Below are 288,358 nucleotides of genomic sequence, written 5' to 3'. Positions count from 1 at the left end.
TTTCATCTTCATCCCTAGAGGCTTTTCTTTCTTTTTAGTATCCTTTGGCATTCATAGAATCATAGAAAATAGAGACCACATGGGCCAACTAGTCCAACTCCCTGCCATGCAAGAAAAGCACAATCAAAGTACCCCGACAGATGGCCATCCTCCCTGACAATGTTCCTGGCTTCAGTTCAGAGCTCATTTGGTTCCCTGTCAACTGGGCTTAATAGTGCAAATCTATTTTTCACATTGTCTTTAAATAATATGGGATTGTTATTCAGGTTGTATTTTGGCATGATGATGTCTAGTGGTTTTTTTAACTTTATTGTCGCCTTTAGTAGTTCATGGTTCATGCCACAATCCTCCTCCTCCTGTTCTTCTTTTTGCAAAGGGAATGGAGCTTTTCCATATTCTGCTTCTAATTATATAGTTTATTTTATTTCCACATTGGCCATCAAGTATGTATACAGTCATGCGTGCAGTAGCTTTTTTTGTTTTTGTCTTAGGAATGTCTTTGCAATGAATAAACTGTTGACCTTCAAAAACTCAAGTCAGTCTCCTACCTTATTTCTTGAAGCTAGGCCAAATTTTCATACCATGTATATTTTTACTCTACTTTCTATGATTGCATTTGAGTCATCTATGAGTAACAAGAAGTCCTGTTTAGGTGCATGACCATTTTCTCTTTAATTCCATTACAGAACTAATCCGTTTCTTCTTCCTTTGCCTCTGTAGCTGCTAAATAAACTTAGTTTATGGGGTGTGTGTTTTTTTTTCTTTCAAGTCAGGAGCAACTTGAGAAACTGCAAGTCGCTTCTGGTGTGAGAGAATTGGCCGTCTGCAAAGACGTTGCCCAGGGATGCCTGGATGTTTTGATCTTTTACCATCGTAATGGGAGGCTTTTCTCATGTTTCCGCATGGGGAACTGGAGCTGACAGAGGGAGCTCATCTGCACTCTTCCCAGATTCGAACCTCCAACCTGTCGGTCGTCAGTCCTGCCAGCACAAGGGTTTAACCCATTGTACCATCAGGGGCTCCTGCAGTTTATGGTTGTGTTGATGGGTTTTCCATGAAGTCTTATTGCCATGATTTATATTTTCTGATATAATGAAGAGCATACTTTTTTTTGTTACAGATGACCATTTGGAGTGTATTTTGCCACATGTGATATCTTGGTTTTTCTCTTTTATACAGCGGGACAGAGACAGCCTCCCTATGGGACATCCTGGGTTCCTGTGGTTTTAGGTATTCTGACGGCACTGGTCACAGCTGTTTCCTTGGCACTGATCCTTCTGAGGAAAAGAAGAAAAGAAACCCGTTTTGGGTAAATGCCTTGTCATGTAGTGACTAAAACACATGTCTAGGACAAACCTGTGCAGAGTTTCAGAGGAGATTTCCATTAAACAGAATAATAGGAGGAGGAGGAGGTATTTTAGATGGGGAAAGCAGGTGTTGGGGCAACTCCAATTTTTCTGAAAATAGCTGTATCCCTATGTTCGTGTTGTCTTTGGATAAATAAAAATGAGAAAGGACCTACCCTAGGGACGCCAGAAATTGTGGATGATTTCACAAGGAGGAAAGAGATAACTATTTAAGGAGGCTCTAGGTCACTCTCTGTGTTATAGATATGTAATGTGGATTATTTATCCTTTTGTGACACTTTTTTGCATATTATATTAATGATTCCCCCCCCCCCCTTTTTCTCTTCTAGTCATGCCTTTGGCAGCGTGGTGGGAGGGGATCCCATAGTCCATTTCCGAGCAGTGAGATCTTTCAACAGAGAAGTGCCAGAGCTTATTGAGGCAACATGTAGGTAAAATGTTCTAATGACTCTCTTTTACAAACTCCATTCATCAAATGCACTTCCAGGTAGTTGACACAAAGTGTTCTTCTTTCCTCTTCCTCTCATTCACTTTTCTGAATCTTGAACACTGAACAATTATAATACAGACACAAAGTAAAGAACAAAAAGGTCTCATGGATGTGTTTCTGGAATCTTTGTCCAAAACCCATGCTTCAAGCACAGATTAGATAGTTGCACTGCTGTATTGAGATGTTGCGAGAACATCATTATCATCATCATAACATATGTTTGTATTCCACTTTCACTTAACATGATATTCTATAGATAGAAATAAATGACAATCTCATGCATATTAATAATTAGAAAGCCATATTATTCACAATACGCGTTACTTCCAAGTAAACGTGACATCAGCTCAAGTGTTAGATCTCATTAATTTCAATGTGGCTTCCTTCTATAGAGATGGACTGTAGCTAGTTAATAAGTTGCAGTGCTGTTTTCATTCCCACTAAAATCATTATAAGTTATAGGGTATCTCTTTTTATATGTTTTGCAACAGCTGTGATAATTAGGAAAGACCTTGCTCTGAGTAAAAAGATCTTTTAAAGTTTATAGATGGCTTCAAGGAGCAGGGTCTTCCCTTTGGTGGCACCTAATTTGAAGAGCTTGGGAAAATCAATCTAACAGTGCTGGTTAGGGGCAGCTGGGAATGGCAGTTAGAAAAGTACATTTTCCAAGCACTGAACTGAATATGTGAGAGCCTTGCTTTTACATTTCTGATCAATTTTATTACTCTCTTTGTGTTTATCTTGGTTTGGTTACTGCTGATGTACAGCTGGATATAGATGTAGTCATGCATAGAGCAGACAATTTAAAATAATTGAAAGCTACAGCTGATGAAGTGGGTTGAAGTCCTTGAAAGCCTGTGCCAAATAAAACATGTTTGTCCTGAAAGTGTCAAGAGATTAATTGTTGATTTTAAGGATTAAATGAAGGGGCATTGATTTCAGTGGATCTGTTCTAAGTATGTTTGGGTTTGAACCAATTTGTTTTCATGTATGCACACAGCTGCCAGCTTTATTTTATAGACAGAAACTGGAAATGCTAAATTTTGCTTACACTTTTGCCATAATTTCTTGACTTAGCAATGCAATATAATATATACCATATATACTGAGATATAAGCCAACCTGAATATAACTCAAGGCACCTAATTTTACCACAAAAAAACTGGGAAAACATATCGACTTGAATATAAGCCGAGGGTGGGAAATGCAGCAGCTACTTGTAAATGTCAAAGTAAAAAATAAATACCAATAAATTACATTAATTGAGGCATCAGTATGTGAAATGTTTTTGAATATTTACATAGAACTGTAATTTAAGATAAGACTGAACCACTCTGATTAAACCATTATTCGAACCTTCTTCAATGCAAATGTGCTTACGTATCCTTTTAATAATAATAAGAGTAAAATAATAAATGTAACAACAACAATAATAATAAAGTAAAATAATGGAAAAGCAATAACAACAGTAATAATAGATTAAAATATTATATTTACATAGGGGAGAGAGGGAGGTATAGAAATAAAATTTATTATTATAATTAATAGAGTAAAGTAATGTAAATGTAATCATAATAATAATAACCCAGTAAAATAATAAATAACTTTGACTTGAGTATAAGCTGAGGGGGGCTTTTTCAACCTTAAAAAGGGCTGAATAACTTGGCTTATACTCGAGGATATATGGTAAATAAAATAATTGAGCCATCTTTGTGCTACATCTCAAACACAAGTCCCTCTTATTCACTATTGTAAATTATTCTAGCTTCTATGACATACTAACAGCTATGATTCACCCTCACCATCTGTGGAATTGACTGATACAAGTCTGATCCATCTGTACTGCTTACAGTGTTCTTATTTCCTCTTTATTAATTGTGTAACAAAAGGGTTGCGTAGCATTTTAAACTCTGAAACTGAAGTAAATGCACATGTAATAATTGCAAAATTTGGAATATCTTATAATACGTGAAAAGGAAATGAACATAGGACCAATCTTAAGCATACTTAATGTAGTTATGAAGTCATTCACACAGAATTTACGGGTGTGAAGAAATGATGAGATCTAACCATTCATTTTCATGCTCGTTCCTGTTCAATGTGATTTTTTATCTAGTATATCTCTCTATGGTTCTAAAAAATAAGGTTTAGAGATTTTGTGTTAAATACATCTTTCTGCCTCTCTCCAGTGGACAGTATAGGAATCAGTGATGAACTGAAGACTAAACTGAAAGATGTCCTGATTCAAGAGCAGCAGTTTACACTGGGAAGAATGCTAGGCAAGGGTGAGTGTGGAATGAGACAAATCTGCATCTGCTGTGAGGAAGGCTTACACTTCAGTGTAAATTTATTGATTTCAATGAGTTTTAGCATGTCTTAATGACCCAAAATAGGATTATTAGATCACAACAGCCTCTATCTTATTGGAACGAGTAAAAAAAAAGCTGAAATTTAGCTGAGCCCTGCCTTTCTGTTTATTGACTAATCATTTCATAGCATTTATCGCAGGTTGAGATTGCTTCAATCAAACAGGTAAACACATATAATTTCTGAGCTTTTGGACATTTCTGAGATAGAGGAATTTGAAGAGGCAAAGCTAAGGGAAAAATAAAAAGAATGGCATATTTTGAAAGGCATGGATGGAGAAATAGAGAACATGTTGGAAAATATAGGAAAGAAGTACATAATCAAAAGAAAATGAGAGTGGAGGTGCTTTAAGGCAGTGTTTCTCAACCTTCCTAATGCTGTGACCCCTTAATACACTTCCTCATGTTATGTTGACCCCCAACCATACAATTATTTTCGTTGCTACTTCATAATTGTAATTTTGCTGCTGTTATGAATCCTAATGTAAATATCTGATATGCAGGATGTATTTTCATTCACTGGACCAAATTTGGCGCAAATACCCGATATGCCCAAATTTGAATACTAGTTGGGTTAGGAGGGGGGCTTGATTTTGTCATTTGGGAGTTGTAGTTGCTGGGATTTATAGTTAACCTACAATCAAAGAGCATTCTGAATTCCACCAACGATGGAATTGAACCAAACTTGGCACACAAAATTCACATTACCAACAGAAAATACTGGAAGGGTTTGATGGGCATTGATCTCAAGTTCGGGAATTGTAGTTCACCTACATCCAGAGAGCACTGTGGACTCAAACAATGATGGATCTGGACCAAATTTGGCATGAATACTCAATTTGCTCAAATGTGAACACTGGTTTAGTTTGGGGAAAATAGACCTTGACATTTGGGAGTTGTAGTTGCTGGGATTTATAGTTTACCTACAATCAAAGAGTATTCTGAACCCCACCAGTGATAGAATTGGGTCACACTTCCCACACAGAACCCCCATGCCTTGAAGGGACTCGCTGGCGTAAGCCTCCCTCCAGCCTCACAAGCTTTCCCTCACCCACACATGCACACCACACTGCCATGCGCTGAGCACGCCTGCTCTCCCCTCCCTGCCTGGAGTCTTGGAAACAACCCTCTCCTTGGCTGAGAGGCCAGCTGAGAGGCCAACCAATCATAGCAGGGGAGGGCTTTTGGTGGGAGGATTGGCTGTCTGTTTCCAAAAAGGAAGAGAAGGACAGGCAGAGAGATCTTCAGCCTTCTCTGCCAAAGGAATTCCTAAAACCATCAGAAATATATGTTTTCTGATGGTCTTTGGTGACCCCTCTGAAACCCCCTCATGACCCCCAGGTTGAGAAACGTTGCTTTAAGGGGGAAATGGGGAGAGGAAAACACCATATAGTTTTGTTGTTGGGTGTATAACGTTCTTACCAGTTTTTATTCTACTTCTTGAGAATCTTTAGCCACAGTGTGATATTATCTATCTTTCTTCTCTGAAATCAATCTGAACTGTGTTCGTTGGGAAGAAAATCCTTAACTGGAAGAGACCATTATTTAGAAGCATCCATATATATAGCCTTTCTTCACTTAAGATCTACATCCTTTATGGTCCATGGGGGTAAAGTTCAGTTGCATTGTGTTTGACCTGTTCCTTTTGTACTTTATCAGGAGAATTTGGTTCTGTAAGAGAAGGTCAGCTGAAACTGCCGGATGGCTCTCTTCAAAAGGTTGCAGTGAAAATGCTAAAAGGTAGGTAGCTTCTAGACTGGTCAATAGGTCTCTGATGCCTTCTATTACCATTTTCCTCATCAAACAACACTAGGTCCATTTTTTCCCTTTCCTCTCCCTCCTTTTCATCTTTTGTTGCTGTGTGCTTTTCATGTTCAAAGCCGTGCCTCACTTTTACAGTCATCCAAGATCCTTGCTACTATAAAAGCAGTATCCTCATCAGTATAGCTGTTGGTCTGTGAATTAAGTGCTGTGACATCCATTAACAAATTTTAACTGTGGGAGTAGAATGCCACTGGGAAGGTTCCTGAGCCACTAAATCACTGGGAGTTTTGATGCCATTTTCAGTTTAATTCAGGCATCAGTTTACCATTTGATTAATACACGTTTGTTAATACTGCTACTAAGAAGTCACTGTTAGTACTTTTCACAATTCTCTTCGATCTTATGGATTACAATCCTGAACCCATTTACATAAAGCATACTATACAGTATAATGATCTGCCAACAAAGCCAGGATTCCATGTATTTGATGAAGTGATTTACTGTCAATTAAAATATGTTAGTATTAATTATGCTGTTGTTTTAAATGTGCTCTTTAAAGGTAGTTTTTAGTTTTGAGTATGTTTTTTATGGATTTTAACAGAATTTTTAATACCGATGATATTTAATTCTGTTTTTAATATAAGCTGCTTTGAGTCTCCTTGTGAAGAGAAAAAGCAGGATATAAATAAACATAAATAATAATAATAATAATAATAATACCTTACATGATATGAGGATTTAAAGATCGAACTTCAAAAACTCTGTCACAAGCCAGTAAATACAATGGGTGCAGTGTTTAAAGACCTTGGTCTGCACTTAAAAACAATCGGCGCTTACAAAATTACCACCTGTCAGCTGCAAAAGGCCACCCTACTTGGATCAGCATCATGCATTATTCGCCGATACATCACACAGTCCTAGACACTTAGGAAGTGTCCAACGTATGATCAAATACAAAAGCCAGGATAGTGATCTTGTTTGCTGTGTACTAATCTTGTTGTGTATCATATAATAATAATAATAATAATAATAATAATAATAATAATAATATGTTCTTGTTTTGCACATCTACCATCTTTTTTTGAAAATATTTGAAATAAAATCTTAATATGTTTCTATTTTAGCTGACATCTTTACTTCAAATGATATAGAAGAATTCTTGAAGGAAGCTGCGTGCATGAAGGAATTTGATCATCCACATGTTACCAAGCTGATTGGTGAGCAATTTTGGGTATTCTATCAGCTTTTGTACAGAAATGTTCTAAATTGTGCATAAGTCATTGCTGCTTTGCTATTGGCAATAGTATTAGATGGTAACAGTAGTCATGTAATTCACTGACTTATTTAGAAGTTCATAGTGTATCACATTCAAAATACAGTGTTCCCTCACTTATTGCAGGTGTTACGTTCCAGGACCACCTGCGAAAAGTGAAAATCCGCGAAGTAGGAGCTCTATATACAGTAGAGCCCCAGTTATCTGACTTCCACTTATCCGACACTCCGTATTATCCGCCACTGCTGCCTTTGCTATCCTCCCTGCCCTCACTCACTCTCTTGCCCTTTCCTACAACGCTCACTCACTCACCGGGCCGAGTCCTGGTTCTGCCACTGCAATCCATCCTGGTGAGTGAGCAAGAGAGAGAAGGCGGCAACAGTCCTGTGAGTAGCAAGGAAGGAAACTCGTGAAACAGCGAGTCTGCGAAAAGCGAACTGCGAAGGAGCGAGGGAACACTGAACTTCTAATAGAGAACTGGAATAGGAATACTGTTGGATAGTTATAGAAAGATGGTGGTTTTATTGCACTATAGAAAGACACAATGCATAAGGCGGGCTCAATAATAGAATCTCACGGTTCAGACCAACCTGTCACCTTACCAGGGGCCGTCAGGCTTCAACAGAGGCCTAATGGATCCCGGTAAGTTTCCCTTTTTATTTTTAAGGGTTTTGTGGGGGGGTTTGGGAAGGGGATGAGGGTCCATGGTAGTCCCAGGACTATCTGTGGGCCTGTCCCACAGGGCTCATAGCCCATTAGACCGGGCCTTTCACAAAGGTGTGGGTCTAATGGGCTATCTAATTAATTTGGAATAAAGCAGGGTTTTCCTGCTTTCTTTCGAATTAATCCTTTTTTACTGGAGACATTGTTTGGATGCCTCCAGTAAAAGTGCAAGAGGGCCTGGGAAATGGGCCCTGTCTGGATGAGCCTATAATCACTGTGACTCACAAAAAATGAGATTACCTGCATCTGTACAGTGCATCATTTTGCACCTTCTAGAGCTCTTAATCAATACACAGTTCTTCCTGCATTTCTGTGGAATACTACAACAGGTCAGAAATGCTCTCTCCATTCACTGGATGCCTGCCAGACTCTGGCCTTTGATTGATTGTTCATCTTTTTTCAGGAAGACAGAGACTTTTTCTTTCTTACTCATCTGCCAAGAAAATACTTTCTGCCTTACCACAACTGGGTTGCAGTGGCCATTTGCCTGGCCTATGAACTTGCAGGCAGATAATCTCCTACCTAAGTGAAAAGTTTGTTTTCTTGAGAGGGATTCCTATGTACAACATTTCTAAAGCTGCCAGCTGGTCAAAACTCCCAGCTTTCATATCTTATAGATGGGACACCAGGTTTAGGTGGAAGCTGAGTTTGGGATGGCTGTGCTTTTTAACTATGTGGCATGATACTCTTCTTATCCTGGTTAGTAGCTTCCAAGTCTTCATTTATGTGAATTATAGAGAGCATGAAGAAGGACAGGGTGCTTATCTGTAACCGTAGTTTTTTTAGTGGTCATCTGTGAACACATGCAACTTGCCTATCCTCAGATCCTTGGCTGCTGCCTCATGGTAACCTGATACAGCATGCAGGGAACCAAGGGTGTAGTCTACTGGTATAGTCTACAAGGAGTGGCCAAGGCTACCACTCAAACACTTATGTGACCTCTAGAACAGTGGTTCTCAACCTGTGGGTCCCCAGATGTTTTGGCCTTCAACTTCCAGAAATCCTAACAGCTGGTAAACTGGCTGGGATTTCTGGGAGTTGTAGGCCAAAACATCTGAGCACCCATAGGTTGAGAACCACTGTTCTAGAAGATATGAATGATGGACTGTGCAGGTGCAGGTAACTCCATTTATGTGAGTTCACAGGCAACCACTCAATGAACTACTATTACAGGTAAGCAATCTGTTCTTTTTTGGATTACTCCAAGTATATCAGCTATCAGAATTTAAGAGACAATTGAAGATCTATCTGTGGGTTGTTGTAGGTTTTTCCGGGCTATATGGCCATGTTCTGGAGGCAATTTTTCTCCTGACGTTTCGCCTGCATCTATGGCAAGCATCCTCAGAGGTAATGAGGTCTGTTGGAACTAGGAAAAATTGGTTTATATATCTGTGGAATGACCAGGGTGAGACAAAGGACTTTTGTTTGCTGGGGCTAGCTGTGGATGTTTCAGCTGATCACCTTGATTTGCATTCAATGGCTTGGTAGCGCCTGGGGGGAATCTTTTGTTGAGGGTGATTTCATGTGCCTGTTTGTTTCTCATCTGTTGTTTTTCTGCTGTAATTTTTGAGTTTTTTAATACTGGTAGCCAGATTTTGTTCATTTTCATGGTTTCTTCCTTTCTGTTGAAATTGTCCACATGCTTGTGGATTTCAATGGCTTTTCTAGATGTCCTAGTCATCCGCAAACCAGATCAACAATTGGGTCACACCGTTTACAGAAAACCCACACACACACGGATAGATATCTTCATAAAAACTCCAACCATCACCCAAGTCAAAAAAAGAAGCACAATTAAAGCCTTGGCAGACCGTGCAAAAAGAATCTGCGAACCCCACCTTTTCCAAGATGAACTGAACCACCTAAACTGGGCTCTACAGGCCAATGGATACTCCACCTCAGACATCAGAAGAGCTGCAAAACCGAGAACAAACCACAAGCGTAAAGATGAAGATCCACCCAGAGGAAAAGTGTTCTTGCCGTACATCAAGGGAACCACTGGCCGCATAGGGAAACTGATGAGGAAACACAACATACAAACCACTTACAGACCCACCAAGAAAATCCAACAAATGCTACGTTCAGCAAAGGACAAGAGGGATCCTCTCACCTCTGCAGGAGTCTACCGTGTACCATGCAGCTGTGGACAAGTCTACATAGGGACCACCAAACGCAGCGCCCAGACACGCATCAAGGAACATGAAAGGCACTGCAGACTACTTCAACCAGAGAAATCAGCCATAGCAGAGCACCTGATGAACCAACCCAGACACAGCATATTATTTGAGAACACAGAAGTGCTGGACCACTCGCACAACCACCATGTCAGACTACACAGAGAAGCCATTGAAATCCACAAGCATGTGGACAATTTCAACAGAAAGGAAGAAACCATGAAAATGAACAAAATCTGGCTACCAGTATTAAAAAAAACTCAAAAATTACAGCAGAAAAACAACAGAGGGGAAACAAACAGGCACATGAAATCACCCTCAACAAAAGTTTCCCCCCAGGCGCTACCAAGCCATTGAATGCAAATCAAGGTGATCAGCTGAAACATTCACAGCTAGGCCCAGCAAACAAAAGTCCTTTGTCTCACCCTTGTCATTCCACAGATATATAAACCAATTTTTCCTAGTTCCAACAGACCTCATTACCTCTGAGGATGCTTGCCATAGATGCAGGCGAAACTTCAGGAGAAAAATTGCCTCCAGAACATGGCCATATAGCCCGGAAAAACCTACAACAACCCATGGATTCCGGCCATGAAAGCCTTCGACAATACGAAGATCTATCTCTTCCAGCAGGCCTACCCTGTCAGATGTTAACTATGAATGTTAAACTCATGTCTTGTGTTTAATGTATTTTAATATTTGTTCTGTGTTTTTAATATATATATTTCATAGAAATACATTCTATCATTTGTCTTTTACATAATGATTTATAATGATATGTTTTTAACCGTGTTGTGCTCAGCCTTGGGGAGAGGCAGATAAGAAATAAAAATTATTATTATTATTATTATTATTATTATTATTATTATTATATGGCTATCTTCCTTAGAAGGTGCTACGGTATGCAAAATACATTGCTGATAGTTTTCAGGATAGTTCTTAGCAATTATACATCCTTTTGAAACTAACAGATGACACAAAATCCAAGGACAAAGAATTAAAATGCTGACTGCCAGAGATATTCAGAAAATTATGGAAAGCAAGATGTAATAACCTAAAACAAGCATACTTGTACTTGCTAATTTTCCTTCTCTGCTTCATCAGGAGTCAGCTTGCGCAATCGACCTAAAGGCCGTCTTCCAATCCCAATGGTTATCCTACCATTTATGAAGCATGGAGACCTTCACTCTTTTCTACTGATGTCCCGGATTGGAGAAAACCCATTTGTAAGATTCTCCCATTTACTATGCTCCTCACAGAAGAATTCATTTGGAAATCATATTTTGAACTGGGGTTTTGGTTTATCAAATGTGATTTATTCCAGACATGTAAATCTGTGTTCTTCTGTTTGTTGCTGTTTGTTTTAGATACTTAGAAGTTTTAGTTGTTACTCAGCTTGTAAATGCATTGAGCTTATATAGTCACTCCAGATGTACTTGCTGTTGTCAACAGAGATGAAAGATGAAACATTATCATTAGCGAGTGCTTTCTGAATAACATGGTCCCATTGGTTACTCAGTTTTATTATTTTTCTCACTAAGATAAGAGCAAGAACATGTTGTTCTCTTGGACTGTGGTATTCAGACTTCTATGAACAATCTGCTATAGGATATTAGCTGAGAATGACAAGAAAAATAAGAAAAAGGAAAAGAAGTTTCAACACTCATTAAATATTCTGAGTGCTAGCCGAGTTTCATATTTAAGCATTGATAGTTTCGTACTTCGTTGATAGACAAATCAATTAGTGTAAGGACGGTATATGCTTTGTGACTATCTCTTCTCTAGATCCAAGATACACATGCACGAACATTTTTGGCACAGCTTTAACAAGTTCATACTGTTTTTACACTGCAAACAGTAAAATTGTATATTTAAATTATTTAAATTACAATTAAATAGAAAGTAGAATGTTAGGAGGAATAATTCTTACCGAGACCTTTCCCCCTCTCTAGAAAGGAGATTTTAAATAGCAGCGGTGAAATAGTTCAGCCCATAAAATGCCAGAGGCAAGCCAAGAAGGCTCATATTTTAGTTTCTTTTTAGACTTCTGCTACTGCAATAGGGTTTACTGTAAGGTTTCTTAAATGATGTGCTCTTCTAATAGTCCTTTTTCATCTTTAAAATTGGGAATGGGCTCAATGTTTTCATGGCATTTCTACATGCTGCAATATTTCTTTCCCCCTCAATACCTCACCTTTCTTTGTGCCTCTTTTTCTGCAGAACTTGCCCCTCCGGACCCTCTTAAAATTCATGATTGATATTGCTAGTGGCATGGAGTACTTGAGCTCCAAAAACTTCATACACAGGGACTTGGCTGCCCGGAACTGCATGTGAGTCTACAGTGTTCTTATATACTAATGGAAGTCTTTGTAAAGGTTAGGAAATACAGAAGAGATTGGTTGAGAAAGTCCAAAGAGTCACCAGGTATGAGATGATTTTCCTGAAAGGAAACTATGCAACACAATAATTTTGAAGAAAGTTAAACGAGGTGATTGTGGAAGAGTTGATGGCTTTTATGCTCTACTGATTGTACAACTCTACTAATTGTTTCCCTGTAATAGGCAGTTAGAGCACTTAAAGCTTCGGAGAGCTTCTGTTCAAAACACCTGAATGGACAAAGTTTGCCCATGCCTGGTCTAGTGTCATGACACATGTTGAACAGTGTCCCATGGCATGAGCCTCACAGCATGCTAAGTCCCCAGCCAAAGTGTTAGCAAAGATGTAGGTGAAACGTCAGGAGAGAATGCTTCTAGGACATGGCCATACAGCTGGAAAAACCTACAACAACCCAGTGATTCCAGCCATGAAAACCTTCGATAATACGTTATTTTCTAAGTTAGCCTTTCCCAACCTAGTGACCTCCAGAGTTTCTACTGCTTCCACCCACATGTTTTTGATTACAGAACTAACCAACATGGCCATTGGACAGGGATGATGATAACTATGATCCAGAACATCTGGAGGATATCACTTTGGTTAGAGAAACCTGCAGATAGAGATTGAATAGATGTTCTTTCTGGGTCTTCTACTGAGTTCTTAAGGCATGCCTAACAAAAAGAAAAACAGGAAACTCATGCACACTATTTGCTACAGTACCCATAATTTCTGGAACCTAGTTAGATAGAAAAAGAAAACCAAGAAGGCAAAATGGTTGTCTGCTGAGACACTGGAAGTAGCCCAAGAAAGGAGGAAAGCAAAAGGAAACAGTGATAAGGGGAGATATGCCCAGTTAAATGCGCAATTCCAGAGGTTAGCCAGAAGAGATAAGGAACTATTTTTAAATAAGCAATGCATGGAAGTGGAAGAAGACAACAGAATAGGAAGGACAAGAGACCTCTTCCAGAAAATTAGAAACATTGGAGGTAAATTTCAGGCAAAAAATGGTATGATAAGAAACAAAGATGGCAGGGACCTAACAGAAGCTGAAGAGATCAAGAGAAGGTGGCGAGACTATACAGAAGATCTGTATAGGAAGGATAATAATATCGAGGATAGTTTTGACGGTGTGGTGAATGAATTAGAACCAGACATCCTGAGGAGTGAGGTTGAATGGGCCTTAAGAAGCATTGCTAACAACAAGGCAGCAGGAGACGACGAGATCCCAGCTGAACTGTTTAAAATCTTAAAAGATGATGCTGTCAAGGTGATGCATGCCATATGCCAGCAAATATGGAAAACACAAGAATGGCCATCAGACTGGAAAAAATCAACTTATATCCCCATACCAGAAAAGGGAAATGCGAAAGACTGCTCAAACTTCCGTACAGTGGCCCTTATTTCTCATGCCAGTAAGGTAATGCTCAAGATCCTGCAAGGAAGACTCCAGCAATACATGGAGCGAGAGTTGCCAGATGTTCAAGCTGGGTTTAGAAAAGGCAGAGGAACGAGAGACCAGATTGCCAATATCCGCTGGATAATGGAGAAAGGCAGGGAGTTTCAGAAAAACATCTATTTCTGCTTCATTGACTATTCTAAAGCCTTTGACTGTGTGGATCATAATAAATTGTGGCAAGTTCTTGGTGGGATGGGCATCCCAAGCCACCTTGTCTCTCTCCTGAGGAATCTGTACAAGGACCAAGTAGCAACAGTAAGAACTGAGCACGGAACAACAGACTGGTTCAAGATTGGGAAAGGCGTACGGCAAGGCTGCATACTCTCACCCAACCTTTTTAACTTGTATGCAGAACACATCATGCGATGTGCGGGGCTTGATGAATGCAAAGCTGGGGTGAAAATTGCTGGAAGAAACATTAACAACCTCAGATATGCAGATGACACCACTCTGATGGCCGAAAGTGAGGAGGAGCTGAGGAGCCTTCTAATCAAGGTGAAAGAAGAAAGCTCAAAAGCCGGGTTGCAGCTAAACGTCAAAAAAAACCAAGATTATGGCAACAAGAATGATTGACAACTGGAAAATAGAGGGAGAAAATGTGGAGGCGTGACAGACTTTGTATTTCTAGGTGCAAAGATTACCGCAGATGCAAACTGTGGCCAGGAAATCAGAAGACGCTTACTTCTTGGGAGGAGAGCAATGTCCAGTCTCGATAAAATAGTAAAGAGTAGAGACATCACACTGGCAACAAAGATCCACCTAGTCAAAGCCATGGTATTCCCTGTAATAACCTACGGATGTGAGAGCTGGACCTTAGGGAAGGCTGAGCGAAGGAAAATAGATGCTTTTGAACTGTGGTGTTGGAGAAAAGTTCTGAGAGTGCCTTGGACTGCGAGAAGATCCAACCAGTCCATCCTCCAGGAAATAAAGCCCGACAGCTCACTGGAGGGAAGGATACTAGAGACAAAGTTGAAGTACTTTGGCCACATCATGAGGAGACAGCAAAGCCTAGAGAAGACAATTATGCTGGGGAAAGTGGAAGGCAAAAGGAAGAGGGGCCGACCAAGGGCAAGATGGATGGATGGCATCCTTGAAGTGACTGGACTGACCTTGAAGGAGCTGGGGGTGGTGACGGCCGACAGGGAGCTCTGGCGTGGGCTGGTCCATGAGGTCACGAAGAGTCGGAGACGACTGAACGAATGAACAACAACAACAGTTAGATAGAGTCAATGAGACAAGACAAGAAGGATCTTTGAAACAAAAGAACCTTGAATATTTAGAGAAGGGACAGAGCACAAAGATGCAAAGTAAATCAGATATCGGAGTGGAGCAGAACCAAACAAGTGAACCAATGAAGTGTCAGAAGCGTGAATGAAAGACTGAAGAGCTCTGCATGATTGATTGTAGGTAAAAACCCTCCTTTAATCCGTTATGGTCGAAATAGTTATAATATACAGATTCAGTATTAAGTTCACCTTGAAAAACAAACTTCTGGACTACTATTTCAGAACTTGTTTTTGAGAATGAAGATCCATTCGGTATATGGAAAAGTTAAAAAGTTATGCTAGTTGCCTTGTTTATGTTGCCTCTGTGTGTAGGAAGGTATCATTCTTCCAGGGGAGCCAGCATGGTGTACCGGATTGAGTGTTGCAGTACAACTCTGAAGATCAGGGTTCAAATCTCCACTCAGCCACAAAATCCACTGGGTGATCTTGGACAAGGCAGGCTCTCTCAGCCCCAAAAGAAGGCAATAGTTAACCTCTCCTGAAAAAAATAGTGATAGGGTCACTATAGTTTGGAAATGACTTGAACAACAAACGTTTCTTCAACAGCATCTACAGTATTTTGATTTTTTTTATTCTGATTACTTTAGTACCTGTGCACTATGTAGTATAATTCTTAAAGCATAATGTTTTCAAATAGGAATTTCAGAAGTACATATACTGTTGTGATGAAATACCATTACCTCATGGACAACAAGTTAAATATGAGCCAACAATGTGATACAGCAGCTAAAAAGGAAAATGGGATTTTGGCTTGCATAATTAGGAGTATAGTGTCTAGATACAGTGAAGTCATACTACCCCTCTATTCTGCCTTGGTCAGACCACACCTGGAATCACACTGTGTCCAATTCTGGGCACTGCAATTGAAGGGAAATGGTGTCAAGCTGGAATGTACCCAGAGGAGGGCAACTAAAATGATCAAGCTTCTCAAGAACAAGCCCTATGAGGAGTGACTTAAAGAGTTGGGCATGTTTAGCCTGAAGAAGAGAAGGCTGAGAGGAGACATGATAGCCATGTATAAGTATGTGAGGGGATGTCATAGGTAGGAGGGAGCAAGCTTGTTTTCTGCTGCCCTGGAAACTAGGATGCAGAACAATGGGTTCAAACTACAGGAAAGGAGATTCTACCTGAACATTAGGAAGAACTTCCTAACTGTGAGAGCTGTTCAGCAGTGGAACTCTCTGCCCCAGGGTGTGGTGGAGGCTCCTTCTTTGGAGACTTTTATACAGAGGCTGGCTGGCCATCTATCCAGGGTGTTTTGAATATGATTTTCCTGCTTCTTGGCAGGAGGTTGGACTGGATAGTCCACGGGTTCTCTTCCAACTCTATGATTCTTTGATTTTGCATTTTACAATACTACAGTAAAATGCTATAATGTGCCCTCTCTTATCCAACAGATTTAATATCCACAGTTTCACTTATTTAACTATGCTCCAAAAATATTTTCCCCCAAAAGTGTTTGCAATTCTATGGCATGTTTCTGGCTCAAGTATAGTCAAAATAGGGTTCACCATTATCTGTGGTTTCAGGCATACTTGGAATGGATAAGGATATGGGGTGTGTGAGTCAAACTATTTTTTAAAAAAACAAACAAACCAAAAAGCAAAGAACTGCAGATGTTTCTCAGGCTGTAGGTGTGTACTCTTCAATAGCCAGTTAGATAGGTTTGTCCTTGTCTGTCCTTCCCTCAGGACACACAGGCCTTTAAGCAGTGCAAAGGAAAGGATTGTCCCAGCTGGACTCTCTTAGGCAGTTGTTGGCCTCCTTATCTTTACATGGATTCCTGGAGGAAGGAAGGTGAAGTTAATTCTTTCTTCACTTTGAAATCATTCTCTCCTGCTCAGGTTGTGGAAGACTCCTTTCCAAGCTTAAACAGTTAGAGACTATAGCTTATAATGTTAGCCTGCCCCTAGATGTTGTTACCTTTGGCTCAGCATTACCAACAGTGTAAAACATTCTTGGTGTTCTGATTATCATGTATCAACATAAAACTCTGCTTTCACACAAGGGATGAGGTAATATGAAGGAGGAAACCTGTATCTGCTTTTACTTTCTCTAGTACCTGGATATTCTGAGTTGCTTAAATTCTTCATTATTTTGTTTTCTTTAGGCTGGATGAAAACATGAATGTATGTGTTGCTGACTTTGGGCTTTCAAAGAAAATCTATAGTGGAGACTATTACCGTCAGGGCTGTGCCTCTAAGCTGCCAGTGAAGTGGCTTGCATTGGAAAGTCTGGCGGACAATCTCTACACAACACACAGCGATGTGGTGAGTGCTTCTTTTCCTGATGAGCTAAGTGGTTAAAAAGTAGGGATAATGAGACTTCTTCCCTAGATGTCTTCTCAATCTGAAAATGACATACGTCAGTGTAAGAATGATCAGTGTCAGGTCATGTATTTTGGGGATAGAAATCTAGTTCACAAAAAAAGGATAATATATAATTCAATTTTATTTTGCAATTCCATAATTATAAGTTCTTCCTAGTACAGTGGTGGCACTCCCCCTCCCCCTGCTTGCCATGTCCGGGTGCCCAAACACTCCCAGTTTGGGCACTCGGTCTCTAAAAGGTTCACCATCACAGTCCTAGTATGACAACTCTTGCTTACAAAGCTACATTCATAATAATTTTCACCCAGCCTATCAGCTGGGAATAACCACCAAATGACAGTAGCTTTTCTGTCCAAAGAAAGGGACAGCAGGTTTTTAGAACTGGAGGGGGTGGGGAAAAGGTAGGCATAAACCAGCTGAAAGCCAGGGTTTCCTTAATTTCGGTTAACCAAACTGGAGCTAATTGTGGTGGCTTTTTCTGGTTTAGCTCAATTTTCTCTTATCCTTCTCATCTTCTCTTTGTGATTTTTTGTGTCCTGTTAATAGAATCATAGAATCAAAGAGTTGGAAGAGACCTCATTTATTATTTATTTATTTCAATTACTTATACCCCGCCCTCAGGGCGGCTTACAAACAACGGCACAATTCGATGCCTGAATCAATAAACAAACAATACCTACAACAATTTAGACAGTTAACAAGTTAAAAACATTAGTACATAATAAAATAGCAAAACAATCTCATGCTCAGTGTTCAGAGTTCCATATATCCATTCCATTCAATTCGTCCATGTTTGTCGTCAGATCTTCCTTTAGCTGCCAGCATGTCCAAAAGCTTGGTCCCATATCCAGGTCTTCAGTTTTTTCCTGAACGTCAGAAGGGAGGTCGCTGATCTAGTCTCCCCGGGAAGTGAGTTCCACAGGTGAGGGGCCACCACTGAGAAGGCCCTGCTCCTCGTCCCCGCCAACCTCACTTGTGATAGTGGCGGAGTCGAGAGCAGGGCCTCCCCGGACGATCTTAAATTTCGAGGTGGGATGTAGAGGGAGATCCGTTCGGACAAATACACTGGGCCGGAACCGTATAGGGTTTTGTAGGTTAAAACCAGCACTTTGAATTGTGCTCGGAATTGGATCGGCAGCCAGTGGAGCTGATGTAACAGGGGGGTGGTGTGCTCCCTGTACATCGCTCCGGTGAGCAATCTGGCTGCTTCTCGCTGGACTAGTTGTAGTTTCCGAGCAGTCTTCAAAGGCAACCCCACGTAGAGTGCATTGCAGTAATCCAACCGGGATGTGACAAGAGCGTGGACCACCGTGGCCATCCAGTCCAAGCCCCTGCCAAGAAGTAGGAATATTGCATTCAAATCACCCCTGACAGATGGCCATCCAGCCTCTGTTTAAAAGCTTCCAAAGAAGGAGCCTCCACCACACTCTGGGGCAGAGAGTTCCACTGCTGAATGGCTCTCACAGTCAGGAAGTTCTTCCTCATGTTCAGATGTAATCTCCTTTCTTGTACTTCTCACAACCCCTCCCCCCCCCCAAAATAAGATTTTTTTCCATGTCAGGAGTGACTTGAGAAACTGCAAGTTGCTTCTGGTGCGAGAGAATTGGCCATCTATAAGGATGCTGCTCAGGGGACACCCAGATGTTTGTTTTTTATCATCTTTGTGGGAGGTTTCTCTAATGTCCCCGCATGGGGAGCTGGAGGTGACAGAAGGAACTCAACCCGTTCCACCCCCACCCCACCCCTGGATTCGAACCTTTGACCTGTCGGTCATCAGGCCTGCCAGCACAAGAGTTTAACCCATTGCGCTACTGGGGGAGATTGCATGATTCAGAGGAAGGCAAAGGCAACTCCCCTCTGAACAAATCTTGCCAAAAAAGCCCTCTGATATGTTTCTGATTGTCATAAGTCAGAAACAACTTGAAAACATACAACAACAAACCTATTTCATATGATAAAGAATCAAGCAAATAAATAATTATACTTGTAATTTTAATTTTATTTAGAATTATTGGCCACTGAATGAATGAAAGTACAGTTCTTTGTATATCGCAGAGGAGACATGCTTGAATCAACTCCTTTTGTCACCCAAGCAAGACAAAGGCCATGTGATCAAAACATCTCCATTTTTCTTAGGCATTTAACTTCTCCCCCAGGTCCTCACTTTGAAGTCTGCAATGTGTTCAGACTTCACTGGAAAAAGAAAACTGGGAATAATCTACATTTAATTAAATTGGAAGCACAGGTGCACAAAAGAGCACCGATATTCAAAGCATGCTCTTACTTGAATATATGTCCAACCCTCCCTCTTTGTCCTCAGCTTTTGAAGACTGAGGGAGTCGGGCTAATTTCCAGTTTTCATGACACATTTTCCAGCTTACTCTTTTGCACAGCGTACAACGTTCAATACATCAAAGGAGTTAGGATCTTCCCCTCTATTGTGCCTGTTCAGCAGTGATTACTGCATCATGGCAGTTATATTTTAGTTATATGCATTTCAGAATGCTGACTAAAATAACTGCTGTACAAAATGTGATTGCATTTTAGGGTTCAGCTGTGGTCATGGATTGTCTCATGTATCCATTGATTAGTTAGCCATTGGATAAATGTGAGAATACATAGCAGTAAGTCGTGTTTCATCACACAGTGGCATATAGAGGCACCATATTAGCACCTAGAGAGTTAATTCTCTGATGAACTGTTTCAAGACTCCAGTTAACAGGAGGACCATCCTGTGAATCCAGCACAACAGATAAGAATAGAGGAGAGCAACACATGGCCTGCACAAACCTCTTGCCTGGTTTTGTAGCCATTGGTATTCCCTCTACAAAATTTTAGTGGCCTAGAAGGAAAACAAAAACTCACATTTCCCTTAAAACTGGACATGCAGATAGAGATTTCTTTATTCTCAGCTTAGTTGCTTTTATTGCTTTTATGATGTTTTATACTGTTTAATGTTTTTTATCTGTTACGTTTTATATATACTGATTTGTTGGAAACTGCCTTGAGTTGCCAATTGGCTGAGAAAGGCGGTATACAAATACAGTAAATAAATAAATAAATAAATAAATAAATAGTGCTTGAAGCCCCCGGTGGCACAGTGGGTTAAAGCCTTGTGCCAGCAGGACTGAAGACCCACAGGTTGCAGGTTCGAATCCCGGGAGAGTGTGGATGAGCTCCCTCTGTCAGTTCCAGCTCCCTCTGTCAGTTCCATGCAGGGACAAGAGAGAAGCCTCTCACAAGGATGGTAAAAACATCCGGGCATCCCCTGGGCAACATCCTCGCAGACAGCCAATTCTCTCATACCAGAAGCGACTTACAGTTTCTCAAGTGGCTCCTGATATGGGGGGGGGAAAGTTTAATGCTCCAGAAACCCATTGAAAATCGTGATCAAATGCAAGGAAAGGGAAATAATTCTTTTCCATTCTGACTTAAAAGAATGGCGCAGAAAAGGCAGACCATGAGCTGCTACATGCAGTTACTTTTTTAAAAAATGCCTCCTCACACCCTCCAGGCCGCTCTGCAGATATTTCGGACTACAATTCTTATTAACTCAAACAAGAGTGATAGGAGTTTTGGTCTGAAACATTTGATAGGTACCAGGTTGCTTACAACTTAGATATTTAAGTAAATGTGATATTAAAATCACAGTCATATTGGGAATTGGTCCCCTGGTTTATCAACTATGTTTTCAACAAACCATTTTCTTTTGTCAGATAAGACATTATAATTTGCTAGCTGTACCCGCCACGTGTTGCTGTGGCCAACCTTCCCTCCCCCTTTCTCTCCTTCTTTCTTTCTCTCCTTCCTTCCTTCTTTTCCTCTTCCCTTCCTTCCCTCCCTTTTCTTTCCTTTCCTTCCCCCCCCTGTCTTTCTTGTATACCTATTCTTGAACTGCAGCTCCCAGCAGTCCTCCTGGTCGATCTATCTACCTACCTACCTACCTCTATCTAAACTAACTATCTGGAGGATTGCAGCCCAGGAATAGGAAATTGGAAATATGCAGGGATTGGGATGCTCTCAGAGAAATCCAAGGAGAAGAAAGCTTGCATCTTGGAAGCAGTGCATTTGGATCATCCTCCTCTCCTGGTCTAGGGGGTGCTGGGAGCTCTAGTCTGGAAGAGAAAGTGGTTATGCTATTGTGTGTTTTCTTTGCTGGGGGAGTCATTTTTGCACATGAGCTGTAGCGTCTTTTCACTTTTTGCCTTTTTAAGTCCTTCCACTTTGTTTTCAGTGTTTTTATGAGTGATGGTCACTCATTGGCCTGATAAGTGTATTGTGTCCAAATTTGGTGTCAATTTGTCCAGTGGTTTTTGAGTTATGTTAATCCCACTTACGAACATTAAATTTTTATTTATATAGATTATAAACTGTGCTTTATATTTCCTTGCATCACATGCAAATACAGGGAAATGAAATGAGAAAGTGCACGCCCAAGGCTTGCTATAGCTTGTTCCTGTTATAATGTGCCATGGTTATTCATTTGTGTTAACTGTTGTGATGTATAGAATTCCTTGATGAGCAGTGGTCATTATTTTCTATGATGTCTCCAGCAGAATGTGGTAACTCTTCCTGATTTCTGTTCAGTGTTAAACTCACTATATGGCCTTAAATCAACCACTATATTTTAGGCTTATCCCCACCCTACCACAGCTTCAACATGCAGAATGAATTGCCTTATATTGGCCTTTTAGTCTGTTAAAGAGGATGGTGGGACTCCATCTAATCAATCATATAACCTCTTTAAATCAACTGAGCAGAATGTTTAGCAGCAAATCATTCATTCATATAGATATTATTTTTCATAGCCAAAGGCCACAACAAGCCACAATTTAATAAATATGTTAAATGAAAATAATGTGTTTCCTTTTGTTGAAAGCAGTTGCTTAACTATATTTCTTCCATCTCTCATGCCTTCTCCAACTGGCGTTTTAGTGGGCATTTGGTGTGACAATGTGGGAGATTGTGACCCGAGGGCAAACTCCTTACGCAGGCATTGAGAATGCAGAAATTTATAACTACCTCATCAGTGGGAACAGATTGAAGCAACCCCCGGAGTGCCTGGAGGATGTGTAAGTAGTTGATTGGTGGATGTTGTAGCCCAAACAGGAACATACCTTTTTTTTATTGAAGGCCACAGCAAGATAAACAGAAGCTAAACATAAGCACAGCCACATTTTCAGGCAGCTCAGGTATATTTTGTTTGAATTTGAACAGAAGACACTGCCAAGGGATGCTCTGTATAGAAGAATTCTTTCTTCATTTAGGGGAGTGTGATTGTATCTAAACTGTTGTTTTTCCCCTATTTTTAAATTTTATTCCACATGTCTTCAAGCAAACGTTGCCAAGGTGCTTGGAAAATTCTTTAGTAACGAAGAAAGAAATGTAACTGCTGTCTGCAAAGTGAATACAGTGGGCTCACCATATCCATGGGATTGTGAACTCTAGATTCAACCCACTATGGATTCAGATTTACATAGTTCTATACCTTAGAAACTACTGTGTGGAGTACACCAACTGCCCACTTCTGCCTCAAGGTAGTAGGATGCCTTTGCGAGGCAGAAGTGGGTGGGTGGCAGATCATCTTGTGAGGCTTACAGAGAGACTGCAAATGCAAGGTGAAGCAAATAAGTTCCTATTAAAATTGTACAACAGCAGCAGAAGCTGTGACAAGTCCCACCCCCAAGTGCGCTGCACAGTGTTCATCCTTTTGGTCCCTGCCTCCAGGGAGCCCACCAGTCTCCTATTTCTATCTTGTGCCTCAAAGACAGAAGCAGGCAGCTGACATTCTCTCTAGAGGAAGGGGAGCCTGAGGAATGTGTTCCTAATGGTGCATCTGGCAGCCAGACTTGGCCACCATCTCTGCTCCTATTTTAGGATTTTTAATGGGGATTAAAGCATGCACTTTTTTGAGATCTGCAGAGGGCCCCCTGGTGGCACACCGGGTTAAACCACTAAGCTGCTGAACTTGGTTGGTGTTTTGAATCCAGGGAGGGAGTGAGCTCCCACTGTTAGACCCAGCTTCTGCCAACCTAGCGGTTTGAAAACACACAAATGTGAATAGATCAATAGGTACTGCTTCTGCAGGGATGTAATGATGCTCCATGCAGTCATGCTGGCCACATAGCCTTGGAGGTGTCTACGGACAACACCAGCTCTTCGCCTTAGAAATGGAGATTAGCACCACTCCCCAGAATCGGACATGACTAGACTTAATGTCAGGGGAAACCTTTACCTTTACTAGGGGGTCCTGGAACCATTCCCCAAGGATACTGAGAGCGCACTATATACACTATATTGTTGTAAGTCTTATGCCTGTTTACCTGGAAGCAAGAAGGTTCTACTGTTCTCAAAGTAACTGATTCCTAGGGAAGTGCATATGGGTTTTTATACATCATCTTTGATACATAATCATAGTCATTTTCTATTTATTTTTATGTAGTGTTTTTAGTAAGAAGTTTGTGCTCAAAATGACTCACTGGACAGGCAGCTTAAATACTATTGTATGTACATATCTGTATATTATAAAAGGACATTCATAATTCAACAATCACACTTTATTGAAAACATACCAAATTTTTAAATCAGCATTTCGCGCTTTAAAAATAAGAAGGAAATGCAGTGAAACAAAAAGTGTCTGTGTTACACAGATCTATGGAGGCGAAGTTAACGAATGTGGCCAGTGTGACTAGAGACATTTGAGCATTATTACTGTATCACAGTCTGTGTATCTCTTCACATAATGCAAGGGGAGGAAAATAAAAGGTGGGATAAATAGAGAAATACTACCTCTGTTTTCTATTGTAGGTACTCCGGTTTACATCTATTGTTCAAATATTGGGGAAATATTGGATTTGGGGAAACAATAACAATTTCAGTGCAGTAGTGCTCTTGCAAAAGAGCTCTGGGCAGCTCTTGTAGTGGGGCTTACCCAAATGTAGATAGACATGCATGGAACTGAGCTCTGGCTTGCCTCTTGAGAAGCTGTTGTGATGGATCCTACATCTGAGCAAACTTGCATAGAATTGAACTGTGTTTCCTTGATGGGGAAAGGTCCAAATGGTGAAAATTACATGAGGAATTAATTAGAAGAGTTACTTTACTTTGGCCTTGCCCCAATCTCTGCTTGAATGTTTTCTCCAAGACATTTCCATAATTAAAATTTGTCTTCTGGTTGGAAAATATTTCCTCATCCCACTGTCCTGTTAAGATATGGGAGCTTTTGAGTGTAGGTGATAGCTTCTAAGCAACTGCACAGACTAATAAAGGCATGTGGAATGCAGATCCAAGACCAGAACTGAGCTAGAAAGCAGTAAGAAGCTACAGTATTTGATCACCATATCAGTTTCAGGATTAGATCTGTCATTAAAAAGAGTCAACATAACCATATGTAATTGGTTTTGTGAAACAACCAAAATGTAGCACATATTTAGTTAGTGATATAGTTTGTGATTATATTTGCACCATACGATGCCATTTTGGATTCTCCAAATCGGACACGAACATTATGGTTTTTAATTAGTCTAGTGAGTGAGGGACTCACTTGGTTATTGGGTGGCTGCTCCAAAGCTGTTTTCCTCAGTGTTTTTTCTTTTGTTTTTCTTGCAGGTATGATCTCATGTGCCGATGTTGGCATTCGGAACCCAAGCTACGCCCTAACTTTGCAGCACTGAAATTGCAACTTGAAATGATTTTGGCAAGACTGTCTTTGCTCTCAACCAGCCAGGATCCTCTTTATGTCAACATTGGGAAGCCACAAGAAGCTTGTAGAAATGATGCCACAGTGAATTGTCCCTTTGGAACCTTGGACGGTGAAGTGAACATTACAGGAGCAGCCGCTCCTGTCACCAGTGACTATCGTTACATCATGAGCCCCTTGTGCCTTGGGAATGATGCTGAAAGTGAAAGACATCCAGGTGTACCGGATGGGGAAGTCAGGAGTCTTCTTTATGATTTGGAGATGGGAGCCAAACAGTGTTAGCCTGCAAGAAAAGAGACTCATCATTCTCCTCCAATGAGACATATGTATCTTTATCATCATAGGGTTCTGCTTTACAGAGACAGTTTGGGGCTGTTATTAACCAGCATAGGTAGCTGTAATGCAAGCTACATCTGTAGCTTCCTTCAGCTTTTGGGTCGTTGAGGCTGACCGCTCAAAATGACCACAAATCTTAATCACCTCTTGGCCTTCTAAGAGTACCTTCCTGCAGCAATCAGTGGCATCTAGTGGAAATGGCCTCAGCCTGTTCCATCCAGTAGATAGTTTGTTGACAGAATTCTAACTGAGTACTGAAGGTCAAGTAGGGTGCTATACAGCACTCATTATTTTGTAATATTTTTCCAGCTCCGGGCAAGCACGTTCGGGACCAGCATATATGAGCGGGGTGGGGGTGTAGTTCTCTGCTGGGTTTTCTTGTTGATTTATATCCTCTTTCAGGGCATGAGAAAAGAGTGAATCTAATTTAACAGTTCTGTCTAGACCTTTTTGTCTACCTCAGTGGTTCTCAAACTGGGATCTGCGTGACTGCTTCTATATGATGAAGAAACATTGCACTTTTCCTCAGAGTTGTGTTTGTTTGCCAGATGTAAACACTCCTCAAGACTTATAGAGCAGCAAAACAACAAAATTCCAATGTCTCCCACCCTTCATCACAGGATTGGCCTTTCTTGCCTATTTTTGGTTCCTGTTTGCCATAATATTAATTACAAGCAAAGTTGCCTCAAAAGCAAAACTGAAGGGCGCAAATGTATATGGGCGTAAGCAAAATTCAAAGATATTTTAAGAAAACAATGGAGAAAAGGCTGGCATCTTGTGGAATATTGGCTCAATCCTGTACCCATCAGTTTGGGAGTCAGCCCTACTGAACTCAGCTGGACTTGATTCAATTTAGAAGATTGAGTTCTGCAAAATGCTATATATTGGGCAAAATACACATACAAGCAAGAATGACAAGCAGCACTTTATATTAAAAGCAAATTTCATTCCATTTCTTCTTTTCTGAAACTTAAATAAACATTAGCTGAATCAAAAAAAAATCAGTTGGCTGGCATCAGGAGAAATATTAGATGCCAATGGTATACTTTTTTATGTCAAAGAGGAGTTTTCAGACAAAATTTGAGAACCACTGGTTCACCTACTAAAAGATCTTCTAGCATTATGCAGAAGTTCATGCAGATTGGAAGATGGCGTTATCCATTTTGGCAGTATTCCAGTAGAAAATATTAATTTTTAAACACTCACTTATCAAATCAGCTTGTGTGATTAATCAGAACTGAAAAGATAACAAGTGCTTTGAAAAAAGAAGATGTTAGTCAATGCTTTTGTATAAATTTTCCTAACATAGGGTAGGTAAGCCCTAAGGAACTGATGTCTTTTCATGGCTTCTTGAATTTTTTCAAATATACATTTCCTCTCTGAGTATTCAGTGGTCTCTCTGATGCAAGGAATGTGAGTACACAGAGAAAAAGAATTACATTGGGTGCATTGGGTGTGATACAACTCAAGTGTTTTGGAACATAATTACATTGAGAGAATTCAGCAGAGGGTTAGGGAACCTGTGGCTTCTAAGTGTTGTCAATCCAGTCAATCCCAGGCAGTATGATCGGGGATAATGAGAACTGTACTCCAGCAATATCTACTGGATTTTCCAACTTCAGACTTAATATATGTCATAGCTGAAATTTTGATATTAAAATATTTGGATGTTGAAAGCAATTACTGGCTATGTAGGTAGGTCCTATGTAGCCTCCCCTGCCCCCTGGCCCTTATATAAAACCCAGAAATTTTGAATAACATCAGTTTAAAATTTTACTTACAGAGTGTGGTTTGACTGCTAAACTGTGTTTCAGGATAGATTCCCCCCCAATCAATAATCATTATGAAATAGCACAACGTAACTTCAGTTCTGCTAATATGGTGGTGCAGCAGCATGCATGAGACTAGGAGTGGTCAACTTTGCTCATTTGACTTACGGTGCATCTGATCTATGTCATATATGCTGTCTGGGCAGAAATTAGTAAGGGAATACCACTGATAGCATTGTGCTGTTACTCATGCTTTCCTGGTTGCATCAGCCACTCAGTTAAGAGACATTTTCTCCCATAGAACAGGTTATCTAGAATTTAATGGAGGTCAGATCATCCAGTATATCCCAGTGAAGGGCTCTTATAAAGCCTTGTCTATTAATTAACATGCACTTTATCATATGTAACTTTTAATTTATCTTTTGTTTTAAGGTGGTACATTTTCTACAGTTGGAGTGATCTGGTCTTTCTCATCTTCCACTAATCCTATAGATGAAATAAATCAAAGCCATTCCAGCATAGCTTTCCCTAATGCTCTCAGGATGTTTAAAACTACAAGTCCCATCACCACTAACCATTTGGTGGGACTGATGGATATTCTGTCCCAACACATCTGTAGGACACTACACTGGGGAAAGCTCTTTTTAGCATGCTGAGAAACAAAAAAGGCAAAGTATTTGGCTAAGATTGGGTCCTTTTTTCAGTTGTTCTTCAATTTTATGGGACATTGTACAATCTGCAAAACAAATTAGATTAAAGAAGCTAATCTGCTTTATACCCTCCCATGTTAAAAGGCAGGGAGGGATTCATCAGGAGGAGGAAGCACACTTGGTCCCAATCCCTTGCAAGTATCCCGAAATTCTATTTTCACTGTTGCAAAAAGCATTTTCCCTTACGTTTCACGATAGGTGGCCTGCCAACCCACATGAAGAAAATGAGAAATGATGGGCATAGACATATTTTTTCATATGTGTCTGTCACATTGATATGTAAAATGACAAGCGGATAAGCTTTTTACAGCCAAAAAGTGTATGCCTAAGGATAACTTGAATGTTTGTCTCCCATATCTTAGCATATTCCCATGCCTTCAAGGACTTTTCTTCCCATTCTCACTCCAATACCAGAAGAGACCTGAGCTGAGAAGAAAAGGACTTGGAATGTTAGAGTATGAGGAACTAAATGTCCCTTATTGACATGAAACCTTTCTTTGCTGCTTTTTGAATGGAGCAGATGAATTGAATCACTCTTAAGACAGACTTTAGCCAAAATTAGTGATGTAAGGCAGATATAGCTATTATGCAGCATATTCTACAATTGTGATCACCCTGGTCCTTTCCCCAACTATTACCATCCTACCAAATTGGCACTCCAGCCATAGCAAGGCTTGCTTATTATTGTTATTAATGTATGCCTTGCACTTACTATTCTAACTTCCCATTCTTAAGCGCATTAAAGGATGCCATCCCATTGCCAGTGTTGAAACAGGATTCGACTGCCAATCATTGCTTTTGATCAGTAAATGTGAAACTATTCAAAAATGTCAGAAGTGGCACCATGTCAGAGGGGCTTGGTGCTGCCTTTCATTTATTGGCTTATCTACAGGACATACAAAAATCTATAATTTTGGAACCCAAACCTGCCCACTACATGTATATTATATAAGGTATAGGTAGAGTGAAATATGTTGTATGGTGGCAATTAAAATGGTATGGCTAAGGGCTGCTAAACATTTATTAATCCATTTCCATTAAGTTATCATAAAAATATGTGCAGAAATATTAGAAAGATCACAAAAAGTTACAACACAATAAGTGGATCTAGAAAAAAGGTCTTTATACAAACATCAGCAGTATGGCTTCATTAACTGTGGTATTTGCTGAGCATATAATCACAAAACTATATTACTAAGAACCAGTAAATTGTTGTGGTTCTTGCTAATACAAAAATTAGTGAAACTGGTAGAATATTAATAGTGGTCTATACCCTGAAAGCATTAGATATTGAAAGCTAAACAAAATCAGCCTTGGTTAGTATTTAGATGGGAGATAATGAATACCTAGTGATGTAGGCTATATCTCAAGGAAAGTAAGTGACAAAACCTCTTTGTCTAAGAAAACCCTATGAAATTCATGGGGTCACCATAAGTTGACAGGTGACTTGAAGGCCCTACACACAGTAAGCATTGAAAATGTTATAGTTGGCATCTGAAACGAAGTAGCAGAGTTGAGACCAAATAGATGTATTCCAAGCAGTTGTTCTATAATGTCTTATGATAAAGATCCAAGTTTCATGATTCATTCTTCAATTTCAGCCTAATTTGAAATAGCTTATTTTGAATGTTTATGATCAATTGCCACAAACATATCTTCTACAAAACCCTTTTCAAAACATCTGTAACAATTCAACATGGTTGCATTGGACATTACCCCCTTCACACAAAATGTTCCAACAAGTAACTGGTAAGAATGTAATTCTTAAATAATTATGCTGTCTTTCAACTATACCTGTATTTTCATATCCTGGAGAGTAAGACAAGATTACTAGTTTAATCTTAAAGTATATATGTACTAATAGTGAACTCAGTTCCAGCCTTTATGAAGCCAAAACTGCACCATCCATGCACAAAAGAGAGGTGGTGAATTTCTTTCTTGGTTGACGGCAGTGAGGTTTGCAGAAGTACAAAAGGACTAAAGTGAGGCGATGAGCAAAGCACTCCAATGAAGACTCAGCGTACTCAGTGGGAACAGAATGTTAGCTAATGTTTGGGGGAGATTTAAAATACAGAAGGAAGATAGTGGAGTAGAGTGGTTGAAGCCATGCACAGAAATACTCCACACTAATGATTTGTTGCAGGTCTCACTTGTGCCTCTTTATTTGGAATTAAGTTTCAGTGACATCAATAGGATTTAGTCCCAAATAAATATGCATAAGAATATAGCTAAAGTTTCCTGCAGCAGCGGCTTAAGAAGAAAAGCAAATGTACATTTAAAAGATCAAATTTTCTGAAGCATGTATTTAGTTTTTATGCTTTTTTAAAAATAAAATATGTACTGTGTCTTAGTGATTTGCCTTTTATTCACACTATATTGTCTTTTGGGGGATGCTTTTTTTTTTTTTAAACCCTCTTTGGAATAAAAAAATCAAGAAAATTAGCCACCATAGGTGCTAAACAATTACATAAAATGTTTTAAATCAGGCAACCCTTGCATTTGCAACACTAGGCAGACAAAAATTGAGATAGAGAATGTGGGTGTATATTAGAACATACAGAATGTATTACTACTATGTTCTAGCACTCACAGAAAGATTTCTATTATCTCACTCAGTTAACAGTTATGTATGAGGCCTTCTATCGCCAGCTTCTTTTTTTCTAACTTGATTTATCTGAAAGGAGATTGGTGTTATGAAAGCTTTCATATTAGAGGTATTTCCATAAATTTAAATATTTCCGTATATTTTCAAAAATTGTGATCACTAACATATGCTAACATCTTAGTCCATTCCAACATAAGAGTAATGATTTCAGCACACAAAAGCATCACATGTTAAATGACAGTTAATATCCCTTTGATGCTTTTGTTTAACAAACAGCAAGCCTTTCCACACTTAACTAAAAGTCAAGTTTTAAAATCTACATATGATTACTATTTCTAAAAACATTTTGTTATGCGCATGTGTGTGTATGTGTGTATAAAAAATAAAATGTTGGTCAATAACCAGTATTAAACATAGCTTCTAAAGCAGTATCTCCTTATGAACCATCTTGGAACTTAAGATCATCTGGGGAAGCCCTGCTCTTGATCCGCCTTCCTCGCAAGCGGGTCTGGCGGGGGAGAGAGACAGGGCCTTCTCATTGGTGGCCCCTCAGCTGTGGAACACCCTCCCTAGGGATATTAGATTGCCCCCTTCCCTCCTGACCTTCAGAAAAAGAGTAAAAACTTGGCTTTTTGAACAAGCGTTTGGAAATGCAGCTGAATAGGCAGGGGCGGCTCGTCCATTACACAAAGTAAGCGGTTGCAGTACACTTTTTTTGCCAGGGGCACAGAGGCGCCTCTGTAAATGCCCCTCGACAGCCACTTGAGGGGAGCCCCCTCGGCTCACAAGAGCCCTAGCAGTTCGGGGGGAGCCTCGGCTTCCTTGCCTCACTGCCGGGCGATCCTCTTCCCGAAAGGGCCGGGCCCTTGAACCTCACCTAGCTCCTCTCGTTCCTGCTCCATATCAATGATTGGTTGGGGGGGGGGATACTGTTTGCTTACCATTGAAAATTACCTAGGGCCGCCTCTGTGAATAGGTAAATATGAAATAGGGAGAATGAACATGGAATGCCTAGACAATGCTGCTGGATAATGATTCTAACAGGATGACACCGGTGATCATATGTTTTTAATTGGGTTGAATGTTTTTAACTGTATTTTATGAATGTATGGCATCAAATTTTCCAATTCTGTGAACTGCCTTGAGTCACCGTAAGGCTGAGAAAGGCGGATACAAATGCAATAAATAAATAAATAAGTTTTTAAAAAACAGTATTAAGTATAAGAGTTAAACCAGTATTAAATATGTGTATGTTTAAATAACAATAAAAGTAAGATAAAAGAATAAAATATTTTAAGATTGTGACAGCCATCGTGTGCTGGCAAGCTATTGCTGCTGTACAACTCCTGGTCTGTGACCGTATAATAAAATTCATTCATTGCTGCTGTACAGAAGCTTGCAACTTTGGCAGTAATTTCAGAAGATTGGTCAGCCAAAAGATAATCAATATAAAATCTTTCAGATCTCCCTGGTAAACTTTGTAAAATTGGATGAATAAAATGTTATGTATTTTCTCTTTGGCCGATGTTTTAATAAAATGTTAACACTTCAGTATAATTAATATTGCTTGGACCCATAAAGTGAATCATTTATTTTATGAAAAGGCTGAAGTAGCTTGAATTCAAACTGTTTAACAGATCTCATATTTAGTAAGGAAATACAGAATTTGGTCCAATAGTTGTCAGCATCTTTGACTTTGACTAATCAAATTTACAGGCTAGCTATTAAGTGAAAATTGTTAAACCAAACAATTCCAAGAAGCCTCAGAAGGAAAACTATTTGCAAAGAACATTTCAAACCAAATTGCAAACGCAGGCTTGCCTTTTTCCTACATTGTCTTATGCTGTTGAGCAGAATAGAATTTCTGCAAGGGAGCAGGTTACAAAAGAGAAAGTACAATGTCTGGGGACAATCTAATTTTTAGAAAATACAAAATGATATGAAATATATCTTTCTCAGTGTGATCCCTAACAATTACTGTGCTGATTTCACATTTATTAAATGCTTAAAGAGAGACAAATGGCAACCTTGGGTGGAATGTGCTGCCATTTCCACAGTCTCAGCCTTAGAAGGGAGCAACAGCATTTCCCCCCTCTTTCTACACTTTCCTGTCTTCCTGCAGAATGAAGGAAATAATTCTGTGTTGGAGTCTTTAGTTATTAATGAGTACTTATAAACCATTTGATCTGAATAATCGAACAACAAATAAAATGTATAATATACACAATACCCAAACTTATATGCATTGTGATCCAGCCAATAGATGTCAGTTAGGGCGTGGAGGACGAACATGATGTAGTGGTTTGAGTGTTTGGCTATGATTCTGGAGACCCAAGATTTGAATCCACCCTATTCCGCCATGGAAACCCAGGATAATAGGTAGGTGCAGATCGGCCCTTGGTGTACAAAGGGATATTGTACAACCTTCTTTCTCTCAGTCTAAGTCAGGGGTCCTTAAACGTTTTAAACAGAGGGCCAGGTCACTGTCCCTCAAACTGTTGGTGGGCCGGATTATAATTCGAAAAAAACATGAATGAATTCCTATGCACATTGCACATATCTTATTTATAGTGCCAAAAACACTGTATCAGTAAATACAATAATTAAAATTAAGAACAATTTTAACAAATATAAACTTATTAGTATTTCAATGGAAAATGTGGGCCTGCTTTTGGCTGATGAGATAGGATTGTTGTTATTATTGTGTGCTTTCAAGTAGTTTCATACTTAGGTTGACCCTGAGCAAGGGCCGGGTAAATGACCTTGGAGGGCCACATTCGGCCCTCGGGCCTTAGTTTGAGGACCACTGGTCTAAGTGATACACTATCTCTTTGCATACTGATCCAGACTAACAAAGCTATGTCTTTGAATTCTACCCTTTTGGTGTAATATTATCCGTGTTAAATATTTTTTTAAAAAAATAGTAGAAAATAGTTAGCCAGCACAATGTTTTTAACATAAGTTTTAAGTCATGTTTGTCGATTGCTTCATTCAGAAGTTTGGACAAAACATTCTGCAGTGGATGCAGCTTCTGGACTAGGCTGAAGAAGAAGTTCCTTTAAAGGGCACTGCAATAGTCCAGCCCTGAGCACACAGTAGCTTGACTACTGCATCTAAAGTATTTATTTATTTATTTAAAACTTTTATATCCTTTTTTTTTCTACCTCCGTGGAGGGACTCAGAACAGCTAACAGCAAAAATTCAATGCTAACAATAATAACCTTTAAAACATCATACAGAAACAATAAGTTAAAATACATATAAGATAAAAATATATATTAAACCATTTACCAAGATAAAAACATCGTCCAACTCAGTGGTCAATAATTTAGTCATTTACCGGTCTCAGCCATCACTCTGCAAATGCCTCGTTCCACATCCAGGATTTCACTTGCTTCCTAAAGGTTAGGAGGGAGGGGGCAGATCTAACTTCATTCAGGAGAGTTCCATAGCCAGGGGGCCACCACAGAGAAGGTTCTGTCTCTCGTCCCCACCAGACGTGACTGCGAAAGTAGCGGGACTGAGAGCAGGCCTCTCCGGAAGGTCTTAACACTCTTGATGGTTTGTAAGGGAGAATACATTTGGACAGGTGTGCTTGTCCAAAAATAGATCTAACTCTTTTATCACCTAAAGTTGACACACAATATTTTAGACAAGTCACCTGAGTCTGGCAACAAAAATGGCTCCACAAGCATCCCCAAACTAGGCCCTTAATTTTTCAAAGGGATACAATCCAATCCAGCAATCGATTTCCTTGACAAAAGTAACACTCGCCCACAAAACCTCTATCTTGCTACATTTCAGCACAGCTCCTTCCTTGTGTAACTAGAACCTCTCCAACTTTGCCTACATCCTATTCTCTGTTTAAACTATTAATAATTTTAATTATTGAACCACACTTTAAATGTGTATTGTCAAATTGTGTATTTTAGTTATGTTTAATTTATTGTTCAGTTCTATTATTATTTGATATTTGCTGTTTAATATGTTCTCATCTGTTTGCAATTGTTATTGTTTTCCTGCATTTTATGGCATGGAATGTCTGTCACTTTATGTTTTAAACCGCCCTGTGTCCATTCCCCCCCCCCATTCCCCCCCCCCCCCCCCGAGAGAGGAGGTGGGATAGAAATAAAGTTATTTATTTATTTATTTATTTAAAACACAACAAGATGAGTCCACAGCAGACACTCTGCTGGCTGTTGTATCGGGTCACACGTTGGACACTTCCCAAGTGTCTAGGACTGTGTAATGTATCAGCGAATAATGTGTGCAGATCCCAGTAAGGTGGCCTTTTGCAGCTGGCAGGTGGTAATCTTGTCAGAGCCAATTGTGTTCAAGTGCAGGCCAAGGTCTTTAGGCACTGCACCCAGTGTGCTGATCACCACCGGAACCACCTTGACTGGCTTGTGCCAGAGTCTTTGCAGTTTGATCTCAATCGTATCAGTTTTTCAAGTTGTTTCTCTTCAGTCCTGCTGTCACCTGGGATTGCAACATCAACAATCCATACTTTGTTTTTTTAACACGATTGTGAGGTCAGGAGTATTGTGCTCCAAAACTCTGCCTGTCTGAATCCGGAAGTCCCAGAGTAGGTTGACGTGTTCACTTTCTGTAATTTTTTCTGGCTTGTGATTCCACCAGTTCTTTGTCATAGGCAGATGATATTTGTGGCACAAGTTCCAATGAATCATCTGAGCAATGGTGTCATGCCTCTGCTTGTAGTCTGTCTGCGTGATCTTGTTGCAGCAGCTGAGGATGTGATCTGTTTCATCTGCTTCCTTCCAGAGTCTACATTTGGGATCTGTCATCTACTTTTCAATTCTGGCTTTGATGGCATTGGTTCTAATGGCTTGTTCTTGGGCTGCCAGAATCAGGCCCTCCATCTCCTTTTTCAGAGTTCCATTTGTGAGTCACATCCATGTTTTTCTTTGTCAATTTTGCTTGCAATTTTTCCCAGGAACTGTCCATGGAGAGCCTTCTTTTGCCAGTTTTCTCTTCTGCTCTAAACTGTGTTTTTACAGTATTCACTCTTTGTCTTTTGCACTTGAAGCAGTTTATTACTATTGACTTCCCTCAATGTTGGTTCTTGACTGCCTTTCACATAATCTGTCAGTGCATGTTTCTTCTTTTACCGTTTGTTTCACTTGCAGAAGCCCTCTGCCTCCTGATTTTCTGGGCAGGTAAAGTCAGTCGACATCATTACGCGGGTGCAATGCATAGTGGATTGTCATCAGTTTTCTTGTTTTTCTGTCCAGATCATCCAGTTCTGCTTGTGTCCAGTTCACAATTCCAGCAGTGTATCTAATGATGGGGATGGCCCAGGTGTTGATAGCCTTGATTGTATTTCTGCCATTTAATTTGCTCTTTGAAACCGTTCTGACTCTTTGGATATATTCTTTGCTGACCACATTTTTCACATGTGCATGCTTGATATTGCCCACTGTAGTATGCCCAGATATTTATAGGCTTCAGGCTGGTTGCATGTTATGGTTTGTCCGTTTGGCATCTCTATGCCCTTGCTGTCAGTAATTTTCCCTTTGTCGAAGGCTTTCATGGCTGGAATCACTAGGTTCTTGTGGGTTTTTTCGGGCTATAGGACCATGTTCTAGAGGCATTTCTCTTGACGTTTCGCCTGCAACTAATGAAGGTGATCAGTTGAAACATTCACACCTAGCTCCAGCAGAGAAGAGCTCTTTGTCCCACTCCAGCCATTCCACAGATATGTAAACCCATTGTCCTAATTCCAACAGACCTCACTTCCTCTGAGGATGCTTGCCATAGATGCAGGCGAAACGTCAGGAGAAATGCCTCTAGAACATGGCCCTATAGCCCGAAAAAACCCACAAGAACCTAATTTTCCCTTTCTTTAATGCCACTATGGCACATTTGTCTAGGTCGAACTCCATACCGATGTCAGTGCTGAAGATTCTGACTGTGTTGGTCAGTGTAACGAAATAGCTGATTATAATGTATGTTTTAAATGTGTTTATTGATGTTGGGATATGATAGGTGCAGGCCAGCTGATGTGTCACCTGTGCAGAGGTGTTGCCATAGTGACGGAACCGGCTGTTAGAATGTTTCCAAGTTAGAGAAGCCAAAGGGGCGGAGCTAACTGCCACCTGACAAGGGCAGGCATTTTAAAAAGTCAGTTTCTTTTAGTCGGTGGACAAAAGTGGAAGCTGTGTTCTAGTGTGTGGAGAAACCGAACCCAGGGGTTCAGTTTCTTCAGCCTGTGTGTTTTCAGAGTCAATTGGACCTGCTTAAATTAGTAATTAACTCATGAGCTAAGGGGGAAAGGAACTCCAGTAGAAATCCATAACTTCAGTGGGGATAGCTGAAGGGGAAAAAAGGCAAGCCGGTGCCTTGAATTGTCAGTTAAGAAAAGAAAGATACTTTGCAGTGAATAAGTTTAAAACCAGTCTGATGGAAGTAAAAGCCATACTGAGAGTTATATTGGAAACTGTTTAACTAAAGTCAACTGTAACAACATTTAAAGGAATACAGAATAACCATCAAATGTTGTACATCTGTGAATCCCTAAATAAATATTTCCTTGATCAGTTTTTTATAATTAAAACTCATGTCCATTTATTGAGAAGAAGATTTACCTCAGAAGAAGGCGGCTGAAGATATTGGAAGAAAGGATTCTGGATGGGGTAATGAGTTACTCCTTTTTAAAAAGGGCCTCAAATAAAAACATTTTTAAAAGTCAAGTCTCAGCTATACGCACCATCACTACTTTAGTCTCCTCATTACCCTGGTTATATATATATGTGTGTGTGTGTGTGTGTGTGTGTGTGTGTGATTTGTTCGTCATGTTTTACAGTCAGTGACTGGATTTCTGTTTCTGATTATCTGTAAAGCTTTAAATAATTCATGTACCGCAAGTGGGAAATTTTTGGTGAATTTCTTGCTGTTTGGTAGCCCAGGTTTGTTTTTTGTAGAATTACTGACAGAGGGATCATTGCAATGACAAACAGCAGTGGTCACAGTGAGTCGCCCTGGAAAATTCCTCTCTTGATGTTAACAGTACCATAGCTTTCATTGCCCACGAACAACTCCGTTTTCCATTGTTTCTTGCATTTTCAGTGAACTTTCTAATATTTTCACAAACCCTGATGACATCTAGACATTTGATAATCCAACAATGTGGCAGTGAGTCAAATGCTTTTTTGTAATCAATCCAAGTTGTATAGAGGTTTGTTTTGTGGCTTTTGCAATTCTCCAGTATCATTTTGTCAATCAGAAGCTGATCTTCCGTGCCCCTACTTCTTCTTTTATTGCCTTTTTGTTCTACTGGCAAGATGTTATTTTCCTCCAAGTAATCCTGGATTTGATCAGCTATTATTCCTGTCAGCAGTTTGAACATTGTAGGCAGACATGTTATTGGCCTGTAGTTTCCTGGTATTATCCCTTTTGCTGGATCTTTCTGTATCAAATATGTCTTCCCAGTTGTTATCCATTTGCTGACGTTTCCTGTTTGTAGCATCTCATTGAATTTTTTGCCCATTTTTGAGTGCATGCTAACCAGATATTTAAGCCAAAATCTGTGCCATTTATCATTGCCAGGTGATGTCCAGTTCTTAACTTTCTTCACTCTTTCAGTGATCATTTCTGTTGTTATTTCCAAGGTTCTCATTTTGTTCTCCGAAAATTTATTTTCAAAGTCTTTTATCCAAATTTCTAACACTTCTGTAGTTGTTTTGCTTCCAGTTGCCCTACAGGCCCATGATCTGGTTGCTCAGCAGCGGGTCCTGGTTCCTGTAGCCCACTTGTCGACGGGTGCCCAGGAAATGCACTCGCGGCAGTCCTTATTATCCTGAATGACAACCAAGTCAGTATAGACTTCATTAGTTTGTTTCACCATATTTAAATGGGTTGGGTGCACTTAGTTCTACTTCTCAGATGAGACCACTCTGGCTTGGTTGAACCTGCTGGTAGTTTACACTACCACCAGCACAGCTCTCAACATCATAGAAGCAGTTTATTTATTTATTCATTCATTCATTCGCTTCATTTATATACCGCTTTTCTCAGCCCTTAGGCGACTCAAAGCAGTTAACAACAACAATTTCAATACACACATTACAAAACCATTGGAGCATTTAAAAACAATAGCATAACAACAATTAAACATCAATATGACAATATGACAAATCATTCATGTCTCATCAATAAGCCCCCCGCAAATGACACAGTGGCACCTGATGGGATGATGATGATGATGATGATGATTAGTATTATTAATGCATGTAAGATCTTTCCCATTTGAGGATGGCTAAATTCAAGATAGTGGTCCTTTCAAAACACCTCATGTTCTAGATCCAGTATTACTGTTAAGAGCACCTTTATCTTTCTTTCTATTCCTTTTTTTGGGTGGAAAGCTCTTCATTACAGGCCTTTGCTGCAAATATCTGCAAAAAAAAAAAAACCCAAAAAAGAGCAACCAATGTGATGTTACAGAACTAAGAGATGGCACCTTCCTTTGTAAATGAATGGTCAAGATGTTCCTTTTCAAGCCTTATACCTCTTCCTTTTTCACTGAAACAAATATTAAAACATGAGGTTCATAACTGCACACATGCTCTTGGCTTTTGTGGTAGTTTATTCAGTTGTAAAGCAGTTATGAAACATTATCACTGCCTGATCTTGATAAAGTTTGTGGAAGAGGTTAAACAAAGGCAAGATATGGGCTGTTCCCATTATTCCTTGGAATGAGATGAATAGAGAGCAATCACCTCAGGCACACATTTCTCCACATAAAAACACTTATAACACAACAAAGAATAATAATTCTTGGTACCTCGATTTTTAGGCCTGTTCCTAAAAACTGGGGCACTGTTTCAGAAAATTGCATTGGATAGCCACATCAGCTCTAATTTCTTCAATATGGTTATCATGGCAACTGGTAGATGGCATATATTGCAGCTCAAAAACCTGAAATACAGACAGTATAGGGGAAACTGGTGCCATTTCTGGAATCAGAAGGTTAAATATACCCAGAAATAGGACTAACATTTGAGGTGCCAAAATGTGTGCTGCCCAGTATTGTTTATAACTGTAGCTCTGCAGGTTATTATAGTAATGGATGTTGAATTTGAATGCTTTGATATCATCATCATAGACCACGACATGCAAGTGTGGAAAAGAACAAACCACTGACCACCTACTAAAATGCAGTCTGAGCCCTGCCACATGCACAATGGAGGACCTTCTTACAGTAACATCAAAGGCATTACAAGTGGCCAGCTTCTGGTCAAAGGAAATTTAGCATAATTCCAAGTTTTTAACTTTGTAGTCTTTGATACATTATAACTGTATTCTCAATTTGCTTCTAACACAAAAATAAATAAAATCATAGACTATCATTTGTGGTTGAGTATGATTGCCTTCCAAGTGTAGGGTCTCGATGGTGGATCTGTAGGTGACTGTATAGACCTATTCCTGATTTGCATGTTCAATTGCAGCGAGAACATAGATTTCCAGATGGAAAGTGGTCCTGACAACAATTGGCTTGATGTGCCTTCCTTTATCCCTTTCGCCCTTTTATCCTGTACATGTGGCCCGCCCACTGTTATCGTGATTGTGTTTATTGGAATGTTATTTTGTTACTGTATTCATTTTTTTCTTTTTATGTAATTTTGATGATGTTGCTTGTTGTTTATGTTTTGGTTTTATTTTGCTGTAATATGTTGTCTGGGCTTGGCCCCATGTAAGCCGCTCTGAGTCCCCATTGGGGAGATGGTGGCGGGGTATAAATAAAGTTTATCATTATTATTTTATTATTAAACCATGTTTAATCTCTTTAATAATACATACGAGGACCTTTAGATTTTTTTATTAGAACTTTAGAATTCGGAGATTGAATATGCCACTTTACCTACAGCAGTGCTTCTTAACCTGTGGGTTGCAGCCCACCAGTGGGCCATGAGGATGAAAATCTAGTCCGCGAGCCTCCTTCCTCTTTATTTTATTTCCGCTCTTTCGCGCTGTCTGCCACTCCCTGCTTCTGACCATGGCATATGTTCTGTATCAGAACTAGAGCTGATGTGGTCTAGCCAATACAATTTTCTGAATCAGCACACCAAACCAAATCTAAGTTGATCAAAAACTGATTTGTAACCCTTTTGGTACTAATGTTGGAGAGTGGCTCCTGGTCATAGTCAATAGTCAAGTGGTCCCTGGTCAAAAAAAGGTTGGGAACCACTCATCTATAGCAATTGCTGTATTTTATTGTTTTTACTAGGGGATACTGTATATTTATGATGTGTTGACTGTTTATTGTCTTATGTTTCGTTTTGCACTTGTATTTTGCATGCCACACCTTGAGTGTTCTGTGAGCCATCCCGAGTCCCTCTGGGAGATGATGGCAGGGTAGAAATAAACTATTATTATGGCCTTGCAGCTTCAAAGCATAGCTGATTGCTGTCTGGGGAGGTCCTTTGTTTAGCTGGGAGAAGAGAAGGTGGATAGGGAACATGAAAACCATGTTTCAAGATTTAAAAGGTTGCCCCATTGAGGTGGGGAGTGGGGAACTGACTTTCTGCTGCTCTGGAGACCAGGGCATAGGGGAGCAATGGTTTCAAAAGGCAGGGGAAAAGATTTGACTGAAAACATTAGGAAGAAATTCCTGATTGGTGGAGACGAGAGACAGGGCCTTCTCAACTGTGGCTCCCTGTCACAGACAGGGAGCAAGTGTTGAGAAGGCCCTGTCTGTGGAATTCCCTCCCCAAAGACATCAGACTGGCCACCTCCCTCCTGTCCTTTAGAAGAAAACTCAAGACTTGGCTGTGGGACCTTGCATTTGACCATTGAACAGCGGGTTGTATGAAGACATCAGCAATTTTGAAGTGACAATGAATTGACCTGGGTTTTAATTGGCGTGTTTTATTTAATATTTAATGTTTTGTTTTAATGAATGTGTTGATTATTCTTATCATCATGATGGCACCGAATGGTGTTTGCTGTGAGGCCGCCCTGAGTCCCCCCTCGGGGGTGAGAAGGGCGGGGTACAAGTATATGAAATAAATAAATAAATAAGAGTGGCATAGGCTGCCTGGCAGTACGATGGGGTGGTGCCCCTGGTGGCAGAGTGGGTTAAACCCGTGTGCCGGCAGGACTGAAGACCGACAGGTTGTAGGTTCGAATTCGAGGAGAAGTGGATGAGCGGGGACATGAGAGAAGCCTCCCATAAGGATGATAAAAACATAAAATCATCCAGGCGTCCCCTGGGCAATGTCCTTGCAGACGGCCAATTCTCTCACACCAGAAGCGACTTGCAGTTTCTCCAGTCGCTCCTGACACGACCAAAAAAAAAAAAGTATGATGGGAGTTTCCTTCTCTGGAGGCTCTTCAGCAGCGATCCTTTGTTTGGAGTGTTAGCTGTCCTGACTGATTCTTGTCTGGAATTCCCTTTACAGATACATAAACCTCACTGGCCTAGTTTCCAACAGACTTGGAGGATGCCTGGCATAGTTGTGGGCGAAACGTCGAGAGAGAATGCTTCTGGAACATGGCCACACAGCCATGAAAGCCTTCGACAACACATTGTCCTATTTGCCTCTCTCTCAGCCCTTCTCATCGGGGCGCGCGAACGCGCGTGAAGGAGCCACGCTGAGGAGAAAGGCCGAAAAGCGAGGGAATGGAGACTGCCTTCGCGCTTGACAAAACGCCCAAGCGCCAGTCTTGCCTGAAGAGAAGGCTGGAGGCACCGCGAAGAAACGCAACGGCTCCCCCGCAATGGCTCCGCGAGAGCGAGGCAGGCAGGCGGCACAAGGCGAGGCCTCCGGGAGAAGCGGGCACGCGCCTCTCCGCCTCGCTCCCTTTCCATTCAGGCCACAAGAGGGGAGGGGGCGGCGTTAGGAGCGGCCCTCTACCGCGCGAGCAGCGGAAATAACTGCCACTCCCCGCCCCCTCCCCCTCCCAAACATTCCAGAACCTTCCGCGACGTAGCCTACAGCTTTAGGAGGAAAAGCGAACAGAACATGCGCGGAAAGGAAAGCGAGATTGAGAGAGAGGAGAGAGAGAGGGGGGGGGAGAAAAGCGCATGCGCAGAGTAGGTGGGTGCAGGGGGATGTGGCCGAGCAGCAGAGAAAGGAAGGAGGCGCCGGGGCACGTGACAGCCCGCAGGCGAGGAGGCGGCGGCGGCGGCGGCGCGCGGGGCCGGCTCTGCGCAGGCGGCATGGGAGGCGCGCGCCGGCGACGTCACATGGGTGGGTGCGTGCGCACGCTGTCCTCTCCACGATTTGATTCTAGAGCACAACAAGACAGGGAAGGGAGAGAGGAGGGGAGGGGGGGGGGAGCGCGCCCATGGCTTCGCTCGGTGACTGATTGACGGACTGACTGGGACGGAGACAGGCCCCGGATGGCGGGAAGCGCCGAGGAAGACTCCGAACAAGGTCTGTCTGGCGTGGGGCCGCGAATCCGGGAGTGGAGGATGGAGGAGGAAAAGGTTCTCTCGCGCGCAATTTTCCCGCGTGGCTCGCACACATCTCCTGCCTATGGAGGAGGCTGGCAAAAATGGACACCCGCGGGCGAGGGCCTTGTCGGAGGCCCTTGGGGGGGGGGGGGAGGCGTGATCGCGTCGTTTCCTCGCGTGCCATGGAGGCGCATCTCGCCACGCGGGGCGCTCCCCATTCGAAGCTTGTTGGCCTCCGAGGGGCCAGGGGAGCGGGGCTTGTTATGGGGCGCCGGGCGCTTTTGCTCAGGCCTTCCCTCGGCCTGTTGGTGGCTGAAGTCCGCCGGCTAATCACCCCACGCAGCTCTGCTTCTGGCGGGGGAAGGGAGGGAGGCCAGCAAGTGTTGTTCCTTGGGACGGAAGGCTTCCTTCCCACTAGAACAGTGGAAAGAAATACATAATCAAAAGAAAACGAGGGTGGAGGCGCTTTAAGGCAGTGGTTCTCAGCCTTCTAAATGTCGCAACCCCATAATTCAGGTCCTCACGTTGTGGTGACCCCCAACCATAACATTATTTTCATTGCTACTTCATAACTATGATTTTGCTACTGTTATGAATCGTGATGTAAATATCTGATATTCAGGATGCATTTTCATTCACTGGACCAATTTTGGCACAAATACCCTATATGCCCAAATTTGGTGGGTTTGGGGAGATTAATTTTGTCATCTGGGAGTGGTAGTTGCTGGGGTTTATAGTTAACCTGCAATCAAAGAGCATTCTGAACCACACCAATGAAAGAATTGAACCAATCTTGGCACACAGAACTCCCATGACCAACAGAAAATACTGGAAGGGTTTGATAGGCATTGACCTTAAGTTCTGGAATTGTAATTCACCTACATCCAGAGAGCACTGTGGACTTAAGCAATGATAGATCTGGACCAATACTCAATATGCTCAAATGCGAACACTGGTTTAGTTTGGGGAAAATAGACCTTGACATTTGGGAGTTGTAGTTGTTGGGATTTATAGTTCACCTACAATCAAAGAGTGTTCTGAACCCTACCAGCGATAGAATTGGGCCAAACTTCCCACACAGAATCCTCATGACCAACAAAATACTGTGTTTTCTGATGGTCTCTGACACCCCCTCGAACCCCCCCCCCCCCCGGGGTCCTGACACCCAAGTTGAGAAATGCTGTATTAGGACTTCCAGGGCTGTGACCACATCGCTTTTCCAAGTGTTTTGTGCTTCAGGTCCCAGAATCCCATATTGTTGGCCAAGACAGTTGAGGCTTCAGGGACTTGGAATTCCAAAACACTTGGAGATCTAGAGCAGGCATGGGCAAACTTCAGCCCTCGGAGTGTTTGGACACCAAGTCCCTCCCACAATTCCTAACAGCCGATAGTGATGTTGAAGTCCAAAACACCCAGAGGGCCAAAGTTTGCCTGTGCTGGCCTTATAGGATTCTGTAGCATTCAGTCAAGGCAATTAAATGGGTGTCAAAACTGCATTAATTCTGCAGCGTGGAACCACTCCTGGTCAGAAGGTCACAAGCACTGATTGGCTGAATATTGGTGGATTGTTTCAGAATCTCCATCTTCAAGCATGTTGCGGGACCACTTGTTTGTAACCTTGTCTTAAGTGTGAAAAGTTAAGTCTTAGGATTCATCAGATGTGCTTTCTTTCTATTAAGTACTTTAAACAAATGTTAACAATATTTGTTGATCAGCACTAACATCAAGCAAAATCCTAATATTTCAATATAATATATTCTTACTAGTATTCAAATCCAGGGAGCGGGGTGAGCTCCTGCTGTTAGGCCCAGCTTCCGCCAACTTAGCAGTTCGAAAACATGCAAATGTGAGTAGATTGATAGGGACCACCCCAAACGGGAAGGTAACGGTGCTCCATGCAGTCATGCCGTTCACATAATCTTAGAGGGGTCTATGGACAACGCCAGCTCTTCGACTTAGAAATTGAGATGAGCACCACCACCAGAGTCGGACAGATGTCAAGGGGAAACTTTTACCTTTTTTATTCATTGATCTATCTCAGTGGTTCCCAACCTTTGGTCTTTCCTGTGTTTTGGACTTCAACTCCCAGAAATCCCAAACAGTTTGGGCTTCCAGAAATCTCAGCCTATTAGGAATTGTGGGATCTAAAGTCCAAAACATCCAAAGGGCCAAAGGTTGGAAACCACTGATGATCTGTATGTTGAGTGAGAGGCAGTGTCCTGTAACGGTTTGAACATTGGGCTATGGCTCTGGAAACCAGGATCCAAATCCTCACTCAGCTATGGAAACCCACTGGATGTCCTTGGGGAAATTTCATTATCTAAGGACTTGAAATTATTTGAAGACACACAACAAGAAGTGTATGTGCAGGTTTTTCAAAATGGTACTGCAACAAGTTAGATTGTGATACAATAAAAGCATAAAACAGCTAAAATCAGCGTCAGAATTATACATGTTGAGTGCTCACTTACTTAGGCAATCCCTCGTTGGCCGAGTAGAATAGTCTTCCGGGGCAGTATTCTTGTTGGTTCCTTAGGTGGCTGTGGCGTCCTCTTCTTGATCTGCATCTTCTCCTGCAGTGAAGGCATTGATTTCCAGGTGGAAGGCAGTCTCGGTTGGGGTTGGCTTGACGCGCCTTCCTCTTGGCACGTTTCTCTCTTTCACCCTCCATTCGTGCCTCTTCAAATTCTGCAGCACTGCTGGTCAAAGCTGACCTCCAGCTGAAGCGCTCAAGGGCCAGGGCTTCCCAGTTCTCAAAGTCTATGCCAGAGTTTTTAAGGTTGGCTTTGAGCCCATCTTTAAATCTCTTTTCCTTTCCACCAACATTCTGTTTTCCATTCTTGATTTCGGAGTAGAGCAACTGCTTTGGGAGACGGTGGTTGAGTATGCCTTATCCAAAATGCATGTGCTCTGCATATGGGCGCTTGCTTTGGCACCACCTATATTAAAATTGGAATGATACAGAGAACATTCTCATGGTTTCTGCACAAGGAAGGCATGCACATTTGTGATATTTTAGTTTTTTGGGCTGAGCCAGGGATGTGCTGTGAAGTGGTTTCTATATGTGAATAGGTTTTTAATTATTTTATTGGTTGTAACTTCATTTGTAATACACAGTGTTTAATCAAATTTTAATGTGTGTATTTTTTAAGGTTTTGTTTGCATGTTTTTAAGGTTTTAAATTATTTAGGGTATTGTTTTTAGTGTTAGCCACTTTGGGTCTGTCTTTAGAGATAGAAATAATAATAACAATAATAATAATACCAGAAGATTTTTTGAATTTCAGATATTTTTAATATATTTGACTGCTGGTATTTGCATATATGTACATGGAGATGTGACTTAAGTCTAAATATTAAATTAATTTATGGTTTATTTACACTTTATATACATGACTTGAAGGCAACTTTATAAAATATGTTTAATAATTCTGGGCCTGAAGCAAAAATTGTGTACATCAAGCTAACAGAAAGCAAAGGTGTCATTATCTCAGCCACCTATGTGGGCAGTTATGCACTTTGGAAGACTTTGGATTTCAAATTAGGGGTGTACTTTTTTCCTATGCTGATGTATATAGAAATAGGAGCAAATATTTCCTCCATTTTAGTATCTGAGGTTTGAATTACATATGAAGGAAAAATAGTCATTTTGGAAAGGTTCTGTAGATTACTGTTTTTAGCATTCAAAGTAAAGTGCATTTCGTTGTGTGTAGACTTTAGTGCACGAGTCTTTTAATTTTTATAGTAGTAAAACAATACCAATAGAATTCAGTGGTGCTGCTTATCTAAAACATTGCAGTGCCATGGTAGGATAACATTTTAATTTAAGATACACTGTTGCATATTATTATACAATGTACTCTATTCTAACTACATTTTCAAAGCCAGATGATGTAAACATTGTGCTGCTATCTCAAAAATGTAATCATTCTTAAAACTGTTACATTGTTTTTAAGAGAGAAAAATTAGAAAATCGACGTTTATCATACCTTAATGAGGATTTGGATTCAGGCTTCAATATTTCTGTTCCTTGTTTTAAAAAAATGCTGCTGGATTCATTCAAGCACTCATATATTTAGTGGTTGGTTAACATTAGTTAATGTCAATGTTTGGCAGGTTCAAGGCATGGTGGGAAGATTCCCCTCTTCCTTTGTGGCTGAAGGTGATAAAATAACCCAGGATAACAGGATTAATTGTGTTTCTAGTCAGAGTATCTCCATGCATTTATCTTTCCATATGATAATGCATTATGGCACCCTATTGAGGTAGGCTTACTATGTTGTGAGTTCACAGTTTTGCTGATACTAGAGGAAAATTTTGTTTGAGAACTTAGTGTCCAACATATCATTTCAATAGTTTATTTTATAAAGAAACTTAAATGGAGGCGAATTCTGTCAGAGTTTGTGTTGATTGATTTTTCCCTAATGTAGTTGCATGATGTTTACTTGTTTACAAATTAATGTTGCAACTACACTTCTGTGGTAGCTTTTAAAACTATGTCTTGTCAATGTTACAACTTCTGCATTTTATAAAAATTACCAAAACATTTAAAAAATGAACATTAACTTGCAAATGATTTTTGTCTCCATGGTTACTTTTGATTAGATGCTTGGTTTTAAACTTAATTTTTTGTAATGTCAAAGAATCATTTACTAAATTTTTCAGAATTGAAAATAAGGTTTGAAGGGCAGGATCTGGCTATATTTGCAGAGTTGGAAGTGACTTTCTTTTCCATACTCTTAACTGTTAGAGTGTGGAAAAGAAAATCACTTCCAACTGTGCAAATATAGCCAGCTCCTGCCCTTCATACCTTATTTTCAATTCTGAAAAATTTAGTAAATGATTATTATTAATGTTGGGAAAATACTGCAAGTCCCAAATGTTGCACCTGCTTACTGGGACAGTAAGATTATATCTCCCTATATAAGCCTGCCTGAGATCTTTTGAGGAATGACTTTTTCTTGGTCTGATTGTCATAGGCTTATTTGATGCTGTTCTCAGCTTCTTCCACAAAAAGCAAGGCTAGTCCCTTCTGCTTTCCTTCCATTTGCCGTGGAAGACATTCTTGTAGCTTTAGGTGGTTATGCAGAAGAGTATTTTAGTCATGATTGTGTGCTGTACTTCTGTTGTCATTTTCTTATAAAAAAGTTTATAATGCTCTAAAATTTGTTACTATATTTTATAATATTCTAATAATACAGGTAGATTTTAGCCGCTTTGTTTCCTATGTTGCCAGTAAAGAAGGCTATTTTAAAAATTAATAAATAAATATGTAAATGATTATGGAATGTGACTAAACTGATGATAGCAGTGTATTGTTTGTTGCATATGCTGGTGAGATCCTTTTAAACGTACCATGTTTTCTTACACTGTATAAATGTTCGTTACATACTGGTTTTGGTTTTTTCTTCTCAGTATGACCAACATGAAAGAAAATCAATTCGCACTGTGAATATGGAGAATTTTGTAGAAATTTCATCACTTCCCAAAACTGGGAAGCAATCAATCAGATTAGGAAACCAGAATGGTGGAACAGTTCCAGGTGCTGCACCTGCTCTTTATGTCCTTGTAAAACAAAGTACAGGAAAATCTGACCAGGGAAATTCGGTTTCAAATCAAGATGACTGTGATCTTCCCAGTAGTGCAGCACAACCAGTGTCTAAAGCAAAGAAATACCTTCCAGCTGAGTGCACCTCAGGAAACGTTACCGTTACCTTGGACAACAGCAATATGTGGAATGAGTTTTACCATCGTAACACTGAAATGGTGCTGACTAAACAGGGAAGACGAATGTTTCCGTATTGTCGATACTGGGTAAGAGGTCTGGAATCCAATTTGAAGTATATCCTGGTCATGGATATTTCTCCAGTTGACAATTTTCGCTATAAGTGGAATGGCAATAATTGGGAGCCCAGTGGGAAAGCAGAACCTCATGTCCTAGGAAGAGTTTTTATTCACCCAGAATCCCCTTCTACAGGATATTATTGGATGCGCCAACCTGTTTCTTTCTACAAACTGAAAGTAACTAATAATACCTTGGACCAGGAAGGCCATATCATTCTACACTCTATGCACCGCTATCTACCTCGGTTACACCTTGTGCCTGCTGAACAAGCCACAGAAGTAATCCAGCTGAATGGTCCTGATGTCCATACTTTCACTTTTCCACAGACAGAGTTTTTTGCTGTGACTGCCTACCAAAACATCCAAATTACACAACTAAAAATAGACTATAACCCATTTGCCAAAGGATTTAGAGATGATGGCCTGAGCAGTAGACTTCAGCGTGATACAAAGCAAAACGATAGATCAGAACAGGAAGGAAGTAGTTTAACTAATTCTCCCAGCAATTATAAACATCCCAATGAAGGTGATATTTTGGATCCAGAGCAGCAAGGTCTAGATACATCATTTCATGATATGTATAACCATGATTTGGAGAGAGATTCACTCAGCCCATATCATGATTCCCTGGGTTTTATGGAGACAGACATCCATGGATGTGATATCCCATCATTAAAGCAGGAGGCATCTGAAAGGTAGGATTGTATCTTACTTTCTTTACAACAAGTATTAATATTTTAGAAAGCTGTCGGATGCATTATCAACCCTTAAATGCCATTCTGTATTGCCATAATATAGGAGGTCCTAACAATAATAGTAAAAAACGTGAACACCTGGTAGTCAGATTTTATGCGGGATGAACCCAATAATGATGGTTCACTCTTTGTGCCATCTTGAGAGTGAAACATATTTTGCAGAATAAAAAATGAATACAGCAATAATACCCTCCTTTCCATATAATTTATCAGCTTTTCACTGCAGTGCCTGTGGGACTTTTTTCCATACAGTAGAATAGTCCGGACTATTTGGGAAACCGTATCTCCTTGTATGAATCTTTTTTGTTTAGGCAAGCTTTTAAAACAGATACTTTACTCTGACAAATCAGTATAAATTATATAGTTAACATGCTAAATGTGCCAATAACAAATTGAAAATTAAATAATGTAGATAAAATAGAAAACTTACAATAATTAAAAGTATGTGGGACTCGGGAATTATTTAGAGAATGTACAGGGTGAGGCAGCATAACTTCCTTTTTTTAAATGCGCACCCTTCAGTCGGTTGAAGACATAGCGGAGTGCTAGGGGTCTCGTTCGAGAGGCGGGAGTATAAAGTTTTGTCCTGACACAGTTCAGTCGCCATCATGCGTTGGAACAGTGAGGAGCGTGCTTTTGCCGTTGAGGCCTACTTTTCGAGCGGATTTGGAGTGGCCGGCCCACTCTCCAGATTTGGTCCCTTGTGTTTTTTTTCAGTGGGTTTTTTCAAAATCCTGTGTTTATGTGAACCGTCCAAGGACCCTACAAGATTTGAAGACCAACATCCAGGAAGAAATTGGCAACATAACACTTGCTATGCTGGCAAGGGTCATGACAAACGCCAGAAATCGGTTTACTCAGTGTATGGAGAATGGGGGACGTCACCTACCTAATTTGATCTTCAAAACTATGTAAAATAAAACTTTAGGTATGCACATACATTATAAAAAAAATCTGATTCATACAATGGGTTTTATTAAGTTTTGAAAAAAGGAAGTTATGCTGCCTCACCCTGTATTAAGATTAAGACTGATATTTAAAATGTAATTTCTGTAGTTTATTGTGCAAAGTGTATGTCCAGGAGGAAAGGACAGTGGGTGGGAGCAGGGTCGCAAAAATAAATAAAAAATGGCATAATAAAAAAAAACTTGGAAAAAAAAGATATTCCCAGGGAATATTTGGACTTGAATATGGTTTTACTTACTTTGATCTAATATGGGATGGGCAGGTTTTTTTTCTTTTGAGATCTGTTTTTCTTTTATGATAGTTTATGGGAGAGCATACATAGGTAATTGATAAAGTTTAAGCCAACAGTGGACAGCACCAGAATTGTATGAGTTCATTTTTCCAAATCTTTGGAATCTGATTGGTTAGTCCTAACTAGGGAAGAGCCATTGTAAAGTAGACCCATTGAATCAGTTCTGTTCTGAATCAAAACATAGATACAATAGATTCTCAGGTAACTGGAACTCAGTCAACTGAAACTTTTAAGCAATCAGCAAAAATGTTACTAAAATTGCATAGTGCATTCGCAAAACTGTTTTTATAATACAGTAAAACTGTTATGTTAAGTTTGTCTTTACTAGTCTTAATACGCTTTTAATTGCTGTATTTTAATATTAATATTAAGTCAATACAGAGTTTATGGTATGGTATAGTGTGGGATATAGCAGTAGTTAGGTGTATTTTTAATAGTAACTATCAGAATAGTAGCAATCAGAAACTATCCAGCATCTGTCAATCCCCATGGGTGCTGGTGAACTGAGGGTAAATACAATTGATTTTGTGGATCTACCATTGAGACTAGCAAAATCAGTTAGGCCTGTTTCTATCACACTCTTTTTATCTTTCGTCATCTTTTCCCCCACAAACACATGAATTGATTATATGCAAAGTTTAAGGACATAGGTTGTCTACCTTAATCTATGAAAGGGTTTGATGATGCTTCTGTTATGGTCTGTTAGATTCATTAATCTGTTAAACACATTTGGTATGTGCTACAACTGAGACTAACACTCAGTTGCATTCTGCCTATCCTTGAAAGAGATAGAGCAGGCATGGGCAGACTTCAGCCCTCCAGGTGTTTTGAATTTCAAATCCCACAATTCCTAACAGTAGGCTGTTAGGAATTGTGGGAGTTGAAGTCCAAAACACCTGGAGGGCCAAAATTTGCCCATGCCTGTGATAGAGGAATGCTACCAAGAGAGAATATTTTACAGTAATCTGAGATGTACCTGTTTTTACATAGTCTAATAATAATAATAACAACAACTTTAGTTGTATCCTGCCCCATCTCCCTGTAGTGACTTGGGGCGGCTTACAAGACAATGTATGTGTGATTTATTTAAATGCATTTTAAATGAAAAAAGATAAATTGGGTTTTTAAATTGCATTTTCCTTGCTTAACTTTTTTTTTCTGTCATGTCCAGTCCAATAGCTAGCCATTGTGAAAACATCACTTGTGTGGCATCCCTCTTACAGTCAAATGGAGACATCAGTGCTGTGGTTAAGGAGGAACCAGAAGATGACTATGATTATGGACCAAATGTTTCTGTGGAAGGGATAAGTGTGAAGCAGGAAGACGAAGATGATATATCAGAGGACTATCTCAACAGCAGTGATTCTTTGCTAGAGCAGCAGCTGAAGAAACACAAACAGGAAACTGAATCCCATAAGCGACCCCATGATAGTCAGTTGGGTGTTGCCAGAGCAAAAATGTCAAAGTTGGATAGTGGGAAGATGCCTGTAGTGTACTTAGAACCCTGTGCAGTCACTAGAGACACAGTAAAAGTCTCCACTCTTTCACCAGTCATTGTGTCATCTAAGAGTGAACAGTCTTCTTTGAGCAATTCAGTGGAATCCTTTTCTACTTGTTTTGAAAATAGTTTTATCACCAATCAGTTTTCAGCTATGAAAGCAAGGGAAATAACAACTGGAAAACAGATATCTGGAGATAACGTGTTGCAAAGATGTTCTTTAGTAGGAGATATGCTCTGGGAAAATACTGAAACTTCAAGCAGTTTTGCCGAGGCAAGTAAGGTGCCTAATTGTAATATAAAGACATCTTCATATAGTGACCCTTTGTTAGCAAAAGTTAAGTCCACTGGAGAAAAGATAAATGCAATAGAGAATATTTCCTGCAAGAATATTACTGGTAACAAAAACCTTGAGTTGCCTGCCCCACGCAAAAGAGGAAGACCCCGGAAAATAAAGCACCTACGAGTTGGAAGACCACCTAAATGCACTGGAAGGTTGATCACAACTGGTTATGCTTCTTTTGGACCTGATGGCAATCATTTGAATGTTAATCCCGATCTTGTGGATGTGGATGGAGTACTCTTTGTATCCTTTGCATCCAAGGTAAATGTAGACCTAAATGAAATTTAGGACCATCATAAATACTTAGATAATATGTGAGAATTGTACTTAAATCACAAAGCAGACTTGTAGTAGTGAACTGAACTGTGATTTTCAACATCTGTTTAACTTATTTTGGTGTTTTATTTTACATTGTATTGAACTTATTTATTGCTGCCCCTTAAATTGGATTTCAAGTAAAGCACTGTAATTTGCTGCCTATTAGACATTGTTTAAATTGTTAAACTGCCCATGTGAGAGTTCGCCACGTAGTTATGTCCAAGGTGATGAAGTACATAAATAATTTTATGGTGGAATACAGCATGCACAAATAAGTGCATGTGAAGTCATCCATGTGGTTGAATATCCTGCAGAGTTAGGATTCCAAATTGTGTGAAATTCTTTTCACATAACCCCTGCATATATAGTGGTTTTTATAGTGGTTATTCATATTATACAAATGGACGGCTGCAGACAGAGTTGTATGGGGCATGTGATGTTAGAGCTAGGGCTGCTCAATCTGGCCTCATTCCTTTTTGGATGATAACCACTTTAATAGCACTTTAATAAGGTTCAAGGGTTGTTTTCTATTGTCTAGATATGGACTTCTTTAATTGATGTACATTTCTAGTGTTTGAATTGGCCTGTGATTATCACTACTGTAAGCCTAAGGTAGAATTTCATCAAGAGATATCTTTTATTTTTATTTATTTATTTATTTATTGACACATAGGAGGCTCTCGATATCCACAGTGTGAAAAGAGCTGAAGAAAAACAATTGAAAAATGGGCAGACTGCTTCACTGACTTCATGTGATCAGTGTGTTGATCCAGGCAACAGTGAGGCTTATGTTGGTGAGCTCAGTATTTTAAAAATGCCATACATAGTTTGGAGATGTATCCTGATTTATCATTTTGTGTAGCACTTTCTTTCTCTGTTATGGTTGATTACTTGAGTTGGCTAATAAAAGTGCTAAACTTTTATGTAGCTTTTAAAATGTCATTTGGGGGTGGGGAAGACAGATAAATAGAGGGATCAGATGCGGAACACACATGGAAGAAGAATTCAGTCTTTTCTCTCGCCTTCTGTGGAAAATCCATTGTTTCATTTCCCCCCCCCCCCCCTCAATTGATAGTGGAAGACTTTCTCCCAGCGAGGAATTTTCCGTCGAATTGTTGCTGGGGTTAAAAGTGTTAAATTCCCCATTTGCCGGTTCTACTTCTGTTAACAACCTGCTCAGTAAAAAGGGCCATCTGACAACAAAGTGTAATCTATATATCCAAATGCTTCTAAGTGTTATTTAAAAAATACAAGTAAAAGGAAGGAGGGGGGTAAAGAATGTAATGGCACTTTTAAGACTACAGTTGATTTTCCACATTAGCAGGTTAAGACCACTGCAAACTAAAAAAAATGTGAATAATTCTAGCGTGCCACACCAAGATATTCTTCAGACCCATTTCCCACCATCAACCCAAGGTCATCACTCCTTTTCCTGGATGCATCAGCCTGAACTTAAGGCCATTCTCCACCCACCAGGTTCTTCCCTGCTTGCTCCTCTTTCTCCCATCTCACTCTCTTCTTCAGCACTGATTCCCTATCATCTAAATATAAGCTTCATCCTGAATTTAAGGCAGGGTGAGGAACTGAAGGAAAGAGTAGTGGAGGGGGCATATAGACAGGGAAGGGCTTTAAGTTCTGGCTAAGGCTGTTGGTGGGGTGATGAGCAATGGAATCCAAGGAAGTGAGAAACTAACAAACTAACTAGCCACATTGAATCACCTTTGGGTTTGAGAAAGGTGGAATAGAAATATTGTAAATAAATAAATAATAAAGAGGTTTTGAAACCTGGACACGGCTTATATAGGAAAGAGGATGTTACCCATAGGAACACATCTTTCATCTCAATGGCTTAAATGCAATTGTTTGTCCTAAAAAAGTAATAGATTCAACAGGTGTGACCTTAGCAAGTCAGTCCTTATATAAGTTCAATTGATTCAGTGGGTCTTCTTTGCTTAGAATTGAATTCAGAGACTAGCAATTGTATTTACATTATGCCCATTAAAGCCATACAAAAATGTCCATTATGATGTTTATGAACTAGCATTTTATCTCACTGGTAATCAGAGTCTTGTTGTGATTTGCTTTGTCCATACCAGTCTAGCTGTTTGAAAAACTAAACCTTAAAATAGCATCTCAACAATGTCTATAGGCATTTTATTATAATTTATTGACCTTCACAAGAACATTGTGAAGGTATAAAATTCATTCTCACATCCAGCTTTGATTTTTTTAAAAAAAAAACTTGGGTTGAAAGTGGATGATAGATTCCATTAACCCTCTGCTGTTGAAAAAATACTTTAGCTTTCCTAACTGGGCTTCTTTCTTAGAATTTGTGGGAAGCATGGGATGCCTTCAGTAGTAGCTTCCTCTCTGGGTGCAGAGAATGATGGGAAAATAATTGCTGCTTTGGTAAGTGAATATTGATGATATTAATGGATTTAAAAGTTATATATGTATTTGACAGGTGGTCAAATGATACAACAGCTGGAAAAAGAATTATTGGAAGATTTGAAGTCTTTAAAGTACAGACAGGTGATACATCCTAGCCTTCGAGAAGGTAGGTGTAACTTTTATACAGTGATGGTTGTTTTCTGATTGTGCTCATCATAAATGTACTGTTACTTGCTCTGTAGAAAATATTGGGATATCATGTAGATTGTCATTTTTATTGGCATCACAAGATTTGTGGTTTAAAGAGTTTTAATTAGTCTAGTACATGGGTCCTCAAACTAAGGCCCTCGGGCCGGATATGGCCCTCCAAGCTCATTTACCCGGCCCTCGCTCAGGATCAACCTAAGTCTGAAACGACTTTAAAGCACACAACAGCAACAACCATCCTATATCCTATCACATCAGCCAAAAGCCGGCCCACACTTTCCACTGAAATACAAATAAGTTTATATTTGTTAAAATTGTTCTTAATTGTAATTATTATGTGCAGTGTGCATAGGAATTAATTCATTTTTTTTTTCAAATTATAATCCAGCCCTCCAACAGTTTGAAGGACTGTGACCTGGCCTTCTCTTTAAAAAGTTTGAAGACCCCCTGGTCTAATATCTCAGATATGCTAATTTTTTTTTAAAAAAAGTTAAATAATGAAATCATATCAATTCATAACGTATGACAACCTTCTTCATCACTTGTTACATATGTTGTTGTTGAGCTGAGCTATATTCATTCATAGTTCTTACAGCTGTGTTAAGATTTCTGGCACCATTTACTTGTTATGATGAATTTGCAGTTGTTAAAATAAATCATTGTATAGTCATAGTAGAAGCAGAAATTATTCTAGCCAGTTTCGTCTTATTTCTCCTGGATCTTGGGTAGCATAAATATAAATAACTGTAGCTCTCGAATAACTACTTATTCTGATCATTTGTCTAATGTGGCCAGTAGGTAGATTGTGACTATCATTTTATCAGTATTTATTTCCAGAAGACAATTTATTGCATTTCAACCCACAGTTTGCTCCTAAAATTAGGTTTTTAAAAAGTATTACAGTACCTTGTATGTTACATGTTATCCTTCCATTTCAAAAAACATATATACAAAGTTGCCTTATATTGTTAAGTGAAGTTTAATTGTTGTAAAGATAGTAATGAATAAATGGAAAGGAATAAATGTTACAAGTGATTGTTCTGTTCTCTTGAAATTCTACAGAATGAAATGTTGATAAAGAGGGAAGGTGGTGGTGCATGACTGTATACAAGGTTGATTTTTATATATATATTTATATATTGGTGGCATTTTTCTTACAGTGGGGCTAAAGCTGAATTTTGTGGACCCAGCAATGAGCATTGATCTAAAATATTTGGGTGTGCAGCTACCATTGAGTTATTCAGATGACTATACTTCCTGGAAGAATTTGAGAGACAGTTCAACTTCTTCTGGTAAGTCAGTGTCTTCCTTTATGCCATAGTGTTTTAAAAAGTTACAAAAGAAGTTCACAACTTTCAAAGACAAATGAAGCATATCTGCTTTGTTGCAATCAAAAATGAACTCTTCCGTGTTCCTGAAAATTAGATGCTTGGGTATAACTCACTTTTCAACAGTTTTACAAATAATTATGCAGTCCCATATAATGACTGTAACCTGAGACTAAATTTTTGTGATTTTAATACACTATATACCCAATAATTATATTTAGCTTAAGTTTATTTATTTATTTACTTCATTTATATACCCCTTTTGTCAACCCTGGTGGGACTCAAAGCGGTTTCCAACATATTCATGGAAAAATCCAATGCCTTACAAAACATGAAAACCTAACACAGTGGTTTTCAACCTGTGGGTCCCCAGGTGTTTTGGCCTACAACTCCCAGGAATCCCAGCCAGTTTACCAGCTGTTAGAATTTCTGGGAGTTGAAGGCCAAAACATCTGGGGACACACAGGTCGAGAACCAATGACCTAACATAAAACAACAGCAACATAAAACTATCAATTAAATCATGAAACGTAACAACATTTAAACATTAAAACAAGGGATTGAAAAGATGTAAATATAAAAATCACATACCTAGCCCTACATAGAATTGTTTCATTGTGTGATCTCCTTAATATTGATCTAGCCCTGTTCTCAAAAAACCTTATGGGTGTATGCCAGCAGTAAATCTTTTATAGTTCACTTAATGTTCGGTGTTTCGTGTAATTCATTTATGTTCTCAGCTAATACAGTGGTTTGGCTGACATTTGTTTTGTCTCCATACCTTCAGATGCTGGGCTTCCTTTTGTTTCCAGGACTGGCAAGACAAATGATTTCACAAAAATTAAGGGGTGGCGTGGAAAGTTACATAGTTCTTCAAAATCTGAAGGTAAGATAGTTTGGACTTGGGTTTTTTTTTCCTTCATGTGTTCTTGAACATGAATGGAAAGAAGAGAAAATGAGATTGTGTGTTCTGCATGTCAGGAGGGCTTTCCTTGTAGTCACCTCCAATTCTGTGATTCTATGAATTATTTAATTTTTCTTTTTCTGCTGATTGTCTAAATAATTTCTAGTATTTATTTTTATAGAAAGAAAGGGAAAATTAAGGTGCTGAATAGCTAAAATGTGAGGAAGAAAGCTTGCATATATTGACAAATTGCTTTGTCTTGGCATTGGTCTAGAGTTGCTGGATCATGCCAATCTCTCTGTCCCAAGTATTGAATCCCTGAACTGATTTGTATCCACTAATTTTAACTTTAGTTCTGCTGTTAGATAGATCCATGTAATGTTCTTAGAATTTTAAATGTTTATAAAGTCTTCATTATGTTTCTATGCAAAGTGGTAATAGTGAAATGGGTAGTACTCTAAATCTAAACCTATTTTGTGCAATTCTTCAGGTATCCTAATAGAAGGCTCCTTGAAGAACCGGTCTGCCTTTTGCAGTGATAAACTTGATGAGTACTTAGAAAATGAAGGGAAGTTGTTGGAAACAAGCATGGGATTATCACCAGGAACTTCCAGTTCTCCTGTGGTTTATCAGCTTCCAACTAAAAGTACTAGTTATGTCAGAACATTAGATAGTGTTCTGAAAAAGCAATCCACAGTTACTACTTCTAGCTCTTGTACTCTCACATCTCTTTCTGTGCCTTATGTCAGCAAAAAGAAGAGACAAAAATTAAAAAACAGAAAAAACACTGTGTCTAGAAGCAAAGAAAAGTCGCCTGCAAAATCTGTAATCTCTGTAGGAAAGGAAAAAGGTAACGTATCCAACTTGGAAGAGAAAGTCACCAAAACCCAGCCCAGTAGACAAGGAGTAAATGAAATAGAACCTCACATAGTGCCAACCACAGAAGAAAGCATGCAGGTGAAACACATCACTGTGCATCAACCACTTCAGAGTAGTCGTTTGCCAAGTTTATCCAAAACGCAGTTGAAGCTGATGGATTTGGAGGATTGTGCATTGTGGGATGGTAAGCCACGGACCTATATTACTGAAGAACGAGCAGACTTATCTTTGACAACATTGCTCACTGCTCAGGTAAGTTACTTTAATAATAACTTTCCTATACTCTGTATTTCTGAAATTTAATGTAAAGTTTTGCATTCAATGTAAAGTTTTCACTGGGTGGGCTAAAAGAAAAGGCCATAGATCATTGTATTTGTAGAACATCTAGACCAAATGTGGGGAAAGCACAGCCTGTGGCTCACACACAGACCTAGAAAGCCGTGTTTAGACATCAGATTCATCCTCGGTTTTAAAGAAATGACGATAAAGACTCAACAGTTGACTGGATGGTCCTTGTGGTCTCCTCCCAACTCTTGTTTCGTTTTCGTGGTTTCTGTGACTCACACAAATGGGTTATGCTGTACCAGTGTCTCTTTCAGAAATTTCACAAGCTTTTTAGCACTAATCTCATTCACTTCCAGATGCCCTACACAAGGGCCTTTCCATTTAACCCCCAGTTCCTTTTCTTCCACTGCTGCAGTATTCATCCTTCTGTAACATTCAAAGTTTGACTTCGACTTTTCAGCTTCTCAGATTCATTGAGTTCCTGGTCAATTTCGAAAGTGGGGATGCAATCTACTTTCAGGCTCCAGAAATGGAAGAAAAGATAAGAACATGCATTCTTGCGACTCCTGACAAATTGCTTCTCAGTTCACTTTTGTACACAGGCTTATTCATCTGTATCGGTTGAAAGTGGTTGCACATCTGGGAGGTATCTTCCCAAGAGGATCTCCTCCTGCTCCGATGTCAGATTTTTCTTACCATTCCACCAATTATTTATTTATTTACTTTGCTTGTATACCGCTCTTCTCAGCCATCAGGCGACTCATTATGTGAAGGCTGCTTCACTTACTACTCATCAGATGTAACAGGCACCTGAGAATCTGTCTGATCTGGATTCTTCAGCTGTGGTTAGAGGGTCCCCCTTCTCAGACTTCTACTTCAAGTGCACCAGCTCCAGGATGCTTTGACTGACCAACTGACTTATTTATTTATTATATTTATTTATTTATTTACTGCATTTTTATCCCATCCTTCTCACCCTGAAGGGGACTCAGGGGGCTCACAACAAAGGCATATTTTGATGTCATGAATAGAATAAAAGAACTTATACTTAAAATCACATAATTAAAACAATTACTTAAAATCACACAATCCAAAAGTGTATTTCAGGAGCCATTTCATTTGCCACTTGCATTATTCATTATTGCGCTGAGAGATCATTATTGCACTGGGAATCATATCTATATATACCCCTCTTTTACCTGTCAAAGGAGACTCAAAGCAACTAACAATATGTGAATTAAAGCCTAGTCCATACCAACATTAAAACAGGAATAAATATTGGCAGTATTAAAAATAAACAGTTGAAAACATTGAAACAGTTTTAAATACATAAAAATATTGTCTTCCATGCACAATGTAATTTTGGATTTGTTGTGTTCTTTATCACTATCTGAAGTGATGGACAGAGATTAAATATTTATGCTGACTAGACTCTGGAACTTTGTACTGAGATGTCCTATCATTTCCACATTAGTAAAGTATTCCATAATGACTTAAATTTCATAAAGGTACTAGGTATTATCTAATCTTGGAAGCTAAGAAGGGTCAGGCCTGCTTAGGATTTGCTTAAGATAACTAATTGAAATGCATGGTGTTGCTGTAACTTGATGGTCAATTTGAAGGCACATACAAAAATTCTTCTGCTTGGGGTAGTAATTCTACACATTTTTGTAATTTCTTTTGTTTTGATCAGGCTCAGTAACATTTTTTCTAGATGTATTTCACAACATTCATTCTTTAGATATAGTGTTTTTCTTGAATTTTATGATTATATGCTGCTGTGATGAGCCTTTTTAATTAAAAGCTTTATTTAAATTTATAAGTTTCTTTAAATTATTACATAAAATATGTGACCTATATTTATACAGCACTTACATTTATTTTATATTATTTCTGGAATTCTTAGTTATAATAAATTTGGTATAGTATTATAGTAAATTCAGTATAGTAACATTTCTAAAATTTACATTTTAGAAAATAGCTATAGTAATCTGATGCAGCATAAACAATAAAGAATCTTATAAAACCTTAGATTTTCAGTTGGTTTTGACTCTTAAAAACTAAATAATAGTCTGTTCTCTGGATTTTGAATGTCAGCTTCCTGTGCAAAATTCTGTATCATGTCTGGAATCTACATGGGCAGTAGCTCTTTTGTGTGTGTGTACAGGTACTTGTCTGAATGCCCATCTGCACTTTTCCAGGCATCACTAAAGAACAAGCCTATCCATAAAATAATGAAAAGACGAGCCCCACCATGCAACAATGACTTTTGCCGGCTTGGATGTATCTGTTCTAGTTTATCTCTTGAGAAGCGTCAGCCTGCACACTGCCGCAAGCCAGACTGTATGTTTGGTTGCACTTGCCTAAAGAGAAAAGTGGTCTTAGTTAAAGGAAGCTCCAAGAAGAAAAAGATTCTGGAGAAGCCTCTGCAGGGGAGGTATATGTTGCCTTGTGGAAAAAAGGTTGACCAGCAAGAGCAGGACATTGAAAAAGAGAAGGAAGAAGAAAAATTGAATGGAAAAGATAAGAAGAAAGAAAACATGCAATATAGTAAGTACGGCTTAGTCATCTTTTCAGGGATTTTAAAAAATTGCATAATGTTGGGAAGGGTATGTTATATAGTATATTTTTGAACCAATATGCAACTGGTTTCAAAAATAATTCTAAATAAAATGCTCACATCTGTTGTAGCCATAACACTTTTATCATACCAGTGCATGCAGACTTCTGTAAATCAACTCAATATATGGTTAAGGGAATTTTTAAAAAGAATTTCCTGTACAGACACTTAGAAAACTTTCACGTTTAACTTAATGTGTAGATGGATATTTCTTTTAGGTGCTTGGTAAAATATATGTTGAAAGGTTAAATCAGGACTCATATCTTGAAGAATGAACCAGACTCTAAAACACAATAGCAAAAGTTCATAAAGAATGGGGGAAATACCACAAAGCAAAAAGAAGAAGAAGAAGAAGAAGAAGAAGAAGAAGAAGAAGAAGAAGAAGAAAAAGAAAGAAAGAAAGAAAGAAAGAAAGAAAGAAAGAAAGAAGTGGGAAAAATCACTGTGTCATCAGTGTCATGATTTGGGATCCAGGTTTCTGTGATGACCAAGAATGCTTTTGCACATTTAAAATAGGCAATAATATTTGTTTATAACTTTATGAACAGATACTCCAACTGGGAAGTTGACATCTTCTTGGTGCCTTCGCTGCTTGAGAACTGTGATCATCTTTGCTGAAAAAAAATAAGAAAGATCGGATGGCCATTTTATAGATAGCTATATCTTGTATGTTTTTATGCTGTAAGCCGTCTTGAGTCTGCTAGTGGAGAAAGGCGGGATAGAAATTTCCTACATAAATAAAATATCCTATTTATAGTTATATGTTACATTTTGTAATCCATGTCTGATTATTATTATTATTATTATTATTATTATGTTTATTTATATCCTGCTTTTTCTCTCCATAAGGAGACTCAAAATGGCTAATATTAAAAGCATTACAATACAATTTAAAATATACAAATATTAAAACAGTATTAAATAATGTTAGAATTAAAAACAATTCAGATTAAATCCATAAAAACATTTTAAAAAAACTACAGCAGCCCCTGACATGATCTTAAAAACCTTCTTCTTTAAAAACCTGACTGAATAAAAAGGGTTTAGCCTACCACCTGAGTCAAGAGGCAGCCACTGAAAAGACCCTCTCTCGTTTTCACTAACCGAGGTTGAGATAGAGGTAGGATCTCAGGGCCTGGACAAGTTCATACAAGAAGACACTGTCAGCCAAATAGTCTGGACCTGAGCCATCTAGGACTTCAAATTCCTAGATGGCTCAGGTCCATCTGGCATAATTACGGGCACTTTGAAGCTGCTGCAACGGTGGGTTGTCCACTCCCTGTAGCCAGCTCCAGTGAGCAACCTGGTTGCAGCTCTTTGGACCACCTGAAGTTTCTGAGCACTCTTCAGAGGCAGCCCCATGTATTAATCATGAATAATCAAGCATTGCAGTAATTCAGACAGGGTGTAACTAAAGCTTGTACCACCATAGCCAGGAACGGGCGCAGTTTCACAAGTTTTAATGGTGCAAAGGCCCTCCTGGATCTACATAATCCATTTCATCCAGAAATCCCTGGAGTTGGTAGGCCACCATATGCTCCAAAACCTTGTTCAAAAAGGGGAGGTTGGACACTGGCTGATCGTTCTTCATTATGGAGGGATTCAGGGATTTTTAATGTGTCTCACAATTGCCTCCTGTAGGCAAATTGGAATTATACTTTGTTCCAAGGCGGCATTGACTACCACCTTCACCCCCTCTGCCAGTCTTCCTCTGGCCTGTTTGATCAGCCAGGAAGGGCAAGGATCTAAAATAAATGTGGCAGCCCTCACCTCTCCAAGAATCCTGTCCACATCTCAGGCTGCACAAATTAAATGGTATCTATCGACCCTGGACAAGCAGGAGCCAGAGTTACATCCATTGGAACTATCAATAACAGCATCCAAGTCGTAACGGATGTGAGCAACTTTTAGCTGTAAAGCCCCATGCAAATTCTATACAGTGGGCTGTCGAATTTTCTCCTTGAGGACTAGTGTGTAATAGTCCTCTGACTACTCAAAACAGCTCAGCTGGATGGGTTGTTGCAGATGCAGTGGTTGCAGCAAGAAACAATTTCTCTGCTGCTTCCATTGCCGCAGAGTAGACTTTCAAATTTGCTCTATCCTGTGCTCGGTCAGATTTGTTTCCGCCAATGTCGCTCTAGTCTCCGTCTCACTTGCTTCATTGCTGCCAACTTCTGGAGCTGATTTGGCTCTATAGGAAATTAACTTTTAAATCTTTTTTCCAGCTTTCTGTGATAGAGAGCCAGAGAAGACTGTTAAGAAAAACTTTCCATTGTGGGTAAAAGTAGATGGAGAATTGGACCCTGAACCAGTTTATATTCCAACACCATCAGCTGTAGAGTCAACAAAACCTGTGACACCACCGAGTCTAGAGGTCTTACCATCTGATGACAAACCTCCAGCCAATGAAGTCAAGCTTGTAACTGGAGGACTCAAGTCATCACGCGTGTACACACCTAGACCCAATCCTGTGGTATGCAAAAGAAATATTTCAGAAACTTCACACTTCTTTTTAATGAAGGCAGCCTAAAGAAAAACTAGATGCTTAATTTTAAAATGTAAATGAAGGATTTCTTTATATGATTGGGTTTCATTTCAATTTGAAATGAAGAGAAAAAGTAAAGACCATGTAAGGTGATGTGGAAGCACATGGAACAGTTCCAAACTGCATTTTTCTTCATGGTGTAGTGACAGGGCAAGACAGTTCACTTCATCAATTTGACATGAGTTGTCCTTGATGAGATGCAGGTTTGCCAGAAGACTGAGCTGTTTTGTGAATTTTCACATGGCAACTCCAGCTTCGGGAGACAGATGTGGTGGCATAAGCTTGCAAATAATTAAAACTGTGAATGTAGATGTCTGACTGTCTACTACATTTTTTTCTGGGACAGTTGCAGGCTCATAGGTATTGTGGTAAAGTAGATAAAACAGGGCAGAACACTCCCCAAAAGAAATTAGTTCAGCTTGAGGATGTTCAGGTGCAGGAAAATTCCTTTGTGAGTTTACAGGGGACTATCTGAATGGTCATAATTGCAGATAAGCATCCTGTTGTTCTTTGCGTTGTCTGTGCTGCTGCGGTTCCTGTGACTGGAACTTAGTTTTAGAAGCTTATATGATTCTGTGACTTGTAAACTAGAGTTAATGATAGCTGTCTTGCTCTCATCGTCCACTTACATTCCCTTAGCTAAGCTTTGACTTCAGAAGCATTAAAAAAAACTTCACAGTTAAGCTCTGACAGTTTCGACCCACCATGAATCATTTTGAGGGACTGGAATTTATCTAGCTATTTAATAATAAAAGCGGAAGACGTTAATGAAAACTTTCAAGGGATGCTCATTTAACCAAAAACCTATTTATCTTGTTTTATAGATTCGAGAGGAAGATAAGGATCCTGTTTATTTATATTTTGAAAGCATGATGACTTGTGCTCGCATTCGAGTATATACACGCAAGGTGCAGGAGAAAAGGCAGCACCAAAAGTGTCCTCCAAGTTCTGAGGAACACATTGAAAAGGTAATATCCCTCCCTCTGGCAACTATTAAACACAGAAAGAAAGCTCCCAATGGCACATGATGATTTATGTTTATAAAGGTGAATAGGGGCTATGTGGTTAGCATTGTTTACATAGAATTCCTAGAGGTGCTTGGTTTTTCATCAAGGACTCTTGAGCAAAAAAGTAACATTATGGACTTGTTAAACAATAGGAAACAGTGAAATAAATGATCAATTCTCACAGTGAAAGGATATAAGGAGTAGGTCTTTCAAGAATCTGTGTTGTGATTTAAAAAAAAAAAGCAATTGTACATTATCTCTAGAGTTAGGGGTGAGTAGTGAGGAGATCAAGGTTGCTCCAGAGTATTTTGGGTAATTAGAACAAAACATAATGCAAAGAGCTCCAAAAGGTTCACTCGAGATCTGAAGTAAAGTACAGTACAAGTACAAAGGAATATTTTTGGGGGTAAAAAGTTCTAGCCAGATATATGCTGGTTGAATTTGAAGGCCGAATTCCCATGTATTTTTAATCTTTTCTTTAAATTTCTTTGCTTTGTTTCTAGGAGCATCATCCTGAGGTTCAGCCCACCAAAATAGAAAAGGATAAAGAGCCTGGAGCTAGAGCTCCTGCCTTGAACTTAGCTTCGAAGTCCTTAGGTAGGTATTCCAAGCAGAACCTGTGAAATTTGTAAGGAGGGATCATGGAAGAGATTACTAGCCTTCTTTGACATTTGAGCTCTGGCACTACAGCCACCAATTTTTCCTCCAAGGAAATGACAAAGCAACACTAGAGAGAAACCATAATACTTGGATAAGAATAGTGCAGTCTGAAATATTTATGCAGCCCCCAAAGGGCTCATGTGTTTCTTCTCAATTGTTAAGGCAGTAGTAGAACACCCCAACGTGTTTTATTTTTTAACAATAATCTTGTTTTGTCAAAAAGTGGCAGGATTTATTATTTACATTATTTTGTATATCTGTGTTTTAAAACCATAGTAATTTAAAATAAATCACAAAATAAAGGCAACAGAAGAACTTCATAAGTATAACAACTGAAAAGCTTGGAAAAGAGCATTAAGATTTCTCTCTGTCTTTTTGTTGGATTAATGTCCTAAATTTGAACCTATTAGAAAGCTGTTGACATCCAAATATGCTCAGGGATCTCCACACATTTACTTTATTTTTCATATCATCAGCTGCTATTGGCAGTCCCAGCCAGATTTGTAAAAGACACGATGAGTTCCAAGTTCTGATGGAATGAATTGAGAAAATGAGTTGAAATTTGAAAAAATTAAGAAAGATTAATTTGGTACCTGGTTTATTTTTAATGTTATATATTGTATAAATGGACTGACACAAATACTTCTGATTTCACAATAGCAATGAAGGAATTGTTATCTGCTTGTAGGATTATGCTTCCCCCAAGTCATCCCTTTCTGTTATTCATGTGTTTCCCACACCTGTTGCAATGAATAAGGTAGTAACTAAACTATAGTTAATCTTATTAAGTTGCATTCTGCTCTTAATTCATGTAGATTTATGGATCTATAACAATAAGAAGTGTGTGGCATTAGTGGATAAAAAGCATTTTTATCTAAGCTAATCTAAAAAATTGTATTAATCATAATTAACTCAACTTTTTGGTTTTTCTTTTATAATAAAATCCTTTTAATAATGGAGGAACCTCAAGTCCCGGAGGTGAGTTCAGTCATTCTGGAGTCCCTGTTTGTCTCTTTTGGCTTCTCTAGAGTACCATATCTTCTTTTAGTGATACTGTCATTTTTTTCAACATCTTTCATGTTTTTAAGTACTATTCTGACTAACTTTGTATATGTCTTTTCCTATTCTGAAAATACTTAGATATTTGTAGTCACAACTATAAGCTAAAATATACTGGTTTTTTATTTCATGTCCTTGTTTTTGATTATGATCACCATAAGAATGCAGACAATTAGTTAATTTGGTTCTCCAGATGAAAGGGGTTTCTCATCCCTAGAATTGTGTGAGTTAGCAATTTCTTCTTCTTCTTTTTTTTTTTTGCTGCGTTTGACAGCTGAATACTTTAAAAAAGCAAACTCACACAGATTGCATTGAATAAAATGTAGTTTTTATGTCTATAAAACTCTTTAACACTTGTACATTTTTGGAAGTAATGACTGCTAAACTGGTTTTCAGAATTCATTTAAAATCACTTTAATATATTACAGCCATGCTGTTTCTGAAACCAAATGTTGCAGATCTGTAGTTATGATAATCTGGGCCCCAGGCCTTTTTTGTGGAAAATATAAAGCACAGTATATAAAGCACAGTCTGGTCCTTAGGTGTCGAGACTGAGTAGATATTGTGTTACACCAGGGTAGATAAGTGCGATGGGATTAAAGACTATGGACTATGATTTTGTTGTATACAGGGGTTTTTTGTAATAAAATTAAGAATTTATAGTTAAAAATAAATTAAAATTAGATATGCATAGGTGTAATAGAATACATTAAGATGAAATTGGTTCTACATTTCATTAGTAATTGAATAAAGAATTTATCTTCATGAAAACCTGTCAAGTTATTAAATCTTCCTCCATTCATTATTAATAATCTCTTACACATCCTTATTTTTAGCTGATATTATATACAAATAAATCTTAAGTGTACTTCAATTGATTTAAATATGAAATCATTTGTGGGCAATCTCATATTTGAACAAGAAACTAAATTGCCTGTGATGTCAACTATATTGCATTTAGTTGGTTGCCACTGAATTTTAAGAGCACACAACATAGGCATATTTTAATATGGGAATTGGGGACTACAAAACAGAGCCTAGCCTATGGTTACAGTTACACTCAGTGGGATATATTTTTCCTGCCCTGTGTAAGCTGGGCAGGAAACAGAAACAGAAAAAAGCTATGAAAAAAGAAGAATATTTAGCTCTTTTTTCCTATCAGTCTTTTCCCCCAGCCCTTTAAGAAATTATAAATGTTGCTTTAAACCTTTTGTAAATTTGGGCACTTCTAGGGTTGCAGTATTTATTTGTTTTTAATTTGAATTATGTATGTCTTAAACCTGTTTTCATTCTTCCCCAGTGAAGAACAGTGGGCTTTCCTGTGGTGCTGAGAATACATCCACTTCTTATGTACACCATACCACTCCAGATGGAATAACCAAGCTGGTTGAGATTATTTCTGACTGCAAATGGGAAGAGGATCGCAATGAGATCTTGAATATCTTATCAGAACATATGAAGAATAAGCTGCCAAAATCCCTCGAAGTAGGAAATTTTGTTATTGATTTAGAAGCTGAAAGCAAAACCTGTGATGAGAAAAACATTCCCATTTATTCTTCCCGGGTGAAAATCTCCATGCTGTCCTCCAAAAGCAAGAGTGAAAAGGCCCAAATTGCTGTTTCTGAGCCTTCTGATAATAATTCGTCAACATGCAAAAAGACAGAAAAGAAAATACCGTTAACACCTGCCATGTTACGGGAACAGAGAAAAAAAGGTTTACCTTTTTACGCAAGCCTTTCTCCTGCAGGAAAACTGCTTGCTTACCCACGCAAATCAGGTTGGAGCCGTACAACTTTAGTTCAGGTAAGTTGCTTTTTCTGTTGGTATAAAAGGTCCACCCCCTTTGTGGACCTTTTATACCACTTCGGCTTGTCTTTAAAATACAAAATACAAGTTGTACTCTCCTCAAGTTGTGGAGAGCCCCTCTTTTGGGCTGGGAATTTTTTTTTAATGTTAATGTTTCTAGACATATGGTCTCTTCCCTGAGCACCCAGAATATGCCATAGCAGAGATGGAGACTGGCAGGATAGTTTTTCACGAGGACCTAGTGCTTTGAAAATAATAAAAATGTGACAATGTATTATTTCCTGTGGACAGAGCCATCTCCTGAAAAGGGCCGCCTAACCAGAGTGGCCCAAGGCTCAGCATAGAAGCAAGGCCTGGTTGTACCAATGCCATCTAGAGGTTTGACTCTGTTGGGCGGAAACTCTACTCGGGAGCTTCCCTGCTCACAAGAATTTCCAACTATAATTCCTGCACGGGTGCATATCAGCAACTCCTTTGGACCTTTCAATGTTAAGCTCTCAGAAGAGGACTGGGCAATGTTTTCTATGCTGCAGAAAGAAGCTACCTCCCTGGCCCATCACCAGATACAGATAGTGAAACACCGCAGACACAGCTGAGAACATGATTGCCCATGCCATTGCCATCCGTCAAGATGCCTGACTTCGTTCCTCCGACCTGTCCATGGCCTCTCAATAAGTTATTGAAGATCTTCCCTTCGATGCCTTAGGCCTGTTCAACACAGGTACGGATGACAAGTTGGAAATTAACCAAGACTTCAAACTTCTTGCCGCAAAGTGTGGGATGCCGACTCAAACCCACTAGCATCAGTCAACTAAGTGGCACAGTCAACTAAGCTACAGGCGCTTCAACCAACCTGCTTACTTCCACCAGCAGGGGGCATCTCCTGTGCCTCAGCCACCCACTATCCTCACCAGAACCAGAGACAACGAAAAAGCCCAGCCACTAGCCAACTCAAGCGCAAGGTTTGAAGGTGCACACGATGATGCCGACTCCTCAGATACTGCTGCCGCCATCACACTAACCCAACCACCCCCTTTGCTCACTCTCTTCAGTTCCCAAGGACCTTCCCCTACCACTCTTTGCCAAATGCCTCACACACTATGTGATAGTGTGTGGATAGCAGGTGGCTGAGGCACAAGAGATGCTTGGGCTACCATCACCTCATGTGTGAGTGCTCAGTTCTCCTGCAATGGAGGGGAACACTGTTTTACAACCCCCACCCCGATCCCTCTCATCCTGAAAGTACTCGAGCGCATCATGATATTCTGCACAAACTGGATTCTAAAAGCACCAGCCTGGCCAAGACAAGTCTGGTATGCTACCCCTCTACGTCTCTCCTATGGTTGTTGCCATAAGTTCCCAACCCTCCCACACCTATTCCCGGTGGAGGATGAATAGCTCCTTCACCCAGATGTGACCTCCCTCCCCCTGATAGCCTGGAGGATCAAACCCCAGACTGTTTTTGATGCGACCTCTGGGACATACTCTGAGCAGCCCACAAGCTCTCTACCTCAAAAGCCTATGCATACAAAATCTCATGATTCGTGGCCTTTCTTGAATTCTGGGGTGCATCGCTGACCACGGCATCGGTCCCAGATGTACTTGACTTCCTCCTCACCTTCTCTTCAATCAAGGTCTACCTAGCTGCAATTTCCTGGTCTTTCCAGCAGAGAGGCAACTTACCTCTCTTCACACCTGGTCAAGACCTTTCTCTGATGGTGCAATAATCTTCACCCTTTTATCCATCCCCTGATGCTGGGATGGAGTCTTGAACTTATCTTCTCCCAGATTTACGGTCCTCCTTTTGAGCAACCCACCATGACTGACCTTCGATTGCTCTCATGGAAAATAGCTTTCCTCATAGCCATCACGTTAGCCCGTCGCCCTTCCAACTGGTGGCTCTGAGGGTTGACGAGCCCTACCTCATCTTCTACTGGAACCAAGCTGTTCTCCATACTTTCTCCCAAAGGTGGTGGCCACCTTCCACACTAGGCAGGAGATCATCCTCCTGGTCTTTTGCCGGTCCCCTACATCCTCCCTGGAGAAAAAAAAAACTGTCCCTCCTGGATGTCAGAGGGCCACTGCTCTTCTACAGAGTCAGAACTTAGTCTATAAGTAAGACCTCTCGACTGTTCATAGCCTATGTGCAAGACAAGCTAAGCCTGCATATCATGTCTCATTGGCTCTCTCACTGGATCTCCTCTGCCATCAAACTTTGTTACCAACTGGCCTGTCAACCTCTTCCATTCACTATTTGGCCTCTCTCAATGAGAGACATGGCAGCCTTGGCATCTTTCCTCTGAGGCATCCCTCTGGACTCGCATCTGCAGGGCAGCAATTTGGGCCAATCCTTTAACTTTTGTGTCCCATTACATATTGGACTTGAGGTCACATGCGGACACTGCCTTTCTCTATCCTGGCCTAGCCACCAGACCTCCCCATGCCCCACACAGGGCTTAGTGCCCCCTCTCAATTGTACCAATATTAGACAACAAGTTTTTCTCTGTATTTTAACAGATGCTTTATTGAGAGTTTTCACAATGTTTATACCAAGAACACTGTAAAGTTTCTCTCTTGTTCTGCGCCATCCCATATGGTGCCTGTTGTTGCGCTAGATTATCAGACTTGTTTGTATTGAACGATATTCCTTCCCAACTACAAGAACGTGTCCAGAGAAGGGCAACCAAAATGATCAGAGGTCTGGAAGACAAGCTTATGAGGAATGGCTTAGGGAGCTGGGCAAGTTGGAGAAGAAAAAAAGGACGTGATAGTCATGTTTAAATATTTGAGAAGATGTCACATTGAGATGGGGGAAAGCTTTTTTTCCCTGCTGCTCTGGAGGCTAGGCATGGAGCAATGGATTCCAATTGAAGGAAAAGAGATTCCACTTAAACATTAGGAAAATCATCTTGACAGTAGGAACTTTTGGATAGTGGAGTATGCTGCCTCAAAGTGTAGTGGAATCGCCTTCTTTGGAACTTTTAAAACTAAGGCTGGATGGCTTTCTGTTGTGAGTGTTCTGATTTTGTTTTCCTGTATGTCAGATGGTCGGACTTCGATGGCCCATGTTTTTTTCCCACCAATATGATTCTATATTTACCTTTTATCTTTCAGCCTAAAAAATTAAATAAAAAACATGAAGCTTTGCTGCTTCAAGAATAATATCAGTAATTTTTTTGTTCCGAGGAGATTTGAAAACTTTTTTTGATGCTTCTCAAGAAATGTTCTACGCATGTTGCCTGGCAAACTGCTTTTGAAATCAAAGGGAACTTCAAAGGGAACTTGTGGTATGGGTCTCAACTGTTCAAAGCAAAACAGTAAAACATTCATTTGGGTAATATTAAGTATGTTAAGCTACTCTAATACACAGCTTCTTAAATTATGGATCAGGACCTTAAATGAGGTCACAAAGTCTGTATGTTGATATTGCCATTTCTGCTTTCTCTTCTCTCTCTTGTGTCCTTCTCTTTCTGCTTTCCCCCTTTCTCTCACACGCGGGGTCGCTTAAAAAATTCTTGGGTACAAAGTGAGTCAAAAAAGTTCTAATAAGCACTTTCAATCGCTATCAAAAAGACAGTAATAAACATTTTCTTCTTTTTATTTCAGGTTAATGGTAAAAACTATCCTCAGGCCAGACTGCTTTTGGGACAAATGGGAGCACTGCATCCAGCTAGTCGACTAGCTGCTTATCTCACAGGCAGGTTGCGCCCAGCGATGCTTGATCTCTCAACAATCAGTACAGTCGTATCCAAAGTGGCCTCCAGTACAAAAGTGTCTGCTCCTGAGTCAAAGACAGCTGAGGTGCCCACATCAGAAACTTCAAAAATAATCCTTTTAGATAACACTGGATTGAATTCTACAGTAACATCACCAAACGCTCATGCCTCAACGCAGAGACAAATAGGTATGTTGCAATCTTGTGTGTGTATCTTCAAGTTGCCTGCCAACCTTTAGTGATCTCATGGATTTTGTTGAGTTTTCGCAGGCAAGAAATACTCAAGAGGTGTCAGGGGCTATACTTCATCCAGTGATGCTATTAAGTCTGTGTCAAAAGTGTTGAATGGAAAAATCCCAACCAATGCCTTGACTGAAGAGTTAACGTCACTTCCTCACAGGCTTTTCCTCCATGCATAGGCCCATCTTTTGAATAGTTCAGCTCTTGAGCAGTATATGCTAGACCCCTTTTCTGTATGGTCAGTGGCACCATGCAAGACACTGTTTTCTCTGGCAGTATTTCTTACATGGAATCCCCTAACCAAGTAGCTTGGATCAGTATATTTATTTCTGTTCTATGGATGCTGTTTCTGTAAGTTTTAAACATCAGTGTTGATTAAGTTACTGATTGGTTTCTTCCTTTTTTCCTGTATGTTATTTCGAATTATTGATTTAAAAAATCCTTTAAATTTGATTTTGGTTGAAATCTGTTAGTTATGGGTAGCTCCAAAAATAGAGGAAATGTGGAATGCTTTAAAAAATATAAACCAAAGTACATCCTGCCTTCTAGTGTAAGATATTTTTGTGAAGTTTGAGGAGAAAGTCATATTCAGGAAGGCATTGTGAACATTCCTTATTTTGAAATTCCCCCGTTTTAGCTATCCGGCCGTTACTGGACTGTGTCACCTCTCAATTGGTTATGAATGCTGTTGGAGTTCTACAGCAGAAAATTCCAGGAACTGTAATACCCCAACCTTTGACAGGACCACAGAAATTTAGTATCAAGTCTACATCACTTTCTCTTGAAACAACTACAGTTGCTGCTGCTAATGCCGCAACTGTTGCTATGGCACCACTTCCTTTAACTACTACTAGCCCAACACAATGTAACAAAGCTATATATTCTCCTAGCATTTATATAGCAAATGCTACCGAGAAACCAGAAAATAGCACTGCATCAGCTATAACATCTGCAGTTACTGTTAGAGTAATAACATCATGTGGATAGCTGCACCAGTTGCAACCACTGCTTTTGCCAAGTCTACAATATTCACATCACCTCCACTGTCAACATCATCTTTATCTAGTTTCATCGACAACTGGATCCATAGCCACAGTCTCTACGCCAACTTCACCAAGTGGCTCTGTTGGTTCTACGTCCTCAGGAATTCACAGAAGTCCATTATCAAATGAAAAATCAGGTATGATGTCTACTAATGGCCAGTTTGTACCTGTTCCATGCATTTCTGGTATTACTGTGAGGGGAGGCAGTGCTTAACATAAACAGACTATTATGAGGAATTCCTAGGATCCCTGGTGTTTGAGTTCCTAGGCTGTCTTAAAACTGTTAATTTGATTATTCTATGTCCATGGGCTTGCAATCTAGAATAGCAATAAGAAAAAGAAGATGGCTGTGAGAGGTGGTATTAAGGCCAGAGATAAGACATTTCACATGCATTTAGAGGTTCTTGGCCTTTTAAAATAACCAAATTGGGCAAACCACTCCATTAGATAGAATGAGTTTGCCGCCAGTACATTGTGACGGGCAACTAAGTGTATATCTCTTCCCCTTTTCTCTGCCATCCAGATGTTTCAGATGCCACAGCCAGATTTTCAAAGAAAAGCATTGGCAGGCTCTGGCGAGCTCAGTTTTTGTAACAATGGAAAAAAATAGCATGCAGCGCTTCAATACCATCTAGATATAGTGACAGCTATTAATGTGGATTCATGTTGGGAAACCTTTAGAGAAGTTGTTAAAGGTGTCAAAATATATTTGTGTTTAGGGTCCAGCACCATGAGTAGTTCCTATAATGTGAAGTAACATCTAGAACAAAGAAAGCTGTGAAGAAGGATCTACCAGACAAAGTCATTTCAGCCTGGCTAACTCCAAGGAAACCAGCACTTGCTTGTTTTATTTGATGACATTGCTCTACTCAGAGTTGATCCATCCTTGATCTCAAGCTCAGGGCAGGACAGGGGATAGGTGGCAGAATTGAGTGATAAGGGATGTGTTGGCATGTGTTATCCTCCTTAGACAGCAGAAGTTAGACCACTGCTGGTAGAAATTGAAACTAATCCTTTGACCTTGCTGAAGTTCCCAGTCTATCAGAGTGGAGTAAGGTCACACTTCCAGCAACATCAGGGAGAGTGCTAACCATTGGAATGGAGGAGAAAAACAGTCCTATGGCTATATAGAGGAAGGTGAAGGTCATTGAGTCCTCCAGTTCATTTGTTGCCTTGGCTGTAAGCAATTGAAAAAATCAGACTCTTGAGGCTATTGTGTAATAATTTTGTTTTATTCTGGATCTAAATGGGATACAGAATGATGAATAGACAGACATTCACAGTATTCAACCACTCCAAAGTTAAACTCATAGGCAGAGGCAGCCACTGCGAGATCTCTATTTATCGTTACCACTTTTTCAAGCAAAGGCAGAAATTAGAGGGGGAAAGAGTGCTATACAAGTAGCTAAGGTAGCTACAGTGAATCTTGTATATGTCTGTTCAGAGGCAAATTCCATTAGGTTTAGTGCTTGCTTCAAAGAAAATGGAGATAGGATTCCAGCCTAAGTGACTTAGATAATACACTAACCTTAAGTGGAGAGATGATCCAAAAATATAAATAAATACATTCAAATATTTCCACAAGCTATAAGTTCTTTAAAGATGTGATTTAGTTAATTTATGACAAAATAATATTACCACACCTCTTAGGTTGGTTTTGTGATTTTACTTATACAATTTATGGAGCTCAACCAGTATTTAGTGTAATTGTGCCCCTCTAAAATGGTGGCCATTGTCCTAGTTCCTTACCACGCAAAGACAGCTTCCACTTGCACAACATGACTTCTTCGTAGTCTCTGTGAATCACACAGTTGGGTATTCTGTGTAGGCACAGAGCACTGTACAAAACCTTCTAGAATTATTAGGTATAACTACAAAGTCTAAATAGCCTCTTTCCCTTGGATTCAGAGCTTTCTGAAGGGTATAAGAATCTGCATCCTGCCGCATCCTCCTGAAATGCAGTTGCACGGAGCTCTCAGGAGAGCTCTGCGCAGCTGCATGTGACTAGGAGGGTCCTCTTAGCAGGAGGTCGTAGTGGGCTGTCACGTCCTGCTGAGAAGAGGGTGTGACACACGGCTGCCTCCAGGAGCTGGGGCCGGAGACTGGTTTGCCCATGCCTCTTTTAGAAGGTTCTGAACAGTGATCTGCGCCTGTGCAGAATACCCAGTTGTGTGAATTCACAAATGACCACTTGAAGAAACAGTTACAAGTAAGCAACTTTTCCTTCCTTGTGCCATGAGCATCCTAATTTTGCTCCACATAGTTATGAATTCATCTATTACAAATAATGACAGCATGTAAAGAGCTTATGGGAGGAATTGAATCACACACTATATTGACAGAAGCCATTTTATCTCAAAGTCTTGTTATTTGGTAAAATAATTTTGTTATTGTTACAAAATTTATTTCATTTAAAGCATTTATCAGACCAAAAAGTCCCCAGGCTGTCTTAAAACTGTTAATTTGATTATTCTATGTCCATGGGCTTGCAATCTAGAATAGCAATAAGAAAAAGAGGATGGCTGTGAGAGGTGGTATTAAGACCAGGAAATTATGGCCTCAGAGGCCAGAGCAATGGCAGTTTCATAGCGTTTCATCAGCTCCTGGAACAAAAGCATGCTGGTATTCTGTGCCTCGTGACTGCTCTTTATCTTAAGAGGCTAGAGTAATGACATTTTGTATGTATGGAGGGTATATAAAATGGCAAGGAGCCCCCAGTGGCGCAGTGGGTTAAAGCCCTGTGCCGGCAGGATTGAAGACCAACAGGTCGCAGGTTCGAATCCTGGGAGAGGCGGATGAGCTCCCTCTATCAGCTCCAGCTCCTCATGCGGGGACATGAGAGAAGCCTCTCACAAGGATGATAAAAACATCAAATCATCCGGGCGTCTCCTGGGCAACGTCCTTGCAGGCGGCCAATTCTCTCACACCAGAAGCGACTTGCAGTTTCTCAAGTTGCTCCTGACACGACTAATAATAATAATATAAAATGGCATCTAATTCTTGCTGCTACATAAAAATTGGGTAGGCAGTGTGTTTGTTCTTAATACCACAGGCAATTTGAGCCCTCCAAGTTTCTCTCCTGGAGGAGAGAAACGTATGGGACCACGGCTACTTCTGATTCCAGTAAACCCAGGTTCTTCTACTTTGCGACCTCAAAATATGCAGCTTGGTCAAGGGAAGAAAATGATTTTGCAGCCTATAAGGAATCCTGGAGGCACTAATCTCTACCGACATCCCAACGGCCAGATTATCCAGCTTGTTCCCTTGCATCAGCTTCAAACTACAGGATCCCAGCCCAATTTATCACCTGTAATGTTCCGTAACTCAGGTACATAAATATTTAATTCCACACCTCTCTATCAGTCTTGAGTCTCAGAAGGCATTTTTTGGTCCAAAACCAGATTGAAAGGGGTTCTAAGTAAAGATAAGTAATATTATGTGGTGGAAAAAGTGTGTTCCAAATTATTGTAAAGAAAAGATATGAACAACATATTCAGAGATAGCATAATTCTCATCATTCTATTATAACCTACTTAGGCCCCTTCTGCTTTGCCTATGGTTTCTTTGCCTATTACCTTTGTCTTTAAGGTATTAATATCTATCTATCTATCTATCTATCTATCTAGATAGATAGATAGATAGATAGATAGAAATACCTTAAAGACAAAGGTGTATTTTAATTTTTAATATTTTAATATTTTGATAAATGTTTTTTAATGTTTATGTATTGTATGTGAATGTGTGTCCCGGCATTGAATATTTGCCCTGTATATGTGTGACACTTCACTTATTTTCTAGCTTTTGTACAAATTTATTTCAAGAGAGACAAGTGCTATTTTTGAGAAGTGAAAGCAAAATTGTATTTTATATCTACTTCTGTAAGGAGTGTTTCTTTTTATTTACTCTAAAACTTGAGGGTTTTTTTCCTGCTCTGGAGTTGATAAGAGTTGGTAAAATATGTATAATATGCAGTTGCTTAATTGAACAAAATGTGGGATTATGTGCAAGAAATGGTAACAATATTTCACTTCCTTACAGGATCTGTTGTGGGAATCAGGTTGCCCACACCCACTAAGCCACCTGAAACATCTGTGTGCCCATCCTCTTCTGATTCAGTTGTGACTCCAACTACCACAACTGCTCCAGTTTTGTCTGCGATTCCCACTTTTTCTGAACTCAAAACTACAGAGACCACTTCTCTTTTGCCTGGAACCTTAACCAACACACCCACTTCACCATTACCCAGTACAACTTCCACTGAAGATCCTTCATCATGTCTGTCCCCTGCTGTTGTTTCCACACCTCCTACCATTGAAGCTGCTTCACTTTTATCCATGCCCAGTACTTCTGATACATTCTCATTGTCTATATCCTCTCCACCTACAGTTGTTGCTTCTACAGCTGAAGGCCTTTCAGTTGTGTCTTCACCCCCAAGCAGTAGTGCACCTGTACCACCTCCCATTGTATCTACATCTTCTCCAACTGAGGCCCTTTCTGCTCTGTCTAAGCCGCCTACAACTGAGAGCTTTACAGCATTATCTGCATCTAGTACTACTGCTTCTCCTTTAATTCTGCCCACCACTGATGCGCCCACCACTGATGCGCACTCTGTCTTGCCCGAGTCTACCACCACTGAGGGATCTTCAGTTTCACCTGTGTTCCCTACTTCTCAGGACCCATCTACTTTGCCTGAGTCTGCTGCAACTGAGGAAATGGGTGTGCCTCCTGTGGCTGATGTTCCTGTGGTGTTAGCTGTGTCATCTTCTGCCACACCTGTTCTCTGTAACACTGAGGCCCTTTCTAGTTTATCAGCATCTACCAAAAACTGTACATTAAAGGCTACTACTTCTGTACCTGTATGTTCTGTTTCAGCTACCCAAACAGCACCTGCCATTTCATCAGTATTTGTTCCTGGAACTCTGACTTTGAGAATTTCTCCTTCGGGAATAAAAAGTATTCCTATTCAGATGAGTCCAGATTCTAAAATAAAATGTAGCTGTAGTGGGCAACCAAGCACTGCAGATAATCTGTCTCTTCAATCTGACAGTTTTGCCTTACTTCAGTTTCCAGGGAAGAAACAAGTTGTCCACACTGAGATTAAGAATGATACATTCAGTACTGTTAAACTAGATGAAAATGTAACATGTTCACAAGTTAAAGGAACTGTGGAGTCAAAAGAAAATAAGCGGGTAGCCAGTCAACCAGATTCTTGTTCTAAATATGTTAAATGTGACCAGAATGGTGCTATCGTACAAAGAGCCAACACATATGCAGAAATCAATCTACAGTTATCAAAGGATGCTGCTGTATCATCAGATCCTACCTATGTGTGTGAGAACAAAATGTATGAGGAAAAAGAAGTGACCATTAAAAGCAAGCATGTTAAATATCCCGAAGATACTGAAGACAAAGTTTCACATAGTTTTGAGACTGGGCCCGAGTGTGGCAGTCAGACTGCCATGAATTCTACAAAGAAGATTAAAACTTTTATGTGTGGAACTCAAGGTCTGGTACAACTACAGAGAAACATGAAGGAAAAGGATAATTATGTAATAGTGGAGAAGAAAAGAGAAGAACAGAGAGAGAGGCCTAGGGTCAATATTGTTAAAGGTCATGATAATACATCAGCAAACAAAAACTTGGATAACCATCAGAAATTTTTATCTAAAAGAAATACTGGTTCTCAAGAGAGTGATAACACTACTGGGCATAATCAAGAAGAAAGCCAAACAACTAAACTTATTCAAATAAGCAACATATCTAGGCAGTTGGTTGCTTTGGAAAACAAAACTAATATGGATGCCAATAAGAATGCTAAATACCTTCGACAGAATACTCTAGAAACCAGCTACCACCGAAAGGTTTCTTCACCCATTATTGATATTACCACAGATGATTCAGAAAAAGATGAAAAAACAGATGATTCAGCAGATGAGATGGCTGATGAAGTATCTGGTTATCAGAGTGAAGATGTGAATGTTGAAACAATGGTAACTACCTAGATTATTAAATTAAGAAACTATCCATAGCATAAAATGGTTTGATTAAAATGACATGAAATTACTCAGGTTTTTTTTAAAAAGCAAGAGTGCATTATATTATCGTAAATTATAGTGTCAAGAAAGTTATACTCCCTTTCTCAGTTGCTAGTCATCATAGATTTTAGAATGTGATGTTAAGTGTTTGAAAATGTTACATAGTATAATTATGGTCCGTAGAAAATGCAATGGCTCCCAAAAATAGGACTGGGCTTGTAGTATTGTAGTAATTTTTCAACAGCATATCCACTGCCAAAGTTTGGAATATTTCTCCTTCTGAGATTCATAGGAGATGCCCTTCTCTCAGCCATGCCAACTTCACAGGTATGGCTGATTGGAGCATGAGGAGAGGGCCTTTTCAGAGGTTTCCCTACACTTTGAACCACCCTCCCTAGGGATCCCTCCTTGCTGTCCTTCTATCAGCATACTAGAATTGAAGGCCGTATTGCAGTGTTTCTCAACCTGGGGGTCGGGACCCCTGGAGGGGTCGCCAGGAGGTGCCAGAGGGGTCACCAAAGACTATCAGAAAACACAGCATTTTCTGTTGTTCATGGAGGTTCTGTATGGGAGGTTTGGCCCAATTCTATCATTGGTGGGGTTCAAAATGCTTTTTGATTGTAGGTGAACTATTAATCCCAGCAACTACAACTCCCAAATGTCAAGGCCTATTTTCCCCACACTCCACCAGTGTTCACATTTAGCATGCTGAGTATTCGTGCCAAGTTTGGTCTAGTTCCATCATTGTTTGAGTCCATAGTGCTCTCTGTAGGTGAACTACAACTCCCAAACTCAAGGTCAATGCCCACCAAACCCTTCCAGTGTTTTCTGTTGGTTGTGGGCATTCTGTGTGCCAAGTTTGGTTCAATTCCATCGTTGTTGGAGTTCAGAATACTCTTTGATTGTAGGTGAACCTTAAATCCCAACAACTACAACTCCCAAATTATGTTTCATAACAGGAGCAAAATTACAGTTATGATGTAGCAAAATAATGTTATGGTTGGGGGTCACCACAACATGAGGAACTGTATTAAGGGGTCGCAGCATTAGGAAGGTTGAGAAACACTGCCATATTGTTTTATGTGTTCTTGAAGGCTTTCATGGCCAGATTCACTGGGTTGTTGTGAGTTTTTCAGGCTGCATGGCCATGTTCTGTAGCATTTTCTCCTGTCATGTCACCTGCATCTGTGACTGGCAATGTCTTCAGAAAAAGATGCCACCCACAGGTGCAGGCAAAATGTCAGGAGAGAATTCTACTGAAACATGATCGTACAGCCTGAAAAACTCACAGCAATACATATTGTTTTAAATTACATGGCTTATTATTTTTTAAAGATATATTCAGAATGTTGTAATATAGCTAATATTTTAATACAGTTTAAATGTTTTTCATTGATGTTTTTCATTGAAATCTTTTAAATGTGTAGGTTAGATTGAGCCCCTGTATTGGGAAAAATGTGGGATATCAATAAAGTGTGGTGGAGGCTCCTTCTTTGGAGTCTTTTAAGCAGAGGCTGGATGGCCATCTGTCAGGAGTGCTTTGAATGTGATGTTTCTGCTTCTTGGCAGGAGGTTGGACTGGATGACCCACAATGTCTCTTCCAACTCTATGATTCCATTATTCTGAGTTAATAATTAGTTCATTACCATCAATAGTACCTGAAATTGAACAATTCACTTGGGGAAACAGTTGCATTTACAGACAATGACCCATTCATTTTGTGATAACTCTTTCGTTTGTCTTTTCATTCTCACCAATATGTTGATTCACACCATTTGTTGGGCTGTGGTCACTGAAGTATTCTGTGGCAGATTTGCAGTAATTCTAAATTAATTTTGATCAGAATTTTCTCTTTATGAATATATCGGCATGATCCTAATAATTACTACAGTTTGAGTATCTCTTGCCTGAAATAGTTGGGACCAAAAGTTTTCCTTGTTTCAGAGTTTTTCAGATTTTGAAATATTTGCATGCACATAATGAGATGTCTTGCAGATAGAATCTAGATCTAAACATGAAAGTCATTTATGTTACATATATAACATACATGCATAGCCTGAAGGCAAATTTATACACAATCTTTTCAATAATTTTGTGCATGAAACAAAATACTTGAATAATTATCAGAAAGCAAAGATGTTCCTATCTGGGGCAGTCTTGGAACCCTATACATACATTAGGGAGAATTTTCAGTTGTTGTTTCTGGGGAGGGATTTACTTTTGATTTGATTTTTTAAAATTAGCATTTTAAATTAATATGACCTGTACAGGAGTGTCAATATTTTATTGCTCTGTTACAGGATGAAAGTGAATCCAGTGGAGTTGAGGAGAATGTGGACATTGAGACTGTAGAAGAACTTAAAGAGAAATTTAATATAGCTCGCCTGAAATCTATAGCTGCGCATGTTGCACAGTCCAAGCAATTGTAAGCTTATGTTGTTGTGGTGGTGATGTTGTGGTGACAAAATGGAGGGATGGGGGCATTTTTCGCATCCCCAGAACTAGAAGGGCTGGAAAATCTCCAAAGCTAGTTTTAAATGGTCTGAAATCAAAATGGGAGGAAAGTTCTACGGAAACTGTTAACACTGGATTTAGTCCATCATCTTTTTTTCTGGAATCATTCAAAGCAATCAATAGACTCCAGGTTTGGCCTAATGTATACTTAATAATCTTGGTCTAGTTCCTATTATATCAGTCAGAAAGGAGTATATCTTCTACACCATTCCCTTTCCATGTGTACCTCATGTAAAAACTTTCTAGTTTGTTTGTTTTTTTAAAATTACACTTTCTCCTTTTCACATCTCCACTTGGAGGTGTCTTTCTGCAGGCAGATTGCCCATGTTGTTTTGGACTTGATATTTAAGCGTGTTGGCTCAGTAATTTATCTATAACAAATTTGGGTTATTAGGTTAAATTGCTTTTAGCTTGGTTAAAAATCAGATGAATTTTCTTTTGAGCATAATCACTTTTTAAATATAAATCGTTCTAAAATTAAATTAAATTAAAAGAAATGATGGGAAATATTACTCACTTTGAAAAGAAAACACAAGATTTACAATAGAAATCAGAGTTTGTGGAAGTGGTTTAGTGTTTACTTCATGATTGTCATCTTTGGGATGAATTCTACTGTATTTTACTGATTTATTTCCCAAAAATCTACATTTTTAGAAATGTCACAAAGTCTATTTTGTATATTTAATACTCTCTGAGTCCTTAAATAGAAATCCTCATACCAAAATAAGTTCATTTTTATTCTCTAGGCACCTTGTTCGTGACTCTTCTGCTCAAACGACTGCCTCAGCTGCTAAGGTAATACGTTGTTACTCATAAGTTATCTTCACAATGTATATTATCAATTCAGAGTTGTATTATTTATACTTATATTCTCAATAATGGCTGAACAAAACATGATGACTGCTTTTACTAAATATAAATCTTGTTCTGTGTTTTTGCTCTCTCTTCCGCATGTTTGTTTCTTAATGAGTGATAAGCAGTACTGTGGACCATGAATGGTGAAAGTAAGAAAACAAAATGAGTTCTTTGGCATCTATATTACTAACAGTCAGTTTGCAATATGTGCTACAAGTAACACAGGCAGCAGGAGGTAGTGAAATATTAGGATAGAAACATAAGAGGAAGAGCCATAAGACTAGATGACTTTGTTCAGGGCATTGCTCATATGTGATGTTTAGATCCTTATCCTTTCTATGAAATGTAAGCTGTTCCCCGAGTTCCTGCAGGGTGTCATCATTTTACATGTACCATTTCCAATATCAGATAGCTCTTCAACCATTATTGCTTCATAGGACTGTCCAGTTGGAAAACAGAGCTATGTCTAGATACATAGTTAATAATAATACAGATTATTATTTTGGATGCGTAATTCATTTTTAAGTGTTCACAGTTACTTTCTCTTTATTTGCAGCTGTCTGAGTCCTCAAACAAAAAGCCAAAGAATACAGAAAAGGTCTTTTCTTCCTACCGCCAAACACACACAGCAAATGAACGACGCCGTCGGAAGGAAATGAGGGGGCTCTTTGAAAATTTGAAGGAAACTTTGGGATTACAGTCTTTCCCCAAAGTGTCCAAATGCTTCCTCCTCAAACAAGTCAGTATTTCAGAGTTTATTTATGTTTGAAAGATTGTTGTTGGACAGAGTTATGTATAGAGTAGTGGATTACAAATTTTAAATGCTTATAAATAATATGTTAAGGAAAGCAGTCACCTGGTTAAAGAAATTAAGTTCAGTTGTATTAGTTTTAGTCCATCAGTTGAGCTATTTGTATTTTAAACCTACAGAAGTTGTATTTTTAAATAAAAAATGGTCACTCTGAAGAAAACACTTTTCTTCATTTTATTTCATGCATATTCATGTCACAGCAAAAAACAAAAATCTAGAGGAAGGGTGGGAATGCCTTTTTAAGATGACCGCTAGCAATAAATACGTGTTATAATTATTTGTGAACAAAAAGGACAAAGACAATATTGGAGAAGAAATAAACACACAGAAGGCCTGTGTTTTTCTTTCAAGTGAGAGAAAGCAAAAAATAATTTTAAAAAGAAGTAGGAAAAATTGAGGGAAGAGATGGTAGTAGATTTAAGGCATCTGTCCAGAGTACTAGGAAATTTACTTTCAATAATTCAGTGAAGTCCCATAAGTGAGAGTTCACATGAGGTCATTACATATTTTCATGAGACCAATTTTTATTTATCGTGTCATCCGCAACCAGAACATTGTGTTACATTTCTAACAGAAGAACATAAACAAACAGATAAAAAAAACAAAACACAAATTTTGCAAACTTGGTAGCTGATTAAATGTCCTTTGACCAGTATCTGGCCTCTTGGAGTGCCTCTGGTGTTGCCGCAAGAAGGTCCTACATCGTGCATGTGGCAGGGCTCAGGGTGCATTGCAGCAGGTGGTCAGTGGTTTGCTCTTCTCCACACTCGCATGCCGTGGATTCCACCCTGTAGTCCCATTTCTTAAGATTGGCTCTGCATCTTGTGGTGCCAGAGCGCAGTCTGTTCAGCGCCTTCCAAGTCGCCCAGTCTTCTGTGTGCCCAGGGGGGAGTCTCTCATCTGGTATCACCCACGGATTGAGGTGCTGGGTTTGAGCCTGCCACTTTTGAACTCTCGCTTGCTGAGGTGTTCCAGCGAGTGTCTCTAGATCTAAGAAAACTATTTCTTGATTTGAGTCGTTGACGTGCTGTCTGATACCCAAACAAGGGATGAGCTGGAGATGTCTCTGCCTTGGTCCTTTCACTATTGGCTGCTACTTCCCGGCGGATGTCAGGTGGTGCAATACCGGCTAGGCAGTGTAATTTCTCCAGTGGTGTAGGGCACAGACACCCCGTGATAATGCGGCATGTCTCATTAAGAACCACATCCACTATTTTAGTGTGGTGAGATGTGTTTCACACTGGGCATGCGTACTCAACAGCAGAGTAGTATAGCTCAAGGGCAGATGTCTTCACTGTGTCTGGTTGTGATCCCCAGGTTGTGCCAGTCAGCTTTCGTATGATATTGTTTCTAGCACCCACTTTTTGTTTGATGTTCAGGCAGTGCTTCTTGTAGGTCAGAGAACGGTCCAGAGTGACTCCCAGGTATTTGGGTGCGCTGCAATGCTCCAATGGGATTCCTTCCCAGGTAATCCTCAAAGCTCGGGATGCTTGTCTGTTCTTAAGGTGAAAGGCACATGTCTGTGTTTTCGATGGATTAGGGATCAGTTGGTTTTCCCTGTAGTAGGCAGTTAGAGCACCTAGAGCTTCGGAGAGCTTCTGTTCAACCATCTCAAAGCTCCCTGCTTGAGCGGTAATGGCACGATCATCAACATAGATGAAACTCTCAGTCGCTTCTGGCAGTGGCTGGTCATTTGTGTAGATGTTGAACATGGATGGAGCAAGCACGCTCCCCTGAGGCAGGCCGTTCTTCTGTTTCCGCCATGAGACCAATGAAAAGGGATGACTCTAATGTTACCAAATAAATAAAATACACAGAACTGATTATTAATACAGTTTTGGCTTCTAGGTACCAGTTGACACAATGTATATATGAAACCACTTGGAGAGTCTTCCAAAAGTGGTGTGAATCAAATCCAGTGTTACTGTATAAATGCAGATAAGTAGTATCTTATCCTTTTTACAGAGTGGATAAATGGTTACAATTTAACACACTGAGTAGAAACCGTAGCAACATTGTCTTCTGTATTGTCAATAAGCGAGGCCTGCCACAGCAAATCCTCCTGTTAAACATATTTGAAGAGAAGCAACTTTACGGGCACTACCAACAATCCACAGCTTACCTTAATGGGATTTGATTTTAGTACTGAACTCTTTTACAAGGTCTGTTGCCACAGGACACCTCACTAAGATTATTTACTTTTAAGGTGTCATCTAGTGGTCTTTTCTTAGCAAGGTGAGAATCAAAAATGTCATTGTTGTCAGTGAATCTGAACCTGTGCAATTTTCATGAAGATACCTTGTTCTTGACTATTGATCTATCATTTATTTCACAATCTGTATTAGGTGTCAAGATTAAGTTTAACATTGGAACAACTAACATTTTGTCCAAAACTTATTCAATCATTTGAAAAAGATGTCATTCATTGGATATCAGAAGATCTGTGAAAATCTGTATTGACAGAATAAGAAAGACCATTTAGGCACACAGAGACATTGTTTATTTGCTGTCATCTAAAGATATTTGGACACATTCAACTAGATCAATGGAATATAATAACAGGTCTTGATTTTTTTCAGGCCTTTGATGAAATCCAGGGACTAACAGATCAGGCAGATAAACTAAAAGGTCAGAAAAACCTATTGATGCGCAAGCAAGAGACCTTGATTCGTAAAGTTTCGACACTTTCAGGTGAGATGACATCTAAAAGAAAGGATGGCTAAAACCTAAATGCTAAGGGTTGAATACAGATAGTTTCAAGTGGTCAGCAATATGGGAGCTCTGATCTAAGTACAAGGGTTAGATTTCAAATATATGAAATGTTATTAGATGTGAAATTAGACCACAAAAATATAATGAACATTTGTATATAGTAAGTGCTGCCATTTTTGTAATATACAATATTGTATTTTCTGGATTAGAAGGGATATCTGTACAATTTTGGCCTATCTGAGAGCTTTTATCATTCATGTTTTTGAATACTATATAAAGGGAAACATTCCTATTTTTCCTCACTAGGCAAGACCCAGGAAGTAGTCTTGAAGAAGCTAGAATACATTTATGCCAAACAAAAAGCGGTAGAACAAAAAACGAAGCAAAATAAGCAAGAAAAGCCTACAGCAACTTGCGAAACTACTGAAACTGCTAAACCTTCTGTGGAAGACAGTTCTTCTTCTCCAGATAAAGACATGAAACCGGTGATTGTTTCAACCAGGCGTACAAAACCACTGATTCTTTCCAGGAAAGGAAGTTATGTCACAGGTGGGCTAAAGTAAAAAGGGGTGTTAGAAACATTGTATTTCCATGGTTTTTTTTGTTTTGTTACAGAAGATACAATTAAAGATGTAAAGCAATTTATTAATCAGAAAGGCAATACCATTGGAGAATATTATCATCATTTAGCCTGTGATAATCTGTATAATAATATTTGTGATCCCTTAATCTTCTTCTTTGGATTTTATTTAATATTGCCACAATTTTTTATTGTGTTCAGAATAATTTCAATAATTAGCTATTATTAAAAAATATGAGGAGTTACTTCCTTGCATTCCAGGAGTCTGGTTAGTGAAGTAAATACTGATTGAGTTATATCTGTGCACGTGCGTGACTTTTTCCTGTAGATAAATATCTCTGTACTCCTTTGTTTTGGCTTCTTTGCAGGAGATGCATCTTCTCATGTGACTTTAACAAATGCAAGTCTAGTAATGACTGCAAATGGCCAGGTTCTTGCCTTAAAGAGTCCCTTAGTGTCCGGACAGTTTGCTTCCTTCCCCCTGCAAACTGAACTCAAGTCAGAAATTGATAGCACTAATGGGACAACACAGCCAGGTAAATTCAATTTTTTTAATTAAGTAGTCAAATAATCCCACTTAGTGCCATATGTTTTCTTGCAATTCTGTTTTTTAATCATTGCATTTAAAGTATATCTAAAATAGCAAAAATGTAACACTGTCTGTAAAAGAGTAGACAGTTGGTTTTAAAATGGAAAAAAAAACTGTATAAGCATATTGATTGTACCTGTTAAGCCAAAATGTATGATGTTATGTCACTGGACTCAACAGTTGTATTCGTTTCATTATATATTAAAGCTTACCATAGAACTGCCCTAAATAATTTTAGATTCCTTCACCGTGTATTTAAACATTCATCAGTTATTCCCCCTTCTATAAGGTGTTGCTTCTGTGATGATTCAGTTGCCAAGCTCAGCAGTACCAGTGCAAGTAAAAGGCATCTTCCCTGCTGCTACACTTCCTATTGCACTATCTTCTGTGGCTGGTAACAATGCCACTGCAGTTGCCCAGAAAACTCCAGAGCTTACATCAGGTACATTTTACATTTATGCAGGATTTTTTAAAGATTGGGTTGGATTTGATTTGACATGCTTTATGTGGGAGGAAAATAGCACAGTTCACTCTGCATGTTTTGTTTTGTTTTGTTTTCTTTGCTATGAGATGAGGTGGTTTATAACTTTTGCATCTGTCAAGGTTTCGCTAAACCACATCTCTGTGATATCGCCCCAAAGCTTTGGATTCACTTTTGGGAAGTGGCTTGCCTGAATACATTGGGATCATTCCTTCATAGTACTTCCATATTAATTTGAGGAAGCCTTCATTTTTTATTCTTTACCAGTGTCAATGGCACTGAAGGTATCAGCTTGGCAACAGTTAAAATAATGCCTTAAGGACTGCTTGTTTTCTTTGCTAAGTTTCACTGTGAAATGGTGGTCTTTAAGGTATAGTATGTAGCTTTCAAGGGGCTGAGAAGTAGAGCACTCACATTACTATTTCTAATTACTGTATTTTCCGGCGTACTGGAGAACTTTTTAAGCCTGTTTTTCCAAAGCGCCGGGTCCAGATGGTTTCACGGCCTGTTTCTACAAGACGCTGAAAGAAGAACTTCTCCCGTACCTCCAAAAGGTGCTAAATCTGGCCTTGAGCTCAGGCCAGATCCCAGACTCCTGGAAGGAAGCAGAAATTGTCCTAATTAGGAAAGGAAACTCTGAGCAAGCTGACATACATAACTATAGACCAATATCCCTACTTAATGCGGATTATAAAATCTTTGCAACCATCCTTGCCAAAAGACTAAAAGGCCTACTTGTCACGTGGATAGGAGAGGAACAGGCGGGATTCCTCCCTGGTAGAAGCACTAAAGACAACTTAAGAACAATAATCAACACCATAGAGTACTATGATTATAACATCCAGAAGAAGTTAGCATTGCTATCATTGGATGCCGAAAAAGCTTTCGACCACCTAAGCTGGAAATTTATGAAACATCTGCTAGGAGAAATAGACATCGGATTCGCCTTCAGGAATGCCATCGAGGCTATATACTCAAAACAAGAGGGAAGACTGTTAATAAACTCCCAACTCTCGGAAGCTATAAAGATATCCAAAGGTACCAGACAGGGGTGTCCTTTGTCCCCGCTCCTCTTCATTATGGCCTTGGAAACCCTTCTAAAATCAATCAAAGAAGACAAAAATATTAAAGGCCTGAGGATCGATAACCAAGACTATAAGATCAGAGCTTACGCAGATGATGTCATCTGCATAATAGACGACCCGGTCAACAACATCCAGGGCTGGATGGACACGCTAGAAAGATACGGCAAGGTATCGGGATTCAAAATTAATAAAAACAAAACAACCCTATTAACAAAAAATATGTCAGCTGACATGAAGGAAGAACTGAAAAGGAAATCGAGTCTGACTGTCGCCAAAAAGATAAAATATCTCGGGATCTGGATCACGGCCAAAAACGCTCAGCTGTTTCAAAACAATTACGAACCGGCTTGGAAAAAGGTGAAAGAAGATCTGACCAAATGGAAACCGTTAAAACTCTCCCTGCTAGGAAGAATAGGTCTGATCAAGATGAACATCCTGCCCAGACTACTCTACCTATATCAGAATCTACCGATAATTCGCAACAACAAAATCTTTGAGCAATGGAACAGAGACATAACTAAATTCATTTGGAATGGGAAGAAGCCTAGGCTGAAGCAACGTATTATGATAGATAGGAAAGAAAGAGGGGGCTTTGGGCTTCCTAGTCTGAGAGTCTACTTCGAGGCATGTGCCCTCTCCTGGGTAAAAGATTGGATTACTCTCAGAAGAGCAAACATCTTAACTTTAGAAGGTTTCAATCTCAGAGTGGGGTGGCACGCGTACCTATGGTACGATAGGGCAAAAATAGAGAGCAATTTTAGAAACCATTTCATAAGATCAGCTCTATTAAAAGTTTTGATAAAATACAAAAAATACTTTTACAATAAAACTCCCCTATGGCTGTCGCCCCTTGAGGCAAATCAAAGGCGCCTACTCGGCTGGCAACAATGGCCGACGTACGGAGACCTGTTAATCAAAAGCAAGAGTGACAACGCGTGGATTCTGAAACAAGAAGAAGATCTGGTGCATTCCTTAAAAAAACTGACATGGTTGCAGTATCATCAACTCCGAGAACTATATAAGGCGGATCTGAAACTCGGGTTTGAAGAAAAGGGAGCTCCGTGGGAAGCAATCTGGAAAACGGAAAGAAGAACCATCTCCAAGCTATACAACCAATTGCTGACCTGGGAAACAGAGACTGAGGAAATAAAAAACTGTATGACCTTATGGGCCAAAAATATCGGACGCCCAATAAAGATAACGGAATGGCAGATAATGTGGAACAAGAAGCTGAAGTATACGTACGCCACCGCATTAAAAGAAAATTGGCTAAAAACCTTCCATCGTTGGTACTTAACACCTTGTAAATTAAGCCAAATGTACTCAAGATACCAGAATTCCTGTTGGAAATGTAAGACCCTCCTGGGAACGTACTTCCATATGTGGTGGTCGTGCCCGAGGGTACAGAAATTCTGGAGAAAATTCCAGAACGAGGCCCAAAAGATATTTAAAAGGAAAATCCCCATAAAACCAGAATACTTTGTTCTGGGACTAACAGATGACGGCTTCAAACTCAACAGCGAAGAGGATATAATCTGGACATATATCACCACTGCCGCGAGAATAGTCCTGGCAAGGCACTGGAAGACAGATCACATACCTAGTACAGAAGAATGGATGGATAAAATCTTAGAAATAAGAGATATGGACAAGCTGACATACCTGTTGAGATCGAGCTCCGGCAGACCAGTCAGACAAACAGACTGGTCTAAATTCGATGATTACGATAGGCAGAGAAACGCCGGAATAGATAAGGAGCCAAATTAAGAGGAGACACAACAGACATCAACTAATGAAGGTTGCGGTGCGAAGCTGTCCATGCGACCTTAATTGGACCGCGACAGAGGAATATAGAATACTCCGTGTGGATTCTAAACGGAAGCTCTTTTAACCCTACCCCCCACCCCAAGATCTAAGTAGCATAGAGCCCCGAACATGACTTAGGCGCCATATGGCGCATTGCGGACACCCAGGATTTGGTCTTTCCTAACACCGTCGGTGTGGAAAGACACAATACCCTGAGGGTCCCGACAGAACGCTGTAATGGGCAACATTTTACACATTGTAACCCTCCTTCACAGCCCCTCTCCCCCCCCCCAACACCTTGCAGACCCCCCCTCCTCCCATATCCCCCATCCCTTCCCTCCTTCTTCCTTTTCCTTTCCCTCCCCCACTTTCCGCCCCTTAGATTGTATTTTTAAATTTTTTTAACATGCTGTATCATATCAAAATTAATAAAGATTATTTAAAAAAAAAAAGGACTGCTTGTTTTCTTTGCTAAGTTTCACTGTGAAATGGTGGTCTTTAAGGTATAGTATGTAGCTTTCAAGGGGCTGAGAAGTAGAGCACTCACATTACTATTTCTAATTACTGTATTTTCCGGCGTACTGGAGAACTTTTTAAGCCTGGAAAATCTTATGAAAAGTCGGGCTCGTCTAGTACGCCGGGTATAAATTAAAATAATAATAATAAAAGAAAAAATCTCCCTTAATGGTGCAGAGGGAGGGAGGGCATGGGGGGGGGGGGGGGGGAATGGCAGGCCACATTGCCATGGAGACCAGCTGGGGGTGATGGCCCGCTGGGTTTTCCCTGCGGCCCCCGCAGCTCTCCCCACTCTCATTTCATCCGGAGGTGCTTCCTTGCACCTCTGGATGACGACTCCCAGCAACCCTGTATGGCAGCATGCCGTGGATGTGCTCGCTGAGGCATTCGGGGAGCAGTAGGAATCAGGGAACTACGGCTCCAAGAATTCCTCAGCGAACATATCTAAGGCACGCCACCACCCAGGGCTGCTGGAAGTCGTCATCCGGAGGCACTTCCTTGGGCCTAGGCAAGCCCAGTGACCTTCGGAGGAGGTGAGTGGCAAGGGCGGAGGGGGTCCTTGAAAGGAGAGCAGCATATGCTGTGGTGGCATAGTGTTGGGTAGTCTTAAACGGCAAATATATCCCTAACTCTGTATTTTATCTTTAAAAGTTGAGGGTTGTCTTATACCCCCAATCGCCTTGTATGCCGGAAAAGACGGTAATATGAGTAACGGCTAATTATCTTCTGTTATCTCTTGCTATAAATCTGCGCCAGTGATAATAATTGGAAAAAGCAGACTCTTGTCACCATTAATCTAATAGGTCTTATTTTTTCGGGTTTCCAGAAAATGAAGATTCTTTCATGATGCCCCGGATAGTAAATGTGACATCCCTTGCTACCAAAGAAGATGCAAGTTTAAACCCGGATATAAATAAGAATTCCCGTGTTACACTGCAGGCTGATTCTCGGGAATCAGAACCTTCCTTTCAAGTAGTATCACAGGTAACAACCAAATTTCTCTCTGAAGAAAAACGCCAAGCTTCTTCTGGAAAAGGGCAAAATGCCACTCGAACAGCACAAGATTTTCGTGGGAGAAAAGGTAGTTTTCCTCAAATAGTCAGTGTGTCTAGTTTAAAGGGATCCTCGGCATCTTATACAACAGAAGTCAACGTTGAAGAGTTTTCTGGCATTAAGAAAAGAGTAAAACTGACAGGGAAGGGAAATGATTGTCAGATGTCAAATAATTCCACATTCCAAAAACTTCCGGTACCCAGGAATTCTGGATTAGAAACAGAACTGCAGAAAGTAGCTTCTGCAATACATGAATCAGCCCTGGATGCAAATGACTTGATAGATGTAGAGAGTGACGATACAGATGAAACTCTCACTTCGCTTCTCAATGAAATTGCATTTCTCAATCAGCAGTTGAATGACGATGTCTCTGACATGGCTGACCTTCCAAATTCCTTAAGTTCTGGCTTTTCTCTAAAAGATATGGAAAGTCATCAGGAATTAGCAACTGGAGGTGCTTCTTCTTTTCAATTTGGTGCAGTGGATAGGCACTTTAAAGACCCTTCTGGCGTCCGAGAGAGTTCTGGTTCCATAACTCCTCTCTTGCTTCACTTGAGTGATGATGATCTACCTGAAGGTAACAGGAACTCAGGAGGGGCTTCAGTTCAGTCTGACACTTTGATCATGTTAGGATCTGAAGTAAAGAACTCACATCCTGACCTAAGAACAGAAAATAGAGATGGAAGTAGGAAAAATGTGGGATCCCTGACAAGGACGAGAAGTGTGTCGCCTCCCATTCTGCAGATGAAAACTAACCTAGATGCGTCCACCTCAGACATGGCATGGAGACCCATGCCCAAATTGGCACCACTTGGCTTAAAAACTGTTACCTTTTCATTAGATTCTGAAGGACACAACACCAAGACGATGCCTTTGTTGGCACCTGTTTCTGCGAAAGAGATGAAAACCACAGAACCAATGAGTGGTCCAAATCTGGATCCTAAAGCAGTGCTCATGTTAACCTCTGCAGCTAAAAAATCAAAATAGTATTTTGATTTTGTTAATTTGTTTTGTATTTATTAGGACCTTTCGCAATTAGTCTAGATTATTGAGCATGTGGTGTACTCCAGCATCCATCTTTACATGTGCATATATTATAACGTGTCCATGTGATTTAGAAGGCTGGGTGAATATTTGACTTCGGCCTAGAATATCAAAAGAAATGAGGAAGACACTAGCCAGAAAATTACAAGGATGCCCACTTTGGCTGTAAATTCGTAGCACTCTTACAAAAAACATTTTAACATGGTTTAGAAGAGCGAATTGCCTTTTAGCATGCCAGAGACAATTCTAGTGATAAAACAATTGCTTAGCTCATATCCAAGAGAGATTTTTGAAAGATAGGAAAGTTGTCTTCGCTCTCCTTCTTTTTGTCTGACACAGTCACATGAAGTATGTTATAAAATTAATTTTAAACATGTTTTTAGCATTTCAGAAAATATTCAGGAATGTAAATTATTTGTATGCATAATTCTTTCCATATTATGAATTCAGAAGCTCAAAATAAGGCAGTTGATGAGATATATTTTGCTCTTGTATAATGTGCGTTAATTAAATAGTTGGAAGGTAATCTTTTCACTTATGAGCTGATAAATGTGAAGGGAATTTCAAACTATAAAACACTTTATATTTTTGTACAGAATTTTCTTGTAAATATGTAAAGTAATGAAACTTTCCATCAATGGAAAAAGGTGTGTGTGTGTGTGTGTGTGAATGATGTTACAAAAAAGAATGCTTGTGAAACATCCTAGTGATCTGGTCAATCACTGTTACATGATGTCTGAAAATTGCTGCACTTCATTTTATTATAGTAAGATTTTTTCTAGGTTGTATGAAGAATGTAGACCTCCATTCTTGTTTAGCATAAAATATTAAGCTTCTCACCCCTTGTTCTGACTCAGTCATATTAGAAATGCCTATTTCCTGTGCCTAGGACTGAGAGAGGTACTGAACTTTTAAATACGGAAACTGCCCTTCAGTTCCATAGTGTTCATGAAAGCCCCACTCATTCCAACTGTGTGTAAGGGCCTTTCCACACAGCCCTATATCCCAGAATATCAAGGCAGAAAATCCCACAACATCTGCTTTGAACTGGGTTATCCGAGTCCACACTCAGATAATGTGGGATTTGCTGCCTTGATATTCTGGGATATAGGGCTTTGTGGAAGGGCCCTAAGTTGTCTATATTTAAATGAAATTACATGTGATAAGTACAGAGATTATACACTGTATTGCATTAATTCAAAGTATATATGGCACTAACAGGATTTTTAGCCCATACAGTTTTTACATAAAGTTACAAGAAGTATTTGGAGTCCCTCTGGTAGCATTATATTCGTCTCCCCAAAATCATTGTGTTTGTAGTTCTGCCCTCCACCTTTAAAATCTTTGACTTCATAATTCTATAAAGTACTGAAAAGAATGTACAACAAAATACAAAATCCACAAAGCATTCGTACCTATTTTGGGCCAACTTCAAGGCATAAAATAAATTATGCAAACTTATTGGCTTCATCATAATAAAAATCATACAGGGGAAAAAAGTTGATAGTGTTAAGAGCCGCAGTGATTAAAAAAAACAAACATGTTTTACTCTGCCACTAGAGACATTTTCTTGTGCATTTAAATTTCATGTATTGAGTTTCCACTGCTTCACAATATCTATTCAGTGCCTTAGGATTTGGAAAGGAAACTATTTTTAAAAAATCAAAACTAAATTCTGGTACAAGTGTCACATTGAATTGCTTTAGTATATTAAAAATGATGCTGTGTATTTCTCCACAAGATAATTTAGGCAGCTATTTCCCCTTCTTTATTACAGTTAAACTGTCAGTACGCTACAAGCTTTAAAAAAAAGTTTCTGTATATTGTTTCTTCACTGCCTTGTGGTTATAATTTGCTTCAACTCATCTGCAAAATTGAAAATAATTACCAGGAGTCTAGCAAAGAGATTCACTATTAAAGACAACTTTTAACAAGTCATTATGTGTTCTGAAAGGTTGTGTGCTTTGTAACATAACAATGCACAGTGAATAATTGGGAGGAAATGTTCTTTATAATTTTGTTTATAATGCTTTTCATCTTACTGAATCCTTTTCTTCTTACTACCTTTTCCCATATAGTCAAACTTTTCGTTCATCACTTGAATACTCAGTTTTAATGTTTTTAGAAATGCAAAAAAACTTCAAGCTATATTGTTTCAAAGGTAATATTGAAAATTAAGTATATGCTGTTACAAATAACAGTGCAAGACAATGGATTTTTAGTGGAAGACTTTGTAATAAAATGATCAATCAACACCCCTGTAGTGGGCATACTTTCATTTGACCAAGACTGGATATTTGATTTTTTAAATACATCTTTAAATAAACTGAAATGTTTTTAAGAATATAGCAAAATGTCAGATCCTGTTTTTACTCTATATTCTGCCTTTTCTGTATCTTCTGAAAAACTGGTATTTTTGTATAAATTAATCTATGTGAGGCTGAGTCTGTAAAATTAAAATGGTCTTCAAATCACTGCTGGTCTTAAAATATTATTTCTAGAATAGAACCCATGTAAAATCATCTAATTTTAATGGGCGTAAGTTGACTTCTGCTCATTACCATTCTAAAGTAAGGGTTATAAAGTCATAGAATCATAGAATCATGATTCATGATTCATAGAATCATCTAGACCAACCCCCTGCCATGCAGGAAAAGCACAATCAAAATACTCCTGACAAATGGCTATCCAGGCTCTGTTTAAAAGCTTCCAAAGAAAGAGCTTTCACCACACTCCCAAGGCAGAGAGTTCCACTGTGGAACAGCTCATATGGTCAGGAAGTTCTCCCTAATGTTCAGATGGAATGTCCTGTCCTCTAATTTGAACCCATTGCTCCGAGTCCTGGTTTCAAGGGCAGCAGAAAACAAACCTGCTCCCTCTTCCTTATGGCATCCTTTCACATATTTATACATGGCTATTATGTCTCCTCTCAACCTTCTCTTCTGCGGGCTAAACATACTTAGCGCTTTAAGATGCTCCTCATAGGGCACGGTTTCCAGACCTTTGATCATTTTAGTTGCCCGTCTCTAGAAATCTACTAGCTTATCAATATCTCTTTTGAATTGCAGTGCCCAGAATTGGACACGTTATTCCAGGTGAGGTCTAACCAAAGCAGAATACAAAGGCACCGTGACTTCTCTTGCTCTAGAAACTACTTCTTTTGATGCAGCCCAAAATCCCATTGGCCTTTTAGCTGTTGTGTTACACTGTTGGCTCATGTTCAACTTGTTGTTGACTCAGGCATCACCCGTTCTGTATTTTTTGCATTTCATTTTTTCTGACTAAGTGTAGCATCTTGCATTTGTCCTTGTTGACATTCATTTTGTTAGTTTTGGCCAGGTTCTCTAATCTGTTAAGGTCATTTTGATTAGCTACCACTCCTCATTTGGTATCATCTGCAAATTTGATAAGCATGCCCTCTGAACCTTCATCCATAAAGTTGTTGAACAGAACAGGACCAAATTCTGCAGCACTCTACTAGTCACTTCTTTGCAGGATGAAATAGAAACATTGGTGAGCATCCTGTGGGTTCAGGTTCTTAATCAATTACAGATCCATCTAACATTAGCCTTGCACAGCCCACATTTGACTAGTTTGCTTGCAAGAAGGTCATGGGGTACTTCGTAAAAGGCCTTACTGAAACCAAGATATGCAACATCCAGAGCATTCCCTGCATCTACCAAGCTTGTAGTTCTATAGAAAAAAAAGTCATTTGTTTTGAATAGGACAACAGTTACTAATGATTTCTGTGAACAGGATGTAAAATGAAATTATTCACTGCAAGTGTTATATAAAAAATAACTGATACATGGGGTTTGGCTCTTTGTTTCCCCAAGCATTTGGGGCTTTTATGAGTTACTGTGCTGTTTGAGGTTTGACAGTTAAACTCAGAAATAGAAGATTCTTTAGGACCAGATAGGAACTTTGATATGTCCTGAGAGAGTGGACAGAGTCCAGAGGGTCATCCACACTACAGAAGTATATCCTTATTAATCAACTTTTAACTACTGTGATTCCATCTATGGAACACAAGAAATTGTAGCTTAAAATAGGCTATGTTGTTTTAAGTAGATGCCACCAGGTGATGCTAGTCAGTGAGGATGGAAATGTAACTAAACCCCCATAAATGAGTCGCCCTTGGGCTGAGAATTGCGGTATATAAGCAAAGTAAATAAATAAATAAATAAATGTGCATTTCCAGTGTCCACAGGCACTCTGCCTGCATTTGTAACATATACTTATCGCTGGACAGTATATATTGCAAATGTCTGCAATCTACAACAACATCCTTGAAATGACCTTTGGAAACAAATGCCATTGTGCTTGTTTTTAGTTTAGCCTTTTTAGACATTTGGCTAACTTTCCAAGGATCAGACGGAGCATCTGTATCCTGCTTGGTTTTTTTTTTTTGGGGGGGGGGGGTTGGCATGGCAGTACATTCACCCTACACTAGTGTGACTTTGGCTTAAATCTGGGCTTCACCTCTAAAACTGAAATCCAGAAACATCTGCAAGACTGAATTGGTAAGCTCTGATTACATGTAACTTATGTGGGCATATTTTGAGCATATCCATTCCACTACAGTAGTTAAGAGGAATCAGATGTTTGTTAAATCCAAACTTAAATCTACAAGGAAGAAACTTAAATCTACAAGGAAGAACCCAATTTTTCTGATCAGTATTCATCAGTTTATATTAATGAGAATAGGAGAAAATGAGTTCTATTCATGTAGACACAACTCCTCCATTGGCCACATTCACATGGAGCAATATCTTATGGCCACTTAAAGACAAATTGATACAGACATCAGAACCATATTTCAGTAGAACTATACATATGTTTCTTGAAGAAAATTCTAGGTTTGGCATTTTCAGGCAAGTCCGGGAAAGGCCTTTCTCTGAAACCAACTGAAACAAGAATGGCTTGTTGAGCATGTTGTCTCAATTAGGGGTCCTACTTTGTTACTTCATTTATAAACCAAAATTCACAAATCAAGAACAAGCTGGTTGAGATGCAATTTAAATGTGAAATGTGTTGGTCAGTTTAATCACAAAAGATACACACTTTGTGAATATTTATTTAAATTTATTTAAAACTTATATCCCAATCTTCTCTACCTCCATAGAGGGACTCAGAAAATTAATATTGTGCTCAGTCCACCATACTTTTGTAATTCTGTATTTAGAATCAAGATGGATCACAATTTCTATGGATGCCTGAGCAACTCTAAGTTCCTACACAGAAAATTGTAATACGCTATTTTATTATATACAAGTATGCCGATTTATTTCACTTTAACTTATTTATTTATTTGTCATGTCAGGGCAACCAGTCAATTGTATTACATTTCTAACAGAACAAAACAAACAAACAAACAGACAAAATACAAAATTTGTGAGTTTGGTAGTTGATTAAATGTCCTTTTACCAGTAGCTGGCCATTTGGAGCACTTCTGGTGTTGCTGCAAGAAGATCCTCCATTGTGCATGTGGCAGAGCTCAGGGTGCATTGCAGCAGGTGGTCAGTGGTTTGCTCTTCTCTACACTCGCATGTCGTGGATTCCACTTTGTGGCCCCATTTCTTGAGGTTGGCTCTGCATCTCGTGGTGCCAGAGCACAGTCTGTTCAGCGCCTTCCAAGTCGCCCAGTCTTCTGTGTGCCCAGGGGTGAGTGTCTCACTTGGTATCAGCCATTGGTTGAGGTTCTGGGTTTGAGCCTGCCACTTTTGGACTCTCGCTTGCTGCGGTGTTCCAGCGAGTGTCTCTGTAGATCTTAGAAAACTATTTCTAGATTTAAGTCATTGACGTGCTGGCTGATACCCAAACGGGATGAGCTGGAGATGTCTCTGCCTTACTTTAACTGATAAATTAATTACTGTCACAAAGTGGACCTCTGCCAATAAGCTGATGGATTTTGGAGTCCTTGTCAGCATAACAGCCAGTTGTCAACAGCTGTCCAGTGATAGAGAGCTAATTTGTATTGGCAACATTGTTGGATACTTTTTGCATTAAATTGGCTATTTGAAGCTCGGAAGAACTGAGCATGCACTGAAGGAGTGAAGTTTCCTCTGTTGTTAACCTGGCTGCAAAGTTTTCACAGCTAATGGGGAGATAAGATGGATTGTGCTTCATTTTTGTTTGTTTGCTTCTACACTATATAGCTCTTGATAGTGCATCATCTATCCAGCTTACTTTGGCAGCAAAGTAATCCCCACTCCAGAGCCCCCATTTAGCTATACTTGGTTAATTGATCACCAGCCATGGATAATCTCGGTAGAATTAATTGTTTAGAGGTCTATTAGCTGTGAGGGGTTGCAGGACCCCATCAACAAAAGGGCTGGAATGCTTCTCTCTTACATGACATCTGCTGGATTAATTCACCACCAATAAAGATTACATCAGCAATAATGTGTGTCTGTGTTCAGCATAAAACAGTCTTGGGAAAGCCTAGAGCTATCCCAAGTTTCAGAACAGACTTATATTTACATGGGCGTTTCACACTATACTTTTATAGTGCTATAATTCCACTTTAATTGCGATGGTTCCATCCTATTAAATAGATTTGTGAAAGGCACTGAAAATTCTCAGTCACAGCTCTAGTGCCTCACCAAATTACACATTCCAGTATTCCATGGCATGGTATCGTGAGTATTCAGACAACATGAGTCTTCTTAGTATAGGATCGGCATTTGTATTGCTAATTCATGGGCCACCTCCACAGCCATCAACACCTTAGTGGTATATTTATCACTATATAGCAAAGTCTGATAAATAAAATTACACTTAACAGCAAAATGGAATGATGAAATGATGTGATGCCTTTTTTGGAGAAAACATTTAAAAAATACGGTTTACTTGTGGCATTCATATTGTGACATTTCTGTAATGAGGTCAAAGCGATATCCATGGCTGTCATTTTTGCTTGATTGCCACAACAATGCCGTGCAATAGGTCAGGCTGAAAAAGAGATTGACTGGCCCAAGATCACCTAGTCATTTTTATGTTTCAATCAAAATGACACCCTCCCCCACAAAATTGTTCACGGTTGCTAATTCTGGCAAATTTTCTGGTAATTTAGCTGTAATCCTGTGGTCTGGCCTGGCAAAGGTGTTGAAGAAGGTGACACCATGAGTTACTGAAGTGGGTGTTACCACCTCCAGTGATACCATTGATTAGTCACTCTATGCAGTTGTATGAAACAGCAAGGTGTTGGCCAGTCGAGTAAGGAAATAGGTTGAAATTACATATTGGGATGCATTATTTGGCCATTTTGCTCAAAAGAGAGTAGGAAATGCTAGCATAACATGCTAGAGAGAACATTGAAGCTAATGCCTCACCAGGAGCAAAATCAATGTACTCCCCAAAATACAGAAGTTAGGTAGATCCATTTTATTGAGTCACAATTTTGAATGAGTGAGAAATACTTAACTTTTAAACATACATGACACAGCTATGCAAAATATCTATGGATGTGAAAGCTGGACCATAAAGAAGGCTGAGTGAAAGAAGATAGATGCTTTTGAACTGTGGTTTTGGAGGAAAATTCTGAGAGTGCCATGGACCGCAAGAAGATCAAATCATTCCATAGTCCAGGAAATAATGCCCGGCTGCTTATGGGAGGGAAGGATATTTGAGGCAAAGATGAAGTACTTTGGCTACATAGAAGACAAGAAAGCTTAGAGAAGACGATGCTGGGGGAAATGGAAGGAAAAGAGAAGAGGGGCCAACCAAGGGCAAGATGGATGGATGGTATCCTTGAAGTGACTGGCTTGATTTTGAAGGAGCTGAGGGTGGCCACAGCTGACATGGAGCTCTGGCATGGGCTGGTCCATGAGGTTACAAAGAGTTGGAAGCAACTAAATTAATAAACAACAACAACAAAAACATGCCAAATATCTCCCACTCCTGCCTCTCTGTCCTTTCAGTATGCATTCACAGGAGGACTCTGTGAAAATTGTTCTTTCTGGCCTAAGCTTTAAAATATATATTCATTTCTAATACATGTAGCCAAGGTAATTTTGAGAGTGGTTCACTGATCATCTTGCCTGACTGACATGCCATACTCTCTCATGCCATCTGGGAAATGCTGTTTTCTTTCATGATTTTGGCTAGTACAGTCTTATTTATGTGACATGAAACAGAAGTTTTGCTTAGGGTCACTGTGCCCTTGCATTTATAACTGCTCACACACAGCACACAAGCACTTTTTATAGTTCATCATATCCATTTGTTTTCTAGAGCTGACTTTTACTTTAATTCCTTCATCTGTCAGCTGAATCATTATTTATGACTTCGTGGCTTGAAGAAGTACTCATTTAAGCCATTCTGCTTTCCTGAATGCTATCATCTGTTTAGCGGTCTATGCCAAGTTCATCTCTTTGACATATTAAACATTCCTCCAGAAAAGCTAAAGGCAATACTACAGATGCTTGTATTTTCTTACTTTTCAGTTTCACGCACAAGGACTGACTGTCTGATTTCATCTCTCTTTCCTTCCTTCCTTCCTTCCTTCCTTCCTTCCTTCCTTCTTTCCAACATATATTGCAGGGGTTGTCCCGAAGAGCCTATAAAATCCCTAATGTGTGATTATAGTACTTGCGAGTATTACATGAATATTGAAATGTTAAGGAGGTTGAGTGATGATAGCCAGGAAATACATAGGGATCATGCATACAAAACAGTCATGGAAGTGTAACTTTAAGTTACATATTCATAACTGCCAGTGAATTCTAACCATAGGTTGCTCATGACTGATTCCTACTGTAGTATGTCTTGACCCTTCCTCTAAGTACTCTCTATATATGATCATTTTGTCAAAGGTATATTCATCCTTTTGTAAAAGGCAGTTTTAAAAAACACTAAATGTTTGGTCTGAGGAAAGAAGTTAAGTTTGTGTCATCATCCATTTTCACCCAATTCAATCAGTCAATAGCCAACTTCTGCAGTAAATACACAGAAACAGTTTCTACTGAGTTGCATTTGGAAGAGGTTATACGTCAGCACAAAATGTGGCATATGTATCCCATTCCTTTTTCAAAGTCATCTGTCCAGTCATAGAATCAGAGATTTGGGAGATACCACTATGGACACCAAGTCTAACCCTTTTCTGCCATGCAGGACCACATCAGAGCACTCCTGACAAATGGCCATCCAGCCTTTGCTTAAAACCTCTAAAGAAGGAGATGCCACCACATGCTAAGGCAGCAGCATATTCCAATGCCAAATAGCTCCGAGAGTTTAGGTGGGATCTCTTTTTCTTTAGCCTGAATGCATTGTTTCATGTTCGGACAAAAAGCTTGCCTCCTCCTCAATGTGGCATTCATTCAAATGTTTAACCATGGCTCCCATGTCCCCTCTCAGAATATCGAGGCAGAATAACCTACAATATCTGCTCTGAACTGGAATATCAGAATCCACACTGACATATATCACAGTTCAAAGCAGATAATGGGGGATTTTCTTCAGCTGTGTGGAAGGGGCCTCAGTCACAAGATGGGAGAGGTGTGTGGTGTTGTACCGGATATCCTTGCACCTAAGGCAGAGTGTGACTCACAGGCCAAAGTGTGAATATCTCCAGCTGTGAAATGCATGCAGAACAACCACTTCACTAGCAGAATTCAACAGGTGATTGCTAGTTTGGCCAGTGGCTTAATTAAAATAAAATACAGCACTGAGACACAACAGAATGCCAAGCATTTCACTGACTGCAATGGGACAGCCGGGGAGACAGGGACTAGCACTACATGGATTTCCTGTGAGCTCTTCATGAACTTGGATTCCAGGGAGTTGAAAAGATGTAAAGGAATTTAAATTTCCAGACAATGGTTCCAATTCGATTGTAGAAATGATTTCAATGTATCTATTCATGATTCCTACTCAATGTATCTATTCATGATTCCTGCTGGAGAAGGGTTTCACAGATATCATGGTGTCTCAGAGCCCCTCCGCACAGCCCTGTATCCCAGGATATTATGACAGAAAATCCCACATTATCAGAGTATGGACTCAGATAATCCAGTTCAAAGCAGACATTGTGGGATTTGTGCTTTGATATTCTGGGAATTGGGACAATGGTTCCAATTCGATTGTAGAAATGATTTCGTGGAAGGGCCCTAGGTCATCTGAATCCACTCTCAGATAATGTGGGATTTTCTGCCTTGATATTCTGGGATATAGGACTGTGTGGAAGGGTCCCCAGAACCCACAAAAGGTTACTTTCTTAGGGCCCTTCCACACAGCCCTATATCCCAAAATATCAAGGCAGAAGATGCCATATTACGTGAGTGTGGAGACAAATAACCCAGTTTAAAGCAGTCATTGTGGGATTTTCTGCTTTGATATTCTGGGATCTAGGCCTGTGTGGAAGAGCCTCCAGAGCCCACAAAAGGTTATTGTCTTAGAGGGATGTGTTAACCTGCTTATGCTATTTTAATTAAAAACCAATGTGACAAGGGAACAGAGACATATGTTAGGTTCTTGTGGGTTTTTTCGGGCTATAGAGCCATGTTCTAGAGGCATTTCTCCTGACGTTTCGCCTGCATCTATGGCAAGCATCCTCAGAGAGACATATGTTAGTTACAAACATGGTTTTCTAAATTTCACAAGATATTTTTGCTACTTAGAATTCAGTTCTAAACTATTTATTTATTTAGAATTTTTATATCCCATTCTTCTCTACCTCTGTGGAGGGACTCAGAACGGCTAACAGCAAAATTCAATGCAATACAATAAATAGCATAATAAAACAACATACAATAAATAAGTTCTAAAATCCATATAAAACAATTCAACATGTTAAAAACAATATCCAACTCAGTCCAGAACATTTTGGTCAAATAAATCGTAGTCTATATCAGGTCACCACCAGAGGCGGCCCTAGGTAATTTTCAACGGTAAGCAAACAGTATTTTGACCCCCCCCCCCCCAACCAATCAATGATATATATTTTCTGTTCGTCGTGGGAGTTTTGTGTGCCATATTTAGTCCAATTCCATCATGGTGGAGTTCAGAATGCTCTTTGATTGTAGGTGAACTATACATCCCAGTAACTACAACTCGAAAATGTCAAGGTCTATTTTCCCCCCAAGAGTGCCTCAAGAGCGCCCATGGGCAAAATAAACTATACTGCGAATGCTTATTTTGCGTAATGGGTTGAGCCGCCCCTGGTCACCACCAATCTGCAAATGCCTTATTCCAAAGCCAGGATTTTAGCTGCTTCCTGAAGGACAGGAGAGAGTGGGCAGTCCTAATCTCTCCGCAGAGAGTTCCATAGCTGGGGGCCACCACAGAAAAGGCCCTGTCTCTCTTCCTGACCAAACGCACCTGCAACTACAATCAGGAGACAAGCAGGATAAAAATAAAGTTAATAAATAAATAACAGTAGAGTGAATGCCACAAACCTTGGACTTTTTTGTGATAAGTATAGATGGGATTGGACTTCATTTGTTGCTGTGTGCCTTCAAGTCCTTTCCGACTCATTATGACTCTAAGGGCCCTTCCACACAACCAAATAACCCAGACTATCAAGGGAGAAAATCCACATTACCTGCTTTGAACTGGATTATCTGAGTCCACACTGCCATATAATCCAGTTCAATAATCCAGTCCCCAGATGTTTTGGCCTACAACTCCCAGAAATCCCAGCCAGTTTACCAGCTGTTAGGATTTATGGGAGTTGAAGGCCAAAACATCTGGGGACCCACAGGTTGAGAACTATTGGTCTAATGGGACCATTCATGACATCATAAAGATGAGAATTTCTCATAAATCGCATTACAAGATGCCTAACCTGGGCAACGTCAAGTACATTGAGGGTACTAGGCTGTGGAAGGGGACCTTAAAGCAAACACACTAACATCTGCTCCAAACAAACAAGAAATTTATATCAACCACGACATAGGTGCGAGCGTTTGCATCCTTGTTTGGTTTTTTTAAATCTCTTTTAACCACAACACCTTCTTGGGAATTGCACCGTTCCTCCTCTGGGCTTCCAGGTGCAGGTTTTTCTTTCCAAGAACCCAACCCAGTCAGTTAGAAACATAGACCACAGATGTACCACGTCACCCTTTAGAGTAACAGCAATTAAAGACAAAAGAGGTAAGCAAATACCAGGGGCCTTTCACACTATACCAGCCGTGGGCAAACTTAGGACCTCCAGGTGTTTTGGACTTCAACTCCCACAATTCATAACAGCCTCAGCCCCCTTCCTTTCCCCCCTCAGCCACTTGAGGTTGTTAGGAAATGTGGGAGTTGAAGTCCAAAACATCTGAAGCCCCAAGTTTGCCCATGCCTGCACTATACAATATAGCACCATGATTCCATTTAAACTGCCATAGCCCTGTGGAATACTGAGATTTGTAGTTTAGAGGGGGGCATTCAGAATTCTGAGCTAGAATGCTGTAGTACTTAATGCAGTTTGAAGGTTTTTACATCTCACACACGATGAACGCGTGCAGCAATACTCATTAAGGACTTTAAAATTCAATAAGAAAAGTTGGGCTTACCCCAAAATATAGCCCATAATGTGTAGCAGTGCACCTAAGTGGAAACCAAATTGCACAGTGAAACTAATTAAAGGTCGGGTGCTCTACACATGTACATTGTGGTGAGTGGAGATGAGGAAAAAAAACAATTTCTCTATGGCCACAAGGCTATGGATTACTGCAGATCCTGGCACTAGTTGAAGGCAAGCCAGTGTGGTATTTATAAGCACCATCCAGCCTTGAATCAGTTTCAAGATCTCACATGTGATCATCCACACAGTGAAATCATTTCCTTCTCTGCTGGTTTCACACCAATCTAAGTGGTCAGTATAGATGTGCCCTGAATGGCAAAACCTGAGATTATGAAGGATATACCTATGGCTGTTAAACTGGAATCAAGGGCCAGAATCCTCTTTCATAGTCTTGAGTAATATCCAACATGCTGGGGAATTGCAACAGAGGTCTTTCTTCTGACTGCACCAGAGATAACTTACAAGAGGGTGTGGAAATGTTACAGTCAGGTGTTTCCTGAGTGCTGGGAAACAGACACTAGTCAATTACAGCTGCTGCTTCCCAATAATGGAGGATTGAGAGCTAAGTGGACGGGGACTCATTGTATTGCACCGTAACTACAGTGCTTTTGCATACATATCTTCCATACAGGATTTTGACCTTAATGCTTTAATTGTGTGATGTGAAAGTGATCCCTGGACAACATCCAGAAATCTAACACCTTGGGAAGTCTGACTTGGCCACGGTAGTCCACGCTCTGGTTACATCCCGCATAGATTACTGCAACGCGCTCTACGTGGGGTTGCCCTTGAAGACTTCCCGGAAGCCTTCAGATGGTCCAGCGTTCGGCAGCCAGGTTGCTAACGGGAGCGGCACTCAGGGAGCATACCACTCCTCTGTTGATCCAGCTCCACTGGCTGCCAATTTGCTACCGGGCACAATTCAAGGTGCTGGCGTTAGCCTATAAAGCCCTAAACGGTTCTGACCCTACTTACCTCTCCACCTATGAACCGACTAGGACATTAAGACTGTGAGAGCCGTTCAGCAGTGGAACTCTCTGCCCCGGAGTGTGGTGGAGGCTCCTTCTTTGGAAGCTTTTAAGCAGAGGCTGGATGGCCATTTGTCAGGGGTGATTTGAATGCAATATTCCTGCTTCTTGGCAGGGGGTTGGACTGGAAATACGGAAACATACATAATAGTAATATGAAATTTATGGAATCACAGCACATTTCATGAAAACTTTCATTTGTATATTTTAGAAATATAAATATGATTTTTAAAAAATATATGACTTATTGCTTATTTCACATAGGCTCAAAAGTTTGTCCTTATGTTTGTGTGTCACACTTACACACTGCAGCTAACACACTAATGTGTTGTGATACAGAGTTTGGAAAGCTCTGTTCTCGAAGTTCTAGGACTGCACTTTCCAGCATTCCCACCTAACCTGGCCATGCTGAAGAATCCTGGGAATTGAAGTCTGACAACATCTGGAGATGGGTAGGATTCCCATGCTTGGGAGAAGGGGTGAAGAAATGTCTAAATCCATATTAGTCTAGTATACATGATTAAAAGTCAATGACCATGATTGACAGGTAAATTGTTTTCTAAAACACAGAAACTCACTATGTGTTATCCTTTTAAAATCTGCATCCAAATAAATAAATTACCAGTGTTTCATACTACTGTATTTCTGCAAACCAAGCCACCTGCTGTTCTGATCAGCTGGCAACCACACAAAGAAAGTTCTGGAAAGGTTTGGATATTGTCAACAGGACCTGATTTTGTAGGCATCTGGAACTGTGTGGAACAGAGTGAAGGAGGAACAGGAAGGGACACATGTTTGGATGTGCGTGAGTATGATGTAAGAAGGAACACAAGGGATTAGAACAATTACAAGAAGAAAAATCATAGTAGTGTAGGTTTTATATAAGATCCCTAAGGAAAGGGTGGAAGAACATGCTTTGTGCTTTTAGCCATGTGAAGACTTCAGAATGCAGCTGTTGTGCTTCATTACTTCAGCTATTTCTTATCTGTTTGGTCTAGCAATTAACTGCTCCTCAAATTACCATTACAACACAATTACATTAAAACAAACTGACATGTGAAGTGTTAAGGGCTCAGGGATGTCAAAGAGTGCATCTACATGGTACAATTAATGGAGTTTAACACTACTTTAAACTGCCATGGCTCAATGGTATCATGGGATTTGTCATTTTAGAAGAGCTTTACCCTTCTCTGACAAGGAGCACTGGTGCAATATTAAACTATAACTCTTAGGATTTCATAGCATTAAGTTGTGGCTATTAAAGTGGTGTTACACTGCAATAATTTTACAGTGTAGATGCACCCTAAGTCATTCTGCTGATTGATGCCAGACATAAAATTATCATTTTTTCTGTTTCCAACTGAAGGTAAACAGCAAATAAAGCTGATCAAATTATTTTGAGATGTGATGGGGAAATGCTTCATTTGCCTTTGTGATTCAAACAAAATATAGTACAGTAACTATCCATTTGCTGCCCTGAGGCTGCCTTGTAATCTATTACGGTTGGCCTGTCATTATGTTGCAGAAGATTCATCTTAATTTGTTTGGATGACAAGCTCTTTGGAATGTATGGTATTTATTTTCCTAGACATTGTGGCCATCCAAAAAGGGGAATGTGGAAGTGATCAATCGATGTCATGCGCTGCCTCCTTGTGACCAGGCAATCAGTATGAGAGCAAAGTGCTTCTTCATTGCCTGTTGCCTCAGCTGTGCTGTTTAATTCTTGGGACACACAGTATTCTGGTGGAGTCCCTGATTCTTTTTGAACATGAGCAGCTCTGGTTTAATGCTGAGCAGGAATAAAGTGCTACAGCTGGCATATGAGGGAAGTGACAAGGGCTCCTGGCTACACACAAAAGAACATCAAAGGATCTGTCCTATTTATTTCCTGTGTGTTTGTGAGATTATTGCCTTTCTTTGTTTGCTGCCAATTTGACAAAATGGTTTCCATTAGTGCAGGGAGGGTGGGGGGGAGGGATATAGATTTCTCCCTTTCTGTGCATCTTCAAAATCTGGAGCTTGGTAGGATGCTATGGAACAGACTTTGAAGGAAATTTGGAGGAGGAGGGGGATTCCATGGGGAGGACGTTCAATAAGATGCTCCTTGTTATAGGGCCGGATGTCTTCAACACATGTTGAAGGGTTCTGTCCTGCCCCGGTCCTGTTCAACATCTGTATTAATGACTTAGATCAGCGATTTTCAACCTGTGGGTCCCCAGGTGTTTTGGCCTACAACTCCCAGAAATTCCAACCGGTTTACCAGCTGTTAGGGTTTCTGAGAGTTGAAGGCCAAAACATTTGGGGACCCACAGGTTGAGAACCACTGACTTAGATGAAGCCGTTAGAAGGCATGATCATCAAGTTTGCAGACAACACCAAATTGGGAAGGATAGCCAATACCTCAGAAGACAGGAGCAGAATTCAAAACAATGTGAACACATTAGAGAGATGGGCCAAAACTAACAAAATGAAGTTCAACAGTAACAAATGCAAGATACTCCAATTAGGTAGAAACAATGAAATGCAAAGATACAGAATGGGGGACGCCTGGCTTGAAAGCAATATGTGTGAAAAAGATCTTGGAGTCCTCATGGACAACAAGTTAAACATGAGCCAACAATGTCATGCAGCAGCAAAAAAAAAAGCCAATGGGATTTTTGCCTGCATAAATAAGAGTATAATATCTAGATCCAGGGAAGTCATGATACCCCTCTATTCTGCCTTGGTCAGACCACATCTGGAATACTGACACCACAACTGATGAGAGATGTTGACTCTAAGCTGGAATGTGTCCAGAGGAGGGTGACTCAAATGGTCAAGGGTCTGGAGAACAAACCCTATGAGGAGCAGCTTAAAGATCCAGGCATGTTTAGCCTAAAGAAGAGAAGGCTGAGAGAAGACATGATGGCCATGTATAAATATGTGAGGGGAAGTCATAGGGAGGAGGGAACAGGCTTGTTTTCTGCTGCCCTGGAGACTAGGACACGGAGCAATGGCTTCAAACTACAGGAAAGGAGATTCCACCTGAACGTTAGGAAGAACTTCTTGACTGTGAGACCTGTTCAGCAGTGGAAGTCCCTGCCCTGGAGTGTGGTGGGGGCTCCTTTTTAGGAGGCTTTTAAGCAGAGGCTGGATGGCTATCTGTCAGGGGTGCTTTCAATGTGATTTTCTTGCTTCTTCGCAGGGGGTTGGATTGGATGGCCCACATGGTCTCTTCCAACTCTGTGATTCTATGTCAATAATCACCATGCATCAATTTCATTGCTGGAATCTTAGAGGTTTTATGCAACATACATAGTTTATTTACTGTATTTGTATACCGCCTTTCTCAGCCTATCAGCAACTCAAGGTGGTTCATATCAAGAGGGGAGAAGCTTAGGGCCCCATGACTCCCATCATTCCTCTCCATTGGCAATACTAGCAAGGGCTGATAGGAATTTAAACACACTATTTGTAGGGCTGTAATTCTCAAGCCCTGGTCTATATACTGCGATCAAATGGCAGGTCTTATTGCTGAACTGCATTTGGAAGAAAGTACAGTAAAGTACAGTTAATCGGCACCCATGGAGATAGGTAGATGCTGGATAAATGTAGTTTCTGGTTGCTTGAGAGTTAAAATTAAAACTAGCCCTAACTAATATTATGCCCCATACTATTCAAGTGCTGGCTTTAGTCTATAAAGCCATAAACATTTACAGCCCAGTCTACCTGTCTGAACGTATCTCCTCCTATGAACCACTTCAGACACTAAGATCATCTGTGGAGGCCTTGCTCTCAATCCCACCTTCTTTGCAAATGTGGCTGGTGGAGATGAGGGACAGGGCCTTCTCAGTGGTGGAACTCCTTCCCTAGTGACATCAGACCAGCCCCCTCTCTCCTAACCTTCAGAAGAAGAGTAAAAACCTGGCTCTGGGAGCAGGCTTTTGAAAAACAAGGCAGTGCAGCAATTTTCAATATGGAATATATGCAATTGATCACGGATTAGCACTGGATATTCTTAGTGGGTCTGTAGATACTGTTGTAGGTTGTGTTTCCTCATCAGCTTCCCTATGTGATCAGTTGACTCAGGCCCATAGCCAGGATTTTCTTTCGGGGGGGGGGGGGGGCTGAATTTTTTTCAGGGGGAAGGGTCGGGGGGGGGGGGGCTGAGTCTGAGTGAAAGAGGGTCTAGCCTAGCAAACCTTTTGTATCATTACCCCAATACCCCCATGCATATGGGATATATTGAGTATGGTGATGAGATAATGATATGAATAAACATAACAGTTTAAGTAATGCACCAGTAAGGCCTTTTTGCGAACCACCATGAGAATTTCGGGGGGGGGGGGGGGGGGGGGGGCTGAAGTTCCCTGAGCGCCCCCCCCCCCCCCCCGCTACATGCCTGAGTGGTTCCCCGATGCATGGTAAGAAAACTTTTCCTCTGGGTGGATCTTTGTCTTTAGGTAAAGGTAAAGGTTTTCCACTGACATTAAGTCTAGTTGTGTCCGACTCTGGGGGTTGGTGCCGAAGAGCCGTCTTTGTCCATAGGCACCTCCAAGGTCATGTGGCTGGCATGGAGAGTAAAGACAAAGATCCAAGCTACAACTCCAAGGTAAGGTAAAGGTTTTCCCCTGACATTAATTCCAGTGTCTGACTCTGGGGTTTGGTGCCCCCCTCCATTTCTAAGCCGAATTGCGGGCGTTGCCCATAGACACCTCCAAGGTCATGTGGCCAGCATGACTGCATGGAGCGCCGTTACCTTCCCGGCAGAGTGGTGCCTATTGATCTACTCACATTTGCGTGTTTTTTCGAACTGCTAGGTTGGCAGAAGCTGGGGCTAACAGCGTGAGCTCACCCCACTCTCCGGATTCGGATTTTGTCTTTACCTTCCAAGAAGAAGCCAGGAGAGTAAAGACAAAGATCCATGCTACAACTCCAAGGATTTCGAACTGCTAGGTTGGCAGAAGCTGGGGCTAACAGCGTGAGCTCACCCCACTCCCCGGATTCGGATCTTTGTCTTTACCTTCCAAGAACAAACCAGGAGAGTAAAGACAAAGATCCATGCTACAACTCCAAGGATTCTATAGGAATGAGCCGTGGCACTTCAAGCGGTGTCAAACTGCGTTAATTCTACAGTGTAGAGGAGGCAATCGGAGGGGGTGTGTTGAGCGTGTGATGGTGCTGAGCTTTTCTTTCTCCAGAAAAAAAAACAACCGCATTCTTCCTTCCAGGGGGGTGGACCTTGAAGCGCCCACCCTTTCTCTCGATGCAGATTTTTCCTCTTGGCAGATTTGCCGCTCTTCCCCCTCCCTCCCTTCGCAGCGCTCTCCTCCTCCCTCGGTTTAGCGATTTGGTCCGCGTGGGCCACCGTAGCCGCGTCGGACTCTGGCTGGCTGGGAGCTGTCAGGGTGAATCCCGCAGCCAGACGCCGAGAGACGACGGGAGGGGAAGCACGGAGCGGGAGGGAAGAAGGGAGCCCCGAGCCTGCAAGGAAGGAAAGGAGGCGGAGGAAGGGCTGGAATGGACCCGCGTTGCGCCACCGCTTCCTCCCTCCCTCTGCATTTTTGAAATCCCTGACAGACTGCTTCTCCGAGTGGTTTGAAGGCTTCTCTCTCTCTCTCTCCCCGCACCGCCTCCTCTCCCTATCGCTCCCCGAAGCAGCTCTCTACGATTGGATTGGGAAGCCTTTCCAGAGGAGGAAGGCCGGGCTGCAGGGATGGACATCCAGGAGGGGAAAGCCTCTCTCCCGTCGTCCCTCTCCCGCCCTTAAAGCCAGGCTGCCTCTTCGCCCAGGTAACAAAGGTTTGGGATTCATTCCTGCCTGTCTCTTTAAATCAGGCATGGGCCAACTTGGGCCCTCTTTCCAGGTGTTTTGGACTTGAACTCCCACCATTCCTAACAGCCTCAGGCCCTTTCCTTTTCCCCCTCAGCCGCTTAAGCGGCTGAGGGGGAAAAGGAAGGGGCCTGAGGCTGTTAGGAATGGTGGGAGTTCAAGTCCAAAACACCTGGAAGGAGGGCCCAAGTTGGCCCATGCCTGATTTAAATCGAAATCTATAGATAAAAATAAGAAAATGTGCCTTCCTTCTGACGCTCTAAATTATATATATGTGTGTGTGTGTGTGTGTGTGAGTAGGGACAGAAATAAGGCATAGTGTATATGTGTGTGTGTATATATAATGCCTTGTTTCTGTACCCATATATATATATATATATATATATAGATAGATAGATAGATAGCCCTTCTGTCCGTTTAAATACACAAACACATATACAGGGACAGGAACAAGGCATCATATACACATTACATATATATACACACGCACACACACATACACATTATATATATATATATGATTGTGTATCTATATATTACTTACTTACTTAGGCGATCCCTCGTAGTCCGAGGATGATGGTCCTCCAACTTCGGTGTCCTGGCGGTGGGTTCGTAGGTGACTGTGGAGCCCTATTCTCTCTCTCTCTCTCTATATATATACACACACACACATTATGTATATATGTGTATATATATGTATAATATGCCTTTTTTTGTCCCTGTATATGTCTTCATTCTGTTTCTTTAGATGTCAATCTAACATATATGTATGTTCTTTTGTCCCTATATATATATATATATATATATGTATATATATAGTGTATATCCACATATACACTGTGCCTTACTTCTGTGCCTTTAAGTTTCATATATATGTGTGTGTTTATAATGCCTTCATTCTGTTCCTTTAAGATATATATCTATCTATATCTATATATATAGCCTTTTTCTGTCCCATATATATATATAAGGTAAAGGTAAAGGTAGTCCCCTGACATTAAGTCCAGTCATGTCTGACTCTGGGGTGTGGTGTTCATCTCCATTTCTAAGCCGAAGAGCCAGCATTGTCCGTAGACACCTCCAAGGTCATGTGGCCAGCATGACTGCATGGAGCGCCCCCCCCCCCTGCACAGCGGGCTAAACTGCTGAGCTGCTGAACTTGCTGACTGAAAGGTTTGGTGGTTCGAATCTGGAGAGTGGGGTGAACTCACGCTGTTAGCCACAGCTTCTGCCAACCTAGCAGTTCAAAAACATGCAAATGTGAGTAGATCAATAGGTACCGCTCCGGCGGGAAGGTAACGGCGCTCCATGCAGTCATGCCGGCCACATGACCTTGGAGGTGTCTACGGAGAATGCCAGCTCTTCAACTTAGAAATGGAGGTGAGCACCACCCCAGAGTCAGACACAATTAGACTTAATGTCAGGGGGAACCTTTACTTTTTATAAATATACCCACTATGTCTCCCTTCTGTCGCTACACACACACACATATATTCTTTCTGTCCCTTTAAATTAAAACACAGGTGCGCACACTATTTTAAAGGGACAAAAAGAAGGCAAACACATATATATAGTTTTCTGGTAGACTCTTCAGCTTTCTCCTCCTTATGCTTAAGGTTGGTTTATTCTCCCTCTGCGCTGCTGACTTGCAATTCTTGCCTTTGTGGGCAGGAGGAGTCAAAGGCACTGTGAATGTCTTCCAGGGAATTTGGAAAGTATTTGCTGAGCTTTTCTACCTTTACTGAGCTTTGTCACCAAAAGAATAAGAGGGTTTGAGGCCTGAGGCTTCTGCTTCTCTTGGCACCTGGTGATTTTCCCCTCCATCAAGAAGGGATAAGGGTAGGCGGGGTGTGTGTGTGTGTGTGTGCAAAAAAGTGTATATACGCTGAAGGTTGAAATAGAAAACCTGCATGAAAATGCTGCTGTCTTCATCTGGCTGCCAGACTTTGATTGTAGGGCTGGCTTCTGTTTTCTGTTATTGCCAGTTTAAAGACTGCAGCAAGGTGTGCATGCATTGTTACTTCAGACCACAATGCAGAATTATAACAGTTTGACATGACTTTTAACTGCCATGGCTCGCGCAGTAGAATTCTGGGATTTGTAGTTTGCTGTACTACAGCTAATAGGGTAGACTCTCCCTTGACTGGTGTCCATGTGGATTGGTAAATGTTGAATGCATGTAGTTTCTGGTTGCTTGAGAGTTACTATTAAAAATAAGCTTGATTCTCTAATCAAACCATACCATACTTCCTATTGATTGGATATTGAAATACAGTAACAAAAAGCAAATGAAAACATATGACAGTAACCTTAATGTAACACAGTTTTATTGTATTATTAAAATAATTTTGTGAATGAAGTATTATTTCTTTGATTTTTTGCCAGTTGCTTGAAAGTTCCAATTGTTTGAGTTATGGTTAATTGAGAGTTTACTATAATAATACATTTTCATAGAATCACGGAGTTGCAAGAGACCGCAAGGACCATCTTCTAGTCCAGAGTTTCCCAACCTGGGGGTCGAGATCCGGGGCAGGGGCGCTAGGGGGGTGTCAGAGGGGTCGCCAAAGACCATCAGAAAACACAGTGTTTTCTGTTGGCCATGGGGGATCTATGTGGGAAGTTTGGACCAATTCTATTGTTAGTTGGGTTCTGGATGCACTTTGATTGTAGGTGAACTATAAATCCCAGGAACTACAACTCCCAAATGTCAAGGTCTATTTTCCCTGAACTCCTCCAGTATTCACATTTGGGCATATTAAGTATTCGTGCCAAGTTTGGTCCATATCCATCATTGTTTGAGTCCACAATGCTGTCTGGATGTAGGTGAACTAGAACTCAAAAACTCAAGGTCAATGCCCACCAAACCCTTCTGGTATTTTCTGTTGGTCATGGGAGTTCTGTCTGCCAAGTTTGGTTCATTTCCATCATTGGTGGAGTTCAGAATGCTCTTTGATTGTAGGTGAACTATAAATCCCAGCAACTACAACTCCCAAATGACAAAATAAATCCCCCCCAACCCCACCAGTATTCAAATTTTGGCGTATTGGGTATTTGTGCCAAATTTGGTCCAGTGAATGAAAATACAGCCTGCATATCAGATATTTACATTAGGATTCATAACAGTAGTAGAATTACAGTTATGAAGTAGCAATGGAAATAATTTTATGGTTGGGGGTCACCACAGCACGAGGAACTATATTACGGGATCACGGCATTAGGAAGGTTGAGGAATACTGTTCTAGTCCAACCCCATTCTGCCATGCAGGAACACACAGTCAATACATAGATAAAAGCGTAAGACCATATACATGGATAAAATCTTAAGACCGTTACAACATATTAAACGTATTAGAAAACATAGATGTAAGATTAAAGCACATTAAAGTAATTCATACCAATAAAATGCTAATTTAAAATTAATGGTTTAAAATTGACTGGGGGAGTCTGTCAGAAGAGATAGGTCTTTAATTGTATTTTAAATTCTGATAGCTCATTTAGCTGTCAAATCCCTTCTGGCAGGTCATCCCCATTTAGGGGTGGCTGATGAAAAGATCCTCTAGGGGTGATCAGTCGTGTTCTGAGTGGTTGAAATAAATCTTCCCCATAGGATCTGGATCTATGGGGCAGATTGTACAGAAGAAGTCAATGCTGTAAGTAACCTTGACCCAAACTATATAGGATTTGAATGGTCATAACCAACTCTTTGCACTTTGCTAGGAGGCTAAGTAAATATGATATCTCACAAAACAGCAAATTCCAGAATTGTGCCATGGCAGTCAAAGTGGTGTCAAACTCCCACAATTTACTGTGATTACATCCAGCGTGTCTTCTAGGAATGTGGGCAATCTCTTGAACTTTGGTCTGGATTCTACTCTGCTATTCTTTTGTATCAACTAATCTCTTTTATGTTATTTCCCATACCAAGTACCAAGGTTTGATTCAGGCTGAGTTCAGCGTTCACATTTCAAATCCTGACCGTCACTATCCCTTGGCTATAAATCTGCCTCCTTCTTTAAATGGGGGGGGGGGGGGATCATTCCCACAAACCCTGGTGAAATTCCATGGGTTCCTGTGGTTCTTCCTTAACTTAAGAAGCATTTGAAGATGTATTATTGACTTACGTTGGTATTTTCTCTCTCCCAAAGGTCTTTATTGATCTGGGCCTTTTGAATGGACAGAGGAAGAATCTGGAATTGTAATAATTGAATGCTGTAAAACAACTGTGCCCTGAAGCAAGAGCCCTAGAATGAAGTGAAAGAAGAGTGACTGGAATCAGGATTTGTGTGAGAGAAATGTGAAACACCAAGGCTAGCCACTTCAATTTAACTTGTGTGTTTGCTGCTCACTTGAGTGGCTCAGGGAGTGGATAGTGTTTGAGAGAGGCAGTGTTCTCTCCTCACAGAGATTATGATGTCGGTGGAAACATCAACGATTACAAGCAGGATAAAGAACCTACTTCGATCTCCCTCTATCAAACTGCGCAGGAGCAAGCCGGGGAACAAGCGGGAAGACATCAGTTCAAAAGTAAGTGCGCAAGTGCTCAAGTTTTTTTTGTAGCTCACAAAAAACTTTCAAAAACCCCCCTAAATTTTGCATAAGGAACTTTCATGCTATGCTATAAGAGGGCTATCATTCCACTCTGCCATGGTTCCATCTAATGCGATCATGGGATTGACCTCTCCGAACGCATCTCCTCCTATGAACCGGCTAGGACACTAAGATCATCTGGGGAGGCCCTGCTCTCTGTCCCGCCTGCATCACAGACGCGCTTGGCGGGGACGAGAGACAGGGCCTTCTCAGTGGTGGCCCCTTGGCTGTGGAACGCCCTGCCTGCAGATATCAGATCGGCCCCCTCTCTGCTGGTGTTTCGGAGGAAAGTGAAGACCTGGCTGTTCGAACAAGCATTTGATTAAACAGTGTAATTGAACATAGGAATACGGACTAATGGATGATGAGACTGGATTCTGATTTTACTGTTGAGGCGCTAATGATTGATATATGGATGTTTAATTATTTCTGTTACAATTGTTTTTAATTGCCTTATACTTGTCTCGTGATGTTTTGTATTGATGTTGTTCACCGCTTTGAGTCGCCTGAGGGCTGAGAAAAGCGGTATATAAATAAAGTAAATAATAATAAAATAATTGTTTAGGAAGGGGCCACCAGACTTCAAAGCCCAGAGATCTCCTCCTAGTCCCTCACTAAAATACAGATTCAAAGATTGCAAAGTATGTAACCAGGGCAGTCAAATTAGAATCAAGTGGTATACAGCTATCCCTCCACATTTTCTAGGGTTAGGAGCACAAGAGCCCCACAAAAGGGGGCGGGGTTTAGAACAAAGAACACTATTTTTTAAACAAGAGAGAACACCTCTCTAGGTCCTCCAGTGCGACTTTGTGGTTAACTTCTGGTAGAATCATTCTGTAGCAACTAAAAATGCTTCAAGAAGTTCTCTCTAGGAATCTGACTGTATTTAGTTTCCAGTGGAGGTTGGCCATAAAGTCACCCTGGAGAACTTAGAGATTCCTAGAGAAACCATACTAATCAAATCTGCAAATGTGGAGGACCAACTGTAAGTGTGTCAAGGGAAAGAACCCTAAGATGGGGGTGGGGGGTGGGGGGGTGGGAATTGTGTGACTTTCTTGGTATTGAATTGTTTCTCCCAGCATTCCTCACTGTTGGATGAAGATTGCAGCCCAAAAAGATCAGGAGGACTTCATTATTCTCATCCCTGGTTTTGGTTTTTGTTTGCCTTGGGAGACATGACTTTAATGCTGTTGCCTTCAGAACATTGATTGAAACTGTATGTAACCCTGCTTGAAAGAAAATACTGTTGCTTGTTTGAGCATGTCTAAAGAAGTGATGTTCAACCTTGGGCCCTCAGCTCCCAGAATTTCTGACCATTGGACAAGCTGGCTTGGGCATCAGGGAACTTGAGTCCCAAACACCAGGATGACCAAAGGTTGGACTCCACTGATCTAAATCATTGGTGGGGACTGTATTCTAGATTAAGCTTTCGGTTCACTACTGCTTCCAAATTCCGTCACCATTGCACAAGCTGGTTTTTTGCTGCAGCTGGGAATTAGAACCTACCAATATCTAGAGGGCCAGAGTTTGCCCAGCTTTGCACTAAAAGTTGTATCTTCCAGAAAATACTCCATGGAATGCTGGGTGCATTGTTTTTCAGTCAGTGGAAGTGAAGATATTGGGTGAAACTCCTCACTTGCTTTCCATGGTAGTAGTAGTAGTAGTAGTAGTAATAATAATAATTTATTACCTGCCTCTCCTGATGGCTTGAGGCGAGGTACAACAAATTCGAAAACAAATTAATATTAAAATACAAAAAAGTACTAAATTTCATTGATAAACACACTCACCCACACAGAGATATGAAAACTTACATTAAATACAGCCTCATAATTGACATATAGTGGTAACTGAATGCAAATCAAAACTCATGATTGAAAGTTGACTGTGTAGGCCTTGTTAGATCCTATAGAAATCAAGTGAGAAATCAGGCTACTTTCCTTTCCTAGGCATTTCTCATGCCTTTTGGATTATCTCTTAAGAACAACAGTGTGTGATAACCTCCTGCTTTTCAAGTGAATAGATGCATCCTTTGTTATTACAACTTGTTGTGGTTATATGGCTAGATCAGGTCAATTAGTAGGATAAAAAGTATCAAGGTGCTAAGACTGTGGTTGCATGCATTTTCTCTTGATTTTTTAATGGCCAAGTTTTCCCCCTTTGACATCATCCTGAGTTTGCTGTCCTCAGTTTAATGCCCGACCAAACAAAACAAAACAAAACAAAACCCCTCAACAACCATGAGTGTGTTTTCCCTAGCAGGGTAAATGTGTTTAATTTGTGTAGTCAATTAAAGAGAACAACCAGCTTTGCCATACTTTGTGGTGATTAGAGTAGGGAGTTAGGAATTCAAATTCCTGGGTATAGTGCCACTGCCTAATTGCATTCCAATGGCAAAACACATACATACAGAAGTAGTGCCTCTGTTTCTGCATCTGTAAAATCATGATAATTGTGTGTAATTGCAAGTTATGATTAGTAATGGATACCTGAGTAAAATGCCTTGTGTTGTCTAAGAAGACTAACATGTAATACAAGACATGGCTTGTATTTAAATAGTTTTGCATGTGGTCATACACATATTTACTCAGAAAAGAAAAGCCCATTGGATGGAATGGGACTTATTTGTGAATGAGAGTGGTGTGATTGTAGCTCTAAAGCCAAGAAGCTCAATTCCTATAAATGGTAGATTTTTTTTTTTTTTGTATTTCAGGTGCCACTTTAATGTTAGAATCATTGTCACACACTTCTCCTTGCTTGCAAAAAAGCTACTGACCAGGGAAATTATAATTAAGGCTGCATATTCTAGAGTGGGCAAGATGGTAGAAGTTAATAGTTAGGAAGAACATGAAAGCTAACATAAGCTTGTATCAGTGTGTTTTTGCTGATCCTACTGGGAAGGGAAAGATACCATCCTTCCTCTCCCCCTTGATTGAGCACAAACTACTTTTGCACTTTGAACTCAGTTTGCACCAATGAAAGGAGAAAGATCTGGGTCATTTCAAAAGTCCCTGCCAAACTGGGACAGTTATAGTATATGGTATGGTACATTATGTATTAAAGAATGTACCACAATGGAAGAGTTATGGACTTTCAGGTACAATTTAAAAGAACACCTGTTTAGAGCTGAATCATCTAGAGAATAAATTGAGTTCCTCAAAAGAATTGCAGGTGAACAGATGGGTTGTATTTTTTCCCATACCTTTTGAAGGGAGCTTTGTTTGTGTGTGGCTTAGTCATCTTGGCATCTGGATTTGGGTGTACTGTGGTAAGACGTGTAACTGTAATGCATTACATTTGATGTCATTGATGTAGACAACAGTTCTTCAGGCCCTCTTCCTGGCACAAATAGTTTATGTTTCATGAGAGGTTCAGTTTCAAGAATCTATGTTCTGTAGAGATTAAAAGTAGTCAGCTTCAGCTTAGGTATTCTAGAGCATCAACAGGATTCACATCATTGATTCCTGTTTTGGAAAGTAAGGGGGATATGCATTCAATAAACAAATAAATTACTAGTGCATGAGGCATGCATGTTTCTAATGTGTTCTGTAAAATCCCTAAGTGTTCTGTAAAATCCCTATATCTTGTGCTACCTTTCAATTTGATGTCTGTTTTGTTCTTTTCCAGATTGATCTAAAGAAGTGTGAGTTTTCACAGTATAGCTTGTTGGGTTTTGTGAGAGGTTTTTTTTTGTTTTTTTAAAATCTGTTCTGTGGATGTTTGTAGCACTTTCTTGGTGTTTGTAGCACTTTCTTGGATCTTCATTCTTCCAAAGGTATTTTAAAACTGGATCAGTTTTATTGAGGTAATTTGAAGGACAAAGTGTCTCTTAATTTAAAAAAATAGAGTTGCAATGCAAAAGTAGAAAGAGGAGTGGGGGAAGAGTACTTTGTTGTTTGAGATTTCTCAAAATAAACTCATTTGAGGCAGAGTGTTACATCTGATATTGGCAATTATTCAGAAATAGTCCTGTGAAGTTGACTGGATACACACACTTTGATTGCAGGACCCCTCTGACTAACTCCGGGATTATCCTTTCATATTATGCAGTTGTCTGCAAAACAGTAACCAGTACTTTTCTGGAGACTTTATTGCACAGAGGTGACAAACCAGCACAGCAACAGTCCCCATTGCATGCCATTATGTACTATGCATTATCAGTCTGCTACCTCCATATGATAAATCCATTAGGGTCTGTCAGTAGCCTATGATCACTCTATTGTCCCTTGTACTGTGAGCCAGGTGGTGACATTTGAGGCGCTCCATTTACTATATATTTGTTTCTTTTTTGCCTGTTTCTGGAGTTTAAGGCCAGGTAGCAAAGGATATATGAGAAGTTTCTTCATATATAAAAATGTATGGCAGAATCCTAGCACTGTAATTATGGGATTTCAGCCAGGCCCACTCTTCCTCCCAGTCCCCACAAACCAGTAAGTGACTGCTAGGATTGATGTGGGTACTTATTTTTGTTGTCCCTACCCCTTCTGTGAGTGACCTCTGGTGTGACAGGCAGAAAAGGAATCCTTTTGTAAATCTCACTCATGCTAAAACTTAGTTGGTCTCATAGAATCATAGAATTGGAGGAGACCGCAAGGGCCATCCAGCCCAATCCCCTTCTGCCATGCAGCAACACACAATCAAAGCACCCTTGATAGATGGCCAATGGACCTCTTCTTAAAAACTTTCAGAGGAGGACATCATCACATGATGATGTCATGTCCCCTGACATGTGTCCTCTGAGAGGTGAGAAAGGCAAGGTAGAAATGAGGTAAATAAATAATAAATAAGGCAGTGTATTCCACTGCCAAATGGCTCTTACCGCCAGAAAGTTCAAAAATATTGTGCAATAGGATTTGGGAATGTCATCCAGACATGTCTTAATTGATAAGGGAATTCACTCCCGTCAGCCCCATAGTCGGATGAGTGATAAGTGGGGTTTGGAAGTCTTTTACAGTGTATATGTAGCAGGTATAATTGTGATACTGCCTTCGTAACTGCTCTACAGGGTTCTGGCCATGTATTCTACATTTTTAAATACACAAGGCTTTATTTCTTTTAGGGAGAAGCATTAAATATAGCAGCCCCTTTCTGTAGTGCTGTTCAGGCTAAGGTACTACTGTCAAAAAGAGTGGTGTTTCTGGTTATAATGTTTTATGAAGGACCATTTCAAAAATATTTCTTAATTCTCTGCCTTGTCATCTGTAATGCTAACTCTCTGGGTGCTGCCAGCCGTGAAAGCCATTTGAAAAGTAGGTTAGCCAGGTCACAACCCAGAGCTTTAGCTTTAGCAGAACTGATTCAGCACTTTGAAGTCATTGGAGTTGTTTGCCTTCTTAGCTGCTAATTCCATGTGTACACTTAAAATATACTTGAGTAAAGATGCTGACAATTTAAAACAATGGAGAGACGGAAACAAATATGAAACTATACGTATACTTCAAAAATATACATTATTAAAATGCAGTCAAACATGCTTCAGTCTATGTAAAAAGACATGCAAAATGCACACATTTCCATATTGGGGGGGAAAAGCTTATCACAACATCCCACACACCTTGCAATCTAGTAAGTAAATTGAATAGGACAAACAAGGTGGTGGAACTTCATCAAGAAAACCTCATGACTGATTGATTTGCATGACCCAAGCCTTGTTTTTGTGCCTTTGCCTTTTTGGGATTGGAATCTGCCCTGAGTCCCTTCGGGAAGATAGGGTGGATTCTTCTTATTATTATTATTATTATTATTACTATTATTATATTGTTGCTCATGCTTTTCCTTTGCCTGCTACATGAAGGCAAGAGAGATTTCCCACCTCTGCTGAAATCCAGAAAGGAATATTAAGGAATGATCAGTATAGTGTGGTGATTGCAGTGCCGGAGGAAACCAGGGTTTAAATTGCCCAGAAACGCACTGTGTGACCTTAGGTAAATCACTCTCTTTGAGCCTGGGAGAAAAGCAATGGAAAATCTTCTTTGAGTAAATCTTGGTAAGAAAGCCCTAGATTAAGGTAGCTATAAGCCAGAGTTGACTAGAACACACATATCAATCTCTTCATATGCCCCCCAATCTGATTAAGCATAATATTATTTAAAATATAACAATACATTGAAATAATGGAATCATCTTTACAGCTTGGTAAAACGGAACTGTGAATTGATTGACTGCATTTTATAGTGGGAAACTAATCTCACAAAGTTAGACTAGCCTGAGACTATGCCTGTTCTTTTCCTGCCTGACGGATGCCCTTTAGGCTTGGTTAATTTCAATTTACTCAGTTTTAGCACTGGTAACTGAGCAAGTGTGTGTATGTTTTTCTCTCTTGGTGTCCAAGTGCTGTAGTTTGTTTAGAAAAGGATGCAGGGTTGCTTCCTAATTAATGACTGGGGCTTTGGTGGCGAACTTCCCAGTCAGTGTGGTACCTTCTTTGTCTTCGAGAGCATTTTGGAAAGTGATCAGAGAAGCCTGTTTGCAAGACTGAGGAAGGCAGGGAAAGAAGATGAAGAGCTGCATTGTGTCCAGCTGGCTCCTATTCACAATACTGGCTTGTAATCTTCAGAAAAGATTTGGACGTGTAGAAGAAGCATGTACATTCGAAGCCAGTTCAAACAGGATGAGGTTGGGAATATTACATTTTGGACTATATATCTCAGAATCCTGTGCTGCCTATGGGACGCCAGGAGCTGTACAGTTAGTCCTCTGCATTTCCTGAGATTAGGGGCACTGGATCCCAATGAAAGTGAAAAACCACAAATAAAGACATTGCTATTTTTCAGAGAAACATCTTTCTAGTAATTTCTGGTCTTCCAAAAAAACCCCAAAACAAATTCTGTAGTCAAAACCTCCACTGGAAGTTGACTATAGAATTATATTAGAGAATCTTGAGATTCCTAGAAAGAACATTTAAAATCAAATGTGCAAATGTGGAGAGACAACTGTAATTCAAAGTACAGTATGGCCCACTTATCCCCTGATATAATATACATGGTTTCACTTATGTGCATTTAAAAAACTCAGGTGGCCTCCCAAAGTCCTATAGTATGATTATATAGTATGCATCTAGTTGTAAACATAACGGCTATATAGCAGTCTATGTCATTTAGTTGAGGAAAACACTATTTTCCTTCTCCCTACAATATATCAATGAGCTCTAAAATTTACTACTCTGTACCCAGGGATCCATTTCCTATATGAAGATTGCTGTCACTAAGCTGTTGTAAAGGGAACACTAAGGTGAAAGAAATTTGAAAGCACCCTGAAAAATCATCACCACTTTATTCAGTGCTCTAGCTGACAACGTAATTCATAGATCAATGGGCCTCTATGATAGAGAGGGGAACTCTGTGGACCACAGGCATTCTTGATGGAATGTAAGGCAACCCTGAATCTAATTTTAAAAGTGGCCATTAAGCTACCAATTTAAAAGTCTGCAAAAATTAGCTATTTGTTCCTGGGCAGTTTACTGAGTGGTGGACAGTGTAGAGAGAGAGAAGAGGAGCAGACACTGGTAAGGTGGTGAGGAAGTTGATCTGGAAGTTGACTCTCATTCTTAACTCTGCCCCTATCATCAGCTTGCCTCCTTTGGCACATTATCCAAAAGTGATGTGATTTTTTTAAAAAAAGTTTTTCTACTCCTGGTCTAATGAAAGGAAGGAGAGATGGACCAGCTATTAGCTGGAAAGGGCAAACTTTTCACTTAAAGAAGAAATATATATATATAGTGGATCAAGTACTCAACTTTCCTAAGAACCCAGAGGAAGATAATTCCCCAAAGATGCATAGAGTGCTTTCCAAAATTAAAGAAGCACAGAAGAAGTGCTCTCCGTATCCACAGATTCTGTATCCAAGAATTCAACCATCCATAGCTTGAAAATATTAAAAAATATATTCCAAAAAGTAAACCTCACTTCATCATTTTATATAAGAGACACCATGTTATTACACCATTGTATATAATAGGACTTGAGCATCTATGGATTTTGATATCAATGAGGGCCCTACAAACAAACCCCTGTGGATACTAAAGACCCACTGTACAGATATTGAGCACCTTCTTTGTTCAGTTCAAAAGCTATGTTTGTTGTCCTCTTGTGGAGCTCATCTCTCCAAGCTCTGTAAATGCAAGTTTTGCAGCATGGGCATTTAGAATATCAAATATAAAAATTGCAACATGTATAGTTTTGTGAGATGAACATGCCACGCTAGTAACTTAACACTACAGTCTCCCACAGGGACTTTTTTTTTAAAGGCAAACAGTCCCAGTTTCTGCGTTATATGAAGCAACGATTTTTGTAATTCTGCTTACATATTAGAAGTGTTGGGAGAGAACGTCTTACTTTAGTGTTCAGATTTTTCTTTGGATTAGAATTGTGCTTTGTTCAAAGTGCCTGTGTTACCATGGAGGGAAGAAAACAATCAGGTTTGCAAGACCTTTATCCTGGCAAAGAGAGTGTTGATGTTCACTAACAGCTTGGATTCGTACAGCATAAATAATGTATCCAAACTGGGTCATCTGCCACAAGATTGTTCGATACTGGATGGAGGTGAATGCATGCTTGGCTAATATGCTAGGATAGTTTCGCACTTCAGCCTTATATTGTGTAGTGCTGGAGAGTTTCCTTACATGAGTGCTGTTTTGAGAAGCTTGGCTGTAGGAACAATAAATGTGCTTATGATTCTTGCTCCTATGATGTGCTACTTTTACCACGTTTACTGTTTCATTGCCTTCCCAACATGGTTATTTTTCATTGTTTCAAATGGAATTTTAATAAGCAGCAACATATTTTAAGACACTTTACCAAGTAGTAGCACTTTGCCATTGTGTTCCCATCTATCATTTTGTCAATCCATTGGAAACATTTCTAACACCACCACTATTTCTTTATCATCATCTTTTCCTTTGTGCTGGGTTGGGATGCTTGTAACTAAAAATTGGCACGTATCCCTTACTTTAAAATGTCTGTTTTTCTGGCATTAAAATAGATATTTGCTTCTGTTCCTTGTAGGCTTAGAGTAATAGATTGGCTTGGCTTAATTCTCCTTGGTTGGCTACTCTCATAGAATTCTGGCTGCTAACTAGAAATGTATCCAAAAATGATAAAAACAACTTAAATCATTTCCTCTCCCAACAAATTGTAAATAATAATAATAACTTTATTCTTATACTCCCCCACCATCTCTCCCTGAAGGGACTTGGGGCGGCTTACATATAGGACACAAGATATAAAATAAATCAATCCATTAAAAAAGCACAATTAAAATAAGAATAAGAAGAATTCCTGTTTCATTCTTGATCAGAGAAGAGGCCAGAATCCGAGAACAGTATTATTGTGGTGATGGTAGAACCTTGGTAGCAATTAAATTCAACTCACAAGGAGATCTTGGAAATGTCTTTAGCACTAGGTTACTACCGTACTTAGCAGTTATGAATAAAAGAAAATGCAGGCAATGTCTCAGTTTCAATCCCAAAAATCCACTCCAGAAAGTTCCTCCATCCAGCCTTCCAGTCCAAGCCCAGGCTTCCTCCTGCTCAGGGTCTCCTGATGTTTTCATTACTTGACCTTGATTATATAATTCATGGCATGGAAGTGTTCTGGTGTCTTGAATACACCAGATATGGATCCATGACATTATTATAAACACTGGACAGAATACAAAGGGAAGTGTCCACTGTAGCAGCTGCTTCTGTCAGTGGATTTCGAAGAGGGTTATCTTCCTTCTTCAGTGCAGTCTTCCCCCTGCCCACCATATTCCCCAAAAACCTGCCTCAGAGGAATGGGAAACTCCATGCAGCTGGTTTATGGTCACTGCCAAGTACTTCAGGGGGAGAAGATGGGAAGAAAATTATGTCATGCAGGAGCTGTTGTGTTACTGCAACCTTATTGGATTTGAGACCTTATTGGATTTAGACCTTTAAGACTGACACTTAAAAATCTTTAAGTACATCAGAAGCAGGAAGCCAAGAAGGGAGGTTAGTTATACCCTTAGACAACAAAGAAGCTCAAGGTGTGCTAAAGGTGGATAAGGAAGGAAGCTGAAGAAAAGCTGGATAAAATCTTTTGTTTTTCCTGTGGAAGGTAGAAGGGTCTCTTGCTGATTTCATCAGCATGCGAACCCCAGAAATTTAAACTAACTCATAGGCTTCCCTCTGTATCAAATGCTTGTAGTCTTATCTTTCACATTTGTGACTCCCCCCCCCCCCCCAAGGACATCAAGGTTAATATTAACATCTTAGTTAGTATTATGAACCTGAAAGAGTTGTAGCCAAAAAGGACACTGGAAACTGGCCTCTTTCAAAGATGAATGACAGAAGATTGTATTTATTTTCTTAGTCCTGTTCCAAAAAGCTTCCTGACAGCAAAAAAGAAGTATTTTAATGTCCATTATTCATCTGTGACAAATCTCTTTTACAAATTAATGTATTTTTATGAGAAATATAAGCTGTTCATGAACATTACTCCAACAATGCAGTAGGTATTCATTCATCCACATGTGCCTGTTAAGTGTTTACTGTTGAAGAGATTCCATCTTTCTATGCCACATACATTTCTATCTGTTTAACATGGGAAAAGAGCTCTTGTAACATGCAAGAACAGAGCCAGATATGTAGCCATCACCAATGTCAATTTCAGAAGAACTGGATTGCATATTGTGTGCTCTGATACCACCCACATTTTAGAGATAATTAAAATGGCAGGACAAGAATTGTACATACAGGCATTTTCTTGTGGCAGATTTGAATGATACACAGTCTGAGATGTCTCAATAAGCTGTCAGTATTGATTGATTGTGCTGCCTTTACTCAGTGGCATTGTTAGTAGTAATATTTTGAACCTCATTAATAATTTATCTAGATTTGGGTAATTTTAAATCATGGTGAATATTTGGCTTTGATTTCAACTAAAACAAAGACCTATATGAATTTAGATCTCACTGTCACTCAGACGTTTGTCCTTAACTGAATTCACACACAAATGTTATTTATAACCCTTCAATACAGGCATGATTGCCTCGCTCTATTTCACCCGTTTATTGGCTAGACTCACTTGCTTATTGTACGAAATGCAGACAATTCTCAAGACTTTTCTCTCTCTTACTTTTAAAGTTATATGTATCATTATGGATTAAATATCACATGTAAATACCGCAGGGTCTTCAGGTTCACAATTATAGGATTGTATCACATTCTATACATAAAATGGCAGTGACGTGAATGTGGATGCACTGAAGCATCTGAGTACATGTCACCACAGCTATTGTATGCTTTTTGGGCATCAGAGTGTGGTCCTGGACTCCAACTCCTGCAGATCTGGATGGCCCACTTTAGCTGCTTTTTGTATTAGAATATGGAAAGAGATACATTTGTATCTTCCAGAAAACTGGAAAGATGAAAACTAAGCATAGTTTAGTGTGTCAAAGATAACAGAAATTTTCCAAAATGTCAGAATTATAACTCAAATTATTGACAAAGGAAAATCATTCCCTGAACTTTCCACTATCCAAGTATGAGTATATAACAAAAGGAAAACATCAACTCAAAATATGTTTGTATTCTTTCAAGTCACATATGGTGAGCCTTTGCATTTCATAGCCATTTCTTAGGCAAAGAATACTTAGAGGTGGTTTTGCCAATTTTCTTCTGAAATACAATTTTCAACACCTGGTATTCATTGACAGTCTCCCATCCAAGTACTAACCAAAGCTGAACCTGCTTCGATTCCAAGATTAGATGGGATTTGATGCCTTTAGGATATGTAGGCACTTACAGAAGTATAGATAACATGGCCCAACAAAACAAAAAAATCTTGGTGTCTTGGTTTTTAGACCTGTTCCTGGGGTTTTATTTGAGTGCTGATTCCAAAACTTGCTTTGGATAGACTGCATCAATTCTAATGTCTTAGATATGGTTGTCATGGTTTTCTGTAGGTGAGCAGATGGCAACTGGTATATGCCATATGTTCTGTATCTCAAAAAATATAGGGGACAACCGGTACCATTTTTGGAATCAGTAGGTCAAATATGCCCAGATACAGGTCTAACATTTGAGGCACTAAAATCTCTTGGGTAGGGAGCATCCAGAATGGCTCAGTGAGCATTAAGATGCTCAGTGGCCACAGTATGCTGGCTGACTATTATGGAGGAAAACTGGTGAGAGATGGAACCTGAAGAAAAGGGCACGGCTGGCTGGCTGGAACAATGAATGCGAAGCCTCCATGCGGCAATATTTTTCCATCCTACTAGATCACTGATATAATATAAGGACATCCTTGGTGGTTAGTTAGACAAGGCTGACCTGATGCATTACCGTAATGAAATTATACTGCAGTATAAAATGCTGGCCACAAAGCCTTACAAGGAGTTTATTAACCTGAGTAGTTCCGTTTATTAGTTTGTTAGATAGGACGTGAGAATATCTTGCTTTTCATTACTGTAGGTGATATCTCTGTTGGTAATCGATTTTTTTGTTCTTCTTAAAAGCTTGGTGTATTTGGAAAACATGTTTTTTTTTTGTTTTCCTTTGCTACAATTTTAGAAGAATCAAGGAACAGAGTTGCAGCACCATTGCACTCTAATCTGATACTACATAATGTCAAATCATATGTGTGTCATGTCTTTGCTGCTAGATGTCTTGATTTGGTAAGGACTTTAAAAAAATGATAACTGAATTTATAGTCTATTCACGTTGAAGAAGGAAAGAGATGCTATTTAACCCATTGGAACTGAAAGCTGGAGAATTAGCTGCCTGTTTGAATTACGCCATCATAATCAGTGTTTCAGATTTTAGATTTTTGCCCATTTCCTGAAAAGTTTGTTTAAATTATGTTAAATTACATAAAATAAATATGTATGGAAGATGGCACTACATTTCAATTACAGAGAACATGTTTTGTATGCAGAATATACTGAATTCAGTTTCAGGCATTTCAAGTTAGGATTGGGGAATGCTCTTGTCTGAAACCCTGGATTTGCCATTGCCAGTCATGGGGCTTATCTGTTTGTGTATGTTTTCAATTTGCCTGTCGATTTAATGTTGACTTAATGGATTTTACAATGTTTTCTTAGGAAAGGAGTATTACAAAGTGGCTTTGCCTGTTCCTTCCCCTGAAATATAGCTTTCAGCACTGGATATTCATTGGTGATCTCCCATCCAAGTATTAACCAGGGTCAACCTTGTCCTTCTAAGATCAGGCAGGATCTATGCTTTTAGAGTATTTGGACTCATTTGAACTGGCCCAAATTCATTGCTGAATTTATGATTCTGTCATCCAAACAATGCTTCACTTGCTTGGGTGTATTTTCTAGTAATTCTGGCCACATGTTTCAGCTTTGTACTTAGCTGAATGCAGCATTTCCCCCATCACAGTGAAATTTCTTTAAAAAAATTCTACCTTTCTTCTAGTGTAGGACTCAATTAATTATATTAAAATGGCATTACATTTTAAAAAGAGGCAAAAAACACTTTAAAGCATAATATTAAATGTATAATATACACACCATATAACCAACTCCCTGCAACCATGTAATAATCAAATCCCTATTTGAATAGAAAGTTCTTTGCTTGCTGGTGAAAGGAGATCAGAGATTGGGCCAACCTTTCTACCCATAGAAGAGAATTTGACAGTCTGGGAGTAGACACTGAGAAGGCTGTCTCTTGTATCATTACCAGATGAACCATCATTAGTTGATGGTGATAGGACCAAGAGAAAGGCTTTCCTTGAAGATCTTAAGATTCTGCGAGTTTCATGTTGGGAGATAAAATATTTCAAATAACATGGCCATAACTTTTATAGGGTTTGGTACGCCTTAGGTTTAAATTGTACCTGGAAACAAATTGGTAGCCAGTGGAGTTGTTTCAACAGATAATGTATGTATGTATGTGTGTGTATGTATGTATGTATGTGTGTTGTTATCATTATAGTTATTATTATTTACTCTGCTTTTCTCCCAGGATCAAAATCCAAAGCAGCTCACAACCTTAAAAACAATGCAATTTAAAACCCTCAAAGAATAAATATTAAAACTCAATTAAACATATCAAAACATATCAAAACTAGATGTGTATAGGAGATTGCCCATTTTTTGAAAGATTTGTTTAAATTATGTTAAATTACACAAATTAGATGTGGATAGGAGATGGCACTACATCTCAATTACAGAGAACAGGTTTTGTATGTAAACAAGACTAGATTCAATTTCTGGCATCTCTATTTAGAATTGGGAAAGTTCTTGTGAGCAATACTCACCACTGATATTTTTCCTCTCCAGTCCTGTCTATTCCATTTTTAATTTTTACGTATATATTCCCTGTAACGGGCCCCAGTCAGGATTCTGACTTCGGAGTTTTGGACCCACTGTAGTTTCTGAACAGTTTCCAAAGTAATCTTACACTGAGTGTGTTACAATATTCCTAATGGGATATAATCAAGGCTGTAGCCATAGCTAGTTAGATCAGACGTCTCTTGGAACAGAGCATTCTGACTTTCAAATCCACATCTTCACCTTTTCTTTGTTTTCCTAAAACTACTATTCTGTCTTTTATCACAGAATCTCAGGACAGTGTATAATATAAACAATTTTAAACATTTCCAGATTAAAAACATAAATAATTTGGACAAAGTAAAAGCACATTAAACATTAGTAACACTTCAAACAACCTTAAAAGCAATGGTTAAAGCCACTTTAAAAACAACAGCAATGTAAAATGATGTACATGTAGAGTTAGTTCCAAAAAGCTTTAGTAAAGTTATGGTTTAGCTTGGCACTAGAAAAAATGGATCAAAGGATAGGCCTTAGTTTACTTTCAGACTCCCATCACTATGGAACTCGTATCCAGAGTTTCACTTACCAGAAAAAGGATCTCTCTAAAAGTTTCACTTACTGAAGAAAAAGGATCTCTCTAGGAATTTGCTCTAGGTGACTCTAGTATGTTTCCCCCAGATACTTCTCAGTGGTAAACTGGGACCAGAAGCAAGCCAATTTACTTGTGTTTGGTTTCAGGTAACTATGGTCCAGTCAGGGATATATCCTCTATAGATACATGAATCTTACTGTGTTTGTCTCTTTGGCAAATTATAACATACCTAGAAGTGACACATACTGTGACGAGAGTGATTCTGAGTTTGGAAGTTAACTATATATCTTTGTGCTTCAGGATCTTATCTAAATTATGGCTGACTTTCCAAAGTCTTAGCTTTCTTCTGTTTTCTTGTCTAGAGCCTCCATTTTTATTAATAACTAGCCGTCCCCTACCACGCGTGGGAAATTTGGCCCAATTCTATCATTAGTAGAGTTTAGAATGCTCTTTGATTGTAGGTGAACTATAAATCCCAGTAACTACAACTCCCAAATGTCAAGGTCTATTTTCCCCAAACTCCATCTGTGCTCATATTTGAGCATATGTTTGGTCTAGATCCTTCATTGTTTGAATCCACAGTGTTCTCTGGATGTAGGTGAACTACAACTCCAAAACTCAAGGTCAATGGCCACCAAACCCTTCCAGTGTTTTCTGTTGGTCATGGGAGTCCTGTGTGCCAAGTTTGGTTCAATTCCATCACTGGTGGAGTTCAGGATGCTCTTTGATTATAGGTGAACTATAGATCCCAGTAACTACAACTCCCAAATGACAAAATCAATTTTTGAGTGATGGTCACTCCTTGGGTTAGTAGGTGTCTTGTGGCCAAATTTGGTGGCAAGTAGTCCAGCAGTTTTTGAGTTATGATGTCACTCAAAACGAACAGAGCATTTATATATATATTAGTTTAATCTTTTTATATAAAGTAATATATAATAAGATCTTTAACTAGGTTCTTGTGGGTTTTTTCGGGCTATAGGGCCATGTTCTAGAGGCATTTCTCCTGACGTTTCGCCTGCATCTATGGCAAGCATCCTCAGAGGTAGTGAGGTCTGTTGGAAATAGGACAATGGGTTTATATATCTGTGGAATTGCTGGGGTGGGGCAAAGAGCTCTTCTCTGCTAGAGCTAGGTGTGATATATAAACCCATTGTCCTATTTCCAACAGACCTCACTACCTCTGAGGATGCTTGCCATAGATGCAGGCGAAACGTCAGGAGAAATGCCTCTAGAACATGGCCCTATAGCCCGAAAAAACCCACAAGAACCTAGTGATTCTAGCCATGAAAGCCTTCGACAATAGATCTTTAACTCTTTCTATGTCTGCATCATCTGCTTTTAATCTGTTATTTTTTATTCTTTCAGCCTTAACTTTTATTAGTAGTCATCCCAAGTATTTGCTATTTGCTGCGAGTAACATGGTGTCATATGCACCTCTTAACATAACATTTACGCTTCTCAAACTTCAGTTCTCAGATGTTATTAGACCTCAAATTCCAGCCACACCAGCCTACAAGGCTAAAGGTCAGAGGTCCTGAAAATTGTAGTCCTCCCTTTTCTAAGAGTTGAAACAATAATGTTCAGTAGACCCACAGTCCGGCATGAGGAAGCTTTTGATATTCCTGTTGAGACTATCTCCCATTGAGAAGAGTCACATTTATCAGAAGATTACAAAATTATCTGTGACAATTTCAAGCATTTATTAATTTTTTTCATTCCTTTATTCTTGTAAGCAATTCCAAATGGTCCCGAGATAAGGCTTTTCCTAAGGCCCTGAGCTACTTTTCAGCCAAAGTTCTGTCTTCCATCTCTTTCCAGCTCTGGAAAGCCGATAATCTCTTCCTGATTAATTGTTTTACTGTCTGTGTGGCATTTTGCTGGTGCATAAAATCATTGGGAGGGTAAAGGAAAAGGCTGAAGGCATTAGGGAGAGCTGTAGCAAGAACAGGGAACAACTTTGTTAAAGACTCTGTGAATTTTATTTTGTTCCTGCTTTCTAAATTCTCCAGGCGGAAGAATCCAAAGAATCTGAATCAGAGACAGGATTAAATGCAATGGCTTCAAGCACTGCCCTCTATCTGTTGATTGTCTGTTTAAAATTGGGACGTTTGTACAGATTTTGGAAAAGTTACTTTCTGAACTACAACTCCCAAATTTTTCCAGTACTGGCTGGGAGGTCTGGTGTTTGACATCCTAAAAAGTAATTTTCCAATCTGTGCTCATTGATAATGTGTGGTATTAGTATTAATCAAGTAGCTTAAATGTGATTTATTATGAATTATACTTGTTCTATTTCATAAGAACCATGTGATTGATTCTCCCCCGCCCCCCACCCCCCAAATTAAAGCCATTGGTTGTAGATTTGGTGCAGTGACTTAACAAAGAAATATTTATAAGTACTTGTATCCTGCTTTCTCTCTCAAAAGAAGACTCAAAGTGACTATGAATATGAATATGATGTTTATCCTCCTTGATATATCAGATTTGATGAACCCCATCTCTATTGATATTTCTTAAGTTTTCATGCGTGCCTTCAAATTGACACCAACTTGTGCCAAACCTATCCTAGGGTTTCATTGATGAGATCTATTGGAGAAGGTTTGCCATTGCCTTTCTCTACAGCTGAGAGGGTGTGATTTAGTCAGGACCACCAGCAAATTTTCATAGTTGAGTGGAAGTTCAAACCTTAGTCATTCCAAGTATTAGTCCAAAATTCAAATAACATTGGCTCCTGTGTTTCATAATACTACCATGATCTCTTGCTGCTGTCGTCCTGACAAGGATTTGTAAGTGTGTTTACCAACCCCACCCTTACAAAACCAATGTACTAAACGAAAAATACAAATACAATGCTTGAATGTCAAAGCAAGATCTCAGACTTATTGGGTAAGCTAGGGTGAGTTATTTTCATCCTCTAAAATGAAATGCTGGTGTGTGTTACGTGGGCTGTACACATCCATCTATGAGAAGTGATCAGGCTGATTTTTTCATTTACATAGAAAAACTTATGTTCACTTATTGTGTTGGGCAGGAAGATTTGCTTAACTGAAATGATCTAATTTTTAAAAAATTATTTTAAATCACCAAGGGGCAGATATAATTATAGACATGTTGAAATACATGTTAAAAAAATAAACTATATGCAAATAGTTGGAATATTGTTACATGTTAATCTTTATTACCGTTGCCAGGAATTGAAATTGTATCATATTGAATAATTTCGTGCATGTTACATAAGGTTATTAATTAAGATAAAACCAGGGTAGGATCAAGTAGTGGAATTCCACTGGTGTGATGGCAGGATTCATCACAGCTAGGGTTGGATCCTTCCTGTCTGCCCCTAAAACTACCACTGAAAGGCTGAGAAAACCTTTGAAACCAGTATTTAGGCAGCAAAAAAGGGATATCCACAGTGTTGATAGAAAGGGAAGAAAGTACATTTGCAGCCCCCTCTCTACCAGATTTACCTCTTACTGTTCAGTTAAAAAAACACAAATGCAACAAGTCTTTTTTTAAAGAGGGCATTAGTTTTTAATCTAACTTGGACAAACCTAGGCAAACTCAGGTTGAAGTGTGTGGCTTGTTCAAAGACATTGTGCTGCCAATAATTTGTATCAATAATATTCTCAGCAGGAAATATTTGCCAGACCTTTAAGAATATGTTGTTTGCCAAACAGCTTGATTCTTAATTGCTTTCTCCTCCATATGAATGTCTTCTAATTGTGCCATAGAAATAGTTTGGCTGATAGAAGCAAAAGGAGGGAGATGTTCTGTGTTTCCAAACAGGATCCATGGCAAGCTTTGTCTTGAATATGGCCTACCTCATCAAATCCTATAGTGCCACCCAAGTTGCTGAATTCATTATATTGCCTTTCTTAATTCAGTTTTTTTCTTGTAGCAATAGTGTTTTCACCCCACCCACGGCAATTTTGTAAATCTGTGAACAGCAGGCATGCCTATCAAAAATAATGTGGGAAGCAGTACTGAAAGTATTCTAATTTTCCTGTCAAGGATGTACTATCAAATGTCTTTCACTCTGAATAAGATGCTAAGCCTTCTGGTTTTGTCATTGCTTGGATTACTGGTATTTTTCAAACCTTCAATTAGTGGATCTCAAATCCACCAGTTTTTTAAATGTCTTTACCATATTATACTATCTAAAGAGATCACTGTAAATTCTCACACTATCTTCATTCTTGCTTTCTTTTGATGTACAGTAGAGTCTCACTTATCCAACATAAATGGGCTGGCAAAATTTGGATAAGCAAAAATGCTGGATAATAAGGAGGGATTAAGGAAAAGTCTATTAAACATCAAATTACATTACGATTTTAAAAATTAAGCACCAAAACATCATGTTTTACAACAAAACGACAGAAAAAGCAATCCAGTGCATGGTAATGTTATGTAGTAATTACTATATTTACAAATTTAGCACTAAAACATTACAATGTATTGAAACAGCTGTGGATCCAGGCGGGAGGCAGACTGCATTGGATAATACAGAACGTTGGATGAGCGAAGGTTGGATAAGTGAGACTCTACTGTATTTGGGAATCTTACCGAAATGCTAGTGATACAGTGTGATGTACGGCCAACAGAAAGAAGGAAGGATTGTGGAGATCATCTCTCTCCTTCTGGTGTTGGGAGAGAATGTTGGAAGTGTCTCAGGAACCATGACAGCCACGGATCTGTCCTAAGTAGTATCAGGCCTCACACATGCTCTGGATCTTGTTTTCTGTGCTGAATGCAGTGTTAGTGATCGTTATGTGAAGGAACTTGCTATCATTATGTGATCATGGACAGATTAATACTTAGTCATGTTTAGACTCATTTGGATCTGGAACCTCTGTAGAAGTGGGGGACCATTTAGGATGGTCCTCCTAGAAGGTTGGTGGATCTAGACGGATTCCTGATGGCTCATGTGTTCTTTTTGTTACTTCCTCAGGCAATTCTGTCAAAGCCCTGGTTGACCTCTGGCCAGGCAGAATTTCTCTTGAGCATTCCTGCTCACAGTGTGGAGCTGAACCAACTCTCTGCTTTTGTCGGGAGTTTGCAATGATTCAGTGATGACATGGAGACTAGAGTGACGTTGGTGGAAGTCTCTGACTGAGTCTTACTGAACATGGGTCTTCTTGAGGGTGTACATTGTGACCAAATCATTTTAATCTACTACTACTGCATCTGCAATGTGCCATTCATCAGAGCTGTTCCATGGGCAATATGAAATTTCAGTGTAATACTTTTGAGAATTAATGCCTGGAGAAATCACTGTGCTCAGGAAAAGTTTAAGGAGTAAATATCCAAAAAAATTAAAGAGTACTACAGAAAAGGAGAAACATACAAGAGTTAATTTGAATGGGAAATGCTTAGAAAATATGCTTTTGGAAGAGGTGTGTGCTCACGTTCCTGATCCAGATTGAGAGTGGAGTGGTTCCATAATAGTGTCATTACATAATTGTGCAGGTGCCAATTATGCAATACTGGATTTTTATTTAAAAAGAAATGCAGAGCAGGAAGCAGAGCAAACATTGTGGTATAACTAGTATTATACTATTTCAATTGGGATAAAGGAAACACAGGGACTCATGCCATTAAAGCACAAATACAGTGATGGTTTAAAAGAGCATATTGTGGTTCTGCTACCTTTCAAAGTACAGAAAAAATGATTTTCAAATGTAATGAATCACAACAACTGACAAATGTCAAAGGGTGTAGGTAATCTTCTGCTGTGTTTTGAGACTTTGGGGGGGGGGCATTGTTATTCTCCCAGCATAATGAGAATTTTCAATGTTTAATATCTACATACATTTTTCATCTAAATGTAACATCTATTCTTCCACATGTTTCCTCTGGAGAGAAAACATCTTGGATTTGGCCCAGAGACTTTTGGGTTTGCTAGATTTACTAGTTATGTTCCCAGGAGGTTTAAAAAGAACCAGGGAAACTCCCTTGTTTGTGCATCACCTGTTATTGCCCGAAGGTTTGTTGGCAACACTTGAGTATGTTCCTCTTTACTATGGGTTTCTTTTTTTGATACCCAGGGCCTTGCCCTGCACTGATGCACTAACTAGCAAGATGGGCAGTGAAGAGATGTAAACAGGACTGTAAATTTCCAGGCATGGTGGGACAAAGCTGTCAGAGGAGGAGGGGGAACTGAGCTTTGAGAATCATGTTATTTTTGCAGTGCTTAGTTACAGTGGGGAATATTTATGTGTAAGCAAGGTTTTGTTGGGGAGAGAGCAGAACCATTATTTAGTTGTGATTGGCTTAAGCCTCAAAAGCGGTTAGGAGAAATGGAAGGGCTTAGGAATTAAATCCATGTGTAAAATGTCAAGGTGAATGATTTGATTTTGCCTGGAAAGTACCTGTTCTAGAAACAGACAGAAGAAAAGATTTGTCTTATGAAATTCATAATATACATATATTACAAATGTAGCTAACTCTGCTTTCTTAGAAATAATCTGCAGATAATCTAGAAACAGATCTTGGGCTTCTGATGATAAAGTGAAAATTGATCCTAAGTATTGTAAATCTTATTTTTCCAGCAGCTGAGTTTTCAGTCTTTGATTCTGAACACTAGCCCATGGAAGCCTAATCAACAGCAAGAGGAGTTGATAAATTCTGAGGAGATAGGTATAGGGTTGTCTTACAAGCTATATGGGTATACCATCAAGAGTGTCATTACCTGAATGAGTACAACATGAAACTGTCATAGCTCTCACCTTGTGAATTCATGCATCCCAGATGGGATAAGCCATGGGCCAGAAGGAATGAATGTTATTTCACAGAAATGATCATTTGAATTGGTTATATCTTGGTTTATTGTACCAATAAAGCCAGTCATAGAATTTGATAAGTAAACTCGAGTGTGAAATATTTAACTAGCATGTTATCAAAAGTTCAGAAAAGTAAGCTTTCACAGTAAAGATGTTGCTTATTTTCAAAACCGTGAATCAAAATTTCCTTTTTTTACTGCTCCTAACAAATGAAAGGGCTTGACTGATAAATACACTTTGAGATTTCAAGTTCTTACTTTATTCTTTTTGGTTGACTTAAGCAAGCTATGACCATAATATAGATTTTGGAAAATGTCTGTTCTGAATCAGGAAATTATTTGAAAATCCCATGAGCTAAACATTAAGTGAAAAATAGGCTGAGTTAATTCATTTCTTTCTAATTTCACATGTCTTATTGAAACATGTGGCTGGTTGTCTTTGAAATTACTTTCCACAGTACAGCCACAGTATTTCATTTCTGGTTCTATTATCTTTGGCACCCACAGTAGTGGCCGGTGGGTGCCATGTCAGCACGTTTTGGACAGCTGTAATGAAGCTATCCAAGGTGCTGAAATAATTTTATGGGCATGGTTCAGCACCTTGGATAATTCCTTTAAAGTGTGAAGTAGAGCCATTGGTCAGGCAGGCTGGAGGATTCTGAAATGTATAGTATAAAAATTAACTTTTTCAAGCTCACTTATTGGGTTCTACATGTGACAATTACTGCTGCTTTTGAGGGCCTTCATTCTGTTGCTGGGTTGTCCTGGCCTACCACAAAGTTCAGCTTTGAGGGTACCATTGATTGCTGTCATATACTGCTTGCGGAAGAGGGGCCAACCAAGGGCAAGATGGATGGATGGTATCCTTGAAGTGACTGGCTTGACTCTGAGGGAGCTGGGGGTGGCCATGGCCGACAGGGAGCTCTGGCATGGGCTGGTCTATGAGGTCATGTAGAGTCAGAAGCAACTGAATGAATAAACAACAAACTACTTGCGGACTTCCCATCAGCATCTAATTGGCCAGTAGCGGGGAGGGGTTTCTGTATTGATCTGAAGTTGAAGAAACCAGTGGATTTTCTTGGGAAAGTATCAGAAAAAGTTATCCTAATGCACACTTTCTTTAGAGTGTGAAATGCGTATATGTGGAGCCAAATCACAGCTTGTCTTCAGAGAGATTAGCATGAGAACTGTCATTAAATCCAGCTGAACCAAAAGTATGAGGGTAGACTAGCTTCAGCTGCTTTGTGTGTTTAAATTGTCTTAATTCAAAGCTTATGATGGCCACATTCTCCACTCCCCCCCCCCCCAGCTTCTCCTCTCTCTTTGATTCCTTCTTACAGCGACATTCAATGAGTGTTCTGTATATTGATGATCAAAGCTTCCAAAGTGATATTTTACAAATGGCAAAACGCTGTTAGAAAATGAATGTGTGTAGAGCTGTTTGGGTGTCAGATAGAAATCTGTCAGGAGCAAGCAGCTGCCAAGCAACTTGTTGAGCTTCTTAGTGTTTTTCCTGGGGGGCAGGGAGTCCTGGAGCAGTTTTCTAGCTGAGCTACAGAAGTAACGGCATTTACATGAATCTATTTCCATCTACTATACTGTGGTCTCACTGTATGTGTTCCAGGGTTGGATTACATCTGTCTGGAAATAAACTCTGGGGCCTCTTTGTTTCTTTAACTCTTAACAATTGCTATATTTTAACCGTGTTAAAATTAATAACACGAGCCGTGTTCCTTTCTTCTGAGAGTAGGAAAGGCAGAGTTTGAAAAAAATGATGGCCTCCATCCTCATTAGGTTTTCTAAAACAATACCACAATTTGGGAGATTTTTCTTTCATTCAGAATCATATAAACCCCAGAGTATGTATCAAATAATTCTGGCAATTACTTGCTTCTCTGGATATAGGACTTCAGTTCAAATATTTTAGGTTAGGAGCCATGTAGTGCTCCCATGTTGTTAGACTGCAACCCCATGATCCTCATCATTTACTGTACTAGTTAGAGCTGCTGGGAATTGCAGTCTTAAGAGGGTCTCGTAATTCCTAAGTCTGTTTTTGTGATGCAGCTGTTCAGCTTTATGGAGGATTTTCATCTCTTCTGTAACACTATTGTGTCATAGCTGGACTTGTGTCAAAATAGTATTACCTCAAATTATGGTGGGGATACTTTTTGTCTCAAAGTACCCTGCATTATAGATATTACACTTAATCCCATCATAATCTCTTTTTTTGTCTTGTGGATATCAGCATGGTGGATTGTTAGTTATGCATGCAGCAAAGGAAATGTGATAACCAAAATGCCAGCGAGACATTATTTATTTATTTATTTATTTATTTATTTTACTGTATTTGTATACCGCCCTTCTCAGCCCTCAGGTGACTTAAGAGCAAATTCTAGTTTTCCCTGATATAGGATCTCATCAGATTCAGGAACTGAAGATATACTTGAATATAGTATAATTCCTCCCTGTGATTTCCCCTTACATATTTATACATTTTATTAATAATTTAGGAAGCAATAGTACATAATCTACTAATTATTTGTATCATGCCATGGATCCTGCATAAGTACATAAGAAAGGATAAATAAACCATCCAGAAGAAGTAAACAACATTATGTAGACCTAAAACCAGTTGGTTTTCCAGCTAGAATCAAAGGGAACTTGATAATCTATAATCATCATAATCATCAAGAAGCATCTGAGCATTTTAAAAGACCTCGATGCACAGGTTTACCTTTACACCATTGCTTGTTAAAGGTTCAATTTTAAGAATAAAGGAAAAAAAGTAGGAACTGAATGCAATACTCAATCTAGTGATCTCCATGTGCCTCTTAAGAAGGCCTCAATAAGAGATGGGGCTTTCAAGAGGTGTTATGTTGCATATCCTAATATCCAGAGGGGCTCCTTATGAAGCAGGTGGTCCCTTAAATATCCTGTCCAGTTTGGACTTTAAAACTTAAATCCAATGTCTTGAATTGGATTTGGAAAGCGACCAGCAGCTATGGGGCTGTTTTTTGTTGTCTTAAGTAAGCAATCCTGTTGTGCCTCCTTGCTCATGTAGTGCCTGCTGTCATGCTCCAGGTTGAACTAATGACCTTGAGAGCTAAATTAAGTAGAAGCCTTTTCAGCCTGACCTATAAAGCCTCGGGTGGCATGGCTGTTCTGTAACGGACTCTATTATGCTGTACTCTGTCTGGAACTTGAGAAGAGGATTTCACTCTTCTCGAAGAGCACTGTGCTTTTATCCCGACAATGCTGTGGAAGAGTGTGTTAAGCTTTCCAGAGGAGTAGTTGTGTTGATGCCTTTGCCAACAGAGAGCTGTGTGGCACCTTTATGGGCTTTATTACAGTGTATGCTTTTGCAGACTGTCGGTCCTTTTTCTCATATACATGGGAACATAGTTTACAGATTATACTCCATATATTTGAGGAAGCGGTTTGTAATGCACAAAAAGTGATGCTGACATTTATTAAACCTGAATGTACCAAAAGACCCTTGGTGGTGGTGGTGGTTAAAGATTTTGAAATTGGGTTCATCTTCCTGATAACATTGCTCAAAGATTCCTAATAATAAAATAAACTACAGTTCAATGCTGTCTAGTGCTGGCCTTGCATAAAGAGAGGAATTCTACAAACCCATTTCTTTCTCTGCCTGTAGCAGACGTGAGGCTTGCACTACTTCTTGGCTACAATTCCAAAGGCAGTAATTTATGTCGTGAGTGGTATACACACTCAGAAATCATTCTTCTGCTCTCAATCCTTAGCATGCACAATCAAGCTTTTAAAAAGGAATGAAAGTGGTTGTGCCCATTTTCAATGCAAAGCATGTGTGGGCATGATAGCGCAGAACAAATCATTATTTACATAGCTGGGAGTGATTTCTTGGGTTCTTTTCTTATTTTTCTACAATATGCATTTACTGACTCATAATTCCCCCTGACTGTTTTGTGAACCGCAGAGAAGGCTCGCTTCTTCATATTTAGAAGATAGGGAAATGCCTTATGAGTGTACAAAAGCCTCCTCATTGTGTCCAAACGTTTCTTGAGACAACGGAAGAATCCTGGCATATTGTGAATGAGCTAGACTGCAGGTACATGCTGCGTGATCGCTCCTGTTTTGTTTTTGTGCACTTGGGAGCAGCTAAATGAATGCAGACCTTCCATCTGTCACTTGTTTACCATATGCCTTTCCCACAGCAAGCTGCAGCAGTAGACCATGATTTGGTTTGGAACTTGGACAAATTACTTTTTTGAATGATAACTCCCAGAATCTTCCAGCCAGCATGACCACTGGAATGTGTTGGCTGGGGAATTCTTGGAGTTATAGTCAAATACTTCCAAGTTCTAGTTTGTTCTTGGTTTATTTATTTATTTATTTATTTACCACACTTTTATCCTGCCCTTTTCAGCCCGAAGGTGACTCAGGGTGGCGTCCAGACATGACTCTGGCTTGCTAGGAGAGAGAAACCAGAATCCCATATTTACACATCACAATAAATAGATTGCAGATGGAAAGGCCATGGTTTGTGTAGACTTTTTTCATTGAAGAAGGTGTGATTAGGTATAAAGAATGCCGGGCTTCTTCTGATATCACCATTATGTGTGAATCAGACAAGACTTCATTTGAAAAACATTTAAAAATGCGTTTTTGTACAGAATGTGGCTGCTTGCTTGCTTTTGAGAGCCTGCCACTTGGAATCTATACAACGTCAATTCTGTATAACTGGTATTACTAATTTATTTCTGGGCCCAGTATAAAGAGCAGGTGGTTAACTTTAAAGTGTTAATAAATTTGGGACTAAACTAATCAGAGCACCACCTGGCCTCCAAAATCCTGCCTGTGAGGTTACCATTAATGAGTATTCTATTAGTAGGCTCTGGAGACAAGGCTATTTCACTAATGGCACCATGCCTCCTGACCTAGAAAGTACGTATGGCATCTACATTTGTGTTTTTAACCAGGCCTGGAAGACTTATGTCCCCAATTGTTTTAAATCGATATTTATACTTGGTATTTAACCATGACTACCTTTAAGAGAAAGTGCCAGTTTTTTGTTTTTGTTGGGTTTAAACTGTTTCTTTGTTTTCGGTTTATTCTGCTGTTGATATTTCTCTTAGCTGCTGCTTCAAACGAGCCAGCATGTTTTGGATTACGTTTGTGTGATTTGCAATATGTTACAGATTCTTTTTATAAGTTACAAGTCAATTTAAGAGAAGCAATGTGGTGTGTCCCTTCTTTAAAATTTAGTGCGTCTAGTGCAGGGGTCCTGAAACTTTTTAAACAGAGGGCCAGGTCACAGACCCTCAAACTGTTGGAGGGCCGGATTATAATTTGAAAAAAACATGAATGAATTCCTATGTACACTGCACATATCTTATTTGCAGTGCAAAAAACACTTAAAATAATACAATAATTAAAATGAAGAACAATTTTAACAAATATGAACTTATTCATATTTCAATGGGAAGTGTGGGCCTGCTTTTGGCTGATGAGATAGGACTGTTGTTGTGTGCTTTCAAGTCATTTCAGACTTTGGTTGACCCTGAGCGAGGGCTAGGTAAATGACCTTGGCCCCCAGGCGTATTTGGCCCCCAGGCCTTAGTTTGAGGACCCCTGGTCTAGTGCTGCTGAATCTTTTTGTTACATATGAGTTTCTGATTTCTTATTCCTGGTCTTTGCCATTTCTGTTCATTTGCAAGAAAGGTAAAAAATCCATATCCCACCATATATTGTGGGACTATATGGCCTATCATACTTTATGATGGTGATGATTTCTGAGTAGAAGTTATACTTTATCAAACTGCTGCTAAATTACAAGTTCCTCACTTCTGGTCAACTAGGATGAGTGCTTCTAAAACTTTTTGCCATTTTCTCTCTCTTCATTAAAGGAAGAATACTGTAGTACATTTTATATTGCAGAGGAATTATGTCTTCATAGCCAAATAATTACAATCAGAGGGATGCGTTTGGTTGCTAATGTATGTATTTCTAAGTGGACAGAGCTGATTTGCTGATGAATATTGTAACGAGGCGCGTATATGATCAAGGAGGGAATTAAACTCAGGTCTCACTTATTGGAAAGAATTAGGCCTGTTTGATCAAGAAAAAATTTGTTTCTAAAATCGATTTGTAATTGGGGTGTTTTTTTGTTTCGTTATTTAAAATATTTACAAAACTTTACAAAAAAAATGTTTTGTTATTTACGAAATTTCGTAAATATTTACAAAACATTTTTTAAACTCCATTTGCCTAGTTTCCAACAGACCTCTGAGGATGCCTGCCATAGATGTGGGCAACATGTCAGGAGAGAATGCTTCTGGAACATGTAACAAATATATTATTGTCAATGTTAAAATAATAATCAATAATCAGGAAAGGGTAAAGATAAGGGAGCTTACAGAGCCTGGCGGCCCACGGAGAGACGGCAGGGAGGGTCTTGGCAGCGCAGGCTGCAACACAGCCCTGAAAACTCACACAACCGGCCTCCGCGCGCCATCCAATCGGCTCCGGCGTGTGCCCTCCTCCTCCTCCTCCCAGCTGTGTTGCAGGAAGTGTCAGGAGGAGGAGGAGGAGGGCGCACGCAGGAGCCGGAGCCGATTGGATGGCGCGCGCGCGCGCTCACAACCGGCCTCCGCGTGCCATCCTCCTCCTCCTCCTCCTCCTCCTCCTCCTCCTCCTCCTGACACTTCCTGCAACACAGCTGGGAGGAGGAGGAGGAGGAGGAGGAGGAGGAGGAGGAGGATGGCGCGCGGAGGCCGGTTGTGAGCGCGCGCGCGCCATCCAATCGGCTCCGGTGTGCGCCCTCCTCCTCCTCCTCCTCCCAGCTGTGTTGCAGGAAGTGTCAGGAGGAGGAGGAGGAGGGCGCACGCAGGAGCCGGAGCCGATTGGATGGCACGCGCGCGCTCACAACCGGCCTCCGCGCGCCATCCTCCTCCTCCTCCTCCTCCTCCTGACACTTCCTGCAACACAGCTGGGAGGAGGAGGAGGAGGAGGAGGATGGCGCGCGGAGGCCGGTTGTGAGCGCGCGCGCGCCATCCAATCGGCTCCGGCGTGCGCCCTCCTCCTCCTCCTCCTCCCAGCTGTGTTGCAGGAAGTGTCAGGAGGAGGAGGAGGAGGAGGAGGGCGCACGCAGGAGCCGGAGCCGATTGGATGGCGCGTGCGCGCTCACAACCGGCCTCCGCGCGCCATCCGGCTCGGCTCCTGCGCCCTCCTCCTCCTCCTCCTCCTCCTGACACTTCCTGCAACACAGCTGGGAGGAGGAGGAGGAGGGCGCAGGAGCCGAGCCGGATGGCGCGCGGAGGCCGGTTGTGAGCGCGCGCGCGCCATCCAATCGGCTCCTGCCACGGTGCACTGCTGGGGTGCTTGGGAGCGCCGGATTGGCTCCCAGGCACCAGCAGCACTCAGCAGCCTCCATCCCATTAACGACACGAGCTGAAGCTCGTAAAAAAAATGGGGCTGCTGTTTCGATATTTTTAAACCCTTCCGGGTTTGAAAATATGTTTTGAAATCGCGTCGGATATGGTAAAAATAACGATTTAATTACGAAATAACGAATTAACGAACTAAAACGGACAGGCCTAGAAAGAATATATTGTAGGGGAGGCCAATTATTTGTAAACTAGGGTAGCTGCCACCAATCGTGAGGTATATGGGTTATCAATGATAAGATTTGGCTTCACAGACGCAGACTGACTGAGATGAAACGGTCTTCAACAAAAGAGAACAAGTTTATTTTGTACAAAGCGTGTGGTTACGAGTTGTTGAATGACTTCTGGAACTTTAAGTAACACTTAGTTTGTAATACAGTTCACTCTTTCAAATGATACAACTTATAGCAACTGTTAGTGAAATGTAGCACTTTGCTGAGCAATGTTTCCTGAGGTGAATAGCTTTCTAATTTGATCTGTCCTTGATCAAACTACTGATCTCTAGTCTTCTCTTGACTTAACTAGCGATCTTAACTAGCTTTCTTTAGCCTTCCCTGACTAAAGAAACTATCTAGGTTTCTCCCTCCCGCCTTCCTAGGCTGGAAAACCTACTGCTATTCCCTCTCACTGCTCTTCCACTAAACTACTATCTCCGACGGCTGACTGAAACGACCTCCTAACTGGAACTGCTCACTCCGAGTTCCAAACCCTAACTGACTGCTTCTTTTCAAACACAGATAGATTTCTCTCGCTAGGCTCCGCCCACTTTCCACTCTCTACTGCTAGCCTGCCTTGGTCTCCATGGCAACGCCACAATGGATACAACCAGTTATCTCTAGTTTTCAGCTACGGTTGCCAACCAAATAGTTAAACAGTTCAAATACATATACCTAGTTTCAATAACTTCCTTACAAATATGTTCTCAAAACCTAGCCATAAGAAGTAACCTGGTGCTGGGTATTTCCCACTATTCTGTTTAGGAATGACTTGTACATGACTTTGGCCTTGCTGGAAGAGGGATTCTTGCAGTTGTGTTCCTCAAAGTCAAATTTTACAATGTCTATTAACATGTATCTCCAGGACTGGAATATCATTGAGGCAATTGGAGAAATTGTTTCAGATCATACCTATGACTAGAGGTCTCATGGTGCTGTTGGCCGTGCATGCATAGCACACATGCTGTTTGTACTCTGATGCTATCAAGAAAGAAGTGCTTCAGGGAGGAGGGGAGCAGTATAGCTGTTTATCCCCAACTCAGCCTTGTCCTATTTTCCCACTGTGGAGTAAGTGACAAAGTTGGTATTACATTATTGTTGGATCTGAGACTCTGGCCTTCCTCATGTTGGCTGCAACATAAGCAAAGAGAAATGTCTGTTAGTGACCCCCTTCTTTGGGCCGAAAATGAACTGACTTTGGCTTTTTCTTTGCCAAGTCTCTTTCTCTGTAGGATGAACCTGCTTTGCAATGCCACCAGTCTCCCATTCATTTTAACCCAGCCTTGAGAATGTCCAAATTCTCCAAGGCAAATAGTGCTTCTTGTACAAAAGACACAAACTCCTTGAATACATTACTAAAATGCATAACAAGAGAGGATACATTTAATTGTGAAGTCCAAGATAAAAAAATGTGCTGAGCAATACTTTCTGTTTAGCTCTGGGTAAGAATACAGACATTTGAATGGAATCTGGTTCATGAATCCAAGTGGCAGTTGTAAAGACAGGATGCAGAGAGTGTGGCTTATGGGTCATGCAGCCCCATGGCTGTGGCCCCTATCTTCACCATTACTAATTTTTAAAATGTCTTTTGGAAAGTACGGGCACTGTGGGCTGTCAGGCCTTCCAAGAGCCCATGGAGGGACCAGTACTGCCCACCTTTTGGTTAGTTGGTGGTGTAAATAATCTATATTTATTTCCATACACAGGCTATTAGAATCCTTCCTATTCTAAATAATAAGCACCTCTAGCTGTCCTTGTGTGAGATATAATCAATTCAATGTCAGCTACATAAAGGTTAACATAAACATTAATTTATGCCTTCTGAAGAATTATTTCTTCAGAAATGTCTTTCTGTTACTAGTGGTTGGGGGGGGGGGGTCATAAAAAGTACAGTTCATATCTTAGAGAATCCTGTTCTGAAACCTTAAATTCAGAGTAATCTATTACAGTGCATTTTATAACAAAAACTCTAGTCAACCTAAGTGAACTTGACCAGTTTTTGCATGTAGATTTTTCAGACTAAGATAGAAGTTGAAATTTGGAGTGGTGGCAGTTTTTGGAGGATTTTCAGGCCTTTAAGGTTAGCGTAGTGGTTTTGTTTTGTTTTTTTACCACAACCAGACTATAGATGTTGAGTTCTTTAAATGGTAGAGTATGCTTTCTTTTCATGTGGTAAAGCCCCTCTCTGAATTATTGCTTAGAACTGGCTGGTTGTGAATGCAAATACTTCCTGAAATGTCTTAGTGCTACCTGCTGTTCACAGCTCTCTTATCTGTTCCACAGATAATACTGAGAAAAGTAACAGGACAAGTGATCATGTGCAAATATTGGATGGCTGACTTTCACTTCCTTTGTTTTAGATGGAGTCAGTGTTTTCAAGCATCTCAGATTTCTTTTTGTCCCCTCACCCCTTCTCCTCAGTTATCCATGCAGTGTGGTTAATATTTATGCTAAGCAACAGATGTATGGCTGGCTGGCCAGCCAGCCGTAAGTCTTAAAGGTTGGAAGGTCATTTGAAGATAATGACCCCTCCTTCATAAGAAGCTTATTTAGTGGGGAGGAAGGCAGGGAGGAAATTGGTTGCAGCTGAGACAGAGATTGATGCTAGACTTGCAGAAAGGTAATTAAAGGGAGTGCTTTAGTAGGGAACTAAAAATCAGTCTTAAAATGTGCAGTGGAGGATCTTCTCTGGACCTTTTTAGGACCATCTTTCTTGTCTGTCTCTTAATTCATCTTCTACTTTTCTTTTAATTATTGTCCTAAATAAAACCCCTTGAAGTCCTCGACTGATATATTCTCCCCCACTTCTTCAGTTAACAGTGTTGTGTCAAATGCCTTCTGTAAAGGCCACTTCAAACATGATGAATTTTCTGCACAGATAATACAGTATGCAATATAAGAAAGGGTTCCCTAGATATAGCTGATAATCTGTAATGGAGTGTGAATGGGCCGTTAGAATAATAATATGGACTGACATCACATTGTGGCCTATCCAGTATCCAAATATCTGAATGCAAATTCCCAATTGTGTCTGCTTGTCTGCTTTGCCATTTCATCTGATCTAGCCTTTTGACGTCCTCTGAAGGCACTGCTTTGGGTAGGTAGCTCTTATGCTGTTGGGAGGATGTCTAAAGAACTTCTGAAACAAATGCTGGCTGAAATATTATCTACTGCTATTTTGTTTCCTTGGTGAGAAATGTCTTTATCTAGTTCCAAAAATATTTTCAAGTGTTCTGATTCTTGTTCTTGCTGTGGCAACATTTATAATTGCTTTCAACAATTTTTTAACTGTAGGCCCTTCAGGAGTCCCTTTTAGTAGATCCATATAATCATAGATTTGGAATGTTAGAGAAGACCTTACAATGTGTTAGAGGACATCAGATGAAATGGTAGGCAAGACAAGCAAATGCTATTAGATCCTGCTCCCACAAGATCATCTAGTCCAGTGCCATTCTGCCATTGCAGGAACACCCAATCAAAGTATTCCCAACAGATGGCCATCCAGCCTCTGTGCTAAAATCTCCAAAGAATGAGATTCTAGCACATTCTAAGGCAGCGTGTTCCAGAACAGAAGTAAAAGTAGTGTGGAAACTGTAGAAACTGAAGTGACAGCTATTTTCAAAGCAGGATATGGACTGGACCAGGAAGTATGAACTAAAGAGTTGTAATTTTCAGTTTCCTCAATACTGCAAAACTGGCAACTCATTTAGGGTAAAGCAAGAATTGGGTTAAAAATATGACATGTTCTGAACCTGAACCTGGAAACTATATTTCCCTTAGTAAAAAGAGTAAAGGAAAGGGTATGTGTCTGGGCAAAAGGCTTGTTTATATGTCAGGTTATTAAGACTAGATGTTACTGGCTGAACTGGGCCAGTGTCTCTAACCTAACAATTTTTTCTGTATGTTTTCTCAAGGCTCTCCTAGAAGGTTCCCTGAGAGGGGAATGAAAAAGAGGCTGGAAATCAAGAACATGCTCACCTTTGCCTCCAATCTAGAGCAGTCAGATTCTTCTCAGATAAGCTATTTTAGAATTGAGCTTCCATGACCAAATTTCTCTGATCAGAGATTAACATAAAGGGAGCTGAGAACAGCAATTAAACAACTCAGACAATACGCAGATCTATTAACAGTGGTGCCTATACCTTAATAAGATTAACAGGGCTTTGAGGCACAGACATATCCAGACGTCAGCTCACTTAATAACCCTGGGAAGCATAATTTGGCAGGGCATTTCTTACAGAAGAATCCATTAGACCTTCTTTATAGTTTTCAATATTTGGGGGGGAGGGGGGTGTGAATGAGTAAGAGTTAATTACACATAACCACTGAAAGGAGATATTAGCAGAATCCCCAAAACTAAAGAGAGAGATAGCATCATGGATGCATTTTTTTTACTGTCCCACAAGTAACACATTTTTATGTTGAAGTAGTCACCAAAAAAGAAAAATGCACAAATTAATGTTAAAAACCATCATCTTCTCTCTTAAAAATAGTGTGCAGGTGTTTCAATTGCACCTGTCAATGATAACTAGGATGTTCCAGTGTGCCTTTGAATAATGGTTTAGCTACTGACTAAGTCTGCCTAGCTCTAATCTTTGGGTTGGATCTCCAGCACTTTATTCCCAGCCCTAGTGTTGCTTTTGCACAAGCCATTGTCCTGCCCTATTAGTTTCAAATCTGCACATGCCCATTTTTTTTGGCTACTGGTTGTTTGATGTTTGGTTTATGTTTTATGATGTTTTACATTTTATTGGTTTTACTGTTTTAGTATATTTTACTTTTATGTGTTTTTAATTGTATTTTTTGTAATCTTTCTTTATATTGGGTTTGGTCACCATGTAAGCCAACCCAATTCCCTCTGGGGAGATGGAGACGGGATATAAGAATAAAGTTGTTGTTGTTGTTGTTGTTGTTGTTGTTGTTGTTGTTATGACTAGTCTTATAATAACTAAGGGAACTAATTTTTATTTGATAAAATTAATATTCCAATGTCCATAACATTTCGGATATCAGCCAGCATACCAACGACTTAAATCAAGAAATAGTTTTCTAAGATCTACACAGAGATACTCACAAGAACACCTCATCAAGCAAGAGTTCAAAAGTGGCAGGCTAAAACCTGGAACCTCAAACCATGGCTGATACCAAATGAGAGATTCCCTCCTGGGCACACAGAAGACTGGGCAACTTGGAAGGCACTGAACAGACTGCGCTTTGGCACCATGAGATGCAGAGTCAACCTTAAGAAATGGGGCTACAAAGTGGAGTCCATGACATATGAATGTAGAGAAGAGCAAACCGCAGACCACCTATTACAATGCAGCCTGAGCCCTGCCACATGTACAATGGAGGACCTGTGTATAGCAAGACTAGAGGCACTCCAATTGGCCAGCTACTGGTCAAAGGACATTTAATAAAATGCCAAGTATTTTATTAAACCCCAGTACCAAATCCCAGAAGCACTTTAGTAGAACCAAGATCACCGCACACTGCACACCGCACTTATATTTTAATCCCATATCCCTCCGACACATCAGCACTTTTAATCCTGTACCCCTACTCCGGCCGGCTCAGTGTTAATAATGTCTTGTTGTACTGCTATTGTTTTATTGTTTTTCTGCTTAACTGTTTTATTTGCTATGTATTGTATTGTTGTATTGTGTTGGGCTCCGGCCTGTTGTAAGCCGCATCGAATCCCTTGGGAGATGCTAGCGGGGTACAAATAAAGTAATAATAATAATAATAATAATAATAATAATAATAATAAGTTTTCAAAGTTTGTGGGGTTTTTTTTGTTTGTTTCTTAACTACATTACAATTGTACTCTTGATTCGCTCCTGATACGATAAATAAATTCTCTCTTTAAAATGCAAATAGTGTGGATAGTGTAAAATTGTATTAGCATCTGTTGAGTGACTAATATGTTCATAATATATTGCGTTTTTAAACAGTGGGCTATGCTGCTTATTGTGTAAGCTGCGTTGAATTCGAACACACGTATGCACACAGTTCATTGAGCTTCTTAAAGCACATTTATTACAAAAGCAGGGAATTGGAAACATTCAGTGCCCTGTATAAATTGGATTTGTTGCCTATTCAGAGAGAGTTAGTAAAAAGATCACAGTATGTGGTGCTGGTGCTCTTTTTTCACAGCCTTTTAATCTTGGCTGCCCCAAACCTTTTGTTACTAACTCAAAGAACCGTTCCACTGGAATTTCCGAAGTCTGTTGAGTCAACATCCTGATTAGTGCGAAACATTAATGACACATCTTATGAGACAAGTTATCCATCTAGTTTAGTACTCTTTATTTCGACATTGGTTCTCCAAGATCTCAGGCAACAGACTTACTAGTCTTCCTGCAATCTCTTATCTGAGAATGCCAGGTGTTGACTCCATGGCCTAAGTCCAATTAATAACTAGATTAAATCTTTTGAGTCAGTGAGATTTGCAGAAATTCAGCATTTGATGTAATAAACCTATGTTCACTGCCTAAGCAATTGAATAATATAATAACTTTATTCTTGTATCCCACCACCATCTCCCCAAAGGAACCTGGGGCTGCTTATACACAGCACAAGGTGCCTAAAAACAAAACATAAAATAAACACAGTGCAGAATATATACTCATATAAAACTTATCCATACTAAGACTCAATAAAACAAATGTGCATATAAGACATGTGCTCTGTTAATACTAATTCTATTCTCCTCACCCTACTTCCCAGAGAAGAATAACATTCTTGCATCTAGTTACACTTAGTTTCTGCAAGCTGGGAAATTGGTCTTTTTACAATAGCTTCTCTTTTGGAAAAATTGCCTCTGAAAGTCCCTTGAGGACTGAACAGAATAATGGCGTTACTGTTCTATCTTGATAGGCTTTTCATTTAGGACAGAGTTTGTGCTTATAGCAATTACTCTACTCCAGTGTTGGATTCAGTCCTAACAAACTCTTTCTATCCAGAGAAGGCTTCATTTTTGACTCAGACATTAGAAAGCAGAAAGCACTACAGAGGGAAGCAGGAGTGAAGATTTTATTCCTTTTGCTTGTGGGTACAGAGTCTGAATCTATCATAAGAACCAAAAGGACTCCTTCACATTCAGTAGGGGAAACCCAGGGGAAGGAGAGTAGGAAGAGGCAACTTAGTGAGTTTCCTTCCTTGTAGTTTTGGGGATATCTTGGAACAGTGGGGAGGTGACCATGGGGACTGCACAGAGAAGGGCAAATTGTTGTTCCTCTTTTCTATCGATATGAATGTTTGGAGGAAAACATCACTCAACCAATTTTCTATGTGATAGGAAGCTGGATTCCCACCTATTGTGAGTTACTCTGTTATGATTAGAATCCATTAGTTTGATGCAGTTATTCCCCCCTCCCCTCCCCTCCCCTCCCCTCCCCTCCCCTCCCCTCCCCTCCCCTCCCCTCCCCTCCCCTCCCCTCCCCTCCCCTCCCCTCCCCTCCCCTCCCCTCCCCTGGATATACCTCTCTTTTGTGTGTATAAGTAACAAACAAACAAAATCAAAAATCAAATACAAATCATACAACAACCAAACAAAAACTTTACAATTACCAGGATACCTCCTTGCACAACGTCTCCCCAAATACATAGACAGGTGTATCTGAAGATTTGGCCTGTTTATGTCACCAACAATATTATTGACATTCACAGCAGGGCATGGTGAAAATGCTGCAGGGAGAGAAGTTGAGAGTGGGCTGGATCCCATTCCTTTCACTCTTGTGCCTTTTTTTGGTCTTTCTCTGGGAAAAAAGTGGCATTCCTTCAAAAGCATAGTTATTCTTGCTGGAATATCTGAGGGATGGTTTACACAAGTTAAGCTGTTCCAGCACTTTGGTTAACAGATCAGAAATGTGCTCCCAAATTGTTAAAATGAGATGACCAGAAATGTGGAGACCAGAAATATGAGAACCATCATGGTGAAGTGCTGGGCAGAATGAGTGGAAAGTGGGGGAGGAACCACATCTGAAGCTGATAGTTAAGGAATATGTTTCCTCTTAAATCTTTCCTCACATTTTGTCTCAGTTCTGTTCTTCATTCTTCATGTTGGTTTTGTATATTACTTTTAGATGGTTCAGATCTGATAAGTTGACAGGTGCACCCACGCAGACATTATAGTGTCAGCTGACAAAGCTGTTGGAACAGAGGCTTGCTAGCATTTTGCCTTGGAAATGCCTTTCACTCCACAGCTGCCCCTACTTTCTGCGTGTGAGAGATTTGATAGCGCAGTGACGGCTTTATGCAACATAATGCGGAAAGTCCTCCGGCAAATTCACAGCACACTCTCCAGCAGTCGTTTTTCAAATTGGTTGGTCATAGAGTTCGGATGTGGGAAGACTGCACCTGGAGATTTGTAATGTAAATAACATTTGTGTGTGAATGTGAAAAGAAAAACTGTCTATCACTATGCAAAGCATAATCCTCAGCAAAGTTTTTTTTTTAATGCAGGGTGCTTTGAATTTGAGAGTAAGGAAGTAGATACCAATTCAGCCTGTGATTCATTTGGTCTCCCTCATGCATGAAGAATGTAGAAGTTTGAAAGCTTGTGCCATTCCTCTTGTTTTTGCTTTTACCCTTTCTTAAGCAAACTAGCTGTTAAATATTGTTCATAGTGAGGATCACTTGAGAAACACAGCATTCAGATGTTTGTGGTTTGGTCTCTTTAACCAATGAACAGTATAGTGATTTCTTAAAACAATTCTTTAAAGATTAAGTATTTTAGTTATTTATAGTTACATTATGTCTCATTACTCATATTAATTAGAGTCATGATAAGAAACTAGTATTCATTATGACCCCTCTTATCTGCAGAAATAATATAGAATCATGGAATGGTAAGAGACCTCATAGACCATCTAGACCAAACCCCTGCCATGCAGGAAAAGCACAATCAAAGTACCCCTGACAGATGGTCACCCATCCTCTGTTTAAAATAGGGGTTTGATTGAGCAATAACTAAATGGTTCTAGAAGTTCTTTGAAATTCTGAAAAACCTTTTGTATTAGAAATGGTGACTCCATAAGAAGATGTGTGCAGAGACCATGGGCAACAGTCAACTAGATAGTACATTCAATTATTTTTAAAAAGGTGGACATATGGTAGGGCAGGTTTCTACTGCCTAGGTGATCTGCAGTAGATCAGAACGAATTTCTGACTTTTGTTCTAACAAGAACATCATTACAACACAACCTCTATATCCACAGAACTGGAATTTGTGGTTTCAGCTACCCGCAGCTAACAAATAATTACTTCTCTAGAAATTTGCAATGTCCTTCAGGTGTTTCTATGGTATGGTTCCACCAGAAGATACTATACAGTTGTATTGGAAGACCTAGCAAATTCCTAGATAGATTAACGCTTTAGGAATTTTCTATGTACTCCAACATGACTCTGTTGTAATTTCCAGTAGAAGATTTTTATTTCAGTAGCATTCACTATTTTCCACAGTTTACTGCAGTGGTCATACTGTATCAATTAAAACAAGCCTTTCCCCTCTCCTAACTAGATTATGTAAAAAAGAAAAAAAGAAAAGTTAAAGAAAAAGAGAAACCCTTTCATAGAGTTGCTGTGAGTTTTGCAGGTTGTATGGGCATGTTCCAGAAGCATTCTTTTCTGATGTTTCACCCACATCTATGGCAGGCATCTGCAAAGGTTGGTTTGTTGGAAACAAGACAAGTGGGGTTTATATATTTGTGTAATCTTCAGGATGGGAGAAAGAACTCCTGCCTGTTTGAGGAAAGTGTGAATGCTGCAGTTATCATGTTGATTAGCATTGAAAAGCCTTGCAGCTTCAAGGCTTGGCTTTGTTGGGAGGTAATTAGTTGGCCCTGATTGTTTCTTTTCTAGATTTCCCCTGTTGTTGAGTGTTGTTCTTTCTTTACTGTTCTGATTTTAGAAGTTTTTTTTAATACTGGTAGCCATCAGATTTTGTTCATTTTTATGGTTTCATCCCTTCTGTTGATATTGTCCAAATGCTTGTGGATTTCGATGGCTCCTCTGTATAGTCTGACATGGTGGTTGTTAAAGTGGTCCAGCATTTCTGTGTTCTCAAATAATATGCTGTGTCCAGGTTGTTTCATCAAGTGCTCTGCTATGGCTGACTTCTCTGGTCGCAGGAGTCTACTGTATACCATGCAGCTGTGGAGAAGTCTGCGTAGGGACCACCAAATGCAGCACACAAACACAAATCAAGGAACATGAAAGGCACTGTAGACTAATTTAACCAGAGAAGTCAGCCATAGCAGAGCAACCCAGTGATTCTGGCCACGAAAGCCTTCGACAATACAGCCCTTTCATACTTTACACATATAGCAGTTCCTCAACAATCTCATGTGGAGTGCCCTAGGAGTGGGTTATTATGGCAAAAGATCTGTAATCTTGTTTTTGATATGCCTCAAAAGGGAGTACCAAAAACAAGTGCGCCTTCAGAAGCGGAAGACAACAAAGCAGATGTATTGCACATATGAGGTGGCCTATGGCTTCAAACAACAAAGTTGTCTTTCAGATTAGATTCTGCAACATGAATTCTTCCCTCTGCTGCCTTAAACATTTGACACTTGCCTTAAACAGTCTTGCTATGCCTGCTTCATTCTTATTTTAATTATTAGTACTCTTATTTGAATTTGGCTACTGAACCCTTGACTCCCAAGAGAAGGAATGAGACTGGAGGCGGAGAAGAGAAAGCTCCATTACGGAAGAATGAATTTGTCTTGAGGCTTTGCAAAAAGAATGTGTTTCAGTAGAGAAAATACCAGAGATGAAAAAAATGTGTGCCTGTTTATACTACAGCATTTCCTTCTCAAATTTTTTTGTGATCAAAGTTGAAAACAGCAAGTGTCGTAAAACACTCTCTTGTTCTGCCTCTCATTCTCTCTGTCCCTGGTGTAAAACATATCTGCTTAGAAACCAGCTTTTCTAGCTTCTAGCTTTAGCCTAAAGTGAATATATTACAACTGTATTATAAAATCCCAAAATGAAGACTTTACAGTGGAAATGCTGACAGCCCTCCTACATAGAAGAGCACACTGTAATTAGTCTTCCAAACTGAACATGCCAAATGCAGCCCAGCAGTGTTAAATATAATCGCTTTCAGCCTTTTTTGTTGTACAGCAGTTTTGGATGTGCATTTCAACAGTAAATCACACCCTGTGGTTTTACTACCTGCCCTCCTAAATGTAGCTGTGCCTAGTTGCTGTGGAGGAAGGGGTGAACAAGGACACTGCTCCCATTCCTATCTGTTCATGCTTAGCCGCTTGGTTGAAAAGGCCAAATACCCTCACGCTAACAGTGCGCGTATGTAAGGTGTATTTTGGGGATTGCTTGTACCATTTCTTCAGCACGTCTGATCTCTGTCGATCCCGGAATGTCTGAGCTTGTTCCTGGCTCATCTTTCATTCACCTGCAGAAAATTGAGATATTAGAGGTATTGTAAGCTGTGCAGCCATAAGCACTGGGCCAAGCTAATCATTTTTGTAAGGATTTTTCATAGTGTTGAACTTCACTAATGACTGGACTGGATAACAACTTAAGGCAGTAGTAGGGATGAGGTATAGCTTTTCAGAAACATGCAAACTTTTATTGACCAGAGCACATAGGGATAAGAATATATGAATTCCTAAACTCAAGGAAGAGACCTCAAGGGCCATCCAGTCCAGTCCCACGAAGCCATGCAAGGCCACACAATTGAAAGACAAACAGGTGGCCATCCAGGTTCTGCTTAAAGAAGGAGACTCCACCAGACTCAGAAGCAGCATATTCTACTGTCAAACAGTTCTTATCATTAGGGTTTTCTTCCTAACCTTTGGTGATTTCCCTCCCTGCAATTTGAACCCTACTGCACGGTGCCCTAGTCTCCAGAGCAGCAGAAAGCAAGCCTACGCCTTCTTCACCGTGACATCCTTTCAGATATTTAAACATAGCTGTCATGTTCCCTTTCTGCCTTCTCTCCAAGCTAAGCATACAAGGCTCCCCAAGCAATTCCTCATAGGACCTGACTTCCAAACCTATGATCATTTTGGTCGCCTTTCTCCTTAAAATTGCTCCTTAAGGAGTAGAAAGTGGCAGGATTGAAGATGGGAGGGCATGCTCACTTTTTTTGTCTTGTTACGTTTCCTGGATGAGCAAGGTTTGCAGGTTTTGTGAAGCTATATATCATTTATTCAGACCTTCAGATTAAACTGAACAATACATGACTCAGAGTCAAATGATACAAGTATCTACAGGAAAGCCCATTATTTTTTGAGTCTCAGCATCTCTTGGCCCTTATTAAAATAAAATATTAAAAATAGAATAGCCATATTTTTTCCAGTGACCAATCACTGTGTGCTTTCAGTATGTAATGTATGTGTCAACCCCTTATGATGATGCACTTCATAAATGTTTGCATTGTTGTATAAGTTACAATCTTGTCATGAATTTTAAAGAAATAGATTACTTACTTCATTGCATCCTTTGACTCAAAAGGTATGTTTATTGCTGCTACACATCTTTCTGTGCATTTGAGTTTGTCAGGAATGTTTTTAGGAAGTTATTGAAAATCCTTCCCAGTGTTGTCTGTCTCTAGAAGTAGACAGTGGTCTTTAGAAATAATTAAATAGCTTATATGTTGCAGTGAGAGGATTTTTCGTGAGGAAGTGATAGAAAACTATCTCTTAACCACCGAAAATGCACCGACACAGTTTCGAATGTGGCAACTGTTTCCCATCTTCTGCTGACAGCTTGGGTCAGATCATCTTTGTTTTATTGGTTACCTTTAAAACGTTTACAAAACATGCCTCCATGTAGTTAATTGCATAGACCAATTTGATGGAATTAATCATCTTTTTACTGCTGTTTTCTTTTTAAGAGACCTTTAACAGACTCAAAGATTGAGAGGCAATTATGTTTGAGCTCAGAGGTTTTAAAACACAAGTCTAATGCCTCCCACCAAAATGAATAAAGTGAGTGGCTACCCCTTCATCTAAAACTGTATCACTGTTTTGCCATTGCGGGGGGGGGGGGGGGGCTGATTGAAAGAGTGGAATCCAAAGAGATAGCTGTATGAGTTTGGAAGATTAGTTTACAAATGGATCTTGTAGATCCTTAGAGACTAACTCAGAGAATGAAGTTGGTAGTATAAGCTTTCCTGAGTCTGCTTTTTCTGATGCATGGAGTGAAGTTCTTAGGAACCAGCTGCAGAACACTTCTTTCATCATGAGCACCTGGTATAGGATCTTGAAATAGCTCTCCTTGAACAAAAAGACTAATCAGGAAAGATTGGAAAGACAAACAAACTCTAGCCCACTGACTGTGGGTTGAACATCACCTAAGACAGTGGTTCTCAACCTGTGGGTCCCCAGATGTTTTGGCTTTTAATTCACAGAAATCTTAACAGCTGGTAAACTGGCTTGGATTTCTGGGAGTTGTAGGCCAAAATACCTGAGGACCCACAGGTTGAGAATCACTGACCTAAGAGCACAGACTCATGAGGGCCCTTTTGGATAGCACAGCATATCACAATATATCATATTTCCTATTTAGTCCCCAGGCAGCATCACTCAAACCACTACAACATAATGGCTTTATAGGCAAATAATAAACAAGAGGCAGTATGTTGTCATGGTTTCAGCGTTGATCTCAAACTCTGGGGGATAAGAGTTTGAACTCCCACCCAGCTGTAGAAATCCATGGACCGAATTTAGGCAAATCACAGCCCAAGGAGATGCCAGTGGCACCCATGTCTGAAGAAGTTTTGCCAAGAATCTCTCATGATTGGGTCACCTTTGGATCTCCATAAGTCAGAAACCAAGAAAGGTATTAAACATGGGAGTGTGTGGCTGAGCAAGTATTAATTACATTTGAAATGTTTTATAAATTCCTTCTGAAGAAAAAGGTCTGTGAATTGGTTTTCTAAAGGCCATGTGTCCACAGAGGTGTTCATTTTGAAGCAGGGAGAAACTTTTTTTGGTTTCTCCTTGCCTTAAGGCATCTATCTCACACACGTATGAAGAAAGGACTTAATGGTGTGATAGGTGAACCCTGTAAGCCACTGTTTTGAATCTAAAACAAGCTAGCCAAATATTAACCTGTGAATAAAGGTGTTAAGAAATGATTGTGCAAAAGAGAAACCCTGTTGCAATAGTAATAGTAAGTATATCTGATTGATCCCACAGTCTTGTTTAGGTGTAGCCTCCGGGTGATTAGTAAAGGTGTGTGTGAGAGTCTTTCTTCTTTTGGAAGATTGGAATTAGTCCAGGGTGGTTAATTGGAATAAGGAAGATGAATAAATGTACCACCCATCATTGTAGACTTTTTGGAGACTTCACAAAAGGTATGACCTATTACTGTAACTAAAAACAAGAGAGTCAACATTCAGCCCAATAAAATCATGCCTTAGTGAAGTGAGAGAGAAACAATACATGTGTAGCATTCAAGCCATTTGGTAGAAGTGAGGGATAGAGAGCACTGGGAACTCCTTGTCACTGGAATCTGTTGGAGTCTTGGTATTGTTAGGGCTAATAAGCTAAATTTGAATAAATTAATCTGAATCAATAGAGTGGAGGCTTTGTGGATTGTTGGCTCTCTGGGCTGGGAATTGGAAAAGTGACCTGGTCTGCCTGGTGTTACACTTCCCCTGAGAGATATGTTTATTAAATTGGAAAGACAGTTGTACAACCCCACTATCTGTGATTCACTTATCAACGTTGAACAAAATATGTTCTTTGTTGGCATTTTTATGTGCTCCAGCGCAACTCTATGGTTTTCTTGGGCCACAGATCCTTCATTTCAATAGGTTTTGCTATTATAACAGTTTTGCCTATCCACATGAAGTCCGGGAACATATTCTTTGCAAATATGGAGGTTGTACTGTACCAGTTGACTTGTTGATTCGCTTCTGACACTGGAGGGCTTGTGCATCAATACCTAGGATCAGCCTTGATGCCCTGTTAGTTAAGGGCTTTTTAAAGTAAAGATAAGCTGGGGCTCTTTCGCATTGTACAATTATAACCCCCTAATTCCCACACTGAATGACATAGTTTCATCCTATAAAATCTTGGTGTAGGGGAGGTACATAGAATTCTAAGCGAGAGAGTTTTGACCCCTTGCAACACTGCAAAACCCAGGATTCCACAACATTCTGCCATGGCAGTAAAGGGAAATCATAGTGACTTGTGTACTGTGAAAAAAACTTTGGTCACTTTGTAACCAGCTACTGCAGTGCACTTTGTGTGGGGCTGCCCTTGAAGATTACTTCAGTTAGTACAAAATGTGGCTGCTAGACTGCAAATTAGAATATTTGCAAAGAAACTTCAGGGCACCAGTCTTAAGGGGATTACATTAGCTGGTCTCAATTCAAGCTGCAGGTGATGACTGAAAAGCCCTAAGTGGTTTGGGGCTTGGATACTTAAATGAATGTCTCACCCTTTCTATGCCTGATGTCTGCTGGAGAGGCCTTTTGCTGTGTCTACCAGTGAAAGCAATACTATCTATGAGGATGTGGGAACAAGCCTTCCCTGCAGCTCTGTTTTTCTCAGTTTCTGTGTATCATTTAGTGGTCCGTAAAATATATTGTCCATTGTTTGAATAAATGATGCTAAAGTGAGATGTTTGTTAAAGTGGGTATAGGGCTCATGCAACACTCCAGATGTTTCTGGATTGTAACTCGGTAATCTAAACAGACATTACCAATCACGAGGAATGCTGGAAATTACAATTGATCAATATTTGGAGGAACCCTGATTTAAATTTGTCTCTGAACTACATTTTCCTTTCTCCCCCATTTTTCTAGGTCACCTTGGAAAAGGTGTTGGGAATCACTGTTTCTGGAGGCAGAGGATTAGCTTGTGACCCGAAGAGTGGACTCGTTGCCTATCCTGCTGGGTGAGTCATTGCATTTGAATAATGTCAAGTTGTCAGCTTAAAGGTACAACTTGTGCTAGATCTGTCATGTAGTGAAATGATGCATTTTATGGTAATCTTTCGAACACTCTCCAACTATGGAGAAAGCCAGCAGTATTGTTTTAAATCAGTTCTAATGAGAATACTCTTTAACCATTACAGATAATGACATTATTTTCTGTGGTTCTTCCTCTTGGGTTTGTGTGTGTGTTTAAGAATTGGATTATGTAGCATGTTGAACTTGAATTCATAACTCAAGGAAAATGAGATTGATTTTGAGCTCCTCATGAACCAGGAGAGGCTAACCCAGTAATGTCAGGCAGCTGGTTGCTGTGGATATTCATAAATGATTATTTCTCTTGCCTGCCGAGGAAGATAGCCTCAACCATTGCCTTTACTTTTTCTATTCTGGGGTTAGTATTCTTTTATCATTTCTTCAAAAGCTACCCATTTAGGCAATATTATTCTATGATCTAAGTACTGGTAGGCAACCTGGACTGACTTACTCTCAGGAGCATTGGAGACATAATCCAAACTTTGGAATGATGACTATACTATGCTGTCATTATTATCCACTTAGTTAATATCTTATGATTTATATTTTTACTGGTAACTCATATTCATTTACTTATTACTTCACATTTGCCTAGACGAGCTCCATACAGAAAGCCTGTGACCAAAGCTTACTTCTTTAGAGTCCAGGCAGTCCCCATGTTTTAAATATCCAACGTACAAATGACTCATACTTAGAAATGAAGGGTAAGACAATAGGAAGGAGAGAAAATGATCCATTGAAAAGGAAATTCACCCCTAAAAGTTATCATGGGGAAAAGGTGTCTCCATTGAAGCTTTTGCGCCAAACATTGTTCCACTACAAGCCAGATTTTTCAAAATCCAATTATCGCAGAGACAGAAAGTGAGGTGAAATCTTCTAAACAGGATCATAGGCAGTAAAACAAGCACCACAGGGGTGTTAACTCTTCCCTATGGTTTCCAAAATGTTATTGGGTTGTGTCATGTTATTGTTAGCCTCCTTGAGTCCCTATGGTAAAAAAGGCAAGATAGAAATAAATAAATCATATGTCCAAATTGAAATATGTAGTCAAATCTTTAGAAAAGGATGTTGGTGGTTGGTTACATTGAAAATCTCACGACAAGCAGCTTTCATTTATTTGTGTAGCGTAAGTAACAGAATAGGAAGCCAGCCAGGGGAAGAAAGTGTTGTGGACTGCTTAATAATGATTCTAGAATATGGTGAATATTTGTCCAGTTTTAGTATTTAGTTTCGCCAGTATGAATGGGTGGTCGTAATTAATTTTGTTGTGGGAAGAGAAGCAATTCAAGCAAGGCTTAGAAAGCAACTAGCATTGCAACAATGGTTCTGTAATGAGAGCCACTCATCAGTCATTTTTGTCATAGCTAGGCTTGGCATGTGACCAATTGTAAAGCTGATCTCACAAAGACTTTTTACCACAGTATGTTTTAAAAGCCTATTTGTAGTCCTTACCAGTATTTTTTCTGTATTGTTTTGAGTCTCCTTTGGGAGAGATAAATAAGCATTATTATTATTATTATTATTATTATTATTATTATTATTATTTTCAATGAGCTACTGTCCAGTTTGTCCACAGGGTGAGAGCCTCCACAAAAGAAATCTTGAGTGGAGACTGTGGAATATGAGTAGTAAAAGGCTTGGTACTTCTGATGCCTTTAAAACAAGATCTCCTTTGCAAAAAATTGTCTGGCTTGCCTCTTCTGTTGCAAGTATTTAAAAATAACAATCACCTCAGGTCTTCCTTCTACAAACTGAACATTCTGTCCACCACGTTGTCATTTCAGATCTTTATTCCTTAAGCAAGAGATGCCAAATTAATTTTAAATGAATTATGCTTAGGGCAAACTTGGATGTGTTACCTGGGGTGACACCTTCCATAAAAATGTTGAGGGCTCTGTTGGAATCTGAAGAGAAACTAAATGAATTTTAAAAGCTATTCATGAGGGACATACTGGCATTTGATCCAAACAATGTGGCTGTTTGTCTAAACATGTCACATGAAAGAGAACCCAGCAGCAAAACCAAAATAAGATAAGAGTCAATTAATACTACGAAGAGAGCGCACCATACCCTCCCTCCTCAGAAGAGCCATGGAAACCACAGATGGTTTGCCTTGAAGCAATGTTGGGTTTCTCCTTTTTGTGTCTTTGATGAGGTGATGATTTTGGCATACATTGTATTTGCCCTTGGGTAGGTTTTTATTTGGATGGATTTTATTCACAGCAATAAGTTGGAATGTTCCTTGCTTTGAATGTATAGTAATTTAGTTTTCATCACTATTGTCATGTTGCTTTTTTATTTGTTGCTTGTATTTTTATGTTAAACTGGTGGTTCTCAACCTTCCTAATGCCACGACCCCTTAATACAATTCCTCATGTTGTGGTGATCCACAACCATGAAATTATATTCGTTGCTACTTCATAACTGTAATTTTGCTATTGTTATGAATCATAATGTAACTATCCGATTTGCCGGATGTATTTTCATTCACTGGATGAAATTTGGCAAATACCCAATATGCCCAAATTTGCATACTGGTGGGGTTGGGGGGGAGGGATTGATTTTATTATTTGGGAGTTGTAGTTGCTGGGATTTATAGTTCACCTACAATCAAAGAGCATTCTGAACTCCACCAATGATGGAATTGAACCAAACTTGGCACACAGAATTCCCATAACCAATAGAAAATACTTGAAGCATTTGATGGGCACTGGCCTTGAGTTTTGGAGTTGTCGTTCACCTACATTCAGAGAGCATTGTGAACTCAAACAATGATGGACTTGGATCAAACTTGGCACGAATTCTCCACATCCTCAAATGTGAACACTGGTGGAGTTTGGGGAAAATAGACTTGACATTTGGGAGTTGTCGTTGCTGGGATTTATAGTTCACCTACAATCAAAGAGCATTCTGAACCCCACTAGTGACAGAATTGGGCCAAACTTCCCATGTTTTCTGATGGTCTTCGGTGACCCCTCTGATACCCCCTCACGACCCCACCAGGGTCCCAACTCCCACATTGAGAAACATCGTGTTAAATGTTCCTGTGTTAACTCAGAACAAGGACTTTCATATTCTTTGTCTTGCTACTTTTGTTACTGTCTAGATTTGGAGGTTTTTTTAATTTAAAAAATGATTAAAGTTCTGTAGATCATGTTGGAAAGGGATAGTGCATTTTCTTTACGGCTGTAAGTTTTAAACCAACAATATTTATTTTGATGGCAAGTATGTGAGTTCATCCTATTACACAGAGTTTTGTTTTGTAGTACAATAGTAGAAACCCTTTATTCTTATTTGAGAATAAAGTGATGATGTCAATCCTGTGTATCTTTTGTTTAAAAAAGATGAAGCTGAAGACATTTTAAGCCTAGAAAATTTCTTTGGCACACATTCCTTGATATTGTCAGGAACATAAGAGTTGCTGATAATAAATCCCGCAGTAGTGTTGTTTTGCGCTTCTCAGATTAAAGCAAACAAACACTTTCCATAATGAATACAATGCATGCCAAGCCTGAGCCAAATCACACAGAAATTTCCAGAGGGATTGCAATATTAGTGAGTTTTTGCCAAACTAATGAAGATTCTTGCAACACCTTAAGGCCAACAGATTTTATTTTGTATACGCTGTCGTAGACTGCTACGCTCTTCTAAGCTGAGAGGCTAAATATTTTGGTAGGTTTCTCTTGGTAGTGAGGAAATAAAATATTGTATCGGTTTGGGGATATATTGAGAAGCTGGGGTTTGTGTTCTTGCTTAAAATATTGCTGGCATGCTATATTTGGTTTTTTTGTGATGTTGATACCATTTGCCACTGTCAAGATAATGCTTTGCTTTCAGTTTAAACTCCTATGCTTTTATAAGCCCCAAGCGCATGAGGGAAACAGTACATAGATCGAAAAGAGTTGCGAGGTCGGTTTGTTTTATTATCTTGTTCTCAGGGGATTTATACCTTCTTGGCAATATCCAGAAGAAAGAAAATCTTGGCACCACTACTTCACTGGCTTCTTTGAGTTTTCATTCTGAGGCCTCCCGTTTAAAAAAGGCACACATGAGCCTATAAAAACCCTTGGCAGTGGGGCGCAGAATGTTCTGCATGCTCATTCTTCCTGAAGTGTTACACATTTCATTGGCTTGAGAAGTACAGTGCACACAGGATACTGCACGGGTGCCTTCTATGTAGCACTTACATCTGCTTTGATTCTGATCTTAACCTATTCTGATATTCTGCTGGACAGCCCTTACATTCAACTCTCTTGCAAGTCCATCCAAAATTATGTAAAAACCATTTATTGTTGTTGTGTAATAGTTTGGAAGGAGCATGTAACATAAACTGCCTCTAGCAAAAATTGCAAATATTCATATCTTGTGTGAGATGTCAGCAAAATCAGGCAATTTCCTTTTGGATTAACTTTATTTAACCTTTTCTTTAATGGTATGAGTACTCTGTTAGATTTGGATGCCATTTTGGCTGCAGCTTCAGTGACTTATTCCAGGATAAACCCCCTATTGTATTAAACCAAATTTACAACTGAAATGTCAAGAGGGCAGATTCTAAGCTGCAGTTTTCCATGAGCATTTTCCTCCTTTTGGACCTCTTCAGAATCTGATTTTTCTGCTTTTGACTCGAGCTTGAACCTGTAGTTTAAGTGACTATCTTAGCTATCTTTGGACACAGTGTACACAGTGTCCTTTTCCCTCTGTGAAACATGGAAGATAATAATTGTCTTAAATGAACATTATGGCATATGAGGGCACAGTGAGCCCTTTCTCCCTACCTAAGAGAGCTGTTTTAAAGATATCTAGGGAAAGGGAAATGTTTGAGCATCTAGATCTTGTAGAGCTGAGGTGAAATGTCAGTGTCTGAAGTGAAGGCTGAAAATCTAGGGTGGGACCAGAGAAACAAGAGGAGGACAGGTTGTCTTTTTGCTGTTAGGTCTATGATCACCAGATTCTGTTTTCATGGTGACTGGAGTCATTCTTTCTTGGAGCTGTAGTTCAAAAAAGCAACTTAGCCAAACTTTGACCCACTTTCCTTTCACCTAGCTAGCATCACATTTTTCTTCCAGATTGGCTCAGAGGCATTTTGCACCTTGTTATTTCCGAGGAGCCAGGCCCGTAGCCAGGATTTTGATTCGGGTGGGGGGCTGGGTTTGATTCAGGGTGGGGGGGGGGGCTGAGTCTGAGTGAAAGAGGGTCTACGCTAGCAAACCTTTTGTGTCATTACCCCAATATCCCCATGCATATGAGATATATTGAGCATGATGATCAGATCATGATATGAATAAACATAACAGTTTAAATAATGTACCAGTAAGGCCTTTTCGCAGACCACCATGAGAATTTCTGGGGGGGGGGGGTGAAGCCCCCAAAGCCTCCCCCCCCCCCCCGGCTACATGCCTGCGAGGAGCAGTTCTTTTCTTCTCCCATTCCTATAGAAAAGTCTCCGTCTACCTGGGTGTGTGTACTATTTCGTTGTTTCATGTTTACTTCCATCTGGTAGTGGAAGGAAATGGGGATTGCTCTGAATTTTTTTTTTTTTTGACTTGGCTAGGCTAGGCTAGGCTAGGCTAGGGAGAGTGGCCAAAAACTATAGATTCGCAGTGAGAACAACAAAAAATGGATGAAATGTGAAAATTACCATCAAAAATTATTTACTGTCACCACTCTACCAATGTCTTGTGAAAAAGAAAAAGTAATTGAGGGGAGAAGATGACACAACTAATTCCTAGGTGGGACTGAAATGAGCAATTTGATCTGCAAAGCAAAAGTGAATCAGAAGAGCATTGTGGAGAAGGGGGAGGGTAGGAAAAAACCATTGTTTTCAGGTCAAAGTAGCATTCTGAATTGGGGCAACAATTGCTTCTGTTTGCTCTTCATATTTCTTTAGCACCACTTTCTTCTTTTCCATATTACCCATAACTCTGTAACTCCTTGTGTCTCATCACCTTCCATATTTGTTTGGGATTTCCTCCCTCCCTCCCTCTCTCTCTCTGCCTATGAATCTTCAATTATTTAATCTGTCTCTCCTGTATTCTAGAGGCTTCCCTCTTTTAGCCTCAGCAACGTTTAGCCTCAGCAATACCCACATCCAAGTGACTAAAGGCAGCAGAGATTGTCTCTGTCTGTCAGGGCCTTACGGAGTTTGCCAGGAACCTCAAAATGCATAGACACTTGTGTTGTTCAAAAGCTGCATCTGACCAACAGAAAAGCTACGTATGGCTCTTGAATTACTTTTTGGTTGGTGTAGTCTAAGTGCTCTGCAGAGCATATTGTCCATTGATTTTATTGGAAAATACAGCAACAGGAATTACAGCTCTTTTTGGATGCCCTCTTTCTTGCCTTGCTTCTTGTTCCTATAGGACAAAACCAGGCCGTGAATGGAATAAGCAGCTCATGCAGATGATAACTCAGGTGTCACATTACTGAGTCATTGTTCAAGTTTAGTAGAGATGTAAGACCTTAAGTTAATTAGATTTATTCTGTTAAGTGTTTCATTTTAGCAAGCAAGTTATCTCAAGTTGCCCTTTCCCATTTCTCTCCATTTTGCCTCATTCATATGTGTGAATGCGCATTTGTGTGTGTTTTGTTGACATTGCTGCTGAGATTTTGTATCTTAGAAACAAGAAGTAAAACAAAACTCAGAAATCCACTGAGATTACTGCTGTACAGTACAATGAAAAAAAGTGTAGCAAGGGGAGAGATTTGTATGTCTATTTGAATCCCCAACCATAAGTTTGATTATGAATCATCCTGTTTTGTTTATATCTTACTTCATATATGCATACTGAAAGCGAGGGAGAGATTTTTAAAATGTAGGCAACAGACCTTTCTCCTGTAGAAAATTTTCCACTGGATACCTTTCTCCTAAGTTGATCATCACCCCACCAATCTTTTCTTGCAGAAGAGACAAGCTCTAACTTCTAGCTTGTAAGATATTTTGATAGGCTTCGTTTTGTCCCAGCAGCCTGTAAAAAGGAGGACAGGATTCTGCTTTGCATACAGTTTTAATTATTCCCTCCTGCTGTACAGGAGGTGTAGCCATTTCCTAGCATTATCCCTTCCTTTATGTTTTCACTGACATATTATTGAATATTCTGTGGGGTTGTTCTCCTCTGCATTGTGTCATTCAAGATTTTACAGAGAGTAAGATAGCATGGTTCCTACTGTCTTTTCCTATTTAACTCATCCAATCTCCCCAATTCACTGCATTTTATTGTGCCAGGAAAATGGTTGTGGTTCGCTACCATTTTCAATGTTTCATCAGTTTTGTACACCAAAAATTATATAAATAGTGCTACTCAAACTGATGATTCAAGTTTTGTTTCTAATCCACAAGCCTTTGACTGGTGGTCTGCTGTTAACGTCAGGAAAGAAACAAACAATTGACATCATTGGGCATAAATATGGCACTGATCCCTGGCACGTTTGGGGAGCGGGGAGGAAATCTGCTGTTATTTCACATCTGTTAACTTAAGAAGTACCGCCATATTCCTTGTTCTAGAGGCAGGGATAGGAATATGTGGTTGTTTGTGTGTGCGCGACACTGTGGAGAAGTGATTCAACTGTGGTTTCCTTCAGTGGTTTTTCAGAGGACACATTTAAAATAATCCAAATATTGTTTGATAGACTGAGTAGAACAAGTGCATTTTTGATGGTTCTGGGAAATCTACTGCTGTTCCATTTTTGGTATTTTTGTTCAGCCGGAGGAGGAAAAAGATGAGAGCAGAGGCCTTGAGGCTACAGAGGTCGATGAAGAAGTGGGGCAACTGACATGATTGTACAGAACAAGGAAAAAAGGAGGGATACCAGGGGGAGGAGATACATTTAGGAGTCTTGAAGCTGCTGGAAAAAAACTTGATTGTGAAGGAACATGAGAGAAGTGATGTGGGGGTTGCTGAGCAGAGTTGATAGGGTTCAGAACATATTTGTTTTATTTTGTGTTTTCAGAGTGCAATTCAAAACATTATTTGTATCTGTCAATATTTGTGCACTGAGATCACTGTCAATGTTATGGTCATTATGGCAGTTTGGGATTTTGCCGCTTGTTTGCTCATATGTCACTGGAATATTGTAGAGGTAAATATTATGGCAGCCCCCAGTGGCGCAGTGGGTTAAACCACTGAGTTGCTGAATTTGCTGATGAAAAGGTTGGTAGTTCTGCCAACCTAGCAGTTTGAAAACATGCAAATGTGAGTAGATCCAGCGGGAAGGTAATGGCGCTCCATGCAGTCATGCCAGCCACATGACCTTGGAGGTGTCTACAGACAATGCTGGCTCTTCAGCTTAGGAATGGAGATGAGCACTACCCCTAGAGTTGGACACGACTAGACTTAATGTCAAGGGGAAACCTTTGCCTTTAAATATTGTCCAGCTCAAAAAGAAGTGTTAACATATAAATTTAATACTTGCAGATATGCATGACTGGCCTCTTCTAGTGGTAGTACATAGCGGCCAAGTAGATGAAATCTGTGTGTATTAGTGCTGTCTTACTCAGGTAGCCTAGAAAAAGGGATGGCTGTTTAAATGGTTATAGATCTCAGTAGCTCATCGCTGTAAGAAACTACATTGTTAGGGCGTTGGATTAGAATTTAAGAAGTCTACATTCTTGTTGCCAATGAGTCATGAAATATACTGGATATCCTTAGGCTAATCTATCTCTCTTTCAGCATTCTTTCACCTGCGGCAGGCTAGACGGCTGGCCCCCTACCTGTCCAGGGATGACCTAGCTACGGTGATCCAGGCCACGGTCATCTCAAGACTGGACTACTGTAATGCCCTCTACATTGGCCTCCCTCTGTCGGTGATTCGGAAGCTCAAGTTGGTACAAAACGCAGCTGCTCGGCTTCTTGCGGGAATTCCGATGAGATGCCACATAATACCAATCTTACTACAGCTGCATTGGTTACCAATTGAGCACCGGATCACTTTCAAAGTGATGGTACTCACGTTTAAGGTCTTGCATGGTCTGGGGCCAATGTATCTGAGGGATCGTCTCACCCCCTACCAACCCCAGAGATCCCTCCATTCTGAGGACCAAGATCTATTGGAGGTCCCCAGTGTCAAGACCTTGCGTCTAGCGGCAACCAGATGCAGAGCCTTCACAGCAGTGGCGCCATCAGTCTGGAATGCTCTGCCACCTGAGGTTCGTGCCCTGCGGGACTTACCAGCTTTCCGCAGGGCATGCAAGACCTGTTCCGACAGGCTTTTAATGTTTGATACTGTTGTTTTTAAATTGTTTTAAATTGCTTTTGAACTTTGTTAGATTTTAGCTATTCTTGTAAGCCGCTCCGAGCCCCAGGGGAGTGGCGGCATATAAGTTTAAATAATAAATAAATAAATAAATAAATAAATAATCTAATGCACATCCCACTAATGAAGTATACTTATTCAGTGAAAGCTTATGCTGCAAACTTCTTTTTCTCTGTTAGTCTCAAAGGTGCTGCAATATTCTTTTGTGTGCCTGTCTAGATTAACATAGCTATGTCTTTGAATTGTGCCTCATAGGATTATTTGGAAGATAAAATAGGAAGGAGCAAGAAATATGCACAATCTTGAGCTCACTAGAGAAAAGCGAGGCTTTAAATTGAGTGTCAGTGAGCTCTAGGAGTTTTAGGATTGAGACCAGGGTTCACCCATGAAAATCCACAAGTCAGACTCTTTCAGCCTCAGGGAGACAATGGCAATCTGAGCACACCTTCCCACAAAGCCCTAGTATAGTGGTTCTCAACCTGGGGTCCCCAGATGTTTTTGGCCTACAATTCCCAGAAATCCCAGCCAGTTTAGCAGCTGTTAGGATTTCTGGGAGTTGAAGGCCAAAAACATCTGGGGACCCCAGGTTGAGAACCACTGCCTAAGTAATAGGTTCATCTTAGACATTAATTGTATTAATTGCAATAGGCTCAATTACAATTGGTCCAACTATATCAATTACAGTAGCCCCTTTATTATTATTTTTCAGAGGCTAAGGGTTCAGGACTCTCATGAAAGTCAGAAAACCATGAATCTTAAAAAAAACAAACAATTTTTTTACTTGATAAAACACATTTCTTGAAATCTCTAGGTCCTCCAAGGCAGTTCTATAGTCAGTCTCCATTGGATGTTGAACAAAAAGGCATTGTGGAAGACCTAGATATTCATATAGAGAACATATGAATAAAATCAGTGAATAATCTGAAATATGGAGGGCTGACTATAGTTAGAAATGTCTTGAAGGCATGCAATAATGACAAATAAATACAGTAAGATGAAACGTAGAATTTTCTTCCTGGTCATGCTACTTCTCACTTATTCTAGTCCTGAAAATATGAATAACTTCTTCTGGAGTAAAAGCTGTCAGAAGGTCGGCATTGGAGGGGACTACTCAGCACTCCTTGGCCACTCATCCAATTTACCCCACTGCATCTGTCAGCATTGTGTCTACTTCCCCTGGAGAGGGGTGGTGTCCCGGCATGGACTGTGTGTTGGAGCAAATTGCTGCTGGACTCCAAAGTGCAAGATTTTCCCATTAGGAAAATGCTTTTAACAGCAGGAGCTACAGAATTGCTGAGCAGAGTACGAAGTGCCGTGCAGTCTTTCTGCCGCTCCCCCTTTCTTGCCCAATTTTCCTTTCTAAAAATGATTTAGCTTGTATTGCTTGGTGTAAGCCTCCCAAACTTGGGCAGCTCTTTTCTCCTGAGTCATGGCTTCCAGGATTTGCTTTTGCTAAGCTTGGGAGGTACTTAGTAGGTCGGTCATCAGCCAGGCCAGTCAGAAAACGACAGCCATCTGTGTCACAGCCAAACCAGGGCGGTGGGGGAGTGGATAGGACTCAGTGCAACTTCAGCCAGAAATATGCTTAGCACATATACAAATTAAGTGTGTGTGTGTGTGTGTGTGTGTGTGAGAGAGAGAGAGAGAGAGCATTCAAGTCACCTGTCAACTTTTTTGTGCTCCTTTCATTTCTTTATCTGATTTCTTTCAGTTACGTGTGTGTATGTAGTAGGTTTATGGCAAACTTCACCCTCCAGGTGTTTTGGACTTCAACTCCCACAATTCCTAACAGTCTACTACCCATATCTGGTCTATTTGTTTGGTCATGTCAGGAGCGACTCGAGAAACTGCAAGTTGCTTCTGGTGTGAGAGAATTGGCCATCTTCAAGGACATTGGTCAGAGGACGCCGGGATGTTTTGATGTTTTATCATCCTTGTGGGAGGCTTCTCTCATGTCCCCGCATGAGGAGCTGGAGCTGATAGAGGAAGCTCATCTGCGCTCTCCCCGGATTTGAACCTGCGACCTGTCAGTCTTCAGTCCTGCTGGCACAGGGGTTTAACCCACAGCGCCACCAGGGCCTGGTCTATGATATTGGTGTCTTCCTAACCCCACATTACCCTCAAATTTCCATGCTTCTCTCCCTCCAGAATTCCACTGTTTTCAGCTTTCTTGGTATGTAGATAATTAATTGCACAATGGACAAAACACAAAGGATCAGAAAGATGGAAAATGATCCCTCAGCCAAGTTGCGAGATGTGTACAGCATGTTCTTAGATAAGGATACATGTTCCATAAGTCTGAAAAGCCTCATGAGGACATCATGTTACTGTTAATACTTCATGAAATTATTGTTTTGTGCAGACCGCCTCACCCCCCCCCCCCTCAGCCAAAGAGGCAAACATTTTTCCTGACACACAGTGGGTACCTCAGAATGAATTTAATATAGATTACATCATCCATTCAAATGTATATACATTTTAATATACATTTTAGTGTTTTAACGAGAGAGCGTCACTACTGCTACTATTACTACCACAGCTACTATTAGTACTGATTTTTAAAAATCATTTTTTTTTGGTCAGTGTAAATTCAATCTTTTAATGATGAATCAGCTCTCCATTTCAAGCCAATTGTCAGCATCAGTTGTGTTTTCTGGGGGCAATTATGAAATGCCACTTGAAAAGCTATTTTTTGTCTCTAGTGGGTATAGGCAGTCCCCAAGTTATGAATAGGATAGGTTCTGTGCCTATTTTATGTAAATCAAAACAGGAACATTTTTAAGTGTAACTCCAGATATATACACATTGTTGTTGTTGTTTTTAGAGTTTACTTTTAAATGTGTAGAGAGCTGGTTTTAAACATCAGGATAAATTTGGTTTCTTCTGGAACACATTGCCTGTGGTTCATGTGCTCATTGGGTGGGGAATACCTAGACAGAGCATTAAGTAGGGTACATCTTCCATAGAGGGTGGAAATAACAGTCCTTTCATTCATAACACGGATGCAGTGATTGAAATAACTTTTCTTGCAGCTGGGCTGGGTTTTAGTCTGTGCCAAAGGAAAGCAGTACAAACTGCCAGTGTTTTAATTTGAAGAGCCTCAAAAAGGAATAGCAGCCACCAATGAAGCCCAGAAAAAATGGAGCTATTGACAGTTAGCTGAAGCGGGTATTTGTCTGCCACTGATTCATCTGAATGTAAAAAGGAAACTTGCTTTTAATGGGGGAAGGGGAAGTAGTCTGCATAGAACAAACCACCTTTCCCTTCTCTAATGTAATGGGCAAAGCTTCATGTGAAAACTGTCTTGAGCAACAGTTTCTATTAAAATAACACTCTTTGGCCTGGCATGTGTTGACATAAAAACAAAACTCATGTCTGATATAGTGTTATGCAAACTGCCATAAATGGAACTCTTAAGTTAATAATTCTAGGAAGTTTAATAAATATGATTTCTTACCTTTCACTTCAAGCAGTTACTTAGAGCTTGTCTGCAGGCTCCAGTGCTTTCATGGAGCTTGTGTTTAAAATATTGTTCTTTGATGTTGGAGTGAATAATATCTGTGAGTTTTTAAAGATGGCTTTGCAAAGAGTCAGGGATCTAGAGTACTTAAAAATTTGGTTATGGTAGTCTGTTGTGTTTGAGGGCCTCTTAACTAGCAATGCCTGGGACTGAATCTAGAGTCCTTCTACACAGTATAGCCCATGGTGAGGAATGCTGAGAGCTCCAGTCCAATATCATCTGTACGGCAGCATGATACCCACCCCTATACTAAAGTATTACCCTTTTCTTTCTGGAAAACACCAACATGGATTTTAGAGTCAAAGAGATGGAAGGAACCAGAAGACTCATCTAGTGCAACCCTCTGCCATGCAAGGGATAAAGCACTCTTGGAAGAGGCCCATCCAACCTGTGTTTGAAAACCTCCAAAAATGTAGAGTTCACCACCATCTCAGGCAATCTGTTCTACTGTTGACTGCTCTTACAATTAACAGTGAGGTGGAATTTCATAGCTTGGTTCATGTTCTGGTAGGAGCTTTGTTCAGATGTTTATTGATAGCTATTTATTTATTGTTTTATTTATGATAATTTTATACTGCCTTTCTCAAATCCAAATTGATGCTTTAGGGCTGAATGGTGATGATAGAAGGTACAATAAGCCTCAGAGAGGGACTGGTTTTTTAAAAGTTGAAAAGCATAAGGAAAGGACTTGCCCAACTTGTAGCATGTGAAGGGAAAAATGCAGGGGAAAGACTACCATATTTAATAACTACTGTATTTTATTTTGAAAACTCCCTTTTAATTGCAATGTGGATGCTCAGCAAGCTTGAAGTGCATCTTCAAAATGACCCAGTGAAAAAAAGCTGGCCATCTCTCTCATACTATTTGTAGAGTTCTAGAAATTCCATCTGCTTTGTTGCCCTGTTATTTCAACAAAGCAATGGCTACATTAAAAATAATTTATTTGGCCCTTTATATTTTCTGTAATGTGTACTTTTCTGTAATGTGCTCTGCAGGATTGTGTGAATTTGAAAAGCATCATAATACAATTACCCATGCAATTATGTTGCTCTGAAATAATAAATAAGGGAAACCATAGAGCCCAAATCATGTGTTATGCCTGAATAACACATGTATAACACATTTGGAGGCTTTTAAACAGAGGCTGAATGGTGCTCTGGATGAGATTTTCCTGCTTCTTGGCAGTAGGGTGGACTGGATGGCCCATGAGGTTTCTTCCAACTCTATGATTCTATGATTCTAATAATGGTTTCAAAACCTAGAGTAGCAACCAAATACAACAACAATCAGGGAAAAACAGAAACCTCAGAGTAATATTTCTATATAAAGATATTGTTAAACCAGAGTATTTTGTTTTAATATAAAGATTTACATCCAAATGGAGCTGGACCAAGTTTTGAAGCACATCAGAATTATGGATCAAACCTAATTTGGTTTTAGTTGTGGATGACAGTGGTTATGGAAGAAATAGTTAAAATAATCCATTGTGTTCTCACAGATATCATTGATAGTGTTTAATTAGTGTCGTTGTATGACCACCTTGGAATATCCCCACTTTCTCCAAAATCATAACTTTTCAGGAGGAACAGACATAGATCCCAGGCACCTGTAAGAAGAGGCTGATAACTGGTTTTCCATCCCTCTGGTCCCATTCTACCATATAAATGTATGGTGGGGGCAGATTTGCACCTCTGTCCAAGAGGTGAAGAGGAAATCAAGAAAAGGCTGCTACTGAGATCCCCTTAAGTAGGTGCCTTTTCTTTTGCCATGGGAAACACTATTTAACAAAAAAAAATAGATACTTTAATTATAGACTATTTAGTTTACCCATTAATAATGTTCATTATGCTGATAGACATTTTTAAATTTTATTCTGCAGTACTGTGGCACCAGGTTGGAAGTGCCTAACAGAAGTATTTGAGGGTTTTCTCTGGCATCTGAAAGGCTATGCATTCTTTTGTGTTTTCTTTATTATTATTATTATTATTATTATTATTATGACACAAAAACACAGTATGCCACAGCAAATGAGATATATATGCTGGATTTTGTATCACAAAATCACAAGTCAGACATTTCCCAAGCGTCTAGGACTGTGTGATGTATTTCTGAATGATACGCACAGATCCAAGTAAGGCGGCCTATTGCAGCTGACAGAGTGTGATTTTGTTAATGTTTACTGTTTTCAATGTTTACTGAGATCTTTTGGCATGGCACCCAGTGTGCTGATTGCCACTGGGACCACCTATACTGATTTATGCCAGAGCTTTTGCAGTTCGATTTTGAGCTAAGTTTTTCCTGTTGTTTTTCATCAATTTGGCTATTATTATTATTATTATTATTATTATTATTATTATTATTATCTTTATTTATATCCCACCTTTCTCCCCATGGGGACTCAAGGCGGCTAACATCTATCCACACTAAACAGTTTTAAAAGAGCAAGTTAAAAAATAAATAATAACTATGTGGTTAAAAGCAGAATTAAAATACAGCAAATACATTAAAATGGCCTTTAAAACTCATATTCCCCGTTCTCCTACTGTCTTTTAAAAAAATGGGAAACACCTGTTTGTTTGCTGGGTCAAGATTTTCTGGTTAGATGTAACGTTGTGCATGAAGAGGAAAATGGCCTGTTCCCTCTGCTTCTTCCCCTGGGAAGATAATGGCAGCTTTGGAAGCAGTTGTGCCATGTCTAATGTAGCAGTGTGATCCATTCTGAGGCCAAGTGTAGAGCTTACATAAGATCAAGCAGAGGAAAGACTCTCCCTGAGTTTGGGAGAAAATGGAAATTTCACATGAATGAGTGGAGCATGACCTAAGAAAATGTTCGGCTCTGATTGAAAACAAAGTTATGCTATAAAAAGAAACTAGAAACCTACCTATGATCTTTTTTCCCCCTTCTGGAAAAAAATTTATATGACTTCTAGTATGTTAAGGTTTACTTCTTTGCAGAAGACAAAGAATAGGATACTTTCAGTGTGTTAGCATCCAAATGGAATAGAGAAGTGTACATAATTCCTGTAGTTAAATGCAACAAGGAAGAACTTGTTATACAGTATATTTATCTCTGTCTGTCCCAGAGCCATTTTACAGTCTTCAGGGAAATGTGAGATTCACTTTAGAGTGGAAACATTTTAACATTGGACTGACATGAAAATACGTTTTTCAATATTGTAGCTATTTTTAATGTATTTTGGGGTGCTGAATATAAAACCACAATAAAAATGTACTACACATAGTTCTATCACAAATTTCATTACAAATTTCAATACTAAGTTTATTTACTCATCTCTTAGAACATAGAAATGTCAAAACAATTTGTGAAAAAACTGTATGATTCAGTAAATCTGGATTATTTTTGGATTTAGAACACCAGGTTCCTATAAAACAGGATACAATTCTTAAAACGTTTTTATGTCCTCTGTTTTTCAGGCCAGTTATCTGCTTAGAGCTGATTGGGCAGTCCTTATGTAACCATGAAGCAGTTACCCTTCATATCTTCTTTTGATCGGTCTTTCTGCAACAGTCATAGGAAGCCATTTGTCAACTGAAATAAAACGTACTTTCCTAAACCAATGCCATGCAGAAAGGCCATCCTAAATACATTTGACCCATGGTCAGTGATTGAAGGGTAAGGACAGGGAGATAATAGGCAGGGCTTGTTCTGCAGTTGAAAACCTTTTCACACCTTTTCTGGCCCAATCTGTCTCTGCTTTGGGGAACTCTATTCTTAAAATAATCCCTATAGCTTGATTCCTTGTACCTGTGTGGAGAATGGAATTTTGGGTATGACTGGCAGAAACGTATTTAGCTATAAGGAAAAAAACCCTCCTAGAAACCAGTTTGTATACAGACAGAAATGTGTATCTGTGTTTTTTGGACTATACATCAAAATTGTCTGTTGCTGATCATCTGTAAGAGAAGAATGTCAAGAATGCCACCATAAAGAATCTGTTGCATGAATAAGTGTTCTGGTTTTTAGGGTCAGATTACTGGCCAAGCATCCTATGCCTGACATTGGCATTTGAAGAAAACCCTTAATATTACACTTCAGCTCTTACAATAGCTTCCACTATCTGTGGTTTAGGAGCACTCTTGAAATGAGATATGCACATCGTGACCGTTGTTAAATACCCGTTGAATTGTTCAGAAAACATGACTGGATAGACTTGTGCCATTAGATGATAATTAGATATTTTGTAGCAAACCTAATGTTTACAATCCAGCCACATTTATTTCAAAATCTAGGGTCACAAGGGTAGGTTGTACTGGCATTATTACATGTGGGTTCCATAAAATCTTCTGAATACAATGGATTGATGTCTTTAAGGTGACATGAGACTTTTTGTTATTAATTTTGGTTTTATGTAACAACACATAACACAAAATGTATACCATAATTTTGACTAAAAAGGCATAATGTTTAACCATTCCATAAAATTGACTGATTGATAAGTAGGAAATAGAAGGAGAAAACGTGGAGGCAGTGACAGACTTTGTATTTCTAGGTGCAAAGATTACTGCAGATGCAGACTGCAGCCAGGAAATCAGAAGATACTTACTTCTTGGGAGGAGAGCAATGATCAATCTCGATAAAATATTGAAGAGTAGAGACATCACACTGGCAACCAAGATCCGCATAGTTAAAGCAATGGTATTCTCCATAGTAACCTATGAATGCAAGAGCTGGGCCATAAGAAAGGCTGAGCGAAGGAAGATAGATGCTTTTGAACTGTGGTGTTGGAGGAAAATTCTAAGAGTGCCTTGGATTACAAGAAGATCAAATCAGTCCATACTCCAGGAAATAATGCCTGACTGCTCACTGGAGGGAATAATATTAGAGGCAAAGATAAAGTACTTTGGCTACATAATGAGAAGACAGGAAAGCTTGGAGGAGATAATGATGCTGGGGAAAGAGGAAGGAAAAAGGAAGAGGGGCCAACCAAGGACAAGATGGATGGATGATATCCTTGGCGTGACTGGCTTGACCTTGAAGGAGCTGGTAGTGGCGACAGCCAACAGGGAGCTCTGGCATGGGCTGACCCATGAGGTCACGAAGAGTCGGAAGTGACTGAACAAGTAAACAACAAAAAAATCCATAAAACTGCAAGCAATTAGTAGGACATGGAAACTTCTTTTGAATGCATGGGTTCTTGAAACACTTCTTAGTACAATTCCTGAAACACAGTTTACAATGTCAGAAAAACAGTTCTATCTTGAAATCTGACTCCCAAATGAAAAGTTCTTATGTTTTAAAAAATTAGTACCTTTGGATGTTGACTTAAAACGTAGCACTGTCCTGCATACAAACAGTGTAGTAACAATTTTCACTGAAACAGCTGTGGGAATTTGTGTTCTTTCTAGACGGCAGAGAGCTTACTTGATACTTACAATTTCCCATGTGGTTTATTTGATTGAATGAAAGCCTGGACAATTAAATCACTGAGTGCGTTCTATGTTTAATAGCTCCTTCACTGCTTTCTTTTGATAAGATGATATAAAGTAGATGCCTGTTTCCTACCCCAAGCAGCTCTTATTTCACGTTTCTGAAACTGACTGATACTTTGCTTTTTGTTTCTGGAATAATAATAGGAAGAGCTGTGAATTTAACAATTTGGCATTGAGCTAAGGAAGGACTATGCTTGGGATTCTTAAGCTTATTGCGGTTTTGTGCACAGAAAACTAGAGCATAAAGTTTTTCAGGGAGTAAGGTGCTGATCTGGTTAAATAAAGGGTCCCACCATCCCACTCCTATTGAATCTCCTTGTGGCTGTTGTTCTCCCAGTAAGTTATTACTTTATACTGTTTCTTAATGGGATACGACAGCTCCTTATCTCTCTCTGTAACATCACGAATCTAGCCAATTAGAGATCATTTAGTGGATAACTTAGACTAATCTATTTCTAAACCAGGATGTTACTCCTCTCCTTCACACATTTTAATCTCATTTCTTCCTCCTCTTCTTCCTCCTCTGCAAAAAATATTCAAATTGCCATGAGCTGATAATTCCTCTAATACATTTTTCATGCACAAGTGAGAGAGGAGACCTACCTACTGTAAGTCACACCTCAGTGATATATTTATTCTCCCATGTTAAACAAGGACTTTTTCCTCTTACTTTGATAACCTCCTCTTTCAGAGATCCAGTCAAGTTTTGGAGTGGGTTGCAGTAGTAAATTTTTCATTTTGTTCATCACTGAGCAGAATTTCTCTAATGGTTGTCCTTATGGGTATAACTTGCCGCTTTATGTGTTTAACTAATTGATTTTGCTATGGTTACCTACTCTGAGTCTTTGGTGTACAGATCAAGTTAAAAATTAAATCTTCGTCAGTGTCACATTCTGGAAACTTGAATAGGTAAAAAATAAAATATTTATCAGTCTCTCGGGGGGGGGGGAGTGTAGATTAAAAAGTAGTACATATTCATTACTCTCACTTTTGTGATATCAGCAATTACAATTGGACAGTGCCACACCTGTGGTGAGCACATGCACTGCATCCTGTCAGATCCCCAAAATCTGGAGGAAAGCAAGAGCCATCGCCATCTTGAAGCCAGGCAAAGACCATAATGACCCAAAAAGCTACAGACCAATCTCCCTGTTGTGCCACCTCTACAAAGTTCTGGAGAGACTTATTTTGCATAGAATTATAGAAAAAAATAGACCCATGTCTGATCCCACAGCAAGCTGGCTTCAGAAAAGGCAAAAGCTGCACATCGCAAGTGTTGAACCTGACTCAGCACATAGAAGATGGCTTTGAAAGGCAGCAGATCACAGGAGCTGTCTTCATAGACCTGTCAGCAGCCTATGATACTGTGAACCACTGCCTCCTCCTGAGAAAAATGTTTAATATCACAAAGGACTACCACCTAACCCGCCTCATAGGAAACCTGCTACAAAACAGGAGCTTTTTTGTTGAGTTCCAGGCCAGAGAAGCAGATGGCGGAAACAGAAAAATGGCCTGCCTCAGGGGAGCGTGCTTGCTCCATCCATGTTCAACATCTACACAAATGACCAGCCACTGACAGAAGGGACAGAAAGTTTCATCTATGCTGATGATCGTGCCATTACTGCTCAAGCAGGGATCTTTGAGATGGTAGAACAGAAGCTCTCCGAAACTCTAGGTGCTCTTACTGCCTATTTATTTATTTATTTATTTATTTACTTTGCTTATATACCGCTGTTCTCAGCCCAGGGGCGGCTCACAGTGGTGTACAACATAGGAACAACAAAATTCAAGACACAGTATAAAAACAATTCACAATCCAGCATTATACAAAACATCGTCATTACTACGAAAACCATTCAGCGTCGTCTCATCATCCAAACCACAATCCAGTATCATTTTCCATTGTTCCATTCCTAAAGTCATTACCAATCATTGCACTTCTTGTTCGAACGCCTTCTTGAACAACCAAGTCTTTAATTTCCTGCGGAATATCATCAAGGAAGGAGCCAGTCTAATGTCCGCGGGAAGAGTGTTCCACAGCCGAGGAGCCACCACCGAGAAGGCCCTATCTCTCGTCCCCACCAGCCGTGCTTGTGAAGCAGGCGGGATCGAGAGCAGGGCCTCCCTGGAAGATCTCAAAGTCCTGGTGGTCTCGTAGGTCGAGATGCGGTCGGATAGGTAACTTGGTCCGGAACCATTTAGGGCTTTATAGGCCAATGCCAGCACCTTGAATTGAGCCCGGTAGCAGATCGGCAGCCAGTGGAGCTGGTATGCTCCCTGCGTCCCGCTCCTGTTAGTATCATGGCTGCTGCACGTTGGACCAATTGAAGCTTCCAGGCCATCTTCACAGGCAACCCCACATAGAGAGGATTGCAGTAGTCTAAACGGGATGTAACCAGAGCGTGGACTACCGTGGCCAAGTCAGACTTCCCAAGGTACGGGCGCAGCTGGCGCCCGAGCCTTAGCTGTGCAAATGCTCCCCATGTCACCGCCGAGACCTGGGGCTCCAGGCTCAGCGATGAATCCAGGATCACACCCAAGCTGCGAACCTGCGCCTTCAGAGGGAGTGCGACCTCATCCAGCACAGGCTGTAACCCTATACCCTGTTCGGCCTTGCGACTGACCAGGAGTACCTCTGTCTTGTCTGGATTCAATTTCAATTTGTTCGCCCTCATCCAGACCGTTACAGTGGCCAGGCACCGGTTCAGGACCTCGACAGCCTCCTTAGTAGCAGGTGGAAAGGAGTGACAGAGTTGGACATCATCTGCGTACAGATGACACCGTACCCCGAAACTCCGGATGATCTCTCCCAGCGGCTTCATGTAGATATTAAACAACAGGGGAGACAGAATTGACCCCTGTGGAATCCCACAAGACAAAGGTTGTGGGGTTGAACAGGTCTCCCCCAATAACACCTTCTGGGATCGGCCCTCCAGGAATGACCGTAGCCACTGTAAAACAGTCCCTCCGAGTCCCATCCCTGCGAGGCGTGCTCTTACAGCCTACTACAGGGAAAACCAGCTGATCCCTAATCCATCTAAAACACAGACATGTGCCTTTCATCTCAAGAACAGAGAAGCATCCCGAGCTTTGAAGATCACCTGGGAAGGAATCCCACTGGAGCATTGCAGCGCACCCAAATACCTGGGAGTCACTCTGGACCGTGCTTTACCTACAAGAAGCACTGCCTGAACATCAAGCAAAAAGTGGGTGCCAAAAACAATATCATACGAAAGCTGACTGGCACAACCTGGGGATCACAACCAGATACAGTGAAGACATCTGCCCTTGCGCTGTGCTACTCTGCTGCTCAGTATGCATGCCCAGTGTGGAACACATCTCACCACACTAAAACAGTGGATGTGGCTCTTAATGAGACATGCTGCATTATCACGGGGTGTCTGCGCCCTACACCACTGGAGAAATTACACTGCTTAGCCAGTATTGCACCACCTGACATCTGCCAGGAAGTAGCAGCCAATAGTGAAAGGACCAAGGCAGAGACATCTCCAGCTCATCCCCTGTTTGGGTATCAACCAGCACGTCAACGACTTAAATCTAGACATAGTTTTCTAAGATCTACAGAGACACTAGCTGGAACACCTCAGCAAGCGAGAGTCCAAAAGTGGCAGGCTCAAACCCAGAACCTCAACCAAGGCTGATACCAAATGAGAGACTCCCTCCTGGGCACACAGAAGACTGGGCGACTTGGAAGGCACTGAACAAACTGCGCTCTGGCACCACGAGATGCAGAGCCAACCTTCAGAAATGGGGCCACAAAGTGGAATCCTCGACATGCGAGTGTGGAGAAGAGCAAACCACTGACCACCTGCTGCAATGCAACCTGAGCCCTGCCACATGCACAAGGGAGGACCTTCTTGCAGCAACACCGGAAGCACTCCAAGTGGCCAGATACTGGTCAAAGGACATTTAACCAACTACCAAACTCACAAGTTTTGTATTTGTCTGTTTGTTTGTTTGCTTTGTTCTGTTAGAAATGTAATATAATGGACTGGTTGCTCTGACACGACAAATAAATAAATACTTTAGGTTTATTTTGTTTTAGTAATCTTTTCCCATTTCCTTCAGGATTAATGGATGTGTGTGTATCATGATCTAATGACATTAATACAATTGATACAGAAAGATATAGTGTGTCAGATATTGGAGTGACTACACAGTAGTTTTAGTCGCTTTTGGTGATTCTGTCCTCTATGATGTTTAATCCATCCACACTTCATCTTGTAATTGCTAATGTTCCCAGAATCCTTCCCTGGGAATTTTGAGATTTGCAGTTATTAGAAAAGTAAAATTTCCAAACTCGAATTGTTTTGTTTTGGTGGCTTCAGATGTGTAGAAACAATTGTGTGAACAATTTGTGATGGTTCTTGTATACTTGTTTTAATCATCACACATCTAAGTACATATATAAGTCAGTACAGTATTATACAAGGTCCAGTGTTTTGTATACTTTTTTTCTTACAAGAAACATTTGAAATGGTGCTGCCTATCCTGTTCTCTCTACTATTTCATTGTCTTAATTGCTAAAGGAAGCACCCCATTGTTCTACTGTGAAGTAAAGCAGTGCATTAGACTGGTTACAGTTTGGATGGTCTAAGGAAAGCTAAAGAAAGCAAATGCGAAATGTGTAGAGAGACGAAGGGGATTAGTGGGAAGACTTGAGATTGCAAATTATTAGTGTAATCTCAGAAGGGTAGATCTTAGTTGCATAACTCTTTGGTCTCCTGCCTTTACAAGTTTTGATTATCCCCTTCCAGCTTGGGGTAGTTCAGCATTCTTTTTCCATCTTGACTGTGGCTGGAAAACTACTGACATCTGTTATTATGTGGATATCAGAAAGTTTTCACTAAGCAAAACAGTTCTGACATAATAAAAGGTTCAGGTTTGTTGAGCCATGGAAATCTCAGGTCATTTTTAATGGGAGCTTTCTGAGATAATCCTTCTGCTAGGAGAATACAGATGTTATAGAGGCCCAGCATAATGCAGTGCTTTGCATGTTGGACTAGGATACTGGAAAACACATGTGCATCTGTGTCTTTGGGCCAACCCCCAAGTGTTAAACTTACTTGGATTTTTAATTTATATTTATTATTTATTTTCTGCATTTATAACCCGCCCTTCTCACCCCCAAAGGGGGGCTCAAGGCTTAACCTGCAACATTTGAGAGATGAAAGTTGTGGCCAAGCAACCTCAAAGTATTCCCAAGATGGCAAATGTTACTAGTGAGGATGAACACATAAACTCGGAGAGGCTGCAGCAGATTGCTTTGGCTTGAACCTACAGGGAAGGGCAAGATTTAGCCCCTCTTCATCTTTCTGAGTTTATTGAATGCAAATTAGCTATGCATTTGGGACTCAGTAGTTAAAGTGAACTGAGGATAAAGGAGGAAAGTGGGAAGGGGAGAGAGAAAGTGGTTGTCTCCTTTTGGAGAGAGAACCTTGAGGAAGAAAGACTTTCAAAAAGCTCCCCTCCCCCAGCAATGGAAAAATCTGAAATGTGGGTGAAACTGATCAAGAGTAGACTAATGAGAGGACAAAGTTGAAATGTAGAAAATTGAATGTTATGGAGAAAGTATGCAGTTGCTCTGGTAGCTTAAGAAGCACTGATCTAAGAAAAGAAAGAAGCAAGGTTATGGTAAGTGGGGCAGAACATGTGTGGCAAGTTGCACAGAGCTGATGTTTTGAATGAGTCATATGCTGCGTGACTGTGATTCCAACATCTGATTCCTTGCTGTTCCTAAATTTAGATTTAATGGGAAACAACAATCTTTTTTTTCTTTCTTTCATGTTTTCCAGGGATATTTTAATTATGTATTATTTTGAAAAACTTTGGTGTCTAGCTACTTATTTGGTGTAACAGTAGGTGTAGCTATACCTCCCATTTCAGGAGTGAGCTGGCTATGTTGTATTTCACACACACATTCCTGGGTTTTTTTTAAGGAAAAATCCTACTCCCTACAGGGAAAGAAAAATATTTCTCTTTGGTTACAGTCAGTAACATTTTCTCCACAATGACTAGTAGCTCTTATCTATTTTAGTTCAGCAACTAAAGGACAGTCCAGGGGGTTCATATACAATATGAATCCCAGCTCAGTGAGACTTGGTACCAGTGTGAGACCAATTCCTGTTGCCACATCATAGTCCTGCTGCTGAAACCGATGCCTCTCCAAAACTGGACTTTCCCCCAGGATTGCCCAATAAACACTGTCTTTTTAAATACATGGTGAGGCAGCATACCTTCCTTTTTTCAAAACTTAATAAAACCCATTGTATGAATCAGATTTTTTTTTTATAATGTAGGCGTATACCTAAAGTTTTGTTTTACGTAGTTTTGAAGATCAAATTAGGTAGGTGACGTCCCCCATTCTCCATTCTCCATACACTGAGTAAACCGATTTCTGACGTTTGTCATGACTCTTGCCAGCATAGCAGGTGTTATGTTGGCAATTTCTTCCTGGATGTTGGTCTTCAAATCTTGTAGGGTCCTTGGACGGTTCACATAAACACTGGATTTCAAAAAAAAAAAAAAAAACACATAGAAAAAAAATCACAAGGGGCCAAATCTGGGAAGCGGGCCAGCCACTCCAAATCCGCTTGAAAAGTAGGCCTCAACGGCAAAAGCACGCTCCTCACTGTTCCAACGCATGATGGTGACTGAACTGTGTCAGGACAAAACTTTATATTCCCGCCTCTTGAACGAAACCACTAGCGCTCTGCTACATCTTCAACCGACTGAATGGCGTGCATTTTAAAAAAGGAAGTTATGCTGCCTCACCCTGTACTAAAGAACCATTTAATATGTCAAGTTTTCCCTCCCATGTTTACAATACAAAATTATTCAGATGATACTGTTTCCCCAATTGTGGTCAACTGCATACTAAAAATCAAAAACAAAATACCACAAGTTTGAGACATAAATTGTCCCCCTGACATTAAAATCAACTAAACATTTTTTCAGAAATTGCAGAAACAAGAATTAAACCATGCTGATTGACAGGCTTTTGATGAAGTCTTCCCCACTATTTTCTTTGAGTGCATTTTGAGTGGGTTTTGAAAACACTTTAAAAGACAGAAAATGTCAAATAATGTTGGAGCATATCCATGCGTAGGTGGAACAATAAGCAATTGTCTCTCTGTGTCTACACCTACTGCACATTTTTCATATAGCTAGGCAGAGCTTGGAAAAAGATTGGAGTTGCAAGTTCTAGCCCCCCCCTCCCCCCCAGTATGCCTGTTTTATCTGGAGGAGGGAGGTTGGGAGTTTAGTCCCTAAAAGTATATTTTGCAAGCACAAAAGTCAGATACCCCTACCCTTTAAAGCAGGACTTCCTAAGCTTCTCCATTCAGAACTCCTTTTGGCCTGAGAAAGATTTTTGTGTTGGAAATAGCAACCTTCTTCAAACCTACACTAGTTATTTGTTTGTATATAATTCGGATTTCTTAATGTATTGTATATGTGTATACTGTCATGCAGTTTTGTTTGTTGTGATCAGATCTGGGATTGTTCAGACTCCATTTTAGAAGTCAGTGTTTGCATCAGAAGCAGTACAATACAGTTTAGAAGTTAGAAAAAACAGAATGCTTTAGAGAACAGAGACACTATTAGACTCTCAGACCAGAGAGATGCTTTAGACTTTGGACTGTTGATTATAAGAAAGATGCCCTGTGTTATCTGCACAGAAAAACTACTTCAAATCCTATCTGTAACTGGATTGATATACAAAGTACCTGTATGCTGAATACATGAAGTTTGTGAGTAAACCACTATGCTATTGTTAAAAAAGTCTACTTATTTTGGTCTCTTGAGAGCATGATTTAAACTAAGATGTTTTAAGAGAGAGTAGATGTGTTTTTGGGGAAATGAAATAACACTTATGAAACTCTGTTATATCCTTTTGTGCATTGGCATATTTTTTCCCCTAGCAGTTCAAAGAAATATCTAGTTTAACAGATGAGAAACCTAATTGCCTTGCATGAATACGTGTGGATATTTACCACTATGGAGAAGGTTAACTCAAGTGAGTTTTTAACTCTTCTCAGGGGATTCCTGGTTTTCCTAAATGGTTATGAATGCTGTTTTCCTAAAGGTTATGTGGCCAATTGTTTTCCAAAACAGTGGTTTTCCAAAATTATGTAATCTGGGTGTATAAGTATATAAAATAAGTATAAAAATCAAACATTTGCTGACAATCAGCATTTGCAAGGCTTGCTAAACAAGCTGATTTTCCTTTTTGAAAAGTACAGCTGAAGCATCTCCTGCAGAGTCCATTGTAAATACTGCACAATACACTCATATAAATACTTAAAACTGCCACTAGGTGATTTTCAGACAAAAATTTCGGGACCCCATTTGAGGTTGGGACCCACTGTTTAGGAAGTAGTGCTTTAAAGCATAAAGGTGGAGAGTAGCATTACTTGCTATGTAACAAAATGATTCCTACGTGTTTGAGTGACCATTAGAATGTGTGGAGTGGTCATGGCAATCCCTTCAGAAGGGAAGGAAGTACAATAACTGATCACAAAGTTATTGTGTAGGTTTTCTCATTTTTTAACATTTTCTTATTTTGTAGGTGTGTTGTTGTGCTATTCAACCCCAGGAAGAATAAGCAACATCATATTCTGAATAGTTCCAGGTGAGTAAAACTCAAAATTCTCAAATGCTAGCTTTCATAACATTGCCCAGAAAGGAAAATGCAGATGTGTTTCCCAACTTTTATAAGCAGTGATTTCTCTCTATGTGAGAACACTTAAAAAAAATCCACATCATTTTTTTACGATCTTCAACCAATGACCTGAGAGCACAGAGTGAGAATTCAATGTTTAAAGCTCGATAGCTAATATCTTAATGCAGTAAATAAATAAATAAACAAAAAATGAAACTTCTAACTAGATTTAGTTTTGAAATTACTATTTCAGTCACTTGTATTGGAATATGTATGCTAATACTCACACATTGATGAATTCAAGTAACTAATTCCAGTGGTTTTATTCTGCAAAATTCTGCAGGTGTTAAGAACTAAAGCAACTCACTTTTAACAGAGTATGTTCTTGCATGTCCAGGTTATGTTGCTGTTTCTCTCTTAATGTGTTTCAAGATTAATTGGAGCTGTTGATCTGATTAAAAACCCACTTTCCTCTAAGCACGATTTCTTATCAGATCTACAGTATTAAGTAAACCTGAGTTGGCAGAGCATGCAAGGGGGAGATACCAGTTTAACGTAGACATGCAAAGGCATATTCTGTGTTTATTTTCTTTACCAATTGTTGTACTTAACCACCTCTGCAGCTTAAACCTCTTGAGGTTCAAAAAGCTTTTAGAAAAGGTTTAGAAGATCTGAAAGCCAGCATTTCTTCTAATGAGTCACTATAGACAGGAGAATATTTTGCAGTTGGATTACAGTTCCTATCAGTACAACCCAGTGTACCCAATTATGAAAAGATACAAGGGATTGTAATCCAACATTTTTGAAGGCTACAGTTGCCAACCCCAATTACTAAACATAGTATTGTAGGTTTTGGTCATTGTGGACATTTCCTCCAGGACACTGCTTAAACTCAAATGACAGCTTGGCTTCATTTTCAGTCACTTCTCCCATTTGTGTCTGGACTGAAAACCAAATGTATACTCTGACGTATTTCACCGTATATTCTCTTAATGCAGGAAGACTATTACGGCCCTTGCATTCTCGCCTGATGGCAAATACCTGGTTACTGGAGAGGTAAGTGGTGGTGTTTGCAGGAATGGGACAGATAAAACAAAAATACTTCGTGATCATCGAGATGCTACAAGTTGGTTCTCTTGAAGTGGGAAAAGAAGGGTGAAGAATGAGATCGGGGAGTTTTGTGCTGTCAGAGAAAAAAATGATAGCAGGAATGAGTTTGCAGCTAGTAGAGAGAAAATGTGCAAAATGGGATGAAGAAGTATGTTTGCAACTACTCAAAGAGGGATTGTGAACTGTGCGTTTGCTGTTGGCAGGGAATGGGGGAGCGGAACTTGCCTTCTTTGAAATGACTTTTGTTAGAATTGGATATAGTGGGTTTTAAAGAGTGCCTTTGGATTTGAAGGCTCACTTCTGCCTTGTATTGTTTTTGACAAGCGCTAGACTCCATCAAGGAAGCCATTGCAGGATTGGAGCAGGGCTGTTGATGACAGTGTGTCTTGGAGAGTGTCATTCATAAGGTCATTATAGGTTAAAACCAAAAGCAGTAAATAAAAACAAATGAGTTATTTGTCTTTCTTTTATTAACACGTCTCCTGGGAAATGTAGTCTTTTAATTATTTCTTAAATTACTCCTTCTCACAGAGGACCCAGAAAGTTGGAGACCCATTCTGAAAGAGGCAGCAACATGAGCCACCATAATGAGTGGTAGGATCTGAGAGGAGCCATAGATTAGTAACTGAATACATGATTTCCTGGGATTTCCAAGTCAAGGGTCTTGAATAGTAAATCTGGGAGAGACCTGCTTATGACTGAAAGTACTGCATTTCATTGCATAATAGCCACACACACTTTATTGCAGTCCCAGTTTGGGGATTTTTTATATTGTCCACAAAATAATTGCATCACCTCCTGCATGCCCGTCTCTTGGAATAGGCCATGTAGCTCCAAGGGGCAAGTGTGCAGGCAGTTGAAGTCAGGAGAGCTGGAAGTGTTCCCTCAGCTGCTGCCAGCTGATTGAGCCTTCACCCACTGGCTCACCTGTCGGGGAGAGTTGGAAGATTTCCCGTGGCTGCTGGCAGCTGAAAGAGGCCCAGTAGGCCTTGCTCGCCTGTGCATGCCGGAAGGAGAGGCCTACGGGGCCTCCTTCTTTGTCCGGGATGAGCTAGGAAGCCTCAATCAGCCCTTGCTTGCCCACATGTGCCAGTGGGAAAGAGAAAGCAACCCTGAAGTTCAGAGCATAATAGTTGCACACCCCTTATTAGAAGTGAAATAGGGTATGTTATATGTTATAACCCATATAACCCAACAGTCAGAACTGACCACGGAACAACAGACTGGTTCAAGATTGGGAAAGGCGTACGGCAAGGCTGCATCCTCTCACCCAACCTTTTTAACTTGTATGCAGAACACATCATGCGATGTGCGGGGCTGGATGAATGCAAAGCTGGGGTGAAAATTGCTGGAAGAAACATTAACAACCTCAGATATGCAGATGACACCACTCTGATGGCCGAAAGCGAGGAGGAGCTGAGGAGCCTTCTCATCAAGGTGAAAGAAGAAAGCGCAAAAGCCGGGTTGCAGCTAAACGTCAAAAAAACCAAGATTATGGCAACAAGAATGATTGACAACTGGAAAATAGAGGGAGAAACCGTGGAGGCCGTGACAGACTTTGTATTTCTAGGTGCAAAGATTACTGCAGATGCAGACTGTGGCCAGGAAATCAGAAGACGCTTACTTCTTGGGAGGAGAGCAATGTCCAGTCTCGATAAAATAGTGAAGAGTAGAGACATCAGACTGGCAACAAGGATCCGCCTAGTCAAAGCCATGGTATTCCCTGTAGTCACCTACGGATGTGAGAGCTGGACCTTAGGGAAGGCTGAGCGAAGGAAGATCGATGCTTTTGAGCTGTGGTGTTGGAGGAAAGTGCTGAGAGTGCCATGGACTGCGAGAAGATCCAACCAGTCCATCCTCCAGGAAATAAAGCCCGACTGCTCACTGGAGGGAAAGATACTAGAGACAAAGTTGAAGTACTTTGGCCACATCACGAGGAGACAGGAAAGCCTAGAGAAGACAATTATGCTGGGGAAAGTGGAAGGCAAAAGGAAGAGGGGCCGACCAAGGGCAAGATGGATGGATGGCATCCTTGAAGTGACTGGACTGACCTTGAGGGAGCTGGGGGTGGTAACGGCCGACAGGGAGCTCTGGCGTAGGCTGGTCCATGAGGTCACGAAGAGTCGGAGACGACTGAACGAATGAACAAATAACCCATTAAACCAGTAGTTTTCAACCTGTGGGTCCTCAGATGTTTTGGCCTTCATCTCCCAGAAATCCTTGCAGCTGGTAAACTGGCTGAGATTTCTGGGAGTTGTAGGCCAAAACACCTGGGCACCCACAGGTTGAGAACCACTGCATTAAGCTGACTTGCATAAAAGAGAACCTTGTGTTCTTGGCAAAACAAGTCAGTATGATGTTCTCAAAAAGGATATTTTTTCCCTCAGGAATGGAAAACAGAAGAAATGGTTTGCATTTGAAATGCATAATTGGTAATTTTGTTTTGTTTAAAGGCAGTAATTGACTAATTGAGAAATAATTGGTTGAGATTTAATCCTGACTAGACAGAGGTTGTCTTGGTCAGATTTAAGACCTGCTTTGGGGTAGAAAGTGAAACTTTCCTCTTGAACAGTGGTTCTCAAACTGTGGGTCCCCAGATGTTTTGACCTTCAACTCCCAGAAATTTTAACAGCTGGTAAACTGGCTGGGATTTCTAGGGGTGGAAGGCCAAAACACCTGGAGACCCACAGGTTGAGAACTACTGCTCTTGAAGAATCAAGTTCACATTTTGGAGGTGCTTCTAGTCTTGATTTTGTTTGTGGATGATCAAGTGGCAACTCTCTAATCTAGTAGTGCATTTACTAATTGTAGGACCATATGTTCTCAATGAGATGAAGTTGTAATTCCTGTCTAGAACAGATTATTGCAGTATGATTCACATGGGGTTGTCTTTAAAGAGTTTGGGGAAGATAGTTCAAAATGCAGCAGTAAGAATGTCAAGGGGCACCCACTTAGACCTGTCCTGTAAGGTTTCCAAGTTCTAATTCAAAATGTTCATGACAGTTCACAACCTATTGCCTGAGATCTGACACAGAAGCTCTTCTCAGTCTTAAGAGAAAGCAAAGGAGCAGTTTGAATTGTGGAAATATTTACACAAGAAGGCTAGGTCAGTGCGGTCTTTAACAGGATTTTGCCACATGGAAGACTTCTTTGTTTTGGCAGGCATTTGTTTTATGAACTTTATCTAAGTTTTGTCTCCCACATTTGTGTTTTATTATTGTTATTGCTGCTGTTTTGGAATTTTATTGTCTGTTATGATTGCCTTTGGTGCACCAGTGGTAGATTGTAAGCATCAGACTGGCAGACCAAACTTCTACCTTATTATAAACAAAATTATAATAATTAAAATATACATAATAATAGAGAAACTCTAATTTGCTTGTGTGTTGTGATTTTTTCCAAGTATTTAAGGAGGTAACTAGCTCATCTTGTCTCAATAGCTGTGCCTTTGGAAATAATTTTGAGAGAGTAATGACCAGTCAGTTGCAGAGATGAAATCATAGAGATGGGATTTGGAGAGTGAGAATTCACTGAGGGCATTGTATATGTCTTTTCTTTCTTTCCTTTTCTTTCTTTCTTTCTTTTTTTTTTTACTCCATGGAAGAAACAGAGGAAAAGGACCAAAAGCTTCCAGTTACTGGTTTCTTACTTGGATTTCACTCTGGGGGGATGCAAAAAGAAGACAACCTTAACTGTATGACTTTTTGTAAAGAAAGGAAAGCACATTTGGAAGAAAGCCTTGAGAATAGTGACAAAGATACTGGTGCCTGTGGGTTTTGGCAGAGTTTGGTTGCTGGCAAAAAAAGTTTCCTCCTTTTGAAAGCTGCATAAAGGGAAGACAAAGATGACTGCATCCACTTTCTAATGCACACCAGATACACAATGCTCATACTGTATGTGTTATGAAGCCTGAATTGCTGGATGCCTGAATCCCACAAAAATGTTGACTGTCCTCTTCTTGTCCACGTTGGATGACTGCCATGCATGTCCTCTGAGACTGATTAATTTCAAGCTCTGTACATAGTATCTCAAATGCCTTGGATGTTAAATATTGAATATGGGGGGATTTCACCCACAACCAATTTGTAATTAAATTTTAAATGTTCAATATGGGTCAGGGTCAGAGTTGGTTGCACGGGCTTGTCTGATTTGTGTGACTGTATCTAGATTAACATATACATCTTGCTGGAAATAGTAATGGTAGACTAGATTGGAACATCGGTGCATAGATGCCTTTAATAGATTGTGCATGAGGTCGCGTGGTGATGATCTCCCACAGCATCTATTCCCCAGCACCTGAGACTTGGAATTATATTACCACTGCACACAAATTGTGAGGATGGAAAGTACCACTCTGGTCACCTAGACCAGTGCTGTCTGTCATGGGGACAGGCCATTATGATGCTGCAGTGTGCCAGAAACTGGCACTAAATTTGTACCCATTGGATGCAGTTATTTTTTATTTCCTTGAACTTTCCCAAAGGCCACCAACCAGTGGCACAGAGACTTGCACTAGTCCAGGAACCACCTCTTTTGAGTTTAGTGCTAAACTAACTCAACTCCTTCATGGGGCACAACATCCATTTCAGATGCCTGTCCATTGTCCGTTTAAATACTTTTTTGAAGAGTGATTGCACCATCTGTCTGGGCAAAGCGCTCTACTGTTGTATATTTAGCAATGTCTAGTTTTTATAAATGGAATGCAGTTCACTCTAAGAAGTTTTCGCTTCTTATTGTGAAAACTGGAGAAACTCAGAAGATAGTTTCTCATTTCTATATTGTCCTCTTTGGGCTAGGTTGAAGTCCCCACACTCTTGGGGGTTGCATGATTAGCTTTTCCTCTAGTCATGCAATGTAATCACAATGTCAGTTTCCTGAGGTTACTAGTTATTTTATCTTTAATGTATTGTTAACGAAACAACTTAACAGTTTAAAGTATGTTATGGTCCAGTTATGTCTTTGATTAAGTATATTCTCCACACGCCAATCTCACTATAGTTTAGCTAAATCTGAACACAAAGAACATACAAATTCAAGGGAATTCCTAGCACACTTCCAAGGCATGTCCCAAGTTGCTAACATATTTCTCATCTCCACTCTCTCCCATTTTTTTGGCCTTTCAAACAGAAAGTCCCAATGTGGATCCTGAAAACAGGGAAGCCCTGCTTCTCTGAGAAATTCCAAAAAGCATGGGCAAAATGCAGCCTACTGAATATTGTTGGAAGCAGATTTCCACATCCTTAGTTAATGGTGAAGATGCTATGAGTTACAGAAATTTAATAGCCTGTAATCCAAATTCAACTTAATGAAGACATATTCAACAGGAAGAAAGAGGGGCAAAGAGGTGTAAATGAATAGTAACAAGAGAAATGGAAGAAGATTGAAAAGAAATTAAGACATAGACATTTGGCAGCTTCTTGAATCCCCCAATATTTGGTTTAGCATGTCAGAGTCAGCTTTGCTGTTTAAAAGGACACAAATAGGGAACAATTGATTTTAAATTTTGTGGATTATGAGGTGAGGTTGACATATGACTATGTGTCCTCGTACACAGAATGTTAGCATCTGGAATATGCCATATTCAACATCTACAGAGGTTGAAGTGAGACATTGTCATCTTTAGGGAGGTTGAAGTAAAGGTGAGAACTGTTTCCACTTCTGTTCCAATAAGAAAAAATAATAAGGAGAGTTAGTCCAGGTTATGTGTGGGGGTGATGCTTGCTCAAATGTGGCAGTTTTATTGTTATGTCAGGGGAGAACTAGACCACTGTGCCACCCACAGTGGATTTTTATTATGTCATTCTTTAGCTTTCAGCGCATTTGAGGTTTTCTTGTCTGCAAGCTGTCAAGAGGCCTGGCTAGAAAAGGTAAAGAGTTGGATTTTTTAGTCAGGTTGCTATAGAGATGTTGATTAGTAGGCCACCTTTTTATAGGCTTTGTGAATCATGAAGAAGCCGTTGAGTCATAGTTGCCTGTACTTCTCGATACTTCATTTAAAAACAAGTGACTTGTGTCAGATGCAGTGCAATAGCAAGGTCTTGATTTAGCAAAGCCAATTAAGAGGTTGCTGTTTTTTAAAGATATAATATCTTTCTGTTCATTGTTCAGTCTTAATTCTAAAAGTGTGCTCACTAATGGAATATTTTTAACCTTGTTATCTGTTCTATTGGGAGTTCTTGATCTCATTCTCTATTCTTTATATTTAACTCACGGTTCTCATAATTAAGACTGCGTATTATTATTGCCCTTCCTTCAAGATTAGTGCCATTAACCAGGATTTCCTAAAACTTTATTCCATTTTTTAGTGGTTTTTAATGTCCTCGAGGACTACTCCTTTTAAAATAAGTAAATTTATTTATTTATTTATTTATTTATTTACTTCATTTGTTGACCGCCGTTCTCAGCCCTAGGGTGACTCACGGCGGTGTACAACATATAAAAACACAGTTTACAATAAAGCAATAGCACAACGAAATATCAACAACTATCAATAATACAACAATCAAATAATTACACTAAATCATCCGCGCCGTCTCTTCGTAGAATCATAAACCCATCTCGTAGTCCATATTCCGTTCCAGTCGTCATTACCAATTGTTTTAGCACTTAGTTAAACGCCTTCTCAAATAACCAAGTCTTTAGGCTCCTGCGGAATGACATAAGGGAGGGCGCCTGTCTGATGTCTACAGGGAGAGTGTTCCACAGCCGGGGGGCCACCACCGAGAGGGCCCTATCTCTCGTCCCCGCCAGGCGTGCCTGTGAGGCAGGCGGGATCGAGAGAAGGGCCTCCCCAGACGATCTCAAGGCCCTCGTGGGCTCATAGGCCGAGATGCGGTCAGACAGGTATTTTGGGCCGGAACCGTTTAGGGCTTTGTAGGCCAACACCAGCACCTTAAATTGGGCCCGGTAGCAGATCGGCAGCCAGTGGAGCTGGAACAACAAGGGCGTTGTGTGCTCCCTGCGTCCCGCTCCTGTTAGTAACATGGCTGCCGCGCGCTGGACTAGCTGAAGCTTCCGGGCCGTCTTCAAGGGCAGCCCCACGTAGAGAGCGTTGCAGTAGTCAAGGCGGGATGTGACCAGAGCGTGTACCACCGTGGCCAAGTCAGACTTCCCGAGGTACAGGCGCAGCTGACGCATGAGCCTAAGCTGTGCAAATGCTCCCCTGGTCACCGCTGAAACCTGGGGATCCAGGCTCAACGACGAATCCAGGGTCACACCCAAGCTGCGAACATGCGCCTTCAAGGGGAGTGCGACCCCATCCAGCACAGGCTGTAACCCTATACCCTGTTCGGCCTTGCGACTGACCAGGAGTACCTCTGTCTTGTCTGGATTTAATTTCAGTTTGTTCGCCCTCATCCAGACCGTTACAGCGGCCAGGCACCGGTTCAGGACCTCGACAGCCTCCTTAGTAGCAGGTGGGAAGGAGTGACAGAGTTGGACATCATCTGCGTACAGATGACACCGCACCCCGAAACTCCGGATGATCTCACCCAGCGGCTTCATGTAGATGTTAAACAGCATGGGAGACAGTATAGAGCCCTGTGGAACCCCGCAGGTCAAAGGCTGTGGTGTTGAACAGGTGTCCCCCAATAACACCTTCTGGGTGCAGCCCTCCAGAAATGACCGGAGCCACTGCAGAACAGTGCCTCCGAGGCCCATTTCCGCAAGGCGCCCCAGAAGGATACCGTGGTCGACGGTATCGAAGGCCGCTGAGAGGTCCAGGAGCACCAACAGGGACACACTCCCCCTGTCTAGCTCCCGGCGCAGATCATCCACTAAGGCGACCAAGACCGTCTCAGTTCCATGTCCCGGTCTGAAACCAGACTGTGCCGAATCCAGATAATCCGTGTCTCTCAAGAATACCTGGAGTTGTGAGGCCACCACGCTTTCCATGACTTTGCCCAAAAAGGGGAGATTGGAAACAGGCCGAAAGTTGTCAAATTTAGTGGGGTCCAATGATGGTTTCTTCAACAGCGGTTTTATAATAGCTTGTTTTAAGCTCGCTGGAATCTTGCCTTCCCGGAGGGAGGCATAAACCACCACCGTTACCCACTTAGCCAATCCCCCTCTGGCCTCCTTCAGAAGCCAGGATGGGCAGGAGTCTAGGATGGACGTGGTGGGTCTCATTCCTCCAAGTATCTTGTCCACATCCTCGGGTTTCACAAACTGAAAAGAATCCATCAAAATAGGACAAGCAGGTGCTCGTGTCACATCCTCAGAGACTGCATTTAACATGGTGTCCAGCCCAGAGCGGATCAAGGCGACTTTGTCTGCAAAGAACTGAGCAAATGCTTCGCAGCGCGAGGCTGAATTGTCAGGGCTCCCGTCTGAAGTGGTGGGAGTTAAAAGACCTCTGACAATCCGGAACAACTCTGCCGGACGGTTCTTTGCAGACGCAATAGTGGCCGCAAAGAAAGTTTTCTTTGCGGCTTTTATTGCCGCGGCATATGCCCTTAAAATGGACACAAACTGTTATAAATAAATAAATGTGTCTACAATCTTTAAGTAATAAGTAATGATAGTCAATAATAATTAATAATAAGTAATGCTCTCGTCGCCTTTTCTTTGTTTGTTAGGCATATTCCTTCTAAACATATTTTAGAGCAGCTTTACAAAGACGTCTATTTTCACTCCTCTGGCATCTCAGTAGGTTGGTGTTTGAGGCTCTCCTTATCAGTACAAGATCAAGTGTTGACTGTTGCTAAGATTTAGCAAAATTTCCATACCACCCACCCCGATCTGAACTTGTTATCCTGTATCTTAGTCTATTATGATATGCTGGAGCTTGAAAAACCCAGGAATTCCATGGATTCAGCAGGATCAAACTGATAATCTATAAAACAATAGTCTTAGATTGTTGGTTCTTGTTAAAAAATGGCCCTGCAAATTCCAGTGTGGAACGAGAAGGCAACATACAAGGAATAGCAACCAACAAATACTGAATATGTGAAAGATCTGGATTACAGCTTGGGAAAGTTCCCTTTCTAGAAAACATCTTCCAGAATCAAAATTGCTGATCAGTCCAGTAGCTGTACCAACATGAGAGATTATTAGTGCTATCGTCCAAAAAAGGAACTTTTCCAATTTAAACCTGCATTCTTCAACATAATGTCACCCAGAAGTGATGGTCTTCACCACCTACCATAGCCAGCCTAGTGCCATCCAGTGTGTCCAAGATGGCACCAGGCTGGAAAATGCTTATCTATGCATGTGAATCCAAGCCTTTTTACTCTCAAAGGGCTCTGTTCATAGGCTGAGTGAGTGCCATAAGGGGCAGCTAAGAAGAGCAGAACCTGTATTTCTACTTTTCTTCCTGGAAGCCCAGCAAGGAGGGATAAACAGGATTTAGTTCCAGATTTCCACAAACTTTGCATCTTCAGGGGAGATTTATTTTATCTCAGGAAGGAAAGGAGTTGCATAGCCTCCCTCTCCCTAGTCTTAAGGGCTCTCTGCAAAGTAACATGATTATTTTATGGAAGACTTACTTCCTCTCCTATAGATTTTCTAACTTGCATTCAACATAACAGGTCCACTTGAATTTAGTACTGCCAGCTCACACTGTGCATTTTCTAAATCTTTTGTTACATTTAGCTGAAAATTAATGTGTAAAAATTGGCATACCTGGCTTATCATGCTCACTTGATAGAAGGTAACAAGTGTATGTAGGTGGAGGGTGTTGCAACTGACTTTTGAGTAATCACTGGTCTTGGTGTTTCTCTTTTTTCTCTTTGCAGAGCGGGCACATGCCTGCTGTTCGTGTGTGGGATGTTGCTGAACGTACCCAAGTGGCTGAGCTTCAAGAACACAAGTATGGAGTGGCTTGTGTGGCGTTTTCCCCGAGCTCTAAGTACATCGTCTCAGTGGGTTACCAGCATGACATGATAGTCAATGTTTGGTCATGGAAGGTAAAACTGTAACCAGATTTTTGTTGGCATAAGCAGGTTGGGTTGCAATAATTTCTGTGCAAGCCTGCCATATCTTCTTATAGGATACCCTCAATTTCTACCCTCTACTCTTGCAAGTCCCTTGAATATGCTAAATTATCTGTGGATTTTCCTTCTTAGGTTTTTGTGTGTATATTGAGTCAGCTACCTCAGATGGTCTGCACTGACTGACAGTGGGGTTCTACAGGGTTTCTCAAAAGTCTCCATACATAGGAAAAATGAACTAACTTATATTTTATATTATATTTTTATTTATATGTGGAGGAGAAGACTTTGTGAGTAGAGAGAGATGTGGAGAATATTTTGTAAATTTTTGCAATCAATATTTTGTAAATGAAAGTACAGACAGCTACAATTTCCCATTTTCCCTATGTATTTTGGGGCACCCTGCAGAACAACAAGAATGATAGTTAGTGAAATTTGACCCCACACGTGCAGCAGTACGTATGGTTTGTATCCTGCATTGCGGAGATCTGGGCTTTCCCTTTTCTGATGCAGAAGCTTGCTTCCTGTATTTTGACTTCCATGCCTGAAAGAATCTCTGATATTTTCTGTCTGAAAAAAGTGTTATATATTCTTACTGAGACCTCCTTGAGATGATAAAGGATAATTATTTGTATATGCAACTTCCCAATCCACAAAAGAATTGTTTATTTTTCCTGACATCCCTTTAAAAAAATGGTTGTTCCCTGTGATACTCAGAAAGAAAGCCTTCAGTGGCTCTTTAGTTTTAACTGCAGAAACTTCTCCAGGGAGAGGGATTCCTTTGATTCTTTGATCAGAACTCCAAATAAACAGGCAATTTTGTTTAAACCCAAGTGTAGTTTATTTTCTGGCAAACATTTGAAATGTGTTGCAGTTTTGCATCTGTTTGTTTGTTAAAGTTACATGTGGGAATTCATGCATAAATATGGTTAGTGCAAAGAGAGGCTAAAAGGATAATGTATTTGCCTAACTGATAATAATAAGTTGTTTCTTTGTAGAGCATGATTGTGTTAGATTGTGATATTGTGGTCCACAAGTCAACATGGGAAAGTTCAAGACCCCAATGTCCCTTATGGCAAGAGGAGGCTGGCACAGTATGAAATGACTCAATCTCTGTAAAACCTGTTAATGGACAATCTCACACTTTATTCCCACTATCCTTTTACTTATAGAACTAAAATCCCAGTTTGGAGAAGCACCATATTTATGTTTATATTTATAACCTACTGTTTCGTCCACTCTTGTGTTCATGGACAATTTAGTTTCTTCCACTGTTTTGCTGTCTCTCATCTGCTCATATTAATCTATTTGTGTCCAAATTCTAATGAATTATTCTCAGAAATGCAGTTCACTTTTAGGATCCTAAAAACCAGAATATATGTTCAGATTTTCCCTCTTGGCTGGATTATTGGTGTGATGGATGATGGAAGTCCACGCCTCTCCTGTTGATCCCTTCAAGGCTATGGCCTTTTCAGCATGAGTTAGAGCTATGAAAACATTACTTCTCAAAATTCTTGCTCCTGTATATGGAGAAAGAAAATACCAGACTATAAGGTGTAGGTTTACTGACTTTCTTCATTGTAGTATTTTGGGGAAAGTTTTCGAATGTAGTTTTCCAAAATAGCTATTCAGCATTAGCAGAGATTGTAGTGTAGCGAGATTTTTTCATTTGGATTTTAGAAATGGTTTTGTTTTTTGTGCTACCATTGATGCGATAAAAGACATTTCCCCCTCCTCTTTGGCAAGGGAAATTCTGGAAGTCAAACTCTGCTCCTGAGGATTTCTCTGAATATTTCATCTCCTTTCAACATTATTTCAAAAGAATTAGTTATGATGAATAATTGGAATGAGACTGCTGAACAAAGGCATAGGAAATGTTTGTCACAGCATGGATGTGTGTAGGCCATTTAGAGACAAGTGTGTCTGCACAGTCCTTAAGCATATATTAATTATATGCGAATAAAAAGGAAAAGCGGGAGTCTTGGTTGCATATCTTTATAGGGATTTTAATAGGAAGCACACTGAAAGTGTTGAGCTGGGGGAAGAGGATATGCTTCTCTCACTTATTTTCTCTTTGCACCTTAGATTCATAAGTAGGGTATGTGTTTGATTTGTTATGTATAGCTTAAACTTGCAGGTGGAACCTCCTAATTTAGCAGAAGGATTGACTTGTTTGAATGTAGAATCATATAGCTGGAAAAAACTACAAAGGCCACCCAGTTGAACCCTGTTTTGGCATCCAACCTCTGTTTAAAAACTTCCAGAGAAAGAGACTCCACCACACTCCTAGACAGACTATCTCACTGCTGAACAGCTCTTACCATTAGGATGCTGTTCCCAATATTCAGGTGAAATCTGCTTTTCTTTTGCTTCTCCAGAAAAACATTGTAGTGGCAGCCAATAAGGTCTCAAGCAAAGTGACAGCTGTTTCTTTCTCTGAGGACTGCAGCTATTTTGTCACAGCTGGAAACCGACACATCAAATTTTGGTACCTGGATGACAGTAAAACTTCAAAGGTAAGACACATGATGACAACCTGTACATTTGCTGGTCAGCTCTCTGAATGCTGGTGCCCTCCATTTATGTACCTGGTGGAAATTGAAGTACAACACACCTGAAGTGCACAAGATTGTGGGAGATTGATATAGGTACTACGGAAGAATCAGCAAGAGCACTAACTCATTGTTTCTGATGTGGCAGTTTCTTTGTTAGTTCAAAAGCTGATATGCAATTACCCCATTGCTACCCTTGTTTGTAGAACTGGCCAGCAACAAAAGAAAGTGTTTTCCCCAGTAATATTTATTTTCTTTAATAGATCACTTTTATTCAAAAGTGCAGAAATACAAATGTACAGCAACAGATGCAGGAAAAAAGTTACAGAAAGCAAGAACAATGGGCCCCATAAATAAGAAAACAAAAATGTTTGTTTTTCTGGTATATAAAACTAGACTAGAACAACTAACAGAACTACATCTAATCGTCCTAACCTATACAACCCACAGATTACAAACCCACACAAATGCATGCTAAACAATTAGCAACATTTGTTGCCTGTTGATCTTTTCCTTCTTATTTTCTGCTCCATTAAAATATCACTATATATCCTCCCTTCTCCTTTTTACAACACTCTTCTAAATCAGAAAACCAATAGTTGAAGCTTCTCATCTTTGCTTTAAGAAAATGATAAATGAGTCCCAGTCTTTCCTAAAACTGTAGTTCAACACACCCGAAAAGCACAAAATTGTGGGAAGTTGATACAGGTGTTGGGTAAGAACAATCAAGAGCAATAACAGGTTGGTTCCAAAATAATAATAATAAAAACTTTATTTGTACTCTGCCCTATCTCCCCGAGGGGAATCAGGGTGGTTAACAACAAATATTGGCAAACATTCAATGCCGTAAACACTAGACCAGGACAAATAACCCAACCCACCCAGACCAAAAACATATCCACACGACTTTGCCTTATGCCTAAGGCTGTTTCTTTGTCAATTCAGCAGTTGATAATCTTCTGTGTAGAAATGGACAGAAATGGAAAAAGTGCGTTTTCCTCTAACATTTTGCTACCTCTGTGACTGTGTCTGAGTAGTTCTCATCAAACAATTCATGCTTATTAGACATAGCAATCTCAACATGTTCTCTTTTGCCAGGTGAATGCAACAGTCCCCCTGCTCGGGCGTTCTGGTTTGCTTGGAGAACTGAGGAACAATTTCTTCACAGATGTAGCATGTGGGAGGGGGAAAAAAGCCGACAGCACTTTCTGTATCACGTCTTCAGGTCTCCTCTGTGAATTCAATGAAAAGAGGTTGCTGGACAAGTGGGTGGAGCTGAGGGTAAGTTCTGAATCTGCCTCCTTGGACCTCTGTTTGTGGAGGGTGGATAGGGATATTTCAAGGACTGAGCAGAACTCAGAAACATTTTAACTACAATTCTCAGACTTCATTGCCAATAGATTCTGAAAGTTGCTCTCCATCAATGTAACATTTCCAAGCTGTGATCTAAAGAACATGATGCAGCTTGTTGGGATGAAATTAGGTCTTGTTTGGCCACTGCACTAGTGGGAGCCTGCCTAGGAAGCCCTGGAGTGGAATAAAATAAGCAAAATTGTAAATAAATAAAATGCAAAGTATGTACCCTATGTGCACGTAAAGTGATAGGAACAAAGTAGAGGGTCTAAGAGAGTATGTTGTCAGTGTATGCTGGGCCTACATTTCGTCCCGCTAGTCCTGCTCCTATTATCTATCACACTGAGGCATCTTTTCCCAGTTGAGCTTAGCTATTGGGAGTGAAATTAACTGGGAGATACACCTAAACTGGAAGAAAGGTTCCCACAGAGTGTTCGGTTATTCCTCACCACATGCATGGCTCTTTGGCCATTGAAAATTTATCCCTACTTTCTACTTTACTTGTGAAAGGAGCATATTTGGATTTAAAGATACAGGTATGTCTCTGCTGTATCTGCTTTAAGTATGAGAGTTGCTTAATCCTGAAAATTCGTTTTGTTTTAGAATAAAGCATTTGAGAAAAAGCATAGAGACTTTTTACTCTTTAAAACAGAGGTAGCCACCATTTTGGGTGATTTTTCTTCTCTTTTGGTGTTTTGGGGAGATTTGGGTGGCTTTGCAGTGCTAGGGGGGAAATGCTACATTTTAGGCAATTTGAGCCCATTTAGGGAGAAAAAACTCACCCAAACCTGAAAAATCTCCCCCTCCCCATTTTAAAAGAACTGGGGAGTCGGCAGAGGGTAGGATAGATCTTTAGTAGGGGATCCCAAGGGTTACATGTGGCCTATAGGGTAGGCTTTGCCCACCCTTGCTTTAAAGCTCCCATCATTAAGGCATGACATTGTCCGAAATGGGTTTCTGATTGTGGCTAAGGGAACCTTATAAATATTTCATGACTGTTGTTTAAATCAGCTGTTTCAACAGGATATTACTGCATTTTTTCTTGAAATAAAAACAACTTGTTTATAAAACTTTAATGTTATTTAACTCCTGAAGTAGATTCAAAAAGGTTATTTCATCTAGCCTTCCTTTATTGGTAACAGGTTTCAAATTTGTATGGGAAGGGCGATAGAAGTAGCAAGGCTATGCTGCGGTCTATATCCTCTCACTGAACCAACTGACTTTAGTGATGCCAGTTGACCCTATGTAGTTTCCTAATGACATATGTCGCAAGGCTATTTTTTTTTCTGTGCCAGACTGAAAACTTTTTCTGCCTTTTCAAATGTTAGTAGGGATTAAAAACAAAACAAAGCACAACTGCAACTCTCTGTGCTGAATGTCTCTCTCTTTCCTCTTTCTATTCCTTTCTGCACTGAAATCACCTCTTATCTTTTACTTAGAACACAGACAGCTTCACAGTAAGTCACAATAAAGTCATGACTTCAGCACATCATTTCTCATTGTGCCTCCCATTGTCATCATTTGTCTTGCAAATTACAGTAGAATTTAAATGAACGTGGAATAGGGCTGAGTTTTGGCAAGACGAATGTTCGGCTTCCTCTCTGGATAACCATATTGTAAAATAATGGTTTTGTGTGCAACCTATAATGTTGCAATGTCAAATGTCTCAGTCAATCAGTGATGTCCTTCCTTTTATACTCTAATCCCGTCTGGTTTCCTGCCTGCCTATAACCATTATATATGAGAACTCACTAGCAGTTGGGGTGCTTTCATGTGACTCTTCCCCTTTGAGCTTTGTTTCTAAATATTTTTAGTGGGGATGCTTTTAAACCTCATCTATTGATGTATTCCCCGTTGGACACGGGGTGGTAATGTTTTGACAGCATTGCCTAAACAATGGAAACAGAAATAATGCTAATAATAGTTGCCCTAGAAGTTACAAGAAACTATCATTTGAGAAAGATTGACTTAGAAAGGACCTTTAAACTCTTCACTTCATGAAGTGGCTTCATTTCATTCGCTTTATGTTTTCCTCCTTTCCTCCTTTACTTCTTCCTGACTTTTGTTGTCTTATTTCCTTGTGCCTTTAGGAACAATGCCTCTAATTTCGTTATCTTTTACCCTTAGACTACTGTGGCCAACTGCATCTCTGTTAACCATGATTACATCTTCTGTGGCTGCGCGGATGGCACTGTACGGATTTTTAACCCTTCCAACCTTCACTTTGTGACCACGCTCCCGAAACCACACTTCCTTGGGACAGACATTGCCAGCATCACAGAAGCCAGGTAGGGAAAGAAGCAATTCTTCACATTGCAAAAATCTGTGGGTTTGTGTTTTTCATAATGTCCTCAAATGTTGTATGTCTTTATATTATTGGCCTTGTTTTATTTATAGCTTGGAAAAGTTATGTTTTGGACTTTAGCTCACAGAAATCTTTGGGATCCTTGAAATGTTGTTCAGTTTCTTATTTTATCCAAGAGGTGCCATAGCTCAGCAACAAAGTATATTCGTGGTATCTGCAAGTCAAATGTCAGAGATGTGAAATATCTCTTCACTGTAGAGGTTTTTTTCTTAGTTGGCAATGACTGGCCTCCCCAAATCTAGTGTTGTATAGATATGCAGAACTGCAGTTTCCATCACCCTCTGCTAGCATAGCCAATGGGTATGGCAATCATAGTATGGCAATCTATCACATGTTAAGGATGCTAGGTTGAGTTGGTTCGGCATAGAGTAGGCATGGGCAGACGTTCTAACTTGGGGGCCACATGTTAGCACTGCCTGTTAGGAGGGCTGGTTGCCCGGTGATGGAAGGAAGAAAGGGAAGAAGGAAGGAAAGAGAGACGGAAGGAAGGATGAAAAGGAGGAAGGGAAGGAGAAAGAGGGAGAGAGGGAAAGAAGGAGGGAAGAAAGAGGAAAGGAAGGAGAAAAAGGGAGAGAGGGAAGGGAGGGAGGGAGGGAGGGAAGGAAGGAAGGAAGGAAGGAAGGAAAGGAGAAAGGGAGGGAAGGGAGGGAGGTAAGGAGGAAGGAAAGAGAGAAGGAAGGAAAGACAGAAGGGAGAGAAGGAGGGAAGGACGAAAGGGTGGAAAGGAAGGATAATAATAATAATAATAATAATAATAATAATAATAATAATTTATTTATTTATATTGACTCAGGGTGGATCACAAGTACACATACATGGCAAACATTCAATCCTGTTTGTATAGACAGTACACAGACAGACAGCACAGAAGGATGTTTCAATGGCATGGACGGTTGGGCTCCAGTCCACAGGGGGTGCTGTTGCTCCATCCTCTATGACGAAGAGCCGCCAGTCAGGACTTCCTCATTCCACATTTTCTGAACTTCTTTTTCTTTATGACCTTGTAAAACACCTCCCTCGCTTTTAGCAGTACCTAATTTCTCTAATTACAGCTAAAGCTGTTTATGAACTGCTTAGGTAAACAATGAGCAAAGCTGACGGTCGGCCGCTCACGCAGACCCGGGGCTTTGAACTTGCAACCTTTCGGTTGATGGATCTTATAGTTGCTGATGATTTACAAGCTGTGCTAAATCTCTGGCCCAGGATGGATGGATGGATGGATGGGTGGATGGATGGATGGATGGGTAGAAAGATGGAAGGAAGGAAGGAAGGAAGGAAGGAAGGAAAGGAGGAAGTGAAGGAGGAAAGAGAGAAAGAAGGAAGGATAGGATGGTGTGAGAGAGGAGAGCCTGAGAAAAGAGCCCAAGGGGTCGCATCTGGCCCCCGGGCCTGAGTTTGCCCATACCTGGCATAGAGGGTATTAGGATAAATGGCAGCATCATACTTAAATAGTCTAAACAGTTATGTTGTTTGAGCTGACTTGGGAATGTTTGCCTCTTTCCCCTAAAGTTGTTCCCTTTTCTCTCTCACTTAATTTTCTTTTTGGTTGTTGAATTGTACTTTTCTCATGCTTAGCCAAATGTTTACTGAGAAGACAGCATGAAAACTAATGACAGTGATATCTTGAAATTTGATCAGTTTGAAACGGAAAACTAAACTCAGAACATGAAATCTACTTGTTTTACTTCTAAACCTCCTGCTGTTGGAGCACTTGATCAAGCAAACATTGTATGCTGGCTCTTCTTGAAAAAGAAAAATGCTTGTCATTTCTTTCCAAGCAGCAAAAAATCACATGGTTCTAAAGCTTGGAAGCTATTGCAGTAATAGCTACATGGGTGTTTTTTCATTTTAAAGGAAGTGGAAATCATGCAGTTGTCATTATAACTAATTCATGTAATGAACTTTTTGTGTACTCGTGACAGCCCCCAGCATAATGAATTATTTGGCTTTCAGTTCAATCTCTGTTACATTTTTTTTGGTTTGCCAGTTCTTAAAATGTCACCCCTTCAGTTGTTCCATCTTTTCGATTTTAAATAGTATTCCTTCAGTCCTTGTTTGAGATTCCATTATTCTGTATATTTAGCTGCTTTTTAAATTGGTGGGTGATGCAATGCCCTGTTGCTAGTCTGTTTTTCTCTAGATGTAAAGATTTATGGTTTATCATTTCCTGAGATCATAAAATATTCCTTTTCTATTTCATAAATGTAAGCTTGTTTAGTGAATTGGTATTCATTCTGTAGTTCTTAGTGAATGTATTATTAAATACCACATGCTAAACTGTACAATACATTCATTATGATGATATTTCATGCAGGAGAAAGGATTCAATAATCTTTTGCTTTTGGCTTTGAGTTTTTTCCCTTTGGTTCCGCCCATGTATACATACATATATGCACACAAACAAGTGTCTCTATGTACAAACAAATCTGTGAGGGGAGTAAAATTACCCCATTATGAGATGCACAGAGAAAAGCTTGAGAAATAGGGTAAAAGTTTGAGAAATAGGGTAAATCAGTCTTTGATTCGGCTACATGATAATAATAATAATGTTTTAAATGTTTTATCTTTTGTATAATGTTGTACAACACTTTATGTTGTACATAAAGTGTTTGTATGTTGTCGGCACTGAATTGCTGCCTTTGTAAGCCACCCTGAGTCCCCCTTTGGGGGTTGGGAAGGACGGGGTAGAAATGTTGGAAATAAATAAATTTTAGTAAGTGTTTTGGGGAATGGAAATTTGGATCCGGAATGATTGACTTAAGAACCCTGCCTTATAAGCTATGTTCTGCCCTAGACACCTATAAAGTAATGGGAATGGTCCTGTCCCCTCTGAGTAAGTTCATAAGAGAAGTTCAAGAGTGCTGTTAATGAGGAGAAAATATAATCTTTGTTTCTGTTTACGGAGATGAGTAGTACTGGAAATGCAAGGATCATTCTCTACACAGAGCAAAGAATGGGCAATCTGAAGTGAGATGAAGAATGAAGAGAAGGAAAATGTAAGGGCAAGGCATGGAGCTTGTTCCCTTATCCTGTTAGTGTTACTGTTAGAAGGATAATTATCAAAGGAATGATTAGAAATCTTTAGGAAAAGGATAATCTTAGGTTACTGTTTGTGTTTGTCAATTACTGGTGCCCTAAGAAGCAACATCTTCACCATATTGTCTCTGGGTCATGTATACATTTATTAAAATTTCCCTTCCCCTTCATGTGTATGAGCAGGCCACTGTTTTGAAAAGGCTTGTTTAATTGGCTTTAGCATGTGTACGTATCAGATAACTGGCCAGAAAACAATGGGTTTGTGAGTGATTTGATTTCTTAAACATCTATGAAGAAGGAAAGTGATATTTTGTAGTAACAGAAAGAGAGAGGCATTTTAATAGTGGTTGTAGACTAGTTCTTATTGTGGGCACTGTGCTGTGTCGGTTGTTAGCCGCCCTGATTCCCTCTGCGGAGGTGAGATAGGACGGGATATAGATGCTTTAAATAAATAAATAAATAAATAATAGTTGGGGAAGAGAAATGCCTCAAAACTTGCCATACTTGATTATTTTAGCTGGAGGAAAAGTTGTGTTGTTTCTTTCCTTTCTGACATGTCTCCTGTTAAATACAACAAAAAGCTCTCCAGGATTGCAAAAGTATTTATTTGTTTTTAATTCTATGTGCCAATCTTTTTGTCTAGACAACATGGTTGATTCGAACATTCAGTGAAAAGTTCTGAGACTTTTTATGAGGGCAGCATCAGTCCACAGAGCACTAGGGAGGAATTCAAGTCACACAAGAATTCCTTTGATAAAACTTCAACTACATTCAACATAATTTGAAAGCTCACATTCATTTCGAGAATGGGCCCCCAATATGGGCTGTCATCACCTTTCTTCAGAGAAGCATAATGCCACAGGAACTGTGCCTGGCAGATCAAATATTCAGCTAGAATTGATTTAGGAACCTAAGACTGTCTTTTTGTGTACAAGGAGATTAGAGTCCCAATGTGGATGTCAACTCTGTCATTAACTCAGTATGCAAATTGTAGGCCAGCTGTACGCTCTTAACCCTCCACCCTGTTTGAACTATGATGATAACAAGACTGACCTGTGTTACAACAGGGGTGGGGAAGCTTTAGCCCTACAGATGTTTTGCTGTACAGTTCATCAACTCCATTGAGCTTATCTAGTGGTAAAGGATTATAAGAGTTGTGTGCCAAACATCTGGAGAACCAGAGTTTCCACACCCCTGTTATACAATTTATAGTAAGTTGTTACCCACTGTTTTTTTATTAATGTAAATAACTATATCCATTTGTGTCATTGGAAATAGTTGGTAGTTGCCAAAACAAGCAGGCATTCTTGCACTTCCTGATTTTACTTTGTCAATTCCCTTTACCTTCTAATAAATCCATTAACAGTATGACAATTAACAATTGTGCTATCAATTCACAGCCGCCTGTTTTCTAATGTGACCGATGCCAAGTATCCAGATACCATTGCCTTGACTTTTGACCCCAACAACCAGTGGCTGTCGTGTGTTTACAACGATCACAGCTTGTATGTGTGGGATGTCAAGGACCCCAAGAAAGTGGGCAAGGTTTATTCTGCCTTATATCATTCCTCGTGTGTCTGGAATATTGAGGTAACTAAAAGTGAAGAAGTCTGTGGTGTGTGGCAGCCACGGGGGAGAGAGCTGTGTGAGAGCAGACCTAATGAGAGTGTTTCTCAATTATCATTGTTATTTGGTTAGAAAGCGTAAGCGTTTGAAAACAAGAGCTGGTAATTTTCACTGTGACAAGATTCCCCAAACAATATTTGTTCCTCTTTTCTCAATGTGCTTCCCCTGCATACTTGGGCGCAGGCTACAGGAGGAAGCAATATTTTACATTTGTAGTAAAGGACAGTGTGAACTCATAAGAGTTGAAAGTAGTGCAGGAAGCCAGAGGGGAGATAGAAGAGGAATAGGAGTGGGGGAAAGCAGTGTGCCTGTTCACATGGCTGGAAATGGTGTACAGCAGTGCTTCTCAACCTGTGGGTCCCAAGATGTTTTGGTCTTCAATTCCCAGAAATCTTAACAGTTTGTAAACTGGCTGGAATTTCTGGGAGTTATAGGCCAAAATACCTGGAGACCACATATTGAGAACCATTGGTGTACGGGGTAAAACCAGTCACCAAGCAAAGCCATACCAGAGGAGGGCCACTAAAATGATCAAGGGTCTGGAGAACAAGCCCTATGAGGAGTGGCTTAAAGAGCTGGGCATGTTTAGCCTGAAGAAGAGAAGGCTGAGAGGTGACATGAAAGCCATGTATAAATACGTGAGAGAAATTCATAGGGAGGAGGGAGCAAGCTTGTTTTCTGCTTCCTTGGAGACTAGGACACGGAACAATGGCTTCAAACTACAAGAAAGGAGATTCCATGTGAACATTAGGAAGAACATCCTGACTGTGAGAGCCATTCAGCAGTGGAACTCTTTGCCCCGGAGTGTGGTGGAGGCTCCTTCTTTGGAAGCTTTTAAACAGAGGCCCGATGGCCATCTGTTGGGGGTGCTTTGAATGCAATTTTCTTACTTCTTGGTGGGAGGTTAGACTGGATGGGTCATGCAGTCTCTTCCAACTCTATGATTCTATGATTCTACCCTGTTAATAATTTCAATACAGCTGCTTTTTCTGTTAATCCCTGCCTGCAGTTATATGAATTGTACCATTGGCCATTTTTGTTTTGCCTCTAGTCATAGCCTGGCTGGTTGCAAAGGCTATGTACAGTTTCTGTGCATAATAGTCCAATATCAAATATGGGGATGGAGGTGGAGTGAGGCAATGTGTTCAAAGAACAGCTTGCAACCTGAAGGTGTCCTGCTTCAGTGCCTCTGTCTTTAACAGAACATGTTATTGCTCTTACAACCTTTAAATTGTAGCCCATTTCCCATATGTTCTGAATATTTCTGTCATCTGGCCAGCTGCTCTCAAAACTTCCTATTTGGGATTGATCAGAAAAGAAACAAAGGGAGTGTGTCAGCTTTAGGGGCCTCAGGGTTGTTTTTATTATCTTCACTAAAGCAAGATAGAAAATGCCACAGCTGTAGCATAGCACTGCTCTCTGCTGGCATGTGTCTATCTGTGCAAGAGTCTTTAAAGCTCTAAGGGAATTTACTTACTTGACCAGAAGAAGAGCTTTTGGAGTGATGCTGTTAGAGCAGGATTCCTGTGGAAAAGACAAGTTATTACAGCATTTCAACCAAGTCAATTTTATAGGTATTTATTTATTTTGTATCAAAAGCATTGCATACATTAGTATAAAACTAATAAAAATAGAAGAACCAAAAATAGGCAACAGCAACCACATTGTCTGTAACCTCTAACAATTCTTCCTCTGTACATGAGGCAGGACATTGCGGACAAGCATATAAATGCGGAGTTGCCTGTTCTTTTCCACAGTTGCAGGAAAGTGGAGGATTCTTTTATAGGCATTCAGCTAAATATATACTTTGGCTGTGGAAACCAACTTCAAAGATGGGCATGATAATAAGCTTCATCAACCTTAATAATGATCTAGAACAGGGAATTTTGGGAGTGGTTTGGATTACTTGTGAGAAAAACGCTTTAGGTGCCCAAGTGGCTTGGAGTGTTATTGTCAATGGATTGGAATATAAACCCTTGTTTTCTCCTTCTACTTTGTTCTTTTCTGGTTCTCAGGTGTACCCTGAGGTGAAGGACAGCAATCAGTCTTGCTTACCCCCAAACTCTTTCATCACCTGCTCCTCGGATAATACTATCCGGCTTTGGAACACCGAGAGTTCAAACATCCATGGCACTGCTCTGCATCGAAACATTCTGAGCAATGTAAGAATCTGGTTTGATCTGGAATTTACTATATTTTATTTATCTATATGAAGCCAAAACAAAACATTCTTGGCAACATAGCTTCTAATTTGCTTAGGAATCCATCATTCAATACACTGGTCGAAAGTAACCAAAGATTGGTTTACCTTTTTGTGTGTGTGTCAGGAGTGACTTGAGAAACTATAAATCACTTCTGGTGTGAGAGAATTGGCTGTCTGCAAGGACATTGCCCAGGGGACCCGAATGAGTTACCATCCTGTGGGAGATATCTCTCATGTCCCTGCATAGGAAGCTGGAGCTGTCAGATGGGAGCTCACCCCTTTCCCTGGGTTCAAACTGCTAATCTTTTGGTCAGCAGTTCAGCTGGCACAAGGGTTTAACCCATTGCGCCACGGGGGGCTTCTTACCATATGTAACCTACACTGTTACTTTCGTTTTCTTTAAAATGTTAGAAACGACCTCCAAGACACAATATATTTTCAGAAATATACTGTATCCAGGCTGCTGTGGTCTGATAGAGCTTGTGAAATTATTTTGCATTTTCCCAAACAAACGTGTATTGTAGGTTTGCCTGAATGGTGAACAGATGTACATATCAAAGTGTATGTAAACTAAGGATATTTGAGTCTTTTAATCCGTTGCTTGAATATATGTGGTAGAATGTAATCATGTCTGCCCTTGACATTTGGGCATAGTCTCAGAGAGAACAACCAACCAGGTTGGTAATACTGGATTCTTTCAGAACTGGCTGGGAATAAACAGAAAATAATCTATTCTTTCTGATTGAGTTTTCCTCACAATGCCTTCAGACGTCTATTCACAGCTATTCTTAGCTTTAGGGAGAATGAAGCAAACATCCCAGGCAATGAATCTGGGATGTCATGAATAGACAGTGAGATATTATGTACTTTTTTCTTATTATATTGTAGTACCAAGTAAGTGAAAGTCACTTTTGGGATTTTTTAAATATACGTGCCAGAAGAAGTTGGCTGCTTTAGATACAAGGTACCTCAACATTATTGAATAGGTAATGCTTTTTTCCCAGCTTCAGGCAGCAAAATATTCTGGTTAGTCATTATGTGCATTGCTGCCAAATTAAAGAAGTTTCACTGCAGCGGAGAACTGTAACATTTAGAAAGTTCATTGTGATGCTAAAAGAAAAGAGAATTGCATCATGTTAGGGACGGCTTTGGAAATTAGCTTCTATGTAAAATATTTAAAAAAAGATTTATTAGTGATTCCTACATGATTTTAAGCTCTGTTCTGTTCTCTTGCATTCATTTTTGTGTTATGAAGCCTTGTGCAAAACCTTGTGATGAGTTAAATCTGCCTGCAGTGCTATGAATGTATAATTCATGAGAGCTCCCCCTACATCATTTACTTATATTCTTTTTAGCCTTATAGTTTATATCTGGGGATAGAAAATGGCTGCACACTTTAAGTATGCAATGGCTGCCTCCTGTGTTCATATTATGATCTGTGTATACAGAGCAGTATTGTTTCCAATTCCACACATGTCTGTATTGTTCAGTAGGCTACTGTTTTGTGTTTTGGTTAAAACTTGCCAGAATTACAGTTTGAGCCCCATAGTCTTTGCTACTGTTTTAAGTGATTTTATATTCCATCAGAGTTGGGTTTCCTCCCCTGATGTTGACTTTGATTCCATTGGCTTATTCCAAATGGCAACTTTTGTTTTTCACAGGATCTGATGAAAATTATCTATGTTGACGAAAACACCCAAGCCCTCCTGGACACAGAGTACAACACAGCTGGAGGGGTGGACAAGGCAGACTCGCAAATCCTGGATGCAAAAGTGGGAATTCGTACAGTTTGTGTCAGCCCCACTGGGGAGCACCTGGCCTCAGGTGACAGGATAGGCACTCTCAGGTAAGCTTGGGAGTGTTGGAGAGGACTAGCTTTTCATAACAGCCCTATCCCTTTCTCACCATCTGCCTGGGTCCTTTTCAGGATCTACGAGTTGAAGTCCATGAGAGAGATGCTGAAAGTAGAAGCCCATGATTCTGAAATCCTCTGCCTTGAGTATTCAAAGCCTGATACAGGTAAGGAGGTCTCAACTGTTGCCGAGCCAGTCTTCTTGCCTGTATATTAACAAATTGTGGAACATTAATTTATCCCTCTTCTATCAAATTAGCTTTCTTTCAGTAGGCTAACAGAGAGAATATAATGTCTCACCCACCAGATGGGTTATTTGAGAACACTGAAATGCTGGACCACTCTAACAACTATCATGTCAGGCTACACAGTTAAGCTATTGGGATCCACAACCAAATGGACAGTTTCAACAGAAAGGAAGGAACCATGAAAATGAACGAAATCTGGCTACCAGTATTAAACAAACTCTAAAATCATAACAGTAAATAAAGAACAACACTCAAAACAGGGGAATTCCAGTCAACAAACAATCAGGGCCAGCTAAATATCTCCCAACAAAGCATTCCCCCAGGCCGTAAGAAGCCAGAACTTGAAACTGTTAAGCCATTAAATGCTAATCAAGGTGGCCAATTGCAACATTCACACCTACCTCAAAGAGACAAGAGTTCTTTCTCCCACCCTGGACATTCAACAGATATATAAACCCCATTTTTCTAGTTTCCAACAAACCTCACAACCTCTGAGGATGCCTGCCATAAATGCAGGTGAAATGTCAGGAGAGAATGCTTCTGGAACATGGCCATACAGCTCGGAAAACTCACAACAACCCAGAGTTTCATCTTCCCATTGTTTTTTTAATCATGTTTATTAAATACACAGTGAACAAATCTATGAATAAATAATCTATACACTGTCATTATAAAGACATCAAATACACTAAAACAATACTGATATTCTTCAAACCAAACATCTTCAGCTTAATCCTCTCACTTCTCAACATTTTCATGGTATACTCATATTATTCTTAACTGCAGATACCTGAATTAGTTTTGGCATAAAATGTGCACATATCATAGATTTACCTAAAATCATATATTCTGAGGTATTATCTTCTTATATACGACAATATTGATATGACTGCTTCCAGACTCTACCCCAGGTTATTAAATCATAATACTACTTTATTTCTAGACTGTTCTCTCTCCCCAAAGGGACTCAGGGCGGTTTATATACATATAAAAAAGCAAACATTCAATGCCATAATTAAAATCACACAATATTTAAAAAATAGAAAATCAACATTAATAAACTTATTACCAAAAATAATTAAAATTAAGATAATAAAAATGCAAATACTTAAATAAAACATAATTACACTAATAAAACATAACTGCACAAAAACCATTAAAATATTGCACAAACTACTAAAATATAAAAAGTTCCCATTCTCAAAATGCAGCCTTATATAGGTCGTTTCTCTTTGTTTCTTTTTAAATCAAATATGGGGATAGTCTTGCCTTTGTGTTCAGGTCAACTGTTCCAATTCAAAATAAGGAATTGAAATAACCATAATTTTAGTTGTGTGTTTTCTCCTTCTGTTCTCTTAACAACAGGGTTGAAGCTTCTAGCATCAGCTAGTAGAGACAGACTGATCCATGTTTTGGACGCTGGGAGGGATTATAGCCTCCAGCAGACCCTAGATGAGCATTCATCTTCAATCACAGCAGTGAAGTTTGCAGGTAATGTGATTGTGAATCTCTTTTAGTTAACATAAATCAACACCAATTCTTCATTGCAGTTCTAAATGATGTAGACCAGTGGTTCTCAATCTGTAGGTTCCCAGGTGTTTTGGCCTACAACTCCCAGAAATCCCAGGCAGTTTACCAGCTGTTAGAATCTCTGGGAGTTGAAGGCCAAAACATCTTGGGATCCATAGGTTGAGAACCACTGATGTTGACAATGGCATCTTCTCTGACTCAGCACCATCCAAGAGAGCCAAAGTAGACTTCAAGATCATGACAGGAGGAGAGGGAAGGGGCTAGTAAGATGTGTCGTGATGCTACTATAATAGTGATGGACTGTGATGCTGCTACTCAACCAAGAGACTTGGGAAACACCACTGTGCAAGTTTGACAAGTGCCAGAAATGCAGTCCAACATCCTATCGTGACATGGTTAGAAATGAAGCAGCTGAATTATGCTTAAGGGATTGGCATTATTTGTGTATGAGGTTATTATGTTTTAATATGTTAGAATAATAGAATTATAGAGTTGGAAGAGATCTCATGGGCCATCTAGTTCAACCCCCTGGCAAGAAGCAGGAAAACTGCATTCAAAGCACCCCTGACAGATGGCCATCCAGCCTCTGTTTAAAAGCTTCCAAAGAAGGAGCCTCCACCACATTCTGGGGCAGAGAGTTCCACTGGTGAATGGCTCTCACAGTCAGGAAGTTCTTCCTAATGTTCAGGAAAAACTTCCTAATGTTTAATGGTTTTAAATTGTATTTGTATGTCTATTGTTTCTAATGGTTTTATGTGATGTTTCATTTGATTTGTATAATGAGGCATTTTTGCCTAGATGTATGTTATATGCCTGGAGCCCCTGGTGGCGCAGTGGGTTAAAGCACTGAGTGGTGAGCTTGTTGACCGAAAGGTCGCAGGTTCGATTCCGGGGAGCGGCGTGAGCTTCCGCTGTCAGCCCTAGCTTCTGCCAACCTAGCAGTTTGAAAACATGCAAATGTGAGTAGATCAATAGGTACCGCTCCGGTGGGAAGGTAACGGTGCTCCATGCAGTCATGCTGGCCACATGACCTTGGAGGTGTCTATGGACAACGCTGGCTCTTCGGCTTAGAAATGGAGATGAGCACCACACCCCAGAGTCAGACATGACTGGACTTAATGTCAGAGGACTACCTTTACCTTTACCTATGTTATATGCCGCTCTGCGGGGTGAGAAGAGCAGGATAGAAATGAAGTTGTTAATAATAATAATAATAATAATAATACAAAATTCAGCATTTATATCTCATTTGCTGTGACATACTGTGTTTTTGTATCAGTAAAATAATATAACAACAACAATAATAACGACAACTCATTTTTTTCATTTCCCTTCTTTAGATGTGCCTTCTGATATCTTTAACACTACCTCACTTCTTTAGATAGGATACTTATTCTTTTCTTTCTCTGGGGTGTTAGAAACTATCCAAATAAAGAAAAAAATAACTGGTTAGTGTAGAGTTTGCACACCAAAAGTCTCTGTTTGCCCAGTATTTCAGTGACGGTATATTATCGCCCCATCTTTTCTCTGCCGTTTTGATTTTATGTTTTGATTCACCTTATCTTCTCATATACAATTTTGCCTCTCTGAGGGTTGCAGAGTCGTTTAAAGATATTTCCTCATGGAGTACTTATCTTTTGTTTAGAGGTCAAATTGTAAGAGTTAATTTAGGAGCACATAGTAACTCATGATAAATAATGACTTATTTGTAATTAATCCCCTTTTCCAATAACCATGGCTAAATTAAATTCTACAAGACAGACCAGCAGGAATAGTAATGTGAAATTGAGAAAGCAAAGTGTTAACGTGGGAAGAAATTTTAATTTTCTTCTCATATGTCTGCTTGTTCATGATTCCACTTATTTCTCTCTCCCTTCAGCCAATGATGGAAAAGTGCGAATGATTAGCTGTGGAGCAGATAAGAGCATCTATTTCCGCACTGCACAGAAGGTAATTCTATTACAGTCTTCTCTCTTTATGTAACTTTTGGGATGAAGTATTTTAAGAAGGATCTTTGGATGTTTTAGGCCTTGTTTCATTCTGTTCTCACTCTTTAGAAAAACTATATAGGACTGATGGTTGATTTCACCTGCTGTTATTTATTATTACTATTTATTTACAGCATTTATATTCCTCCATTCTCACTCCGCGGGGGACTCATACAATGCACATATACTGTACATGGCAAACATTCAATGCCAATTAGACATACAACATATATAAACAGTCACAGAGACAATTTAACATTCTAGCTTTCTAGCTCTATAAGGGTATGCTTAATTCCGACTGGATTCCGGCCACAGGGGGAGTTGCTGCTTCACCATCCATTCTCTTCTTGCATTGGTTCCTTTATCTCTTGCTTGATGAAGAAAGATATCATGCATGTAGATTTGGACTGTTGTTGGTATGTTTGTTTTTTCTTTTAATTTAATTTTTTTGTGTTCAGACCGGTGATGGAGTTCATTTTACTCGGACACACCATGTTGTCAGGAAAACTACTCTTTATGACATGGATGTCAACCCCAACTGGAAATATGCTGCCATTGGATGCCAAGATCGTAACATCAGGTTGGTTCACTACCTGCCATGGACACTAGTATGTTGGTGACACTAAACTTCAAATTCTTGATAACTTGTCTAAATGGTTTCATGTGTATGTTAAACAGCGTGGAGTACAGAGCCGAACTTGGCAGCCAGGGCGTTGGGCATTCATTGATTGTATATTCCTGAAAGGCAGGCAATTGGCATGACTTAATACAGCACTACCTTCTGTATGTGCCTCAACAGCAGGCATAGGCAAACTTTGGCCCCCCAGGTGTTTTGGACTTCAACTCCCACAATTCCTAACAACCTACCCGCTATTAGGAATTGTGAGAGTTCAAGTCCTAAACACCTGGAGGGATGATGTTTGCCATGCCTGCTCTACAGGAAGGAATGAAACCACTATAAAACAGTGACCAAGTCCCATCCGAGAGAGGCAGTCCAGAATCTCACTACATTCAGGCCTTCTATTTTTCTTTTTTTCTTCTCTTTCTCTCTTTCTCGTTGTATCTAATTATATTTGAAAGACAAATCAAGTTTTTTAAAAGGGGTGGTGGCATGAGAGATAAATCAGTGTTTTCTTTGTCTAGCTTATTGACTGTGTTAGTGGCCAATTAGTTCCATCAAGCTCAGTTTTTGAACTTGAAAGTAGATATTTCTTGAAAGTACATATTTCTCATTGCTCTTCTGTTTAAAAATACAAATGCATTGTACAGTATACAAGGAGCCCTCGGTGGTGCAGCGGGTTAAACCACTGAGCTGCTGAATTTGCTGACTGAAAGATTGGCAGTTCGAATCCAGGGAGTGGGGTGAGCTCCTGCTGTTAGCCCCAGCTTCTACCAACCTAGCAGTTCGAAAACATGCAAATATGAGTAGATCAATAGGTACTATTTCTGTGGGTAGTAATGGTGCTCCATACAGTCATTCCAGCCACATGACCTTGGAGGTGTCTACAGACAACACCGGTTCTTTGCATTAGAGATGGAGATGAGCACCCCCCCCCCCCCCAGAGTCGGCCACAACTAGACTTAATATTGAGGGGAAACCTTTCCCTTGACATTATACAGTGAAGAGAAGAGTGGCTAAAGCACTCTGTAAGCAGATAGCCCAAGACAAGAATAGGCTTTAGCTTTTTTTATTTAACTAGATGATTTAATGGAACAATAGGTTTATCAGTAGCTATTGGCTACGAACAATTAAATAGAACTTCCATGTTCAGAGGCATTTGCTTTTCTGTAACATCAGCTATTATGAGCTTCTCAGAGACATGTGGCTGAATGTTAGATGTAAACTGTATAAACCAAGTACAACTAAATTCTGAGCATAACTTTTCTGAATTATGTCTTGCTTTCTTTCACAGGATTTTCAACATTAGTAGTGGAAAGCAAAAGAAGCTGTACAAGGGATCCCAAAGTGAAGATGGCACCTTAATTAAAGTAAGACCATTTTATATTTTACAGGTTTTATTTATTCTCTCCGTTTCCCTTGTTTTGCCCTTTTATTAATACAGTTATAATTGATGTGTTGGATTCTAGTTCTTTTCCATGTAACATAGAAACTTTACAGTTTGCCATTTGCATTTGGTTTGTCCATCATAAAGACATCCTATACATAAATTAAAGGTCAAAATGATGCTCTAAAAGCTAACAAAAATTATCATTCCCCTTTAACTTGATTGCTGACCATTGCCTCAGGAGCAGTTAGTTGAAATTCATGGGTATCCCATTTTAATTCATCTGTACTTTAACTGGAGTGAATGCATATTGTCTACAGATTTCTTAATCTTTAGATTATTTTAAAAGTGGCAACGGCGTTTAATTTTTTTGTTGCTACTCTAAACTGACCCAAATGCAGAAAATCTCATTTTGCTGCATAAGCATGTTTAAGACATTTGCATTCATACATAAAGTTGTGTTTATGTCTCAGAATCCTATGGCATTTCCTACACTTGCTTTTGAAGATCCCTCATGCTGTGGTCCATGTTCCCCAGCTTTGTATTCTTTCCCTGAAGCCGTTTCCTTTGCAGTTTCACTTCTCTCTGAGATTTTATTCAGGAAGAGTATTTTCTGGCCAGATCAATATTCAATTTCCAGATGATTTCAGCAGTCCAGACTGTTAGAAATCTGTGAAACTCAGGAAATGACAGTATTGTCAAGGTAAGAGATCTGGGAATAGTTAGCCTACATATAGATCAGTGCCAGCAATTGCTGCCTCTTGGATTTACAAGGAAGTGCTCCCTTTTGTTTGTGTTTATATTTTTCAGGTGTCTATGCATTCATAGCATTGTATTTTCATCTAGTGTTGTGGTAGTAGCACAAACAGATAGGGGTGAGCTCTTTCAAACAGACGTGTAAAGTATTTAGCCATTATCGTTTTTTGTACTAATGTGAATGCTGGGTATTTTAAGGCAGTGGTTTTCAACCTTCCTAATGCCGCGACCCCTTAATACAGTTCTTCATGTTGTGGTGACCCTCAGCCATAACATTATTTTCATTGCTACTTCATAACTAATTTTGCTACTGTTATGAATCGTAATGTAAATATCTGATATGCAGGATGTATTTTCATTCACTGGACCAAATTTTGCACAAATACCTGATCCGCCCAAATTTGAATACTGGTGGGGTTGGGGGAGATTGATTTTGTCATTTGGGAGTTGTAGCCGCTTGGATTTATAGTTCACCTACAATCAAAAAGCACTCTGAGCTCCACCAATAATAGAATTGGGCCAAACTTCCCACTCAGATCCCCCATGATCAATAGGAAATACTCTGTTTTCTGATGGTCTTTGGCAACCCCTCTGATGCCTCCTTACGACCCCCCCCCCCCAAGTGGTCCCGACCCCCAGGTTGAGAAACAGTGTTTTAAGGGGCACATACTTTTGGATTAAAGAAACCTAACCTGTGTGCAGGCATAGGAAAATTAGTGGAAAGTAGTTAAAGCCTCGAGTTACTTATTAATCAGCTTAAACCTAATGTTATTATACTAATGCTGAAAGCGGCAGATTTTTGAACAATTAAGTGCTGTAATATTGCATTACATTACTGTATTAAATACTTTACCAGAATGAAGGTAGACAACATTCCATTAATTTACTCTCCTTAACCTTGTATGCGCTTGGACTTTTGGAGAGAAGGGAATAAACTGCTTGAATTTTTGAAAAGATAATTTCTTACTTACTGAATAAAAAAGATTGCTTTTCATTTCTCCCTCCTTATAAGATTATTCTATGCTATTCTACTGTTTTTAGCTTATTGATACCTATGTTGACCCCAGCAAAGGTTCCAGGGTTAAGAGCTTAAGAATCCATGTTTTTTCCCCTTTTTTGGTATTTGAGAAAAACAAAAGCAAACTGATTCCATATTTTAGAAATTCTTTTCTAGTTTGGATCCAGAAAGTTTAGTAGAAAAGTAGCTCTGCTTATATTTTATCAGCAGATTTACTAAGCACGTATTAAAATCAAATAAACCACCTAACTTTGTAAGACAATATGCCATTATCAATTTCATTCCACTTTTGATGGGTTTAACATCCATCAAAAACTTATCTGTGACTGTGGACACAAGCTCTTTATCACAATGTGAGAAAGCTCTAGAAACTCCAATAGATTTTGCTAGAAAAAGGCCCACATAATAGCTTGCCAAGATACCAGGATTCCTAATTTCATAAAGTACAACATGAAGCGTTCTTGAAGACGAGTGGAGAAGGTTGTATGAAACTGACACGTAAAGGCTAGGCTGATAAATTCTATATCTGCCATATGTGTATTTCTGGTTTAGCCTTAAAGTGATACATTCTAGCTAGGCAGTGTAATCAGTACTAAAATAAATATCCAGATTATTCCATCATCATCATCATCATCTTCATCATCATCATCATCATCATCAATGCTATTTATACCCCACCACCATCTCCCAGAGGGACGCAGGGCAGTTTACAAAACACTCAAAGGTGCAAACATAAAAAATACAAAAATTGCAAAAACAATAACATATAACAGTGACAGCCAACATAAATATCTCACTTCATAAAACCCCGTGATTAAAATCAGTAAAATCAGCAATAGCTATATATAAAACAACAATAATCAATCTCAGTCATATAAAGTGCTTGGTGAAATCTATGGATCCTCACATATATTCATTAAAGGAATCTAAATATAGTCGAAGGCTTGTCGAAAAAAACCATGTCTTCAATTGTGCACGGAAGGCTTGAAGAGTGAGGACTAGTCTGTAGCAAAATCCCCCAAGTCAGATTTTTAAAAAGAAGAATGCACTCTATGATAAATATATTTGACACATTGCATTCTACTCTGTAACATTAATTTCAGGTGCAAACAGATCCCTCTGGTCTGTATATTGCAACAAGTTGCTCTGACAAGAACCTTTCTATCTTTGACTTCTACTCAGGCGAGTGTGTTGCCACAATGTATGGGCACTCAGGTAAGTTGCACAACCTTTGTTGATGGATAACATTAATTGAAACCGAGTATTCCAAAAACTGGGGAATTCCAGGCAATCTTGGGAATAATTTTGCTCTGTATTTAAGCTACAGGCATCCTCTGTTTGTTTGACAGGTTAGGGACCAGAGCACCATCAAAACATGGAAAATATTGAAAAGCAAAGCCTAGTTTTTAAAAAAATCTTATATATGCAAGGCTTAAACATGAGATGTGTCTCTTCCAACTCTATGATTCTATGATGGCAGTGAGTCGACTGAAAGTTAAAAAGTGCACCAGGTCAAATAATAGGAGAAAATCCAGTGCACTGGGTTGTCAGGGAGAGAAAAAGCAGTGGTTGGTTGAAAGAGCAGACCAGACGTCAAAATATGGTTCAGAGTAAAATTTAGAATGGTTGAAAGATAAAATTGATGAAGAGTGAGTCATTGAAAAATATAGGGTGAAACCTGTATTTTTATTTGAGGACAGCATATAAGAGGCTAGATGATATAAGAGTTTAAGTGCAGGACCAAGGTTCTAATCTTCAGTTAACCCTCAAACTCCTTTGGATGATGCCAGGCAAGTCACAGTTGCTCGGATTTAGAGGGAACAAATACCCAACTTCCACAGAGGAAATCTTGTCAAGAAAATTATATGATAGGGTTGCCAGATATAGTAGCCAGCTTGAAGGCACATGGCAAGAACAGCAAATTTAAGTTGAACTCATTGTCCTGTTGGATTGAACTGTGAAGAGACAGTTGGTCCTTAAATTTCCTTATCAATGACAATGAGGATCAAAACTGTTGCCAAAGTCTACAAGAAGCACTTTGCATGTTTTAGTAGTATAGTCGTATTAGGTTTGTTTCATTTTCTTTTATTGTGCATTTGTATTTTCATTTTGGCAGCAGTTTGTGCTATTAATTAAATTACAAGTAACACATTAAAAGTCACACACCTATACCTCAGGAGGAGTCAATATCTGTCGTTGTTTTCTCTTCCTTGTTCCCACTCTTCCTCTATATAAGTCGGTTGGCCTTGAGATAGGAGAGGAAAACAACCCAACTTAAATAGGAGTCAGTGGTGCTGGCATTTTTTTTTGTCTGTCTCCCTCTCCTCAGTATTCTTTCATTTTTGGTCTTTAATTTAGTATTACGTGGAAGGTGGTTCAGTGAAGAGAGGTCATGCCACTGATTTTCTAGGCCAGTGGTTCCCAGCCTTTGGTCCTCCAGTTGTTTTCTACTTCAACTCCCAGAAATCCCAGTCTGCTTACCAGCTGTTAGGAATTGTGGAGCTGAAGTCTAAAACACCTGGAGGAAAAAGGTTGGGAACCACTTTTCTATGTCATAAGTTGTTAGGAGGTGTTATACGTATCCCAGAGGATAGAGGTGAAGAATAATGCTTCTTCTGATTTTTTTTTTACAGAGATTGTAACTGGGATGATGTTCAGCAATGATTGTAAACACTTGATCTCAGTCTCTGGTGACAGGTGAGGCAAAGTCTATTTCTGCTTTTAAGCATTCATCCTGTCTGTAAAATGGAAGAAGCAGAAAGAAAGAAAGAAAGAAAGAAAGAAAGAAAGGGCACAAATCAGGATAGTTTTCAGAAATAAGTCATTGTGGTGGGTGCACACTTCCCTCTTTCTTCACTATTCATATATTTCTATACTTCCAGCTGTATTTTCATCTGGCGTCTGAGTTCTGAAATGACCATCAACATGCGACAAAGGCTGGCTGACATGAAGCAAAGAGGAAAACAAGCAGAGAAAGCACAACCAGGCAAAACCACTGGGCTCACCAGGTAAGTGGTGGTACTCTGGAATTAATACTTCTTTTAAGGTAAAATTAAAAGAACGAGGAGATGTGGGATAAGCTACTGGAAACAAAATAAGCAAAGCCAAGAAAGAGACAAATTTTCAGTTACATTTCAGTTAATAAATTCAGGCATCTAGATACCTGTTCTATTCAATTCTGTCTAAAATATCACCCAGTTGCCTTCTCACATAGTGTTTCTGTTAGCTGGGTTGTTGTAGGGTTTTTCGGGCTATATGGCCATGGTCTAGAGGCATTCTCTCCTGATGTTTCGCCTGCATCTATGGCAAGCATCCTCAGAGGTTGTGAGAGTGGTCCAGCATTTCTGTGTTCTCAAATAAAATGCGGTGTCCAGGTTGGTTCATGAGATGCTCTGCTATGGCTGATTTCTTTGGTTAAAGTAGTCTGCAGTGCCTTTCAAGTTCCTTGATTTGTGTTTGGGCACTGCGTTTGGTGGTCCCTATGTAGACTTGTCCACAGCTGCATGGTACATGGTAGACTCCTGCAGCTGTTTTAGGTGCACGCATACTGTTTAGTGTTTAAAGAGATACTTGGATTTACATTATCTGAACTAGGGGTCTCCTACAAATAGTGGTAAAGATGGCAGGATAGGCTGTTTTGTGTAGATGAAAGAAAGAGCACTTTGTACATGTTCAGAAGTACTCTGTTTGACATGTTAGCTTTGGCACTATGAGGTTCCAATCCCTGCTGAGTCAGAGGTGAAGTTTAAATCCTGCTGGTGTGCCTCCCTCAGTTTAGCATTTAGCTGTGGAGAGGCCTTTCCAAGCCAAAAACGCTGGTGCTGTGGAACAGTGTTCTTTTTATAGCAAACTCTGCACTGCTTTGCCTTTTTGAGATGCAGCCTTGTATCAGACACTCCTGGATTCAGTGAATATTAGGAGACTCATTTGTCACATGCCCTTGCTCTGGAGGGTTGAGTCTGAAATACCAAGTGGAGTAGCTTGTTGGAAAACTTGTTTGGTGACCTCTTTGCCTGAGCTGCATTCTTTCTGTCTGACCAGCTTTCAAAGGCTGTTTTCTTGCCCTAGCCCTAGTTGTTGGATATGGGCAGAGTTCTGAGAATGCCATGTGCTGAACTTTGGAAGCATCACTCTATGGAGCTTAAAAGTTAGGTACGATGTGTATGATAATTATTTTGTATTGTGCTTTTGCAATATATATTCTTTTTTGTATGAGACTGGAGGCACATAGATAAGTGTTGCAGTTTGGTATTTATAGGGTTGTTGATTCCTATGTAATGTGAGAAGAAAGATCTACAAAAGCATTAACCTGCTTTATATAATATTTTAGCTCACATTGTTTAAATATCACTTAAGAAGTAATGTAATGGGTGGAAGATTTTGTTAGAAGCTAGCTCTACTGCATGAACAAACAAGTAGAAACTGCTTGAAATGCTATCAGAATTTAAGTTGCTGACTTGAACAGTGAGAGAATGGATGGTTTTAGATTTAGAAGAACACACTTAGTATCTTGTAATGGATAAAACACAGACTTAATCCTCCTAACCATGCTTTGAGGTAGAATGATTGATCTCATGGGAGTTTGTTCCACCTATAATCTTATATAGTCTTGTCACCCTTTGCCTCATTTCCAGGAATCCATAGTTCTCCATTATGTTTGTTTTGGCAAATTTTGGATATCCCCTTGCTATTGTGATTTGAAATAACAGTTTGAATTAGAGTGGACTGCAAACTATTTTCTCGAAGCAATGCTAATCATAGTTTGCTGATTTAGATATCACAGTAACTCTGGGTAGAGCAAATTAAGAAGCTGAGAAAAGAAGGACAGGGAGCAAGTATTAAAAACATCCACAGCACATTCACATCCTAACATGGCTTTGGAGGACTAGACTTATGGTACCAGAACTGATCATTTGCTCAGTGTTAGCCCAGCAACCTACCAGTCCCCCATAGGTAAATCTAAGCTGCATTAAGCGATACTGATAGAAAAAATAGTTATGGAGAACTCATGACAATGCGTCAAATACCCACTTCTTTGAAAATTAGAGTTCTTTATTTTTATTAGGCAGACTTACTTACTTACTTACTTACTTACTTACTTAGGCGATCCCTCATTGTCCAAGTATGATGACCTTCAAGCCATCATACTTCAAGCCATCATACCATGTCTAGGCGGTGGCTCCGTAGGTGACTATGGAGTCTTATTCTTGACCCGCATATTCTGCCACAGTGAGGGCATCGGTTTCCAAGTGGAAGGCGGTCACGGTCAGGGTTGGCTTGATATGCCATCCTCTTGACACATTTCTCCTTTTCGCCCTCTATTCGTGCTTCTTCGAATTCTGCATCAGAATATAACAACAATCTTGGTTTCCATTTGATCTGCTTTCATATTTTGCAGCAATTTATATGTTGCAGGCAAAATTTCTCCTTTCCCAGCCCATCTCATATTTAACAAGTTAATTTTGTTCCCTAAATGAGATCTCATTCTAGACATTGGCCAGAGTTTTCATTAAAACTGCTAATGTCATGATGGGTTTTTTGTGCTGGGTTGTGTGTTGTTGATGGGTTTAAATGTGACATTATGTTATACTGGGCAGTCACAGATATCTCAGTTCAGTCCTTGCTTTATCTGAAAGGGAAAAATGTGTATGGTGTACCAACTGAAATTTTGTATTGAAAGCTGTGCCAGGAATTCCTAGTTCATCCCATTTGATTGTAGATCTATGATACTCTTTGGCTCTGTTTCAGAATAATAAATGGAGAATACCATGGAAATATGGTGCCAGGGTTCTGTAGTTCTTTCTATGACTGAAGGATTTGACTTCTCTTCTTCCTCAGTGCCTTTGTGCACCTCACAAACATGTGTGATGTTTTTGTACTACACTTTAATGATAGAATTAAAGGATGAAAATAAATTACTAGGGTCTTATTTAAATGAAAAGCCATAGATTTCTTTAGGAGATAATGAATTGTTTATATCACATTAGCACTGAAATATGATGAGACTTCAAAAAAGCTTTAACTTTGCTTCATCATTGTCTTATATTTTGCTGATTGGTGGTGGTAATAGGAATCTCTTGATTAAGGAGATTTGAATGAGTTTATTGCTAATGATTATCTGCAATGTGTGCTTCTGTGCTTTCAAAAAGGGTATCCTGATGCCATAGCAACGAGTTCCTTTCTCTTTGCCTGCTCTACCATTTAAACTAGCTGTGTTCACTATTGGAACAGACTTTTGTGATACATTTTAGCCTTTATAAACCACTCACAATGTTGTTGTTTTTTAAAAAAATTAATGTCGATACCCTAATGAACAAATAACAACATAGAACAATAGCCACAACTGAGCAGGTGATCTAATAAGGACATTGTTTCTGTCAGTCTCAATTAAATGTGTATCTCCAAAACCTCAGTATTTTCATAGCATGTTCCAGTACGTTTGGCCCTTTGTCAAAAAGGAAATAAATAGACGCCAGGTGAAATAAAAGCATTCTGGCTCCTTCAATCCTTAAAGGTATATGAGAAATTGCCAATCTATCTTCAGCTAGCTTTCTATTGAAAGTGTATCCAGATGTTTCCACCTCTGAGCTATTTCAAAATGCATCGCTTCTAGAAATAGTCATATTTTTGTTTGGTAAATTGTGATTGTCTCTTTGGAATATTAATATCAATACCAAATCATTACTTAATTTAATGGCTTGAATTGTGTTAATACCTATTTCTCTTGCCATGGTGATGAACTTACTTAATTTAATCCGATTTTACCAAGTTTATTACTCAAACAAGTTTTAAGTGCTTAGATGTACTTTAGTTAACTATGACAGGAGTGTTAGGATAGGGATTTATGTTTATTGTGTCTTTGTATACTTGTCTTGTTCTTTTATACCCTGTACCCACACGTGTGGACCAACAAAGTGGGAATAGCAGTTTCATGATATGATTTAGTTTCCAGGAAGTGTAATGTCATTTGGGCACAACTTTTAAAGTATTTTCTCTCCTTAAAGCTGAGATTGGCATGTAAGATGGGGAAGACCATATCCTGTTCCATCCTTTCAGGAATTGGTATTGTGAGATCCCTCTTCTATGCTAATCTAGATCTGTTAAATGAATTGTATACCCATTAATAATTTGTACAGTTTGAAAACTTGTCCTCCAGTGTCAGTTTTGCTTGTAATACATAATTTCCCAAGAATTTTTCAATGTTCAGAGAACCTGATGTGCACATTATTGATTGGGACAGAGATAAATTTTGTTTCTTCTGTAGCCACCCAGGCTTTATGTCCTGGAGTCCATGTTTTAAACTATCTACAAGTAGTGGTTTCCCTCTAGCAAATAAGCTTCTGACAAGCCTCTCCTTGTGGAGAGGGGGTGGGATATAAATAAAGTTTATTATTTATTATTATAACTCTCCATATACAATATTCTTGTCTCTCAATTATGCCTTTTGAAAAAGAAACATGATATGGACAGGGACATACTAGTGATGGATATAGGTATATTAGGGCTGTCCAACCACGGAAAAATTTGTTTCTAAACTCGATTCGTTTTTAGGGGGTTTTTGCGTTTCGTTATTTAAAAGAATTCCGAAATTTTTCTTTTAAAAAGTTCGATATTTACGAAATTTCAGAAATTACGAAACAATTTCGAAACAATAACGAATCGATTCGTTAATGGCGGACGCGATTGCGCAATACGCTAAAAAACCCTCCAAATGGGACAGGGGGAACTTCTGAAGCTTCCCTCTCCCTCTGTTGTTGACTGTTGGTGTGATAATTTTTTTTATCACTGATAAAACAAACAACGACTATAAAACTTGCACCAGACATACGGAAATAATAACGAAATAATAACGAAACAATTTCGAAACAATTACGAAACAATTTTGAAAAAATTACGAAACGAATTGGAAAAATTTGTTTCGTTTTTTAGTTGCTCCTGAATGGTTCAATATCGCTTCGTTATCAAAAAAAATAACGAATTAATAACGAATTACGAAATTAACTAACGAAACCGCCCAGCCCTAAGGTATATTATGTGCAACCACTTCTTTCAAACCTGGAAAGATTCTTTGAGGTAGAAGTTGGGGTATCCTTGATTAAATATTACTGCAAATAATTTCCAAATTGACCCAGAATATTTCCCCACTATGTCTAAGTAATGTTAATATTCGTTTTATATAACAACAACAACAACAACAACAACTTTATTTGTATTCTGCCCTATCCCCCTGAGGGGACTCAGGGCGGATTCCAGCATAACAATGGCAAACATTCAATGCCTACATAAAACACACGTCACTAACATAAAATCTCAGAAAACCCCCACATATAACATTAAAGCTTAACATCAAATTAAAACCTAACATAAGCAAATTAAACCTGACATCAATAAGTTAAAATACATGTAATCAGACAAAATTCTATAATAATATAAATCTAAACAAAACATCCACATTAGTGTATATTATTTTTCTAGGCATGAATCAGCATCAGCCCTCTCATCTGTACCGCCGCTTTCATCAGACAGTGACAAAGAGGGGGAAGATGAAGGGAATGAAGAAGACGAGTTACAAGGATTGCAGTCTTTTCCGATGCAGACCAACTGCAATGCTGAAAGAGATTCAGGTATAAAGGAGAAGGAAAGTGGGTCCTAGAAGGAAGAATGGGGAGATGGGGAATGTAACATAGAGAGGAGAGGAGGTTTACAACAGATTTGCATAGCCACTTGGAAATACAGAAATGCCTCATACCATGCGCAGCCCTAGAATACTGCGGGCCAGCAGTACATATGAACAGCTTGTTGTAATTTGTGGTGCCAATACACAAAGCACTGTGATTTTTAAAATGATTGCAAAGTATACCCTTGTACTGCTAGTTCTTTCCAACACTTGTGCCCTGGGAATAATTCACATATACCACATAATGATGAGTCATACTTGGATGTGGAAAAAAGTTAGAAGAATGAGTTTATGGAATTATCCTCTTGAAAGTGCACACATTCAAACTGATCATATAGGTGTTTGCTAAACTCAGATGTGAAGTTTAATTTCTTTAGCCACTTCCACTAGAAAAAATATAAATATTCTAAGCAGAACACTTATTAATTCCCTGGAATGTGTCCATTCTCTTATATAATTCACTTTCCAAGAGCAGAACATTTGTCTCTTTAGTGCTGCATCAGAGGTGGGCACAGTGTAACCCATGACCCCCAGGGATTGGAAAATGGATTTTTCCAGAATAACAAGTGTATTTTACACTGCCATATAATCCAGATTATCAAAGCAGATAACTCAGATTATTTTATTTGAACTGTATTATATGAGTCTACATTGCCATATAATCCAGTTCAAAGCAGATAATCTGGATTTTATATGGCAGTGTAGATGGGGTTTAAGAGGCATGTGAGGCATATTGCTACAGTTGTGCCCCACCCTGGGTTATATTAGGCCTAGGAGAAGGCTGACAAAACCAGAAAGTGAATGGAAAATTATTCCAGTCACTTCTTGTTGTTAAAACAGCCTGTCCTTGGAACACAGGGCCCCTAAGTCTATGGAGAACATTTGGGAGGGAAAATGTGGGGGTTTCTTTGGTTATGTGGGAGGTGGACAGCTCTGGATGATCTCTTGGGGATCTAATGTAGCTCCCCAGCCTTCTACAATTATGTACTCTTACTGTATGTAAAAGCTTACACCAGGAGTACATAATGGTTCACTTTCATTTGGTTGTGGCTTTCCTTTAATAGTCAAAGCTTTTACAAAAAAAATAATAATGAGGGATTGGAGTGGATATCTAGTGTTGTGGGTATGGGGAGCTTTGGCGATGTGACAACAAAAACCAAAACAAGTTTGAGTCGAACATTTGTGTTTTTTTAATTTTATCTCCTAGATCCAGATCTTTCTTTTTCAAGAAGCCTGTCCCACTGGGAAATGAGAAGGGTGAGTTTTCAATGCACATACAAAACCTAACCTGTTTTAAGATACACAACACTTCCTTGCAATATCTTTGTAGATATTCTGTAGTTTCTAAATAATAAATCGGCTGAGAGTTTATCAAGAGGATTCACTTACCTGTTGCATTTGTTTTGCTGTCTGTGCACATTATTGTGCGCCATTTCCTTTTGATCTGATTTTATTGTGCTGGGCATTGTCTTTAAGGTACGAGATGTGCTTTTTATTAGGCTTTCAATTGTGTCCAAGTTAACAGAGTGTGGACTGTCATTGAGAGCTTGCTTGCCCTTTTAAACTATTTCTGTCTTTTTTTCTTTTAGGCAAAAGAAATTGCAATGATTGAATGTTCAGAGGCCACCATGAGCAAGGCACCTCGGCAGCGTAGTCGTTGGTCCCAGCCAACAAGCACTATAGAGATGACAGTAAAATCCATGCTTGATTTACGCCAGTTGGAATCTTTCTCGGTCTCTCGGTCTGCCAGCCACGATTCTCTTTCCCAAACCAGCAATGGAGATGACCAAGAAGAGCGTCCTGATCTCCCTCTGCATGCCAAGAATGTAAGGAGTTCCTATTTTCAGTGGAAGAGATAAGAGGCTCCATTGGTTATACATGAGGGGCAGGCAGGGTCAACTTCTGTAATTGTTGTGGTTAAGTCGCTTATGACAATCAGGGGATTGTTATTCCAGGGCCTGGGAGAGTGGATGGGTTTTTCAATGAGGTGATGTTAGATCCTGTCTGTGAGAATGGGCTTGAAAGTGAAACTGCCTCAGATCCAGCAGACAGGGAGATACACTGGCTGGCGGAAGCTTTTCCCCTTGTTGTCTCATAGCAACCCCAGATAAAGAATTGGATGGGTGAGAAAGTTCACCCGAAAGCACACCTGCACTTAACAGAAATCTCAGACTTCATCTTAGGGAAGTAGCAAGCAAATTAAGACGGTCACAAAAACTCTGTGAACCAGCAGTGTGAGAAATCTCACAGGCAAGGTAGGCAAGGTCGCAGGCATTGAACGGACCTCAAATCAGAGAATTATTCCCGTTAGAATTTAGATGAGGCAACACTGATCTAAATGTTGAGTCTAAGATCTTGGGAGTTTAGATGCATGTTTAAGAAGTTTCTATAGTCTTGCTTTTGCATTCATATTCATGTTATGATTCTTGTTTTCCTGGATTTATACTCATGTTTTGATTCTGCTTTTCCTGTACTTTGTTTTATGGAACAGATTTGGACTGTTTGTCTTTTCCTGTTGCCAGTTTGGTTTGGCTTATTACTTGTTGACTATTTTTCCCACTACCTATTGGATTTTGCCTTCTTTATTTCTTATGGTGACTTTTCCTTTTTATATGTACTTTTCACAATGAATTGTTTTATTACTACTTTTGGATTCCTGGTTGGGGTGCAAAAGTAATGAAGCCCAGTGAAAGCAGATTGTAGTACAAAGGTATTTTGTTGGTAATACCATTGGTTTTCAGTTGATCTTTTAAGAATTCTCATTTCAACATTTGCTGTGCCTATATGAATTTAAAAGAAGGAATAAATAAGGGTTTTTTTTAAACAGAAGCAGTGGTCTAATGTGACAATAAAGGCAATAGAGCAGATCATCCCTTTCCTAAATCATGTTACTTGTGATAGTTTTTAACTTCTATATGATGATATTCTTGTATGTTGCTTAACTGAAATAAAGATAACAAGCTTTGCTTCTGAATTGATGTATTAGGTTGGAAACTCCTCAGCTCCCCAAGAAAACCAGCCTTGTGTTCGACCCCAAGTAATTCGGCTGCTATCCTGTGAAGGTGGAATTTTCCCTCAGGAGCTGGAACCTTCCGAGAGCGAGGAATGCGTGATCTACCCAGAGCAGGATGAGATGCATCCTACAGACATTAGCAGGTCAAACATAACATTGATTTAAGCTACATACATTGTTTCGCTCCTTGTATTCTGACGGTCTATTGATTTGGCTTGATTTGGCTGAAGCTACTGTCAGCTACATCTTAAATGTCATTGAGGATTCTATGACCTAATTTGTAGAATACTCATATAATAAGCCAAGGGTCATTAAAATATCCAGTAGCTAATTTCTCCTTGGATGAATGTCTTGTGGATTTCTTATCCTCTTTGTTTCGTCACCCCTTTCACCCTTGTCTGGTTGAAATTGCTAGAGCTTGTTCACAAGCTTTGCTCCCAGGAACATGACAAAGTCATGTGGTAACAAAAGTACTGGAGAAGGAGGAGAGACTTTCTTCCCAAGTCTGGTTCCACCAGTGTCATCCTCACAAAGCAATCCCTGTTTCCTCCTCTGAACCAATTTCATTGCAACTATTTTACTTCCTTCCCTTGCCTTGTATATAATGTTCTGTTTGTAAGCTCTAGAAGCAGCAACACAAGTGGTTGCATTCAAGAGGACTTTTTTTGTAAAAATAAAAGAAAGAAAAGAAAAAGAAACATGAGCGAACTAATTTACCCCTCATCCTATTCCTATTTTTGCAATTTCTGCCTTTGTGCTTTTGGTATTCTCATTAAAATATTTAAACAAACAGAATTGTCCTCTCTTGAAGCTGTTAGAACACAAGGAAAGGAGCACTAGCTGGCTCTTGGAAGTACAATGGATGCAGTACTCACTGAACATGCATGCTACTGCACAATTAGAATAAATGATACACCCATCTGTATGACATACCTATCAATTCTTAGTGCTTGAATTCAGTTCAATAATCATCCCTTTCCTAAAATATAAAGACCCTTGCAGCTAAGGAAAACTTAGGTGAAAGACTGTATATTTTGGACTGAGCTGAGTCCAAGAGCAATTATTATGGAGATGTATGGGAATTTTAAACTACTTTTGTTTTTTTTACAAATAAACTTTGCCTACTTATCTCTAAGGGACATAGCAATACATGCATAGCCAGTGTTATTGCCCCTGACTCTGCACTGATATGACTCTTAAACTCAAGATTTTTTTTTGTCTCTGAGGAACATCCAGAACATGTATAGTATTGTTCAACCAGTCTGAATGTTCTCCTGCAGTGTTGGGAAAAGTGTAGCCTCAAAAAGGGCTCTGCAGCTTAAAAGGTTTGAGAACCCTTGCCATAGACTATGGAAGAGAGCCCTCCAAAAACCCAAGTCATCAAATGCCCTGCTGTTCGGAAAGTGTAGCCAGTGCATAATGACATAGTGAACAAGAATCAGCATTTGAATGTTTGTTTTTTAAAATGAAACTGACAACCCAGAAAGTGGGTGAAAAAGTAAAAACATTACTGTCCAATCTCTATGAAATGCAAAAGGTTGCATAAATGGTGAAAAGGGCTTCGGCTTTTAAAACAGTTTGTAATAGTGGGAATTTATTAGTACAAGTAAGTTCTTTAAGAGTTTTATACATTTAAAATATAGATATATATGTGTGTGAAAGATATAAAGGAAACCTGTCATTCTCATAGTGTGTTCTTCCCCTCTCTCATAGTGAATTCCAGGTAAAAGCTCTTCCCCATGGGAAACTAGGTAGAGGCTACCAGAACAGTGGTTGCCCAGATAAACACAGTCCGGACAGCGCCTGCTCCATGGATTACAGTAGCAGTCGGCTATCCAGTCCAAATGAAGGTGAGAGATTTAAACTGTTTATTCACTTGGGTTTGTAGCCTACTCTCCATTCTAAAAACCCCACTCATACAGAGCTAAAGAAATACACAAAGAAATAAAAATGAAATATATATTTGAAACATACTACTTCATAATTTTCCATTGTGACTTAAGACTGCTATTTCATGTTTGGCTAATATATCTGCAGTATCCTCCTATGATTTATTATACATTGTCATGGGCTGTTGCTAGGCAGATGTTTCAAAACTACCATGAATGAAAAGGCATATATTTGTTTCAGTGCAACATTGGTCAGTTAGGATACTAGACATCTTGTCTGACATGTATTTAAATTAGCTGTTTTCTGTTCACTAATGACTCAATTCTTGAACATGAAACCTGGGAAAGTTTCCTACTTCAAAGATTGGGCTGGAACTTGGGAGAGTCAGGTTCTAGTCTTGTCTGTGCAGGGAAATGCATTTATTACTTTGGACCAATCATTCCCTCACTGTGATCAACTTCACAAGATTGTAATGTTAATAAAGTGAGGAGAATGTATACCTGCTTGCACTCATTCCATGGGACATAGACTTAACTAATTACACGTTCTGGAGGCAGGCAAGGAAAAGGGATTTTTTTTTTCCTGCCATAGTCTCCAAGTTCATTCACCCCTCCCCACACCTCCATGTCTGGAGATGGCAATGTTTAGTTTCAGGTCCTAGCTATGGAATATCTTCTATAAATGTTTTTCAGTGTTTTAATGTGTATTAATTCTCATTCTAATTTAAATTGTTGCCTATATGTAAAGTCACCTTGAGTCCCCTTCGGGGTTGAGAAGGGAGGGTTATAAATATGGTTAAATAAATAAATAAATAAATAAATAAATAGTCCTATGTATTGCATTTTTCACTATAGATTCTGAGAGCACAGAACCTCTCAGCGTGGATGGTACTTCAGACTTGGATGAACAGGTGGGAGAAGAAGATGAAGAGGACGTAAGCCCTGGTCTGTTGGAGGGAAATGCACCCAGGACTCCAGATCAAGAGAAGTTCCTCAAGCAGCATTTTGAGACTCTGGCTGGTGACAGTGACAAGGGTACACTTGCAAAACTAGTGACGTGGCTGCTATTTAATAATGTTTCTCAATGACTTTTCTTAAAACCAGTGCTTCCATCTGTTGCACCTCTCTCACAGGATAAGAAAATAAATGAGGAGCCTGTTTATGTTTTGCAGTCTGGTAACTGAGTAATCAAGTCTTTCTGAAAGGATTCTGTCTGACTGGGAAAAATTGCTTTATTTTTCTTTTGTGTATCTGGGGGAAATGCTTGTATTTGGTATAGGTGCAAAATAAGCTGCTTGCACCAGGAACCATTAGAAATGTAGTCACTTGTTTGTAGAAGATGGGATAGTCCCCCAATTACTATGTGGAATTGCAGGCCAGGACAGAAATATATTCTTGCAGAAATTATCATTTTTTTTACCTCTCCATGAAACACTGTAAGATAGAACATACCAGAAATCTGCAGGCTTATGATATATTTTGTGTGCACAGCATCATGCATACTGTTCTGAAATGTGAGTTGCATTTTAAAAACAAGATACATGAAAAACAAGCATAAACACATTTTAGTCAAGTGTGGTCAAGATGCATTCAAAATGCATGTAGTCATGCACATATATTAATGATACCTTATAGGGAGTATATACAAATGTCCATGCAGGAAAACAAAACAAAAAAATCCCAGTGTTTTGAAATGGATAAAAAATAAAGGGAGAGATAAAATGATTTGACAAAAGGCAAGGAAACCAAAATTGAGTGTTTTCATAAACTAATAATGAAAATACAAAAACCAAAACAAAACAAAAACAAACCCAAACCTTTTACTACCTTAAAAATTTGCTAAATCTATAATGACTTTTTTTTCGTATCAGGAGCAACTTGAGAAACTGCAAGTCACTTCGGGTGTGAGAGAATAGGCCGTCTGAAAGGACGTTGCCCAGGGGATGCCTGGATGCTTTGATTTTTTACCATCCTTGTGGGAGGCTTCTCTCATGATAATGACAATAAATGTTGTGCACTAGAGCTCATTACATTGGATGCAGTGTGTGAGAGAAGATAAGCTCTGAAACAAGAGGGCAAATAAATGTAAAATCTATGAGCTGTAAAAATTCTCATAAAATTTACATGTATTTACTATACACAGCAGAGATTCATACTATACTGGTTTGAGTTAAGAGATTCTCTCAGATTTAATAATCTGTAGAATTAGGAGAGAAGCACTGGTAAACAAAAAGACTACTGAACTGTAAGAAAATTTATTCTAAACAGGAAGAGAATTTTTAAGCAGAGAGGCAAACACAGTGAATGACTGTAGCTCAGTGGCCCTAGTTCAAATCCTGGCTTCTCCAGGCTTTACAATTACTGCTAGTCAAAATAAGTAGTATGGAGCTACAGGGATTAGAGGTTTACTTTTAGTACATTACATATTTTTTCTAAGCTTTTTAAAATCTGTTTTTTATTATGGTTTCTCAACATATGCTAAATTTCCATGTGGGCGAAAACAAGAGCATACGATAATATATTCGGAGAAATTGCATGTTATGTCTGCAACTCTCTGTATAACTATTTGAAAATAAACTCAATTGAATCCACTAGAGTTTACTTTTGGGACAGTATGTATAGGCGTAAGTCTCATGCGAATACATTAAGGATTTGCACTATCTTCCTGAAAGGAGTAAACCAGAAAATGTTCTAAAGGACATGCTACAGGGCTAGTTTCTCTTTTGAACTAACTGGAACATGTTTTTTTCTTGAAATTCCAGGTGGACAGTATAGGACTTTGGAAAGAACAGAGAACAGTATTTCTTCTCGTTTTCTGTCCCAGTCCCCAGCACTCAGGTAGGGTTCCACATTTCATTAATGCTGGGTGGCCTGGCCTGGCCTTGCTTTGTCTCAAAAAGTCAACTTCTGATCATGAACTTTTTTTTATCTTGGTGCATCTCAGCAAAAAGACATGTTTTTATATTTTAAAAAAACCTCCCCATCTTCTTTATGCCTTTGTTTTAGTAGATTGACATGGGAAGGGTGGGCTGCCCTATGTTTGATCAAGGTGTTATTCACCATTTATGCATTTAATTGTATTTTTGCATTTCATTCAACTTGGACAGTGAAAAACATACCAGTCACTTCCATTTACTGATCAACTTTAATATGGTTTCATTACATTAGCAACATTTTATTTGGCTGACTAAGCTCCACTCTGTATGTGAATTTTATATCTCAAAACAGAAACCTGTTCCACGTAATTGGGCTGAGAGGTGTATTGGAAAGGGGTGTTTATTTATCTTAGGTTTTTCTGAGCAGTTGGTTTTACTTTTTTGGCATAGTATCAAAAGAGCAGTACATACAGGTTATATATAACTGCATTCCAAAATCTTCACGTTACTTCTAATATTCTAGTTTTCAGATAGAAGAGGATGACCATTTTTCATTGCATGGTCTTGGAAAGCAGGCAAATGTATCACGTGGACAAAAGAGATCTAACGTTATACTAAGTTGAAGGACTTTAGTATATTGAATTCAAAGGAACTTACCCTGTTTCTAACTGTAACATATCTTCCCTCACTAGAGCCTCTCCTCCTTTCCTTTTTCACGAAATCCTTGTGTCCAGTATCATTGTCCTATGCATGATAAGTGCTTGTTCCCCTACTCACCATTCTGTTACATCCAAGGGGAAAATATTTATGTAGAAAGATTTTGATCATAAAAGTTGTCTGTGGTTTTATGAATCAGCTAAATAGTATTGGTTATCTTTTGCTTTTCATTGGTTGAAGGATTTGCAGGATATAAAATACCCTGTTCTGTTTTTTCCCCTCTACAGACAGCTATCACTTTCTTCATCAAATCTCATACTGGATCGAAAACCCAGCGAAGGGCTTGCTTGGTCAAGACATGTTTCTCCAGGTCTGGTAAAAAATGGGATTGATAGCCAGAACTCGGCCCTAGAGAACGGCATCTTTCAAAATGATGGCCATTCCTTCAGATCACTTTATATGCAGAGAAAGAGAAAACCTTTTCTTGAAATCAGCAGAGTTGCTGGAAGACCTGTTAGGACCTTCCCAGATACTGATGGGGAATTGGTGATGAGAAAGTCTCAATCAGTTCATGATCTTGTTCATAATGGTAAGGAAATAACTTGATATTGTGATGAAATAGTTAAGTGCAATGGGCTCCTTGCTTTGGAGATGAAACCAATCAACTGTCAATCCAGAAACACAATTAGCATAGCAGCATACAGGTACCTTTATGTCTCAGAGGTGCCTTGAGCTGGAAACACACATAACAGAATGAATTTCTAATTCCCACCATTGAGAGTGAGATGAAGTCTTCATTTGCTTCCCTAATAAAACAGCTATTGTTCCAAATTGTTAGAAATATTAGAGCAATGATAAAGAAGTTCGCCAGTAATCAGAAGTCATGGGATTGCTATTAATGTTAATGCAGTTGTATGGAAGACATTTGTAGTGGTTCTCTCTCAGATGTAGCATAAGTGTGATTCTGCAAGTACATTTGAGTACTTTGCATTACTCAAATGGGCCCCCCTCGATGGACTGTCACCTTGTCGTGGTGAGGGGGCTTGCGTGTTCCGATGAACCTGTAGGCACAACAACTGGAGTCGTGCACTCCCAGGAGTGGCTGCGGGGGAGGTCCCAGACCAAGCACAGTCCGAAGACCCAAAGACCTCAACGGCGGAGCAGGCGGAGGATAACATGGCACATGTTACAACGGCTGCGAAGGCGGAAGAAGGCTGCAACAGACTGAGAAGCCACGGTCATTGTGTTAAACTACATCACCAGTGGAACCTCACTCTGTGAAGTCTGTGTGTTGATCAGTTGTGCACTGACCTCCACACATTAAAAAAATCCACGCACAGGCGTCTTCCACAGAAAATAAAAACCAACCAACCAAAGTCCCATGGCGATCAGCGAGTGGCGACGGGGGCAGGACTGTGAAATCTGGAAGCCCCTAGTCACAGACTGGCACATGGGCGGTGGGTACGGACTCAGTCGTTCTACCTCAAGGTCCGAGGCAGTTGAGTAGTTCGGCAGCTGTATCCACGACTGAGCAGCCCTATTGAGGACCCACTCTGCTCACCCCACATGGGGAGGGGGCTAGAAAAGGTGCCCCAAACATAGTCTGCCTCACTCATCCCTGACTGGACTGCCGCGTCCAGTGGGGTCACCACCCTGCGGCCAAAAAAGAAAAATGAACTTCGGTACGTGGAACGTACGGACTCTGATGGACAACAGTGGCAGTGAACGCCCCGAACGCAGAACTGCCATCATCGCAAGGGAGCTGGGACGCTTCAACATCGACATAGCAGCCCTTCAGGAGACCCGGAGAGCAGGAGAGGGACAGCTGAAAGAAGAAAAAGGAGGCTACACCTTCTTCTGGAAGGGACTGCCCAAAGAAGACCAAAGAATGCACGGAGTTGGCTTCGCTATAAGAAATGATCTGATGAAACATCTGTCCGAAGCACCCACTGGTATCAACGAACGTCTCTCCACCCTCCGAGTTGATCTTGCCAAAAACCAACGGGCAACCATCATAAGTGCCTATGCACCAACACTAGACGCTGATGAAGACATCAAGGAGAAATTCTACTGTCAGCTGGACACCGTCCTATCGGGGATACCTAAGGAGGACAAAATCATTCTCCTGGGGGACTTCAATGCAAGAGTCGGGCGAGACTTCGACCTGTGGCCAGGCACCATAGGAAAAGACGGGGTTGGAAACAGCAACTCAAATGGCATCCTGCTTCTCACCAAATGTGCGGAGCACAACCTTGTCATCACCAATACGCTCTTCCGCCAGAAAAACAAGTTCAAGACATCATGGAAGCACCCCCGGTCAAAGCATTGGCACCTCTTAGACTATGTAATCACACGCGCCAGAGACCGCCGTGACGTGCTCCTCACAAGAGCCATGATAGGTGCTGACGACTGCTGGACTGACCACAGGCTAATTCGATCCTCGATGGCTATCAAGATCGCCCCCAAGCGCAGACTCCAAGGAAGGAAGACAAGGCGCAAAATGAACACCCAAGCCCTTCAGGAGCCCTCCAGACGAGCCCATCTCCAAACAGCACTCAAGGACCATCTACCCACAGAACACCCCGAAAATGTTGAGGAACATTGGAACAAACTGAAGACCTCCATCATCCAAGCCTGCGAAGAAACTATTGGATACCAAGCCAAGAAACATCAAGACTGGTTTGATGAAAATGACATCGAGATCCAACAGCTAATTGACAAGAAAAGGAAAGCCTTCCAAGCATGGCAGAGAGACATCAACTGTGCTGTTAAGAAAAAGATCTATGCTAGTGCAAAAGCTGAGGTCCAAAGAAGGACAAGAGAACTCAAGAACATCTGGTGGACAAAGAAGGCCGAAGAAATCCAACACCTGGCAGATACCCATAATGCTCAGGGATTCTTCAAAGCCACAAAGGTCATCTATGGACCAAGAAACCATGGCATACAGCCTCTACGCTCATCAGATGGAACCAAACTCCTGAAGGACCAAAACTCAATTGCACTACGTTGGAAAGAACACTACCAAAGCCTCCTGAACCGCAGCTCCAATGTGGCCGACGAGGTCCTCTCACAAATCCCACAACAACAAACCAGGGATGAGCTTGCAGCACTGCCTAGTTTGGAAGAAGTCAGCAATGCCATCAGCCAACAGAAGAATAACAAAGCCAGTGGACCAGATGGGATCCCTGCTGAAATCTTTAAAGAGGGAGGACCTGAGCTAACACACCAACTCCACCAGCTCATAGAAAAAGTGTGGGTGACCGAGAAAATCCCAGCAGATTTCAAGGACGCCACCATCATCACCCTCTTCAAAAAAGGGGAAAGAACAGACTGCGGAAACTATCGAGGTATCTCCCTTCTAACCTCCGCTGGGAAAATCCTCGCAAGAATCCTTGCAAACCGCCTTCTGCCCCTCTCAGAAGACACCCTCCCAGAATCCCAGAACGGCTTCCGCCCCTCCAGAGGAACCGTGGACATGATCTTCACTGCACGACAGCTCCAAGAAAAATGCAGGGAACAAAACCAACCCCTGTACATGGCATTCATCGACCTTGCAAAGGCATTTGACACAGTGAATCGCAGCGCTCTCTGGACCATCCTCCACAAAATCGGGTGCCCTAACAAATTTGTGAACATCCTGCGGCTCCTCCATGATGACATGATGGCAACAGTTTTGGACAGCAGTGGCTCCCAAAGTGACCCATTTAAGGTGGAATCCGGTGTCAAACAGGGATGTGTTATCGCCCCAACTCTATTCTCCATCTTCATCGCTATGATACTTCACCTTGTTGATGGGAAGCTTCCCACCGGAGTGGAAATAATCTATCGGACAGATGGCAAGCTATTCAACCTCAGCAGACTGAAAGCCAAAACCAAGGTTACAACAACATCTGTTATAGAACTCCAGTATGCTGATGACAATGTCGTCTGTGCGCATTCAGAAGAAGACCTACAAGCCACTCTAAACACCTTCGCAGAAGCATACGAGAAGCTCGGCCTGTCACTGAACATTGAGAAAACCAAGGTGCTGTTCCAGCAGTCGCCAGCCAATCCCTCTCCAATGCCAGTAATACAGCTTAATGGTGTCACATTAGAAAATGTGGACCATTTCCGCTACCTTGGCAGCCACCTCTCCACCAAAGTCAACATCGACGCCGAAATACAACACCGCCTGAGCTCTGCAAGTGCAGCATTTTCCAGAATGAAGCAAAGAGTGTTTGAGGACCGGGACATCCGTAGGGAGACCAAGGTGCTTGTCTATAAAGCCATTGTCCTCCCAACCCTGCTATATGCCTGTGAGACGTGGACAGTCTACAGACGTCATATGCAACTCCTGGAACGATTCCATCAGCGCTGCCTCCGGAAAATCCTGCAAATCTCCTGGGAAGACAAGCGGACAAACGTCAGTGTGCTGGAAGAAGCAAGGACCACCAGCATTGAAGCGATGGTCCTCCAACATCAACTCCGCTGGGCCGGCCACGTTGTCCGGATGCCTGACCACCGTCTCCCAAAGCAGTTGCTCTACTCCGAACTTAAGAACGGAAAACGGAACGTTGGTGGACAGGAAAAGAGATTTAAAGATGGGCTGAAAGCCAACCTTAAAAACTCTGGCATAGACACCGAGAACTGGGAAGCCCTGGCCCTTGAGCGCTCCAGCTGGAGGACAGCTGTGACCAGCAGTGCTGCAGAATTCGAGGAGGCACGAGTGGAGGGTGAAAGAGAGAAACGTGCCAGGAGGAAGGCGCGTCAAGCCAACCCCGACCGGGAACGCCTTCCACCTGGAAACCAATGCCCTCACTGCGGAAGAAGATGCAGAGCAAGAATAGGGCTCCACAGCCACCTACGGACCCACAAGGAAATCCATAATGGAAGACCATCTTACTCGTCCAACGAGGGATCGCCTAAGTAAGTAAGTAAAAAGTACTCAAATGGGCACACTTCATATATAATTTACTAACACTCTTGTTACTAGGTTAGTTGCTGTGTGATGGCAAATTTTATTGCAGATATTTGCTACATCTGCAAGGATTTCTGGTGTGTTTCATGCTCCCTATCACACAATGTGAAAGAGCCAATAACATGTCATATTATCTCTAGTCTGGTTTCAATTAGGTTTCATTTGTCCCCCCGGTGGTGCAATGAGTTAAACCCTTGTGCCAGTAGGACTGCTGACTGAAAGGTCGGTGATTCAAATCTGAGGAGCGAGGTGAGCTCCCATCTTTCAGCTCCAGTTTCTCATGCACGGACATGTTAGGAGCCATTCATAGGATGGTAAAACATCTGGGCATTCCCTGGGCAACGTCCTTGCAGACGGCCAATTCTCTCACACCGGAAGCAACTTGCAGTTTGTCAAGTCGCTCCTGACCTGAAAAAAAATAGAAATCTAGACAATTGTGTTTAGAAGAAGGGTATCTAGAAGAAAAGGTAGTTGTTCAAAATTATTCTTAGAACATTGGTCTTCTTCTGGAACCTGAATGAAATAATAAGCATTATTAAACGCTGGACCTGCTTTTATTCTGCCTGCACAAATTGCACCATACCGGTTCTGTGCATTTATTTCTTCCATTTCTACAGATAAGGTTCCAGGGTCGATGCCTTCTGCCAGGCAGCGTCCTCAGACACTCATGGTAGGTGAAAAGGATCCAAGGCCCAATAACTATCGGAATATGTCTACAACTCTGTTGAAGATGGATGGCTCCAATTCTCTTCAAGCCAAAGACAGCAAAGCTACAAAACCAAAGTCTTACATGAGCCCCACTACTAGCTTCATGGCTAAGATGTCCCGTAGCGTATCTGTGGGTGAAAATCTGTGCTTTGGTGACTCTTCAGAGAACCTGACTGAGGTGAAGGTCAGCCCACAAGTATCCGAGAAGACACTCTTAAGTCCTTTAGTGGACACTGAGAAGAACAAGCCACCTATGAAAGAAAGTGGTCCAGGGAAGCCTGCTCTTCAGCAGAGCACAAGCTCTTCATCACCCAAGTCCTTTCACAGCAAGTTAGCCTCTAACCGTGGCCATTTGATCCTTGACATCCCCAAACCTCTACCTGACAGACCAACATTGGCTTCTTTCTCACCAACTGCCAGATCAAAAACATTGCTAGAGTCAGAGTCTCCCAAGTCACCTGCTGGCGTTGGTAGAAAGAAATGTTTGTTCACTGAAGAATGGCCCTCCAAGTTGGAAATCCAGGCATCAGTGCCTAAAGCTAGCCCAGCAAGTCCCTCTATGCACACTTCAAAGGAGAACCAGATGTCATTGCGGACCAAAGTCCAACCTGAGCTAATGGGTCCTAATCCCAAGCCAAAGGAGTTTTCAGATGGTCTGCATCAAAAATCTCCAGAACAACAACCAACAGGATGCAGCGAGAGTGTTGCAAGCCCTTGTTGTGTGCCAGACAACCTGCATGAGCTTTGCTCTTTTGAACCAAGTGAGCTGAGGTCTCCCACGGCTCTTGGAGCCATAGCGCAGGACTCAGGTGTGCACGGATATCCATCTCTAATCTTCTTTCCCCTTCTGTCTCCTGTCTTTCTGAACCGCTTCACACTTCCATCACATTTCTTTACGTCCAGCTTCTGGCCTGTCTCGTCCTGTCTGCACCTGTCTCGTTCTATAAGCCATCATTTCAATGGTGAGACGACATTTCAGCCTGGCATTCATCTTGTTTATTCTGTCCCCCCAATTTCTGTCCCCCAGTCTGTCTTGTCTTCTGTGTTGGTGCATGCAAATGTTGTGGTTTACACTTTTTTTTCTACTTGCAAGAGGCAAGTAAAAATAGCACGAGAGTAGACACATAATAACTGTAAAGTCATTTTGTACATTGGGGAAGGAAAACTGTGTCCAGTGGTGCTTAATTTTTCTGTTTTAAGGTAGCAGCCTTTCTTTTCATTGAATTTAATGGCATAAATTATCTCAATATAGTGATTGAATTAAGAGCTGCAAGTTTTGTTTAAATGTACATTTAAAAATGGCACTCTTGGCCAGAACAGCTTACATTTTGTAAAAGCTGTGTAACGATTATTATGAAGAAAACAGTTTATGTCTACACAACAAATGGGTGTAAGCTCCCACTTTTCTCAAATTTGGTCATGGGGAGACTGTCTCACATGCTATCCCAACGATTTGAACTAATTTATACTGAAACTTGCATTAAAATGGCCTGTTAGAATGGGGAGGCTAACACTTTCTTAAAATAAAATATTGATCTGCATTTCCTCTCCTTCATAAATCAAGATGCGAAATAAATAAGTCATGGAGGAGAAATTGAGAGAAGTTCATTATTTTTTTTAAAAAAGCTACCATTTTACTATGAAGGCAAATAATAAGTGATAAAATACATTTGTAACACATTATGGAAAAAACCTCCTAATTAATAAAACATCACAATTTTGCTAAAAAAAAGATAAATATCAACTTTAGAGAAAGATTCTCCTAATGTATTATCACAAAATAGTGTTAACACTTCATATTAAAATTGCTGTTTTGGTGTGTCAGGCTTTAGTGTATGCAGTTTTGCAAATAATAGCCTAAATCTGTTAATGTGACTATCAGAATGGGACTGAGTTCTTATTTTCTGCTCTGCTGTTGGCTTGCATGTAACTTTGGCACATGCTTGCATGTAACTTTGATGCAAAGTTACCTAACATAGCTGCTCTCAGTCTTTTTCCATCTACCAAAAGTGCACACAATATTCCACGACGGTTTGCATTGAAATACCTGAAGGAAAATACTTCGGAATGTGAAGTATGTTACCACAACAGCCATCTGATATTCATATTTACAAATGCCTTCTCACTTCCTCAGAAGCCTTGAAGTTAATTCATTCAAGAATTTACAGAACTTAAATAACTTTAGCAAATCATCTGTTGATGAGCACACAGGCTTTTGCTATTCTTAATATAGCAATCATGATACAAAAAGAAGAATTAATATTCTAAACTGGAAATAATAATAAGCAAGATATAGCACAAGCTGTTGTATTCACACTATATAAGTTATCAGGAAAAATATGTGGATCAGATATTAACTGGTGCCATTAACCTTTTTTTCTCCTTTTCTACTTCACATACAAAATACCAAATCAACCCTTCTCCTTCTATTCATTCTGCCATATTCAGAAGCATGTAGTTCTCTATTTTCATTTGGTATTTAGGACGTGAATTTTCAGTAGTTTTCTCATGTGATTTGATAATCATCAGGACACAATACCTGTCTCTGTATATGTCAGCCTTTATGTGCTAACCCCTGTTGGGTTAAAGGTACAGCAGCTAAGAAGGCAAAATGGTCTGCCTCTCATTCATGAAGGACACCAAAATATACTTCTGCAGAAACTTCCTTCTCATCCCAATAAGACTGCAGTGTAAAGAAACACACTATTATGTTGCCCAAGTTAAATGTAATGCTTAGGCCAACATTTCCCAAATTTCTCATAAATATAGCACTCTATTTTCCTAATTAAATTTACAGTTGAATTTGACTTTTGTAAACTATTTTTATTTGTATCATTGTTTTGTGTATACCTTCTCGCTAGGAGGCAAATCCAAAATTCTGTCTGACAAAAGAAATGCAATGCTTAGCCTTCTCTGAATTCAGGAAATGCTGCTGTACCCCCAAATATGCGCTCATTGCAAGTGATGATGACACCTGGCTTCACTTCCCACTTCCATTCCAGGCAATTTCATTAATTCAGTTCTTATAACATGGAACTGTAGGAAAACTCCCAATACAGGCCTTCATCAAGAGAAATCTTATTTTGAACAGGATTCATTGTAAAGCTATGATGTTATCTTGGACAAATTGATTTCATTAATTCCTTGTTTCAATTCAGAGTTAAAAATTAGGAAGCCAGAATATTTGCAAAAAGGTGGCTCCTCAGAATTATGCATGTGAATAGAGTGGAGTGGCCTATTTAACATGATGAATGACCTGAAGATCATTTGCAAAAAGAAATATATTTTTAAAAAGTCATTTTTGTACAATTACTGCAATTGTGCATGAAGTGGCTCCGTTTCCAGCAGTGTTTATTTATTTACAGTATTTATATATCGTCTTTCTCACCCTTGGGGGGACTCAAAGCAGTTTACACATAAATAATGGCAAGATTCAATGCCTTATGTTGGGCACCGATGCAATGCCAATACAAACAATTACAATAGTAAAACCACAATTAATTATAAATCACAATTAAAACAATACATCAGCAAGAATTAAAACAATAAAACAGTCTCATCAGTCAAATCGCATTCTAGTCAATGTTCCTCTAAAATGCTACATAAATTTGTTGTTACCTAGCAAGACAGTGGGGCTGGGGTGATGCTGTGTCCATTGTTTACTATTTGTGTTAGCATGTCTCTATCCTATCTCCTTCCATCACAGGAGGTTCTTCTGTCAGTGTGGAGCATTGCAGGCACGTTGTATCTGAGCTTCAAGACAGCATGCGTAAGGCCATCCATCTGTACCATATGGTAAGTCATCTCTTCATTGCAGCTAATCAGTTCAATTGTAAATACTATATTAAACAAGACAGAAACATTTCCTTTAACTTTCCATTTAGGGGCAGACAGCTGTGCTTGTTTTTTGCATGTGTGTCTTTATAAATGAGATGTAACTGCAGTAAGAGTCCCCTGTTGATAAGCCATAAGGATTTGTATTATGACTCACTGATCAGCAGATCAGTTTAGTACCACATTTCCTCTCAGTTACAAACTTTGCCAAATATTTAGGGAAAGGTTGGGAAGATGTGAGGTTCTAGAAAGCCATATTAGCCTGCCAGTAAAACTTAAACAGCTACACTTGATCTTGCAAAAGCAATTTAAACATTGTTTTACTCCAAATGTTCTCTTTGGGGCATTAGGGCATAATTTCACAATATCTGAAGGGCTTTTATGGGTCTTTCTAGGCCCAGAAAAGATCTTTTTAATAACAGAAAGTGATCAGTAGTGATTTCTTGCTTGCTTCTTTTTTTAAAAGGCCTTACCTGGGTTTAAAATTGCTATGGGAGAGCACAAAATGTAGTGGAAGTGCATCTTTCATTCCATAGTGGATATTTTAGAGGCATTTCAGGACAAAAAAGGGCTTTTAAAAACAATTTCTGAAAAAAATAGTTATTGTCTGGGGTCTCCACACAGGGTGGAAATGCTTTCTACAGTCCCAAGATTGCCTTTGGGGCCATTTTAGAACAAAAACATTTTGAAAACATTTTGAAAACATTTTTTGACATCTGAGGCCCACAAAACTAGACTTGGGAGAATGTGCTTAACAAACTAATAGTTTTGTTTCCCTTAATTCAGAGAGTTAGCTTGAAATGAATGAGGAACAGTGCAGCTACTCTACAACTCATGTAAAACCTAGGGAAGGAGGTTTCTAGCCATGTTCCCATATAAAAAATTGGGTACCTCTATCTTGATAGCTTAAAGTTAATAGCAATGAATCTATTCCAGTTCAGCCAAACTCTCGATTTGGATCCAGAGCTTCAGAGATCTATACTCTGACTCCAAACTCTTGATCAGACAGCAATGGGTGTGATAGTTTTTAGATGTATCAGATACAATCCTTCAAGGTAGGTAGGGTAGATTGTAAAGGTAGATTGTAAAGAAAAAGTGTTTTTCTCTCTCTTTCCATTATTACCATGACCTATTTGTAGGTTTCTACAGACATGGGGACTTCAGCTGACAAAGATGAAATTGCTGGTCTTCTGACAGATACTTTCTCTGTGATGAAGAAAGAACTAGATTCTCTAAAGGATGGAAAAGACCTTCAAGGGGAAAAAGAAGCACTGGTGAAGCCACAAGATGCAGTTGTAATGCCCCTGAATGAAGGCAGTGGTTCAGCTTTATCCAGTCCTCGGCATTTTGGAGATGAGCAAACCCTTGCTTTGTTGGAACAATATTCGGAACTGTTGCTACAAGCTGTTGAACGACGTATGGATAAAAAACTGTAAAGAGAAGTTCTAAGGCCCATAAACACACTGATAGCCACACAGGAAAAACCATTGGGCAGATTCATGGTGGAAGACTTGGAGGAATGCTTTGTTTTTATACAAGAAGCAGTTCTTACCAAGCTTCTGTTTTCAGATATGTGCTGGTCACGGTACTAATTTTTCAGTGCCCACTTCTTTTTAGAGTGTTCCTGCCACAATATTTGGTTTTTAAGAATAAACTTACAGGATCAAACAAACTGCGGCCCAATCCTAAAACCTTGATGTCACAGAAGAAGATCAAGATGACACCAGCCAGTCCTCTACCGCATTGTCTTGATGCCTGTACAGATTGTTAAATCTTTTATTTATTAATTTATTTGGTGACTGTTGTCCTAAACTTCCACATGCATTTTATAACCTACATCTACATCTGCATCTTTCCCACATTCTGTCATAAGAGACAAGTTTTGTTACAATAAACGTATTAATAGACTAGTTGGCAGGAACATTGAACTATTTATGGTGAAGCCTGCCATGCTGGATTTTACTCCCTTATATCTGGATTTATCATGCATAGGGTGTTTTTTTATTTTTTATGTATTTTACATTTTTGTTTTCTTAGCTTTGATTTTTATTATTATTATTTTAAAAGAAAACCTATGCTTTACCTGTATTTGCTGCTTCCACAGGACAATATACCCTTTGAACTAAGCTTTGGAGATCTGTTACAAGGCTATTGGCAAAAGGAATTGATTTTTTTTATAGAAACTGTTGAGAATTTTTCAGGTTTTATAGAAAACATGGTCTCTTTTCAGGCACAAAATACTTCCAAAATAATTGAAGTATTTTCACCACCTGTTCTCAAGTTCTTATTAGTAGTTTTGTTCAATTGCAGATGTATGGTGTCCTCTTAATATTAATATCAGACTTTGGGGAATTTGGGAAAAGGTTGTATTTATGACAACATGTCTACAGGTTTTATTTACAATTTTAATTTCAATTTATATGAATCTAAACAATGAAGCGAGCTTGGTAGTTCTTAAATATTGCATAACAGGTACCTAATATCCCAATAGCAGGACCCTTCTGTTTTTCTCCATAACTAAAACCAGAAATTACCAAATTAAGTGTGAACGGCCCTAGAACTACATATTGTATGATGTGCAATTATCTCCATTTCTTCTTCCATAATGAATCTTTGGGAAAAAAATTCTGTGTGAGTGCCCTATTGAAATGAGACTGCATGGAATGTTATTGTGGTTAGTAATATCCAATTAGTCCATTTCTATTTTCAAATTAAATAAGAATGAACTGGCTGTTACTTTTCTGCTTATCAGAAAAGGAAATTAACTGGCTTCCTAGAAGGGACGTACAAGCATTTTTCCTCATTTACTATACCCTTATTTTTAATCTTGCTCTGCTTGGGTGATTGCACAAGTGCCAGTTTACTGAACTGTCAGTCTTACCATGAACCCAAACAAGTGATAGTGACAACGTGTTTTAAAAAATGACTGACCAATAAGTTTGTATTGCTGCTTCTCCCGGTCTGAGAACAGCTCCATCTACTGTTGTCAGTGTCGTCATCGAACATGGCTGATCTAGTGCTTTCTGAATAGCTTTTTCCACTTGCACTTTTGAAGCTGTTGTGTGAGCTTTGTCTTTCACTGCACTACAGGGCTGGCATCCTGCAGTGTAGCTTCTTATCCAGCTCACATTTTGTAATGCTCCAGTGCTGAGTGGCCTGCAGAGCAGCCCTCTTCTTTAGGCTGGCCGGCCAGCTGACTGCTCCAAGGCTGGGATTTAGAATGTCTTTTGTACTTTTTAATGTGTCCCTCCTAGATGTTTCTAGCTGTCTTGGTCAAATATTTCTCTGAATATGCTTGAATGGCAGTTAAAACACACTCACTAGAATGTAGATTCTGCTAGTTCTTTCCATCCATGAGTGAACATGAAAAGGGTCAGGACATGGTGTGTGTCGCAAAGGCATTTGTTTACTGCATCTGAAAGGTATTCCTTTGACATATATCATGTGAAAATTAGAGTGGTTTTTCTTTGCATATGTTAGTAGGCAGAATACCTTTCTCTGTTCACATTGAGACTGTGAAGTGTCTAGTGCTCAGGAAACTTTCCTGTTCTGGGACACACATAAATATACTCAGGTAAGAGTCATATTCCAACAGTTACCTTGTTGTGTGGCAAAAATAAAGAGAGATGGAGGTACTTGGTATTGAAACAGCAAAATTAAAAAGAATTGTTTGACTATACCTCAGTACTATTAATACTGCAGTAGTTACCTAGTAATGATTCATCAGGAAATGTCCAGGATGAAAGGCAGTATCAAATAAATACCACATTAGTGTCAAAGCAGGGTTTCCAGTAGCTAGTTCTCATCAAAGTGTTTTTTTAAAAGGGTACTGTATACTTGTATGGATCAAAGTGGGAAAATAATAAGAATGAACAAGAGTGAACAAGAATTGTAGTTTTGAGTGGTCTTGAGTATGTAGACATGCAAAGAGCTATGGGCTAACATTATACCACGTATCTTGACCAAAGCTCCTAAAAAAGTAGTAGTATGGCAAAGAATGTGGTGATTATGGAAGATCAAAATGTGGATGATTTTTTTTCAGATGGGAAAGATGCAATACAAATTAAGTGGATGAAGAGACATGTTGTTTTTGAAAGTTTGATAATATACCCTTTATTTTCCCACTTACACCCATAACTTGGAATATCTTTGAGGGCTAATGTCTTCAGAATGTCAGTTTCCCAAAACAGCTTGACTCTCATGAAATTCTTTGTGCCCTGGTTTTCCATCCAAAGAAATCTGTGGCTGAAGAAGCAGGAGGAACGTACACTTTATGCTTAAGGGAAATGTTTCCGTCTAAAAGAATGATCTAGAGCTACTCACCTTTGGTCATAGCACTCTATTTTTTATCATAGAGAATTGACTTGGGCACACCATGTTAAATAATCTGTTACAAACCTGTAGGAGAGTCAGATGTCATCAAGCTATACCTGTTGTTTTGAAATGCATGCAAATGTTTTTGTCTTTGTTGTGGATGTTCCCTTTGCCCTTTTAGAAAAGCCTAACTAGATGCCTACAGGGTGGAGAAAGATAAATGCATGCAGTTGCTGAAACTGACACACTTCTGTTCACTTTTAATGTGCACGTGCAATTTTAATGTATTAAAATACATGGCAAAAGTCTGTTTAAGAACATAGGACCATCTCAGAAGGCAAAATTCATTAAAAAAAACTCCCTGCTTTCTGAAAATGTATCTTGAGCAGTGTGATTTCAGTTTTGTTCTTATAACATTCTGTTTTTCATTTCAAGGAGAATTGTTAGAAAAGAGAATGTTTAAGTACCAATGCACCTGAATGAGACAAAATGGCCTCCCATTTTTTTCTAGAAAAACACAGTCTATGCTTTTGGAAACTGTGCTGGGTTAACTCCAGCAAGTTGTATATGTTACTGGTGCTATGGGTGTTTTGCTATTTTCCACTTCCTTGTCTTGACTATATAACCTTTTTCTCTTTTGTTGAATGTTCATCTAACTGTTAGAACTGTTAGCTTTTCCTTTCATTCCAGTGATCCAAAATTAAGATATTTCTTCCTACAAACAAACAAACAAACAAACAAACTGGGAATAATGTTGGGAGCTATAAACCAGACATTATTCAGTGTCTTCTTGTATTCAGTATTTTAAATCTTTAAAAAACATAATAAAAGGAGAATAGCTGTCATGTGATCCTAAAGGTACTGTTGTCTGGACTGGGTTTTTTTCCTTCCTTTTTATCCAAAAACCTGTATTGTTTTGTATATAATATTCTGGAGCTGGGCTGCTTATAAATGAAGCTAATCTGCTGTAAATCACAGATAGTGATGCATGCGGCAGCAATTTTAGGAATAAGCCATGTTTACTCAGCATGTCCCATGAGCCTAGGCACCAGACGAGAATCTCTTTTACTGTGTTCTTTCAATACTCCTTTCTCTATACTCCACTTGTTTAAAAGGAGATAACAAACCTGAACTTTTTTATTTATAAATGTGTGTTTTCTACCTTGGCTTTAAGGAAGCAAAAAGAACCTGTTAAAACCTTTTTAATTATTTGAAATGATTGTTTTATGTTTGTGGGGGTTTTTGCACTGTGAGCCACCTTTGAGGGGCTATTTTTAAATTCTGTATTCATTTGTACTCTGTGTCTTAAATAGTTTCAATAAAAGTGTGATCCTTTGTTACAAAATATTCTCCGTTATCTCCCTCAATGTTAGTATTTTACTAGGGCACTTGGAAAGAGGGACCTTTGACTGCTCTTAACATTGCTTTGAGACATTAATGCCTCAAAACCCTGAAATACTGAAGCTAGATCTACATTGCCATATAATCCACTTTCTGATTCCAGATTATCTGCTTTGAACTGGGATATATGGCAGTGTAGACTCATGTAAACCAGTTCAAAGCAGAAAGTCTGGGATCAGACACTAGATTATATAGCATTGCAGATCCAGCCTGAGAGGAACTAACACCAGACCATATACAGAAAACCAATGATGATAGTTACAAGAATAAGCAAACTTTATGGGTGCTAGTTACTCAGAGATTATTCTGAGGCACAAAGACATAGCTCTTTTATTCAGATTTTTCTCTAAAATACAAAGTATTTATAGTTGCTGCAATCTCTGGTTCCATGCCTTCAAACCCAGAAAGCAAGCCTTGGTTTAGGACCTCATCACATGACTTCTGGAAAGCAGGGGGAATTGTCTTCTTACCATGATGAAATGATCATGCAGCAGGAGTTTTGCGAAGAACAAGAACATGAATGTTTACTACGAGACCGGCCTTAGGGATGCCCATTCCTCAACGTCATGGAAACAAAGCAACACGGGGCAATTGGACAGATCCCATCCGATGGGTAAATAAGCACATTCTCCCTTTTCCGCGCAAATCTGGGAATACAGTTTCTCCCCAGTTCCAGTTCCCCTCATTTCTCCAGTTGTAAAACAGTTCATAGACAAAGTATCACAGACGACAGGCAGAAGTTGTTTTGCAACATATTAGCTCTGTGGGACTTCGCGGGGGGGGGGGGGGCGGACGGACGGACGCATCTAATCAAGTAATTAATGACACAAGTTGAATCACAGAGTTGAAAGAGACCACTTGGGTCATCTAGTCCAACCTCCTGCCATGCAGTAAAAACACAAAGCACCCCCAATAGATGGCTGAAGAAAAGAGCACAGATCTGTCCTGAGCACATTGAGATCAGGACAGTCTACCTCTTGCTGTGATTTCGAGCTCCAGTGAGGCTATCACAACAGCTATCATAAAAGTAGAATACAAATTACATTTCCCACCTATGATCATTCAATCATCTTTACCCAAACCGTTTCAAAAGCTCAGTATACATTTAGAAATCCCCTTAATGCATAGTAATCGTGCATTACAATAGCCATCTCAATGTTGTTAGCGATTTGTCATTTAGTAAGTGGTGCTTGGTGATTCCAGAGGGACCTCAACAACATACAGGTCTCAGTGATCCAATTTTGTATGAACATTAAGCTTTGTGAGCAAGTGTGGTCTAGTGGTTTGCGTGTTGAACTACAGACACAGGAAACCAGGATTTCAATCTCCATTTTGTCACCTTGGGCTAGTGATATTCTCTCAGCCTCAGGGAAAGGCAAAGACAAGCCACCTTTGAACCAGTTCTGTCAGAAAACCTTGAGAAAGGGTCACCGTAAATCCAAAATGACTTGAAAAAACACTGCCAGTTTCCCAACATTTAACACACCATTCCCAATAGGGTTCACCTATTAGAACAGACCTCACTACCTCTGAGGATGCTTGCCATAGATGCAGGTGAAACGTCAGGAGAAAAATTGCCTCCAGAACATGGCCATATAGCCCGGAAAAACCTAGAACAACCCACTATTAGAACAATGTTATGGAGCTCATTTCTCTATAGGAATGTGGGATTTTATTCAGCTGTGTGGAAGGGGCCTCAGGCCCTTCCACACAGCCACTATAACCCAGAATATCAAGGCAGAAAATCCCACAGTATCTGCTTTGAACTGGCTTATTTGAGTCCACACTCAGATAATGTGGGATTTCTCCCTTGATATTCTGGGATATAGGGCTTTGTGGGAGGGGCCTCAGTTGTCATGATTATGCAATCATTGATCTTCTTAGAAGGCCTTGAACTTTCTCTTCCAAGGTGTGAACCAAACTACAACTCCCAGGATCCCATAGCATTGAGCTTGGCAGTGGTGCCAAACTGCATGAATTAATTATCCAGGGTAGAGGTACCCTGGGAGACAAGCCAGAAGGGAAAATGAATAGGCCTCGGGGAGGGAGGAAAGCTGACAGAGCACAGGCTCTTTCTTCCACCCTCTGAGGAGGGAGGGCGGCCTGAGGGCGGAGAGGGGCGGCTCCTCCTGTCGGCGTCCTTCGTGGGGCGGAGTGGGGAGAGGAGGGGGAGGAAGGAGCGAAGGAAGGAGGCCCGCCTCCAGCTCGGCTGCTTTCCTTCCATGGCGGAGGCCGAGGCGGCTGTTGGAGCCGTGAGGCGCTGCCTGGCCAGCTTTCCTGAGGAGGCGAGGGGTGAGCGAGGCGGGAAGGCAGGCAGGCAGGAAGGCCTTGGTCGCTGAGGGGAAAAAGAAAGCACAGCCAGGAAGGAAGGAAGGAGAGCACAGAGCTGCTGTGTGATGCCATAGAGAAACTGCATTATTTATCGTGTCAGAAGCAAGTTGAGGATACAGTTAAAAACACACAAGAAAAACTTGGCAGTATGATAAATGTCCTTTGACCAGAATCTGGCCACTTGGAGTGCCTCTGGTGTTGCTATAAGAAGGTCCTCCACTGTGCATGTGGCAGGGCTCAGGCTGCATTGGAGTAGGTCGTCAGTGGTTTGCTCTTCTCCACATTCGCATGTTGTGGACTCCACTTTGTGGCCCCATTTCTTTGGCTCTGCATCTTGTAGTGCCAGAGCGCAGCCTGTTCAACGCCTTCCAAGTCGTCCACTCCTCTGGTGTGACCAGGGGGGAGTTTCTCATTCAGTCTCAGCCACTGATTGAGGTGCTGGGTTTTAAACTGCCACTTTTGGACTCTCGCTTGCTGAGGTGTTCCTGCACGTATCTCTCTTGATCTTAGGAAGCGGTTTCGGCAAAAGTATGATAGCTGGGACCCAACGTACAAGCCTACGCTGGTTGCACAACCCGGGGCAGAATTAATGGAAGGGAAGACGTGCGCAACGCGAGTCAGAAAGAGGGGGGGCAACAAACAACCAAGCATACTGCTTAAGGCGAGTGAAGTAATGTTAGTTATTTACTTTTAAATGAGAAACAACGGCTTATGAAGACGGTAAACGGAGAAGAAATGTTCCCTCTCCCCCTTTCTGGCGAGCAATGTTCTCAGGACTCTGACAGAGTTGCGTCTCTCACTCCACTGTCTTGTGCACCTCTTCCCTTTCTTAATTCACAGCCGCGTTATGCAACTACCATAGCATTGGGTCCAAGCTATCATACTTTTGCTGCTGTTTCTTAATTTAAGGTGTTGGTATGCTGGCAGATATCTGAACAGAGGATGGGCCAGATATGTCACTGCCTTGGTCCTTTCATTATTGGCTGCTACTTCCTGACGGATGTCAGATGGTGCAATACCAGCTAAACGGTACAATTTCTCCAGCATTGTTTAGTGTGTAGGTGTAGAGCAGGCATGAGCAAACTTGGGCCCTCCAGGTGTTTTGGACTTCAACTCCCACTATTCCACCAAAGTTTAGCAATGGAGCCTGATTTCTGTATTAGCACAGATTTCAAGTGTTTCCAACAGTCGAGGTATACTTTTGTAACAATACAATACCAAATAATAGCCTTTTCAGTTATTTTAAGACTTAAAACTTTGTAACTAAAATAGAAATTTGATTTAATTAAGTCTATATAAAAATGTCTGGAGCCCCCGGTGGCGCAGTGGGTTAAAGCGCTGAGCTGCTGAGCTTGTTGACTGAAAGGTCGCAGGTTCGATTCCGGGGAGCAGCATGAGCTTCTGCTGTGAGCCCCTGCTGTGAGCCCTAGCTTCTGCCAACCTAGCAGTTCAAAAACATGCAAATGTGAGTAGATCAATAGGTACCGCTCCGGCAGGAAGGAAACGACGCTCCATGCAGTCATGCTGGCCACATGACCTTGGAGGTGTCTATGGACAACGCCGGCTCTTTGGCTTAGAAATGGAGATGAGCATCACACTCCAGAGTCAGACATGACTGGTCTTAATGTCAAGGGACAACCTTTACCTTTACCTATATAAAAATGTAGAATGAACCATATAATTTAAATTATTTTGTGTTATGGAACTCATCTTCATAATTTGCTTAAAGAGGGTTCAACACCCCCCCCCCCATTTTTTTTTTCTGCCTACCGTACTGCCTGGGGGGCTCAAGTTTGCCCATGTTTGTTCTAGAACAGCGGTTCTCAACCTGATGGTCCCCAGGTGTTTTGGCCTACAACTCAGTTTGGGACCTGCCTGTCTTCGCAATCACATCTTCCCCTATGAACCAGTAAGTACCCTGAGATCATCTGGGGAGGCTCTCCTCTTGCTTCTGCCACCATCTCAAGCACAGTCGGTGGGGATGAGGGAGAGGGCCTCCTTGGTGGTTGTCCCCCAGCTTTGGAACTCTCCCTAGGGAGAACAGACAGGCTCTCTCCTTGTCCATCTTCCGCAGGGAATTAAAAACTTGGATGTTCTGTCGTGCCATTGGCTAGGCAGTTTCACCAGAGAACTATCTTGTTCCTATTCTAAGGCCTGCACCTTTCAGCCCTGCTATTGGTTACCTCGATACTTTTTCTATTCCTTGCCCCTGTTTATTTGAATTTCGTACTTTCCATTGGCTCCATTTTGGAATCACTGCACTTATTTGAGCCTGAACCCAGCTTTGACTTTTATCTCAGCCTATTGTTTTATTATGATGTTTTGTGATTTTGTTATGTTTTTATCTGATTGATTTTAATGTGTTTCTTTTATTGTAACTTGGGATTACCCTTTTGTAAACCACCCCGAATCCCTTTGGGGAGATGGTGGTGGGGTATAAAAATAAAGTTATATTTTTATATTATAACTCCCAGAAATCCCTGCCAGTTTACCAGCTGTTAGGATTTCTAGGAGTTGAAAGCCAAAACATCTGGGGACCCACGGATGTTTTGCGAACCACTGTTCTAGAGTAACATTTTAGTGGAGAACTGAAATGATTGTAAGACCATTTACAGGTGTGGTTTTTTCTGTCTCTTGAACAGAGTTGTGTTTCACGGAGTCTGTGCCCTATCTTGATAGCCCTCCATCCCCACTGCAATTCGTTCGGGAATGGGTCTGTCCAAACAAGCCGTGCGTAATCCAGAATGCCTTCAACCACTGGCCAGCTCTGAAGAGATGGACATTAGATTACTTGAGGTATGGATCTTACAAGGTTCTGTATATGTAAAAATTGACTGGATTTCTTAGTATTAACGTGGGAGTTTCTTTCAAACCTGAAGCTCTTCTTGAAGCTGTCCACTGCTGGGATTGCAGCACCCGAAAGAGGCAGGAGTGGACCAAAGCTGGGGAAGTATTTCCCAGTTCCTGCCAAGTGATAGACACCATCATGGCCAAGGTATACCCCAGTTCCCACCACAAAAATCTGACAGTGTATTTCTTGGGGCCCTTCCAGACAGGCCCTATATCCCAAGATTTGATCCCAGGTTTTCTGTTTATCCCCAATTATCTGGCTGCGTGGACTCATATAATCCAGTTTAAAGGACCAGTCTGAAAGGGCCCTTCGTAATAGCTATGAGTGCAAATGGACTTCCAATCCTCGCTTTTGGACATCCAGCAGGTGCCTACAATTTGATCAGTGAGATTCCCCACCCTTTCTTCAATTACTTCTGCAAGTTACTCTAAATAAAAATAATCCCCAAATATGCATGTGTTTATTTATCACTGCTCAGCCCACAAGGGCTCCTGAAGCAACATACAACAAATATAAGCATTTGAAACCATGTGTTGCTATGAACTGTTCGATCAAGTCCTACTTATGGTGAGCATATTAATGAGAGATTTCCAAGTCACTCTGTCTGATGTGTGCAAATGTATTTGCAGTTCTGTTGACTTTTTAAAACACCTTCCAATACAGGCTGAATGTCTGGAGTGTATGTAGTTTAGAAACCTCAATTGATGACTCTTTTGAATGGGAAAATGGATAACTAGTAACCATTTTTTTTTAATGACTTAAGGATTGTCATCAATGTTACCTTTTTGTCACAAGCATCTTTTTTGTATAGCTGTGAAACTCTTGTGTGTTTTGATGCAGGGAAATAATGAGCACAAAATTGGTGAGTGTAGCAGTAACTCCAAATGGTTATGCTGATGCAGTTTATCAGGACTGGTTTGTTATGCCGGAGGAACGACTCATGCCATTTAGTGCTTTCTTGGACATTCTGGAGAAAAAAGAAACTTCCCCAGGAGTGTTCTATGTGCAGAAACAGTGTTCAAACCTTACAGAGGAATTTCCTGAACTTATGGCTGATCTAGAGCCTGAAATACCTTGGATGAGTGAAGCACTAGGTAAATATCAAAATCTCAGTTTTCTCTATGGCATCGAGTGTTACACAACTCATATAAAACCAATCAAACAGTTTCATGTTCTGTCTTTGTGGTTGCTGACCATCACCAGAGAATTAATCCTACAAGGAATGCTGTAAAATCATGCATTACAGATTGAATATCCCTTATTCAGAATTCCTAAATATTAAATACTTCAAAAGCAGAAATTATCCATGTGGGCAGTTGAGTACTGATGCCTTTGCTTTCTTATGGCACATAAACTTTGTTTCATGTATTTAAAATATTGTGTAGAAAACTACCTTCAGACTATGTGTATAAGATTCATATGGAAAATGAATTGATTTTGTATTTAGACTTGGGTCCCATTTCCAAGATATCTCATTATGTATATGCATGTATTCCTTAATCCAAAAAGACCCAAAATACAGAAAAACTCTGGCCCAAAACATTTCCAATAAGGGATCCTCAATCTGTATTAATTTATTTGTAGAATGACAATTTGGCTCTGTAATTTTCTGTATAAATGATGAGCTGTTGGTCTGCAGCACTATTTAAAAGGTTGTTTTATCAAATGAAAATTTTAATTTGGATTTGGGATAGTGGGGAAGGGATTTTTTATTTGCATAATCTTGGAGATGTAGCTAAATCTAAACATGAAGATTTTGTTCTGAAGGTAGTTTTATACACAATATATTAAACATGTGCATGAAATGAAGTTAGTGTTCACTGAACTATCAGAAAGCAAAGATGCCACTTTCTCAGCTGCCTGTGTGGACATTTACTAATTTTGGAGTATTTCATATTTACTCCCATAGAACTTATTTTATATGCACTTTTAATTATGATCTGTATTTTTGTTTTATTGTGTTAAGTTTTTATGTATATTAGCTTCTGTTTTTATGAGTGTATATCGCATCAAATACTTGCCTTCTTTATGTGTAAACCACTCTGAGTCCCATCGGGGAAAGAGGGTGGGTTAAAAATTGTTGTTGTTGTTATTGGATTTTGGAATATTTCAGATTTAGGAATTCAGGATAAGGGATGCTGAGTTTATATTTTATTATGATACCACTGTAGTGGCTGCTCTTCCATCCTGAAGGATGGTGGACTGTATATTATGAATGTGTTTTTAACCTCCTCAGCCCACATTATATCACACCTTTCTCCCTAAATGGGATTAACCCATCTTAAATGAGAATAAACCCAGTAGCTTCAGACTAAAGTCCACCTTTCACCCTTGAAGAGCAGCTGTGTTTGGAAATGAAGTTGCCATTTGATTGTCTTCCCCATATTGTTGTGTGGCAAGGTTAAAAGGTTTTTCTTTCAGCAGATAGGCCAAATCCCATTCCTCCAGGATGGTTATCCATTTTATGAGATCCTTATAGACAGTATATGAATACAAAAATCACAGAGTTATGATTGAAAAAAAATAAAATCAATGCTTTGGTCATGTTCTGTTTTTGTTAATTAAAAGCTAAATATTTAGTATCTAAATATGTGTTTGAGAATAATTGCTGTAATGATGTGCTTCAGCTTGTGTTACAACACAATACTTAACCCACTTGACCAGGCTGTAGAGGCTGAAGCTTGAAGTAAATGGATATGATTTCCCCTTGGGAGTTCTTTAACTGCTAGGTTGGCAGAATCAGGGGCTAACAGTAGGAGCTCACCCTGCTCCTCATATTCGAACCACCAACATTTCCATCGGCAAGTTCAACAGCTCAGGGGTGTATTTCACTGTGACACCAGAGGCTCTAGTAAATGCCAGTACTAACTCAATTATCATTATGTATATAAATCAATAATAACATGTCCTTACAATAACCTGGGGGGGGGGGGGGGGACTCAAGGCGGTTTACAACATACTAATGGCAAAAATTCAATGCCAACATACAGTACACAAATAAATCATAATAACTACTACATATAACTATTTAAAATCAATTAAAAACCATTAAACTTAAAATCAATTAAAATAATTAAACTTAAAATAAATTATAATTTAAAAAAGCACAATAGCAAATTAAGTGAATAGAAAGTTCTTAACTTGATACTTTTGAACATATGACATCATCTTTTAAAAAGATTAACTTATTGTACTTTCTTTTCCTATAGGAAAAAAGCCTGATGCTGTGAATTTCTGGCTAGGAGAATCTGCTGCAGTGACATCTTGTATGTATTATTATTATTTATTAATTATAATTTTATCTTGCCTGTTATTGTGAGATCTTGGGGAAGCATGCAAATGAACCTATATAAATAACTTAAAGGGCTAAAACAGTTTAAACCATGGATGTGCACACTTAAAAAGCAACAAAGGCTCCAAAGGCTTTAATAATGATGATGTGATCAACATAATCTCAGCCGCAGTTCTAACTTTGCTGACAAAGGTGGGCAGAGGTAAACGTATAGTAGAAGACTGCTTATGCATGATCGTATTTTATTTTGAAGTGTGGTCTTTTTCTTCTATCTATAATCATCTCCACAGAATTTGGTTTCCTATGAAACTATGGGCCCTTTCACACAGCCATATATCTCAGAATATTAAGGCAGAAAATCCCACAATATCTGCTTTGAACTGGGTCATCTTAAGTCCACACTTGCCATTTAACCCAATTCAAAGCAGATAATGTGGGATTTTATTCAGCTGTGTGAAAGGGGCCTAAGGGTGCTTTCAGATGGGGAGATCCTAACATTTCTAGTCAAAAGACATTCTGCAATTCTTCATCCTTTTTTGGTGAAAAAAGAAAGGATGAGAAGATTGCAAGTGGAAAACTAGATAACATTGTCCAGGCCAAGAGTTTTCAAACTTTTTAAACAGAGGGCCAGGTCACAGTCCCTCAAACTGTTGGAGGGCTGGATTATAATTTGAAGAAGAAAAACATGAATTCCTATGCACACTGCACATATTTTATTTGTAGTGCAAAAACCACTTGAAAACAATACAATAATTAAAATAACGATTTTAACAAATATAAATTTATTAGTATTTCAATGGGGAGTGTGGGTCTGCTTTTGGCTGAAGAGATAGGATTGTTGTTGTTGTTGTTGTTTTGTGCTTTCAAGTTGTTACAGACTTAGGTTAACCCTGAGTGAGGGCTGGGTAAATGACCTTGGAGGGCTGCATCTGGCCCCCGGGCCTTAGTTTGAGGACCCCTGGTCTAGGCCCATAAGATCTGTAAATTACATAGAGTGCCTGAAAGCATCCTGAGGTCTGCCCCTTTTTGGAGTGTGTAATTGCTGGATACAGTACATTTGCTTCCCCATAGCATTTCCTACTACTAACTGAAATGCCACTTTGTCAGTATCTTAAGCATGATGCTAATGAGAAGGAAAGTTTCCTTAACTCTATTGCATAGAGAGAAAGAAAATACTAGCACTAGAAAGTGTGTGGTTTAATTGTTGGAATTCACAATTGCAGTTACAAATGTGTAACCTGGAGTTGTGCATCCATAATTCATATTCCATCCATATTCACAATCATGCAGAAAATAAGTAGAAATCATAAAAGTCTCCCACTCTAATCTTAGCAGGCATCAGCCATTTTAAGTGACAGAAGTCTTCTATTGATTGATACACAGAAGACTAACATTTCCAACCCTTCCCACCACCAGCTGCAGGTGCAATGAGAAACCCTGCTTCTAGCAACAAGAGAGCACAGCTCTGCCACTCGTATGCTTAACTGAAGAGTTGACCTCAAATCTTGGTCATTGTCTTCATTGCATTTTACTAGATTAAGAAAAATGTTTCCTCCTTCTTTTTCTCCATTCTTGATTCTTTCTCTCCAATCTTAGTACATAAAGACCATTATGAAAACTTGTATTGTGTGATTTCTGGAGAAAAGCATTTTCTGCTGCATCCTCCAAGTGATCGTCCCTTCATTCCATATGGTACGTTTTCTGAGAAAGGAATACTGTGGGATGAGATGTGTAGTATTGGTATTTAATCTGGAAGATTTATGTGTCATTTGCGTCATATTTTGGGCTTGATGGATACTTTCCCAACAGCAAAAGTAACCACACATTGTGAAAAAAAAAGTGGTTACTTTTGCATCACATATTTTTCTTTCTTTTTTTTTAAAGAAATCCATTGAAACATTGTAATAGAGGAAAGAGGTAGGCCAAACATGTTTTTTCCAGCTCAAATCCTTTCTCCCTGAAGCAGCAATTAACAATGGAGGGAAAATATACGGCATAAAGTTTTATATCAATATGTTTTCCAATCTGGTTAACAGTACCTTGTGGAAGAAGCGTTTTGATTGATGCTGTGATGTGGCAGCAAAGATTTATCCAATCCAAATCTCTCCCCCACTCCAATAGACACTGTCAATTTTAAGAAGAGCGTGGAAGTGAGGAATTCCAGTTAAGTCAAGTTAGTCTACAAGATTCTGTAGACATGCAAATAGTTTGCATACAAATAGTTTGTTCACAACATTTATTTTAAAAATGTATATATAACCAGTCTTCCACATTTGCTGGGATTAGGTGCACAGAAGTCCCATGAAAGTGGGGAAAAAACCCAAATAAAAATATTACATTTTTTTAACCTGACCCAATATCTTTGTAGGAATTTCTAGAAGCCACCACCAGAGGACCAAGAGATTCCTAGGGAAACCATTTTAATCATATCCGTGAATAATCAAATCTGTAAAAGTGAAACCCGTAAACATGGATGGCTAATTATACTCAGAATCATCTCTGATAAAGTGTCCTGGTTGAAAGAAATGCTGCCAATATATTTTTCTTTTGCTTAGCACTATATAATTGCATTTTTTTTTACCTTTGCCACATATCCTATGACAATTTTTACCCTTTGATTCCAGAACTGTATCCTCCAGCCACATACCACATACGAGAAGATCGGAATTTTGATATTGTCGTGGATAAAACGTCAGAGAAGGTACTCATAGTCTTTGGACTTTGAGCTGCGTCAAGGAATATTTGGCCCTCCAGATGCCTTCTTTTACATTTCCCACTATGGCCAGAAATTAGGGATTTGGAAGCTGCATTGCAATCCATCTGGAGAGTCGAAAGTCCACCAGCCCTGATCTTGTGATGAAGCTGAAAAGGAATATTTTGAGAATCCTGATGAGCTAAAAAGCTATGGCTCTTTAGCTCATCAGATCAAACTATTTTAAGATAGCTTGGTTATAAATACAAACAGAGGGTTTATAATGTACCTGAAGTGCAATTTCCAAAGCTATTATTTATTTAAAATGTAGCTCCATGTACCAGATTTGGGTTCAGGGCATATACTTTGGTGTGAATGCATGCACTTTCACATAATAAACTTCATAGTAAAAGTAGCAGATACATAACACTGGCAGATAAATAGTCATGTCCAGTATCTTTACAAATGATAATTCATTTCCAAAATTCAGGTGTATCATTTTTCAGATATGGGATGTGTGCACAGCTCACTATAATATACTCTCACAAGTATAAAGAAACCCAGTGTTTCTTTATGCAGTGAAGAAAAAAGGGAGGGAAACCTTAGTTTTTCCCCCTTTTAAGCCATAGAAAGGACCTCTTCAAAGAGATGAAGAAAAAATGCGAAATTTCCTCAAGTGGCAGAGAACACTGGCCAACACACATTTTGGTGCCTCAAATGTTAGTCCTGTTTTTGAGTATATTTGTCCTGCTGATTTCAAAAATGGCTTCAGTTTTCCCATATCAGCTCTAGCTTTTGAGATACAGAACTTGTGCTATCTATTAGTCGTCATCTGCTCACGCATCATAAATCAGAATAACCATATTTAAGAAACTAGAGTTGTTGCGGTCTATCCAATGGAATTTAATCAGTGCCACAAATAACCCCAGGAACAAACCTATAAACCAAGACACAGTTGGGGCTGTGATAATTCATTGCCTTTACTATCAAACCAAACGATTGACCTGTTTTTGAGGTAAGTGCCTCTCTTAATAGCTGTATTTTTCATATTGACCTTTCATCCTGATAGGTGCCCTGGATTCCTTTGGATCCTTTAAATCCAGACTTAAAACGATATCCAGAATATGCCCAGGCAAAGTCTTTGAGGTGCACTGTGAAAGCTGGTGAGATGCTGTATCTCCCTTCTCTCTGGTTCCATCATGTTCAGCAATCACATGGTTGCATAGCAGGTAAGGAGAATAGTGTGTGCCTAGACCAGCTTTAACTTGTAATGCTTGCAGCAACCAGGCAACCTCTACAGATTTCACAAATTATTTTGTCCATTGGGATTTAGTTTAGTCTCTCCTTCTACCAGCAGAGGCCTCCTTGGAAATATCCCTTCAGTCTTTAGAAGCCTAACTTAGGATCCAAAGTACTGCTACCTCTGCCCAAATCTCTTGAAACAATATTAGCTGGGCTTTTCAACTTTGCTGATATTAAATTGGATCTTAGCCCTGTTTTTTAAATTAACATGCGGAAAGAAAGGACTTTTAGGGTGCATCTACACTGTAGTTTTAGGAAGTATCAGCACCCCTTGGCAGAGAAGGCTAATGACGTTGTGTAACAACAGCTTCCATGCTTCCATAGCACTGAACCATGGCACCTAAAGTGGTATCAAACTGCATTAATTCTACAATGCAGATGCATCCTTAAATAGTGTGCTATATTCATCTTATTTCTTGTTCTTTTCAAAATCAAGTCATGATAATTACCAAATAAGGTCCCAGATTTATTTTGTTATTTATTTGATTTATTTCCTACCTTTCACCTAAAATCTGGATACAAAGCTTCTTCCTACAGAATTTTTGGGTAAAAAAGTCCTAATAAAAATACTAGTAAAAACCCTCTGCAACCTGGTGGTGCAGAGGGTTAAACTACTGAGCTGCTGAATTTACTGACCGAAAGGTTGGCAGTTCGAATCCGGGTGAGCCCTAGTTTCTGCCAACCTAGCAGTTCAAAACATGCAAATGTGAGTAGATCAGTAGGTACCATTTCGGTGGAAAGGTAATGGTGCTCCATGCAGTTATATTTATTTAAAACATTTATATTCCGCCCTTCTCACCCTGAAGGGGACTCAGGGCGGAGCACAGCATATACACGGCAAACATTCAATGCCGAGACACAAATTCACATACAATACATAAACATTAAAAAACATTTATCAAAATATTAAAATACACAATTTAAAACCGTCCTAGCCATCTGCATCCAATAGAATTGGCCCTGTCATCTTTCCCACTGCCGCTTCATTGCCCTGCTGGCCACATGACCTTGAAGGTGTCTACGGACAACACCGGCTCTTCAGCCTAGAAATGGAGATGAACACCCCCCCCCCCCCCAGAGTTGGAAATGACTAGACTTATTGTCAGGGGAAACTTTTACCTTTATCTTCAAAAATACAATATATTAAACATATTATACATTATTATTATCATCATTCTTACAATCATTAATATTTATGTCCTTTTCCCCCCAGTTCACAAGTCAAGCAAGTTGACAAAATATAAATATATTCAAAAGCACTAAGAGCTTAAAACTGCGTTGATAACAAACCAAAAGTAACATATTGTACTTTTTTCCTTTTTTTCTCCCTCCAGTGAATTATTGGTATGATATGGAATACGACCTAAAATATTCCTATTATCAGCTGTTGGACTCACTCACAAAAGCTGTAGCACCAACGTAACACAGTCTTGGAAGGGGATATTGGAAGCACTATCCTTCTGTGCCCTATGTACTATTCAGATGAAGTGAACTTGAATAATGTAATACTATTTAATTATGGTCTGAAGACAAAGAGCAACTGTTCTGCTGTCTGTTTAGCTTTACATGACTGTTCATCAAAAATGTGGGCATGATTTTACCTTTTATGATTGTTTACCTTGAGTGACCTTTGGGATCTGTAGCACATGGCATGTCAGTTTCCAAATCAGATGAACACCACACAAAGAGCAGATTTTCCAGATCCATTTGAACCTGGCTTCAGAAAAGTATTTTGGACTGCTACAACTTGGTTGCCTTGCAGAAAGGCAGAAAATTCATTTCTGGACATCAAGAGGGCTAATAATTTCTATTATTAATCACTATGAATCTTCTGAGGGACAGAGTTGGAAGTATTATTTCATCAATACATCAGTAAAATCCAGCATTATGTTCCTTCATTGTTGGATGTTGATACAGCAATCTTGTATTTGAGACAATACCCAGAGTGGGGTATTTACAGCTATGGAGAAGTTGATCCCCTTTATCCCTTATCCTACAAAGAAACTGGAGTCCAATATCTGGAAGTTTACGGGTTTCACATCATTGGTCTAGAAAACATTGATGGTTTGAATGTTAATAAATAGAAACTGGAAATAAGGGATTGTAGTGATTGTTGCTGTTTGGAATTTGATCAGCTCTGGTTTTTCCTAATGAGAAGTATTTTTATGATAGACTTCAATATTGGCAGTGTCATGGGAGCAATAGCAAAGTAATTCACGTGTTGTGCACTCCTGATTGATAATTATCAACTACATAAGCATTTTGGTGATCCGGTTTTGCCTCAAAATTTCACATGAGCAAAGCCCATCAGTTTGAGGGAAGGTGAGGCCCTCCAACTATCCTGTCTCCCTCCTTCAGTCCCAGGGCCCATACCTGCCAAATGGGAATGCGTTTTATCATAGGCAAGTTGCTGTAGTATCGTAGAGTTAATTGAGAGGTCACTTTGAGCCCATTCATCAGTCAAGTATTTTATTGCAACCGATTATAAGCCATCTTGAGAATCATTTGATCAAAAAGAAGCCAACCTTAATTTTACCATTCTATAAAAGGGATACCATTTTACTTCTCCATTGTATATAGTGGAGCATGAAGATCCATGGATGTTGATAGTGGTGGGGATCCTGAAACCAAACCCCAGCAAGTATCAAGGGTCCCTTGTTATAAGTACCTTGGACTGGTTGCTGTAATGTAATTTTGCCTTCTTACAGCCTTGCCTTGAGAGCTTTGGGAAAGTATGAGATAAATAGCCAAACCCAGCAAACCCTGTGTGTGGTGTTTGTTTCCTAAAGGTACCAAATTTAAAAAAATGGAAAAATGTGCTAAAAGTGGCAGCACATTGTTGGCTAGAAGTAGAATATTATGTACAGATCAAAATGTATCAAATCACTTTGGTACAGGGCGTACACTTTGTTATTCTGCTGCTGAATACGCATGCCAAGTGTAGAATACATCTCACCACGTTAAAACAGTGGCTGTGGCTCTTAATGAGACATGCCACATTATCACAGGATGTCTACCCCCCGAAACATTGGAGAAATTATACTGTTTAGCTGGTATTGCACCACCTGACTCCTGCTGGGAAGTAGCAGCTAATAATGAAAGGACCAAGGCAGTGACATCTCTGGCCCATCCCCTTTTCAGATATCAGCTAGCATGCCAACACCTTAAATCAAGAAATAGCTTTCTAAAATCTACAGAAATACTGGCAGAACACTTCAGCAAGTGAGAGTCCAAAAGTGGCATGCTAAAACTGGAACCTCAATTCATGGCTAATACCGAATGAGAGACTCTTGGGCACACAGAAAAATGGGTGACTTGGCGCTGAACAGACTGTGCTCTAGCAACATGAGATGCAGCACCAGCCTTAAGAAATGGGGCTACAAAGTGGAGTCCACGACATGCAAGTGTAGGGGAGAGCAAATCACAGACCACCTACTACAATGCTACCTGGGCCCATGCACAATGAAGGACCTCACAGCAACACCAGAAGCACTCCAAGTGGCCAGATAGTGGTCAAAGGACATTTAGTATAATGTCAAGTTTTAAGCTTTGTTTGTGTTTTAAATACAGTTTAACTGTACCCTCAATTTGCTTCTAACACAACTTGTTTTTCTTTATGAGAGAAGAACATGGCTACAGTTCTAAAAACTGTTTCAAGCACAAATGTAATGTATTAGTAACTTATTAACAGGCACTGGCTTTCAACCTTTGTCCTCCAGATATTTTGGACATTAGCCTGTGTTTCTGGGAGCTGACATCCAAAACGTATTGAGGATGAAAGTGAAAGCCATAGGGGATGGTCAGAATCCTAGAATTGGATCAGACCCCAAGTGCTGTCCAGTCCAACCTCATTTTGGCATGGAGAAACACATAATCAAAGCACCCCCGACAGATGTCCATCCAGCCTTGGTTTAGAAACCTCAAAGGAGACTTCGCCACACACCAAGGCAGCATATTCTACTATCAGGAAATTTTTCCTAATGTATAGATGGCATCTCTTTTCCTGCAATTTGAATCCATTGCTCCTGTCTTAGCCTCTTGAGCAGCAGAACATAATTCTATGTAACAAAATTTGAATTGTCGAAGGCTTTCATGGGTTGCAATCACTGGGTTGCAATGAGTTGTCACTGGGTTGCAATGAGTTTTCTGGGCCATGTTCCAGAAGCATTTTCTCCTGACGTTTTGCCCACATCTATGGCAGGCATCCTAAGAGGTTGTGAGGTCTGTTGGAAACTAGGCAAGTGGGGTTTATATTTTGGTGGAATGTCCAGGGTGGGAGAAAGAACTCTTGTCTGTTTAAGGTAAAAAGATAAAGGTTCCCCCTTGACATAAAGTCTTAGTTGTGTCCAACTCTGGGTGGTGGTGCTCATCTCTATTTCTAAGCCAAAGAGCCCGCGTTGTTCATAGATGCCTCCTAGGTCATGACTGCATGGAGTGCCATTTCCTTGCCACAGAAGCGGTACCTATTGATTTACTCACGTTTGCATGTTTCGAATTGCTAGGTTGGCAGAAGCTGTGCCTAACAGCGGGAGCTCATCCCGTTCCCTGGATTCGAACCACCAACCTTTTGGTCAGCAAGTTCAGCAGCTCAGCAGTTTAACCCGCTGTGCCAGTGGGGGCTCCTGTTTAAGGTAAGTGTGTAAAATTTGATTTTTTTCTGTTCCTGGTTTGAAAGCCTTGTTCTACAACTTTGAAAGTAGTTGTTCTACTCCAGAAACTACATTTTTGTGGCTGCCACAAAATATGTTGAATTGGTCGAGACTGGATGAGATATTCATTGATATATGTATCAAATAATAATATGAGTCTACACTGCTATATAATTCAGTTCCAATCAGATAATCTGGGTTTTATATGGCAGTGTTGAAGGGACATCAACCCTCTCTCCTCGAACATACCCTAAACATACCCAGCTTCTTAAACCACTGAACTACTGCCTTCTGAATGCGAAGAACAACAGAACTGAATTAGTGTGGCCACACTTTGATATTTTGCAGAGCACTCAAAAGAATGTGTTGTTGAAGGCTTTCATGGCCGGAATCACTGGGTTGATGTGAGTTTTTTCGGGCTGTATTGCCATATTCCAGAAGCATTCTTTCCTGACATTTTGCCTGAATCTATGGCAGGCATCCTCACAACCTCAGGATTTTATTTATTTATCATATCAGGAATGAACCGATGTATTTGAGAAAACACAAAGTTTAAAAACTTGGCATTCTATTAAACGTCCTTTGACCAGTAGCTGGCTACTTGGAGTACCACTGGTGATGCTATAAGGAGGTCCTCCATTGTGCATGTGGCAGGGCTCAGGTTGGTTTGTAGTAGAATTATAGAATCATAGAGTTGGAAGAGACCTCATGGGCCATCCAATCCAACCCCCTGCCAAGAAGCAGGAAAATTACATTCAAAGCACCCACAAAAGATGGCCATCCAGCCTCTGTTTAAAAGCTTCCAAAGGAGCCTCCACCACACTCCAGGGCAGAGAGTTCCACTGCTGAACGGCTTTCACAGTCAAGAAGTTCTTCCTAATGTCCAGGTGGAATCACCTTTCTTGTAGTTTGAAGCTATTGTTCTGTGTCCTAGTCTCCAGGGCGGCAGTAAACAAGCTTGCTCCCTCCTTCCTATGACTTCCTCTCACGTATTTATACATGGCTATCATGTCTCCTCTCAGCCTTCTCAGCCTAGTGGGTGGTCAGTGGTTTGCTCTTCTCCACACTCACATGTCGTCCGCTCCACTTTGTGGCCCCATTTCTTAAGGTTGGCTCTGCACCTCGTGGTGCCAGAGCACAGTCTGTTTAGTGCCTTCCAAGTCGCCCTGTCTTGCATGTGCCCAGGAGAGAGTCTATCATTTGGTATCAGCCATGGATTGAGGTGCTGGGTTTTAGCTTGCCACTTTTGGACTCTTGCTTGCTGCGGTGTTCCTGCAAGTATTTCTGTAGAGCTTAGACTACTATTTCTTGATTTAAGGTGTTGGCGTGCTGGCTGATATCCGAACAGGGGATGGGCCGGAGATGTCACTGCCTTGGTAGTTTCATTATTGGCTGCTACTTCTCAGAAGGAGTCGCTCATTTGGTATCACCTATGAATGCTGGGTTTTAGCCTGCCACATTTGGACTCTTGCTTGCTGAAGTGTTCCTGTGAGCATCTCTGTAGAGCAGGGGTCCTCAAACTAAGGCCTGGGGGCCAGATACAGCCCTCCAAGGTCATTTACCTGGCCCTCGCTCAGGGTCAACCCAAGTCTGAAACTACTTGAAAGCACACAACAACAACAACAACAATCCTATCTCATCAGCCAAAAGCAGGCCCACACTTCCCATTGAAATACTAATAAGTTTATATTTGTTTAAATTGTTCTTCATTTTAATTATTGTACTGTTTTTATGTAGTTTTTTTGCACTAAAAATCTTTTTGTTTTTCAAATTATAATCCGGCCCTCCAACAGTTTGAGGGACTGTGACCTGATCCTCTGTTTAAAAAGTTTGAGGACCCCTGCTGTAGAGCTTAGAAAACTATTTCTTGATTGAAGGCTTTGGCATGCTGGCTGATAACCGAACAGGGGATGGGCCGGAGATGTCACTGCCTTGGTCCTTTCATTACTGACTGCGAATGTCAGGTGGTGCAAGGATGCCTGCCATAGATGCAGGCGAAACGTCAGGAGAGAATGCTTCTGGAACATGGCCATACAGCCCCCCAAACTTAAGAGCAACCCATTCAAAAGAAGCTGCTGTTTTGCCCTCTGACCCTCTGCTTCTTTGGACGAACTGCATCTCCCAGAAGCCTCAGCCACCCCCCCCCCCCCCCGCCTCCTTCCCCTTTGGCACCCTTTGGACTTGGGGCGGGCCTCCCGGGAGCTTAGCTCGCGCGCTAGGATGGCGGCGCCGGTGCCGCGGATCTCGGTGTGGCCGCCCTCGGCCTGCCTCTACGACGAGCCCCTCCAGGTGAGGGTGCAGGGCCTGCCTCCGGAGCAAGAGGTGACGGTGCGCGCCGCCTTGGAGGACGAGACGGGGGTGCTCTTCCAGGCGCGGGGCGTCTTCCAGGCGGAGCGCGGCGGAGAGCTGGACCTGAGCCGGGCGCCCTCGCTGGGAGGCAGCTACTTGGGGCGGGAGGCCAGCGGGCTGCTGTGGAGCATGGAGCCCGCCTCCCCCTTCTGGCGCCTGGCTAAGCGGGACGTGCAAAGCCCCTTCTGGGTGACCTTCGAGGTCTACGAGGGGCGAGGCGCGGGGAAACTCCTTTGCAGCTGCCGCAGCGCCCGGGGCTTCCTGGCCAAAGGGGTGCGAAGAGTCCCCGTCCGGGAGGGAAGGCTCCGCGCCACTCTTTTCGTGCCTCCCGGTGAGTGCAGAATCCCTCCCAAACACATGCAGCCACTGTCGAGCAGGCCTGGGCCAACTTGGGCCCTCCTTCCAGGTGCTTTGGAGTCCAACTCCTACCATTCCTAACAGCCTCAGGCCCCATCCCTTTCCCCCTCAGCCAATTAAGAATGTTAGAATGTTGAGGCTGGCCAATCAGAATCCCTATGCAAATTAGTAGGTCGAGATAGCTCATGCATGGGCCAACTTGGGCCCTCCTTCCAGTTGTTTTGGATTCCCACTCTCACCATTCCTAACAGCCTCGGGCCCTTTCCTTTTCCCCCTCAGCCATGCTTAAGCGGCTGAGGGGGAAAAGGAAGGGGCCTGAGGCTGTTAGGAATGGTGAGAGTGGGAATCCAAAACACCTGGAAGGAGGACCCAAGTTGGCCCAGGCCTGCTGTATGCTTTCCCTCCCTCAGAAATGATTACTGGGTTGTTTTAATCACTCTGGTTGCATACTTTCCTTTCAATGTTTAGTAGCGTGGTGCCACTAAGTCTCCACTCCAAATTATACCTTTTCTATCTAGTGAATCAGAAGTCCACATGACCAAGCCACGCAAACGTACAATAACAAAACATACATTATTATTATTATTATTATTATTATTATTATTATTATTTTACTGACACAAAAGCACAGTATGTCACAGCAAATGAGATCTATATGCTGGATTTCGTATCAAAAAGTCACAAGTTGAACACTTCCCAAGTGTCTAGGACTGTGTGATATTATTGCTGTTGTTGTTGTTGTTGTTGTTGTTGTTGATGAGTCCACAGCAGACAAGATCACTCTGCTGACTGTTGTATTCGATCACACGTCAGACACTTCCCAAGTGTCTGGGACTGTGTGATGTATCGGCGAATAATGCATGCAGATCCCAGTAAGGTGGCCTTCTGCAACTGGCAGATGGTAATTTTGTCAGTGCCGATTGTGTTTAAGTGCAGGCCATGATCTTTAGGCACTGCACCCAGAGTGCCGATCACCACTGGACCACCTTTACTGGCTTGTGCCGGAGTCTTTGCAGTTCGATCTTTAAATCCTCACATCATCTCAGCTTTTCCAGTTGTTTCACTTCAATCCTGCTGTCGCTTGAGATTGCAACATCGACAATCCATACTTTACTTTTTAACACGATTGTGAGGTCAGGAGTATTGTGCTCCAAAACTCTTGTCAGTCTGAATTCGGCAGTCCCAGAAGAGTTTGATGTGTTCATTTTTTGTAACTTTTTCCGGCTTGTGATCCCACCAGTTCTTTGGTTCAGGCAGATGGTATTTGTGGCACAAGTTCCAATTAATCATCTGAGCAACGGTGTTATGTCTCTGCTTGTAGTCTGTCTGTGCAAACTTCTTGCAGCAGCTGAGGATGTGATCTATCGTTTTGTCTGCTTCCTTGCAGAGTCTACACTTGGACCTGTCTTCGATTTTTCAATTCTGGCTTTGATGGCATTGGTTCTAATAGATTGTTCTTGGGCTGCCAGAATCAGGCCCTCCTTTGTCTCCTTTTTCAAAGTTCCATTTGTGAGCCACAGCCATGTTTTATTATTATTTATTATTTAGAATTTTTATATCCCGCTCTTCTCTACCTCTGTGAAGGGACTCAGAACGGCTAACAACAGCAAAAAAAACCCTAACCCTCAATGCTACACAATAAATAACATTTTAAAAACAACATACATAATAAATAAGTTATAGACTACATATAAAAAACTGTTCGCTGAGTTAAAAACATCATTCAACTCAACCCAAGCATTGTGATCCAATAACTCTTAATCTTGACGAGGAGGTTTGTCTGTGTGTTTTTTGTGCTGACCAAACTCCATTGCATAAAAATACCCTTTCACCCTTTCCCAGGCCCTGGACCATTCCCAGGACTACTTGACTTGTATGGATCTGGAGGGGGCCTTGTGGAGTACCGAGCAAGCCTTTTGGCCAGCAGAGGTTTTGTCACATTGGCTCTGGCTTACTTAGCTTTCGAAGATTTGCCAGTTTCCCCAGAAGTCATCGATCTTGACTATTTTGGAGAGGCTGTCGAGTTTTTAAAGAAACAAGAGCAGGTAAGAGACAAATAAATGTACAGGTTGGGTTGCTGTGAGTTTTTTGGGCTGTATGGCCATGTTCCAAAAGCATTTTCTTCTGACGTCTCACTCACATCTGTGGCAGGCATCCTCAGCGGTTATGAGGTCTGTTGGAAACTAGGTAAGTGAGGTTTTATATATCTGTGGAATGTGCAGGGTGGGAGAAAGAACTCTTGTCTCTTTGAGGTAGGTGTGAATGTTGCAATTGGCCACCTTGATTAGCATTAATGGCCTCACAGCTTCAAATCCTGGCTAATTGCTGCCTGGGGGAATCCTTTGTTGGGAGGTGTTAGCTGGCTCTGATTGATTCTTGTCTGGCATTCCCCTGCTTCTTGAGTGTTGCTCTTTATTTGCTGTCCTGATTTGATAGTTTTTTTTTTTTTAAAAAAAATACTGGTTCATTTTCATGGTTTCCTCCTTTCTGTTGAAATTATCCACATGCTTATGGATTTCAATGGCTTCTCTGTGTAGCCTGACGTGGTAGTTGTTAGAGTGGTCCAGCATTTCTGTGTTCTCACATAATATGCTGTGTCCAGGTTGGTTCATCAGGTGCTCTGCTATGGCTGACATCTCTGGCTGAAGTAGTCTGCAGTGCCTTTCATGTTCCTTGATTCGTGTTTGGGCGCTGCCTTTGGTGGTCCCTATATAGACTTGTCCACAGCTGCACGGTAGAGTCTTGCAAATATCCGGGTTTTTTTTTATTATATCCAAGTTGATAATTTCCCATAATCCAAAATACTACAAAATCCAGAATTCTCACCATATGTAGCTGTAATAGTTCAAGAAACACAAGCTTTTTTTCATGCACAAAATTAATAAAAATGTTGTATATAAATTTACCTCCAGGCTATATGTATGTGGTCTGTATATGAAATATCAAGGGACTTTGTGTTTAGATTTGGGTCCTAGCACCAAGATATCTCATTATGTGTATGCAAGTATTCCAAAAATCCAAAAATGGAACACTTCTGGTCCAAGCATTTCAGATAAGAGAGATTCAACCTTTAATTTTTATTCCAAATGAGGAAAGTGTTATTTACAGTGGAACTTGACAACAGTAGTACACATAAAATCCTGAAAACTGGCACTAATGTTTAGCTTTGTTAATCCCAGTACATGTATCCCACATTTACTCTACTCATGGCCTGGGCACCAAAATCCTCAACACCATCCTATTCACTACCTGAAGGAAACAGGCAGGTGGGACAGACTGGTCTTTAGCCATGAGTGATGGATGAGTAATGGGTGACACATTAGTTTTCCACTTGTTTTAAATATGTATTTTGTCCCGCTCTTCCCTATGATGTCCAAGTTAGCTGAGTTAACTATATAGTTTTGCATACCATGGATTACCATATACCATAGATTTGATTACCAGTTTCTTGTTTTGCAACATAGTTCTATACCTTGTTTTTTTATCCTGGAGACCAATATCTTGCAATTTGTAAGTTCAAATAAGTGGGTTCAATGTGTGTAGTTGTGAAACTGAATAGTGATCCTTCCCTTGTTGTCATTTCAGGTGCAGTCGATGAGGATTGGTGTCCTTGGGATCTCTAAAGGGGCAGATCTTGCGCTTGCTGTGGCTACGTTTTGGCCAGGCATCCAAGCAGCTGTCAGTATTTCTGGCTCAGGTCTTAATGCTTTTATCCCCCTACAAGTCAAAGACCTCACCATTCCTGCCCATCCTTTTGATCTGAATAGGGTAAAAGTTAGCAGCGATTCTGAATTTGTGGATTATTCAGAAGTCATGGATGATCCCAGAGACCCAGCAACTTGGCAATCCCGGATCCCTGTTGAGAAGTCCTCCAGCAAGTTCCTCTTCCTCTCAGGAGAAGATGACAGAAATTGGCAAAGTGAACTGTATTGCCGGGAAGCAGTTCGGCGCCTTCAGGAGAGTGGGCGGCACGTGGAGTTCTACTGCTATCCTGGGGCAGGACACCTCTTGGAGCCACCCTATTTGCCCTTGTGCTTTGCCTCACGTCACAAGCCTTTGGGGGTTACTATGCTCTGGGGAGGAAAGCAGAAGGAACATGCAAAGGCTCAGGAGGATGCTTGGCAAAGGATACTGACTTTTTTCAGGCAGCACTTGCTGGATTCTCCTGTAAAAAGTAATTTATAGGCTGCTATTTTGTGTGACTGTAAGTGGGCTGATTGTTAATCTAATACTGCACAGTCAGCCATCCACATTTGTTGGTGTTTGGTTGCTCAGGACCCTCATGCAAGTGAAAAGATGTGAAAAAATAAGCCAATTGCTGAAATTCTAGGTCTTCCTAGCAAATTCCAAATTGCTGAAATTTACCTGATATTCTAGGTCTTCCAGCATGACTCTGGTTGAACTCCATGGGGACTAACCATAGAAACACATTGCAGTGGTTCTTATCCTGTGGGTCCCCTGGTGTTTTGGCCTACAACTCCCAGAAATCCCAGCCAGTTTACCAGCTGTTAGGATTTCTGGGAGTTGTAGGCCAAAACATCTGAGGACCCACAAGTTGAGATCCACTGTATTAGAGGACCTAGCAGTTTGGGCCTCCAGGTGTTTTGGACCTCAACTCCCAGAAATCCTTACCAGCTTTTATGATTTGTGTGAGTTGGAAGTCCAAAACGCCTGGAGGCCCAAAGGTTGGAACCACTGAGAGGCTCTTAGTGTGATGTCCTCTGTAGAAATCATTATGTCCTCTGGCATGACCAGAGGAACGTGAGCATAAAATCACATTGGAGGGCCTAGAGATTGCTAGGAAAAACACATTTTAATTGAATATGTAAATAATCAAACCTGCAAAGTCAAAACTGCAAATGTGGAGGGATGACTGTGCACTCTCTTGATATGTCAAGAGTTGCCAGTATAAAAAACTAAGCTGATGGATTATATAGATATATCCCTATTAGGCAATTACGGGTATACTGATAGAGTGCAACACAACACAGCTGGGTGTTGAATAAAAACACATATGGCACCCATTTGGTAAGTCATGATATAAGTGTAGGAAATATATCTACCTCACGCAAGTCATTCATACACCCATTACAGACAAATGTGCTATAACTGTCCAAACTGTTTATCTTAAATCTCCATGAAATGTCCAGGATCATCTCAAGACATGTTAATGTCTGAGGCACTTAGGTGTACTACCTAATCTCTTAAGAAAAAGCACATAATACCAAAACGGAAGCAAATTATTTTGTTTCATGTGACAGAAAATCCCATAAGTGCCTCCATTTCTTCTTCCTGAAAATAAATATACTACAAGAATGCATCAAATAATTAACAACGTGTTGCTGTGAGTTTTCCAGGCTGTATGGCCATATTCCAGAAGCATTCTCTCCTGACGTTCCTCCCACATCTGTGGCAGGCATCCTCAGAGGTTGTGAGATCTGTTGGAAACTTGGTAAGTGAGGTTTATATATCTGTGGAATGTCCAGGAAACATCACTTGCCTAGTTTCCAACAGACCTCACAACCTCTGAGGATGCCTGCCATAGATGCAGGTGAAACGTCAGGAGAGAATGCTTCTAGAACACGACCATACACCCCAAAAAACCTACAACAACCCAGTGATTCCGGCCATGAAAGCCTTCGACAATAAGATTAATGTAGTTCACATCTGATTTCCAGGTTGTTGAACAGAAAATATTTCTGCCACACTCTAAATCGTAAATCTTTTTTTAATAGTAAGCAAAACAACAAGTAGAGATAATGAAGGGGTTTTTGAAGTCAGACAACCAAATATGCCCTTACTCTATATCATCTCAAAAGAATAATAATTCAACTCCAGAATTAACACGAAGAAGTCTGATACTGTAGAACTTTCAACCTATAGCTATTATCAGAGTTAGGGTCTATTTTTAATGGATCTCTGTATTTGGAGGTAATATTTGTCACTGGGAAATTGCCAAAATTAATATGACTGTTTTGCTAGAAATCAATAAATATAGAAATATTTATATATTGTCTGGAATTGTTTTTTAAGATATCAATATTGATCACACGTCAAGGTGCATAGACCTAAAGCCAGCGTTGACTACGTTTCATATCCTTGCATGTTTATGGGCGATCTGAGGAAACACAAGCTCCCTTAGCTTCAGAAGGAGGCATTGGCAAACTCTTGCCAAGAAAGCCTTTTGATAGAAGTGCTTTAAGGGTTGCCATAGGTCAAAAGTGACTTGAAGGCATACAGTAACCAATCTGTATCACCCCATATTTCACAGATGACAATAGAATCATGTTTGCAATACCTTAAGCATTGCATCAGAGAGCACTACTCAATCCTGCAACATCCATTTAAGACATGTCTGACAGCTTTTGTCAGATAGTCTGTTAGATTGCCTTATCCTTTCTTAGTATAACACAAATCAGGCTGTTCCAGTTTGGCAGGGATGGTTCTGCTTAATCTAATGCCATCCTATTTGCTCAGCTACTGTTAAAATACCCCTGTTTCTTCCCACCACTTCATATCCCCGTTTCTCCCCACTGAACCCACTATGAACCCACCAGGACTTTGAGATCTTCCGGGGAGACCCTGCTCTCGATCCCGCCTGTTTCTCAAGCTCGGCTGGCGGGGACGAGAGATAGGGCCTTCTCGGTGGTGGCTCCTCGGCTGTGGAACGCCCTTCCTACGGACATTAGACTAGCACCATCTCTAATGGTATTCCGCAAAAAGGTGAAGACCTGGATGTTTGTGCAGGCGTTTCCTGGACTACGCTTGGATGATGAGAAGATTGGGTACGGTTGTTTTTTGTAATAATTGTGCATTGTAATTGCTTATTGGTAATTTATGGATAATGTGTTAAGTCAATTGTTATATGTTGTATGGGACCACTGCTGTTTCTACTGTTTTTACTGTTTGTGAACCGCTGTGAGTCGCCTTCGGGCTTGAGATACAGCGGTATATAAGCAAAGTAAATAAATAATAAATAAAATAAATAAATAAATCACCAGCAACTATAAGATCTATCAACCGGATGGTTGCAAGTTCGAAGCCCTGGGTCAGCGTGAGCTGCCAACTGTTAGCCCAACTCACTGTTTACCTAAGCAGTTCAAAAATAGCTTTAGCTGTAATTAGAGAAATTAGGTACTGCTAAATGCGGGGGAGGTGTTTTACGACGCCATAAAGAAAGAAGATCAGAAAATGCTGGGTGACCAAATGCAAGGAGAAAGTCCCGACGGCTCTTTGTCATAGAGGATGAAGCGACAGCACCCCCCTGTGACTGGACTCGAACCCAATCTTCCACCGCACCAAAACAGCTGGACACTGAGTTGAAACAGCACACCTACTTCTGTTCTGGCTGTGTATTGTCTATACAAAGCAGCATTGAATGTTTGCCGTGCATGTGTACTGTGATCCGCCCTGAGTCCCCTTCAGGGAGAAGGGTGGAATATAAATAAAGTGTTGTTGTTATTGTGTTATTCATAGGGATTTTGAACACAAACCACTCACAAATGTATTTTATAGGTTATGCATTCATAACTGCAATCGTGAATTCCAGTTAGCAATTGTATTTGATCACTGTGTTCTACGAAGTGGAGTCCACAACATGTGAGCGCGGAGAAGAGCAAACCACAGACAACTTACTACAATGCAGCCTGAGCCCTACCATGCGGGATATGTGTGATTCCTGCTCCTAACAAGCAGCGGAAGGAAAAGGTTTATTTTCACCTATTGCCACCCCTGTGTGCAGAAAGGAAATTTGCTTTGATTCCATGTCTAACCATTTCTGCTATTGCTTCAAGAGATACATTTAACTAATGAGCTCCAGCCTGTAAATTTCGTGACAGTATATTTCGGAGCATTTTTCTTTGAAGAACTTCACGAACAGGCTGCCAAATATGGCAGGAAAGGAGAGGAATGTTTCTGTGCCACACCGATTTTTAGCAGGAGAGGTGTAAGTGTTTTGCCTTTCATATTTATCAGCTTTAGTGCTGACAAAACATTTTACATCAAGCATACATGTGTACCTGCAACACACTTTTGTTACAGATTTGTCCCTGTCATCAAGCATTTTGCAATGCTGTGAAATCATTTTGCAATTATTATACAAATTGTGTTTAGAAATGCTGATTCAAGTTGCATCAGGTGAATGTAATGTAACTTTTTAATTGCAATAAATGTTTCAAAGATTCTAGTACATCTCTACAACATGGCCATACAGCCAGGACACTGGCTAGCAAAAGGAAAAGTATGTATTTTATAAATAAAAGGTTAATCTTAAAGCACATTTTTATAGACACTACCCATCTCTGTATTTTTAATGCTGTCTAAATATTTAATAATTAGCTTTTGACTCCCATTGAACCATGAGCGGAATAGCATGTTAAAAATTACCCTGTTTAAATCTGCCAAATGTCATTCTTCACAAGAGAGAACAAAGTGTCCAGGGTAAATTGTTAATCTATATCCCATGATTCCTATTATATGTAGGAGTATACTATTGGTAAATATATACAGTGCAAAAAGTACCGTGTGGCTTTTCCTTTTGAGACTGGCATCAATGTAACACCATGCCATTCATTCCTTTTCTCCTGTGGTTGAAAAGGGTGGGTTACCATGCTTTCCATGGTTAAATATTAATTACTTTTAAAATATGTTTTCTTTAATTAATTCCTATGCCCGTGGAAACCAACTGGGCGACCTTGTGTAAGTGACACACTTTCAGTCCCAGAAGACCTCATGATAGGACAGCCTTAAAATGGAAAGAACTTGGAACCACTCAACAATACAAAATGTTTTCAAATTATAATAGTTCTAGTCCATTTTATTGAATGATTTAAGTTCCTTTTGAGGATGAATAGTATTATATGCTTTCCACCCTCAAAAGAAAAGCAGTTTCCCTTGCATCATGTTATGTAAATAAAAGCTGGGCTTAGTACAGCAGACTAAACTGCTGTGCTGCAGAAAAATCCTGCCGATCGAAAGGTCAGCAGATTGATCCTGGTTCGGGGTGAACATCTGCCATTAACTCCAGCTCACCTGTCCACTTAGCACAGGGGTCCACAAACTTTTTAAACAGAGGGCCAGGTCATAGTCTCTCAAACTGTTGGCGGGCCGGATTATAATTCGAAGAAAACATGAATGAATTCCTATGCATACTGCAAATATCTTATTTATAGTGCAAAAACATTTAAAAACAATACAATAATTAATATCAAGAACAATTTTAACAAATATAAACTTATTAGTATTTCAATGGAAAGTGTGGGCCTGCTTTTGGCTGATGAGATAGGATTGTTGTTGTTATTGTGTGCTTTCAAGTAGTTTCATACTTAGGTCGATCCAGAGAGAGGGCCAGGTAAATGACCTTGGAGGGCCGCATCCGGCCCCCGGGCCTTAGTTTGAGGACCCCTGACTTAGCAAGCCAAAAGCAGAAATGTGAGTAGGTACCACTTTTAGTGGGGAGTTAATAAAGGCACCCTTAAGGACACTGATCGTTCAGAGGAAAGCTACTCGGCATGGAAGATGGAGCGATAGCACCCCCCGTGGCTGGAGTTGAGCACCACCTTCAAGATGCCTGAAATAAGATAGGAACAACTGCCTTTACCTCTGTTTGTGTTGTCTGTCTTTGTGAAGTGTATAATCAGCATTTAATGTTTGCTGTATGTGTGTATTCTGTAAAGCTCCTCTGAGTCCCCTTTGGGGTGAGAAGGGTGGGGTATAAATACTATAAATAAATACACAATTCATAATGCAGTGTCATAAAAATATCCATTACATGTTTTAACAAGATTTTAGACCTTTCAGACCAAAATCTTGCAGTGATGATCTGCTTTATCATACTACATGGGAACCAGGAAATAGGTCACTATTATTCTGTGAATATGGGTGGGGTGGATTCGCCTTAGGGTCTCTATAAATGGGAAGCAACTTGAAAGCACACATCAACAAATGGGTGGGGTGAGAGCTATTACATACTCCCCGAAAGTTACAATGGAAAGCTTTATTCTTAACAGTTAAACATTCTAGGGCCTAATTATGTTTCTTGGCACCTTCAATTCACCTAAAACGTACAGTGGATAAAAATCTCAAAAATAGCTTAACTTCATATACAATGGTGCTTCTTCACTAAGTGTCAGGTATCAACGGGTTGCCAGGTGGAAACCTGGAGCAGTTTCTTGTACAGTAGAGTCTCACTTATCCAACATAAATGGGCCGGCAAAATGTTGGCTAAGCAGAAATGTTGGATAATAAGGAGTGATTAAGGAAAAGCCTATTAAATATCAAATTATGTTATGATTTTACAATACAGCACCAAAACATCATGTTTTCCAACAAATCAACAGAAAAAGCAGTTCAATACACAGTAATGTTATGTAGTAATCACTATATTTACAAATTTAGCACCAAAACATTGCAATATATTGAAACAGCTGTGGATCCAGGTGGGAGGCAAACTGCATTGGATAGTTCAGAACACTGGAAAAGCCAACGTTGGATAAGCAAGACTCTACTGTACTTTTAAAAGTTAGGTAAAACAGGAATTTTTTACAAGTGTTGCTTCTCAAGCAAGCAGATACCAGGCAACATCTGCTAAAATTTCCTCTTCTATGCAGTCATTAAAAATAGTGGAGCCTTCTCCAGTTTTCATTTGGGTAACCTTGTCTGGTAAGCTAAGTCCTGCTGTAATATGCTCTTACTCCCCTAAAGCCCATAGGTAAAGGAATATATTTTCATCTTTAATTTCTGTATAAGTAGAAAACTATCATAGGGATTTACCAGCATTTATTGAAGATTTGTCATATAGTAGGATTTGAGATGTGGAACACATTCTTGCTTCCTAAAATGGAGAATCAGCTCGGGACTTTATTATCACAATTTGCTGTGTGTGTGGATCAGTTTTATTACAGTAGAGTCTCGCTTATCCAACATAAATGGGCCAGCAGAACATTGGATAAGCGAAAATGTTGGATAATACGGAGAGATTAAGCAAAAGCCTATTAAATGTCAAATTATGTTATGATTTTACAAATTAAGCAGCAAAACATCATGTTTTACAACAAATCAACAGAAAAAGCAGTTCAATACCTGGTAACGTTATGTAATAATTACTGTATTTACAAATTTAGCACCGAAACATTACAATGTATTGAAACAGCTGTGTATCCAGGCGGGAGGCCGACTGCATTGGATAATACAGAACGTTGGATGAGCGAAGGTTGGATAAGCAAGACTCTACTGTATAATTCCTCTGTGTTTTTAGGTACAGCTAAAGTAAACTGAATATCCATTAATGGACAGAAAAGAAATGACACGGTTCACTCTGAAGATTAACACAGAAGGTGGAGCTCACATTGTTGTTTATATATCTCACAAACTTGTTGGCACCAGTAATTTTTTTTTCTAAAAAGAAAAAGCTAGTTTCGTGCTGAAAAACTAACAGAGCGGAATACTTATTTTAATGCACTGAAACGGTTCTTTCCTTCACTCTATTTTTTATGCAATGGCCACTCAAATGCCTACGGTAAGATGAATATTTAACTCTTTTCCACTGATTTAATGAAGCTCAGGAAATTGTCAACAAATGCTTATCTTTTACAAAGAAAAAAACTAGATTTACTTGGAAGGAATGTAAGAAAGAAAGAATAGATTGTTAGCTACTGTCATCAGTGTTTTAGGGGTCTTATACACATATTAGTTGAAATCTAATTACAAGTAGAGTTCAACTACTAAATTAAGTGTTGAATGGTGAGTCAACAAATGAGTAAATGCAGTCGAGTTAACTGGTCTGCTCCAATAGAGACAAACGGTAGGAATAACGTTATTGATTTATCTTTTTTGCTATACATTCCAAGCTCAGAAATTATGCACTTTTTGTGGAAAACCTTTGAGTGATTAGATGATTCCATCATTTTTGCCATGTTTCCTTACTTTTTATGGGATCTTAGGGTTTCTGGCTTGTTATTGTTTGTTATGGGTTCTTGTATTTGTACAATTTTGCTTCTGTTGAGAGAGCATGAAGTCAAGATCTAAGCCATTTTGTTTCATCAACATTTGTTACTAATCAGTGCTTATGTTTGATCAGTCTTTTGATTCCATTGTTTCTGCCATATATCCTTAGTTTTTATGGGATCTTGGAGTTTCTGGTTTGTTATTGTTTATTATTTGTACACTTCTGCTTCAGTTGAGGGAGCGAGAAGTCAGAATCCAAGTCATTTTATTTTGTTAACATTTGTTATTAATCAGCGCTTATGTTTGATCAGTCTTTTGAATGGAAATTCATGAAGACAGCACTTGCAGAATATGTTTCAAACTGACATTTAGAGGATTTTGTGCCAAGTTTGGAAAATAAATTTGTTAGACTGATGTGAGAAAATGCTGACAGCAAACACATAGTTCTTCAATTTCTCTGCAGAAAGACAGTCTCAACAGATTTTGGGTGACATCTTCCAGTTGGTATTGCTCATTGTTCTCTGTTAATTTCACCATGCGGTTGGCATTTGTGGGTTTGACTTTTGCAGATTTGATTATCTATGGATTTGATTGTAATCTCTAGGATCAATTTCTGCTGAAGGTTGATTATAGAGTCATGCTGAAGGATGTAGAGGCTCTTACAGACACTTCTAAAGTAATCTCTCGATCCTCCAGTGTGAATCTATGGCTGCT

General features: G+C 40.0%; 5 protein-coding genes and 1 non-coding gene across 10 annotated transcripts in view; all 6 read left to right on the top strand.

Moving 5' to 3' along the window:
* TYRO3 (TYRO3 protein tyrosine kinase) overlaps positions 1-30,469 on the top strand; it is a 94,728-nt gene extending 64,259 nt beyond the window's left edge. For both annotated transcript variants that reach the window (XM_060760782.2, XM_060760778.2), the window contains exons 10-19: positions 1,180-1,309; positions 1,697-1,794; positions 4,047-4,142; positions 5,883-5,963; positions 7,112-7,204; positions 11,262-11,383; positions 12,378-12,487; positions 17,386-17,545; positions 22,541-22,677; positions 25,214-30,469. In XM_060760782.2, coding sequence (XP_060616765.2) covers positions 1,180-1,309; positions 1,697-1,794; positions 4,047-4,142; positions 5,883-5,963; positions 7,112-7,204; positions 11,262-11,383; positions 12,378-12,487; positions 17,386-17,545; positions 22,541-22,677; positions 25,214-25,586 — 1,400 coding nt within the window. In that variant the 3' untranslated portion in view covers positions 25,587-30,469. The remainder of the gene's footprint in view (positions 1-1,179; positions 1,310-1,696; positions 1,795-4,046; positions 4,143-5,882; positions 5,964-7,111; positions 7,205-11,261; positions 11,384-12,377; positions 12,488-17,385; positions 17,546-22,540; positions 22,678-25,213) is intronic.
* Positions 30,470-42,897: 12,428 nt separating this feature from the next.
* Positions 42,898-96,399, top strand: MGA (MAX dimerization protein MGA). 2 transcript variants are annotated; one of them, XM_060760787.2, is made up of 26 exons: positions 42,898-43,119; positions 48,554-49,677; positions 52,167-53,097; positions 53,828-53,948; positions 55,619-55,711; positions 56,913-57,044; positions 57,868-57,966; positions 58,475-59,115; positions 61,350-61,698; positions 63,994-64,241; positions 65,138-65,281; positions 65,824-65,917; positions 66,941-66,958; positions 68,340-68,842; positions 72,452-72,749; positions 73,867-73,980; positions 76,896-77,171; positions 77,882-79,833; positions 82,180-82,304; positions 83,140-83,188; positions 83,805-83,987; positions 86,639-86,750; positions 87,078-87,320; positions 87,720-87,887; positions 88,230-88,382; positions 92,655-96,399. In XM_060760787.2, the coding sequence occupies exons 2-26, from the start codon at positions 48,593-48,595 to the stop codon at positions 93,866-93,868; spliced, it is 9,345 nt and encodes a 3,114-aa protein (XP_060616770.2). In that variant the 5' UTR covers positions 42,898-43,119; positions 48,554-48,592; the 3' UTR covers positions 93,869-96,399. The 2 variants fall into 2 exon arrangements, with proteins under 2 accessions (XP_060616770.2, XP_060616776.2); XM_060760793.2 differs by lacking the exon at positions 42,898-43,119 and adding an exon at positions 47,310-47,403.
* Positions 46,060-46,164, top strand: LOC132762247 (U6 spliceosomal RNA). The gene has a single exon (XR_009630135.2). It is a non-coding gene; the product is annotated as a U6 spliceosomal RNA (small nuclear RNA).
* A 16,538-nt stretch (positions 96,400-112,937) lies between the features above and the next one.
* MAPKBP1 (mitogen-activated protein kinase binding protein 1) lies at positions 112,938-252,346 on the top strand. Of its 3 annotated transcripts, XM_060760814.2 has the most exons (32): positions 112,938-113,236; positions 117,422-117,800; positions 162,913-163,004; positions 189,888-189,950; positions 190,979-191,036; positions 200,825-200,995; positions 203,398-203,535; positions 204,670-204,852; positions 206,364-206,381; positions 207,052-207,212; positions 211,726-211,915; positions 213,967-214,113; positions 215,816-216,000; positions 216,082-216,173; positions 217,620-217,745; positions 219,664-219,734; positions 220,231-220,352; positions 221,686-221,761; positions 224,656-224,767; positions 226,186-226,249; positions 226,435-226,560; positions 232,028-232,176; positions 233,437-233,486; positions 233,819-234,055; positions 235,216-235,385; positions 236,956-237,092; positions 237,987-238,166; positions 239,894-239,969; positions 240,952-241,253; positions 246,239-247,138; positions 250,036-250,124; positions 251,303-252,346. In XM_060760814.2, the coding sequence occupies exons 2-32, from the start codon at positions 117,684-117,686 to the stop codon at positions 251,597-251,599; spliced, it is 4,899 nt and encodes a 1,632-aa protein (XP_060616797.2). In that variant the 5' UTR covers positions 112,938-113,236; positions 117,422-117,683; the 3' UTR covers positions 251,600-252,346. The 3 variants fall into 3 exon arrangements, with proteins under 3 accessions (XP_060616797.2, XP_060616790.2, XP_060616799.2); XM_060760807.2 differs by lacking the exon at positions 206,364-206,381 and having other exon boundaries at positions 246,239-247,291; XM_060760816.2 differs by lacking the exon at positions 246,239-247,138.
* A 5,704-nt stretch (positions 252,347-258,050) lies between these two features.
* JMJD7 (jumonji domain containing 7) lies at positions 258,051-270,443 on the top strand. Its single transcript, XM_060760838.2, has 8 exons — positions 258,051-258,170; positions 260,852-261,005; positions 261,901-262,154; positions 264,270-264,326; positions 265,949-266,044; positions 266,977-267,053; positions 268,114-268,273; positions 269,681-270,443. The coding sequence occupies exons 1-8, from the start codon at positions 258,101-258,103 to the stop codon at positions 269,767-269,769; spliced, it is 957 nt and encodes a 318-aa protein (XP_060616821.2). The 5' UTR covers positions 258,051-258,100; the 3' UTR covers positions 269,770-270,443.
* Positions 270,444-275,188: 4,745 nt separating this feature from the next.
* On the top strand, positions 275,189-281,706 carry LOC132766439 (acyl-coenzyme A thioesterase 5-like). Its single transcript, XM_060760821.2, has 3 exons — positions 275,189-275,675; positions 277,544-277,746; positions 279,287-281,706. Exons 1-3 carry the CDS (start codon positions 275,216-275,218, stop codon positions 279,884-279,886), a joined length of 1,263 nt encoding a protein of 420 aa, XP_060616804.2. The 5' UTR covers positions 275,189-275,215; the 3' UTR covers positions 279,887-281,706.
* Positions 281,707-288,358: the final 6,652 nt, after the last annotated feature.

This window comes from Anolis sagrei, chromosome 1 (genome assembly GCF_037176765.1).
Source record: "Anolis sagrei isolate rAnoSag1 chromosome 1, rAnoSag1.mat, whole genome shotgun sequence".
Lineage (NCBI taxonomy): Eukaryota > Metazoa > Chordata > Lepidosauria > Squamata > Dactyloidae > Anolis > Anolis sagrei.
This window is presented reverse-complemented; position numbering and strand designations above follow the sequence as displayed.

What these genes read in the sequence shown, in the direction of transcription:
- MGA (XM_060760787.2), top strand. Translation starts at nt 48,593, where the DNA reads ATGGAGAATTTTGTAGAAATTTCATCACTTCCCAAAACTGGGAAGCAA. An exon ending in CGACTGCCTCAGCTGCTAAG is followed by an intron (nt 83,189 to 83,804) that starts GTAATACGTTGT and finishes CTTTATTTGCAG; the next exon opens with CTGTCTGAGTCCTCAAACAA. An exon ending in TAATGGGACAACACAGCCAG is followed by an intron (nt 87,888 to 88,229) that starts GTAAATTCAATT and finishes CCCTTCTATAAG; the next exon opens with GTGTTGCTTCTGTGATGATT.
- MAPKBP1 (XM_060760807.2), top strand. Translation starts at nt 117,684, where the DNA reads ATGATGTCGGTGGAAACATCAACGATTACAAGCAGGATAAAGAACCTA. An exon ending in ATGACAGTAAAACTTCAAAG is followed by an intron (nt 203,536 to 204,669) that starts GTAAGACACATG and finishes CTCTTTTGCCAG; the next exon opens with GTGAATGCAACAGTCCCCCT. An exon ending in TCCCAGTCCCCAGCACTCAG is followed by an intron (nt 239,970 to 240,951) that starts GTAGGGTTCCAC and finishes TCCCCTCTACAG; the next exon opens with ACAGCTATCACTTTCTTCAT.
- JMJD7 (XM_060760838.2), top strand. Translation starts at nt 258,101, where the DNA reads ATGGCGGAGGCCGAGGCGGCTGTTGGAGCCGTGAGGCGCTGCCTGGCC. An exon ending in CTTTCCTGAGGAGGCGAGGG is followed by an intron (nt 258,171 to 260,851) that starts GTGAGCGAGGCG and finishes TCTCTTGAACAG; the next exon opens with AGTTGTGTTTCACGGAGTCT. An exon ending in TGGACATTAGATTACTTGAG is followed by an intron (nt 261,006 to 261,900) that starts GTATGGATCTTA and finishes GTTTTGATGCAG; the next exon opens with GGAAATAATGAGCACAAAAT.
- LOC132766439 (XM_060760821.2), top strand. Translation starts at nt 275,216, where the DNA reads ATGGCGGCGCCGGTGCCGCGGATCTCGGTGTGGCCGCCCTCGGCCTGC. An exon ending in CACTCTTTTCGTGCCTCCCG is followed by an intron (nt 275,676 to 277,543) that starts GTGAGTGCAGAA and finishes ACCCTTTCCCAG; the next exon opens with GCCCTGGACCATTCCCAGGA. An exon ending in TTTTAAAGAAACAAGAGCAG is followed by an intron (nt 277,747 to 279,286) that starts GTAAGAGACAAA and finishes TTGTCATTTCAG; the next exon opens with GTGCAGTCGATGAGGATTGG.